Source organism: Calliopsis andreniformis, unplaced genomic scaffold (assembly GCF_051401765.1).
Source record: "Calliopsis andreniformis isolate RMS-2024a unplaced genomic scaffold, iyCalAndr_principal scaffold0022, whole genome shotgun sequence".
Classification (NCBI taxonomy): domain Eukaryota; kingdom Metazoa; phylum Arthropoda; class Insecta; order Hymenoptera; family Andrenidae; genus Calliopsis; species Calliopsis andreniformis.
Window position 1 is genome coordinate 7,276,092 of NW_027480432.1, and position 215,478 is coordinate 7,491,569.

Consider the following 215,478-nt stretch of genomic DNA (forward strand, 5'->3'; position numbering starts at 1 on the left):
AGGTCACTGCTTCATACACCATATTTTTGAATGATTTAAAGCAACAGAGTTTCGTGTTCCTCTACTTCCACTCATCTTTAATAAAACGAAAAATAAGCTACTAGGAACCACGAGCATATAACGAGCCCTCAAGAGCGCAAAAACCGAATGTTACAGACGGACCAATTCAATAATTCTCTACTTTGTGCTTCCTCCATGTTTTTACGTAACCATCCGCTCCTCCATTACGAAATTCGCTTTCATCGAAGAGCAACCTAGAGGAAATCAAACTGACTCCTGCCACGTGTTCTGGAAAAATTCGAAGTGTTTAACAATATTGACAATATAGGTTTCATCGGTACGTGACCATCGTGAAAATGTCTTCAAAGAACATGTACTCGTTTCGCTTCGGCGGAAATGGTTTTTTCTGAAAAACGTTCGAGCATTGCATTCAGTTTCAGAGCACTGATTCGAGGATTTTCTTGTACCTTTTTTTCCCCGCCAGAATGTTTCCCTGTTTCGGTAGTAATTTTTTTTTCCTCCACCAGTTTTCGGAGGATTTTTCTATGTTCTTTGCGCCATTTTCCTAATGTCTGTACACGATTTGCAACTTTCCACTGAGAAGTTGCGATATTTATTTCTGACTTTTATATTTGTTGTTTTTACTCTCGTAGGGGTGGTAATCCGTACCGCTGCTATCCATTTTTGCACAAATTTTTACGGTGGACATTTTTCTGCGTTATTCAGTAATGTACTGAGCTTACCGAGCCTTCAGAATAATACAAAATTTCGTTCCTCTGAAATTTAATATTACCTGAGTTAATTAGTTAAAATTAATATGCTTCACTTTACCGTATTTGTTATGTTTATTAATATCTACTGCGTTTTAGTACCGTTACCGCTACCGTTGCCCAAAATTTCTAGTAGAATATTAATATTTATGCTCTTTGATCAATTTAATCCGTAAATTACATATCCTACAAATTATATTAAATATATTAACCTGTCACCTTCAAATTGTTCATTACATATTTATCTTGGCCAATAATTTCGTGACTCATCGCATGCACGCGTGATGTCATACCATGGGATCATTCCTGGTGTATTAATAGCATCGTTATTGGAATGTAATCGTGACAGTGGAGCAAATTTCAATATCAATAGATCGTTAATTGTAGCATTATGTAAACAATTTATTTAATCCTTTTAATAACGTACGATCCATATTGAATTTTTCTCATGTTTGCAGTGTATTTATGAAACTGCTTTCAGATCGTTTTTGCAAATTGCAATACCCATAATGGAAGATACGACTGTTCACCCTTTGTTTTCACTGCGTTTGATAGCTGTTCTAAAACCGAGCTTTTACGTTTTCTTCATTATCTTCCTCGTAATTAACATTTTCAGCGAGGTACAGAATGATATACAAACTAGGTAAACTACTTTGGGAGCTACAAATGTTGATAATTTTCTGTTTTCCAAGGACCATAATTCTTCGCGTACGCGAATATGGGACACTTTATCGTCGCGCGTGATACATGAGACGATCCTTTATAATTTCAATGAAGTAGGTATATCTATACAAAAAATTTCTGTTTTGGTAAACAAAACCATAACGCTATTATTACCTCGACCACTATCTTCTGCATCAGATATTTCCACTTAAACAAATGAAGTCAGTGGTATATTTTATCTCACGATCAGGTACATTTTCTAAAATCTAGTGTTTGCTTATCAGGAATATTAAATCTGTCGTGTAAAGAGTGTCAGTTGTGACACTATATCATTGAATTTCAACAGACTCGCGATAAATTAACAAATAAGTGACACATACATACGAAGACCCCAGGAGGAGAACTTGATAAGTCCATTTTTGTCGATTTTCTTTTCTTTTTTTGGTTAAGGGTAGTGTTTTTGTATTTCAGGGTTGAAAAGATGAAAATCTTGACAAATTCTAAGATAAACCATTTTCATAATGAGTGTGCATAATACCTCCATATGAAACAGAATAAGAATTCGATAAGTTAACGAGAGACTCAAAGTTATTAAATAATTTCTAATAAATTTATTAAAAAACATTAGCTGCACTGATTGTATGTCTAGTTTTTGTTATTTTGCAGTCAATTGTTCAGTTCTTAAAATTGCTGTCCTGTAAAATTTAGAAAATGTGACTTAGGAGGTTCTTCCCCTGTGATCTTGACATGGAATTCTTTGTTAAACCTGAAGAGATCTCACTTTAAAGAAGGAATAGTTTAAATCGCTCCTTTTTCTGAAGGTTTGAAAGCAGATAAAAAATTGCTTTGGTGAAAATAAGTGATATAGAGCTCTAAGGTTAAATTGTGCGTGAAAATAATTTAAATTCTGCTTTTTTTTCTCTTTAAGATCAAAAGATTCGAGGCATCGATTAACTACGACGGCTGACGCGGCCAAAGTTTATCATCGATTGGCATTGGCCGAGGTTACCATGTGTAAAAACTGAACGAGGGAAGTCATTTTGATTGATTGTATTAAATGTGCTGAAGTACTTCAATAATTTCAGAAAAACTGTCTCATTTAAACATATTTAAAGAAATTCCTTGTAAAAGTTTTTTGTAAAAGTTCACTAATACTCTCAAATTTAGTTACATTATAAATAAAAATGTACCTACTTAGCTGGAAATTAAGTTAAAGAATAGAGCAATTATCTTTAGTATAATTATAGGACTTAAATAATTAGTACACTTGAATAAATGCTAAATTACTTTTTGAAACCCAAAATATTGTTAAGAGACTTATAATAAAATTTATGGTACGATATTCCATTATTTTTAAAGAATTTTTGAGTTTATTTAATTACTTGTCTTTTATTCAAAAACTGAATTCGTGTCGACTGAATTTAATTAAAGAATTTAACATATAATGAAATATTTTCGCATTTTATTAATCGCTTAGTTGCAGAAAAATAATAAAATTTTGTTTTGTGGACTATTCAAGCCAAGCTACGATCATTCAGTATTGCATATACTATTATACATACATATAGTGATACGATATTCTTGCACAACTTGAATCGCTAGTATCAAGTGTCATTACCTTAGGCACACAATAGTATTATGTGTATAGACTAGTTTGAATAGAGATAGAAACTATCTGATTGATAGGACAGTCCAATTTTAGTAATTCGTTTCATCTTGGGATCTAATTTCTAATCTTTTTAAATTTCCGAAAAAAGCAATTTATTAAGTATTCTTAATAAGCTACTAATTGTCTCCGCGAGGAATATTTTCATCTTCTATTCTGTACAGCATTTGAATTCATTTTATGGACATTTCAGACTCTGTCAGAGAATTACTATATTTTTGGAGCAATATTATTTTTCATCCCTGTTCTCTATATTCGTATTATGGAGAACGTTAATTATTTCGAACATTAATTTTACGTTACAAGAGATAGTTGTAAAGATAGCGTTTTGACTACATGAAGATCTGATAATTAAGAGTTCTTTATTAATAGCTAATATTGTATTTTTGAGTCTGTGCGTATGAGAGAATCTGAACTATTTAACAATGAATATCAGATATCACATTCGATTAGAATTTGGTATAATTATTCTGAATTGATATGGTCACTGAAATGACGATTGCATGGGATCAGTCAATTCCTGAATACTAAACGTGCTATTTTGTCGAATGTGGTATAACATGATGACTTCATTTTTGGACTTCATATCACTGAATTTTACTTGGATTAAAAAATGCACGAGGTTTAGTTACTTAGAAAATTATTTTTTATATTAATCAGTTACTTGAAATAAAATAATAGATACAATAAAATAATGAATATACATACAGAATAAACAGAAATATAATATGAACACAAAGATAGCGCTATTAAAATTGTCTAGGTAATAATATTATTTTTCGATATAATTGCATTCGCTATTATAAAGAAGAACACACATAGTAGAGTCCTGTATTTTCAGATGAATATTTCCCAGTTCTTTTTCATTATAAAATATACTGTCAGTTAATGTTCCAAAAACTATAAGCCAGAATTTACTGTTATTTTTTCGTGATAAAAACGCTAGCGCTTGACCCAGTTATTATTTTACTTATACAAAAGAATTTGTATGGTATATTAATTTCAAATTTTTGATATTTTATAAATTGATATTTCAGTCATTCTGCTATGGAACAAAAGAGTGGATAAATAAGGATCTCCATTAACAAGGTTGCCATACGAATTCCTTCTTTGAGTATAGTGGACGAAATTAGAAAGTGAGCAAAGAAAGTGCATAAGTATTTGAACAATTTTACATTATTGGAAATGCATGAAATAGCTACACTTTCTTATTTGTAGTAACTGTTATTAAATGTTATTAAATGTTATTAAATGTTCCATCGGTATTTTCAAACTTTATATAATCGTCTAAGATGGAATTTGTAGTTAAAAATATATTATAGAATTTTACTTGGTGTATTTTACATACTTCAATAACGTAAAAGTGTTCAAATACTTATGTACAATTGTGCATAGGTCTAGGCCCTAGACTCTAGATAGGGCAGCTGGTATTTCTTCCCCCACTTTCCAATTTCCCCCTCCATTTCCAAGGAGGGAATGCACATGGCAACTCTGTTTATTAGTATAGACATAGCCATGGTGCGAACCAGAATTTTCAAGAAAACCTTAATTAGTTATTTCTAATTTTGTTAACATACTAAAGGCGAAAAAGCGTTACAAAAAATATGAAATTCTACCTTTGAACCGTTAGGTTTTTAATTTTCAAGATTTTTACTTCATTTTGTTCCACACTGTAGTTATATTCATACTAATGGAGATGCTTGTTTACTTGTTTGTTTCAGTTTACGGTAGTAGAATGGCTGGCATTATATGAGCCAGTAGAATATAGGGACATTATACACAGACACACAGCTCGCATAATTTTGTTTATTTTCGCTCAAAAAACAGATAATTCGTATACATTAAATAGGGGTAAATATATACGCAAAAGCTCAGTACAAAATAGTCAACTGATTCTCTAAAAAAAATTCCCAAAGAAGCCTAAAAAAATGAGCATCTAGACCAGAATACTCCCTTAAAGATGGGTCTACACTACATGTTGTGTAACGAAGTTATATAACTTTTTGGAAAACAGAGAAGGAAGATGCTGTGGTGTAAGTTTACCTAAAGGTGGGTCTACACTACATATTATATAAGTTCGGAAAACAGAAAAGAGTCACATGAATAATATCTCGTTTTTCTGTTTTCTAAGATACTATATAACATGTAAAGTAAGTTTACCTAAAGGTGGGTCTACACTACATATTATATAACTTTCTAAAAAATTAAAAAAGGAGGTGCTGTACATGTGTCTCTTTCCTGTTTTCTGAAAAGTTATATAATATGTGGAGAAAGTTTACCTAAAGGTGGGTCTACACTACATATTATATAACTTTCTAAAAAATTAAAAAAGGAGGTGCTGTACATGTGTCTCTTTCCTGTTTTCTGAAAAGTTATATAATATGTGGAGAAAGTTTACCTAAAGGTGGGTCTACACTACATATTATATAACTGGAAAACAGAAAAGAGTCACATGAATAATATCTCGTTTTTCTGTTTTCTAAAATACTATATAACGCGTAGGGTAAGTTTACCTAAAGGTGGGTCTACACTACATATTATATAACTTTCTAAAAAATTAAAAAAGGAGGTGCTGTACATGTGTCTCTTTTCTGTTTTCTAAGATACTATATAACATGTAGAGTAAATTTACCTAAAGGTGGGTCTACACTACATGTTACACAACAAAATGATATAACTTTTTAGAAAAGAGAAAAGACAGATGTACATTTGTCTCTGTGTTGTTTTCTAAAACATAACTTTGTTTTCTAATATAACATTGTTATATAACATGTAGCGTAGACCCACCTTAACACAGAACAGCACCTAACACGGGACATTAGCTATATCTTCAAAAAATAAAACCCAACAAAGCGACCAAGCTGCAGAAGTAAATAGAGGATTCCTTGCTACCACTTTTGCAGTTTGGCCACTCTATAGCCCTTCATTATTTAAAGCCTACCCAGTATTAAGTGCTGCCCAACGCTATCTACGCTCACCCACCTTAAAACGACAGTCCCAACACCCAAATGGCGCCAAAGATCGCCCCCAAAACCCGAATGCTCTTAACACTGTCCAACAACAACTGCACATCGGCAGGCTGCAGCATTCAAACTCGCGATATTCCCGCCACATTATCGACTGACCATTGCGCGCATGTGAACGCACCCTCCGGCGCGGTCATCTAGTGACAGCGTTTCATTGGTCGGGGCCGTTTCAGCGGCACCGGCGCCGCGCTCACCTCCATCTTGATTTCTCGCGAAGCGACCCACCCAGCAGCAGTGTCACAGTAGTACGCTGCGCTCTCGTATACGCTGGGTGAGTGGTGTCTTGCGTACAGCGAACCGTATCACGGCAAACGTTTCCACCGCTGTTTTGTTGCTCAGTGCGTCGCGTCGGGACGTCATCGAGAAGTCACAGTAGAGGAGGAACGTCGCAGGACGAACCGAAGGGACCGTGGAGGAATTTAAACGGTTCAGGCGGAGAGGAAAGATGAAGGGGATGCTGGTGGCCGCACTGCTGGCCGTGCTGACGGTCTGCCGGGTCCAAGTGAGTAACCGAGGGTGTAGAACACGGGAGTTCACGATCGATCGTCTCGATTTTCAACCTCGCCGCGGCTATCCTCTTGCCAGCGAGGACACAGGCGGCAAATGTCACGCGCAACGCGGAACCACGATCGATGCCCATCGCCGTGCACCTGAAATTTCCCTTTAAACGGTCCGCTATTGCCGATTAAACCGCGGGCTACCTGTCAAAGTGTCTCAACGCTTTGGAGGCTCGATCGATGCCAGGGAGAGCCCCGTCTCAAAGTGCATTATACTGTGCGTCGGTAACGATCCGACAGCCACAGCACACCGCGGATGTTTGTGCTCCCGAGGACTACGATCGGCCGCCTACTCGACACTCCAACGCTCTTTCCATGCGACAGAGCGGCATTAATCGAATCTGACGTCGCACCGCGGACTTGTCCCGGCCCCGATGCCTCCGCGGCTATTTTTATCGTTAATGTCATGTATCGCGACGCGGCCGCGCTAATTTGTCGATTTTTTTGCGGAGGAGGCTCGAGGCTGGCCGAGAGATTTCGAGGTTAATCGACGGGTTCGATGGGAGTCGATGCTCGATCGTTGAGGATGATGGATCGGGTTTAGCTTGGCCTCGACGCCTGGAGGAGCGACGTAGACGGGGAGTGGAATTAGAGTGGCAGAAATTCTGGGGTTTCATGGGTTTAAGAGTGCAGTAGACTGGGCACGAATTTGAATTTAAAGCCACTTGGGCTTTTTGTTGAAGTTATACTGTATGATTGAGTACCTGCTCCGTTTGAGGACGATTCAGAATGCCTAGGTAATCGAAGTTGCTTCAGTATAAACGAATAAATCGATAGGTACGATTGTTTATTTTTATTTGAATAGTGCGTTCAATAAGGTGCCTGATTTTCTTTTATGTGGAAAATTATTCTACCTCTTGGGTCGATAGTGATGCAGGTTTTAATTACTGGCGCAGTTACTTTGAGATAATCTGGATAAATGGAAGCGTGATAGTAGAATGGTTAGTTTCTAATGTGCATTCTTTGCGTTTTATGAGCTCATTACTGATTAGATTATGGGTTGAGATTATAACGAGAGAAGTTTCTATATGCTTATGAGAGTGATGTGTGAAAGAGTTGCTGTCAGTATTACATTTGGAGAACGTCAGAAGGGGGCTAAAAGCTGGAATCTACTGATCAAAGTGTTATTCACTGTAAACTCGTCGCTGTGTTATTTAGAATTTCTCTTTTGTAATTTCTCTCATTCTTTTTAAGCATCATTTCTGCCAAAATGATTGCCAGTCGTTAACATATCTATGAGTTAACTTCAGGTGGTCATTTCTTACTCTGTATGAGCTCATTACTGAGTCGTAATATTCTCGATGATGTGTATAAAAAATGGGACTATGTACCTCATATATACCAATCTAATTGATTGGAGCATTAGACCGAAATTCACTGAGTAGGGTGGGTTCATTCGCTATTAGCTCGCCAGTGTCTCTACCATCTTTAATTTTTATTAATTACTCTCGTTTTCCCCTACTCTGACAAGACGAATGCTAATTACTCGCGTATGAATTAATCCCAGATATGTATCTTCCACGCGTTATAAGCTCATTTCCAATGCAGCATGAACCTCTAACGAGACAAGATTATTAACGTTGCATATTAACGATGACAAGAAAAAATGGAAGATTAGCTATTTATACGAGATGCAGAGAACGTCAATAAATAACTACAGTGTTTCTCGTTATAAACTCAGGGACCACTGACAACCTCAAACCGAGAATTCCATTCAATTTCATCAAAACTATAAGTGTCAGTGCATAACCAAACCTCGTCTTCTCTAATTAACTCCAAAATACATTCAACATAGCTTTAAACTTATAACGAAGTACTTCACAAATAATCTCCAATTACTCATTGCTCTCACGTTTTTCGTGTTTCCCCTTATTATGCTTCACATTGAATTCCAAAATACAGTGGTTATACACCGAGCTTATAACAAAATACAACCATATTCGATGACATAAATATAAATAATCTTCAATTACTCCTTGCTTCCTCGTTTCTCGTGTCCCCTCTTCACGTTACTCCACACAGAATACCAAAACCCAATGAATACACCCTCGAGCTTATATCGAAACAGTACCATATTCGATGACACAAATAGTCTCCAATCCCTCCTCGCTTCCCCTCCCTGCACTCGACGTTAACACGTTCCCAGCCCCGCTTCGAAAGTTATTCTTCTGCATTTTTTATTTATCATTTTTTCGGCTCGCTGGGAAAACAGCTCTCGCAGAGTGGTTGATTTTAAAGCGTTCCAAAGCGTGTCGGTCCTGGGGGAGTAACCTTGTGCGTTGTATGCGCGAATTATCACGCGCTAACGAACACAGGCGAAATGCCCCGCATAAGCGCGGATGAAAGCAGGTATCGCGAGCACTGTAAGTCGCGAGAAGCGGATTCGCTAGCAATTTTCTCGTTAGCATTAATTCCGCGCGACAGTTCAATTTGCGTGGCCCCGTTTGCCCTCCGCGGCGCAGGGGCCAGTGATAGATGGGAAAGTTCCTTCGGGAAGGCTGCGTCGACGTTTCGCGATGGAACAGAAAAATCGAACCGCCTTCGACCGCAGCCTGTCCACGTTGTCAATCGGGGTGAAAATATCCGCAATGGTTTCGATTAGCAATGAGATATTGATTGGGCCCTGGCGTTGGGTGTTCTCGCTGGCTTTGCAGACTTGCCGATGAATTATTGAGTGAAAGACGTGTAACTTGATAATGGGGGGAATTACGTGGCCTTTTGAGAACATTCAGGTTTAGGTTTGGCGCAGTCTGAGCTTCTCTGACGACGTTTTCGATGCACATCTGGCTTCACTTTTTAGGCAGGTGTTGTATTGATTTGGCGGTGCTTTGAAAGTACTTTGTGTTTGGTTTTCCTTTCTTTTTAGTAGTGAAAAGAAAAATAGTAGTACTATTTTTAAAATAGTGACCTCTGTTACTTGGACCTCAATTTAACGTTTAGGTTGTGCATTTATTGAAATATTTGACATCTTAAGTGTTCAGGTATTGGGACATTTATCTTATATGCAATGGCTTGCTACTAATAATAATAATTGTGATACTTAGATAAACTTTTGAAGAGGAATGTGTTACCATTGTTGTTATTTATATTTATAGGCTATGACTTTAATATAGTTCTCATTATTTATGTACCAAGTGTGAAACTGAAGGAATTTTATGGCTTGTTTCACATTTAAGCTTTAAATATTTATGTATTAATTAAAACGTATTCTTTTCCATATTTAGTACTGTTAATAATAACATGAGATTCTATTTTAGCATTATTGTTTGATGAAATACCTACATCGATTCTCTTGAAATTTTAATGAGTTCAGTCTTTGTTGTAAACTCGCCATTACTGCTTTTCGGAATTTCGATTCAAATCAATCCGCGAAATTACAATGAATAATTTGTATCTTTAATTGTACACAAATATTTACTGAATTCTCGGATAACAATAACCATTTCTGATTTTAATCTCTAATTGTTCACCTTTAAACAAAACGAGTGATATGTTATATTATTTTTCTCAGTAATAATATTAAATATTGCTGTCTTTTAATTGCAAATTATGATTCGAATTTTTCATGACACAGAATAAGAACTTATATCGAGGATGCTGTTATAGTTTTCTCTTCGATATATTTTCTCTAAATTTCAAGGTAGCCTCTATAAAAAATTTATTTTCCTTTTTTTAATTTAACCAGTATGTAATACAAAACGTTTCGAGAATAATTTATGTAATTATATCTGTGGCTGTAAGGCAAAACGACCTAAGACACATGTTTTTTTTTCGCGATATTGACGTTTAAAGTTTTCAGCTTCAGTACTGTCTTGTGGACTTGTCTTCTTGAACCCTTATTTCTAAGCCAAAAAACTCTTTAAATGCTCTTTTTCTCCCTGAAAATATAGATTCTATATTCTAGAAGTCAATTAAAAATTTAACTCGAATTTTCTGAAAATATAACATAGCTCCTTTTGCCTTACAAACCACAGATACGTCAGAAGGACCTAAGTCACACATTTGTTTTCAAAATATTGATATTTAAAGATTTCAACGTCAGTACTTATACGTTGTGTCTTTTAGAACCTTAATTTTTAAATGAACAAATTAAAAAAATTGTATTTGAACATAAATCCTCTATTCTAGATGTCAGTCAAGGCCTCAACTCGAATTTTTTGCAAAAGTGACATAGGTCATTTCGCCTTGCCATAGCATTAGCCTCCCCATTGAATCCATGGAATCGAAAGAACTAATTCATTTTACCCACCATTAACGAAACCTTAACATGAACTATATAAATGTCGAAACTCCCGAGTGAGAAAGTGTTACGTTCGATAACGTCTTTGAATCGTTCACCTAACATCATTACCTCCGTATTTTGCTTATGAATTACGGTCTTCACCTAGATTCCTTCAAAGCCACGCGGCGTCGCATGATCGAAACGCGCAGTCAAAGAGTTTCTCGCACTTTTCGTCGCCCCCTCATTTCCACGATCTCGTTTTCCACCGTAAAGCCTGGTTTCCACGGAATAAAAAAAAAAAAAAAAGGAAAAAAGATATTCCAGCGGTCGTTTAAATGCTGCTTTCTTGTCCCCCCATGCAGCAGCCAGAAAACTCTGGTAATGGAGCGTGCGCAAAATGAGGACGAAAGAGTTTCAATGCATTTTTCATTTTGGTACGCAGATTCTTTCGGGTCACGTTTCTTTCCCCAATTCTGCCTTTTTATTTATTAATCTCCTCTTTTTTTTGTTGAATCGAATTAGGGGTCGTTTCGTTAATAAAATTGACGCTCGTTCGGGCAGCCACCAATGGTCAGCATTCGCAAAAATTCGTCGTTGATTAATTGACCGTTGCCCCCGATGGAAAATTGGAAATTTGCAATGCGTCGATATTCATAAATATCGCTGTCAAAGGCGTATTAATTCTTTAGCAATTGCTCGTGCATTTATTTATTTATCTATCTACGCAGCTCGCTAATTTGTATGATTCATTGGTGTTTTACTTATTGGAGTCTGACTGGGACTGGGAATTAATTGGAATATGAAATTATGCATCTAGACTGTAAGTGTCAGTGCATGTAAAAATCTAGTCCTTTCTAAATAACTTCAAGATACAGTTAATATAGCCTTAAGCTTATAAGTACAATATTCGATGATGTAAATAATCTTCAATTACTGCTTGCTTCTTTAGCAGTTGCTCGTTGATTTATTTATTTATCTACGCAGTTTTCTAATTTATACAATTTATTGGCGTTTTACTTTTTGGGGTCTGACTGGGATTGTGAATTAATTGGAATATGAAATTGCGCGATGTGATTCTGGGTGATTGTTGTGTGGACTTTAGATTTTGGTTTCAGTTGGTAGTTTGATTAATAATTGAGTACTTGGCGATTCGTATGATACAGCTTTGGCACGAGCGGGGCTGAGTAAATTTTTATTTTTAGTCTTTTTTATACGTGATATGATTAATACTGTGTAATTGAATGAAACTGATTTGGTTGAACTGTTGAAGGCTTTAAGAGATAAAAATTATTATTCAGTGATATTGAGGAGAAAATGATGAATGGAACTTCATCTACTGAAAAACATTTGATTTTATTTAATGCGTTGGGAAATCAGATTCATATTTTAAATTTATCTCTGTTTAACGATTTTCTAAGCTTGGATGCTTTTCAATAAATTCCAGTTCAGTAAAAAGACAAAAATAAATAGAGGGAATAACGTAAATCATAAGTAATCATTAATTATCCTAAATTCGAGTGAGGATTTTTAAGAATTAGTTTGTTTTCGTTTAATTTTTTATAGTAATTAAACACGTCAATTTCAATTCTGAAGAAAATACAGAAATATTCTAGTAGTAAAAATATACCCTAAAAATAATAAGTACTAATGAATAATCGATATACTTGATTAAACTGTTGCCTAGTTACTTGATATCATCACCACTCTTTAAGCTATTTTTCAAAATAAAATAACAGTGTAATAAGAATGTTTTCTTTAATAATTATTTTGTTTTTCAAGTATAATAATTACTGATTACTTGGCAATATTTAATTCATTAACAAAATTACTCCAAAACAGAAGTTAATTAAGCTGTAGTATTGAACAAACCTACTTTGAGTAAAGTTCTGTAGCATCATTTGAAGTTAATTAATTTTCGAATGTTTGGACAGTCAATATTAGTCACTCGTAATTTCAAATAAAAGTTTGAAATCTGAAAATTGTTTGCACTTAATGAATACTGTAAACCAAGTTTCATTATTGAATTTTAGTAATATTACTATTCTGTAGTTAAAAAATACAAAATGCACAGCGTATCCTATTTTTAATTTTAATCCACTACAATTAAAGTTAAATATTATTTCGTTCATCTCAAACTTTTATGTAGTACTTTATTTGTGTTACAATAAAGTTGAAACACTATTTTGATATGTCTATAATAATATTTTATTTAGACTCTGCTAAATTGTGACTGCAAACGAAATAACTTTTCTCCTCAGAAAATATTTCAAATGTTTATTCCGTGCACATTTAAAGCGAGGCTGTTCAAAACTCAGATGCAGAAAATATTAAAAAATATTAACATACAACTTTTTATGTGTGATAAATTTATATAACATCTTAACCTACTTGTTCTGCGATGAAAAATCACAAATAGCTACAAAAACAGTCATTACGCGAATCCCTGGATTAGTGAAGCAGCTTAGTATCCCTAATCCGGGGAGAATAGTGCATTTTCTCACCCTCGATTCTCAGGCGAGCAGAGAATGCAATAGGATCAATACTATGCCATCAATCCGTAATTAAAATTTCTCCTTGATCTGAAAGCAGGCCACATTTCCTATTTCAACTTGTTTCTCCAATTTTCAGTAATTATTAATTACTTCTCCTTTTTGAAATTCTGTGATGTGCAATTCAGCAACCAACGTTATTCAACTGCCCATTCAGATATTTATCAAAATTCGTACAGACGTAAAACGTAAATAAATAAAAATAGCGCACTCGTATCGCTTCATAATAAATTTATATTTAAGAGAGATGTGCTCCAATATGTATTTCGGTGTAAATAAAATATTGAAACTTAAGAATTGAACTATTGAAGGCTATATTCAGCTATATGCGTAGTAAAAAAATGCAGTTTTTCTTCTATCCATGAAACGTTGTTATATGTTGGTTAGTTTCTCTTACAAAAATGTTAGTCTATTTTTGTGTACAGGGTATTTGATAACAGTTGACAGAAATTTTAAAGGGTGGTTCTACATCTCAAAATAGGAGAAAAATCAGGAATGAGAGTCTTTCAAAATTATTAATTGTTAAGAAAATGCATAAAATTTGCGCGAAATGTGTCTAATTTGCAACTTATTCTATTTATTTAACTGTGTCTGACTTGGAACTTATTCTACTGAATAAACTTCGCTTTGTCTGACTTAGCCACAGACAGAAATCAGTAAAATCAGTTCTAAGTCACAGACATAGTTCAGTAGAATCAGTTTCAAGCCAGACACAAACATAATTCAGTAGAATCAGTTCCATGTCAGACACAAACATAATTCAGTAGAATCAGTTCCATGTCAGACATAGACATAATTCAGTAGAACTAGTTCCAAGTCAGACACAGACATAAATAAGTAGAATAAGTCCTATGTCAGACAAAACACAAACATCAATAGAATAAATCCCAAATCAGCCACATTTCTCAAAAATCAATAACTCTAAAACTAATCCTTAAACATATTTTCATAATTCTTAATTTTTGTCTCATTTTAACTTACAGAATCACTCTTTAACACTTGTGCAATAATCCTCCTGTCCATTAATCACAGACTAATTTTCCATAACTCAGTAGAACAAGCCACATGCCAGACGAAAGTCGCTAGAAACTAGAAATTCAGTAGAAAAAGTCCCAAACCAGGTCTCTTATTTACCAATCACAGACCAGCTCTCCACAGAGTCTCCTGTTCTCGAAAACAGTTCAAACAGACCTTGATAAAAATCTGAGCTTGCAAGTTGAACGACTGGCAAGAAAGATTGCAGGCCAATGGGTCAGCAAATGAGATTAACACCCCTCCTCTCGCTCCTCCTATTAAAGAATGCAGTTCAGGTGGAACGGTAGCAAATTTTCGTTAAGTGTCGCGGGAGATTAATGACCGACGATAATTCACCGACGAGCAGTCGATTCGCGGCGGTTATTAGTTTCCTGCCGCTCTGGAGGAGCCGAGAACCTGGGCGTGCCTTTTCCCTCGAAATGAACCCTCGCTGCAATGTCGTTCGACGCTATTCGCGAACGTTTTAAGAGGTTTAACAATACGGTGTTAATAAATGGTCGAAGTGTTCGCGAGGGTCATTCGGATAACAAACGACCGACGCGAAGTGGCTGCACTGGGAGCTTGTAAATTAACAGGTGCTTCGACGTCCCAAATTTAGGTATTCGTATTAACACTGGCTAGTTCTGCTGAAGAGAAGCTTCGAGCCTTTCATTCTGGCTGTTGGTTCAAAAGAGCAGTCGCGGGGAAACTGGTCTGCGGGTACACCTAGCTCGAGGTTGGTCGCTGCAATGTGAATTCATGGTGGAGTACCTTTTTCAGGAGTTGTTTTGCGCAGAAGGAAATAATCGGTTTGTTGAAAAATTATTGAAATTGAGGTTATAAATATTGTTGAAAATTAATGAGCTGGACTTAGCTTCAGTATTTGTCTTTATCTGGAATAAAATTATGTTTTGCTTGAGATTTATGGTCCCTGAAGAATTTACGAAGAATAATACAAAATGAATATAGTTTACAATTTTTAATACATTAATTGTCACGCCTATAGATTTTTTAACTTCTTCACGATTTTTCATTAATGTATATACATATGTAAATAAAAAGCTCTAGTAGTGTCGATTGGAATTTGATAAATTTTCAATTTTGTCGACTAAGTACTTACATGATTAATTTTTCAAAAGCAGAGTAACTTTGCTGCATAATTACATTTATTGTCTTAAACTAATGTAAATGATTCAGGACTGTAAATTAAATTATCTACGACTTAACATATTTCCCAAGGCGATTCGACGAATTTTTGTTATTCGATATGAATTCAATATCTCAGTAATTAAAATCTCTCAAACAATTAACTAATCGTTATACCACTTTATTTCTTTCCATCAAGCTGAATTTTAAAACACTTACACCATTTACAGCATCGTTTCTCTACTTTCTGTTTTATAAAGTTAGACAGTTTGGCATGTGAGCGGTTTATATGTCGTTAACGATAACTCTAGAAAATTTTGTTGCTAGTAGTAAACTGCAAGTATTCGAGAAATGTAATTTAACTTTGGTCCATTTCACGCGGTAGGGGAATACAAGCGTCCTCCATTGTTCGTTGCGGTTATTATTACGAGCTGCACTTAACATTACATTTTATCTAATGCAACAGAGTATCTTAATGAGCTGCACTTCATTGAGTTATTCACAAATAGGAAGATAATTAACGATATTATTGCTAATATTTTTATACATGAATTTTCATTGTTAAATATTATGATTTGGGGAAACTTAAACTTGTCAGAGCTGATTACTTTCTTAACAATATTTTCAATCACAGTGCACGTTTCTCCCATTTTAATCGTAGAAGAGAGTTAAAAAAATCATGACAAAAATATGTTTCGTCAAATTTAATTAATTAAATTTAAATTTAATTAAATTAAAAGGATTTTAAATTTAATTAAACGAACCTATACCATAAAAGCGAAGTGTGTATAGGAATATCAAATACTTAATTAGAAAAAGAATTTTAATCTATTAAACAGGAATTAAAAATATTAGAATGATTTTTCGATACCCTGGAAAAAGCAAAAAATTGACTAAGTTCGTTTTTATTATGCGCCTTTTAGTTAGAAGTACCGAATTTCAAAAAATGTTTTCCTCTTATTCTAATCTTCTCTCCATAACGAATTTCATGTTTTAATATGTCACTGACGCTACTGTTAGTTCCAGTGCCTCCACCCAAAGGGCGAGTAGGATATTCTGCCAGCACTTGTGAAATATGATATGTATAAAAACTGGAAAATTTTCGGTTAAAAAAGCCATTGTTTTATGTGAATTATCATGGTTTTCGTTCAGTATTATCACTGAGCTTATCACATATTCGGTTAATGAGCAGGCACACTATGTACTCGTTATAAAATGGAAAGAAATTAAAAGACCAAGAGGAAGGGATAAAAATTTATCCAATAGTGATACTTTCCCTCTGTTATATTATAAAAATAGTGTATTAAAAATAAATATGAAATTATATACAGTCGAACCTCGATAACTCGAGTCTCAAAGGAAGAGCTAAAACATTCGAGTCATAGAAGTTTCGATTTATCGAAGTTTAATATATAAAAATTTCACTTTCCAAGTTGAAACTAATTTTTTCTTCATTCAAATTATTACAATCAGCAAATTATTAACTCCAATACAAACCCTCTGTGAGTCAAATTTTCGTATATTAAACCCCTCTTACTCGAAAACTTCGATAAATCGAAACCTCTATAACTCGAAGGTTTCAGCTCTTCCTTTGAGACTCGACTTATCGAGACTCAACTGTGTGTGAAAATAATTCGACTTAAATCAAGTTTTATTTCGATTTATAGAAGTTTCCACAGCGTAGCGAAAGGGAGCGAACAAAATTTTCGTTTCCTAGAGATTTTCGAGTTAAAGAGCTTCAACTATCCTACAAGGCAATATACGCGACTTCTGCCTTGAATATTTCTCGAATATTTATTTAAGCCTCGAATATTTCGTCTTAGTATCCGTGTATATCGCGAGAATTCCATCTAGGCTTGGCTTCATTCCTATCGACGTTGAACCGACGATGCACGGGACCCGTCGTAAAGCATCTTAAGAAAGGGAACGAGGGTCGCGGTTTCGGTACGTCAGCGTCTGAAAAATCGTGCTCTGTGCGCGCGCCAGCTTTGGTGTCGCGTGTGCCCGAAGCTCCTTAAGGCTCTGCGGTCAGATTCGCTTTAAGTGCATTAAGTAAATCCACTTAGATCGAATCTTATATAAAACATCGGGTAATCAGCTTTAAAGGGCTGCGTCCCGGACGCGTGTCAAAGGAAACTGCCTCGCTTCCGTTCTTGCTTCTCCATCGCCAGGCGTCTTTGATGTCGATCGTTGCACAGCAATCTGCTCGAGCCTCGACTCTGCTGGCTCGCTTATTCCACGCTGACTGGAGAGAATATATTTTTCTCTCGCTGGAAACTGGGCTGCTGGATGATTATCGAGAGGGTTTCTGGATGTTTGAATATTTAAGGGATTTCTTGTTTTTAAGATTCTCTTTATAATTGTATCTTCTGCTGGGGATATCCACTTAAGGGGACTCTGAATGAGCATTGTAAGGAGTCTTTAAAGATTCTTTTAAAGGTCATTATGAATTCTCTGTGTCTGCTGTCTATAGGGCCTTCATAGAGATCAATTAGAAGATACATTGTCGTCATTAGGTATTCTTAAGGACTCGCTGCCATACATATATAAATTTTGTATAAGTTCTTAGAGTCGTTTAGTGGGGTTTATGTATGGAACTAATGGGAGCTATTATTCGAGTGTCTGGTGTTGAGATTTTTTCTCAGTTTTGTCCTAGTTTCAGCTTTGAGGTAGGAATTGCTTGCTCCTAATTTCAGCTCTGAGATAGGAATTGATCTTCGAAAATTGAAATTGGTCCAGGAATCTCTATAGTCAGGAGCAATAAAGGAAAAATACGATATAATTGGAATAGTGAATATGCCAGAACCTATACTTTTTATTTAGTCTTCATGAATATACAACGTGTGTATTCATAGTGGTTTTAGATTTCTTGTAGAGAAAATATATTGATAGCTGTTAGGTATGATTTAACTTTTAACACAGATGGGAACAATTTGAGAAATGATTAAGAAATTCTTACATCACAATCCAATTTCATTAGTTGTAATTTTTGAAGTGATCTAAAATCACCTAGCCAACCTCTCATCGTGTGGATAATTCTCTCTTCATAAACTTGTTACTATATCCACCATAAATATTTTAAAACAAACATCATCCACTTATCTGCATTGCCTTTTACATCTTTCACACAACCAAAGCGATCTTTCCTAAATACACATTGACTTCAGGAACTTGTTCTTCGTTATAAGCTCGTTAGTAACATCAGCCTATGTCAAGGAAACATTCCACTGTCTCTTAAACAAATACTCACAATTCCATATGGATTTCGAATCACCAGTGCATAGATAACGCACACATGGAACCTTCTAGGTCCTAGATAGTTTCCTATCTAACAATAAGCATAATGGAGGGAAGAAATGTCGCGAGGCAGTAAAAGCAGCAGGGATCGAAGAAGGTAGCGCACTAGCGCGTCGAGAGTCGAGAGCCCAGGGACGCGTCCTGTATAGTTGGCGGAACAGATATAGCGATGTCGTAAAAGCAAAGAAGAGAGGCGATAGTGCACTTGAGTGTTGTAAGTCAACCGCCCAGGGAGGCATTTAACATAGTTTTTGGGCACTGCTACATGAGCCATTAATGATCAGAGATTTCGATTCTCTCATGGATTCAAGTTCGTGAAATATAAATTGGAGTAGAGACAGGATAAACAAAGCTCCTTTTTTAAAATAGTATTTACGTCGAATTTACTTCAAGTAGATTAGAGTTACGAATTATGGCTCAGTTTAATTTTTTATTCGTCACTAATAGGAATCAGAGGCAAAAAAAGTGAGAGATAAATGGCATACTGGACACTCTAGATATAGTAGATGTTCTACAATGTTTGTGAATACTCTGGGTCTACAAATTCCTAGTGACGAATTACTTCAAACATGAGAGGGACATATGGAACTAGTCATACTTCATTATATCACTAACAGTATATTTTTGGTAGAGTACTTTTCTATCTAATCTGTTATTAACATGTGCAAATCGTATGTAGAAAGTCGAGTGTGGAAGCCTAATTGATTCTATAAATGCAGCTGATAATGTATTACTCATCTGACCACTTACCTGTAATCAGAAATAACTAGGACTACGTATAAGAAGCAACTAGAACTAGAACTACGCTGGGAGATTAATGATGCATTCGTGGTAGTAGAACACGATGTGTGCTCAATAAGTGATTATACTTGAGGCCGCTTCAAGAAGTGTATAAAGAGGCGCTCTTGAGAGTGCAAGCCTGCAAATGTGTTTCTTGTCACTTCTTGCAAGGCTACACTTAGGTATTTGGTTACATTTATTTTATCTTTGGAACCTAAAAGTATACCACACTTCTCGACTCTCGACATCGCTTCCTTAAAAGGAATTTCTGTTGTAACCTTTTCTTGTATAATATATCTACCTTGACGCTTTGGACCCTTTATGTATAAATAAAAATAGCAGCTCTGTGTACAGTTCATAAAACTTCCTCTTTACATAGCTAAAAATGCTCTGAGAATGTCTCTGAGGATGAGTATTGGCATCAGCTTATGGTATCTCAGAGAATTATAAAGAACTAGGATTTATGAGCATCACTAGGATTCTTAAAATTTTGGTATGTAGGAATTTTGATGTAAATGGTACTTTATAGTATTTTAGAGTGTTTCAGCAGGATTTTTTTAGACTTTATTAAAAGTATTGATTAATGTGAAGTAATGTTTGCTTGTGTCACGAGTTGTTCTTTTTATTACTTCCATGTTCAGCTACTCACTTTTCTCCGGAAACATTCAACTTATTGCTCTAGTATTTTTATTTACTTTTTGCTGATTGCACTTTCTATTCTCTAAATATAAGTAAATGTCGAGCAATATTTTTTGAAGCAGTCTTATTAATAAGAGGACTTTTGTTATGGTTCTTTGGTTAGGTCCAACTACAAAACTTAAAACTCCAGAGTGTTCGTGGACCTAATAACGCAAATGTTGTCTGCGTCGATTAGCTCAACTCTATATCTTCTTCAGTAATTAGAATAGGACTCAGGAGATTAATAATCACTCTTCTTCCCCTGCTAATCGATGCAAGTCAAGCTTGTATTGAGACTGTTAACGAGGGATTTAGATGCTGTAGAGATGAGGTCCTTCACCTGTCTCCCTTCCTAACTACTCCTTTGATCCACTGCATCAACACATATATCATAGTATTCGAACTTTCTTGACAATAGAGTCGCTAATCAATCATGCTGACCTTTATTGCATCGCGTGGTTTCGCTGGACAAAGGAAACTAGAGCAGCAGAACTTCCAAAGGACTCTCGAGCTCTCGCTTAGACAGCGCTGCTCTAGGAACCAAAGCATTACCAACTGCCATTTCTTCCTAGCTAACTCTCTGATGAAAGAACCACCTGAACTCTTCCTGTCTTCACTAACACACGAGTTTCTATTGTAGTCTAGAAATTGCTATAGCACTGCCTTGGAAATTGACCGAGACTGGACCAAATCTGGTCAGTTGTGAAGGGTAGTAGATTTTCTAGAAAATTCCTAGTGTTTTTTCTCCATTCACTGCAAGTGAAATATAGATACCTTACACGAGATAGCAAGCTCCCATCTTTGGTTATGAGATAATGGACCTTAGACACCTTGTTGCACATCTTAGGTACTGGACACTCAACACTCCCAGAGATTCAATACTCAAATATAATAATCAGCGACCCAGAAAACGAAAGATTCCTCGTTCCACAAATCGTTGCTAATATCTTCCTGACAATTCCCACAACAGTGCCAATTAACTGGACGCCAAAGTCTCCAGTTGCGTGCTGACAAGCCCCAAAGACTCCCAAGTCCCATTAACTAGAACAAGCCTAAAACACTACTCTGATTGTCAAGCTCGCCTCGCGCGGCTCATTAATAGCGATGCCCTGCATTCAAACATGAGATCAGCAATTGTCCCCTGCCCAAGATCCACTCTCCTTAACAATCGCGCTGCTCGGAACAGTGTCCGTGGCTGGCTAGGTTTTACTTCCGCGATTGAACAAGTACCAGCAATGCTTTCTGCGCGGCACAGTGGTTGTCTCTGACGTCGTCGTTGTCACTCGAATCGAAAAGGTGTGCTGGCACACGAGCACAGAGACGCGGGAGGCGGAACAAGCGGAAACGAGAGCAGAGAGTCAGGAACCTGGCTCCACTTGGTCTGCTCGCGCGAAGAAAAGGCATTGGTAAAAGCGTCTCTTGTTGTGGCTCGTGCCTCGTACGTGAAATCGCTGTACGCGTTGCTGGCTGTGTTTCGAGTGAAATGTAGCGTGAACACCTGGACTGAGATAACTCCGACTAAGTAGATTGGCTTTTAGATATTTGTCTAGTATCAGGGATGCTGAGGGAGGACTGAGAGGATTGTGGGTGCTTTGGGTTCTTGGAAATGTTTGATGGTAGGATCGTGATGTGGCTGTTAATTGGAATGGTGATTTTGAGAGAGTATCTACTGCAGAGTATTTTCTCGTTGTTAACTCGGCGACATTCTCTTTGTTCTTATCGTTTTCCCTTTCTTGAGCTTCGTTTTTGAGAGAATAATTATCGAAAATGAGTAGATTAAAGAGTTACCGATTAATTAGTCTCAAGATGATGTTTTTTATTTTTTATAAAGTTGATAGCTGTTCTGAACTGTGAGTCTATAGGGAGTAAATACTGTATTCTCTTTTTACGACTTTGTTATTTTAATTGAAGACATTTGATGATAGTAACACACGAAGATTTTTTTCATTGTGTTTTAAGTTGCATTAATTTCTAGGTTTATTAGCAACTGAACTCATTTAGACTATTCTGAGCACTAATTTGACTTGTTTTAAAAATTTCATCAAATTAATACTAATTATAATAGCATTTCTTAAAAAGTAAAATTTCCTATGGTTAACAAATTTTTAGTAGGTACAGCAGCTACTATTTATATTTATGCAAACAGAAAATACAGAACGCTTGCAATAACTTTATTAAAAAATATAAAAAAGAAATTTCTTATTTCTCCACTATCATTCACATATTTAATAAAATAAAATAGCGCAACCAGCGCATCAGTCGACACTACAAACGAGCTTCTCGCTATAATCTCGCCGTCAGTAAGTCATGAATCCATAGCAAAGACACATTGTACTTCCTGTAACAAGTCTTTGAAGTGACGTTTGGAACAAATGAATACTTGTTGGTTGCTTTAACCTCTTGATTCTCATTGTCAAACTGGGACGTGCCCCCTTTTAAAAGAGGCTTTTAAAAGGTGCAAAGGTACAATGGTAGCAGGGAGAATAGTTTGGGGAGCAGTGTTCCAACCCTTTCATACCCCCTGCATCGTTTTTGGTAGATACCACTTTCAAACAATTTATATTGCTATTGTGCACAAAATCGAATACTTAGGTATTTGCTTACTTGCAATGGTACATACACTATCTGTGATCATTTGGGATTAATTAGGAATTAGAAAGATATGGCAATAATTTAATAATTTTTGCTTCTTCATTTTCTTATACAGCTTTATACATTACGCTTGAATAATAATAATAATAATAATAATAATAATAATAATAATAATAATTATAATTTTAAAATACTCAATAATTCAAGTCGAACATTCATTGAATATAATTTAAATATTCAAATACTCACTAGTTAATTAGTATCTAGTTAAATATTATTTAATAAGAGTTATGTAACTAGATACTAAATTATATTTAACTAGTTAAATATTATTATTTCTTATAAATATTACAAATATTGTTCGTATTCAACTAGTTACATATCATTTGACTCGATATTTGCCTCATTCGAATACAAACACCTACATCCTTATTTATTTATCGAAAATTTAAGTATACAACGAAGTACAGAATATACGAAACATAAAAATATCCAAAATATCAAATATATTTAGAGTTTAGAGATTAAAATGAATTCTTGCTTAGCTCTTTCAGTCTTCCAATACTGTTCACAAAAACCCGAATTTGTCTATGAACATCCACGCTTCACTTACAAAATATTCGACTAGGCTCAAAAGGAACTCGAATACTGTGCTACCTGGAACTGCTGCGCGCAGTCAGCGAAGGTGTGGCGAACGCGTTACGCCGCGTAAACGCTGTTGCGAATTACATCGAGGCATACGTCACGATCCCGTTTTGCATTCTCCTCGAAGGAGTAATAAGAGTAGATGGTCTCCGCGGGAGTCCTGCTCGACGATCCAGATCGCGTGCTGATACGGGATCGAGCCTCGATCACTAGTTATTAGCTCTTAAAGAGTCTATCCGTCAATGTCTCGAGTCGTTTTATAAGCCACTTCTTGGTTGAAAGTCGATTGCCTGGGATGGAGTTAAAAGATTATTTATTTGCCCTTAAAAGGTGTGCTATAATTATGTAATTAATTCCTCTTTTATGTATAATATAGCTTGCAGCTGTTTTATGTGATTATAGCTTCCTTTTTTTTTTTAAATTGTCGTGTTTTATTTATTGGAGGCCGATCAGCTAACTCGATACAATTGCTTTTTTACGTAGGGTTATTTTTTTTATTCTTTATAGAGCTGTATAGAGTGTGAAAGAAATCTTATTTAATTATTTTCGGTAGTTTAAGAGACTTGGTTTTTTTGAGGGCAAAGAATTTAAGTTTTTTATTTCTTAGAGGAAAAACGGAATTGAGTAACGCAAAGTGGTTGAAATAAATTCTAACAATGAGAGAATTGTTGTGTTAACATGACGTGAGTTTTCAGTCGATTAATTTGGAAAGTTAATTTTATTTTTGGGAATTGTTTTACACTTTATGATTGTACAATTTGGGCACAGAAATTTATATGAATACTACAGAATTAATTATTCTCTCTATTTCTCTTATAATTTTACTGTGTGGTTATATCTTCTTTTTTTTTTTAATTATTATATTTATGTAATTTAAGGATATGATATGCATAGTACATGGTACATATAATTGCTTTATGTGATCTTTTTTTACTGTTCATTATCAGCTGATCTAAACAGGTCATTGCGTGATGTATAGTAATCAAGAAACTAGGTATCATGTTACTCTCAAACGTTTTATCTTCTGTATTTATAAATATCCTTTAAAATATATCATTTATAATCTCATTTTTTTCTTCATAGAAACGATTAACTTTTATGATTAAAAAAATTATCATACGCGATGAATATTTGGGATAATTTAACATTTATTATCCAGTTAGCCCTATGGGTTTGCATTTTATGTAAATCTTGCTTTATCATCTTTAAAGAAGTTGAAGTTAAAATGTTAATAGAATGACAAGCAATTTTTATGAAATTGCCACATTTGCATGTAGATTAGAAGATGTTTAGGTACCTATATGTTCTCGTGGCATCGTGTAATACCTATTTACTAAATAATATTAAATTTCTTGTTATTTGTGATTTATTATTTATAATATTATATATATATATATGACAATTGAATTTTCAAAATTCTCGTATTTTTATTATATTATAAATTTTGGGGGGTTTATATACACTTTTGTAGCTGCCTTTATATTATATATATTAGATATCTGTGGACAAATTATTGCAGAAAATATGAAAAATATTCTACAATAATTATTATTGACAACATCATCCATTTAAAACCATTTCATGGTGTCTGTCTCATTTTCTGTCACATGTTAATTAACTCCAGAAATTTCTATCCAATTATACCGAATAAGCTCGATGTAATTAACGAGTCGTAATATTACATCAAATACGAACTATATTTCGCCCAAAACAATTAATTAGTGAAGGCTGTTAGGAACACAATTATTCACATCTTTATATAAAATATAGATCAAAACGATTTTGCTATATAAAAAAAACAAGGCAGAGTTGATCAATTTAACTTTGCAGAGGCTCAGCTGTTTTATCTTATCGTTAGAACTGCAAACATTGAATCCAACCGTCGCTCAAAAAATTTCTCTCAGTTAAATAAAACGAAGAGAGCTTTTCAATTTACAGTTCTCGTATCTTTCCTATAATCTTAAAACACTGGCATCGTCATTTTCCATTCAACAGTTTGCGCAAACTTTCAATTTTCTCTTCGCAGTGTTTACGTTATTCTTGGGTAATAACAGTTTTCAAATCTCCATTTTGAAAGCGCCTCCAGCTATCATATAACTTCTGAGAGTTCCCTCCAACAGTTCTCCAATATCGTCGACCATTTTAAAGCAGCTTTATTTTATTAGAAAAGCACTCTGTAACGCGCTTTGCAATATACGCGTTATTCCCATGGAATATGAATTTTTGCGTTGCAAATTGCCTAGAGTACCTTCATATTTGCTCGTTCCTTAATTCTACATTACCAACGAGATACAGTCGTTCCTTGATGAATATTAATCCACTTTCCCTCCTTTTCCCAAAAATTATAGCGATAATTCCTACGAATTGGACTGTTTCACTGGAATTTTTCTTCGCTTTTAGAAATAATATTTCTTTCTTCTCTTTCGTGGAACGTGGCGTACTTTTTATCGCGAATTTTAAACATATATTTTTCATTTTTAATAGAAATTAACTTCGATTCTTATTTTACGCGGCGATAATGAGATAAGATTGAAGAGATACAGAGAAATGTGAACTTTTGTTGCATCAAAAAATTGAAATACCATTTTCGATCTCTCTGACATTATGTTTCTTATTTCAATGGATTCAGGTTACGTGGTGCTAAGTTTCATAGAGTTTCCTCATTTATCTAGAGTTTCACTGTATGAAACTCATTTGCAAATATTTAACAGGCGACCACTACACGTTCTCTCACACTCTGAAATTTACTGTATTAATTTTGGCGAAAGAGAAAAGCACACATTAAATATTTATCGATCATACAAATCAGACTGAAATTAGTCTTTTTGATAATCAAGCAATCACTTGGCGTTACTCTTCACTTACTTTCTCTTTTAAACACACTTTTCTATCCCAAAAGCTTCTCAACTTAAAACCAGATAAAACGACGAAATTGAAAAAAAAGAAAATTGGAATTACACTTTTAAAAAGGAAAATTCATTTCACACGAACTCGTCGGTTTTTACAATCAATATATACAGAAATATTGAACAGACGAGGGGAACAATTACAAAGCTGTGTGAAAATTTTATTATCAGAATTGCGCATATGGGAAGCCTCCAGAATTTTATAGCTCGCGGTAGCGTATAAATTTGAATATAAAAAATCCTTTTTTATATTGCCACAGTCCCCAGCGAGCGTTTCGTCCAGGGGACAGTTTTTAACTTTTCATCGTAAAAGATTGACGTACCATGTTATATTACTCGCTAGTGTTACCGAATTACATCGTCGATGGAGAAAGTTTCCCTTATCAGGACTGGTCTCTGATAGCGCAGGTTGTCGAAGAGAGTGGAACTTTTTTAAATCTACATTTCTACTCAGTCGTATCGGAGAGAAAACACAGCTTCCCCTGGCAGAAACTTCTTTGGTCTCAGAACGTCCCAGACGTTCTTTTTATGGAGATTGTTAACTTTATTTACGAAACTGAATGTCAGCAGTAAAACGACTTCGTACGCGAAGTTCTGATGCCGCGATACTTAATTCCCTGCATCCTCCTCTTGGAGTCCACTTACGCTCCAGACATCTATTCCATTCGTTGGGGCGTTTTTAGGCAAAAGATAAGCTCTGAGATTGCGATCTCGAGGTCGTGCTTGAGTCTTTTCTTACGAGGGAACTTCGATAGTCTGAAAATCCCGATTTTGGTAAGAAGTTGCAAGTTTGTAGGGAAACTCGATTGGAATGTAAGAAGATTTCGGTTCTGGGATACTTTCTGTAGTAAATATCCTGATTTCTGAGTTACATCTATTGAAAAATTTTATACAGACTATGTCTCATAAACAGAAGAAGTTTCAGCTACTTCGAGTCATCTGAAAATTCTAATTTTATCTAAACTTTGCAGAGTTGACATTTAAAAAAAGTCAATAGAAATGTGAGATGGTGTTATTTTTCTATTATTTTAGGTGGAAAAGGTTTTTCTATTTAATTTACAAGCTTTGAACAAGTTTATAACGCTGCTTTATAGAGCGTGTACCCATTAATTTTTTATTATAAACATTTTAGTTATATCTACTATAATTTTCGAGATATACGGGAAAGTAGAGAAGTGTAGATTAATTTTTAAGGGATGTTTTCATTCTGACTCTGGAGTACCATAAAATAGTAAAAAAAGTTGATGAATACTTCCAGTGAGATTTGAACTCTGTAATGTTTCGAGTACCTAGTTACTTATTTCCTAGTTTCTTTTTTAAATAGAGTAGACTTGGACCTAGTTACTTCTTAAGATTGAGACTTTTATCAAATAATTGAATTCTTTGTTAATTGAACTCTTGATCAGCTCAATTAATTATTCTACAATCTTACTGGTGTACAATTTAAAAAACTCGCTATAAGTTCACTACAAGTGTCGAGACACCTTTTAGTTAGTGAAGAAATTCTATATTATTTATATTAGCTGTTTCAGCTCAAGAAATTGTCAGTTCACTGTGCCATCATTTATATTTTCCAATTCACACATTCAACTGCAGCATATATGGTGCACGATCAAGATAGTTCAGAGAGAAGTTCCAATAAACTTGGGTTATAAAAAATTTCTCGTGTAACACGGAAAAGTTACTCTTTAATTTTTAACCCATGCTTACCTGGAGTCACGATTTAATATTCAAGTAATCGTAGACTTGAATTTTTTAGAAATTGCCGCGTAACCAACGCTCAGTGTGTTGCAATGCTGTAATGGCAATATAACCGACAGTTTATGGAGTCGATCGTAAATTTTTCATAGCTTCTGTAGCTACTGACACACTATTTTTTACGAGCAATCGAGCGTTGTCCCTTTTCAGAATTTTCAGTATTGTTTCTCGAGTTATTTTAAATTCTGTTAGAAAAATCATTCTTTGGACAAGTAGATTCTTCATTTTGAAATTTAAAGAATTGTCATATTGTAAGTTTAATATTTTGTTCAAATTCTATAATAGTTTGATACAATCTTTTTAACATAGCTACTTTGACACTGTAAAATTCAAGGTTGCTCTTGTTTCTTTGCAAACTTATTAAACATTCAAAGAATACATATCCCTAAATACAGCTTATTTAGAATTGCATATGCAGTTGGTGAATCAATCTTTAACGTACCTTAGGATTAGCTTTACGTCAGTGTCAGAACTCTGTTTAATTAAATATTCAGTGGCAGTGAAGTTTCACTGGGAACCAAAACTAATCACACTTACGAGCTAAAACAGAATCCAATTTATTTCCTAAAATGTAATCGAAATTTAAAGATCCAGATCGAACTCTCCCAAACAAAAACGACATTTTTCCTTCTTTTGTTTATTTGATCAGATCGTTGTTTTTTGCTCGATTGAAATTCGAGGGATTTTTCCAGCGTAACTGCCAGCAATTCGAGCTCACTGATTGAAAGCGAAGCAAAGCCATCTTCAGCGATGGGACAGGGAAACCGAGCGTGATGGAACACTCGCGCAGAATAGGGCTTATCGTGACAATTAGCGATATCGTCTCTGACGAAGCGTAAGACGCTTCCCCTGAGGGAACAGGCTCGATCGACTGTGCTGCTTCGATGCTCTCATTCGCGATGCCGAGGAATGTTCCATAAACAGGCTATGTCGTTCTCTTCTAGACAGGATGACCTATTTCCATCGAGAAAAGCATGGCTACCCTCTTTCCACCTAAGCGATCAGTGATTCAGAAGAGGGTATAGAAATCCTTTGCGTTTCAGCTCTTTCAGAAGTCTCTTTCGATCCACTGTGACATTACGATTCTTAGTGGATGTTGAGATTCTGGATGCCTGGTGTGATTAAGAAATTAGAATATGGCAAATTGGAAAATAGCGTACAGGGTAGTCTACTTAACTGAAGCCACTTAAATATCTGTTTTCCCAATTATGATGACAGAAAAAGTATTTTAATTTAAAAATTAATATTTCAATTTTTATATTAATCTTTTTGAATTAATATTTTATTGAAGTATTTTAATTTAAAATTATTTTAATTAATATGAGAAAATAATTTGAATGGTATCGAGAGGCCAAGGAATGTTTCTTTTTAAAGTCTTAAATAAAATACTTTTGGAATAGATATGTAGCTGGTTTTATTTATTTCATTAATTCATGTAGAAAATGAATGATTTATTTTTTAAAAAAATAGAAATAGGTACCTTTCGTACGTTAGTTCCAAAATTTAAAATAATTCAATTTTAAAATTATTTTAATTAATATGAGAAAATAATTTGAATGGTATCGAGAGGCCAAGGAATGTTTCTTTTTAAAGTCTTAAATAAAATATTTTTGGAATAGATATGTAGCTGGTTTTATTTATTTAATTAATTCATTTAGAAACTGAATTATTTATTTTGTAAAAAAATATAGATAGGTACCTTTCATACGTTAGTTCCAAAATAAAAATAATAAATCTGCAATAGTTCACTATTTTGAAAAACTATTTTTCATTAGCTTTTTCAAATAAACTTTCTGCAATCAATTTGCATACAGTTGTATGCACTCACTGTTGCAGGTTTTCCTCAATACTGCAACTTTATAGGGCTTCGTCAAGCGACACAGTGATACGAGCGTGCATCCGATAGTTGTCAACTATGTCGACGCCAACCACAGCTTGTAATTGGTCAGCTGAACAATTAAAAGCAGTAGAATGAGTGTGTTCGAGATAGCTTGCAGTTGATAGCTGTCCCTATTCGCGCGGGCGTTCCATCAATCCCAATGCTTTTCTCTATTTTACAAAGGTATACGCTTCTATTTTGGTCAAGCCTTTGGTTTTGTCAGCGAGTGTCCCAGTAGTTTGCAGCCTTTTCGAGTTCTACTACAACAGTAACTGTGTGAACTCAGGTAGAGATTCTGCCACTTGGATCTTGATCGAAATTCTGAACTGCATTCATAACACTGACTTGAATGGCAACAGCGTTAAAATACCAACGTACGTATTCCTGTAAAGCAATTAGCTTCTGGATAATTACGGTGATAACAGGTTGAAAGGAAGTGTGAAAGGAATGGAATCTTGAGTCTGGTTATTGAATGATAGGAGAATTATAAATGGTGCTATCTGTGGGATACTCTGGAATCGATAGGAAGTAGTTAGAACTTACGTCCTCTTCAGTGGTACTTAAGTTATACATGGTGATTCAGAATTGCAGGTCCATTGAACAGAGTATGATAGAAAATTAAAGAAACATTTTCTTTTTATAAATTATTATCATTCATTATAGGTGGGAGAAAAATGAAGAGGTAATTCTGCTATTAAAATAAGACAGCGATAAAGAATCTTGAAATTTCATTCGTGATTTCATTTTGAAGTTATCAGTTTCTGAAAATAGCGACATAAAACTGGGACACAATAACAGGAAATGAAGGAATTATATTTATGACTTCGTTTCGAAGCTACTAGCTTCTGAAAATGCGCGTGATGTGCGTCTGACGCAGGGACATGTTCTACTACGTCTGACACAGGGACAGATTTTACTACGTCTGACTTGTCTGACACGGGGGTGTATTCTACTGTCTCCTTGGCTGACGTATGTCAGCAGTAGAATAAACCCCCGTCGTCAGACATGTTTACGCAACTTCAGGCGTACAATGGAACCCCTATTCTTTATTATCTACAGTTTCTGATATTATGATTTCCACTATGCTGCGCATGAGTAATAAGAATACAGTAAGGTGATCGTAGAACTCGAGCCACGACTTATTGACAGTGTAACAAAGCTGATCAAATTGGGCAACAAAAGCACATTTTCTTATCGAGTTTAGTCTTAAGTAGATTAATCAAAGACCCTTTCTATGTTCAATAATTAGTAACTCGAAAGCTAAGTCTGGGACCCAATTTCGTCATTTCTGATCTTCATCAACTTACTTTGATACATAGAATCAAGTTATCCTTTAAACTCAATTCAAGCTCTTAAACTTTCTGGCGCCTGTTGTTGAATAGGATAATGTAGTTACAGTATAAAGATGAAAAGTCCAGTGGGACAGTAGAGGAGCAAAATAGAGTATTATAAATATTTTCCTAACTCCACATGGTTCTATCTCTGTCATTTTGCGTATAAATTAAGTTCCTCATTTGCAAACTCGATTAACTTCACAAAAGGAAAACATTTAAAGGTATTTATTTTAAATATAAAACTTTAAGTATCAATCTAGTGCTTTGGTACTAAAATTTAAAAGAATTCAGAAAGTATATTTAACCACTTTGCCTCTGAACGCTTCGATTATTATTGACGAATTACTATTCTCTTAAGCATAGGCAATAAAAACAAAGAACTCATTGCCATATCCAGTTCAGGAAAAGGTGGACATTAATTGCAGTTATGGAGAATAATTAGAGATAGAGAAGAAATTAATTGAAACTAATTGAATCTGCATTCCTTTCACTGTATTTCTTTTTCTGGATAATATAACAGTCGCAATCTTTAGAGGATCAACATTTTTTACTGAAATTTTACTTCTTCTTAATGAAGAATTTATGCTCATATGTAACTTACATGTTTTACACATTTTTCAAGTTTGTTGCTGGTTCACCTATTATTAATTTTTTTAAAGTGTAAATAGGAGGAAAATCAAGAATGACAAAATTGTGTTTCAGTAAGGCTTCCTTTTAGAGATATTAATTTTTGTAAAAACGTCATAAATTCATAGGAAGTATGTTCGTCTGACTTGAAACTTATTCTACTGCAGGCGTGCACTAGCCAAGCTAGACACGTCAGTAGAATAAGTCTCAAATCAGACAAACTCACTTCACGCGAATTTTAGGCATTTTTGCAACAATTAATAACTTAAAACAAAGCCTTGATACTAAAACTACTAAGGCTAATGTACACCTATTTTTATCGAGGCACCAAATTTACAAGTCTTTGACAAAATACATAATCCATATAAAAGACGATTAATAATATATTCTTCTACTTTTGCTCAACATTAACAGATAAAAATTAGAATGAGTTTTCAAAATACAATCTCATTTCATATATTCTTCACAAAATATAATTTAAAATACTCCATAAGGAGTGTTTTACTCCTAATTGTACCAGCCATTTGTCTAGTTTGTTAGCTTCAGAATTAACCATATTTTTATCATGATGGCATCGATCACCTCTTAAAATCTCTAACACCTTACATTAAGCTACTCTGTCACAAAAGGTTAAGGCGCCCAACATAGTCCTCCGTTCTCCAAGGTGCGTCTCGACTCAGCTGAAAGAATGCCAACCAGTCGCGCTATAACGCCTTTCCATTTTCACGGTTGGAGTTGGCATAGCGTGTCGTAGACCGTTAAGCCCGCGACTCTTTTCACTGGTCACGCAGATCGTCCCGTTCCTGTCCCTCAATGGCCCATTAGCGCGCGATTACGCGAGCAGAGATGACTAAATCAGCGGCACAGCTACGAGCCCCGCTCGAGAGACCGATTAGGGCTGAGATCTAATTCCCCTGTTACTTGTCCCCAGGCACGAGCCCCTCGAGTTTAATACCCTGCATTATATCAGCGTTGGCATCCAAGGGATAGACGAATTGCCCGTAGATTTGTCAAAGCGGTTTAGGGATCACCGCGAGTCGCGAGCTGGCGATGACAGTCGCAGTCAGATGTTCGAGATGTCTTTAGTCTTCACCTTTAGGTGAGATCGTTTGGCGCCAGCTTGTCTTGCGTGAGTGTTGGGTGTCTTGTACAGGCAAAGTGTAAGCTGTAAATTATTACACCTAGGATGTTCGAATAATTGTTACATATTAGTGTAACAAATTCTGCTTCCAACAGAAGAGTATCTACTATTATAAGGAGTACAGTAGTGGTAGTCAATCTTTGGATTATTGTAACTTCGTGAAAAAAAATCATACAATAATCATCCTAAGCTCATTTTAAAGGTTGAACCCTTCACTTTCACATCTCTAAGTTGAATTTTTTTGAAGATCCTTTTAAACTAAGAAGCGAGTAAAAAAGTGAAGATGCTTTTACTTTGGAAAGTTATTCAAATTCAAACGGCTGTCAAAAATTTTTTAAATTTCTCACGCGACTAAAATCACCATCAGTTTGAAGACTAAAGCCTTCTCTTTCCAACTCTCTCCTGAAAATTGATGCACGATTTTTTCTCGCTATTTCATTCCTAATAAGAAAAGCGTGTCAACCTCAAATTAGAAGTTTTAGACTATTTTCAGCTATTTTAAGCTTTGTCACACCCACCTCAATTGGAATGACACAGCAAAAAAAGATATTATGTATAAACTTTTAGGAGAGCATCATAAAGAGGAGACTTTAGTCTTCAAATTGATGGTGATTTTAGTTACGTGAAAAATTGTTTCAACTTTTGGGAGCTGTTTGAATTTGAACAACTTTTTGAGGTAAAACTATCTTCACTTTTTTACTTGTTTCTTAGTGTAAAAGAATTTTCGAAAAAATTCAACTTAGGGATGTGAAAAGAGAGGGTTCAACCTTCAAAACGACTCTAGGATAATTATTATACGACTTCTTTTCACGAAGTTACCAGAGTCCAAAGATCGACAACGTTTTCACCAAGTGGTCGTAACCTTACGACCCCTACTGTTCGTATCCCACCATCCCTTAGAATATTGAAACGCCTACATATTACATATTACACCCCGTTTTGCGACCTAACCCTGCATTATAGGACATTCCGCGATCCAATTGAGGTATCCCACCATGAAACATTGAAACGTGCACATATTACACCAGGTATATACGTGAACCATGGCAGCGCCACTGCTAAACCGGATTTCCATAGAGCGTATGAATAGAACGGAACGAAAGTCCCGCGAGATTAGACGACACGGTGGAGAGGCGAGTCTTGGCGTGCAGTTTCACGCGAGCTGAATTTCTCCTTGCTTTCTGCATTGCAGGCGGTGTCGGAGAGGCTCGAGTTGGCACCCGCTGGAGGAAGATCAGAGCCGCAAGTGAGTACCACTCGAAAATGCACGCTTCCTTTTCCTTACGAATGCCATCGAGGCGGCGCGCGACGATTCTACGCCGCGGCGAACTTCCAGCTCGCTCAGAGATGCCTGGAAATCGCTTCCGTCCGAAATTTCACAGACCTTTCATCCATTCTGTCGCGAATATTCTCGCGTGATCTATCTCTACCTCTGGAGAGGCGAGATATACAGTATTTTACCCGTGAAATGTGGAACGAGCTCTAGGTATAAATTGTTTGAATTTCGCGCTTAGCTTCCATGTTAGCGCCTTTCATATTCGGTTTTCGGATTTTCTCGAGTTCATCTTCTCTTCTTTTTCAGTCGTTTTTTGCATCTGGTAGAATGTTGGAGTTTATTTCAATGATTTTATGAGACATAGATGAAATACAGGTGTTGTTAGTACCTGTTTGAAAGTGTTTTAGAAAATCGAAACTATTCTTCAAAAGAAGTATTTTAGTTTTGAAATTTTTATTTTAGGATACACAATTTCGAAATAGCATTATAATTTAGGATTATTTATAATTCAGAAGTATTTTATTTTTATTTTAGGATGTACCATTTGGAAATATATATTAAAAATACACAAGTATCTAAAATTAGAAAATGTTTTTAGAATTTTAAATTATTTAATACTGAAACTTTGAAATTATTTAAAACGAGATTGATTGAAATCCTGTTTTTTTACATTAGTTTTTTTCATTCTATTCTATCTTTTATTTATATTCAAAAAGTGCTGTTAATAGAACATTATGTCAAGCTAAAAAAAAGCACAAGAATTAAATATGTATAGTTATTATTTTTACCTATATTAAACAAATATTCTCCCGAGCACTTCTGTAAATTTTAAACTACCAATTTTAAACATTAAAGACACATACAAAATGGTTTCGCTGAAAAATTCATTTTGTATCGTTCATTCGGGAACCATGTTCAATTATTCATTTCAGATATCAAAAAAAGATTTCCATTTTTTGAAATTCAATTTACTTCATATTTTTCGCTCAAAATTTGTGGTCGATTGTTAATTTTGAATAGAAAAATAATCCATCGAGTATCATATTCTTTGTTCTGTGTCAGTGAAAATTTTTCAATATTTCCAACCTCAATTACAAAGAATATAAATTCAGTAACAGTACCAAATTCAAAATTCAAATTGCTAAAAGAACTTCATTGAATAACTCCAACCCTACCCACAATATCGTTTCAATCACTCCAATTCATTCGTAGGTAAAATCCAGAACAACAAGCTGCATACTGAAAGCTTTAATATTCCACAGTCACTGGACACCAGAATTACCAGCACGAAAATCCCAAAACAAAACCGTCACAAAAATAGCCACAAGTTTTTCCATCAAACTCGTCCAATTAGAAACTAGCACGTTAAAAAATTAAAAAAAACCTTTCGCAGGAAGTGTTGGAACCGAGAATACGACCGAATTCCCTACTTTAAAAATCGCATCTCGTTCGGGACAGCGAAAACTCCACCCCTTTCGTCCCCCCCTCCCCCTCACGCCCCTCAGTCTTGATCCTCTGAAAAAGCTTGCCCCGAAAAAAGAAAGACACCCATTTACATTCAGCCTGGAGAAATAATACCCGAAGATTTTGGCGACCAGCGAGACCGCTTTCCTCATTTCTCGGGGCGAAATTTTTCTACCTCCCCCTCCCTCTTGCTCTCTCCCCCTATCCTAGTTTTAGAAGTGTTTGCCTCGGGATTTGCATTCGGACAGGTTGAGCGAACTGTACGTATGATTTATGACGTTTAAGATGGTTGCTTCCCAGCTACGCTAGTCGACATTGAACCTTAATTTAGAAATTTTTGTTTTATAATAGTGTTAACTATATAATAGTTAAATTTTAAATTTTTGTTTAAATTTTTCTTTTATAATAGTGTTGACTATATAATAGTTGAATTTTAAATTTTTGTTTAAATTTTTGTTTTATAATAGTGTTAACTATATAACAGTTAACTATATAATAGTATTAGTGTTAACTAATACTAAATAAATAAATAATAAAACTAATAGTATTAGTGTTAACTAATACTAAATAGATAAATAAAAAAACTAATAGTATTAGTGTTAACTATTATATAGTTAATAGTTATATAGTTAATATTATATAGTTATATAGTTAACACTATTACTAGTATATAGTTAACTGTTATACAGTTGACACTATTATAAAACAAAAATTTAAACAAAAATTTAAAATTTAACTATTATATAGTTAATACTATATAGTTAATACTATATAATAGTTAACACTAATACTATTATATAGTTAACTATTTAATAATAGTTAAATTGGTTTTTAACGCTTGCTTCACTTGGAGTATGAAGAAAGTAAAATATAGTTAATGACAGAGAAAGAATTAGTGATGAATTTTGAGAATTGCAATTAGTATTTTCATTAATTTTAGAATCATAATACTTTGGTATCATATGGTCAGTTTTGTCGAATTTAAAAGGTCGTTTTTATAACCTTTTTTATGATTCTTTTTATAATGGTGGGTAGATCCTTTTGAGTCTGTTCTTTTATACTCCTTTCTCTACAATCCTAAAGTAAAGAGAGAAAACCAGATAATTTCGAGTAATGATATCCATCAAAGTAAACCCTGAATCGCGGTCAAATTGAACGTACTACAAAACTCTCTAGTTTCGTCACTTTCGATGCAACCATCTTAAGCGGACGTCAGCTGCGCGTATTTTCGTCCCTTTCGCCGCGAGACGACTTGTCACGGGTGCATAGGTAACAAAAGAGCGGCTCTTTATGCGAGACACTTTGCGAAAGGTCGCCACGCTGTGCGAGGCTGGGGAGGTGTATCTGGCGCAGCACATGGGCGAGCAAGGGCGCTGGGTCTCCTCCGCGGATAAGAAGAGCTGCATGACGGACAAGCTGGAGATCCTCGAATACTGTAAGAAGGTAAGAGACTGGATGATTCGAAATTCTACGTGGAAAAAAATAACGCCACAATTGCTGGAGACTGGAGATTTTGGCTTAAGTGATGGTATAGATGTACAGTATCGTTATGAGTATTCGAACGACTTCACAGATTTGGAAAATTACAGATTTATTGGTGGCAACCGATATTTGTTGCTTAGACTAACCATTAATTACTACTAAAAGTACAATTACTGTAATTATTGTACATTTAATTTTAAGATATGGTAAAACTACGAAAGAAATGTAAAGAATATACACTCCTCTTCAAAAGTATTAGAACACTTGCTTGGTCAGATCATATGTATTTGAAAAAAGTTCTAGAATCAGTAAGTAATCGCAACTTAAAATGCCTAAAACTTACGTGAAATGTGTCTGACTTATTTTACTATCTATGTGCACTAGCCTGGCGAAACAGTGAAATCAGTAGAATATGTCTCAAGTCAGACACAGAGAGATTAGTAGAATAAGTCGCTAGTCAGACACAGTAACCCCAGTAGAATAAGTTCCAAGTGAGGCACAGAGAGATAAGTAGAATGAGATTTTAGCCAGACACAGATGAATCACTAAAATAGGCCTCAACTTGAGTCCCAAAGCTTGAGACTCAGCTACAGAGAAAACAGTAGAATAAGTTTCAAGTCAGACATAACGAAATCTCGTCTTATTTTAGTATATAAAGCTATTAATTGACTATTTATGTTGCAAAATAAAAGTACATCGAAGACAGTAGGTGTTCCAATACTTTTGTACGAGGGTGCACATCAGTTACTACAAAGAAACCTATATTTTTCTCAACATGTGACTCCATTCGAATACTTACGAGCTGTACTGCAGTCAAGTCACAGCAGCCTAAACGCTCAAGCTGCTTTGGCTTCACAGTAGCAAGTGATATATACGACAATTCTGTTCACTAGTATATGAACTGTTGATAACACTTAAAGGTAATGTCAGCACAGCCAAAAAGTACGATCTTGCTGGCATACACGACCCAAGCTATTTTAGCTTGCCTGTGTAAAACAATATTGGCGTTATTTTTTTCTGTGTAGAACGACCTGATTAACCAGAGTTCTAAATAGAATCCTGAAAAAGCTTGAATTTTTTTTAAACAAGGCAGAAGAAAATTCAGAAAGAAAAATATTATCGGTACAATTTAATGAAATGGAGAACGACAATGATCACAGAGCAAAAATGTTTCATCAAATAGGAACATCGACATGCATTAATGCAACGCAAAGGGAACACACAATGCAGACTGCATAGAGCTACAATACTCGTTCACAAAAGGATGCATACGCTTATGCAGATGCGTTCTGAGTCGCGCGCTGAAAGCTTGTTATTAATTTACAGGAATAGACATGCGAGGTTTCAATATTCCTGAAGTAACTCGAGTGTCGTTACACAGTCGATGCTTACTCGCGTTATGCATTAAAAATGCATCGAAATAGAAGCTACGATCGTTTATGCATACTTCTCTGTCGAAATGGAAAAATCTAATTGGGAGAAGATTATTGAATAGAGAATTAGAATAGAACGATTGACTTTAGAATTATCAAATTTTTTATGCGTTTTTATTACTAAATAATTGTTATTATATGAGGATAATATGTGCAATGACTTTTAGATTTATTCACTAGTAGATGTTTAGAATATTACTTTATTATGAAAACTACTGTACTGTATTTTTCTTCTAATTGCCTAACTTCGAGTTTTTACGTTCCATTGTTAACCAACTTTTTCAATTTTAATATAAAAAGTTTAATACTTTTCTGATTTAAGCAAATAGTTAATATTATAGAGTATATTACTGTACTATAAATAGTAATAATATAGAGATTTGTTTACGAACAAATTCGTGACTCTATATTTCCATTGTATACTTAGAAAAAAGAGTCTCGCCAAAATGAAGATACTAAACTGAAAATAAGAAAAAGCAGCTGCAGAAAATATCAGAAAACGAGATATTAAAACGCTGAACTCGTTTAAGAAATCTTTTCGACTGCTATAGCACTTTTAATCTTCAATTTAATGAAACTAACAGTATCTTTAATTATAAATGAATAAGAGTTCTATGAATTCTTCTAACTTTAGTTCCTTTCCTCGTCTTTAATTCCAACTCGTAATTATAGCATGATTTCATTTCTGTAATTAAAGTTCTATTTACGATAAGTATCGTAGGTCGCAGAACAGTTAACGCGTTCAGTGGTACACTAGAATTTCTGGTTTCTCGAACTGTCGAAAAAGGTAAAATCGAAATATCCAGAGGTAAGAAAATCAAAGTTACGATAAGGTCCTCGCACTTTCAGCTGCGTTTTCGATATCCTTATCTCGATATCGAATCGAGGGTTATAATTGCAGACTTCGACAGGAAGTTCCACTTGGGATGGGTTTCATGAGCCGCTACTGACCACGTGCCACGAAACGTGTTAACGTGGATAATGGGCGATCGAAGCTTCTAGCGATTCTAATTTTATATAAAGCTATTACTAATCGATTCTGTCACTCAAATGAGAGAGGGAGAGAACTGCAGAACTGTAGTGCTTCCCGTATGCTACTGACATTAATTACTTGCTACTAAGTTTGTTAACAGCGTCGATAATTGAATAGATTAATAGTATTTAATTATTTGTAGGATTGGTGACGAAGAAAGTTAAAAAATTGAACACTAGAGAAGCTGGTGCAATGTTACAAAGGAAAATTAAATTTTTTATAGTCACTAGTGTTTAGTTAGTAATTAAAATTTCCTCAGAAAAAAGACAGTGAAAACATGGTGACAAATGAAGTCTAAAATTTGAGTAAATATGTGCAAGTTATTTTTGGTTGGAATTTATTATAAAATAGTATTGATGTTGAATTTTTTCTCAATCAACCTTAATTCTTAGTTCATAGTGTACGAAGTGTTACATTATAAGTGTCACTTGTTTCCAGGCTTACCCAAAAAGAGACATCACCAACATCGTAGAGTCGTCACACTACGTGAGGGTCAGTGGATGGTGCAAACCAGGAAGAACTAAATGCAAATTGTCACGTTGGGTCAAGCCATATAGGTGTCTTGGTATGTAGAATGATAAAAAAAATTTAGATAGAGATTCATTTAATTGCATTAACCTCTTGACACGTACATTTTTTTTCTCTTTATCGATGAATTAAATGAATTAACTTAAATGATAAGTTTAAAAGAGATACAAAATTTCAGATAAATATGTAGAGACAGTGAAAATATTTTAAATATACAAATTCCGTGTGAACTTGAAAGAAAATTTATAAATTTGTTTCCTATTAATTTCTGATATTTAGTTTTTTTATAATTATATTAAACACGTTTGTAGTATTTTTTATGTTTAGATTTTTTTTCTGATTAGATAAATTAGGAATAATAAACGTGCAGGATATTTACAATAGGTGTTAGAAATTTTGAGGAGTGATATCAAAGCAGGAGAAAAATCAAGAATGATAAAACTGCATTTGAGATTCTTTTTCAGAGTTATTAATTGTTGAGAAAGTGTTTTAAATGTGTCTGATTTGTGAGTTATTCTACTCATTTCTGTACGTCTCTAACTCTGGATTTATTCTACTGACTCTATCGTGTCTGACTTGAGACGTATTCTATTGATTCTACTGTGTCTGACTAGCGCCTTATTCTACTGATTTTACTATGCCTGACTTGGAACTTAATTTATAAACTTTGCTATGTCTGACTTAAGACTTATTCCACTGACTTTACTGTGTCTGATTTGGGACTTATTCTATTGACATTACTATGTCTGACCTAGACCTTATTCTACTGACTTTATTGTATCTGGCTTGAAACTTAATCTATTGACTATACTGTGCTTGACTTATCTTACTGACTTTACTGTGTCTGACTAGAGACTTATTCTACTGAATTCACAGTCTGACTTAGCTACTTCATGTTGCCAGTAGAATAAGTCACAAGTCAGACGAACTTCAGTTATTTCCTCTGCAATTAATAACTCTGAAATGAACCCTTAAACACATTTTTCTCATTCTTATTTTTATTTTTATTTTAGGCCATAAAATTGCCCTTTAAAATTTCCAACACTGCTCATCGAACACCTTACACACAGCGTAAACAAGTCATTATATTCTCGATAGTTTGTCGTCACATTTTCGCTTAATTATAGGTAATCACAGGAGACACAGTTCGTCCACTAAATAATATTCCTTCGTTACTCATATATAATCAACGTTGCCAGTTTCGCGTACATACATATTTGCGGTTTCGTATCCATAAAAGCAGAAATTAAAGTCCGTTATTGCATCGTATACACATTAACCGTACGAAACTTTTGATGTCTGCCGTTCCCTGTTCTAATTAAGAGAATATTCGAACCATTAGTGCGCAACACCGTGCCTTACATTACGACCGTCCACTTTAACGAGGGAAAAACATTCTACCCTTTCGTCGAATGACTCTAGCGGCGTCATCGACGCATTCAATAAACATTCATTATTGCATCGTAAACGAGATTTCTATTCCACGTTCGTTTCGCTTTGAGCTGCCTCAAGTATCGCACGCGTGCGGCGTGTTTTAATTCCATCCATTCGATCGTTAAATAATTTTCGTTACTATCATTACACACCGTGTCAATTTTGTTAACACTAGAATGATTGAGGGATTAAACGTCGATTTCGTGGCGTTCCATTTTCTTGAGATTTACTGCAGCACGCGAATAATTCATTTTATTTCGTATCAGGTTCTATTGCAAATAATGACGTATTTGAAATGAAACACACAAGCAAGGCTGCCATTGATCGTTAGTGAGGCATTGAATTTTTAGGCAAAATTGGAAACTGGTAGACAGTAATGACGATTATGTTATTAATTAAAAAATAAAACGTTTCTTGTGAACTTCTTTCCATATCTCATAATTGTCTAAGTTTATTCTTCAGTAAAAGGAAGTACACAAAATTTTTTAAAAATTTGTTTCTATACTTCTCTACCTATTTTCGTTTTTAAATAATAATTATAAAAAATGATATTTGATATAATCAATGCAAGCTCAGGCATACAAAATATTCTTTCAAATAATTATTTCTTTGAAAATTGTTTATCTAAGAGTCTTAATAATTTTATACTATATTATATAAAATTCAATAATATAATCTTAATAATTATTTCTTGTAGAAAATTATTATTTCAATTAATATGTAACACTATTATATTTCTCAGTTATAGCTATTTCTATCTTGTATAATGAATCTTCAAATATTATTTTCTTTAAGTAAAATTATTTCAGTAATTATTTCCAATATTTTCTGTTTCAAATATACCCAGTACTGATTGTTAGGAAAAGTAGGGAACGATTTTCGATGCAGATATTTGTATCCAACCGAGAAAGAGACAACAGAACGCGTCACATGGTGTGCTATAGATCTTCGTGACTACTCAACCCCTTAATACACTCCCGCTGCACGCAGCACTCGACAACCCCGAAGAATCAATACGGCAGAAACTGCAAATCAGAGTCACTCGCTAGGGTCGCGCATAAACGCGTAATGTTGCGGTCATAGACGATTTCGATTCAAGTGTAGACAGGATTACTCGTACTAATGTTAATCCATTAATTAACTCTGAGTCGATAACACCGTAATTATATAAATAACTATTTAGCATACACATGTTGTTGGTATATGAAATTTTCATTTAAAATTGTATCTATAACACGACATTTTTATATTTTCATTAAGATTGATTTTTATTGAAAACTTGAACTAACAAAAATTATTTTCGATTCATTAACATTTGTCTTCAAAGATCACATTCAATTGAAACCACTTTTTAGAAAGCTCTGTTTACTTTGGAATGAGGATTGAAAATAGTTGTCCCTTATAAAGTCCTCTCAAAAAGTGAGAAATATAGTCTCAATATTCTAGCATTAAATGTCCACTCATTCTTTGTTTTCGTGCCAAGAGTGCCATCAATCGTTGCCCAGTTCCAGGCCACAGAAAACTTCGACTAACTTCGACCCTGACCAGCATAAATAACAATTCAGTTAACAGTATCCACGATTCCTTCGTTGCGCAACGTTGCCTCCACGAGCGAGAGAGCAATCGTGTTACACAGGGTCAAGAATCCCCTCCGTCCCTGAAACGAAATTAAAGTGCCTCTATGTGCGGCAGGAACCTCCGCTCGGTTCCTTTCTTTTCACAGGCCATTTCTTTCCAGAGGGTCCGTTCCAAAGCGACGCGCTGCTGGTGCCTGAGGGCTGCCTGTTCGACCATCTCCACAATCAGACGAAATGCTGGGAATCGCACAGGTAAGGTGGTGAATTTCAAGGAAGACAAAGCAACGCGTATCGATTTACGGCGCAGCCTGGAACACCACGTAACCCTATCCTCGGCGCAACAACTCCCCGTTATTGGAGTTCACAGTTCGATAATTCCTAGGGGCCATCATCCCTGGTGAATTTCGAATCTGTTGGCTATAGCTTGTTTTCGAAGAGCCTCGAAGAAAGATAGTGGAGGCTAGTGACCTTCTTGAGGGATTTGTGATAGGGACTCCTGAGACCCTGGATGTGTGGCTAAGGAAGAGAGTGAGAGGATAAAAAGTCTACAAGACAGACTATGAGTGCTGACTACTTTAAGTCTTTCAGATACTGAATGTCATGGGTCATGGTATTGTTTAGAGCAGGATTTGTCAACCTTTTTTGGCTTATTTTCGAAGAATCTTGAAGGCAGATAGCCAAGGCTATTCCATTTTTTGAGAGATTTGTGGTGAGGACTCAGGGTACTTGGCCAAGAAAGAGAGTAAATGAGACTAGACAGCCCTCTGACGATGATTCCTCTCATCAGGCGATGCTTGGTGACTATATTGAGTCATTAAGCTATCGAATTTCATAGAATTGTTTGGAGCAGGGTTTCTCAACCCTCTTTGGCTTGTAGCTCTCTTCTGAACATAGGTCACTTTCACGAACTTCCCTTTCCCTTATCCTTACTTTTGATCTTATCCACAACTTTTCTTCACAGACTTCCAAAAACTTGGTATCTGGACCCCTCGACGACCAAATATCCCTGAGAAACCCTGATTCAGAGCAAGAAAATATCCAGGAATCCCATGCCCCTCTTGGCTCTTTAATATTGCTAAAGAATAAGAATATTGTCCCTAAAGAACCTAGCTAAGGAAGGCAATGCCAGTTGGTAAGAGGACTTTCGGTAACACGAACCCCACAGCACTGCCCCAGAACCGTCACCGAGCGACGTCCTCTCAAAGAACTTCTAACAAATGCATTTGAACTTTCAGACCCCCTGGGAACTGCCTCTTAATCGGTTTTTCTCTCCTCTCCCTCGATCGATCGTTTACTTCCCTCCCAGGTCACAGGGAAATTAATTTCGAGCTAAGAGGATTGAAGCGTCGCGCCAGTCGATCCCGCGTTTCGCTTTGACGCTGCAAAGGCTTGGACGTTGATAAAGAGCGACGTGGGTCTCTTTTCAGATGGAACGCGACCGCTGCAGACACCTGCCGCGAGAGGAACATGAATCTGAGGAGTTTCGCGATGCTGCTGCCTTGCGGGATATCCCTCTTCTCGGGCGTCGAGTTCGTGTGCTGCCCGAAACACCTCAAAGGTACGTAACGTACGTACATTCTCATATCATCATATCATTCATTCATCAGACAGTGTGTGTGTACTACGTTTGGGTAGATTTTTGGTTGTTTGTTGGTGAGTAGGGTAGACTGGGATCGAAAGTACCGCTACAAGCTTAATTTAATGGATAAGGAGCCTTGGACATCTAATGGATAATTATTGTGCCATGGTAATTAGCGACTGATATGCAGATTAATGTTTATGGGTCTGTCAGAGTGTTGCTTTTTTATATATAAATTGTATCTTTGCATATTATTCTTATTTTTTGTTGTATATTCAAAGAGACCTTAAATAGAATAAATAAATAAATTTAATGGATTGAAGAACAGGACAAGTTAAAAATTAGCCATTTTTATATACTCTCAAGAAACTGTATTCGAACAATTAGTGTTAATGGACAATTCTTCATTTATTTCACTATTTATTACTCATTTCATGACTAATGCTTAAGATCGAAAATTTTATATAAAAAAAATGGTCAATCAATTTGCCTTTCATGAAATTCACATAACACTTATTTCAACAATTATAATACTTATAGTTTAAAATATTTAACTTCTTACTTTCCTCCCTCATGTCTTTTGACCCCAGTTTGCCCTACACATGCATGAGAAGTAGGGTGGTACGAAAGATTACTTTAAAAGAATTTTCCAGAGATTTCTAGAAGGTCAGGCTTGTGAATGAGTTTACTTGTTGTCCATATGTTAGAAAATGTGTTTAAAAGAATCATGAAAGCGACTTTTTTGGTACAGTGTCTTGTTATGAGCTCGCTGCTACACTCTGCATATCTCGAAATTATTTTTAGGGCGGAAGAGTTTTGTTTTTCACGTACTCTTGCTTGCAGTTTTAGTGAGACATAAGTAGAGTGTGTGTGGGCCCATTATAAAGATGCGTTATTCGGTGTAAGCTTGAGGTTAATGAGCTGGTCTATGAACCCATAGAGAGCCAACAGTATATTATTATTTGCAAATTTTGAAAGCTTTAGCGCTTCATGGTTAATTACCATGAAAATTGTTAATACGGTCGGGGGTAGACGAGTTGACCTAATTATGTTAATTAAAACATAGAATATGAGAAATAATATCTTGCATTGACTAATGAGGTACGTGTTTAGTATTATATACCAGAATAAACAGTGGTGATATTTGGGGTAAGCCTTTCATGGCAAAATTGAAAAGCATTGTATTCGTATCATAATATCTACTGTTTAAATTGAAGCTTAATTATTCTTATTGTGCCTTTGTGCTTGATTACTTTTTAAGGTAGACTGAAATGATACAGTACAGGGCACGATAATGTAACAGCAACAGAAATACTGTGCTGTAATAAGCAGAGACCTCCCTTTTCCCTCTTCTTTTATTACATAAAGTCAAGAAATTTCCCAGAATACACAGTTTTATCTCAAAATATAAGCTTCCAACTTAAAAGCAGCTGGGAGCTTATGAAATGTAGGAAACTCGTTTCTGAGTCAGTTTACGTGCTACTTGCTTGCCTTTTCAAATACCAGGATCTACCATCGAGCTTTCGTTGGGGCAAGAGCAGGCAGTACCAACATGACAATATCTGGAATTAAAGTTATTTCTGTTTGTTTGAAGTAATATCTCAGCATTCCAAGTGCTCTATAACTATATATGTTGAATATATTCGTACAGATGAAAAGGAAAAATATTATGTTGCATAATATGTTAAAATGAATATTAACTTAAATTCCTTGTGGACCAATACAATATAAATTCATATACAGTAAATAATTGTTTTATATTCCTGGCGAATATTTATCAAGAAATATTTGAAAATTTGCATTGCATTATGCTTTTAAATCCTTTTTGAAATTTGAGAATTTATTACTACATGATCAGCTGATCTTTATTTACCACATAATCAGCTGATTTTTATTTACTACATAATTAGTTTTCCTCTGAAATACACGTCAAAGTTCGCATAAAATACAAATTTTCCCAGGCTACCAACGTCATGTACGTTCACCTCAAAGGTATCATTACTACCACCACAAATAAATCACCAATCTCAGGTTTTATCCAATTAATCCCACCAGTCACGCTAGTGATGCATGATCTCACTATATATCCAGCTTATTTGATTCTAGTCACGTACCTGCGAATACATCACCAATTTACCCAGTCTTATATTAAAAAAGCAATAAATGGGAAAAGCTTGCAAAACCAATTTTAGAGATTTTTATTATACAGTAACGCGTACTCTCAAAACCAGTGAAGTATTTATAAATAATTCCTTCTTTGCTGGATCGATTAACTCCACAAAACAGAAACATTTATATTTATTTCAAGTATAAAAAGCTGAGCATCGATCAAGAACTTTGAGATTAAATTTTAAACAAATCCAAAACGTGGAGCTATTTACTTTTGAAAAATACGAAAAGTAGAGTTAATTACGAATAATCACGTTCAAAATGTGGAGTTAATTACAAATAACCACTTTCAAAACGTGAAGTTAATCACTTTTATAGGTTCAAATGAAAAGCTCGAAAGGTGAAGTTAATCGGTTTTAAAAAATTCTAATGAAAAATTCAAAAGATAAAGTTAATCACTTTTAATAAATTCAGGAAGTGGAGTTAATTATAAATAACCACATTCAAAAAGTGGAATTAATCACAAATCATCGCATTGAAAAAGCGGAGTTAATCACTTTTAAAAAATTCAAATGGAAAATTCAGAAAGTAGAGTTAATCACAAATAACCATGTTCAAAAATTAGAGTTCAAACAATTTGACCAGTGAACAGCTCACATGCATTATCATACCTAATGCAGACAGTAATGCACAGTGTAACTGCACAAACTCCAAGTAAAATAAATTAAACGCTTCAGTATCAAATTTCTATTCGAACATTTATCCCAGTAAAAGGCAGGTGGCTGTTATTGTAACAAGATCAGCAAGAAAACATGGAAAACACACGTGTAGCTTGATATCTAGTAAACAGAATGCACACCTCAGCCCGATTCAAAGCGCTCTTTGTCACTTTCCGTTTGTGCTCATTTTAATCGAGCCTTTTCGTTTCAAGCGCACTTTTCTAGGGCCCATCGACACGTATAATAGCATTGAACCGTTTCAGCGGGTTCTCCTGATTGTTCCATTAATCACCGACGTGTGTGCGTTTAAACGAAGTCACAAAGGAAGCTCGCGTTTTCACTTGCCCTGCACTCGGGTTTTCGTTGGTTTTAGGGCCAGGGTGGCGATGGGAATTCGGCGGAAGAAGAGGGTGATGAAACTTATAAAGCGGTTATTTATTTCCTAGCAGCTGTCTGTGCAAACATTTCGGCACCTTTGTGCACTTCCTCGTTAAAAGCTCGAGGAGATTCGTTGACACTTTGAGAGCCCCCATTGACGACTCGTGATTTTAGGCTTTTGATCATGGTGCCATGATTGACTGGGTTGAACTGGTGATCTGGTTTATCAGGCTTCAGGTTGGCCTGAGTTTTTATTTATATTTTCTTTCATAATAGTATTGCTAATTATTATTATTCCTTTATTTATGAAGGAGCAGGGTTGAAGTGGTGATCTGGTTTATTGGCTTTTTCAGGTTGGGCTGTGGTTTATTTATATTTTTTTCGTAATAGTATTGCTAATTAATACTATTTACTTATTTATTTATGAAGGAGCAGATGGTTTTATAGCACTGTATTCATAGAGGAATTAAGATGACAAAGTGAACTAAATAATGCAGAAATAGAAAGCAAGTAAAAGTTTAGTAGGTATTATAGTTCAGATAAGATTCTTCTTAAAAGGTTCTTGAAAGCCCAATGATCCAGACTGACGTGTACTTTATTCTTAACTAGAGAAGTGAGTCAGCTTGGGTTCTAAGTTTGAGCTGTCAGAGTACTCAAAATATTCCAGTACTTTGAATTCAAACCAAGTGAAACTCATTTTAAGAAACCATGTCAAGTACTCGATTATATCCAAGTAATAATTCAAACTGGGTAAAGTATGGAATAATCAACACCTTGAGCAAAACCTAGCAAACTAAAGACTTGCTCGTCAAAAGTTCAGAACACAATTCTTCAACAATTTTAAAAGAAGACAGCAAATTTTCCATGGAAATTTCACACTTCAACCTCGCCCAGCCACCATTTTGAAACGAAATGCAAATAAAAATTTCATATTATAGATTTTATATCATAAATAGATTTCACGATATAAAATTTGAAATTTTATGTTATAAATAGATTTTATGATATAAAATTAGAGATTTTATACTATAATTAGATTTTATAATGTCATATGAAATACATTTTATAGTACAAGATTTTTTCCACTTTTAGTCAAGTTTGAGGTTTTATACTATAAACAGATTTTATAATCTAAAATGTACATTTTATAATACAAATTAGAAATAGATTTTATAATCTAAAATCTATATTTTATAATACAAATTATAAATAGATTTTATACTATAAAATATTATAATATAAAACCTCAAACTTCATCGAAAGTGGACTTAAATCAATTTTAGAATATAAAATATCAACCTTGACCAACAGTAAACAGGTAGATTTTATAATACAAAATCTCAAACTTGCCCAATAGTAGGCACAGAGAAATTCTATAAAACCTCAAACTCTACCAATACTGAACACACAACGTCCACGCACCAAGCCATCGATATCTGAAAACACTTCATCGAAGAGACCTACAAACCATCAAATAAAAAATCATTCGGCATCCCCCCTCTCCTTTTTCTATAAATCCTCAATCTTTCATCTCCCTTACGATTCCCTAAATGCGAGTAACCCTCGAACGAGGAGCATTGAAGCCAGCAAGGCGGTGGGACGTTTCAATGGCCACTAGCTCCCCTGGAATCGTGCCTCCTCGCTTCTGGCCGGCAAGAAAGCCAGCGTGTTCCGCTTCTCCTCGCCCGCTTCCGACTTCGGCTCACCCTCGCCGCTTCCGTCTCGCTCGCTCGTGCAATCAATAACGTGTCCGTCGTCGACAGTCCCGACGACTGCGCAACGTAACACTATGGCTCTCCTCGTTCCTGCGCGCATCTTTTCTTCCCCGATGTACAACGCGCGATGCCAATACCTTGCTACGTGCCAGCTAATAAACTCGACCCCAATACACTTGTCCACGAGGGGCGGCTCGAGGGGGCGTTGGGGGCGGCGCACGCCACGGCTGCCTCGGCAATACATTCGATGGCGTTTCCGCATAGTGTAGGGAATCAATAGGAATCGCCGATGAATCACTGGCAAAATTACGGGTAACCCTCGCTCCGAGAGGAAGCGTTACCCAGCCATTCCGCGTCGACGCAGTGACGCTCTTTTGAACGATTTGCCTCCTATGGATTTTGGATTATTATTATTATCGTTCATTCAGGGCTTCCTCCTTGGGAGGTCCGTTTCGGTGGAGATATAGGGGTATGATTGCTGGGGAATTTTTATGTGGCGAAGATGGGGATCGGTGGAGGAGGCTTTTGAGGACTTAGGACTTGTTCAGACTAGTCTGGTTACTTGGATTCAGGTGGCTTCAATGCGAGTGATTTGGGGGAATTTCAACAGGGTGAATATGGTATTTTAGGTGACTTGAAGTATCCTTTTCTGTTTCTGTTTTGTTTAGGCTGGTTTAGAGTTGTTATGATTGTTGGGGATTTTGGAGGAGTTAAGACTTAAGATTTAAGGGTTGTTTAGACTAGTCTAGTTACTTATATTCAAGCGACTCGAATGGAAGTGATTTAAAGTAACTTGACTAATCAGTATGTGTTATTTTACTTGACTTGAAACATCCTCTCAAGCTTTTATTTCGTATAGGCATGTTCATACTAGTCTAATTACTTGAATGTAAGTAATTTGGAACATCAAAATGAATTTGATAAAAATTTATTAATCATTGACATTCAGTTATCAGCTTCTTTTTATACTATTCAAAATATCTTATATTTTATAACAATTAAATGGGTCAGATTTCTTCGTCTCAAATTTTTATAAATATTATAACAAATAAAATCTCTTTTCGTTTTGATTAATTTAGAAAAATATTCCAAATCCTGAATACCATATTCCAAGTTAAAGCAAGCATTTCAAGTAACTTACAGAATTGCAATATTCTTGTGTTCCTATTGGTGAAGTTTAGGAATTCAAACGCTTCAGAAACTATGGGTTTAATATTCCCTTGGCAATATTGAAATTGAAAATTGACCACTTGAGAAATTTAATCATTAAATTCCTAGTCTTTTAAACATAGTACTGAATTATTTATAACTACTATTTAAAATCAAATCTCGATATCTGTTATTTCTTCCAATCATCTGAAAACTACTAAAACAATTATAATTCTTTTTTCATAAAAAATATCCTCTATTATATTCTACTATTTAAGTCCTTTTTCTCAGTTTTATATTATCTTCAATAATTAATTTCTTCAATAATGGTATCTCTCCTCCTACATCCAATATTAAGAAGTATAAAAAATATAAGAAATAAAATTATAATATCTGAAAAACGAATCCAATTTTAAAATAGTTCCCATTTCTTTTAACTGTGTTCACGAAAACATAAAATTGCATAAGAATTCTTTGTCAGGTTACATCTCAAACTATCAAGAAACTGTCTCTGTAATAAGTCTACAAACCAGTATTGCACATACACAACAATCGTTGGTAGTTCTACTGTTAACAATCAATACCGTCGCCATTTTGCTCGCTTCACAGTTCGCTCTAATTTTTACCAACAAGATTATTCGTTTCGGTAGTAGCTACACATTTTGTTTACCCCGTTATTTTAAACCAAGCCGAGCGATGAGCTGTGGAGTTTTTCAGCGCGGCGATTTGCACAGGTGACCGAGCAAAGCTTCCTCTCCCTCTGGTCGTGGCAAATACACGTGGAAGCCCCTCGTGACTAGAGATGGGATGAAGTATATCGCAAGTAGGCTCGAACCTGACTGGGTAGTTACGAACCCTTCCTGAGTACTTCCAGAAACGAAGGCAATACTTAAAAAGACAGCTTTTACTTGTTATAATTTCACGATTTGGCACCAGTGAGAAACTTGTAAAGCTTTGAGAGCCACTTTTGAGATCAGTTCATGCATTGATAATTTTTATTTTCTTGTCTCGTAGGAAGTGGAACTTAGGAAGACACGTGGAGGTGATTTTGAGAAATGAGACAAATAATAATGAGCCTATAGCGAGGGAGATTTACATCTAAAGAAGAGAGAATTTTTTGAGTTTAGAGTTTTTCATGAGTACTTCGTAAAAGGAAGGCAAGATTCTTAAATGTAGTCTTCATTCGATGCAATATCAGGACTCGTTGCCAATGGTGAGCTTATAGAACGTGAGAGTCATCTTTAAAGCTAATTCATTCATTGACAATTCTTATTTGTCTCATAAAAAACATTTACAGAAAACATGAGACAGGTTTCAAGTCTTAAGAAATGGGAAAAAATAATGACAAGCTTATAATGAAAATAAATTATTAATTCAAACCTTAACAGAATCAATTCGAACTCTTTTTGGCTTCTTAGACCCAAAAATGGTACTTCTAAGTAAAATCGAAATCTAACTAATAAAAATGTTCTATTTTCTCATTACAAGCTCCTGACCACCTTCATAATTTTTCAAAATTAGTGTCTCAGTATCTCTCAGTCTTTTCCATAAAACCTACTGAATTATCAATGCAAAACTGACTTAAAAAATAATCTACACTTCACAAGTTCGTCGTTAGTAATAAATAGCAAGCTTACATCAAGTAAAGACTGCGGGTTAAAGCCTTTTACGAGTACCTTAGCTCGACGTGTACTACAACCAATACTCGACTATTGACTAGATGGTCCGTAGTATTATGGAACTCGAGCGAAATCGTAACATATATTGCACATAGAATCGATAAATCAATAGTATGTAGTTTCCTGTTTTTCAGGGGTTCGAGTACTGCATACTTGTGCGAGATTCGATTCTTCCAAATGCCAAAGCGCTTTTAAGTACGTTTTCGAACCCTGTACGTGCTTATTCTGAGATCTGATGCCACTTTGTACGTACTAATGACACACGCGACGAGATTATAGAGAATAAGAGGGATCCATCTGATTGAAAGCGTTGATGACTCGGTTCTGTTTTGTTCGAAGGTGAAGATGAAAGGAAGTAGGAGAATGTTATGAAGGGTTCATGAAGAAAAATGTTTCTTTATGAGCAACGAGTTTATAACGTGTAGTATGGAAGTAAGTTTTCGAAGCACATTCAATCCATTGATTCAATCCATTGATTCAGTTTTATTAAACAGGTAAGTGGTAGAAAGTGAGAGAAAGAATAGAAGTGAGTTTACAACGAGAGAATAATACACATGTGCTGTATAAGAAGAGGAATAGGTCTTATGAATAGTATCGAAATCTCCTGAAATGGAACTTGTGTAAATACTGGAATTAACTCAAATCCTTGAATAGTATATGTATCTTTTTCAGACTCCAATTCCAATATCGATAGTTTATTATTGACTTGTCAAGCAGGAAGCTATAAAATATAGAAGAAAACTCCAAGAATTCTAAAAGTACATATGAGCTTATATCAAAAGAGTCGTTACTTCTTAATTAATCACACTAAATAAGAGCTTACTAACACTAAAATTAAGTAATCTTCTTGGATAATATATTCTCTCTCGATATAAGCTCAAGTTTCATAACCAGTAAAAAGTTTACCTAGCACAAATTCCAAATCTTCCTAAGATCGAACAGAAATAAAAAAAATAAAAAAAGAGAAACGACTATGAGCTCATATCGAGAGAACTCTGACCAGGGTTGAATTTCGTCCTATCTCCATCTAACAACATCTATAATACTACTGCACCCCTCTTTTTGTGTCGTCCTCTCGAATCATGATGCTGCTTCGAACTGGTATCGCGACAGAAAACGAGGGAACTTCCGATCTGAGCAATAGATGTACTAATATTCGCAGAGAGAAACTGCCAACACAACCGCGGCGTGACCCAGATAAAAGGATAGCCGCTGAGGATACGCTGGGCGAAGCTTTTGTCTGCCTTTGCAGAACTCGAGAAGTCAGCTCATCAGCGTGTCTATTCTCGGAGAATGGGACATCTCGAGAACCTAGTTAGTCAAGACGGCTGTCCTCTTCAACATAACAGAGACAAATTAGAGTTTTTCACCGCGGTAGAGGTACGAGCCGCGTAAAAGACGCGAGATCCGCGACTTCGTCTGAAGCCTGAATTTCGAAGTGTATCACTGCTTCTGGTGAACAGGCTTGAAAACTTCTTATCGTCAAGCGATTTTACTTTTGTAGGAGGTGTGAGCTGTTGAAAATCATGTGAGACGTTTTTGTGAGATACAGTTCTACATATTACGATATGGAACAAGATAGCTTCGTGTATAGGGTGGATTATTAGAATTCTAAATAATAATTCTAAATACAAAATCTATAGAAACAGGTACACAGGCTTTTGTAAAATGCATAGATACATATTTTACAGCTAAAAATCTAGAAATGGGTACTAGAAGTTTTTATTTTTGGTACTCTTGAAAATAGAAACGCAGTATATCTTAGTTTCCATCCTGTAGTATTTAAAAATTGTTTCCTGCTAAAAACTGAGGTCCTATTAGTCTTATGGGACACTTATGAATTTATTATTAATTTATTTCGTTGTTCTAGTATGTATCTAGAATTCATTGAATCATCTATAGAATAGAAAATGTAGTCAGTATATAAAGTAGTGCATGAAAAAAGTCTACTCTTTAATTAGAGTTTGAAAGCATGTATTTCACTTGAGATTTTATAGTTGTAGAGTAGGTGTGTTGCTAAATGGTTACACTAATCACATTTGTACAATTTAAGTTTCAGTCACGCTTCATAGCGCTCTGCGTAATTCATTGATTCATTTTTTTGGACCTTCTGTTACCAGCCAACTACATGTACTCACTTTCGTGATGAAGGATTCTGGAGCTTGAAAATTGTTTAAATATGACCCTCATAAACTAATCATTCTCAAATAATTTATATTGTGGAAAAATACAGAGACACACATTTCTATTACATAGAAAATTATTAAAAAATCTGAATGATAGAATTTCACCTTTCATAATTCATCTAATTTCAATCTTTAATCATATAAAACCCCTGCAGTTACTACTCGCTATAATCTCGTAACTCTGTACTAGAAACAAACTCCTAAAAAATACACGTATACATTTTTAAGATTAACTTAATAAATAATGTACAGAATACTCACCATTGTCTCGACGAAACCGACACTGAAGGAAATATAAGTTTATAGCGAGTAGCCCCTGTAGATATACTACTAAATTAAACAAAAAAATATTCTCTTATATTTTGCAGAAAATGTGAAACCCAAAAGACCCATCGACTTGCCAATTCCCAAAGGTGTAGACGAAGACCTCGACGAAGACGAGGATGATCTCGACGATGAGGACGACCTTTACGCGGACGCAGATGACGAAGATGATTCGGAGGCAGACCCTGAGGACGTGCTCAGCGATCAGCCTGACGATGACGAAAGCGACGAGGAATACCTCGACGATTACGACACCACGACAAGGTGAGTATGCATATTAGGTAAATTACTTCTACTTTCTGACCGACACTAACGTGAAACATTTACCACCCTTTTTGCAGTCGATTATCAACGACAGTTTCAACCACGGAGAAACCGAAACAGGACGTGACAGCGATGCCATTACCAGTTAGCACCAGCACACAACAGTCCCTCCAATCTCAGAGCACGCCTGATCCATATCTGACACACTTCGATCCACGATCAGAGCATCAGAGCTACAAACAAGCACAAATGAGGCTCGAGGAGGTGCACAAAGAGAAAGTGACAAAAGTAAGCGGGTATTATTGTTCAGGGTGCCCTTCACGTTCGTAGGAACTAGAAGCTAGTCTTTATTGCACAATCTCTTTTGGTTTGGGACACTTTTGATGATGTAGAAGAGGAAGAAGCATAATTAAAGCTTTATATTCAAGAAAAAGCATAGTAATGAAAAAGGAAGGCTTGTTGTGGAAGCTTGACAGGGTTTAAAATAGCTTTTTTGAATAGTACTTCTCGTGAAACACAAAACTGATTAAAATTCCTTTCTAAATCTACATCTTACTTTATCTAAGTCCACTGCATGGACTCAGTCACAAGTTTGCAGTGAATTCGTCTTTTCTATCTTGTCACAAGTGTCTGCAATATAGTTTTTACTCTACACGATATTATCAGCCTTTGTATATCAAAAAGACTTGGGTAGGTATTTAATTAAATAAAGAATAAAATTCACGGGAGACGGTTACCACCTCGCGGGACACTAGTGTCGAAATCTTTGTGCTACAACGTTTTCAGGTGATGAAGGATTGGAGTGATCTCGAGGAGAAATACCAGGATATCCGAGCTCACAACCCTGTCGCCGCCGATGCCTTCAAACGCTGGATGACTGCGCGATTCCAAGAGACAGTTGCTGCTCTAGAGGAAAGTGGTGCCGCTGAGAAACATCAATTAAGTGCTATGCACCAGCAGAGGGTGCAGGTACGTAGTTTAATAGAAAAAGAACATCAAAAAACATGAAACAAAGAATAAGGTTCATTGTTAATCATAGGAAGCTGTTAAACAGAGGAACGAGGAAGCAATGTCTTGCTACACTGCTGCTCTGAACGAAACACCACCAAATGTAAGCTAATGAAAAATTAGATACCAAGCTATTCGTATGCAAGTCTGTCGTCTGTAGCAACATTGTGTTTTATCTTCAGATGCATCGTATTCAGAAGTGTCTGCAGAAACTGCTCAGAGCCCTCCACAAAGACAGGCACCACACAATCGCTCATTACAAACACTTGCTGGACAGCAGCTTGGAACAGGCTCAGCGCGAGAAACCAGCAACGCTCGAGCACTTGGCGGAAATCGATAGAATCACCAATCAGAGTCTTTTGATGCTAGAACGGTACTGTGTCGATCAATAAAAGAGAACGTCAGTCGCAGAATACCAAGCTGTAGACTTTAATACCAGCAGGATACGTGTACACTTTGGTTCATGAAATACTATATAGAATGTTTCGTTCGTTATATTTAGGTACCCTGATTTAAGCGCAAAAATTGGACGGCTTATGGATGATTACGTTTTGGCCCTCAGGAGCAAAGATGAAACTCCTGGACTGCTGTTAGCGATGACGCGAGAAGCGGAGGCAGCGATTTTAGACAAATATCAGGCTGATGTCACCAGCAAGCAACAAGGTAATTCAGTGACTTTAGATCGTGAAACGTGGAAAATAGGTTAACCCTTGCGTACACTGAAGGCAATATTTCGTTTCCCAGAAAAAGAACATCAGAAGCAACTGGAGCGTGCACGCAAGGAGCAGCGCAAGGCGGAACGCGGCGAATTACGTACCGAGCAAGCGCAACAGGAAGAAACCGACTCGATAAATGACATCAAAGACACTCAACAGCAGCAGCAGCAGCAGCAGCAGCAACAGCAACAACAACAGCAGCAACAACAACAGCAACCAGAACAACCCTCAGCCGTAGCCGCTATGCACAGCGAGGGACTCGTCAGAGCAGCCCACAGCATGACCCATGACATTTCTCACTCTGAACCGGTAAGAGTAATCAACAAATGTTTCAACAAATGATTCGACAAAATACTCTATACTATCCATCCTACTATATAGGGTTACTCTGTGAGGAGGGAGGCCTACCACAGGGAGAGTCGATCTGTCTACTTCACGCTTGCATTCGCTGGAATTGCACTCATGGCTGCCGCGGTAGTAGGTGTAGCAGTCTTCAAAAGACGCAGTGCGAGAAGCCCTCACAGTCAGGTATGCTCAAAAGGAACAGAAACGTGAGAAAGTTAATAAGGTAAACGACCTCTGTCTTTAATCTGGAGAGCAGAAGCTCCCTTATCGTCAAATTAAATACATTCTTGTATAAAACAGCTAGGCTGTTTCAATGAGATAATTTCCTTCTATCTGCAGTATCAGTTCTGAATACAAGAATTAAGTCTGTGAACTCGAGATAAAAAGCTGGCTTTTTCCTACGCGTGAAAGCATTGATAGCTTAATTCCAATAGAAGTGGTTAGGGATAATGGTGTTTTGATTTCTGTACTGAATTTTATCTTGGCAAATATGGATATTTTATTTCTTGGATCCAGTTGTTAAGGGGCGTTTACCTTGTGCTATTTCTTTAAGCAACTGTTGGTAATTGTTCCTATTGTGGGGCAGGGTTTCATCGAAGTCGACCAAGCAGCCACACCAGAAGAGCGACACGTCGCAAACATGCAGATCAACGGATACGAAAATCCCACATACAAATACTTCGAGGTCAAAGAATAATTCAGTCACCTCGGTCTACAGAAGTTTAATTTGAAACTGGTCTTAATTGTCCGTTTTCAAGAATCTCATAGTATTTTGTTAGTGTAAGATATATCTTTCAGGTTCGAGGTTCTTCCGAAGATTCCGAGGCATACAAAGCCGCATAATAATCCATGGAACGAAGTCTGTCCATACGAAGATAGGTGTTGCAATACAATATCATCGTGCGACGTTCGTTTGCATAATAGCTTATGACGTAACACGACCATACTCTAAATGTTCTACGATATGTGTATAAAGCAATGTTTATACGACATCTGTTAGCTAGAAGCGATACGAGATTCGACTAAAATAATATTCGTAAGGTCGAGAGAGAGAACGCAAATGTGCCATATATGGGAAACGCGTGGATCGTCTTCGGAAGTACCTCACACACGTTGTTTTCGTTTCGTTGTCATACATGTTACTAAAAAAGTGAAGAAAAACGCAGGAAGGAGCGCTCACAATAAAAATAATCGGTATAAACGCTAAGACTAACGCGATACCCTTCGATCAGAGGGCTGTGGACTACGATGAGTTAGAAATTCATTATTTTCGGCGACAGAGAATGCGAACGCGACGAAAGGAGTTCGTCTTGTAAATGAAGCATTCGGCACGTCTGCGCTCTTTGCTGTATTTTTGCGTTCTGATATTTTTCGAGGTAGTCAATGGCAATAAAAGGTAAACGCAGCTTCAAACTAATACGTGAAAAGAAAAAAAAAGAATAGCAGCGGTAGCAGCTTGCACAGTGGCAGCATTATAATCCGATTAAGAATATTTAAAACGAAAACGCATATTATCGTGTACGCTACGGAAGAAGCTCTTAAAATATCAGAACTGTTAATCAATGCACGTTCACCTTCGTGATGCAGCTATTTTTTCATCTCCGTTCGATTCCCACTGCCTGATTTTTTCAGCGACCTTTTCAGTACTTAACGTCTACTTAGATTATACAACTTTATACTTAAGAGAAATTGAGATCACGAACGTATCGAGACTCTTTAACGTGAAGCAAGATATTTTATCATTCCATACGAGAAGTCCACTATCTTATCGAGGTGCTGTCCGAACGTATGCACGGAAAATATTCAGCAGACTTGTTCGACTCGGCCGAAGACCGATTCTCCTCAGCGGCGAACGGGTCGAAAGAGTCACGCCAAGGCTGCCGAATAAGAGGAACAGTTAACAGGGGGGAGGGGAGTTCTTTTGAGTGGCAATTAGTACCTCCGATTTAGGTCGAATAAGTGGCGACTGTTGAGGAAGAAAGAAAACAAAAATGCAAGCGTTTCTTGTCCTCTTTTTTTATTTCCCTCCTTCTTTTCGTTTTCCCTCTTTCGGAGAAAGATGGTTCATACAATAACTATCTTAGGATATTAATTATATATGATGACGATAATATATTACACGTTTAATGCTTATATATTTGTATATGGTCAGAAGGTAGCAGGCCGCACTTTAGCCAGGGTCGCGTGGGAAAGCACAGCTTTCACTTGTTTCTTTCTTTTCCCATTGAAATATTGCACGTTTTTATTAGCCTTTACATACATACTATAGCTTTATATCGATTAACATGTCGATTGAACGACGTTTCATTGTACAAGGAGGATATCTTTTAGTCGCGCAATTACTCGATTGAATAACGATATTAAGAAGCTTTTGATTCGTACGGTTAAGGATTTATGCTCATCGTTTGTGAAAGTTGTACTCTCTATACTATCTTAAGGTCCGTTTGTTTCGACGCTAATTTTGCTAAATAAATAATAAATTTAAGCGAATGCGCAAAAGCCGAGGAGGTTTGGTATCCTTGGATTTCCTAAGCGCACGTGGAACAGCTGCCTTCCTGTTTTTTAGCGAACAGCAGACTGTTTGTCTCACGCAACTCCGGTGGAAGGATGAGCCGACACGAGGTACACACAGGCACACACATTCGCGCATCGCTGAGTGTTAAAAATATTATTTTAGATATATTAAAAAGAAAAAAAAATATGATAGCAATTAACTATATGTCTATGGATACAACAAAAGCATAGCATCAATACGTTAATAATAATTATAATAATAATATAAATATCTATATATAAATATATATGTTCGTATGTGTGTGTGTGTGTGCGTGTGTAATATATGAACAATATACATAATACATATACATGTACACCTATCAAATTAACTATAACAATTATGTACCTATAGCATATATAGTCGTTAAAATGAGGAAGAAAAACCATTGACACGTCGCGTATAAATCTGACTTGACATGAATTCACAGATGTTGAGGGCCTTCGTCGTTTAGATAAAATGCTAACTTCTTTCGTTCGGTGACGTCGCGATTCTAATCCGATCTCTATATTTATTGGGAGAAAAAGTGGCAAAGATGGTACGCGACGCAAGCTAACGATTGGCCTACGTTGACGGATTTGCTGTTCATCATACGTTATATTTGTCCAAGTTGTGATGACACATTAGAATGCGTCCAGCGTCTCTCTCCATCGCTTGCCAAATTTACCTCGCGAACCATCTTTGGGAGTCTACACGCGGTTCGAACGGTGTCGGTATTATTTAATGAAAACTCGTGCGCGTGTGACGAGGAAAAGAAGGAAGAATAGAAAATATGTAAAACGTGAAACGCTATCTCATTGTCAGTATTAGCTTAAACGTCCCCCCACCCCTCGAAGCATATCAGTTTTAGCCCGTTCTTTTGACGATGATGTATAGTAGCGTTCCTCTTTCACTTCAGGATGCTGTGAATTTGCGTCGAGCCGCCCTGTATAAGTTTAAGAATTGATTTTTGTAAAGAGGTAATAAATACTTACCGAGGTAATTAATCTAGCTTAACGAACAAAAAAAAAATGTGAAGAAAAAAGACACGTGAGATGTGAGGAAACGGAAGTTAAAGGAACAAAAAATAAATACGTCCTTTGCGTAGCAAATCGGATTATAGATGTTGGCGAATGGGAATAATAACGGAACTAAACTTTATTTTTGCAGTTCTTTCGGTATAATTGCGATCTCGATTCGTACGATTCTAAGCCGTCGATCACGGTCACGAGACACACGAGGGTCGAATTACAGGCTACTCGATATAGGCTCGCGACTATAAACGACGAGTTTGTAAAGAATAACTTGTTACTATCACAGCAAAAACTAACACAAGGAAAAAGGGATATTTCACGACATAAACTCGACGTTGATGACCACTTATAAAATTGTACCGAGTGAGAATTCATCTGAGTCACTCGGGTGGCTACTCAATATAAGCTCGCGACTCCAGAAGCAACGAGTCTATACTGTATCGTGAAGTATTAAGTGTCGATAACTTGTTACTATCTCAGCAAAGACGAAAGCAAGGGGAAAATGAAACATCACGATATAAGCTTGTCGTGACCAGTCGTGAGACTATATCGAGTGAGTGCTGTACACGTGCAATAACGTCGATACGCACCCACACGACGCTCTGTGTTATAACATAGTTTTCGATCTTATACCGAATCAAATTTCTTTCCGATATCACTGCATTTCCTTCTAGTCATATGTTCGACGTCGATCGTTTTATCGGCGGTTGGGTCTCTGTTATGGGGATTTAAACTCTCAGGAAATGATCGATGAACACCTGCAGGGATTATAGAATATCTGAATTCGATAAACAATCGAGATTTTTATAATGCTTATTCGGCGTCGAAAAGTGGTATGTGGAAACAGAGAAACGTACGTCGGGTCGGATGAACATCACTGATTGAGTTCTCGTGTTGTTTTTCTAACTGTAGGATCGAAAACTACGCACGTTCGATGATAGAACGCTTCTGCGACCGTTCTTCGACGAGTAGAGAGGTCACTAACTGACGGATAAAAACTAATAATTCCCCGTCTCCCTCTTTCTCCATCACAAGGATTTCTCCTCGCCACTCACAAATTTTATCGCATTAATACACTCCGTGAAAGAACGTATTGTGTTTGTGGATATATGTAATTTTACTTATCAATAAATAAATTATAAAGATCCGACCACGTCTCAGTCCCAAGAAGCCAGTACTCATTCAGCAAATATCTACGATAAAAATTACTAAATATTACTTCTTAACGCCTCTGGCTGGTATCCTCTCTTAAGAAAAAGCAAGATATATTATAAAATATTATTAGAAAATATTTTTATAAAATAAATCAAATATAATAATAAATAATATATTATTATAATATTTCTAGAAAATATTTTGTAATAATATTTTTATTTTTAATCATAATTTTTATAATAATATAATATTACTTATAGTACTATATTATTATAAAATAATTAAATATTTGTGTACTACACCTTATCGTAAGGTTCTCGTCTTAAAGAAATACATAACAAAGAAATAATATTATACCTCCTCTCATAAAGGAAAATAAATCCTTTAAAGAAAACTTGAGACCTAAATGTGCAATTAGAAAGCTTTTATTTGATTTTAATAGAGCGTATTACACTGTTGCTGACGTTACTTTGCATTTTCATGAGTCACAAACATGTGCTGCTTACATATAGATACCTAAGAAACTTTGTCTAGGAAAAATAGAAGAAATGTTAGCAGATAAAAACATGTACACAAAAAAATGTGCCTCCGTATTAGATATCTTTGTTGTATCTTCGCGTAATTGATTCGCTGATGTGGTTGGTTGCGTATCACATAGTAATGACGAGCGCGAAATCGTAAGTTGTTATTTGTCACTCATTTCCATCAGTCTGACGAAATGCAGTCTGACTGACGCTCGTGTAACGCGTGTTTGTCTTGGTTTAACCATCGTTGGAACACGGAAGCATTAGAGCATGCACGCGTTCGGTAAGTACAAAGGAAACCAAGTCGTTCACCCACTAACATAGATACCATTCCTTATTCATATTATTGATTAATAATGAGGGTCTATAGATAGAGTTGAGGTCAAATGCATCATGGATCGATTAGAATTCTATTACAAAAGTTTTCATTTTTCATGAATACATCGAGAATAGGGAGAATGCATTATTCTCAGCATATGTTATATTTAAAAATTTTTTAAAATTAGATTTCTGACTTAATAGACTTAATTCTAGAAACATTATTCTACACAAAGCAACTTTGTTAAACCGACTTCCAACGAAAATGCAGCAAAGTTGTAACAAACGCGCTGGGAGCCAGCATTGCTGCAAAAATTGACATTATTGGTTTTTAATTTGGATTTTCTGCAGCACTGTTGCAAACACTTCATGCGAAATGGCGTTAGAGTTAGAAAGATTTTCTGTAATTCAACATTATTGCAAACAAAAGTGGTCATATATAGTTTCAAAATTCAAGTCGAAACTTTGTTGCGTTTAATTTTGGTTTATCTTTGGTGAATCGATCGCGACAAACTTGATTTTTAACACAGAACATTGTTGAATTTTCGCGATGATACATTTACGACAATGTTGATTCTTTTAAAGTAGTGTAGTGTGTAATGTATAATAATCTAAAATAGTGTAAAATAATGTTGCGTGTAATACAGAATCGATTTGAATTTTTAAGAATAATTGAACCCATCCAGATTTCACTCATAAACAGTGGAAAAATTCCTGTTCCTAAATATAGCAGATCTTTTTTGTAAAAGTGTATCCCATATATTTACATTTATTTAAATGTCATTAAAGCTGTTTTCCTTTTCACGCGTAATAATTCTTTAATTCGCCACGCAGACATCTAGTTCAGTGCTCGCAGATGTAATTAACGTGATTTGAATTCGTAAATAGCGCGTTATATTGTTACTAAGATAACGATATCGATTCAAAAAACAATATGGCGGCCACAATAGATTTCTAAGAAATGTCAAATCCAAAATAAAAAGTGACGTGCTTACGTAGGTTACTGTGTACACACTAATCTCGTTACGGATTGCAGACGAGCACGATGTAGTTTGAACTTGCAACGCGATTACTTTAGAAAGAATATATGCATCGGGAGTTTGTTAACCTTATTCTAAGTGGCATCATGTACTCTAAAGGTATTAACAGTAATTAGCACCAGTAAACGCTCTTTTTTACATATAATATTGTTTGAAATATTTTAATGTATTTGTATCAAGAAATAGTGAAATGTGTATGTCATAAATAAGCTGAAAATTTGTATGTAAAATCATATTTTCATGAACATAACTAGAGAAATGGAGTCTTCATATAACTATTGTTCACTCTTCAAATACAGTAATTTGTACTTCATTTTCTAAGAATATTTTTTATATTTTTGTATACAGTATGCATTTTATAACTTCTTACGCATTCAACATTTCCATAAATGCATAAAAAACTACCGTTCCAGTCATAGTTTATTAATATTACACTTTATTAAACAAGGAAAGTGTCTCACTTATACAAAATTGATTGTTACAGATTCTATAGTTATCTTTAATTGTGAAGCTATTAGTTAAAAATTTCTTGTTAAACGGGTAAACCAGAAACCGCTCAGATGTCTCTCAATGATGATTTTGATAGACCGTTCGAAGACATTGAACCCCTGCAATGGGGAGCTTTACGAGAACTATGTCAAGCAAATGCAGAGTTCTTCATGGCTCATCAAGATGAGAATGGTGTTAGAATCAGAGCTGCACTCTTGGCAATATTAGATCAGTTAGAGCAACTACAGCCTTTGTATAAAGAGATCAGTAGAATTGCGCCATTGTTTGATTTGGATGAGCAAACGCCTGGTAATGGCTTTAGAAGTTTCTTAGTTTTAATAGATAAATGTATTGTACATTCACGTTCGGTCTGCCATCAAATATATTGTCAAAAGGATTCTATATTTTTTCGGAAAAGTTATCATATGAGGTAATTATTATAATTTTGTTTAAGTTAAAAGTAAAATTATACCATGATACTGAGAGAAACAAATGTTTGCAGGGAAGTAGAAGCTTGTTCTCAAGTCTTAGCATCCTTGTCCACTTGTATGGAACACTTGAAAAATTTATACTCATGGACCGAACAGATGAATGATGGAAGACCGTCCCTTTTCATAGGGGATGATCATAGTCCTCGTGAGATCTTAAGTCAAGTAGATAGTATTAACCAATATTGCTTCTATGGCAGGTGTTTAGGATTCCAGGTATTAATGAACCTAATTATACAGGACGATAATTATTCTGATAACTGGGCTATAATTCTTCTTACGAAATAAAATGCATTGATTTCAGTTTCACGATTCCTTAAAACCTATTTTAAAAACCATAATGGTTGGTATGGCTACATTTAGCGAAGCATTCTATTCTAATGGAACACTGCTAGCACGATGTACTAATTCTGTTAAATATATGCTAGACCCTGAAATGAGGGCACGTCGTACTGTTGATGTGTTTCGACGTGCTGATGTATCGTTTTGCCAAGCATTTTGGTTTCTCAATGAGAATGGTAAGACTTCATTGATTAATTTTATTACTTGATCTATGATACTTTGTGATTAGTACATTGCATCATTTTAATCTCTCAGATATAACACGAAGATTACCAAGTATAACATTGTCATCTCTGGCGATAAATCAAGTAATTTCTATTCCACCTGAAGAATTGACGCTTCCTGCATTAGATGGGACGACAGTGTCAATTCCAATACCAAATAGCCACATTGGAAAGAAGCCAATACACGTCAGATTGCTAAGCTCCAAGCGCCGCGTGGGAATGGTAAAGAAATAAATCATTTATGGAATCTATTTACTTTGCATTATGTTTTCACTCATTCTCTCGTCTTTACGTTTCCTTTAATCGAATCAAGATGTTTGTGGAACATTGGTTTCACTCCTGTGCAGTACATGCTTCTCTCAGGTTGGTTCAGGTGGAGTAGGAGGAGATCTGCTTGGATTATCGGATGAACTAATAATCCATTGTCACGGTGGTGGTTTTGTATCGCAGACTTCGCTTTCTCATGAACCATACTTACGCTCCTGGGCCACAAATCTTGGCGTACCTATTCTCAGCGTAGATTACAGTTTAGCGCCGCAAGCTCCATTCCCTCGTGCGTTCGAAGAAGTACTGTACACGTACGCATGGGCTTTAAATCATGCGAGTACGTTACTTGGGAGCACAGGGAAGAAAGTACTCCTTGTTGGTAAGATTCACCGTGTTAGCCTTTTTTTACCAATTGTTATGTGAATTCTAATTTCTAAAATTTAATCTTGCTATAGGTGATTCTGCTGGGGCCAACTTGAATTTAGCAGTCACTTTAAAATGCATAGAACTGAACATCAGGAAGCCAAATGGACTGTTCATGGCGTACTCGCCAGTATTCGTCGATTTTATATTGTCTCCGTCGCGGTTACTTTGTGTTACAGACCCATTATTACCTATGGGATTTTTAATACGTTGCTTGAAAGCATACGCAGCTACGGATAATAAAAATTCTGTGAGGTATACTTGTGAAAGTATAACATTTAATTTTTATAAATCTGAGAACGTGCAATATTTTATATATTCTTGACAAATTTTCGAGTTAAAGGACAAAATAAAAGTAGCATGTAGAATTTAATTCAGTTTCATGAAAGCTTTCCAATGTAGGCTCTTTTAAAACATAAAACACATAAATGAAAGCATAATTTATTAATAGTGTTTATTGGATTTTTAGAGAAAAAGAGAATGATGTTGCTGAGTGTGCAAAATCGGATACAGAATCTTTTGCAGAAGTGAGCGAAAGTGATCTAATAGCATTGGCTCTCAGTCCTAACGAGGATGAAACGAATGATGCACATAAGTTGGCATCTTTGCCATCTGATTCGACACTGAACTCTGTTAGTTTAACAGAAGTTGACGGTAAAATATATTCTCAATGATTCATTTCATCAAATTTTAATATTTCGTTTAGCTCTCAATAATTTTCAGTAACATTTTTATTGTGACAGGAGCAGAACATTCAAGAGAGGAAACAAAGTCTCGAGAATACATTAAAAAATTTTTGGAGTTATACAAAAATACTGGTATAAGTGCTGCAACGTATGTTGCAAGTAATAGTATACAAACTAATATTTTAAAGCCTGAAAGATCGTGGTCGCTTTTTGGATGGTCTCTTAAGGGAAACCACAGAGAATCTAGAGAGCTAGATATAGAAAATACGAAAATCCCTTTGGAAGACTTTGTATTCACAGTACCCAGGGACCCATTTTTAAGTCCCTACCTTGCATCAGATAATCTTCTAGCACAATTACCGCCTATTGCATTGCTAGTAAGTTCCTGAGTTAAACATTATTTACAGAATGTGATACTTAACCTCTTCACCTACAACTTTCTTTGGTAATGTTTTCACCTATACTGCCGATCTGAAACGACAGACTACCTCGAACTGCCGTTCACAGAGTTCCCATTAACAGAATACAGATCCATCACGCGATGGTGCGTCAGTGGTTACTTGTGGAAAAGCCTCATCACGCGTTAGCGCGTGATCGGCAACGAAGAAGTAATAAAAAATGCAAGGGGTTAATATGTGATATCTGAATTTTGTTTCTAGACATTACAACTCGATCCATGCCTCGACGACTCTGTCATGTTCGCAAGGAAACTTCGATTGCTCGGTGTATTAGTCACACTTGACATATTGCCTGGTTTACCTCATGGATTTCTCAATATAACACTGGTAAAGGAAGTTTCTTTATTAAGTAAACATTATAACAATGTAGTGTGTTATATTCTACACTTTACATATTAATTTATAGGTCTCGAAAGAAGCAAGTGAAGGATCAGATTTGTGTGTCAAGAGAATACAAGAGCTACTTGCATTATAATTCTATGCGTGTAGCAGTTATTCATTCAAGCATAAATGTTGTTATGTGGGAACAAAGAAGCTTTTTCACTAATTTTTTTTTTAAATGTTATAGTTCAATTTTTTATGTATTTATGAAGACAAAGTGCAATCATTTGCAATATTTAGAGTTTTTATGCATCAGTATATGGATGTTATGGAAGTGTATCTATTTTTATCTGCAGCGAATCATAGAAATATTCGTACTTTCACGTTAATCGACTTTACATCGTTCGTGTCCGTCTAATAAACGTCCGACCGAATTTTTGGGGTTAGAAATGTGTAACGTGTAAGTGAAGCTTTCCACTGATAAAATCAATGGAAAATTTAATGTAAGTAGAAGTCTGCAAACAGAAATTCAGTACAGTGCACGTTTGCACACCTACAAATGATTATTAAACATAACTGTATTAATTACACCAGTTTTAACTCTGACAATACTTAGAAGTTTTAACGATACTTTATAAGCAATTGAATGTATCGTAAATTAATACATAGCGTCGTATTTTTTTAAAGCTTATTTTCGAATTAAATATACTAAAGGCCGAGTCATTGAGTACAAAATCTCATTTTTTCAGAGTTGTTCAAGTATTTTGTCTCATGTATATGTTTCCTTGTAGTAAATTACTATTTTGGAATAATTTTACATCATTGAAACAATATGTGCAATACATTGGAAGTAAGAGATTCCTTCTAACAATGTTCAATGTAAAATGAACAATGAAATTATTTTTATTTCGCTAAAACTCTATCAGTCATTTTTCAATGAATCTTTTGTTTATTTTTTTAGTACATGATATTATATAAAGAGTATTATTTATAAATTAATTATAAATTAATTTTTATATTCTTGTTAAGGTTATACTCAACTTTACTATTATAATATGTGGTGTGAATTGTACGAATATTTTTATGACACTGTTTTGTTATTAATTTATTATAAATCAATTATTCTTTTTCAATAAAGTCTCTATTACTTAAATGTTTAATGGACTTTTTATTTCTATTGTATTAATGTTAAGTGTATTCGAGATAATTACAATTTAAAACACAAGTATATTGTAATGATCTGCAATGCTTTATTAAATTAACAAACATTAAAAATGGGCTAGATGTAAATTGTTATTAACGTGGTGTCAATTTAATGAAATATGAAAAAGCAGATGATATGGACAACATTAACAATGAATTTGTTACACTTTCTTTCTCTTGGGTCAGCATTAACAATTTCAGAGAACTATTAAATTATATTTCTTTTTTACATGGAAGTACAGTGTACTTGTCAACTTTATTAAATTATTTATAAAATTCTAATTTCATAACTTATAACACATTGGGAAATTCAATAAAAATAATTTTATTACCAGATTGTGGAAACATGTGGTTTTTGAGAGGCGGTAAATAATTGATTAACGGTTTTTATTGATTAGCTTGTTGATTATTTGTTTGATTTGTTCTAGGTCGCAATGTTTTTTGTAACACATGAGCATCCGCTGGTTCTATTCTTTTGTAATAGTGTTTCTTTGTTTCTACTATTTCAAATCCAAACTTTTTATAAAAGTCAATGGCTCCTTCATTGCTTATTTGAACATGTCTGTAAGTAAAATATACAATACAGACATATTAACAATCTATAATATCCATATAAAGGGACTGAACATATTCAGTTCAAATACCTACAGGAAAATTGAGTCAAAGTTTCCATCTTTGTTAACATAGCTTAAAACATGTTCTACCATTACAGTACCAATTCCTAGCCTCCTATAAGGATAAAGGCAACCCAATGTCATAATATATAAACGCCTAGAATTTTCTGAAGTATCTACTCTACAACAAACTGCTCCAACCTAGAATGAATAATCAATTACTTAATTATTTAAAACAATTTTAAACAGGATGTTTTGCAATGAGTAATATAATCTACTTGCAAACAAATTTTATTCGTTTCTACATATAGAATTATCTTCTATCTTTATATTTGCAGTTTCAATTACTTTCAATTATATCATTCATTACAAAACACTGTTTGCAATTAAAATTCCTTTTATCAGATAATTCTTCAGAGTAAAGTAGGATTCTAGTAAAGTAGTAGTAAACATACCACAATATCATTATAATATGCAAGTTTTGCTAATTCACCAGCTTCTAATACATCTTTATAGAATTTTTCATTATAAGAGACAGGAAATACCACTTGGTTAAGGAGTTTGAGCTGTTTTATATTGTGTGGTGTTACATCTCCTAATTCTATCTTTGACCTGTAATTTGAAATCTTTTTATTTTTATCAGATGACAAATATACTTATCACATCTAATTATGTTCAAAACTGTAATATACAAATTTATTTACATAGTTTAAAAAACCAAAACTTCTTTTTACAAACGTGAGCGAACATTCGTATTTTCTAATTAATTTTCATGTATTAGAAATTTCAAATTTTTTACGATTATTTATCTTAAATATAATAACATATTAATTATGAATATTTGCCACCATCAAGCTACTATATTTCACACAAAAATGATGATAATATTTAAAATATTTTATTATTTCTGTTCCCCCATTTTTCACTTACAAGTACGTTTTTAAATAAACGTGTCCTTGAAAACAAAACATTTACAACGACAATTTGCTAATAATTATTGTCAACAATAAGTAGAATAATATTGTTGTAGAGTACGATCTATTACATTTCTAAATATGAAAAGGCAAAGGCAATAATTTTTTCGAATATTTTGACTTATAAAAATATAACCTCAAAATTGTTGCAACCTACCTAGTCATATTAGGAAATACCAATTTTTTAATGTTTCTAGTATAAACAATAACAACAAATATTTACACTAATAGTTTTACAGTTGAGAGTGTTAATAAATAAGTTTTGTGTACGATTCACTAATGATGTACAGCCTTATCCTCACACTGAAACCTTATGAATGGAATAGGTTTAATACGTATCCGTTTCTTCAAATTTTGATGGCTTTGAGAATACATAAATACCTGTTAGCTATAACTTGTAAAATTGATAATTATGACTGACACGTGAGTATAATTACATCTATACGAATATATCTACAGAAATCACGTAGTTTTTCATTCAAAATTTAGAGCTATGCTACTATGGAATTTTTAAATTCTAAGTATTTAATTTTCTGAAATTTTTTAAATATTCTTTGAATATTATCATGAAACTGAGTTACATTTATTTTTATTTAATTTGTGATTCAATTTCAACGTGTTCTTTTATCTACACGACTCGAGGCATCTGCAGGCATGAAATCAATCATCAGTTTTTCAAAAATTCAAATTTTCTGTATTTTTTATTGACAAAAGTAAAATATTAAATTCTTAGATTTAGATTTTAAGTTCAGTTGAAATCGTTATACAGATAATTTATTATATTCAGTAGATCTTTGAATCCAATACCGAAGAAGAAAAAGTAGAGGTGTTTCAATTTAGTTGATGAATTGACAAGATTTTTCAAATTTTTGTATGAGGATAAACAATTTCATCTGTTCTTAATATAGTTCCAATATTGATTATACAATTGCAATAATGATTATGTATGAATACACGAATAAAGAAGTTTGCATTCTTACCTAAATTAGTATTTTTTTAAGTATTAAATTGTCAAAATTTGGCGTAGCAGCATTTGGCCTGCCGGCTATCGATAGTATATTCTTGACCACTTCGATTTTCGACTAATCGACTTTATTAAATCGTTTTTGAAGCTGACGTTTTTGTCTGATTCTGTGTTTTAAATGAGTGTTTTGGTCCTTGGTCCTAAGATAATTTCTTTGTTTGTTTGTTTATAATTGTGTAATAATGTCCAGTAAGAAAAGAGAGCACAGTGAAAGTGATAATGAAGACGATTGGGTTGGACCATTGCCTTCGGAAGCTGCGACTCAAAAAAAACAGAAAGGTTAGTATTTATAACCTATACGTGTTAATTCAATTGTACTGTTTTGGATAATAAAATCGAAAAGAATACCTTTTTTAAAAGGATTTTGGTTTCCTGTATTTGCGATTGTTACTATGTCAAATGTATTTCATCACTGAAATCAGTGTACAAAGTTTATTTGATAAGATGAGATTTGAGGTTATCATTGTTTATGTTACTTATTGAAATATATTACGCAGTATAAATTTGATTTATTAATACCTAGTGTTTTATGTGGATGACACATTTATTTCATTTTTTTTGTGGTACTTGTAAATAAATTTATAAATATAGAGGTATGTATTTAAATATGTTTAGTATTTGTGTACAAGTGTAGTAATTTGGAGTAAGTAGATAATTGAAAAAGGATGTTCATTGTTAACGAATTATTAATTTCTATAAATTGCTTCTACTTTTACAAATTTTCCAGTTTTGGAGTATGAACAAGTGTATATAGAAAACTTACCATTTTGCGAGTGCTATGAAAAATCTTATATGCACAGGGATGTAATTACTCACATCTTGGTAACAAAGTTAGTATTCATTAATACATCTCTATAGTTTAAATTAATAATAATTGTAATATAATTTCTTTTCATGTGTTTAATACAGATCAAATTTCGTGATAACAGCCAGTTGTGATGGGCATGTTAAATTTTGGAAGAAACAAGAAGAGCTCATAGAATTTGTGAAACATTTTCGGGCACATTTAATGGCTATACAGTCTATGGCAGCTAGTTGTAATGGAGTCCATGCGTGTACAGTTAGTTTAGATAAAACAATTAAAATCTTTGATGTCATCAATTTTGGTAAGCATTCTCTATCGATTACATATTTTCCATAAACTGAAACTTTTGTCTTCATTTCAGATATGATTAATATGATAAAACTGGATTTCATACCACTTTGCTGTGAATGGATATACTCACCTGGTGATGCCATAGCTGCTTTAGCAGTTTCCGCTCAAGAATCAAATAAGATTTTTGTTTATGATGGACAAGGAACTGGAACACCCTTACATGTTTTCGAGAAATTGCATACTAAACCTGTTATTACAATGAAGGTAAGAGAAACTAACATAAGTATTGTGTTCCATGCATTTTGTGTAACAATTTGTGTACAAACTCTTTGTTTACAGTACAACCCTGTATATGAAACATGTATTTCTGTGGACAAAGCAGGTATTTTGGAATATTGGACTGGACCTAAAATGGAATACAGGTTTCCAAAGTGCGTCACGTTCGATTCAAAATTGGACACAGATTTGTTCGAATTTGCCAAGAATAAGACTTATCCATGCGGTTTAGCAGTGTCACCAGATGGCAAAAGGTTTGCTTCTCTCAGTGGTGACAGGAAAGTCAGGGTTTTTAATTTCCGTACTGGGAAACTGTATAGAATATTCGATGAAACTTTACAAAGATTTTCTGAATTACAACAAATGACGCAACAGCTGCCAAATATGGAATTTGGACGAAGGTATAATATAGAATTTTAAAAAATAGTTATGAAGACCGAAGATATCATTTCTTCACGAATTCATATGATTTTCAGAATGGCGGTTGAAAGAGAATTGGATAAGACGGAAACAAATTTGGGAAACATAGTTTTCGACGAATCTGGCTACATGATTTTATACAGCACAATGCTAGGCGTGAAGGTCGTAAATTTATACACAAATCGATGTATTAGAATTATGGGGAAACCCGAAAATATTCGTCCCATGCAGTTGGCTCTCTTCCAGGTACTTACATTGTCATATTTATTAATTTGTGAAAGAATGTACCTTGTATTCATTTTAATAATTTACTTAAACAAAACACAGGGAAAAGCAAGGAAAACAACTGCTGCTCTGACCGTAGAAATGGAAGCCTCAGAAAATCCAACTCTGGAAATGAATCGCCCTGATCCCACACTCTTCTGCACAGCGTACAAAAAGAACAGATTTTATATGTTCACAAGAAGGGAACCAGAAGACACTAAAAGTCAAGAATGCGACAGAGATGTCTTCAACGAAAGACCTTCTAAAGAGGATATTATTTCTTCGACAGAAGCAGCCAATGTACAAAAGATTTTCGATACTGCTATTATTCATACAACTCTTGGAGATATCCATTTGAATCTGTTCGGGAAAGATGTTCCAAGAACAGTGGAGAATTTCTGTGTCCATTCGAAGAATGGTTACTATAACGGACACATATTCCATAGAGTGATTAAAGGGTTTATGATTCAGACTGGTGATCCCACTGGAACTGGCACGGGGGGAGAAAGTATATGGGGAGGGGAGTTTGAAGATGAATTTAGGCCAAGTTTGAAGCACGACAGACCATACACTTTGAGTATGGCCAACGCAGGACCCAATACGAATGGGAGTCAGTTCTTTATTACCTTGACGCCAACTGTAAGCTTCTTCTATTTTGTATTTTATATTTTACCCTTTTTTTTTCCTCTGAAATATTATCAAACGTATCGCCTAGAATTTAAGAACTATTGTATTATAGGTTATTCCATAGAGGGAATCTAAAATTGTACGATTTTAATTTCTCGTTTCTATCTTTCAGCCTTGGTTGGACAACAAGCACACAGTATTTGGAAGAGTAGTAAAAGGAATGGAAGTAGTACAAAATATCAGTCAAGTAAAGACGAATCCAAAGACTGATAAACCTTACGACGATATTAGAATAGTTAGCGTTACCGTGAAATAATATTGTAAAATACATATACAGTACAATATTTTTAATAAGATAAATACAATATAACACTCTTAAATATTTCTTCTCATTTACCTACCTATATATATATTTCTCAAAATATCATTTGGGAATTTGCTGCATTTGATATAAAAGCCCTCTTGCAAAGTTATATGTGCCCATGAGACATGTGAATGCATTTACACTGAACAGGTTGTAATTTTTCGGAGTAATTACCAAGGAATACCTGACGAACAAATAGTAAATTATTATCTTGAAATTTAGTTAAAAATTGGCACTGTGAAAATTTATACCTAGACCATATAGCACCAGTGACCATAAGACTGCCAGTCTGACCAAGGGAGATCGTACTTGGGTGTCGATTAGCATCCCCCAAACCAGCTGCCACTAAACCCCATTTAAATGTTGGAGCCCAAAAAAATACAGTAGTTGGTCCTATATTATTGAAAACGTTACCAGAAATTAGATCAACTATTTAGTGAATGAATTTTCTTTATCGAACCATTTTTCCAACCTGCAGGATGCAGAAAAAAGGGACGAAATTTTGGTGGCAATAATAAAGCTATTCGTAACATTAATCTTTGATAATTGGATTCTCTTTTTACTTGAAGCATCGTATAATAAATGTGTCGATTAATTAATTAATTAATTATTTGAGTATATATCGAAGGTTAAAAAAGCATCCCCCCATAAAACTTGTCAAAAATGGTGTACATACAATCATCGCTGTTTTTAATCACTGAGCCAAAGTTTAGGCAAAAGTGTTTAATAATATTCTCTGATGTTAATGGAATATTGTTCATTCATATTTTCGATAAATTGAAATAAAAATGATTAATTGCATATATACATACGAGAAGAAATATTCAATAGTGTATTTTTATTAAAGAGTTTATTTTCTATTATGTATTGATATTATAAATTGATATAATATCAAAACTGTAATATAATATTTTACAATTATTAATTGTAAATAAATATAAAACATATTTCCTTAGTTGCAAGGTTGAACAGAAGAAATAGAATTATTTCAAATCGGTGGAGCTATTAATAGAGCTATTGTTTGAAATTTTATTAAACATGACATTTTTCATACTATTTATTCTCTAAATCTAGAAAAAAGGAACTATAAAATTTTCTAATCTAATTCGGCAATAATAGTTACATAATATAGAAACAAACGCTCGCAAATTTTAGAATATTTTTTTTCTCAATGCTCCCGATTCGACAATGTTTCACTCTTTTGTAAATATACAGAGACCATCATGTCTCCTCTGATTTAAATCAAAATTCAAAGTTCATTTCAGGCAATGACTTAACAGCAAATTGAATCAAAATTTAATGTCATCTTAAGTCAAATTAATTTTTTTTCGTATAACTGATACTTTTCATGTCGAATTCAAAATGAGTTGTAGTCGCCAAAGGAAGGAACCAGGATGTTGGAATGACATGGAAGAAATAAAATATTTGGTCTGCGCGATCGACTGTTGGTTCGTAATTATTATAAGCATCCTTGTCTTCTTATGCATTCTTAAAATTTTATCAGCGTAGAAAATCTGTATTTGCTTTTAATTTGAACTATACTCAATTTTATTTCGATTGTATCAATTATTTTAAAGGTACAAACGATAGGTACCTATATGTATTAGATTACAATTATAATTAGTGTTTATTTATTTTGGTTAATATATATTCAGGAATGTATAGTAATCTCTCGTTAAAAAATCATAAATGTTATAATTACTCATATTAATTATAAAATTGGCTCGAGTGCCCTCGGGATCGCCAGTTCCCGTGTTGGGGATGCACCTCAGGAAAATGCATCCTGGGGTGCATTCCCCAACCTCTGAGGGATGCACAATTATTTAGCTCATATTATTTTGGTCATTTATAGCACATGCAATAGAATTTAGTAAATACAGTAAAATATAGTGAATTTAATTCATAGTATTAATTTAGTCTCCAGTTTAATTAAGTAATTTTAATTAAGATCGCAATTAAAGCAGAAGTTAAAATTTACTGAAAACGTAAGTTATGCAGTCTTGTGTCATAGTTGTTAATCAACGTTGTCTAAAAGAAGATTAAACGTTTAAGAAAGACTCTAAAAAAGTTTAGAAGCGAAAGGCCACTAGACACTTCATGAAAGTTGTAAAAAGGAGCTATATCATCCATTTAATGTTAGATGAAACTGCAAATTCCTTGACACAGTAATTAAATCCTTAAATAAATTAGCAATCTAGTATGACTAGAAAAATTCAGAATAACAGACGTTTTACAGCTGTAAAACGATATCGATTCGAAAGCATTTTTGATATTCAGTGTATATTTGTAGTTGCGTGACCTGAATAAAATAAGCTAATTATACATTCAAAAATATTTACATATTATTAATCAAATTACTTGGTGATGTATTTATGGGAATAATTGACAATATTTTTTAGCTCATTTTATTTACTTTGAAATGTTAAATAAATTTCTCAGAGAAATCCCAAATATACAAGGTTGTGCATGATTTAAATAAAAATATCCAAATGTGTTGGTAACTATGAAAGTTGACCATGACTTAGTACCTGAACACAAACGCAAATTTTACTTCATTTTGAACTTGAACTTTAATGTACCCAATAAAAGAACGAGATAAATTTTTTTTTTATCCTAGGTTCCTTTATTAATATGTTTATAATTATTCTACTTCCAATTACTCACATTCACTTAACTGACATATTAAAATAACGCGTGGATTTCGATACATTTACCGACAACTACTAAAATAAACGAAGAATAAACAAAAAATAGTATATTCAGTCTCTGAGGTGCATTCCAAGTGTCTGGAACTGTACAAAAATGGCTAAAAAGGTTGTCCAATTATTGGGACATTAGATATCTTAAGTTCCAGGTACTGGGACATTTACCTCATAAGAGACATGTCAGCCAGTGTTTTAACATTTATGCCCCCATCCTCTGTTTCCATTCAGTCAGTGTCCAAAGGTGATACCGCAACCCACGTGTACCATTTTGCTACCACCGAGAATCGAAGAATTGCCTCCTCTAATACCTCCTCCTCCACCACCCTGTCCACCGCCACCCTGTTGTTTGGCCATATGTCCTGGCCCCTGTTGTCCTGGTCCATTACCTGCACCACCACCTCCAAGGTGTCCTCCGCCTCCGCCACCCCCAAAACCTTGTTGTCCACCTTGTTGCCCACTGCCTTGTTATCCAGGTACGCTCTAGAGAACATCCTACATGCTATACACAAAGGGTTCTGCAATTTTCCGTGTAGACTTTGCTGGTCTGTTCTATAGGCAAACATGAGACTGGAATATGAAGTAATAAAATGTTCGTGAAGAAATAACACAGAGTAAAAATAATAAAAAGATAAGATAAATAATACAAATATGAAATGCTGTATCTCTAGTATTTAAGTTTAAATTAATTAATTTTCTGTTTGAAGAATCGTCTGTTTTTATTGATTTAAAGTATCGAAGATTTAGTATCAGATTTATGGTATTAGTGACTTTATTGTAGATTAGATTTTCTCGTGATTTTGCCTGAATAATTTTTTCGTATAATTATGTAATTTATTTGGAGTAGACCTTTTTGTATCACAAATTTTTCTGTTTAGAGTGGCCCATAATTAAGAATCTAAAGGTGTAGGTGACAATGAAGGCCAAGGTCCCCTTCGATCATTTCATTGTTGAGAACAGTGTTCATTAAGTCAATTTTTTACATGACTTGCACAATGCTAGATAGCTATCTAATTATAGTCAACCAAATCAGCAGCACAGTATCAGCGAATTATACAAGCATTACATATCTCATGTTACCTCTCATCGAAATAGGAAATGTAGTATTATATTACTGTATTCGTCATGTTTTTTGTTTTTGTTATAATTTCTTTGTGAAGCATTTCTGGACTTTTTGTTGTTACTTACATGACAGTTTAGTTTTATTTTTATCTATAGAATATACTAGCAGTCTGTATGGAAAATTGCAGGTACCTTAGATGGGCTGTCTAAAACTTTTAGTATGAGATTGAATTTGTATTGGTATGCAAATGCAAATAAGAATTTTGCATTTACTTTAATTTCAAGAATTCTATGTTTTCAACTGGGAAAAGTTTTCTCGTTGGTATATGACGTGTTTTATATTACAAAAATCATGGTTAATAAAACAGAAATAGTGAATGTTAATAGAAATATTTAACATAAATTGTGTTTGTAGCTTCCTATTGTTAAAGTCTGTCAATGCTGATGGAGTACTACTACAAGAAACTGCAGAGGTAATATTAATTACTGTAATAATTTATAAATTTACTTGAGATGTTAGTCATATATTGTAGTGTCTCCATAATATAGTTACAGTATTTTCTCGTTATAAGCTCAGTGTTACGACACACATGTCATCAACGTAACATTTTGCACATAAAATTTCTGTAAGCTCCAAGCTCTTTAAATTCTGTGAACTTCAAGCTTTGTAAACTTATATCGACTCACAAGTTTATAATGAGTGAATACTGTATTATTTATAATAATAATAGTCTGCAGAAATGACTAAGAATACTCTATTGAAAAAATACGAAAAAAATAATGAAAGGGGAGACATAAAAGAGTCGACAAGTGGATGATTTAATTACAGAAATTAGAATGTGTCGAATAAACAAGGACCTTCTTTTACACAATAACTTTATTTAGGTTTGATACGGTCCCTCGAATCGAAGCTTAAAATAACGACATTTACGTATCGATAGAGAATCTAATCGCTTAAACTCGAGCCTAGCTTACAACGAAATCTGAAAATTTTATACAACAGTGACAGTCGAGTGTTTAATATCTTACAGCAACGTATGCACGCTTTTATAAATCCTTTGTCAACGAAAAGAACGGAATTTCCACTTCTGAGACACAGTGACGTCGATAAGGCCAATGGAAACGACGGTCATAGATGATTCACGATTAATCATCAATGAATTTATTGTTAAAATCGACTCTGTCCTACTTTCTATTCCTTTTTTAAATAGAGACATTCTTTCGTTCACGAAAATATTAAATCATTCTTTCATTGATCAATTTGTATAGTTCCATTGTGTAAATATCAGTGAATCCACTGGCTATATTTGACTGTTTCAAAAAATAGAAATTTTGTCTTCTTCTCTTTTCTGAAAATATCGAAATTCTTCTGCTATTATTATATTTACGTTATATAATTATCAATGCATTCATGATTACATCAATATTCTTTAAAAATAGAATTCTTATTTTCACACTATCTCACATTTTTTCGAAAAGCATTATGATTAAACTCGTGATAACACTCGATTAATTTTTCTCTTTATTATATAGGGTGTTTCTTTTATCTTGCACATCTTAATATCTTCTTTATTTTTGTTGATATGAAGAAATGTGTTAGGACAAATTTCTTTAGCTCAAAGCTAAGAATATTATTATCTGTCTTTTTTCTCTCAAGGTCAGTTTCTTCTAGTTTTAAAGGTCATCGCCATTTTTTTGTATCATATTCTTAGCTTTGAACTAAACAAATTTGTCTCGACACACTTTTTTGTATCAGCAAAAATAAAAAAGACAGTAAGGTGTGCAAATTAAAAGATACGTCCTGTATGTAGGCAAGAATTCTATTAAAATTTGTTTATTAGATTTCTTTTGTAGAAAATATTGGTATTTTCTCAGAGCACGCTAAGACAAAAATACAAATTCATTGTTAATTAATCGTTGCTCTGTTTTCACAAGTACTTACGTCTGACGTGGAACGAGCAGGTCCATGAAGCTCTGTATTTCACGATAAGAGTCACACAGAGAGATACGTTTACATCGACACATCGCACAAAATTACAAAGATTAAACTGTTGAGCTGTTTATTGCTCGCATATCGAATCCACATTTCGTACAAGTATTATTCGGACATTTAGGATCGGCTCTAGTTCACTGTGCAAAATTGTTAACTTGAGATTCGATATGCTTTGAACATCCCTCACTCGCGATATTTGCGTCTTTACATCTCGTTAATATAATTTAGCAACGAATGCAAGAACGAAATATCCTTTCCTTAACTATGTTAAAAACGTGGAGATCCACAAATACTTAGCTCTTTCTAGGACTACCATCTACTGACTAGTGTGATAACAAATGATACGTCTGTTTTCGATTTCGTTGGAAGTTTGTCTTCTTTCGAGATATTTCTTTCAAATCTGGAAAAACACGCAACAACGATAATCACAATCTCGTTCGTTAATTAACTATTGAAAGGACCATTGAAAGAGTCTGTGTACTGTCAGCTGGAGTTACTTTGTCTCTTGAGGCGTCACGAAGACAAGCCTTAGTCTGAATTTTGTCTTGAAGCTGAAGAATTTTTGACAATAGATGAAAGAAAAGTTGAAGATTGGTTTTAGAAAATAAGATAGTGATTAGGAAAATAATAATTTACTTGTATGTATGTAACGAAATGTTAAATTAAAAAAATTTGTGCGGAGAATATTTGAAGAATAAAACATTGTTGATAGTACTTTATTAATAATATTCTGTAGCTTTGTAGAGGGTAAGTTGTTAGCGAACCAATTTTTACATGTTATTAAATAATGCAATTTTCTTTAATTTGATTGAAAATTAATTCTGTATTTTTTTGTAGGAAATTGTTTTCAATGAAATGCTGAATGTAACTTGTGCTCCATTTCAAGAGGTTTTTGTTCGACGTGGAAATTTCAATTTTGTATAATTGAAAAAGGAACACATCGGGCCAGATTTCTCTTTCATCTAATTGAAAATTGCTCGTCATTATTACACATTTTGTTTATTGAGTTTCAGAAAACTGATTCAAAAATATATTCATTAAATTATGTGGAATATCACTTGCTTTGATAACAATTTGTGGTTAAAGTATGTTAAAGCAAAATTGTTCTAATAAAAATTTAGATTTTATATTGAATCTTAGCGACTTTAATTAAAATATATAAAACATTGCTTTTTTTAATGAATCAATATTTAAATAATATGGAAACATGACATATTGTTTATTATTTATTATTTAGGGAAATGCAAAGAAATGAATAATTTCTAAACTTCCAATTTTGAAATAAATACTGTGCATTAAATACTGTTAGCGTGCAGTAGTCAGGTCAAGCATAGCAAGACAAGTAGAATAAGTCCCAAGTCAGACATATTTCAAACGAAGCCTGAAACACAATTTTATCTATCTTCACTTTTATCTTACTTTGACATGTAGAATCACTCTTTAAAATTTTTGACACCTAACATGAAACACCCTGTATAACATTTCCTATACAAGTTCACAAATATTTCCCTCATTTTTCTTGAAAATACATTTTTTTGAATTGTGTCATTTTCAAGATACATGTCCCATATTTACTTCAAGCTTTCTTTAAAAATACAATCTTTCATATGCACCAACCTAATATACTCAAAGCTTCAAAATATTTTTAAAAGAAGAAATCTTATAAACCTTTAACTTAAAAAGAAACGATATTAAAAGACAAATTTTTCAATGACAAAGGTACTAACTTGCGTCAAGGACAAAGCAAACCCTCGACAGTACTCGAATAAATGTCACCCTTGTCGAAGTCACTTAAGACGAATGTAGACTTATCACTTTGGGTGACCATCGCGGACGATTCACTCGCAGCGAAAAGTGTAAAGGTTGTTTTGAGCATTGACAGTGAACAGTGAAGGAAGTACAGCCTAATGAAACAACTGGATGATTGTTTTATATTAAAGCTGCAGTTATAAACCTGTACCTCAAAGCCAGAGTACTTCAAGTCCATTTTTTTCAAAATTAAGTCTTTTACAGGATCTTATTGCTTTCTCTTCATTCGATTAGAATAATAGGAACTTAGTACAAGGGACGAAGTTATCAATTCAATTTTGGTTCTCAATGTTCCACTTGCTGACATATTGAAAACTAATGAACTGAATTCAATCACTGAAGAGGTGTGAATAAATATCCTAATACCTAGATGCTTAAGTTGTTAAATGTCTCAGTAAGTGGACAACCTAAACATGCATATCTCGACATTTATTTGTATCCCAGTAGCTGAATATTTTTTACTTGTTTTCTCATTAAGTACATATATTAAAATTCAAGTTTAAAATGAAATAAAACTAGTATTAATGCCCAGGTATGAGGACATAGTTGGCTACTGGGATATTTACCTTCCTCCAGCTTTTATCTTCCACTTTCAAGCGAATGAATCATCTACGATCACTCAAAATGAAAACTCTAAATTCGTCTTAACCCCAGTCCTCCTAAACTCTTCCTCAATAATCATTAAAACATTCACCGCAGTGTTACAATACTGTTTCACCCAAAGCCCCAACAGTATCACCTCGAAATCGAAATCCCCTTCGATCCCCAGTCACCTCTCCAACGCCACAGAAAATTTTCTCCAGAATCTTCCCACGATTCTCCCCAAATCTCGCCTTCCACATATCGATTGGTCTACTTATCAAAATCCTTATACAAATTCAATTGCATCATCCCCGCGGGAGCTCGTGGGCTCTTCCTCCCCGAGCGTTTCTCAGAGCTCGTTCGAGGTCGACTCGAGGAAAAATGTTCGCCACGTGGCGAGCAGGCACCCTTTCAGGAGCCTCCTTTTCCCAGCTTCTCGCCACCCCAGCTCCAGGTTAGAATCTGGTGCACGATGTTAGACAGCTGGCGGTCTCCTCGGCGAGGGAAACGTTAGAGAATGAACAGGTTCTCGCAGCTCTTGGTTTTCCTCTTGAAGCCCAGCAGGTGCTTCAGGATCCTCCTGCGGTGCTTGCTTCTCCTGCGCCTGGTCGCTTGGTCCCGATCGCGCTGCGGGTTCAGCTTGATCTGCGCCAGGATGCCTACCAGGAGCTCGTCCACGTGGTGGGCTAGTCCTGAGGACGTCTCGATGAACTTGCAGCCGCAGTTGTTCGCCAGACGTCGGCCAACTGTGGGAACAGAGGGGGATTCGTGAGATATTTGGCTGGTGGAGGTTTGGGGAGGTCGAATGGGGTAGATTTGAGATAGTGTGATTAGCGATGGACAAGAGTCGAAAAGCTGAAGTCTGAAATTCATAGTATATTATTTGGATCTTTTCTTTTATCTAAGTTTAATCTTTTTATCTAAGTTTTATCTAATTATATTTGAGTACTGAGAGGAGCCCACAGGCGTGGAAATCGCTTTTAGAATGAGACTGGGTTGTATCAAATTCAAGTGTTTAAAGTAATTTACAGTGATGTAAAACAATATTTAGTAATAGATGAATCAAGTATTGAATCATCAGATACAAATATCATCGATTAATAAACATCGATTCATGTTTAGATTTAAATATAACTAACTATCTAGTGTTTTAATGAGGGTGGTTTGTATTAAATCTACTTTTTTTGAGTCTACTAACTGCTAACTACTCAGAGTTTTATGTAAAATAATTTGTATTGAGTCTGCTTTCTTGAGTCTTTTAACTGCTAACTACTAAGTGTTTTATGTAAAATAATTTATATTGAGTCTGTTTTTTTGAGTCTTTTAACTGCTAACTACTAAGAGTTTTATGTAAAATAATTTGTATTAAGTCTGCCTTTTTGAGTCTTTTAATGCTAACTACTAAGAGTCTTATGTAAAATAATTTATATTGAGTCTGTTTTTTTTGAGTCTTTTAACTGCTAACTACTAAGAGTCTGAGGTGGTTAATCAATAGACACATAAATGTGGTTAACTAAAAACTGGTTTTATTAGCACGATGAAGTGTAACCTACAGCAGTTTGACTCCGACTGTTTTCGCGCCCTCACATCATCCCTTCTTATACCTTACAAACTAGAGAAAGTAACAGGAAGAAAGAAGGATGGAAAGAGGGCTGGAAAACGAAGAGGAAAGCGGACAGAACAGAGAGAAAAGTGGAGAAAGTAAAAAGGGGAAAATTGTCCTGAGCCTCGCGCGGATCTGGCCGCCAGATGTAACTGACGATGACCAGACCCGTGCCAATCCTTGGGATCGGATGTAGAAAGAATAGGCAGGAAATTGTAAAGCATTAGAAGAAAAGGTTAAGAACAGCGAAAGTTGAAGAGAAAGTCAGAACAGAAAACGGAAATGGAAATTGAGAAAAAATGACAAGGCCGTGGTGGCAGTGCCGAACTGCCACATCACCCCCTTGCCAGTGATTGACCTAATCACGAAAGTCCGGCTTGGAATCGCTCCGGAAAGTGTACTCGTCTGCCTGACCGAGTTATTCTTGGGCCCCGACCTGCTGTTGCCGTGGATTCAGGGACCGACTGTGCTTGAGGAAGCATCCGTGGTTCAGGTGTCGGCTGTGAAACAGGTAGCGACCCTGGATCCGATGGCCGTTGAGGTTCCTCAGCGGTCGATGTCCCTTGCGCCTCCTCATCGTCCGTCACGATGTAGGCCGGTTTAAGTCGGTCAATGGTTACCGTCACCTGTTTGCCCTTGATGTCCAAGGAGAAGGTTTTTGACCCTCGATTGAGGACCCTGAATGGTCCGTCGTACGGGTGCTGGAGGATTCCCTTGACGGTATCATTACGGACGAAAACATAGTTTGTATCGGCCAAGTCTTTAAAAATGAAAGTTCGTCGTGCACCATGCCGAATTCCTCCAACCGGACTGAGGGCGTGAAAATGCTGTCGCAACCCTTGTACATAGTCGCCTGCGTCGCTGGAACACTCGGCTGGTCGTGGCGCCAAGAACTCTCCAGGAAGACGAAGCGTCTCGCCATAGACCAACTCTGATGCCGTTGCCTTTAGGTCCTCCCGCCAAGCTGAGCGTATACCCAACAATATGGTGGGAAGAACCTCTGTCCACCGGGAATTCTGATGGCACCGAATAGCTGCCTTCAGCTGCCGGTGAAATCGCTCCACCATGCCATTTGCCGCTGGATGGTAGGCTGTCGTCTTCAGGTGTGACGTTCCTAGCAGTATATTCAAGTGCCTGAACAAATGGGACTCGAACTGCTTGCCCCTATCAGTGGTAACCCGTAATGGTGTGCCGAAACGCGAGATCCAACCCTCGTAAAATGTTCGGGCTACCGTGGCTGCTTCCTGGTCGCGCATCGGAAATGCCTCCGGCCACCGCGTAAAGCGGTCCACACATGTAAGACAGTATCGAAAGCCCTCGGAAACTGGCAAGACAACAATGTCAACATGCACATGTTCGAACCTTGCTGATGGTGACGTGAAAACTCCAACCGGTGCTGACACGTGACGCCCAATTTTCGACCGTTGACACTCTATACAGGCACGTGCCCACTTTCGGCAGTCTGTTTTCACCGACGGCCAAACATAACGTTGAGTTATGAGTTTGACCGTGGCGTTAATTCCAGGATGTGCAAGGCGATGCACCGTGTTGAACGCTGTTTGCCGAAAGGGTGGTGTTATGAATGGACGCACCGCCGATGTCGAAACGTCACAGTACACTTGCGCGCGTGCATCCGGGAGAGTCATCTTCTTGAGGCATAAACCCCTTCCTTCGCGCAGGTAGATTTGCAGCTCTTCGTCCTTTTCCTGGGATTTTGCTAGTTCCGCAAAGTCTAGCGTTTGCTCCACCTCTTCAATCCTCGATAATGCATCGGCAACAACGTTGTCTTCACCGGAAACGTGGCGGATGTCTGTGGTAAACTGGCTGATGAACTCCAAGTATCGAAATTGCCTTGGAGAACACTTCTCTAATTTCTGACGGAAAGCAAATATCAGTGGTTTGTGGTCTGTATAAATCCGAAAACTTCTTCCCTCAATCATATGCCGGAAATGCTTAATCGATAGGTAAATCGCTAAGAGTTCCCTATCGTAAGCTCCATATTTAGTTTCTGCGGCTGTTAGTTTTTTAGAAAAGAATGCCAATGGTTCCCAGTCATTGCCTATGCGCTGTTGAAGGACGGCTCCTACCGTAAAATCGGAAGCGTCGCAGGTAATCGCCAACGGTGCGTTGACCTCAGGATGGGCCAGCAGTGCAGCCTGTGCCAAGCTTTGTTTGCAGGTCATAAATGCTGATGAGGCCTCTGGTGTCCAATGCACCGGTGTGCTACCCTTTATGTTGCCGTGTAGCAGGTTGTTGAGGGGTGCTTGATCAAGTGCAGCCTTAGGCATAAAGCGTCTGTAAAAATTCACCATACCTAAGAACTGCCTCAACTGCTTAGCTGTGGTTGGTTGAGGATATTGCAGGATAACATCCACTTTGTCCGTTAATGGGCGAGTTCCCTCCTTGGACACCAAATAACCGAGAAACTTCACTTCAGCTTTACCAAAAATGCACTTCGCGGGGTTAACTACCACTCCATACTTCTGCAGTTTATCGAAAAGGATTTCCAGATGCTGAAAATGCTCTTGTTCGGTCGATGATGCTACCAAGATGTCGTCGATGTATGCATAGCAGAAATCCAGACCTCGTAACACCTCATCGATAAACCGCTGAAACGTTTGCGCTGCATTGCGTAGTCCGAATGACATGTACGGAAATTCAAAAAGTCCAAATGGGGTGGTGATAGCTGTTTTTGGTATGTCTTCGGCAGCAACAGGAATCTGGTTGTAAGCTCGAACTAGGTCTATTGTTGAAAAAATGGTTTTACCCCGTAAAGCCTGCGCGAAGTCCTCGATATGTCTAACTGGGTACCGATCAGGAAGTGTGCGCGCGTTAAGGGCACGGTAATCGCCGCATGGTCGCCATTCGTTCTGTCCTTTTTTCGGGACCATGTGCAAAGGTGACGACCAACTGCTCTCCGAAGGTCTAGTTGTTCCTAAACGCATCATGGTCTCGAATTCTCTTTTCGCCGCCTTGAGTCTGTCAGGTGCAAGTCTCCGCGGTTTGCAAGCCACCGGCGGTCCTGGGGTGGTGTGGATATGATGTACCGTAGAATGCTTCGGTTCCGTAGGCGTGCCTTCTGGTCTCGTAATGTTTGGGAACTTCCGTAAAAGTTTATGGTACGCAGAACAACCCATGATTGTCTTGATGCATGGAATTGCTTGCACCGTTCCGACAGCCGGACGTCCCCTTGCTGATAACGATGTGACCTGATCCAGCAGTTGCCTATTTCTCACATCTACAAGTAACCCAAAATGTGACAAAAAATCTGCACCGATGATGGGTTTTGCCACATCCGCAACGATGAATCGCCAGGTAAAAACCCGCCGTAGCCCGAAATTGAGCGTGAGTGTTCTCGCACCGTACGTCGCAATCGCGGTACCGTTTGCTGCAGCGAGTTCGTAGGTAGACTTCTCGCATGGCCCTCTAATCATCTTCCGAGGAAAAACACAAAGGTCGGCTCCTGTGTCGACCAAGTATTGTGTCTTCGTGTCGCGGTCGGTAACGAAAAGACGGCGTGACGTCGGGCTAGGGTCGCTGGCCGCCATTAGCGACTGCCCTGATCGTTTCCCGCATTGAAGGTACAGGGCGCAATGCATTTACGAGCATCCGTATCAAACATCCAATGATACCAGCAAACACCGCGTTTGCCATGTCTGCGGCTCCTTGAACCCGACCGAGCACTCGAACGTGCAGGCGATCGTGGGCGCGAATCCCTATCGCGGCGCGAAGGGCGAACGTCAGACGTCAATTCTTGCCGAATTGCCGAGATTTCTTGGCGTAAAGATATCGCTAATTGTGCCATCTTCATACTTAATAATGCCTCAAGATCATTGGCAGGAGCAGAATTTACCTCGGAGATTTGCACTCTGGGAGTTGACGATTCAGCAATCGCATCTGCAAGCTCGGCAACCTTGTCCAACTCCACGTCCCTCTGCGTCGCTAAGACTACCTGCATTCCTTGGGGAAGTCGTCCCATCCAGAGGGTCCGCAAGACAGAATCAGGCACCGCCGTCCCAGCTAATCCACGCAGGTGTCTCAGGAACTGCGAAGGCTTGCGGTCTCCGATCTCCTCATGTTCGAGCAGACGTCGTGTCTTCTGCTCCTGCGACGAACTCAAACGACGTATCAGCTCCGTTTTTAATTTTTGATATGGCTCCAACGGTGGTGGATTCATAATAATGTCTCGGACCTCCGCGGCGTACTGTGGAGGTAGAGCACCCAAGATATACCCGAACTTGGTATTTTCTAGGGTTACACCAGACGCTTCGAAGCTGCGTTCCGACATCCCGAACCACATCTCCGGATCGGAAGGGCAGAATTCGGGAATCCGAACCGCTACGCGATCCACCGAAGGTGCTCCAACGCCAAGAGAATCGTTAGTCACCTGACCTGTAGCCATCTTCACTCACAGTTCTTATATATACACTGAGTCACTAAAAATAAAAAATCTACGCGGATAACACTGTTCAGTTTCTACCGTTGTAATGTCCACCACAATCAACAGTCACCGATCACGTCGGGGTCACCAATAATTGAGGTGGTTAATCAATAGACACATAAATGTGGTTAACTAAAAACTGGTTTTATTAGCACGATGAAGTGTAACCTACAGCAGTTTGACTCCGACTGTTTTCGCGCCCTCACATCATCCCTTCTTATACCTTACAAACTAGAGAAAGTAACAGGAAGAAAGAAGGATGGAAAGAGGGCTGGAAAACGAAGAGGAAAGCGGACAGAACAGAGAGAAAAGTGGAGAAAGTAAAAAGGGGAAAATTGTCCTGAGCCTCGCGCGGATCTGGCCGCCAGATGTAACTGACGATGACCAGACCCGTGCCAATCCTTGGGATCGGATGTAGAAAGAATAGGCAGGAAATTGTAAAGCATTAGAAGAAAAGGTTAAGAACAGCGAAAGTTGAAGAGAAAGTCAGAACAGAAAACGGAAATGGAAATTGAGAAAAAATGACAAGGCCGTGGTGGCAGTGCCGAACTGCCACAAGTCTTATGTAAAATAATTTGTATTAAGTCTGCTTTTTTGAGTCTTTTAACTGCTAACTACTAAGTTATTTTTATAACTATTTAAAATGGTGTGTATTAAGTCTGCTTTTTCGAGACTGCTGACTGTTAACTATTAACTGTTTTATTTAAAATAATTTGCATTAATTCTGCTTTTTTGAGTCTGCTACAGCCTAATATTTTTGAAAGGGAGTACATATAAATCAGAACATTTGTCTACATTAAGTTTACTTAATCTTCTGGCACTTATTCGGGTTCAACTATGAGACATGTATAATAGGGGAATATTTCCATGTTATAGGCTAATCAAACTGATGTCGTACGACGCAGGAAAATTACTTGGAACCAAATGGCCCTTCTCGATTCTGATTTCAGTTATTGATTTAATCACGCATGCTATGTCTGAGCACGTGAGGGTAATCACGCCTCGATCAGTTATCATCACGCGAAGTGGCAACTGTCAGCCTTCGTTACAAGTGTTTGCGTAATTAAAAGGAAACTGATAAAACGCGTTTCTGGCGAAACGAATCATTTATCGCTTTATTTGCATATTGAACGTCAACAGTGTTGTTCGAAAATTCATAGAAACGTCGAGTTCCAGGAAAAATGTCTGTTCTACGAAAAAATGTAGACACGTGTCACTAAAATTACAGAAGTTACGAAACACACGAGTGAAAGACTAATATTAAAATTCTTTATTAATGAAGTTACACATAATGAAGTATGTATTAATGATCAATAATTGAATATGGGTGTAGTGAAGCATAAATTGAATACTGAGTTGCCTAAAAAATATGAAAAATATAAAGACAAATAGTATGTGTAACATGTAGTCAGCTGAAAAATAATAAATGTGTTACTAATTAATTTTTTCGTGACTCATGAAAATAAATATAACTGAGAAATTGTAATTCCTCGAATGTAAATTAATAATTATAATTATTATAACACTGGTTTGGTGCTTCGAAGTTATAATGTTTAATCATGCACAAGATTCATGTATAGAGTGATTCAAAAACAATCGAGGAAATTAAGTGTCTTCTATAAGAAAAAGTTTCTTTTCAATGAAACATTAAAATTTATTATTCCTATAGCTTCAGTTATTCAATTCTCCTAACGTTCTCATATACAATAATGCTTAACGAGCTGACAGATTTTCGCGTGCCTCAAATCAGCTTGCATTCATCTATGCACGTACATTCGCGAAGATCTTGGCAGAGGGAACAAGGTAGATTACGTTAATAGCACTTGCGATACATGCAACACGTGAGCTGCCTTTTGCTCAAGGAGATAATTAAGGTGTTAATCTTGCTCGAATTACCTCAACGTGGCCTCAATCGTTCTTTAATGTGTTGTTTTCTAACATAATAGAAGAAACAATTTCAAGGTAAGCTATGCTATTGAATACATTCTACTCTATGCTTCAAACATGATTTCAGAATAAGCTTTCTTGTCAGTAGTATAAGTCTCAGAATGATTCGTTTAAATATTAAATTAAGTCTCTTATAATATGTATATTAATTGGCTGAAAATATTTAAGTATGAAATAAGTAAGAAAATTTCTTTCGAAGGAAATTTCTAAATTTCTAAAATTTATTATTGAACCCACAGTTATTAAAATCAGAATGGCACACTGGGGTCTTTCAGAAAATACTGATTTCTGTTACTGTACTGTACTGTACTGTTAAAATAATTGAAAACAAAAATATCCTTTAATTTTTTCTTAACATTTGAATTTTATGGTTTTAGATTCTTCACTTGAAAGCATTTCAGCGAATTCTTATGGAACCTCTAGCACATTCAAAATGTGTAAGCTTGAAGGACCCACTGCTCTTCTGGCAGTCCGAAAAAACAGATTGCTATTTCAGGTTTGATTATTTTTCGTTCACTTCAGGTCCTCATTTAATCTAAATAATACTCGATCTTTTTTAGGTGCACTGGATCATCATCCAGCCATCACTGTCGTCAGCGAGGAAGAAATTTTGTCAAAGAGCCTTCGAGGTGGTCTTCGCCAAAGTTTGCTGCTCATTTCCTGGACTCACCGACTGACGGGACCTCGCGCTTCCGCTCGAGGTCCACTTTGTTTCCAACGAGGATCACTCCATGGCTGGCCATGTAATCGCTGTTCCACAGATACAAGAGGGTTTCTTCGGCCACTTTCAAGCTTCGTCTGTCCACCACGGAGTAGACCACTACGTACACATCGGGGTTGTAGGTTGCGCAGAACGACTCGACCTGGGAAAAATAACAAGGAAATTAGTGGTGTTATTTCGCAGGGGAACTTTGGAATAAGTAGGTACTTGTCATTGTAAAGCAAATTATGATGTGTTCAGTGTGAGTTCAAGTTAGTATAAAATACATATATTAAAATATATGTATTGTAAAATATATGTATTAAAATATATACATATAAATACATATATTTTAATTATTTTATTTTAATTATTTTAATTATTTTAATATATGTATTTATATGTATATATATGTTATAAAATATAGAAGTATGCATTAGTTATACAGACTGCACACGATGTCTTGAAGACGTCTATTTTATGGCCATTTTATATGTGAATGTTTTTCATAATTTGGAATAATTGGAATGCATTACATAATTTGGATAGTTTGGAAATATTCAGTAGCATATGTTTTAAAGATTTTCGAAATATACATACGTCTATCGAATATAAAATTATCAAAAGTAATGACAAAATTTATGAGTATTTGAATCGTAAATATTAAATCAATCTGAACATTGCACTTTGTAAATGTCAAAGAACGCAGTCAAAGCAGTTCAAACGCGAAAGAACATTCCACATCGCTAATAGAATTATCAATATTCGTAATAACACAGGAAGTTCTATTAAGTAAATATTTTGTTAATTAAAATATTGTACCCTCAAACATTTCAACTAACATTAAATGAACTTTCATATTATAGAATCGAATGAAGAGAACATTTCTAAAGGGAATACTTAAAAATTTCGAAATGTACTGAAGTGTTCTTAATTTTGAAAGATCAACATTTTTTAAAAATAATTATTCCTGTAACACTGTTAAATAAATTCTACTTCACGAAAATTACACGCTGGAACAGTAATCTATTAACCAAAATAAAAAGGAAAATATTGTTTAAATCAGTTAACTAGAAACATATGCTTACTATAACTTAAAAAAGAAAACTTTACTTAGATACTGATTTATTTCTGTACAACCTTCTGCCTGAATTTCTCTTTCATATAGAAAATAATATATCAAATAATATTTCAAGAACGAAATACTATTGAGGGTAACTATAACGCCAATGACCAAAGTAGTAGAAGTAATTTCAGTTTTCCCCAAAGACCTTCACCCTTCGATCAAGAAAACTCACGTTTCTGGACTAATTGAGCCCCCATGTCCAATCCTTTTCAAGACACGCACGATCTCGTGCAATACATACATTTTTCCACCAGCCTCTCTTCCCCCTTATTGAGAATCGTTTCATCGCGTGACCGATTTCTTAGGGTACAACATTGATGCTTTCCCCAGAAGTTTCTCGAAAATTTCGTGTAATTCTGTTTCTTAACTCGGCTGCTTCTTCTGACACACGAATGGAAGGTCGATAGAACGTGGAAAGAATGGCGATATAAATGAAACTAAATTTGTTAGCGAGAATACTTCATGTGTGTGTAGTGATAACTAAGATCTATAATTATTTTGAAGGTCCTTTTAATTATAGTAACAGTATCTATTTCTGAAAGAATTTAATTTGCATAGATATCCAGATTATGTCTACAAGACGTTCAGACAAGAAATAGACGTCCTAAAGACGTCCACACTACGTCTGTAAGACATTCAGACAAAAAATGACGTCTTAAAGACATCCAAGTTATGTTTATAAGACGTTCAGACAAGAAACAGACGTCTTTAAGATGTCCAAAAGCGTAAGTCTTTAAGACGTCCACATAGTGTGTCTTTAAGACGTCTTATGGATGTAATATGTTTATGTTCTTTAATTTAAAATGGACATAAAATTAATTTTAAATGGACATGTATAATAAAAATTAATTTTAAATGGACATAAAATAGGTGTCTTCAAGACGTCCTATTATATTTGAGATATTAAAAACGATTTCTATTCAATTTCACATAAACTGAATTCCTATTAAAAAATCACTAAACATAAAGATTAAGTTTCAACTCCAATTAATCCGATCAGTGCACAAAAATTAGACATAATAAATAAAAAACTTATAATACATTAAATACATAATATATTAACCTATTATAATATATAAAAAAAAAATAAGTAAAAATTCTTTCAACTATTTTCCTCTAAATACTCAAATAAAAATCCACATCCTTCATACTATCATAGTACAATAATCATAATAATGATTATTAACTAAAGAAAACTCTGCCTGAGCACTAAGGTTTCTCATTGTCAGAGAGAAGCTGCTAGCGCATGGTCGCGCAACAGTAGTCAATTGCATTTATGGTCTCGTGAACTCTCAGCGAGATAAAGGGATAGTAAGATGTGGAGCTCAGATACGTCTCAGGTTTTAATGCGTGCAGAAGCGATCCCTTTGTTGTGCAACAGCCAGCGTCAGGGCGTACACGTGACAGACGGCGAAATAAGAAGGAAAGGGACGAACTTAAAATGGAGTTTGCATAAATTGAATGGCTGCAGGAGCGCTCGTACACTCTCTGACCATTGTTAGGTACTCACTGACATCTCTGCAGCGGGATGGTCGATGATCTCCAGCTCTGTTTCCTGGCCATCGATCATCACGGAAACGCTTTTCTGCCCGTATTCTTCGTCTGGAAGTAGAATTTGATTTATGGCTGGTTATTTCGATATGCAGAAGTAATTTGTGGTAATTCGTTTGTTATGGAAATGTTGCAATGATATTTATGAAGTATTATAATCGAATATAATGTATTATAATGTAATTGTAATATAATACATTATAATGTAATGTATTTTGTTATAAGCTCCTAATGGTTGTGATCATTTTCGGGATTTTTCAGAGTCAAATTGACATGTATGATTTCTAGTTTGCGCTACTCAACTTTGAAATTTTGTATCCTACAAGCTCATTAAAATTTTATTTCTGAATTAGACAGAATTAATAAGTTTAGCTTCTGTGGTCTCTGATTTGCGCCTATAATCTGAGGAAGTAAGTTATTGAAAATTTTGTACTCTAGAAACGTACTTCTTACACGTTATAAGCTTACTGTTATTTTACTTCTAGAAATGATTCAGAATTAATGAGGATATTTTCCATAACTTCTTTGTATCTGGAGATCTGATTATTTTAAGTAGTATAAGTCACTGATATCTGCGTACTTTAGGAATAATACAAATTTTTGACTCTAGAAACGTACTTCTTACACGTTATAAGCTCACTGTTATTCTATTTTTAGCAATGATTCAGAATTAACGAGGATATTTTCCATAACTTCTTTGTATCTGGAGATCTGATTATTTTAAGTAGTATAAGTCACTGATATCTGCGTACTTTAGGAATAATACAAATTTTTGACTCTAGAAACGTACTTCTTACACGTTATAAGCTCACTGTTATTCTATCTTTAGCAATGATTCAGAATTAATGAGGATATTTTCCATAACTTCTTTGTATCTGGAGATCTGACTATTTTAAGTAGTATAAGTCACTGATATCTGCGTCCTCTAGGAATAATACAAATTTTTTACTCTAGAAACGTACTTCTTACACGTTATAAGCTCACTGTTATTCTACTTCTAGAAATGATTCAGAATTAATGAGGATATTTTCCATAACTTTTTTGTATCTGGAGATCTGACTATTTTAAGTAGTATAAGTCACTGATATCTACGTCCTCTAGAAATGTGTCTCTTATATGTTATAAGTTCAACATAAAAACACGGTTTTAATACTTTTTTATTCTTTACTATCAGCCCCTCGTTTACGACATATTTTCAAGCTAACGTATATTCTCGCTCACATCATTTAATTTTATCTCAAACTTCACGTATAGAAACTGTTATCGCGAGAAATTTTGTTCTTCGACAGGTTTAACACAGACTTCGTAAAGTGAATATCAATATTTCATTTCGAAGGGTTCGTCGCTGCTTGGAGGTCGAAGGTGTGCTCCAAAGAGATAACAACTGCGCTTTCTTCATTATTCTCTAGAGCTGTTTTCAGGACACTTGTGAAATATAACAGAAAAGAATAAGTAAAAAATGTTTCAGAACTTGTTATTGTTACTTTAGAATAATTTTTCTTGTTTTTCTTTTGCTCAAATAGTACACACTTTATGTCATGAGAATTTGATATTGAGTATTTTATTTAGAATTTTTAATATACAAAAGCAGCGATCGTTTCCTCGAAATACAATCCTTCTAGTTATAGATTCATGGCTCTGTGATGACGAACTTATGGAGAATAATTCTCATCTTAGTAACTGAGCTTTAATCTACGAAAATATGAATAGGAAGACATTAAAGTGAAGCTCATTATTTGGTTTAAATAATTTCTAGGTATGGTGGACACAGAAACGAGTCTATAACCAGATAGCTTTATAAATCGAAATAATAGAATAAATACTTGTTTCATAATGTAGTGAAATATCAATTAAAAACGACGAACACTTGAAACCCATTGAGAAGCACATTTTGCATACTACATACGATACAATTTTTGCAAAAACACGCGCGAGGCGTTAAATTTACATACAACATATTAGAGAAATTCGCAAAGTAAATATTCGGGGTCGATTTTAGCAAATATTGCATGCTTTTTATTGCTCTTTTGAAACAGCTCGTGCATTAAAATTTTTTTCATTGTTAAACAATTTTCTTACTTTAAATTTAATAATCTTCTCGAACCTTGGAAACATTATTCAAAATTTTCAATCATCGAAACATAAATATTTGGTTGAGTAATTTATAAATATTGATGTTCAGCTTTTCTAAAAATTTTACTTTTCTATTTTCAATTCCATATGTTATATTTTTATTTATTATTTTATTTCACAGTCGAGTTCACCGTACAACCATTATTGACGCGTAGAAGCGAAAGAAAGAGCAGTACAATACAGCGATGCTTGGAATTTTCATATTTTTGAAGCTCCATGTTTCTGTTCACAAGGAATAATTCAAAAGTTCTGACGCTGTCACGTGAAAATTCGTTATAAGTCTGACGTTGGTTTTAGCTATCCATCGAAACGTGAAATGTTGCATGTCCACAGGAATATCCCATATTTCTGCATCATACGTATAAATCTGATCTCTGGTAAAAATTTCCGCGTGTATTTATTTCTGCGCCTTATTTTTGTACCTTCTCCAATCTATTTTTATAATCTTCGTACTTGCTTCGACCTATTGTTTACATATTGAGCTTAATTAATTTAATATAACAGATATATTTATTAGTACAGTGTATTTTATACAGTGTATTTGGAGATACAATTATAACACCAGTGAAAATAAAAATTAAAGAGGAACTGCACATTGTGGTTAAAATATTTGATATCAGTAAAATAATTTTAATTTCAGATTTTACTAAAATTGAGTTCAATGAATTTAAAAATATTTCTTTGAAATTAACGAGTGGAAAATCTGCTATATTCTTTTGTTGGTTAAGGTTTTGGCTTTTAATATATCTACAGCATTTTAAAGTACTAATTCCAAAATGCAACGAGTTGCCTAATAAGTCTTTTAATAACGAGCTTACAGAGTGTAGTGGATATATTACCTCTGTGCAATTCATCTATATATTGTTAACAATTTAAAGAACAGAATACATATAGTTTTGCAGTTTGCTAAAGTTAATATAATAGTTTACACAATAATTAACTCACTGTTTCATTTGACTGCGTCAAATGTTATTAATAAATTGTCACATAAGAAAGTTAGAAGAGTACAATTCTAACTCATTATTTGAATAAAATAAAAATAAATATATCAAACATTTTTACAGATTCTTTTATATTATTTATATTATTTATAACACAAGATTCCCATTGGTCGAGTTGAATTATAAATCTCCTCGTAATTTACATCGACAAGGCAGCTAAAGGTTCAAAACTGGCTCAGACAATTCCATTTCAAAATCCAGAACTCAAAGCTACAGATAAACGAAAATGAGATAACAGTATCAAGAAACGAGTTTCATTACCAATGAGTTTATAACGAGGAGTACTAGGTACAGCATGAAATCTCTTTGAGCACTTGATCCTACATAAAATCCAGGCCCCATCCCAGGGAAATCTCTCAAACGACTCAATTTTCAGTATCAATTTTCATCGAAGCGCCTCGAAAACGTTTCATCGCAGACGAAATAGGAAGCAAACCCAATAATGGCGTTCCAGAGGGAACGTGACGGGACAGCCTCGTGAAACCAGCGACGAACGAGCGCGTGTCAGTTCCTTGCAGCGCGAAAGTTGCCCCGTAAAGGTAAATCCAGCCATTGGTTATTGCATACGCGACTGGGAAACGGACGTGGAGCGCGCGAGAGCTCGAGGCTGACCTGGGGAAATGGGATAACGAGGTCTGTGTCGCGTATCGACGCATGTGGACCCAGAAATGATCGTAAAAAAGAATGTTAAGACATGCTTGGAGGCATCCTGCAACCTGCAACGTCGTGAATCGAATCTTCTTGTGGAGTAGGCTCGAGAGTGTGGAACAGGTGTAAAAGATGTCCTTTGTAGAGAATTTATGTCAGAGAGTTTATGTTATAGAGTTTATGTTACAGAATTTATGCTTTAGAGAGTTTATGGCAAGAGTGCTGGAGAGCTGGTAAGCTTGCAACCCAGACACATTTTGGTATAGTAATTTTTCGTATATTGGGGATACGAATCAATTAGTAGTTATCAGTAGTTTGGCCAATAATATGCTACGTCTGAACTTGGCATACAACACTTGGCAAAATATTGGTGATCAAACCCAACAATATGAAGCCATTTAGAAATATTGTAATTTATAAAATGCAAATACTATCCTGTAGATATATTAGAAAAAATTAGAAGTTATTAAGTTTCGAAGTTATTAATTGTTGAGAAAACACCTAAAGTAGGCATGAAATGTGTCTGACTCGAGACTTATTCTACTTACTTCGTCTGTGTTTGACTTGGCTAGTGCTCCTGGGCAGTAGAATAAATTCTAAGTCAGACACATTTTATACGAATTTCTTGTGTCTTCTAATTTTGCAGCCTTCGCTCTACCAAATTCTGAATGCTTCAAGCTTTCATATTTTGAAGCCTTCAGAGTACGAAATCCTAAACTTTCAAACTTTGATGCAGTCAAAGTGTTAAACTTTAAAGTCTTCCAATTATCAAACTTTAAAGCCTTCCAATTATAGAATTCTAAGACTTTCAAACGTTCAAATATTCGAATCTTCAGATTTAGAATTTCTCAAATTTTCACGTCATCAGATTTAAAGCCTCGAAGTACGATATTTTATAGTTTTCAAATTTTTACACTCTGAAACTCTTTAATTCTAAAGTTTCCTTTTTATAAATTTTCAGAGGTAGCTATTTTCACATTTTCAAATGTACAAACTTTTAAAAGTTTAAAAGACTTTAAAAACTTTATTGACAGCTGTTGAATTTTCAAATTCCCATGTGTGAATATTGATATCAATAAATATTCTCCTCTAAAGCCCTTAATTGAAATGCCTGATCGAATCAGATCTATCTAAATTACCCATTTCGATCATATCAGTTGACCCAATTAATTCAAGCTTTCGAAATTATTTATCTAAAAACCAAGACATTCCACTACTACTATATTACAATATATAATTATTAATAACAGAAACTTATTCTTTTTTCTCCTCAAAATAGAACACAATTGTATCGTAAATTTTCACTTCCCGAATTTCAAACAAAATTTCCCAGCTCGTCATTCACAATTCCAACGCAGAAATGTAATTCCTACGTGGAATATTATTCATTGCACATTTTCAAGTATGGAATATTATTCGTTGAATATTTGCAGCTGTGCTGGTTGGTCGTTCTCAAAAATTAACATTCTCGGTTATCACTTTGGAATTCGGCACAATCACGCGAATTGGCAGGCTGTCAAAGCACACTGGCCAGTTGACGCGCGGGGTGAAAGTTCAAACGCAATTTCGAGGGGTCAGGAAAAAGGAAGATGTCGATTGTTATCGCGCTGAGGTGGCAACTCCATCTCACCGTTTTCCCATTGCTGTTATTCTTCTGTGAAAATATTTTCAGACTTTCGATGAAAGACCAGCAAATATGAAATTTTATTTGAATTTGCGCAGTTCTTTACTAAGAATTTATGTAAATAGTGTCCATTTCTAAAATAAACTCACTATTATTATACAATAGTAAAATAGAACTTCGAATTAACTCTCAGAAACTACTGTATTAATGTTTGCAAAAATTGATTGAATAATTTCATCAATTATTGTTATTCAAGCTGATGATATTTTTTATTTTTTGGAAGTGTTTTAGGGGTTCAATAAAAAATTGAATAATATCAGAAAAGAGATTCATCTCGAGAAATAAGAAGAATCTAAAGAAATTTCTAGCAGAAATATCGAAAAGTTTCTAAGACAAATGTAATTATTTAAAACCTTCAACCAAGCTCGATAGAACGATTGATTGATGATTAAACTTGCTCCCCCGAATCCTTCCTTCCACTTCAATCACAGCAAGGAAACGAGTTATTACGCTTTTCCTGAAGCAATATTCATCTTCCCGAATCTCATTAAGAATTTCAGCGGCGTAACGCTGATCGATGCTGTTTTTTCAGTTGAGAAATGCGCGGAACCTAATGAAAATGGTCTTTCCGACAGGAAATTAATGTCAATTCCGTCGCTGTCCCTATGTGGCGGCTAGCGCGAGGGAAAAAGTCTGTCTTTGTTAAAGGTGGTGGCACGGCGAGGAGAACTAACGAACCAAGTGGCTATATTTGCATTTAATCGAAAGGCTTTTGACCTCTTCCGATCTTCGAGCGTTGAATGGATGTATGTCGAGACTTTAGCTCTTTTCAGACGTCTTCGATGACACGGCCTTTGAACTTTCACCCCTTATTCCGATTTTAGGACGAGAAATTCTTGCTGCCTTCAACTCGTTCGGCTGACTGAACAAACTCTTGTCTTCTACTGGAGGTTCTTTCAGTTTTTACGATAATTGTGAAAGTAACCCCAAGATTGAATTTGATGAAAAAAAAGAAGGAAAAAGGCTTCTGAAATTGTAGAAAATTAAATTTGTCAGAAATTAAATTCTGTCGAGGAATAATTGCTTGAATGGAATTAATGCTTAAATAATTTGAAGGAAAATAAGATAACTATGGTCAGACGGACTTGAAAAGGAGAGTAGCGATAAATTTGATATTTTTTTCTTCAGTTAAAATATTTATTCGCCATACAATTGCTATTCGATACGTGAACGAGCTCATAGAATAAGATGCATATTTATGAGGTCAATTTGCCTTTGCAACACATTTTCTTGTCGGAGGCAAAACTGAATAACAACTTCACGAAAAAGTAGAGTTTCCATTTTATTTTGTATTCAAAATAAATCAAAATATTTCTCCTTTTCTTCTAGAAAAATTTTGTTATAAATATCTATTCAACCATGGTCATATATATCTTTCTCAATAATATTTAACAAAGAGTAAAAGGTAGCCTCAATAACATTTAAAAAACATCACTTTAAAAAAGAACTGTTTTTAATCATATGTATTTGATTTTAGATATAAATTATATTCTACAGATTCTCTTCATATTTTATTCTCATTAACATTCTAGGTATGCCAAAACTGATTTTAACGAAACCAGGAAGCATATTAACCTTCCTGTGAGGCAAACCCCTCACAGGTCAAACCTGATTTGCTTCCTTATTTCCACGCGACTGAAAAGCTTCTAATGCAGAGGGAAATGCCACTCGAGGGTAATTAGTATTATTGGACCATTCATTCTCTCTCATTTGTACAAATAAAATCAGCTTTTGTTGTCGTTCCTCGTTTAAGGCCGAGTCACAGCGTGCATCAACTTAATTTGCAGCAGCGGGTGCTTGTATGATATTTATTGGCCATAAACTCGAGTCACCTATTTGGCTTATAATGCACGAGTTCTCTGAGGGAAACATACCCCATTGCTGGGGAATGTCTAGACGTCGTAAAGGGGATCATTATTGAAACAGGAGACACTGAGTGGAAAAAATGTAGAAAGAAAACATTCAAACCAAGGCCACTATATTTCATTTGCTTTGTGAGAGGATGATAATAATACTGTAGTGGATGGTTATAGTTATGTGAGTTTCATAAAGAATGGTAACAAAATAGCTAATCTCAGAATTAGTATGTTCCAAAGACTTTAATGTATGGATATAGAAATAATAAATAAAAATAAACAAAAAATGGCTAATCTTAGAATTAGTAAGTTCCACAGACTTTAATGTATAGATGTAGAAATAATAAATAAAAATAAACAAAAAATAGGTAACCTTAAAATTAATAGGTTCCAAAGACTTTACTATATGGATGGAGAAATAATAAATAAAAATAAACAAAAAATGGCTAATCTTAGAATTAGTAAATTCCAAAAACTTTAATTTATGGATGAAGAAATAATAAATAAAAATAAACAAAAAATGGCTAATCTTAGAATTAGTATGTTCCAAAGACTTTAATGTATGGATGTAGAAATAATAAATAAAAATAACCAAAAAATGGTTAATCTTAGAATTAGTAAGATCCAAAGACTTTTCTACATAAATGGTAAAATAATAAACAAAAAAAAAATAACAAATCTTATCATTATTATTATTCTAACTCATATTAGCATTAGGCAATATTATTCCTGTTATTTTTTGTATTATTATTATCGTTGCTATTTTATCCTAGCACTAACCATTTTTACAAATTGATCTTAAAATTAATTCCCCTTTATGCAAGATAATTGAAGAAATTTCATAGCACGTGCTGCGGATTCACTCTCATTATCATTACACTCCAACATTAGTGAATGTTATCGCAAGAATTACTGATGACCATGTGTCGGAAAATATTATATAAACTCTTGAAACGTACTATGTAAGTGGGTGTCATGTTAGTGACATTTATGTTGCGCGCGAGGGCTTAATAACATTCATAATCTCCTAAATGAGACTGTCACTTGCATGAACGTTGCAGCGGCTAAAATGTTAACACCATGGCCTTAATGAAAAGTAAATATTGAAACTTTCAAGAAACTATACCGAAACAATCTAATTTATTCAACTATTCATCGGCTAATTTCTTAGGAATATTCAGACACCCTATTAAAGTGTTGCCTTCTTATAATCTTATCGCTATATTCAAAGTATCCCCAAATTATTTAGAGCAAACTGGTTTTACTGGTACGTACTGCCACTCACATATTTGACAGCATTAAAATAAACTATTTATACATAAGTTGAGTTGAAAGTATGTATGCGTTTGGACTGATGATGTGTTGGCATAGAGTTGTGTCGTATTTGAGGAAGCAAATTTTCTGGGACAGTTTTGTAAGCAGATAAGTCTGAACAACGATTGAGCAGGCATTGGACCAGAATGTGGATTTGGTACTGGACCTAGACCTAGATTTAGACTTGAGTTAGCGAACTGGGCTTGGACTTAGATCTGAGTTGGTGATCAAGACTTGGATGTAGACCTGAGATATTGATTAGGACCTGCACTGAGATCTGAGTTAGTGATCAAGACCTGGATTTAAACCTGAGATACTGATCAGGATCTGGACTTAGACCTGAGGTAGTGATCAGGACCTGGACTTAGGCCTTGAAGTGAACCGTGACTTGAGCCAGGTTCTGAACTTAGACGTGGACCTGGCTTTAGACCTAAATATGGATCTGGACCTGGACTGAGACCTGAACTGAACTAGGGTGTGAACCAGCTTCTGAATCTAGACTTGGACCTGTATCTGAACTTAAACCTGAATCTGGATCTGGATCTGGACTTAGATCTGTAATTGGACTAGGACGTGAACCAGTTTCTGAACTTAGACTTGGACCTGCATCTGGACCTGGACTTAGACCTGGAATTGGACTAGGGTGTGAACCAGTTTCTGAACTTAGACTTGGACCTGCATCTGGACCTGGAATTAGACTTGGACCTGCATCTGGACCTGGACTTAGACTTGGACCTGCATCTGGACCTGGACTTAGACCTGGAATTAGACTAGGACGTGGACCAGATCCTGGACCTGTATCTATGACCTGGACCTACATCTATGTTCTAGATTTGCATCTATATTCTGCACCTAGTCTTGGGTCCAGGCCTACACCCATGCCCTAGAACCAGACATGGAGAAAAGACTCCACAAACCTTAGTACCGAAATCTGAGACAAAATATAACAACATGAACTCTAAATTTCCTGATTTTTATTAATACAAACCTTGTTAAATCTATTCAAAGAATATACTACTTTTATATTTGCAAAATATTTTAATTCTTTAAATACCCAGCTCTACAAACTTTGTGGTAGCTACCAGAGCTTATAGCAAAGGAACACTGTACTGCTAACTCTTCTAATCATAACTAAAGTATCGAACAATAGATCCAAGTGGAATAAAACACACGATCAAGTATCTATTCCTTTCTTTAGAACTTACGTCTGACCTTAAATAATTTTGGAGGTTCGGTTTCTGCTGCGAGTTGCATATTTCAACATCTTGGAGAGTACTTAGCCCGTGTCCCCTAATTAGGCGACTAACACTCCGTGCCAAAGCGCGCTTCAAAACCTTAAAATATGCACACCTCGGTAATCATTGGTCCACGCTTCATTGAAGGACATTTATCCTCTACATGCTTTGTGCAGCTTCGAGTCTTTAATGCCAAGCATTTATCCAAAAAAAAAGAAAACAGAAAAGGGTAGCAATTTCCTGATTTAAGGACCTAGGTACAATTACACTTAGTGAATTAGTATATCTAACTTTCAATTATTGAAATATTAATAAAAATTAAGTAGATCCAAACGTGGCCCAAATTTGAGAAAAATTGTTTCCACTGGTCAAACTCTGTGAAGAGTAGAAATATAATATTCTTGCGTTATTCAAGCATCTTGTGAATTAACAAACTCAACAGAAAATCTATAAAAATATTCACAGTAATTATCTATTAGGTTTGAATGATTAGATTATAGAGAATATTGTGAGACAAATTACTGACGATGAGATGGAAGGCTTAATGAAGTTCCTCGTCCAACATTGTCACCAGCAAAATGACGCCAGCCTTTGAGATTTGAATTTCACAATTTCGAGAATTTACGTTTATTGTTCAAGTGATATTATCTATCGATGGCTGAATCTTTGTGAGTAATCTTCAAACACGACGAGCTTTCTGTATCGTTTATGACAGCTGATATCGAGGCTGGCTGGAAGGTCGAGTATCCCTGCTACGTAATTTGAGAAGCAGAGTAAACTTCGGGGGTTGGTATTAAACAGAGGCCTCGAAATACCTCGCGAAATCTCGAAACTTCTCGAGCAATTCCACTCGCAAGTCAGCTAGCGTAGAGGAAACTTTTTCGTGCTGAATCACGCTAATTTTAATAGCTGAGAATTTTCTGCGAAATTTATGATGAATAACTGAATTTTAAGTAATGAAATGTTAGAGTGCATATACTTAATTAATGGGGCTGGTGAAGGGCAACCAAGCTGCGGATAATGTTTCTAAAAGAAGCACTAAATATTCCTCTATCAAAAACACTATATCGATACCCAACAAAATTCGTTTCTTTTTTAATTAAAGTTTAATGTCACACCAACTGGCTACATTGCTTAGATTATTTATATTGATTACCAAAGAGGAAAAAGGGAAGAAGAAAGAAACAGATCTGTACATATTAGGCTTAGGACAATGAGTTAAATTATTTTGTTTCATGGAGAAAAGAAATTACCTTGCAGACCTTACTGACGATAAAATTGTCTTCGATATTTAACACTATTTGATTTTTCTAATGGCTAACTAAAAATTTAGTGCAATTTATGATTAGATGCTTGATACACTTTCATATTATAGGAAATGCATGAAGAACACTTCAACAAAAATTCCCTAGTACATACAATTTTGGCTACAGACCTTACATCCACAAATACTGAAGACACTAACCTTTGACACTAATTAATAAAAATAAAAAAATATACTACACATATTTCCAATAACGTGAAAGTGTCCAACTCACCCATGCACGTCAGTAAACTGTCAACGCGACTAATCCTCAATTCAACAAAAAACTCGGCAGTCCAGAAAAATCCCTGTTTAAAAATTCTAAAAAAGAGGCTCACAGAGTCTTCTGCTCTTTCATCGCCGAAAGTCCCTATACATCGAGAAGGGACAACAAAAGACCCTCAACGAAATCGCCCCGAAATCCTCGCCTCGGATCCATGCAACATTCATATCCCAGCGAGAGGCAGATTTCGTTGGTAATCTTCGCGGAATTTATTTCGCGATTTCGAAACAGCAGGAGGACGCGTTACTCACCGAGGGACGTGTCGTAGGCGCAAATATAATCGCTGGTGGTGAACTGGGCGGTGAGGGCGGTTTTCCCGACCCCTGACGCACCCAGCATGCCGACTTTGTAAGTGGCCACTCGTTCGTTGCTGGTGTCTTCCTCTGCCTCCATGCCAGAAAGCTGCGAGGCTGAGCTGAAACAAGGCAGAGACGAAGGTACAGTGGGAAAGCGCGGCTAGCTGGAAGACCATATCGACCGACATGGAGAAAAAAGGAAGAAGCTCATTGTGCTAGCCTCTTCCTTTGTGATTCTTTGCAGCCCCTCGCATCAGGGAAGAAACGACGCGCTAAATATGATCTGAGCTCTTTCTTGCCCTTCCATGGCTCGTGGTGATATCGCTATTTATTGGGGCTTTTAGACATTTTTGGGGAACCTTGAAAAGCTGAGTGTTTTGTGTATTTTCTTAGTTTGCTTTTTTCTTTTAATGTGTATGGAGTGGTTGAATGAAATAAGTGGAAATAGTTTTTGGTTTGAGAGCAAAACTGGTGATTGTGTAATGTATTAATAGTTTATTAATAGACTGTAGATTTTTATGCATTTACAGGAAACTCAAATGTTTTGAAAAGTACAAAATTTGTTGTATTCTTTTGTTATTTTTTTAATAACGTGTATGGGGTGTTAGAAATAAAATTAGTGGAAATAGTTTTCTTAAAACTAGTGACTGTATATTGTATTAATATGTCGTTAATAGACAATGGGGATTTGTATGCGTTTACAGAAAACTTAAATATTTAAAAAAGTACACAACTTTAGCTTTCTTTTAATGTCGTATATAGAGTGTTTCAAGTAATGGTGGTGGAAATGGTTGTTTTTCTTTGTGATTCTTCGCAACCCCTCGCATCGTGGAAGAAACAACGCGTTAAATATGATCTGAGCTCTTTCTTGGCTTTTCATGGCTTGTGGTAATATTGCTATTTATTGAGACTCTTAGAGCTTTTTGGAGAACCTTGAAAAGCTGAGTATTTTGTGTATTTTTTTAGTTTCTTTGTATGATATGTAAGGGGTGTTTTAAATAATATTGGTGGAAATGGTTTCTTTTCCTTAAGAAATAAAACTAGTGATTGCATACAAATTTAACAAGTTTTTAACTACTTTTGTTGGCAGATAGGTTTTTCTGAATAAAACCCTGAAATTCTTTGTATTTATAATATACTGTTCATATACTGTTGCAATATTCTGTTCAACTAATTAACTAATTATTTATTTAACAAATAAATTCAATTTAACTAATTTCTTAAGTAAATAATTAATTGTGTAAATCACAGTACCTGAAAACCACTACAAAACTAAATTTCTATTATAACTTTCTAAATAGAACGGGTTATTAATTCTCTACAAAATAATTTACATATTTCAATAATCTACTAAAGTATAAGTATACCTCAGTTTTATTTGCTTCGCTATTATTGTTATGAAAATCAGCATATTTAAAGCTTTCTTCGCTTTGAAAGAACTATTTTACATTTCCACATGACAGTGAAGCCCTTTATTGGGCTCCTTCAATACGAAGTTTTCCACTGGGAGCCAAGCTCAGCTTTGAAATGGCATACAAATTGACAACCAAACACGCACATTTCTTTTGCACTGGCATTCTATTCGCAAGATCCATTGTATCCCTCTAAAAAGCAGTACAAGGGACTTTGAAGTCTGCATCGTCCAAAAAAGTTTGCAGAACCATTTCTAATAACACGAAAATTGCAAAAATATAAACATTTGAGTTTTCACAGGAAACTGTCTCAGCAAACTCAGTATTCAAAATTTTCTGTCATAGTATTCACTGTTCTTACAAATTGCAATGAAATTTTAAAACCAGAAAAAATATAAAAAAGATCCTTTTGACATAAAATTTTGAAGAATAATTACACAAAAATAATGAATCAGAGAAATTAAAGTTAAAAAATATGTTTTCTGAGTAAACTTAAAAATCTAGAATTAGAAACAATTTTTATTTACTACTAAGCTGTTTCAAAGAAGATCGTGAAATATTTAGTCACTCAGTAGAGTAAAGCGTATGTTGTTAGACCGTCTGCTTTAAGCTTGTTTATTCCACTTGCTACGATGCTTCAGACGAAGGACTTCTCGATATTCTTTCGAGGCAGCTTTTTGCGACGATAAAAAAGGGGAGAATACCACATTTTTAGTGCGTCCATTATTCGCATAGCAAATGTATCAAAAAGGAAACGCACAACAGTTTATAAAAACGAACGAGCGTCGGCTGTCCCCTTTATCGCAGGCTGTTCCACTTTTGCAAGGTTTTATCTTCTTGCTGTTTGATCTTTCACTTTTATAAAACTCAAGTGACCTTCATGAATATAAAATGACGTCAGTCGAAGCCTCCGCGAGACATTGGTAAAATGCAATTCGGGATTTCTTCTTTATTTTTTCATTAAGGCTAACCACACAGGGCATTTGTGAAGCTGTGGGAACACACATCTGTTGGGACAATTTTTTAACTAGTGACTTATAATTGCTGCAGGGCTTTTTATATTTGCAAGAATAATTCGTTATTTTAGGGACGATAACGAAAAAGTGAAAATATTAAAACTAAGCAATCTTTTTTTTTGAGTTGGTTTGTTTGTAAGAGAATTTGAAATCTGAAAATTTGAAGGAAACCACACAGGGCATTTGTGAAACTGTGGGAACACACATCTGTTGGTATAACTTTTTAACTAGTGACTTATAATTGCTGCAGGGCATTTTAATATTGCAAGGATAATTAATTATTTTAGAGATAACGAAAAAGTGCAAATATAAAAATGAAGCAATCTTTTTTTCTCAATATAAAGAATTTGTTTGTAAAAGAATTTGATAACATAATTTTATTACAGTAGTTATGAATAATTCTACAATTAAATTTCACATATTTTTGAACAAGATTAAAATATTTATTTGAATTATGTTACTTTGCTTTTTTAATTCTTTTAAAATTGTTCTTTTTAATTCTCTCAATCTAAGGCTAAGGTATCTGTTCAAATTTTAGAATTAATATCAAAATGAAGTTTTAGAAATTTCGTAAAAAATTCCCAGGTTTAATTATTCTATAAATAAATACTTTACAAAATAGCATGGAAGAGAATGGGGATTACAGCAGCATGAATAGTACAGATTTAGCCACCAGGTGTAATTCCTTCATTTGTTAGAATTCCTGTAAAAGAGGAATCCTAAATTAATTAAAATCGTAAGCCAAGTATGCGCGTTTTAATTGTAGAAATGCACAGTAATTAGAGTTGTGCGCATAGTGCTGTTATTCGCTATAAAATTATCACTAATTTTCTCACGGAACACTGTACTATCTTGCCTCTTTGCAAAACTTTCCTTTCTCAAAAACTTTCACATGAGTGAGTGTTAAACAAAATTAAAATTGACTTTGAAACTGCCTCCAAAGTACCAAGAATATCATTTTTTACATAAACCTGGTTTCAGAAATAAGTTAGCAAAAGTTACTTTCAGAATGAGAATATTTTTTACTTTCCATCGTTAAAAGTCCTTCAAGGGCAACTTGACTCTGTTTCATCGAACATCACATAAAAGAGCTCTTCGGTTAACCAACATATTTTACCAGTCAATAAATATTTCAAATGACACTTATTCTGGTCAATAAATATTTCAAATGACACTTATTCTGGTCCCTCTTCCACATAAAAAAGGAACACAGTCGAACCTATAAAAAGCACCGCAGCTGTGTTACACGAGAGGAGGCGATATTCCATTGGTTCTAGCAAGCACGATATTTCAATTAACTTCATTTATCGAATGCCCACGTGTAAATTGGATCACCATATCGGTGTAAACAATCGCTGAAATTTAATTTACCTGGCATCGTTAACGATACTGTAACGCCTACTTTTACAGATATTTCACGAGGCTACACAATAAATATACTTTTTCCCCTCGCCTGACACTAACAGCCAGTAGTTATTTTATTAATTAAATTTGTATCTGCTGCTTCCATTTTTCTCGTCAGAAGTCATCGAAACACGCAAATGCAATGGGCGATATTCATTCTGCTCTCACGTCAGCAGATTCACTCATAATTTTCCGGTTTCGTGGAAACGCCTCGCGGATATTTGGACAGGAAGTTCGCTCCACGTGGGAGAAGGGACAGCTGAGCCCTGTTTTTCACAAATACGAGGTACTTTCAGTGGAGTCTGATATTTCCTGCGCTACTTTTCCTGATCCACTTTTTCCGTATTCTCTCACTTTCATTTCGAGAAAAATTTTTTTCTCTTTTTTATTTGCACAGAGCATGACATTTATTATGATTGAACTAGATATTTTCATAGGTACTAATATTTACGATTGAATATTTTAAACGTACCATTTTTTTATATTTAGATATTTTTCAGTTTTAGGAGAGAAAACAATTTTATTCTTGAATTTTTCGATAATAACTAGGTACGTATTTTTGGATTATCATATATTTTTATGTATGTAATGAGAAACTATGTTCACAATAAACTTGTCAAGAAAATAAATGAAGTGGTGTAAAAGAATTCCTCTCAAGATCATTTTTTTAAGAACATGGAAACTCTGAAATATTACCTCAAATGAAATATCATGTTTTTTTATATTTTTAGAAAAAATTAAATTGACAAAATTGAGATTATTTTAGTAGAAACTTCCTTAAAAAAGCACCTGCAGTTTGAAAATCTCTTTAGTAATGATTTTGAGAGGAATTACTTTCCTATCATTCACTCATTTAGACTAAGATTATCATTTGTCTGAAGTCGATAATTTTATGTTTAACTTCATTTAACGTTATGTAACACCGTAGTCAGTTATATTATTTTATCGTCCTTTCAACTTTTACTTTGACCACATAGTCAGCATGCCCCACCTCTTCTGATGCTATTTTTACTACTTTTGTATGACAGCTTGAATTTAAGTTACTTTTAAATTCAAACCACTTAAATTCAAGTTATTTTTGAATTCAAACTACTTGAATTCAAACCACTTGAATTCAAGTTACTTTTGAATTTAAGTTACTTTTGAATTCAAACCACTTGAATTCAAATTACTTTTGAATTCAAACCACTTGAATTCAAGTTACTTTTGAATTCAAGCCACTTGAATTTAAGTTACTTTTGAATTCAAACTACTTGAATTCAAGTTACTTTTGAATTCGAACTACTTGAATTCCAGTTACTTTTGAATTTAAATCACTTGAATTCAAGTTACCTTTGAATTCAAACCACTTGAATTCCAGTTACTTTTGAATTCAACCACTTGAATTCAAGTTACTTCTGAATTCAAGCCACTTGAATTCAAGTTACTTTTGAATTCAAACTACTTGAATTCAAACCACTTGAATTCAAGTTACTTTTAAATACAAACTACTTGAATTCAAGTTACTTCCGAATTCAAACACTCAAATTCAAGTACCTTGACTTATTTGCACGATCCCTTAGACCCACAAAACCAACAGTCTCCGATTCCCACCATCTGCTCCCTCATACTAACCCATACCACAGAAGCCAACCATTCTCCACCTGGATCCTCCCCATGAATCTCAATCCAGATCTCTCTAACCGCGCGTAGATCTCGATCCAGCCCCAATTTCGCCAATTCCCTTTCGCCTGCTTAGACCACCGAGCCATTCCCAAACATTCTTCATAATTCCCGCCGCTCCTCCTCGCCGGCGGGAGCACTTGTTAAGATTACATCTAGCTCCAGCGTGATCCGCCCACGTGCCCAGCTGACGAGCGGCACGGAATAACCTTTTGGGATTTGAGGAGGACGAAGAGCGCGGTGGAAAATTATCCGGGAGAAAAATGCACGAGAGGAAGCCAACCGAGGCTCTTTAATCTCTTTAAGTGGAGGCTACGAAAAGGGGGTGGCAGCAGGGGAGGACGAGGGTGGAATCTTCTGGCTTCCATCACTCGTCATGTTCGTCCGCCGCGAACATCGCCGACGGCTGTAATTACGCTGGTGTTAATTGCTCAGCGAGAGGGGGACAAGAGGATTTCGACACGGGGGTCAAAATATTCCTCGACTCCAGAGGCTGGGTCTTGGAATTTAATTTCCTCGTTGCTCGGGACTAAAGACACTCGAACTGAAGATGCTTCGATCTGTGTTGCTTTTGTGGTAACCTTCCAATGATGCAAGGATTAGGGCGAGACGCTGGGAGACATTTTTCTGGGAGGTTTAGCGCGGACTGGGGGTGCATATAACTGATGGAGGGGAAATTGGAAGGCTTTTTGGGGGTCATTAAGGTGGGTCTACACTGCATACTGTGGGACAGAGTATATAATTATTTAGAAAATATATAATATATAATTTTTTAGAAAATAGAAAATATATAATTTTTTAGAAAATAGAAAAGAGAAATGTTATACGTGTCGAAACTTAGCTTCAAAGGTGACACAGTAAAACTTCTGTAAAAGATCAGAATATTGCATCACAGAAAGCGGAATGCATATCAGAGACGTAATTAAATAAAGTGTATTTTTTCATGTTCTAGTTGTATATTTACATTCAGCAATCTTAGGTTAAATTTTTCACATTTCCACCACCATAGATCGAGTAATACGTCACTGAAAATATCATAGAATACATCTTTTGAATTTTTTCAATCGTCTTTTGAATCGTCTCGATGTCCTCCACGATATAATTAAAAAAATATGCCTTCCTATTTCCAGAACCCAAGATGACCTTAATATCGCCATGGAAACAAACTGTTTTCAACACTTTCTTACTGATACTTATTATACACCCCCTACCCTGCAATTTTTCTTCTAAACTACCTTTTATCAGGCATCTGCAAGTGAGTGAAAAATCACAATGCATCACGTTAGAGGTAACACCCTCCAAAATGACGAAATTCAGAGTTCACTCAGAGTAGCCTCCAAGTCCAAAGCCAGAGACCACGAATCAACGCTCACCTGAGTAACCTGGCCTCCCTGGTGCTGCTGCAACTGGTGCCCGAGGACGTGACGCTGTTGATGCTTCGACTGCGGCGGCTCTTCAAGGAGTCCCCGAGATTGTAGACCCCGTTCGCCGTTATGGAAAACGATCTCAGTCTGTAATATTCCACGCCATCCTCGGTTTCACCCTCCTCGCCACCCCCAGCCCCGCCACGTTTCGTCTCAGCGAGCATCGGCTGCAACAGGACAAATTCATTCTATCAGCTGATTGCAGACCTCGAAGGAAATTTCTGGCGTGAATTCCACTTGGTATAGGGATTCGACATTAATGTTGTGAGATCTGGTGGTGAGGAATATTATTAACACTGTATTGGGAACATGTTCTTCTTTAACCTTTGTACGACGAGTGCAGAGTCACTTCCCAGATAGCACACGACGTCTTAAAGACGTCTATTTTATGTTCATTTTATGTCTGAACGTCTTACGACATAATTTAGATGTTTTAAAAACATCCAAGAGCGTACATCTTAAAGACTTGCAAGGTTTATGTCTGTAAAACGTCTTAAAGACACACTACATGGACGTCCTAAAGACTTACGCTTTTGGACGTCTTAAAAACGTCTAATTTTTGTCTGAACGTCTTATATACGTAATTTGGACGTCCTTAAAACGTCTTATAAATGTTTCTTAAGACGTCCTAAAGACATACTGATTTGACGTCTCAGAGACATCTTTTGGACATTTTTAGGACTTTACTGGATGTTTTTAAGACGTTTTTAAGATGTCTCTGTGCTATTTGGGTTTGATTCTGAATATATTACAAGATGTCAAAGCTGTAATTTTATTTAGAAGCATCATAGGAAAAATATACTTTTTCCTGTATCAAGTGTAAAGAAAGCTAAAGGAAAATTAAGTATATGAAATTTAAGATACATTTTTATGTACATGATTCTTCAGCAAAAGTAATTTGCTATCATGGATCAAAATGATCTTGCATTCGTCTCCAGAGTTTGATAACGAGGGTTAATAATATTTTGATGTGAAGGATCAGCTTTGTCCAAGAGTCAATTTCTTCGATTTCAATTAACATTTTCATGTTACTTAATAGCTCTTGAGGTACTGAGTCATAATGAGGCTTGTCGAATCCTCATCTGAAACCATTTGTCAAGAAATGGGGAGGAAATTCTCTGTGTTGAGAACTTGAAACTGGAAATTGAATTAAATAAATGAAAAGCTCAAAAAATTTGAAGGTTTCAATGTTACAGAACTTGAATATTGAAATATTTGAATGCTTGAAAATTTTAATATTCAAATCGCATAATCCCAGAAAAACTTGAATATTTAGATATTTTATACCTGATTTTTTTGAAAATTTGAAGATTTAAATGCTACGGAACTTGAATATTAAAATATTTGAATGCTTGAAAATTTTAATATTTAAATTGCATAATCCTAGAAAAACTTGAATATTTAGATACTTTATACCTGAATTTTTTTGTTTTAAAATAGAGATTGCTTATTCAGAGAAAACGAATAAAGCAAGGAGGACGTTATTTGTAACAGTAACTCAAGGAGAAAATGATAACTATAATGAGGCGTCTCTGTAGTTTCGTAGTTTGTCCCATTTTATGTTAAACACTTAATTGGTATCACGGATGTTGAATATTTTGCAGTAATTCGCGACGTGATTAAAGTTAAGAACAACTAAGTAGTCGTAGCTCGAAACGTGAATACACCTACGTCATGGAGGGAAGTTGTGAAGCTGTATAAAGTGAGCATCAAAAGGAAAAGTTTGAGGACCAGTATTCTCGTACGTATGATTAAATTAGGAGAAAATTTCCATACAAGCACCATTTAAATTCGTTGCAGTCTATTATTCATCCAATATTTTTATAAATTTTTCATTTTTTATCCCTTCATAGTATTCTCCTTAAATTCCACAGATGAATAGAGTACACCAATGTATTATTTCTATTATCAAAGAAACAAGCACTTAAACCTCTAACAACGCGTAACACTGAAAATGAATAATTACAGTCTCATTGCTTCATGCATCTTGCAGTAAACCATCGTTCACAACATTCTCACGTAAACCAGCCAAGCTTTGTGACGCCTTTACGTTATTTCTAGGGATTAGCTGGCGAACTAAAACAGCCTGACTACCACTCAGCTGTGGGACAAAGAGGAACTGTTAAAGGGAATGGCTGAGGAAGTTGGACAATCATGGGTACACGGTATGCCTTTTGATGTCTTTCAATTTGATTTCTAATAAGCAAGGGACTACTCGGATGGTTGAAATGCAAACTGATCGAGGAACAGTGCGCCGCTTTGTACACAGCTCTTTGATGTAATTGAATGGTCTGAATTGTGCGAATAAACTAGTGTTTGATCTGTAAATAATAGGGTGTAAGCATCAAACACTACGATTTCAATTTCACGTCGAACAGTTTCACTATTTATTCAATTTATTAACGCTTTAATTTATCATCCAGAATTTTTCAAACATTCCACTCGAAATTTCTATTTGGTTCGTTAATGTTATTCATGATCATTCAAATTAATATTATTTGTAGTATAATGCAATTTGAGTGATAGTAAGTTTTAGAATCACAGTGCATTTTTGCAACTGCTGAATTCGATCACAAAGGCCTGGCTAAAACACTTAGAATACCAGAAACTGAAATTGTACTGTCGAGATAGAATATTAAATGAGATAAAATTGAGACAGAATAGGAAATTGATTAAGTAAAATTATTATTCAATTACAGCATAATGAAATCAGTACTTTTGGTATCTCAAGTCACTCAAGGATTTAAAAAACACATTTTCGTACAAATAATTCAAATTTTGCAATTTCAGAGAAGTTTTATACGAGAAGCCCTATATGTATCCCATAAAAAATTTTGTTCCATACTGGAAAAATATTTTTTAATACACCCAAACACAGACGTCAAGATCTCAATACAAAAAAAAGCTGAAAAATATATAACACACACCACTCTCATACCATGCCTATTTTTTGAAAATAGATCTGATCTTAAATCTTCAAAAAGCTTGAGCTTCTTGAACGTCCTTACGAGAGAGACATTTTAACAGGATCGATTCAACTCGAAACTCGAGGCCACAAATTATCCCCAAACAGAACTCGACCATCATCCAGAGTCGTACAAAGTGTTTCATCGAGAACGAGAAAACTAAGCGTGGCGAATCACAGTTATCAACTTATAGCCTCAGATTGGGATTCAGAATTACGAGAGCATGGAATCTCCGCTTTGCAATCATGAGTGAGTTACCATTAACTTCGTCCCGTCCGAATTGTTTCCACAAGCGCAGCAGAAGTTACTAAATCGAGTCGAAGAGGCTCGTGTGTCACGCTCGATCCTCTGCAATCGTTGCTGAAGATCGAATTCGATCGGAACACGGAGAGAACAAATTGTTTGCGATTCTTTCGTACCTGGGAAGAAAGCTCGCGGAGAAGAATGAGTCGTGAAATAATAGGGCTTCTAGAATAGAAATGAGCTTGCCACCCTCTGGGCGAAAGCTTTCAAACAGTCCTGGCTGGTTCGCGTTAAAAATATTGCCTCATTGACTCCTTTGTAGCGACGCTCGCGTTGCAGGCGAAGTATTGTAATAAATACGTCAATGGATAATAGGTATTATTTCTTCTTCGATTTGACCTTTGTGTTTATATATATTTCGTGGAGAGAAGGGTTATTCAAAGTTTAGCGAAGTTTTTTTGCAAGATTTCTTATTTAGTATTAATATTATTAATATATTAATACGTATAATAGGCATTGTAGTTTCGGTGGTTGTTATTGAGACGTTCGATAGTTAATAGAGACTTACATTTTTTTATTTTCAAATCTTCAAATTGTACCAATTTTTCAAATTCTCACGTTTTCCCAGTTTTCCAACATTTTCCGATTTTCCCAATATTCTAAAATTTTCCCATCTTCCCAGTTGATCACATTTTTCCCGCTTTCCCAGCTGTCCACATTTTCTCCATTTTCTAAGATTTCCAAATTTTTCCCATTTCCAAGTTTTCCCATTTTACAAATTTTCCAATATTTTCCCATCTTCACAGTTTTCCAAATATTTCCATTTTCTAATTCCCCCATTTTTCAGTTTCCCAAATCTTTTCCAATTCTCCAGTTTTCTTCATTTTACAATATTCCCTTTTTCTAATTTCCCAAATTTTTCCAATTCCCCAATTTCCCAACTTTCGATCTTTCCAGTATTTAAAATTTTTAAATTTTCAGTTTCACAAATTTACAATTAGTTATTCAAAATTCTCAAATTTCTAAATGCTTGAAGTATAAACCTTCTATTTTTTATAAGATTTAATGTTGAACTTCGAAGCTTTCAAATAGTCAAAGCTTATAGTCAATATTTTAGTGAATTATAATTTGAATTATATTCGCGTATTCAAAGTCAATATAAAAAATAAATCTTGCGATGTTAATAGTTAGAACAATATCAATGTAACAAGCTTTTAATTTAGTAATTACTCATTTCTGAAGAACCTTGTACAAAAAAACCTCTTTCTTTTTATTTATTCTAATATATCGGCTATAATTTCATCCAAAACTTCTGAGACACTACATGTATAAAAGTACCATTTATAGAAAAGATTAATTCTCTGAAACCATTATAATTTTTTCGCCCTCACGTTCAGGAGATACCTTAACTATCTTCATAAAATGACACTGTCCCGTCTGAGTTGATAAAGCAATCTCATTTCATCATAGAACCACCTCGAGCCTCCTTCTAAAAGAGAGGCTAAAGATTTTCATTATTTCATTCTTCCTGCCTCATTCTTCTAACTTTTCTGTGCCATGGAACCAATACTTATACTGTATCTCAAACAAACTTAATTTTATAAGATTCAATAACAAACTTGCTCTCTTATGGTACTTTGCTGCATTTATTAAGAAACTTCTTCGAGTAGGTCAGAGATGCTGTGTTGTGCCACGAATTATTAACTCTTGTTAGATGCTACGACTGTATAGAGCGTTTCATTTATTGTGGATCTGTTCGATATTTATTTTATCTTGAAAAGGGTACAAATTTTCTTATTATTATAAATTAACTTTTTCTTTGAAGACAGGTGAATGTAGATAATTTTTTTTTAAATTATAGTTTAGTGTTTTCTGGCATTATTAGAGAGGATTGTGTTTTGTACATCTCCCTATGGATTCAGTATTTTACATTATATTTTATTTAAGTTCATATTTATTTGAATAAGGATTTAACAAATATCTTCAGTTTCAGTTAGCAAATAAATCCTATCAGTATTCGAATTTCGACATTTTTCAAAGTATCAAACTGGAAAACTGTATGCAGATCTTTATTTCATAAACTATTAGAAGTTTTTCTATCAATTCTTCTAAAGATCAGGAATTTTTATCATCTGAAAATTTCATTTTCTTCCAAAGAGAAGAAACAGATATCTCTACTGCATTTAAATTCAATTTTATTTGAATAAGAGCTTGACAAATATCTCCAATTTTAGCTCAGAAATAATTCCTATCAGGATTCAAATTTCAACATTTTTCAAAGTATTTTACTTAACAACTACATACAGATTTGTATTTTCTAAATTATAAAAACCTTTCTGCTTAATTCTTCTGAAGACGAGGAATCTTCATCATCTGAAAATTCCATTTTCTTCCAACCACATCAAATAGATCTCTCTCTACTAATACCATACAAAGACTCTTCCACAGTACTCTGACATTTGCCAAAGTTCTCTCTGGCCTCTGTCCCCAAATCATTTTCCCACTTCTGCGACCAAACAGAATTGCCAAACGCAGAGCAGGCGCCATAATTTTATAAATACCCCGCATTTGCGACGTGAAACGGCCCATAAGTGTCGCTGAAAGCGCTCGAACGATGAGCATTAATCCCCTCCAGCGAAATCAAGGGATCAGTATCCAGCAGTCTCGCTCAGAACCGTGGATTCGAAAATATTTCGCGCCTTGGATCGTTCCCATAATTTCGGCTCGCGTCTACCAGCCGTGAAATTACTTTCCCATTCGTCGCCTGTTAATTTTCCAGCACGTGTGCTTTATATGCAGCGCGATGAAAGGGCCGCGCAGCGTTTCGAACAAAAGCCTCGAAAATAGCCGCGTATCGCGAAAATCCCCGATGAACTCGCGCGATGGTTTTCATCGAGGTATCAGTTGAAAATTGTCCCATCGCGAGGGGCGTTCATTTTCCATTTTTATTTTCCACCGAAAGCTTCGGTTTTAATCGCTCGTCGACCTTCACTTGGAGCTTTTTTAAGCGCCGTTATCTGCAGCAGGTGTTCCAGCGAGCTGAATTCTTTTATGATGGGATAAGGGTGGTGGAAAGGGGTCCATTATGTTACTTTTGTGCTCAAAATTTAATAATTGGTAGATGTAAAAATGGCGTTGGGAAACTGGTGAATCGGGGAGGAACATAATAGCAGGGGAAATTGCATATTAGAATGAGTTGTAAAGGAAGTTTAAGGAAAGTAAATATAGGTTTTGAATAATAAAAATAATGGTGGGAAATTTTATGTGTACAATGATAGAGGAGATTGCATATTAGAGTGAGTTGTAAAGGAAGTTTAAGGAAAGTAAATATAGGTTTTCAATAATAAAAATAATGGTGGGAAATTTTATGTGTACAATGATAGAGGAGATTGCATATTAGAGTGAGTTGTAAAGGAAGTTTAAGGAAAGTAAATATAGGTTTTCAATAATAAAAATAATGGTGGGAAATTTTATGTGTATAATGATAGAGGAAATTGTATATTAAAAGAAGTTATGAAGAGAGTTTAAGGAAAGTAGATATAGGTTTTTAATAATAAAAATAATGGAGGGAAATTTTATACGTATAATGGTAAAAATTCCAAATGACGAGGCTTCGTTTTTAAGTTACTAATTCTTGTTAAAAATACACTTGAAATGTGTCTGAAGCAAGTCTGACTTAGGGACTTATTCTACTGCAAGCTTAGCTGGAGCCACTTAGAGCAGAGTTAGTGTATTAACTGCACACAGCGACTTCAGTAGAATAAGACAGTAAAGAAAGTGAAGTCAGACACAGTTCACCTGCACATTAAGCATATTTTAATAATTATCTTGTTTAAAGAAGAGACAAAATTTTGTATAGATAAAATCCATGGAATGTATCTAATATCTAACAAGAACAATAATAATAATAATAAGATAAAAATTGTTCTGAAGCATGTCTTGAAAAGCACTATTTTCTATGTATCTTTGATTGATACAGTATTCTCAACGTTTCGTGACTCGATAAAGAACAAATAATCTGCGCGATAACCTTACGAACGAAGATTAGGGTCAAAGTGAATCCCGTTGCATCGAGGCGTCCATTATGAGAATTAAGGGGCATTATTGTAAATTCGCGTTTCGCGTTTTAGCCTAATTTTTTTTAACGCGTATCAGTTTGCTGCTGACAGCTGACACATGATTTGGTCAGCGTTTCTTTCTAAGGGTTCCCCTTGTTCCCTTCCCACGTCTCTGAAAACATGTTTATTATTACATTTAAATTTGCTTCGTAAAATGTCATAACATCTTCCACAGCTTTTTTAAGGACGAGTTTATTGAGGACTCCAGAATTTTGATATTCGATTACTAAAAATTTGTATGATAAGTGTAGAGATCTTTGCCCAACTGTTTAAAAAATTGTGTAAAATGATATATCTAAAAAGGGCTTTTAAAAATTGCTCCGAAAAATTGCTTCTAGAAATTCCTTTAAAAACTGCTCTTAAAAATGCCCTTAAAAATTACTTTAAAATATCTCCTTAAAAATCCCTTTATAAATATTGTTACAAATATCCTTAAAAATACCCTTACTAGTATTCTTACTAATACCCTTATTAATATCCTTACAAGCACCCTTAAGAATATCCTTACTAATATCCTTATTGATACTTTTAAGAATAATCTAAAAAATACTTTTAAATATATCCTTAAAAATACCCTTACTAATACCCTTACTAATACCCTAAAAAATATTTTTAAATATACCCTTACTAATACCCTTACTAATATCCCTAAAAACCCCTTTAAAAATACCCTTACTAATATCCTTACTGATACCCTCAAGAATACCCTAAAAAATACTTTTAAATACATCCTTAAAAATCCCCTTAAAAATTTCTTCAAGAACTGTTTCCAAAAACTTGTTCAGAAAATTTGATCCAAATATTCGCCAAAAAAATCTCCTTAAAAATCGTCTTAAAAATCCCTTTCAAACATCACCTTAAAAAATCTCCTTACAAAACCCCTCTAAAAATACCATACAAAACCCCTAAAAAATTGCTTCCAAATATTTGCTCGAAAAATCCCCTTAGAACCTCCCTTCCCTATCACCGCGCCCCCACATTACTCAAAGCGACACGAGGACCCTAAAACAACTGACGAAGCCCGAAAAAAGTGTCGTTCGCGAGAACTGTCAGCGACGAAGTTAGCTCAGCAATTTCCCCGTCACAGCTGGGCGAAATCACAGCCGAGGACACTTTCGATAACGTCACCCCTATCGATATAAGGGCCGTCGATGCTCAGCTGAGCCCCGAGTTTCGCGTTGCTTCGTGACAAATTTTCGTCTAGCCGATCGACCGCCTCCATCTTGTTAGGGCTCGTGCTCGAGACTTCCCCGCGACAAATGGCGCTGTCGAACCGAAACGATCGACGAGGGGGCGCGGGGTCGAAGGGGGCTCGGACATCGAGACAAGTATCGTAAACTCGGGATATCTCGAGTTTCGCCTCGGCTTCTCCAATGTCCCGCGCCTCTCCCTATCTCTCTTATCGAATTCACTGATTCGAGGACGACCTCGGCGAGAACGAGGAAGCTGCCCGTCGTCGACGTCGTTCCAGCAGGTCGATTCGATTCGCGGATAAACTCGCCTCCACTCGACGTACCGAGAGATCTGTTCTGACGGATCTCCTGTAATCTTTCCCTTCTCGATGAGGGAACGTCCCTTCTCGAGGAAAACAACGGATGCTCTGCGTTTTCCAGCGTTTCGAGGAGAGACCTTTTAACTTCCTCTGGGAACAAGGGTCTGTCGTGGGTAACTGCTTGGGAATTCTTTCGTTTCCTGGGATTCTGTTGTATACAGAATTACAAATATGGGAGGAGAATTATTTTCTGGAATAAAATGTTGGTTCTTGGAGAAGAATTGACATATTTGTTGGTGTTGGTTACTATTATCAGAGGATTTATTTTTTGAGGATTTATTCTTGTAATTAAACTGTGGATTTTTATGCATTTATAGAGAATTTAAATATGAAAAAGATGGGACCTCAGTAAATCTGGTTTGAGAATCAAATTTTGAAGTATTATTTAGCTTATACATCTAAGATATTATTTCCATACAATTAAAATTCCTCAATCATTTTTCTGCCCACTTACAAGTATTTAAACTAAATTAAATGAAATTTCCATTCACGAATATTCATACCTATTAATTAAACTATAAAATATAATTTCTGCGCAGATCAGTGAAATATTGTTATTCAATATGGTAAAATGCGATATTTCAATTTTCAGGAGCGAGCATTACGTAATATTATAAATTTTAATAAGACTCGCTGAATGCATTTGTTGAATTAATATTTCTATCTCACACAAAATTCTTATAAAGTATGATACTTCGTTGCAGTACTTTGTTGGTAATAAATTGAAATATGAGCTGAGATACGAATCGTGGTTTTATTACTTTCAATCACACAATTTTTGAATCGTGTGTATTTTACTGCAGTGAACACGCTACTTACTGCAGGTTTATAAAATTAAATCTATATCCACTGGAAAATAAGCTTCTATTTGAATGTTTCACCAAAAGCAGATGGAGTATTCAGTTACCAATAAATTGTGATCGTGGTTGTGATATATGTTAAAACGTGTATTTTAATTTTCCTGCATTCTTTTGTTCTAATTTCAACCATTCCTTAAAATAACTTGCTGAAACATGTTTCAATTCAAATTGCATAAAAGTATTTAAAAAATAATTTACAAGCATTTATCATAAATTAAATAGAGCTTAATTTTCCTAAAATTATTATATTATCATCGATTGTGCTGCACAAATGAAATATAGTGATCATTTTCGAGGAAACTAAACTTTCAGGGAGTACATTTGTATAATATTATTAGACATACAAATTATTTCAGTGATTTTTAATTAAATCAACTTTATTTCGATTTTAAATTTTAATTTTTCCCTGTCTGAAGTTTCAATTTTCAAATATCTACTTTGAAAGTGGCAAACGATGTAAAATCATTAAAGACATTAAAGATTTCGAATATGAAAGTGCTTCTTAATGTTTGGTAGGTAAATATGAAGTTCCCTGAAAAATGGCACCGAATTAATTTCTCCTCCCAGTGCCTTCAGTTATATTATTCTTATTTAATTAAAATTTATATTTGAGAATAAACTTCCAAGGAAAAGTTTGCCCCATGTCTTCTTCCTCGAAAGAAAAACATTCCATAAACTCTAATAATTACCTCATTCCGTCTAAAATAACATAAAACGCTACTAAATATTATTTCAATTTAAAGCGAAAAACTGGCCACAGAAACTTCTCGATTGAAAGTAAGACAATTACTCACAAATTGAATTTCACTGCGTTACAATTATCAAAAAAAAGAATATCAAAATTAAAAACTAAAAGAAAAGGCAAATAATTCAACAAATCAATCACTGAACTACACTCAAAACCTTCGAATTTCCAGGGCCTCTTTCATTTAGTCTCAGGGAAAAATATTTACCATAAAATCGACGATACAGAGCCCTGATTCTCTCTCGTGTGGACAGAATTTTCCCACGCTAGGCAAGATTAACAGGAAGAAGGAAAAACCGCGGATTTTATTTTTCGTTCGATGATTCAAGCCAGACGGAAATAAACATTGTTCGAACGAAAATACGTCTCTTCGCCTCGGCGAGATGCACTTCATTTATCGGGGAAATATTTTGCCCGTGTGCACGTGTCTTCACCCTCGGGCGAAAAAGAGCGATCGATGTCGTTGCGTTTTAAAGAACGTTCTCGACATTTATTTTCGTCGATTTTGTGCCGCGACGACTCATCACGAACGCCACGCAGTTGGTTGAATGTTTGAAACAGTTACCCGATCGCCAAACTTGGGCAAAATGTGATCTGGTCGATGATTCAGGATTCAACATTTTAGACTGATGTGAAATGAAGTTAGTGATCGGTAGACTGCAGATTTTTTATGGAATTTATAGAAATTTATAGAAATTTTTTATAGAAAATTTTTAGAAATTTTTATAGAAATTTTTTGGTGTAAACAACGCGATTAAATTCATATAACATGCAAAAAAAGTACAAAATATCGAAAGTTATGTACGATTTATAATATTTGGGTGGTGAAATTAATTTTTAATGAGTTTCATTTTTCTGACTGTGCTGCTACCCTTGGCAAAAAGTTTTCGATCAAAGGCAAAATTATGAAGTAAGTTGAAAATGTAGTTTTTGAAAATGTAAAATAGCAGGCTACCAAAATCATCTGATATTTTCATATATTTTATATTCATACAATAGCATTTTACATTTCAAGGATTACAATATTTTTAAGCAACTTCATATTTTTGGGTTTCGTCGAAAACTTTTTGCCAGAGGTACTAGTAATGAGTTTTATGTAACATAGTATCTATTCTTCATATCACAGGATAGTCAATAGTATTCTAAATGGCTTATGATATAATTCTCTTTGGCATAAGATACGACGAGCACAACCTTACAAGTTCAACTAAGTTTTAATATGTTTCATATTTCGAGTCCCAAATATTTCAAAAAAATTGACGAAAGCTTTTCTAAATCTTCTGTAAATACAGGAGTAGTAATGAAAATAGCAATTTGCATAAATATCTGCAGTCTAGACTAATCTGAAGAAATTACTAAACCCTACTGCACACATTTTTTTAGGAAAATAATGCATATAAAATGACTGGTTACATTCTGAAAAACGTAGACATTAAATCCTAAACTACATTTCTTTTACATAAAACAAATTTCATTTCATTTCTAAAGTATTTTTTGTGACATGGCTTGTCTGAGATTAATTCTTCTTTAATTCATAAAGTGTATTTGCGAATTTCTGGAGTTTTTGTAATCAAAATGATTTAAATAAAAATATATTACTTCCTCTATCGCGATATTTCTTATTCAAGTTATAACACTTTTGCTCTCTGAATAGCACACATCGTTTTGGTCACATTTCATAAACGGATGTAAACGTCAATAGCATTTTGTGACCTCATTGCGGCAATTTAGCGAAATCGGTTCCACGAATATGGTTAGAAAGCAACGTCGTTTTCAGAAAGCACGCTTGTCCCTTTCATGCATAGCAAAGCGCATATGCAATATTCACAGGAACAGTCGCACTCGTCCTGCATGTGTAATAACTCAAATGTGCATGATACAGTAGAAAATGATTTTTTCCTAATTTGAAAGCCTGTGAATATAATAATCAAAATAATTTCAACACTTGTGAAGCTATATGATTATCTATATACAAAATTATTTTTTAAAATAAAACAAATGAATTGCATTCTAAACATGAAATTACTGGAAAATCAAGTGCTGTGTTAATTGAAAAAATGATAACAGATGACAAAGTATAGGTAAGTCATTTATGAGAAAGTTAATAGCAAAAAGGGAGATATCCTAATGCTGTTAATAATTTTTGCAAAGTTGTTTTTATTCATTATCCACAGATGGCAAAGGTTGGCTAAATATGAAAGATGATTCCTATTAGTCGAAAAGAATAGTTCATTTCTTTAATGGAGTCGATTATTTATTACGAGTTAATTGTGTCATGCTAGTTCGTTTATTACAACGTGGACATTCTATTGGCAGTCCACTGAACAATTTGTCAGTCAGGAAATATATCGTCCAGGTAATTGGGAGCACAAGGAATGGACACTCGAGACGCAATTGGTCGACAACTGTGTAATCGATTTCAGAGCTGTAATTATTAGCGTGTGTGATTATTCGGTTAATGGGTTCCCCCTTTCTTCATCATTTAAATATAATCACGTATTTCACGTTTCCTTAAATATGTACATGTACAAGCTGCTTTCAAGTACTTAAAATACCTCAAATACTAAAATGTCCACAAATATTAAAATACCCCCAAATATTAAAATATTCTCCAACAATTTCAATGTGTCCCAAAAGCTTCAATGATTCCCAAAAACTTCAATGTCCCTCCCCAAAAGCTTCAATGATTCCCAAAAACTTCAATGTCCCTCCCCAAAAGCTTCAATGTCCCTCCCCAAAAGCTTCAATGTCCCTCCCCAAAAGCTTCAATGTGTCCCAAAAGCTTCAATGTATCCCAAAAGCTTCAATGTGTCCCAAAAGCTTCAATATCTTCCAAAAACTTCAATATGTCCCAAAAGCTTCAATGTCTTCCAGAAACTCTAATGTCCTCCAAAAGCTTCAATGTTCCCCAAACACTTCAATGTTCCCCAAAAGCTTCAATGTCCCCCAAAAGCTTCAATATCCCTAAATACATACTTCAATAATCCTAAATGTTCCAATACCCCTAAATACTCCAATACTCCTAAGTACTCCACCCCCAAATGCTGCAATACCCCAAATGCTCCAATACCCCAAATACTCAATCAAATAAATCAAAAACTGTCCCAGTCGCGAAGACAAAACAGCTGCTGAGGATATCATGTGCAACGATAACCCTCTACAAAAATCATAACCATAATCAGACCCTTCACCCTTTACATCACCCATATTTATCACTGTTATCTCTCACAAACAGCACCCAAACCTGCTCACGCATAAACCCTGATAGGCCCTCAAACGCTCCCTCCAAACACAAACTCTTATCACACTATATTACAATTCATAACACATCAAACGTACTATATTAAAAGAACGTAGCATTTGTCAACAAAGCAAGCCGAAACGTGAACATTAGCATCCCAAAATCACCGCCAACCACGCCAAAGCTCGCGACGCAGCTCGCGGCGCACCAATCGCGAGAAATGTCAGTGACAGTGTCACCGTATACATAATTCGTACCAAAACTAATAACAGTCATTAAGGAGCCAGGACGTTCCCTAGGATCTTCGCAAGTGATCATCCATCGCTTCAGCGAAGGTTAATGACGGCGATGTTGCACGTCATCGAAACGATCGTCGCGCTGACCATCGTCGAGTTTCATTACCTCGACTTCCCGATCTGGTAAACGTCCCTTAACCCTCTCACACTATCTCATCATCGCGAAATCCCGAAAATTTCGATCCAACAAGAACCGAATTACTCAATTCTTCACGATTTCCTGAATCAATCGTATCGTCTTAAGCTACTAACAGGTGCACGTTGCGCACTTTTCAATTGTCCAGAAGTTTTTCCTCACCTTGCAGATTATTATCAGTCTTACAAGGAAGGCCCTCGAGCATGGACATCTTAGCACAAAACTGGGTGTAATTTGTAGCATAGACAAAGTGTATCAAGAGTCTCACACTGTTCGTCAAAATGAGCTTTTGTTTTTGAGAAATTTCAGTTTAAAGTCTGATTGCAAATATGAGCAACGTTGTGCATGGACACTGTGGTTAATAATATTACATATAGATTTTTTGGAGAAGAGCTACTTGGAGAATTCCATGCAACTATTGAAAGCATGAAAAACATACATTCTTAAAACAAACGTAAAAAATGTTTAATTTTCGTCACATTCACAAATTTTACGTAGTTTTGGAAAACAAACTGGATTGATATTTTTGAAACCTATATGAAACTTTTTTCTGCGTGCCTCAAAATGTGAACCTGATCAGAAGTATACATACATACGATTAATAAAATGCTTACGTTGAATATTGCCTATATTTATGATAAAATTTTAAAGTGAAATTTCTCAAGAACAAAAACCCATTTTGAAGAACAGTATAAGAATTTTATTACACTATGTGTATACTACAAATTATACCCAGTCTTTTTCTAAAAGCAACTTCCACGCTTGAGGGTTGGTTCCCTTGTTAGGTCATAGAATAAAAATGTGTGCTTGTTTCAGTTAAAACGACTGTGCATTGAGGTGTTTTTCGTCGCAAGCCTTCGCTGAGCTACAAAATGTCCGTGCCAAGCTTTACGGACATTGGCAAGAGCGCGAGGGAGGTGTTCAAGATGGGATATCATTATGGGAAGAGTCTTATCAAGCTGAATGTCAAGTCACAGTCCAGTGACACTTTGAAGATGAATAGTGGCTTGTCACTGGACTGTGACGCATTGAAAGTAAGAATTGGTGGGAGGCAATGGGAAGTTTTCGTGGGTAGCTTTTTCGATATGAGATGTGCTTCTATTTTAACCCTTTGTCAAGGGTTGAAACTTGTCTTTTAACATGTATGTTAGGGTAGAGAGCCCTGATACTCTCTTGAAGTTCTGTTTGGAAAGGGAACAGAAACTGAAAGAAATTGTGTCAAATTTATGAACGAGAATTATTGGACGATATTTTAGAGATATTGAGAAGGAAGACAGAAATTTTGGGGATTAAAATTAAGGCCTCTGACATCTTTGATGATACAAAAAAATACACGCTTATACTAAGTTTCTCAAAAACTCTCTGCACTTTAGAAGCTCACTGTGTTGTGGAATTTCCAAGCATGCTACAAATAAATATCATACAAAATGCTTAATGCTTCAGTTTACAGTTTTCCTCTACGATGAAAAATCAAGGATAATTGAAACTCACCCCAGAAATCTTTTGCTGTCGATAATACTTAAATACTAGTAACCAAAAAACTTCTCGTTATCAATACTGACTAAGGGTGACAAAAAATAATTTTCGTTACCAATATTTATAAACCAGATCAATCGTAACCAGAACACTAAAAAATAGGGACCTCTTAACGATTTAATTTCTCGAAAAATTCAGGTTCACTATTTTTCATCAAAATAAAAATTAATTAGACCTCTCCATAATAGAATTTTTCCTAAAAATTCTTAAAATAACTATTCCTTTTATTTTCCCTACAAAGAAGTAGAACCTTCAGTATAAAAATCGAATTATTTGAAAACGACTCTCTTTTCTGCGTCTAAATAGTTAAATGGCGCCGCGGACGCGGAATACAAGACGGAGGGCTATGGAAGCTTCTTAGAAAAATGGACATCAGATGGCACAGTGATGGTGGGCTACCGTCTCGTAGGAACCCCGATACCAGATGTTGGCGTGCGCTGCGAGTTGAGTTACAACCCAGACACTGATATCAAAGGCGTCAAGATTGGAGCTACCTGCGCCAAAGAGAATATCAACGCGGACTGTTCCGTCTGTTAGTCACTCTCCATGTTTAAATAATTTGCGTTTTACCGCGAGCACTATATTCACAGCCACTTTCTTTCCTCTTGGAACTCGGGGTTCTTAAATTAAGAGCGTGGGAGATGGCTTTTGTACAGAGCGTTTCATAAGTGCTGAACAATATTTTCTAGGTTTTCTATGGTGAAATGATGGCCTAATGTTCAGTCTACCTTTGAAAGATATTTTGTTACTTTTAATTGTGAAGAATTAATATATTCAGATTGTATCATTCTGAGCAGAGTTCAGCGCTCCAGGGGTACCAACTATGCTTAAGAAAAGAGCAATATCTGCTCGAAGAAACGTGACAGACATTTTGTATGAGATTAAATAGGAGTGCCTTATAAAAATGTTTAACTGCAGAACACCAATATGGAGAACACAGTATCTCGTATAAATTCTTTATCTATATTTTTTTAAATTAAGAGCACGTCGGTGGAGATGGCTTTTATACAGAGAGTTTCATAAGTACTGAACAGTATTATCTATTTTTGTATAACTACACATATAGTGGTGCAACTCTGGCCTAATCTATAGTCATTTGTATGAGACTAAATAGGAGTGCCTCATGAAAAATATTTAACTTTGCAGACCTCTAATATGGAGAACACAGTATTTCATATAAATTCTTCGTCCACACTTTTTTCACATATTCTCATTGCAGAAATTTCATTCTATCGTGTATTGATTAATTTACATTGAACCAAAAATAACATTTTCTGCTGTTTTAATTTTAGTAATGTCAGTAAAAGGAACAGAAATATTATTATAGGTACTGTATTTTATGTTTAGGTCAATATAAAAAAATTAATATTTTTGTGTTGGTATTGTAGAGTTAAACATAAATTTGAGATTACCTAATGACGTTAAATCACTGTAACAATAACTCGACTGATCGCAAACATGTTAGCTATCTCGAGTACATCACTAATATTGGAACCATACAGTTTATGGTTTACTGTGAAAACAAAGTTGTACATACACAAGCAGTAAGTTGATAATGCTTATATTGGGCTGTTGAGATATCAGTTATTCGACGATGCGTGCAATCATTCGAGGAACTTGAAACTAGGAAGCTAGGTACCTTAACAATGATCGATTTATAAATAATTTGAACGTGTGTTTAGTAAGAGTTTTGGTAATGAAAAGTATTTCTGTGAATGATATATCTCTTCAGAACTTTTTAATTTTAGCACACCATTGATCTAGGTAGCTCTACTAATAACACTGTACTTCATTATTAAAAAAACGAACAAAATTCACTGTTTAAATTCAGACTAAAAAATTGTTGGAACGAAGAAATCAGCAGTTTCTTACGAGTTCTCCTTTTCTACACTTCACTGTGCTAACACAGTAATGTTTACTGTCGCGTTTAAGACGCTATCTATGTCACACGTGTAATTAGTTACTGTCAGATAGCGAGTTAAATATAATACCTCAGTTTCACAACCCCCATTTTTCTTCTCTTTACCCTTTAACATAAAATATGTATCGTGTAAACGCTTACCTCTGCACACGCCATTAATGCTATCCTTTAAACTATCAGAGACACTACTCCACTTACTAACACGATGTCCAAAAGGCTCAGTTAATTTTGACTTCTGACAGTATTTGACTGTTTCAACGCGCGATCTACACTGTACAAACACTGGCTTCAAATTGACATCGGTGACAAAGCATTTGTCCTTAGCAAAGGGTCGATGTTTATTGTGGGGCACTGGGAGGGGCATGTTTACGACTGTGTATGCTTCGAGTAACTACAAGAGGCACTGTACAATTGATAAGATCGCGCAGATGGTCTCGTGAACCGAAGGTTTACGTCAGAAAGGTCAAAATATAAATTAACCCTCTGCAATCTGAATTGTTTATGACCCAGGCCATTTTTGGTTCCCAATTTTCTCCTGTTTTTTTTTACGAAAAATTAAGGAAACATAAAGAGAGAAAAACTACTGTATGATGTTCTAGAAACTTGGAAGAGTATTTAAGAATTTTTGTTTGGTATTTTAAAATACTAAAATGTTCAAAGTGCAAGGACATAGAATTAATTTGCAAATGGTTTCAGTGAAGGTAAATGGGCTTCAAATAACGATGATATTTGTCAATAAATGCGATCAGCTCTTTATTTGTCGAACGTATGACAATGCACAGGTGGTCCTTGGGAAACAAACGAATCAGCTCTAGAATAGGAACAGGAAACGTAGAAAACGTCAGGAATAGAAATTCTGGAAATCGGCCAGAGACGCAACTGTTCTATGTTAATGGCTCCCTTTGTCGATCCTGCCAAGTACTATGGTGTTATTGTTAACCTGATCTTCAGTGAATTGGGAGTCGTTTGTAAGCAAAGTTACGCAGATTTCGCGGAGAGATAGAAGGCGAGTCATTAGAAATGGGAAACATCTAAAAATATTTCACTTGAATTCGTATCGATAAAATGGCTCTGAAGGACAAGTGCAGTGGACACTAGTTTCTTTCTGTCAATTCTATTCATATTATTTTTTATATGCACTTAGATCTGAAATTGAAACACGTGCTTCTAGATGACTAGATTTTTGTCTTTTCTATTTCCTCGGTTCAACTGAATCTAAATTTCTCCAACTCTCATTCTCTTAAATTCTCGAATTTTATAATTTTCAAAATTTAAAATGCTTCAATTACCAAATATTTCAATTTTAAATGTTTAAAATTTTTAAATGTTGTACTTTTTAATTTACGAATTTTCAAATTGCCTAATTTTCAATTTATTCGATTTCAATATTTCAAATTCTCAAATTAGTCTCAGAAGAGAAATCACACTTGGGTCATAAACATTTGAAATTAGTCTCAAAAGGGAAATTACAATTGCTCGTAAACTCTCAAAATTCTGTGCCATGTTTTGACTTCTATTTCTGTTCAATTCAGCAAAAAATACTTAAATTCTGTAGCCCTGACGATGCGCCAGGTGTAATAAATAACACGCAATTTGTTAGACCTTCGGGAACGTAACTCTTCCACGGTGATATATCGAAGTCGCGGAAATTAGAATGCATCGTACTTGCAAACTAAGATACAAAGCTGTGCTGAAAGGGCAATATTATATTATTGCTTTCGATGCTGCAGGGTGTCGTTGAAACTTGTCAAACTTCACCGATGCATCTTTAATTACATTCATTTATACGAAAGAGACAAAATTATAAAATATAACCTGTGTCTGTTCCATCCATTGAAAAATGTCAAGTTATTGCTACAAAAAATGATCAACTATCTTCTGTTAGAACTAAAATGAAAATGGAAGTCGATTCGTTAAGAATGACAAATGGACTTTCTGTGAAAAAATTTGAAAACATTTGATCAAACTAGCACGTGTCTGTGCAAAAATTAAATATTCCTCTGCTTCTAGTAGATATTTTTTAACATTTTTTCCTAAACCAGGAACTCGAATATTTTCCAAAAAATGTTCACTTTTGAGAAACGTACAATACGTTCCTAAAAAGTATTCTAAAAGTTCTCTCGCCAACGCAGTCCTCTCCTCAGGAAAGAATTTTCCATTGGACGTTTCATTTTATTATCAGGAGATACGAGAGTTTTTCATAGCCAGACGAAGTTCGAAAAGTCGACTTATTCTACTACGTTTTTCGTGTAAAAAGAAATCTCCTGTGCTACACCCTCAGCTCTCGATAACCTCAATTCGGGAAGCCTCTCATGCGATTACGGTACTTGTCTTTATTAGATCGCAGAGGCACCTGAAATTTCTGAGCTCCCCTCTTCCAGAGGCGAAAAGTTCGTTCTTGTACCTTCATCAGCCTCCATAAATGAATTTAATGTCGATGGAATCATTTGGTATAAATTCTCGTACAAACTTTTGATCTATGGGGCTACGGGAAAGGAATATATTTTTGAAGCTGTGTAAACCTCGATAAATCCTAGTTTCCACTTGAGTCCATTCAATTTAAATTTAGAATACTTTTACATAGTAAAATATTATTAAAATAGTATATGTAAGTTTATGATTTTTCGTTTTAGGAAATTATTATTGTAGAATATGACTTATTCTACTGATTTCGCTGTGTCTGACTTCCATAGGCTTATTTTACTAAATTTACTGTGTCTGACTTAGAACTTCTACTGACTTCGCTGTGTCTGACTTCCATAGGACTTATTTTACTGAGTTTTCTGTGTCTGGCTTATGACTTATTCTACTGCATTTGCTGTCTCATTTATGACTTATTCTACTGACTTCACTGTGTCTGACTTCGAACTTATTCTACTGGCTTTGTTGTGTCTGACTTGGGACTTATTCTACTTATTTTGTTGTGCATGATTTACATGACTTATTTTACTAAGTTTGCTGTGTCTGACTGATGACTCATTCTACTGCGTTTGCTGTATGATTTATGACTTATTCTACTGACTTCACTGTGTCTGACTTCGAACTTATTCTACTGGCTTTGTTGTGTCTGACTTGGGACTTATTCTACTTATTTTGTTGTGCCTGATTTACACGACTTATTTTATTGAGTTTGCTGTGTCTGACTTATGACTCATTCTACTGTGTTTGCGACCTGATTTGTGGCTTATTCTACTGACTTCGCTATGTCTGACTTCGAACTTATTCTACTGACTTCGCTGTGCCTGACTTACAACTTATTCTCCTGACTTTCCTGTGTCTAATTTTCTTCGTACGAGTCAGCAGTAGAATAAGTCCCAAGGCAGACATATTCTACACATATTGTAGGCGTTTCTGCAACAACTAATATCTCTGAAACTAGACCCTAAAAGCAATTTCAGTAAGTAAGTTTTATAAATATTCGCGTACCTAAGTCTACCTATTTTTTATGAATATTTGCCAGTACATTGTACTTTAATAAATATTTTTAACCTTATCCAGTAAACTTTTTTCACAAACCTTCATATTTTCCAAATTATTCCAGTTCGTAAAACATATATATGTAATTTTTTGCGATTCATTGCTGTCGTAAAAGTATTCTATAAAGTTCTTCAGTTCTAAAACGTGAAAATCCGTTTTATTTTCGCAGACACCAATTGCCATTCGCAAGTAAGTGTTTTGGGATCCCTAGTGACCGCGTTCAAGGGTCTTGTCATCGGTTACCAAGGTGGTTACAATTCTGAAACGAACAAAATTACGAAGAACGACCTCGGCCTGGCCTTCAGTTACAGAGACGTTGAATTCCACTTACGATGTAACCAGATACCGTACGAGTATGGACTCTCAGTTTTGTACAAAGGTTACAAATTACTATTACCCTTTATGCTGTCAATTGATAACTATATATTTCAGGAGAATTTAGGAGAATTGATGAGGGGGCGTTACAGCTATTTAATTGACAAGTGATGTAAGCCTCTTTGCTTAGATGAGAAATGAAGCCTCAAGTAATAAAAAGTTGATGAAAAAGTATTAAAAAGTTAATGAAGAATTAAGTAAGATTTATTTTTAATGCTCATGACGATAAAGTTAGCGTTGGAGTAAAATATTTTGAAAAAGGAAACTAATTTTATTGAGTAATTGGGATATTAATAATCATTATGTTGTTACTATATTTTGAAAATAGTATAAAAATATCTAATATTTTACACAACATTTTAATAAGAGAAGAGAAATAATAGTAAAAGAAATAAAAATTAATAAAATCAATAAGAGGAAAATAATGAAGAAAAATTTCTCCTAAAGTAATCAATTATTCTTAATATTTACTATTTTGATGATATATTTATTTTTCCAAGTGTTGGACTTACATCAGTTGTCAATTAAGTACTGCATTTAATATTTGCTTTAACAAAGTACTTTTAACTGCAGATAATTTACATAAAATAACTTTTACATAAAGCTAAGGTAACTCTTGTTTCTTAATTAATTCATGAAATGACATTGCACAACTAAAATTCATGAACTTCAATACAATTTTTCTTAAAGCTTGAAGTATTTAAGAGAGAAGTACAATAACGTTGATATTAAAAAAAGAACTGAGAAAAAACAAATTTTTAAAACAGAATTAATAAGTACAGGGTGATCTAAATAAAGTGTCCCCAACTGTTTTCTCATAAATGAATAAAGACATCGTTTTCATTTATATTTTTAATTAAATTTCAATTCTTGGCGACGACTCAAATAACGTCTATATTTTCATTAATTAAAAAAAAAAAAACAATATATATGTCCTCATTTAGGCCACCCTGTATATTTAATTCACAACTGACTATTTCAGTAACAGTCCAAAAAAAGTTTCACCTCCCTAAGAAATACCCAAAACACTTCAAACCTTCAACCAACAACCAAATATTCAATAGTAACTCAAATTTGCACACTCCAAAGCTCCACTGCATTCCAATCCGAACAAAATCTCCTTGCAAGTGCATGCAACGCACTTTCGCCATTTCCTCAAGTTCTAAAAGGGCCCCGAGTAGTTACGTCTAAATGGACCTAGAGTATTTAAAAGGAAAATAGCTCTTCGAATCTCTGAATTACACAGCTAAGCTCGATCGTTACATCCAAGGTGTAGGTTCCACGAAGACAGGCTCCCTTCATTTCGAAACTCGTCTCTTCAATAGAGTTCACGCGATTTCTCGAAAAGGAACAAGAATGACGGGGCTTGGGACAGCAAAAGCTTCCTTTGAGTTCGTCGCCTTCCGGCATGCGCGACGAAGGAACAGGTCTCTCTTTCGCGAGCTGTTCCAGAACTTCGGTTCATACGCGGCTTAAACGTTTGAGAATGTCGAACAGACAGAGGGCTGGAACTCTGACAAAGGAAACTGTCGTCAGAGGAGATTGGGAAGGAATTGAAGTCCCTTTCAGTTTGTTTTGAACGTAGATGTGTTATATGGTATGAGACAGAATGTAACTTTGAAGAAGCTTTTTAGGAATATTCTGATGCTTAATTGCGTGTTCTTTGTACTCAATATTTAATTTTGCCTTTTAATAAAAGCTGGTATTGTAAATTCGGTTGAGAAATGTGGTATTATGATGCACCCCGGTTAATTGATATGGCTCCCCGGATAACAGATAACAAGACGTTTATTAGAGGCTTTTTGTACAGTGTTTTTATAAATATTTAAGTTACAATATTTGTTTTACAGAAGTTTTATGTAATTTAATTTAGAGGAAAAAGCTGTCTTATTTTTTCGTGAACTAAAATCTATTTTTATAAATTTTATTGTGAATTCTTTTTCAATTTTATTCTGCGTTTCTTTCTTGCTTGAATATTTTTCATTATGGAATCATGTTAAATATTTCTCATTTTGTCTTTTTTTTAATTATTGCAGTTATTTATCATCTCTTTCTGCTTTCTAGCATTCATTATGGATATATTAAGAACTATATTGAATTATGTAATAAATGAATGGATATTATGAATGAATGTTACGAACGATGTCCCTTTACGATGAATTTGTATTCCTTTTAAAGTTAGCAGATGGTGTACTTTCAGAGAAATATGCTTCCAAGTTTGTCACAATTTCGTGAAACAGAAATTAAAGACTCGAGACTTCCATCGTATTTTAGTTATGAAATTTATATCGCGAAACAGAAATAGCGATGCAATTTATGAAGAAAAGTAAATAACTTCCTTTGATTCAAAAATTTTCAGATTAAAAATCTTTTCTCTCTTACTGACATGAATTCTTTTTAGCTTAAATAAAACAATGTTACAATATCAAAATCTTCAATTTATAATATTTCAAATATTCTATTTTCATTTTTTTCGTTCCTTACAGTAATTCTGAAAACAGACTGGTTCACGACTTGCTCATATTTTTTATTTAGTATTATGGTTGCATCATTAATTTTTCACAAATTACAGAATCCTAAATCTCATCTTCGATAATCCGTTTTTCTCGCTAATCTGTGAATTCTAAACCTGATTAAGCATAAATGAAAATCTGTAAACTTCTTTACATTATCGATTCAAGGGAGTTGAATTAATGAACGAGTTCTTGAAAGCTTTCGAGAGGATGGAAAACGAACGAAGCACAATATTAAAATTGATAAACCCACGCCAGGTCGATGATACGTTTATCAGACGGATTATAGGTTTTAGTAGATAAAATATTGAAACTAGCGCCGTGTTGTTTCGTGCTGAATTCTTTATTCATCGATATTTTATGGAAGCTGAAAAGTGAGAAGATTTCATTCCTCTCAATTATTTCATAACTAGCGCCCACGTAATACTAAAAAAAATTACTTGGAGTTAAAACTTCTACTTTATATTAGATTTAGGAATATACTAATTTTCTTTTAGGTACATCTTTTAAGACAAAATTCTTGTACATATTTTAAGGGGATTTTTTCACTAGGAGATGTGAATTTTAGATGATGTAGAAAATACAAAATTGTTTATATGTACTGGCCAAGAATTTTTCTTACACATTGTGTGAAATAATTTTGTATCATTTTTTATTATTTTCTGGCTCCTTAAAATCAAATACAATTTTTTTAGCATTTTTCTCACAATTTTAAATCCCTTCAAAATCAGCAAAGCTTTAAAGTTTGAAATATCATAGATATGCTGCCTGCAAACAGTATATTTAGTCTAAACACACTTATTTAAATTGATCAATTAATTTTTTAAATGTTTCTCCCACTAGTTCGAAAAATGGTCGCAGAAAATTGTGTTTAAGATTGAACTTCTGACATTAAATTCATGTGACAGCTGCTATTAACCCTCATCCATTCCTAGTGCTGATTCGGCAGTATTTTTAAGTTACAAAATATATTAATATCCTATTAATATGTACAGTAGAAAAATTGATCTAAAACCTTGTGGCTTTTAGATTTTTAACATAAAGTATATATACCTAGAATTTTGAATAAAAAAACATTCGACAAAAAAAAGATCTAATAATTGTGTGCCAATTTCACACTCGAGGAACACATTATGTTATGAAAATGAGGGTCAGATGAGGGTTAGAAAGCCTCTAGAAAGTAATTTTGTTAATTTCAGAATTTTAAAACCTCTTTTCAACTACTTATTCTTCAACCATCAAAGAAACAATAAATCCAAAAAGATCAAATTTTCAAAATCTCCTCTGGAGAAAAAACTCAACAAACTTTCTCCACGTTTCTCGTTTCAAATAATTCCCACTTAAATCAATTCCCAAACACATTCCACACGCTCATCCAGCATTCCCTATCTCTCGCTTGACTCAAACATTCCACCGACCATTTGCCAGCTCGTCTTCCTTTTGCAACTGCAAATCCATTACTCGCCCTAATGAACTGACATGACCGCGCACGTGGCTCCGTTTCGAGCACTCGGCGTCGGCGAATCTTGTCGATTCGATTCGAAAATAGCATACAGTTGCATACTGATCAAACAGCGGGTCGATTCGATCCGCGAACCAGGTCGACCGACGACTTTCCCCAGAGCTCAACAGCCGCGGAGGGCGCAATTTTCGAGTGACACGGCGCGTAGGCAGAATTGTCGCGTGCATAATTTACGCGACTTCCTTTCCCTGGATCGCGTTATACCTTTGGAATCGATAGTCGTAATCAGGGAGCGAAAGGCAGACGCGAAATTGCGAGGGCTGGCTGAGAACTAATGCACGTTTGCGTACAGGGAGGTTTGTTTAACTGGGAACCCTTTAATGAGTGCTGCCAGGACTTGCAATGCTGAGAGCGTTTAATTGATGAGGAACTTCGAATTTAAAATATAAATTAGTGAGGTGGAGGGTAGTCTAATGTAGCAAATATGGAGATAGAGTGAAGTGTCTTAAAATATCAGAAAGCAGAAATTTTGTTATTAAAAGAGAACACTAATCCTGTGAAAATTTAAGCTGAACTACAATTGCAACATAGTTAAGTAAATATATTTGTGTTAAAATTATTTTTTTAGCAGAATTCACTGTTCTTTTTTATATCTAAGTCACCACTTAGAATATACTATTAATTTCAGTGTAAAATATTCATATATTTAAAAAGCACAATTTTACAGAAGTTATTCATAAAATTTCACAACATCTGAGAAGTTTCACAGTAAAAGAGCGTGTATTTCGTGAAATATTTTTTCTTCATTATGAAAATAGAATTCTTACACTGCTGTAACATAGAAATTTAGATACCTTAAAAGGAGAAATTTATACCTTACCCTATACTTATAATCAACATCAGAGTTATGAATCTAGGCTTTGATTTAATGATTTTCGTTTGATCGATTCTCACTTCTAGCTTCCTTTGAAGCACGAAGAGGTGCTAGGTGGTAGAAAGTTTTAAGATATTTATGCAGAAGCTAGCAAGGGTTAAAACAGTTCTAGAAATAACTGTTTCAGCCTGCTATACAGGGTGCTTCATAAACATTTTTATATTTTCGTGTTTGATGTGAACGTAACAAGTTTTTCAATTAAAACCTTGGCTACCACACAGCTTTTTCGTTCCTTTTAGACCTTCTCATTTATAAGTATATTCATTAGAAGAATGCTACGTAATTCGAGGAACTACGTCACACTCATTATTTCGCGTGATTGCTAATGCTATTAATGCTGCAGAGACGTTGGAGACCTTGAGGTTTAATTGCCATAAATGCTATTAAGGAACAGAGTACATTAAAAGTGCTGGTCATTGGTGACCATTATGGTAGTCGATGTCTTAAGACAAAATTTGAATATTTACAGCTGGAGAACACGAAACAATGGCACTTCTGAATGTTTCTTTAAGAAAATACTTATAAACGTTATTGTATTTCTCTGGTTTAGTAGTTTAGTTGTATTTTTAAGTATGTAATAAATGTATCAGTATATAAGTTATAATTTTGTTATAAGAAATGTTTGTGATACACTTTAATTTTATTATTAGAAGCTGCTATTGTTCCAAAGGTGTTATTTTCTACACCATTTTGCAGTGTCTACTCCCATAATAATAGGTTTTACCTCAATACAAAAAACAAATTAATTTCTTGTAGTATACTAACTGGTGCTGTTTCTGACGTAGACTTTTCTTAAATTGTTAACGTCCATTTTTAAAAGTTAACGTCTTTTTTTAAAAATTAACGTATTTTTAAGAAATTAAAACAATCAAAAATTAAAAAGAGTTAACATTCTTCTTTAAAAATTAATGTCTCTTTAAAAAATTACGTCTTTCCCCAAAAATTAATATATTTGTAAGAAATGAATCTTATTTGATAAAAGTTAACATCTCTTTAAAAAATTATGTCTTTCCCAAAAAATTAATATATTGTTAAGGAATCAATTGTATTTTATAAAAGTTAACGTCTCTTTAAAAATTACGTCTTTCTAAAAGTTACCATTTAACATCGGTCCCCTGAAAATGTCTCACATTTTTTGTAACCCCGTGTACATGTTCATATTTATGCGTAATGAAAAGTTGCGATCACTTTCAACACAGCTCGAGGTTAAAGATTCTTGGGAGTCGCGAAAAGTTTGCAAGACTTAATACTCTTGATTAATGCTACAGTTTTAGAAGCCTTGGAAGTCTCGAAACATTGGAAATTATGCAAGACTCTGATGTCTTGAATGTTTAAACGTCCGATCATTATTCGTCGAATTTTTTATGCAATTCTCCCTTCACTTGATTGCTATTATTTTCGTAAATGTAGAAAGAAATTATAACTGAACTTTTCTTCGTTAAATAGTAATATTCTATATAATCGAATATCCAAGTAATTGATCACTCATTGGAGCAACTATGAAATGAATAATATTTTATGGAGTAAAATTATATTCGAAAGCACATTATGTCAAACATTCATTTTTTATAATTTCTTGAAAAAATTTCTGCAAAAGCATTCAGAATTTGTTTCAAATTTGTCTATTTTTTACGTCAATTCCTTTCACAAAAGTTTTCTTTTTTTTTGGTTTCTTCTCTTTCTCTATTTTTAACAGAACTTATGTACTGTTAAGTTTTTAATATTTTTTTAGTCTCATCCCAGACACCACACGACATGTAAAGACATCTATTGTTTGCCTGAACGATTTATAGATGTAATTTGAACGTCTATATGACGTCTTATGAATGTCTTTTAAGACGTCCTGAAGATATACCAATTTGTAACTTCTCAAAGAAGCTTCACAGACATCTTTTGGACATTTGGTCGTCTCAAAGACGTCCTTTGGACACTTTCAGGACTCTACTTGCTATCTTTAAGACTTTTTAACACTTTTCAGGACATTTTTAAAATGCTTTTAAGAGGCCTCTGTGCTATATGTAATCTATTATCTCCAAAATTTTCAGTATACATAAAAGACTCAGAAATCTGCTCAATGTCATTCTCTTTCACCAAAAGAGATTCAGTTTCCTTTGTCCAAGTTGCCCTTTAGAAAACTAATAAAAAACGTACTGCAAGCTAGCAACTGCTGGCACAATCGTTGCGCTATGCACAGTGTTCCAAGATTCTACGCTTGTGGTTATTAGTAGATTAAAATTGGGATGGATAATTGCGCGAGCCCTCCGCATTGTGAGGGCTCCAATTACTGTGAGAAACAGTAACGTTTGCTCCCGCGTAAGCTGTAAACGAACACCCAATTAAATTCGTACAAATGCGTGCGTTATGCAATTAAACAGGTTTCTAATTAGCAACGCGGTCAATAACTGGGTGCCTTTGTGATACCACCAATGGGAGACTCTGTCGTCATTTTAATTTAAAAGACGATTTGGAGAAATGGAAATTGGTCGAGTATCGAATCTGGGGCGTTCGTTATCGGATCTGATGGCAAAGGTGAGGCTGGGGTGGACCTAACATTCGAAAACAATTTTTGCAATGAGTCGGGGACTATTTTGCATTATTAAACTGTGGTATTTTCATGCATTTGTAGAAAATTTAAATATGTAACAAAGTGCAAGATACATACTATGCACAAAAATATATTAAATATCGAAAGCATTTAAAGAATAGATTGATGTAAATATCAAAAGCATTTAAAGAATAAAATAGATTTTTATTCACATTGTATTTTCTAAAATATACCTACAAAAATTTTGTTTTGCATAAAAATCCACTGTCTACACATTATACTGCCGAATTAAAATGAGATTACAAAAGTGGGAACTGAAATGGAAAGGGAAATCATAGTTAGCTTATTTCTACAGATTTAATTGGTTTCAAAAATTCTATCGTGTTTTTTGTACTAATTGGGCAGTTTCTTGTTGTAATATTTTTATTGGATTTATCTGAACCTTTTAGTGGACTCTGTCACTTTTTAATTCTCAAGTTATTTCTACTCCTTATTATTATTATTCTTTCTATGAGGCATGTAATTCCACATTACGAATAAAGTGTTTTAATTATTTTTGTGTCTTCTATAAATCACTGAAACGACTCCAAAATATTATAAACGCCCTATCTATTGCCTAAGGTTTTTTTTATCTCTACTAGATTTGACTTTTTTCTTACTTCAGTCATAAAAGAATATTAATAAGTTTCACAAAATAAGTTTGTAGGCTTTCTTCATTTTTTAGTTTTATATATTTCGAAAAATTTTAATCTTCATACATATGCTAATTTTTAATCAAATTATATACAAAGCAAAGTACGAATATTTAAAATGATGTTATTTAAAACGATTTAGGGATTGAGTATGTAGGTTTTTGTGTAACATCGAAAGAAATATAATGCAGTCACCTCTCTTTGCATTAACTTCTTTTGTTACAGCTTCCTGTTTTGTACTGACGCAAGTAAAGGTCTATCGACAGAACTCTCGTATTCAATTACATTTGCGACGTTGAGAACGTTTAAGCACCACTTCAGATTGAAGGAAAAGATTCCTCTAGTCGTCTTTCGTGAGAAATCTTACGGAAGCGTTGAATATTTATCGTTGTTGAGAATAGCATTAACTGAATTTACATTTGTTGTGTAATTTAATAATATTTAATCTCTTGATTTATTAATATATTAACATTAACATTAGAACCATCGAAGCTGTCAAAATGACTGATATGATTATTCCTAACACGTATTTTATCTTTTACAAGCTTTATTTTTTTCTCAATTAATGCTGAATAATATGCAAGAAATATATGAATAAATGTTATTTCTGTAAATTACATATCTTTTCAGATATTTATAATTGTGACACATTGTTAAAGATAGACACAGATTAATCACAGTAATTCTAGTGTTAATAGTAAATATCTAAGTTACTATATTTTAACCAGGAGTTTTAATTTCTTTATTTTGTTAAGGATGAAAATAATGTGTCAGAAGAATTTTTGTATTATTCTTTAATTTTATCCTACGATAATAATAGCAACATTATTTCCTGTTTATTACTTATTTTGAATTTTACACGAAGTGCCACTACTTGCGAGACACTAAAGACAAGGTTCAATATGGAAATTGAGGGGCAATGGGAACTTGCTTCGATGATGTTGCATTAAATACACGCGATATTAATCAGTATCCTAGAATATTGATTTTCATACGATCAGCTTTCTGATAATCAGTGCCTCATGGCTTTGTTTATTAAAACAAAAGAGCTACGACTTTGTTTAAGCAGAACAAAATTTCCTCTTTACAGGTAAATGATTTTTAAAACCCTTGTGGTATTTCTCTACCGCTTTTGTTCACTGAAATTCGCTGATTCGTATTTCTCTTCTCAACTGTTTCAGTGCTTTATATCGATACGATTACAAAACAGAATATGTTCCATTAAATTGCAAAATATATAAACATAAATTCATGGTAAACTTGCGAAATTGGTAAATGTTTCATGCTCTGTTATAGTTTATTATTATGCATTTTATGAAGTCTGCTTTAAAAAATGTAATTTGAATTTTGTTGGGAGGAGCACAGGAAATTATTGTAGCGAGTAACACATTTGGAACTAGCTTCTGTAACTATAGCCTATCATAAATACTTTTATAGATGAATGTAAAATAATTAATTATCATATCTAAAGATATAACAAACCTTCTAAAAAAAATACAATATTTATATATTCATAAAAAAAAAATGTTCAGAATCCTTATTGTCTCTGTCTGACCAGGTATACCTATTCTCCTTAAACGATTACAACTATCGAATTGTAATATTGCCCTTGAATTTAGTTTTATTGTGGTGTTTAAAATCACTCTTCAAATTTTGCCTGAACTGTGAATATTCTTGATCACAATACTTGATTAAGAATCTCACAAAATTCTAGCAAATATTCGTAGACAAAATTCTTTTGTTTACAAGATCAAAGCAAAATGACTTACCTAAGTCACACATATATTCTTATTTTCGAGTTATTAAGTTTTAATGTTTCTAACTTCGATATTCTTCAATACTCATGAATTTGTGGTCTTCCTAAACCCATATAATTAATTAAAAACGTTCCTTAAAAGCACTTTCTTCTTTCTAAAAACATGAATTCTGTATTCCAGATCTCAATCAAGGCCTCAATTCTAATTTTCTGTCAATTTAATATAGCTTATTTCCCTTCATAATCACAGCACATATTGTATACTGGCAGCTTATTTAAGGTTGGCCATAATGGCGATGTTCATTCGTTTTTGAATACGAATATTATTACATCAAAGTAACAAAATGTTCCTTTCCATTTTCAAGTAAACGCGGATTGGGACGCAGCTTTGAACTACCTAATGGCGAGAGGAGGTGGGAACCACGAATGGGCCCTTGGCGCAGGCGCGAGGTACAAGATCGACGACAACTCTTGCTTCCGTTTCAAATTCAACAGTGATCTGCAGCTCGGTCTGAGCATGCAACAGAAGCTGGACGATCACGTGACGCTGACATTGTCATTCAACTTCGACTGTGTGAACGTGACGAGAGGTGGTCACAAAGTTGGCCTGGCTGTGGATGTCGAAGCGTGAGCTGTCACCTGACGTCCCACATTCCACGTCCTTTTTGAGTGATGCATTTTAACGTCTCTACGATTTTAGAACGCATTTGTTTTGTCTATGTATTGTGGTTGCTGGCGCTAAATGTACGATGTTTATATTAAAACAGTATTTTTATTTAAAGACTTCTGCTTTTTATTCGTTCTTCCTTTTTTTCTGGTTTGAGTTATTTAAATTCTGTTAGTTCTTGAATTAACGATAATGAGGTATAATTATTGTACAGATTATGTTTTGAATATTTAGCACACTGAGGAATATTGTTTACTTAGCGAAGAAAGCAAAAATATGTAGTGGAATACTCTATAGTTAATGATATGTATAGTTAATGAACTTGTAAAATTTCAAGTCAGTTGAATAGTTAATAGACTCTTGAAATCAATATTTAACAATCTTACTAAATTTCAAATTCACTTTAAGCTTTAGAAGTATATTAGAAAATAAGTAGAATAAGTACGTATGTGGTCAGACATCCCCAAAACAATTTAAAATCGTTTTTTAAATTACCTAAACTGAAGAATACTATCTCAAGCCCACAATCTAAGTAAGAATAAACAATTATATGAGCTCTTTTCGTTGTAAATAAATAAAGAGTATTGTAAAATTGAAAATTCTAACTTCAAGTCAAAAATAGTTTACTATAAAGGTAAATTTGGATACATGTAATATATGAATAACATATGTAATATATATCTAATTATGTATGTGTAGAATAAGAGTAATTAATGAAAGTGATTTCAAACTTCCATGTACCCATGACCAGGTACTTTTCTATATGTTGCATATGTAATTTTTTCTCAAATTTTGTTAAGAATGGTACAACAATCCCAATGATGAAGAAACATGCATCTTGACACTCTTCACCAAGAAAACAAAGACTTCTATTACAGCGAATAAATGTCAGCGAAAAAAGAACTAAATTAATTTTCTCCAACTTCAATAAATTCATCCCTGAAGAGACGGAATCAATATGACTGGAGCTGTAACTTTCAATGGCTTTTCAGACGCCTATTACCGTAGAAAGTAGTTCAAGCGAGAGTCACACATTTCCACACACATATTAAATATGAACTGTAGTTATTTGCACGTAATTTGTAACAATTTTGTGGAATTCTCACGAGCCATGCCTCCATGAAAATTTTCCAACGAAATCTGGAAGGTTTTCCTCGCGTGCTCTTCGATAAAAATATGTTAATATTCTTAATATTGTATGCGTTACTTTACGTACTGCAAGAATCGGGAAAGTGAGCTTTAATATATAAAGAACCACGACGTGTTTTCTGCTGTAAGTTGCTCAGCCAGATTTAACTTTGAAACAGAATTTTTGAAAAGTTTCCTTCCCAACGTCAAGCACATTCTGAGTCGTTAAAAAGCTTGCCTTATGGGTGGTCTTTTTGCTGCTAGTCGTTTCTTCGATCATATCCTTTTCAGCTCTAAATATCTGACTGCAATATTCAATTGAGTTTTAAAGACTACCCATTTTTTGCACCCTTATGAATACTTCTATTGCTGCATTCAATTATTCATTGAAAGACGAAGTAAAATTAATTTAATGTTATAGTAAAGACGGAACCGAAGCAGATTATTAATATTATAATATTTTGTTAATAAATTATGTAGGTTATCTGCACTTTTCACTATTACTTTCAATTTTTTGAAATTCTTCAAATTTTTATTATCTAATATAAATTAAATTGAGCTTTCAAAAGCTTAATTATTATATTATTCCTGCATTATTTGGTTCTAAATTAATCAGTATTTGCAACATCCTACATAAATATATCTATATGTTGCCCCAGATTATTATTATTATTTAATCATGTTGTAATACGATTCAATTATTCCCTACTTCCTTGTCCATTAATCAGACAGGAAATAACGAGTGCCATTGTTTGTTTAAATAAAAATAAGCATACATCTGTGGTTACGAGGCAAAACGACCTGTGTTACATTTTCAATTTAAATTAAGGCCTCAAATGGGATGTGGAATTTAGAATTTATATTTGCACGAGAATGAAAGGGCAATTGTCACAGTGATGGAGAAATATATTTTAATATGATCATCTCGAAACGAGAAATACATGACTTAGGCTGCTTTCATAATAATCTACACATCTAGAAAACAGAAACATGTGACACAGCTCGTTTTGTCTTGCAACCACAGATACGTGCCCACATATTCCTAAAACGCATCCTGCATTTGGGATTCGCGAACGTAAACCTGAATGTAACCGGAAATTAACGAAACCGGAACGTTATCGATCTTGTTGCTAACGCGTAGCTCTATTGTAAACGAAGAAGTAGCTTTGCTCGAGCTTTTCAAGAGAACAGGTGAAAATTTGCGAGCTTAAAGGGGATGGTTCGCACACAGCCTGAACTTTCAGCGAAGAAACTGAGATCACTGAATGCTTCATTTAACATTTCATCGTGTTTCATTCGAAGCGAGTAGAATTGAATTAATTACTTGCAAAATATTCTGTCGGCGGAGTTTATCAGCAAAATTTATTTAATTATGAAAATGGCTTGCCTGGGATATTGATCGATTAAATTTATACAGGATTCTAAATGAATGATATATTTGAAAATATAAGAATATTAATTGAGCATTTTATATAGAACTAAGAATATTTTTCAGTATTATTTTTCGTATTGAAATAGTATTTAACGCGAGTCTTGTTCATCGAGAGTGATCAAAATTTTACACCTTTTCTCGCTGATCTTAAATGCTTTTAAATTCCATAAAAATTCATGATCTTCCAAATACGATGGCGCGAGAGACAAAGCAGTCAGTGAAACGGTTTAACCCTGTTCCAATTTTTATTGAGGGAATGCCAGATCGGTTAAACGATCGTTGGCCAATCTGGTTGCCAATATTCCGCTGGGAACAGCTTGTGTCCCGAAATGCGCGGTGAAACCTCGATTATTCGAGCAGCGTCGTCTAATAAAGGAGAAGAAATACCCAATTTCCGCGACGTTAAAGGATATACTGTATCGAAAGAATGATGTGGAGCATGGCGTGAAACACTAAACCAGACAGAATGAGAAACAGAGAAACAGAAATCGAAATTTTTCTACGAATTTTTAGACAAGTAATTGGAAAAGAATAAAGGTAACAGAAGGAGGAATATTGTGCTGAAAATAACATTTTATCTCATTCCAAATCCATCATGGGGTAGTAAGAAAGATAGAAAGAAAGTAATCTCTCTGAAATCAGTCTGCTGAAAGAAATATGCAAATGACGACTCGGTAGGATTGGGTAAATAGAACAGAAACTGAGGAAAATACAAATTTCTGCTGATTGTGTATGGAGTGTGTGATTTTAATTCAGAAATGTTGTGTGTCTGGAACGAACAGAAAGAGATCCTACATGTAAATAAAAATATGATAGATACTAAGGCCATTTCAGGGAAAAAGATTCAGAGAGAAATAGTTCTCTAATACTAATAAATAATAAGAAATAATAGATGCATTAATATTAATTCGATGAGTAGAAGAGGAATATGACCTAGATTTGTTGACAAATTTTACAGAAGTAACTTTATAACAGTTATTATAAATAACCATTAATTATCCACTAAATTATCTACTAAATATTCTTTTCTTAAATGCAGTTCTCTGTTCTCTAACACACATATCGCTAAATCAATATCTACCACAAATTATAACACTCTTTTATTGTTTCTATACTCTACTACAGACAGAATCAACTACAACGACAACCAACATTCGCAATCACCATACAAACAGAATGATCTAAAAGAAACACGACGTCAAAAATGAAGCAATGTGCACAAAGAAAAATAATCCCACATTATTAATTAATTACAAACAAAGAGTCCCTCCTATCTCGAATTAAAATCACCTCAACAATCTCTACAATATCCTTCTTCACTATATTGCAGCCCACTGTGTCCCTTTTTGCATTAAAACGTTCATCAATAAACAATAGCGAGCAGTTCCAATAACCGAGGCTCCACCTCATCGAGATATCATCGGCCACACGCTGAGAGATTAACAAGCACGCGACGCACGTGAATAATTACTCACCCTGTGCCGCGGAACTGCTGGCATGCTGCTGGTCCTCCCGCGATATTGCCTCGGTGCAGGGCCACGGGATCCAGAGGTCGAGCCAGCTGGACCAGCTGGGCTGGTTGGGCTAGGACCACCTGGGCTGGCACCTGGACTCAGGTGGGAGGAGGTCGACGCTGCCCCAGGGCTGATCGCTGGAGTCCTCGTGGGGCTCCTCAGGGAGGGCGACAGGTGACCCCATGGGCCTGCCTCTGCTTGCAGAAACCTGTCGTAGAGGAGATTCAGTGTGAGATGATTTTGAGTAGGTGTTCGAGATCTTTGGAGTTCAGTTTTTGTGGGGACTGAGTTAAGGGGGGATGGGATGGTGGAATGATAGAGATGGAGGTGATGGGGGATGTAGTTTCCTTGGTAGGGGATTGGAGTCTTTGGTGACGAGGTTATGGTGTGAATTATAATTTAATTAGGAAGCATATATGTATTCTATGTGCATTTGATGTTTGTCTGCTACTCATTCTACTGGATCAGACTCGATAATGCATGCCTTCTTGACACCTTTATTTATAGTATGTATATATATTAACACGTTCACTGTTACATTCTTTGTGCATTTTAGTATTCTTTTATATATTCAAATAAATAATCAGTAAATGAAGGAAATTTTAGATTAATTTAGTTAGTCATTTTTGGAAGACACTAATGACGATGCCTTCTGGAAATGTATCAATATTAAGGTTCGTTTATTTGAAATTTTGTTAACAAGTCATCATAGATATAACAATAAACGTATTAAAGGTAAGTGTTTCAGTTAACTATTTCTTTCATTAAGTATCACGTGAATATTCATAGATATTTACGAAAGTATCTAGATACATTGATCTGTACTACTGATAAAATACAAATAGTCGAATATTGATCTACTTTTACATATCTAAAGAAAAATATTTATACTTTTATTCTATATTACAAGATGTGAGTTTCAGTACCTACAATATAGAAAGTATTTAAAAAAAGCTGAAAGGATTGCGTCGTGCCTGAACTTTTTATAAGACAATAAGGAACTGTACTCCACGCCAGGAACTCGATAACATTTATTTATAGAAGTGATTTTAAATTGGGTCAAGCAATGACATTACGAAGGGAAGTACGAGTAAACAGAAAGTTTTTAATTAATGTTAACTTCTGTTTTCTTAACGTAGCGGTGATTCAAGGATATTCGCGTGAATGACCGTGTTAATATCGTATAAAAAGTTCAGTGTAGAAAAGAAGTAGTAATCGAAAGCAATAATTAGACGCACAAACTTAACTGTGTAATACTTTGACGTAAAAAAGGCCCCACTATTTTCCTTCAGAAAAGAAAAAAGTTATTTGAAACATTTCATAAGGCATGAACCTGAAAATGAGTTGAAACACATCTTAACACGTCAATGTTTTTTAATTATTCTAGTATACTCTTAACCAGAACTCAGATTTAATATTCACTATCTGGTGGTGTATTAGTATAACATTTAATCATGGAAAAATTTCTGTCGATTAATTTCGAAACGACAGTACAGAGATTATATTAGCACATGCAAGATTCACAAAGACTTTTGGGACAATCTAATGTTAATAAACGACAAGTCAAAACAGTTATCAAATGTTCACACAATTTCGAGGGGTATTCTATTTTAGAAGGTCACGTTTTAGTCAATTTTTGTGTTTTAGAAAATTTATTAGATGGACAAAGAATTCAGGTTTTAATAATTGTTAAATAATTTAAATAATTATTTTCAGACTCTTTAAAGCGAATTTCAGAATTTTTCGATGACATAAAATTCTCGATGACATTAAAAAACTTCATTAAAAAAAAATATTAGAAGAACACAATTTTGTTCGCTGCAAAATTTGTTCGAAAAATTCACTAGAATCCTCTTCGTTCTATAATTCATTAAAAATCTCCCCACTCTGCTTCAAAAGACTCCCCAAAAAACCTAATAAACTCGACAGTTCTTCCATCTCAAAGAATCTTCCTCATCAAGAATCAATTCCAATGTCCAATGGAACTCGAAAAGCTCAACAAGCTCAAAAATGTCTTCAGCAAGAATTTCTAAATCAGAATACTTCTTACAGTGAACGACCACAGTGCCACAGAGTGCGAGCAACCATCGAGAAGTAAATCTTCGAGCTCTCGTTCCTCTAACGCAGCTCAGCTGCAGAGATTCGTTAATTACCTGTGCAAGTCTGGTGTCGGTCTGGCCACCGCTATGCTCGAACTACGTCGCCTGGATGGGGTCGGTGATTTCGGGCCGTCGACGCTCGCGTGACCTTGGGCTCCCGTCAACGAGGCGCGATGCAGTCGAACTTCGACCTCGCTGCTTCGCCGCTGGAAGGTCCTCTTGCTCCATCGCCTGCTCTTCGAGTCAGCGTTCGAGGAATCCTGTTTTCTGCAAAGCAGACGATGACTTGGCACAAAAAGTAATTGCACCCTTATTTTCGCTAAGCGAATGGACAGTTTTAACAAGATGGGTCAAGTAGACGAGGGTCGTTTTCCTTTTTTTTTCTTGTCGTGGATCAGGAGAGAGCTTAGTTGCAAGAATTTATCTCGAGATAATGTTTTTTATTTTTATCGCGACCCTGGGACACAATAGATTGTGAGCTTGGTAGGAAGGGGTGGGTTTGAGGGATTTTTTGGTGGGTTTGAATGGGAGGATGAGTCGAACCTGATCCATTTGGGAATATTGTATGAGACTGATTTATTTGTATATTAACCCCTTGCCATGCTTTGACGAGTCTGATTTGTGCAGTTTTTAGAGTATCTTATGATATTTCTATTGATTTTTATAAATTGTTCGCATAGATGGACTCAATTCGTATTCATAGATGGATATGCATTCAATTTGTTTATACCTTTTTTCTGTAGGTAATGGTTTATAAGATATTAAAAGAAATTGATATTTTGAAATGATCATTTATGAATAGAATGTTCTATGTAAGAATTATTGAGTTATACAGTATTCACGATAGAACTTTTTCTGTGTCTGTGTTGTATTTTTAAGTGCTTATTCTGCTCCATTTTTAGTGAATTTTATTTAGTTGCTCACAATGTAGTGAATTTTGTTAAATAAAATTTAAAGGTTGATTCTACTTGTCGCAATAAAACGAAGCTTCAGGCTAATAAAATTGTGTTTATTATTTCTTTTCTAAACTAGAAATTAATTGTTAAAAATATGTGCAAGTGGTCTTGGAATAATGTCATGATATGTCATAAAATGTGTCTGACAAAGAGCTTATTCTACTGAAATCGTTACGTCTGACCTGGCTAATACATTTCATCAGTAGAATAAGTTACTAGTCAGACACACCATAAGTCTTCTTTAAGTATAGAATTTTCAACAATATCTTCGAATCTAGTCCTCAAACGCAATTTCATTCTCAATTTCTGTTTCATTTTACCTTCTGGAATCACTTAGAAATTTCTGACACCTGTCATCAAATACTCCATACATATACACCTATCTACAATAAATTAATTCTCTATCCCCAACCCAATCTACTTACATCTCCATTTTAAGTTTAAACTCTTTCCCAATTTGTCATGATTTTAAAATACCAATTTTTCTAAAAATACTAAATTCCAAAAATTTGTCTAAAAAAATTCATTTTCCATAAACGAGTGCTAAATTACACGAAAAAACAGCACGAAACGAATTCCTCCGCCATAATCAATTCAACACAGTCTGTCTCTATCCAGCGAAATTTCCCAAGTAACGACACACTCTCTTAACCCAAAGCCCAAGCCCCATTCGAAATTCTCCTTCAAATCGAGCGTAATTAAATGAAGCGCTCTCCCGAGCAGAGCCGCGTTCCCTTCCATTGTCAAGATTTATCTGTCGCGCGTCGAGCCAACACGAGAATCGCTTTACAGCGTAAACCTGAATCTGAGAGTCTTCCGCCCGAGAAGGCTTCGTTCCGCCTGAAAGGCCGTCTTGCCCGCGTTGCACGTGTGTCTCACACTTGTACGAATTCGGCCGCGAGCACGGGAAAATGCGATTCCCGCGATAAAATCCATTGTGTCCATTCGTGTTGCGAATTCGCCACAGTCGGGAGTCCATTTCTCAGACTGCCAGCGCTGTTCCATTCATCGCTACCAGTCCTCTCTGACCGTTCCACGAATGCAAAATGCTGGCACTAATGCGCGGGAATTGTGTCCAGAGGAGCACTGCTCGATGGCGCCATTAGCGAGTTTCCTTAATCTGATGCTGATTTAGTCGACAGCAATCTCTCGAGGGGTATTCGATTTAATATTTCTGTGCCAGTTTAACTATTCTGCACTAGAAATGTTAAATTTGTGTTGGTAGAATTGTTGCACGAAACATGATTCTCGCGTTTTGACTCGCAAGGAAAGGGCACAGTTTGGTAGAGACTAATTTTGGTGAATCTTTACTTGGTGAATATCTGTCGAAAAAAGATTGACACGTGTTTGAGCATTTATTTAAATGGTCTTTAATAATTCAGATATTTGCATGTGAAGTTTTAAACATTGAACTGTGTACGTAAAGTTTTTTTTTTTTCATTTTTATTTAATTACATTGTACTCATTTGTTCTATATAATATAATTAAAGAGGTGGTTTACAGCTCTTAACATAAATATCAGCAGCTAAAAAAATAGATATCTAATATTTCTCTATCAACTTTCAGCAAGATTCAAAGATGACACCAAAAGTGATGTTCCTTGTCAGTAGAATAAGTTCCAAGTCAGACACAGATACATAACATGCATTCTATAACTTCCTAAATTCTTCTGTAACACTTAATATCCTCACAAATGCTTAAAAATTCGCGGTTCATTAATAATTAATAAATAAAACCTTCTTTAAAAACTAACTAACACTCTGTATACTAATTTTCAGCAGTACTATCGTGCAAATAACTTCGCCCATCGACTTCCACTAATTCGTTACTTCGATTTCATTCTCCATTCATTTATTATTAGACTGTGGATTTTTATACAAAACAAAATTTTTGTAAATACACTTTAGAAAACACAATGTGAATAAAAATCTGCATTATTCTTTAAATACCTTGATGCTAACAATACTTTCAATATTTTATATATTTTTATACATACTATGTATTTTCCACTTTTTTGCCTATTTAAATCTTCTATAAATGCTTAAAAATTATTGTATTATATAGCACTATACATTGTACGACTGATGACAGTCTTTTTCCCAGATCTCTAAATTATTAGAATGCCTGTGTTCCACTTGTGTTGTTACTCGTTCGCATACTTTGACAAGGTGATTATCAAGAGCCAGGCGCGCGACAATTTACGAAAATCCTTGCTCCAATTAAGTCAGCTCTTCAATCAAGTGATTCGATGTAACGGCCGCGGCGGGGCGAGTAATCAGTCTGATTTGGGAGTTCATTGCGGGGCGAGACGAACTCGAACGAAACGGCGCGGATCCGCGGAGTTAGACCTCTGGCTTCCGTCGTGCGCGACAGAATGCTTCGAACGCGAAAGCGGCACGCGCTATTTACGTAACTGAATTAATTTCTTCTCTGTTACTGGGGAGGGATTAATTTTAGCCGTTGGCCAAAATTAAATCTCACCGCGATGAAATTTAATTTCGCTGGTGGTGTTCGATTTAAATTGCAGACCTTCGATCTCGTGAATTTGAAAATGCTTAATGGCGATACTTGCCTCGATGGAAAATCGATGCGTGTAGGAATATAGGTTAATGGAGCGTGGAGTTGGTGAACGAGAGTGTGTGATGAAATTTTTACCTGGGAACAGGTAAGCAACACTCTTCTGGGATAAGTTAGAGATTCAGAGTTTTGATTCGTAATGTCGATGATCAATCTTTTCTGGAGACTTTTGGCGAGAAAATTGTGAAATGTAAATACACTTGGTCACGAATAGAAATTTAACTGCATATTTTGAAATTTAGGGGATGCAGAAATATGGAGGGACATAAAAGCGAAATTCCAGTTCCAATTTGAAAGATAAAATTCAGTTAAAATTGCGTATAGGAAGACTGTTGAATGTTGAAAATGAATTTACATGTTCGGAAACGGTGTAAAAAATTTTTCCATGGAGAAGTTTTATTAGTGAAATATCGAAATATTGGAAACAGTTCGAAACGGGACCCTTCAACTGAATTCATCCATACGAAAGTATCCTATGGACGATTTGCACTAGCCAGGTCGAGCACATTGAACTCAGTAGAATAAGCCACAAGTCAGACACAAAGAAATCAGTAGAATAAACCCTCAATCAGACATGCAGCTATTGATAGAATCAGTTTTAAGATAAACACAGTAAAATGAGTAGAATAGTCTCCTAATTAGGTACAGTGAAGCAAGTAGCATAAGTCTCAGTCAGATATTGAGAATTCAGTAGAATAAGTCCTAAGTCAGGCATAACGAAATCAGTAGAATAAGTAAAAAATCAGATACAGTGAAATTAAAATGAAGCCCTAAGGCAGACACGAAGAAATCAGTAGAATAAGCCCCAGCCAGGCACTAAGAATTGAGTACAGCAAGTCCTATGTCAGACACAAGGAAATTAGAATAAACCACAAGCCAAACACAATGACATCAGTAACATATGTTCCAAGACAGACACAGGGAAATTAGAATAAACTCTCAAATCAGGCACGACGAAATCAGTAGAATAAGCTGTAAGTAAGACACAGAGAAATCAGTAGAATAAGTCACGAGTCAGACACCACGAAATCGGTAACATACGTTCCAACTCAGGCACAGTGAAATTAGAACAGAGCCTCAAATCAGACACGAAGAAATCAGTAGAATAAGCTGTAAGTAAGACACAGCGAAATCAGTAGAATCAGTCACGAGTCAGACACAACGAAATCAGTAGCATACGTTCCAAGACAGACACAGGGAAATTAGAATAAACTCTCAAGTCAGGCACGACGAAATCAGTAGATTAAGCTGTAAGTAAGACACAGCGAAATCAGTAGAGTAAGTCACTAGCCAGACACAATGAAATCAGTAACATATGTACCAAGACAGACACAGTGAAATTAGAATAAACTCTTGAAATTAGAATAAATTCTCAAGTCAAGCACGACAAAATCAGTAGAATTAATCTCTAAGTAAGACACAGTGAAATCAACGCAATACGCGAGAAGTCAGACACGTCGAAGTTCGTAGATTAAGTCTCAAGTCAGACAAGTTTGGCAAACATTTTACGAGTTTCTTCAATAAGTACTAACTCTGAAAAAAGGCTTTAAGCCAAGTAGAATAAGTAAATCTCAGCTCAAACACATGTCCCATGAATTTTAAGCGTTTCCTCAAGAATTATTAATAATTCTAAAATAAGCCCAAAATCCACTTTTATTATTCTTGATTTTTTTCTTATTTTAGTGTGTATAATCGTCCCTTAACATTTCAGGCACCTGTCGTCGAACACCCTGCACGTGAAATGAGGTGTAAAATCAAGACCCACCAACAGCTGCTTAAAAAACAATGTCCACATTAAATATGCAAATAACCGCACAGAAAAGGCAAAAAGAAAAGAGATTCTAAATACTAAAAATAACACAAAAGCTAGAGAAGTGAGTGGAAATGCTTGCTCCTTAAACCCCATAAGCTCGTTTATGTTAACGAGGCGTGGTATGATAACGAGCAAAGGGCCTGCGCCATGAAGGAACAATTTTTGAACTTTCAAAGTATACTTGCGCTTAATTATCCTGGCAAGTATGCCAGGACAATCGCTTCAGAAAGAGGATTAGAAGCCCGTCGAGACAATCGAGGCCCGATTAAAACGACTTTATTTCCCTCTGAAGACAGTATCGATTCCCCATTGGAATTTTAATCGACTTCCTCGTGGATCACAATTATATCTTTGAGGAACAATTTCAACGTAATTATTGTCAGAAATAAGAATTTCCTCTGGCCTATTCGTTCGAACGAGCTGCCTTAAAATCTGGTTAACGAGTCGCTGAATAATGGTAGCCCTTTTCGGAAATGAGGAAAGAAATAAGAGGATTCAAGACTGAAATGCTTACTATCAAAGACTTAGTTGCTGATCAACACCCAATACATGATTACTTTAGTATTTAAATACATAAATGAAATTTATTTTGATAAAAATCTGTTCCAAAGAAATTAGTAAATAATTGTTACCCATTTTGATACTTATATAAGAAATTTAATAGCTGATAGTGAGACATAGTCTAAGTGATCCTTCCTTCATATGTTTTACATTAAGAACTAAATTATGATTTAATTACCATTATTTTTGCACTTTCCTCAATAACAAATTAAAGATGACATATAGTATTATGTGAAGAATTAATTTTTTCGTGAATACATTAGAAAAACCATGCTTCTCAGTCTTAAGTAATCAGGAACTGGATCCTTCATGGTACACATTTCGAACTCGTTTGAAAAGCGGAAGAGGGATGCAAGTGGTGCGTGTAATTCTTGCGCGGAGGAAGATTAAACTTCCGGCGCTGTGCGTTCAATTCTACTTTTTGCAACGATTCTATCTCCTTCAACGAATCTTTAGATTCGTTGATAAGAAGGCTAATAACGCCAGTAATAAAATGCAAATTTATTTTAAGATAGTTATTAACGTTTGTCTTTGCTTCAGTCCCGTGGACACGAAATTTCGAAGACTCTCAGAGAAACTGAATTTTATCTACTGGAAAGTGTAGATTTAGTACCACTTAATTTTGTCAGACTTACCTACGTTTAATTACTATTCTTGCACTGAAATTATTTTCTAAATTTAATTTTTTATTTCAATTTAATTTAATTTTCTTAATATTTATGACTATGTTTCAGTCGTTATTAATAATAAAATTGCAACATGTGGTATTGAAAATTGGAAGTTCTGTTATTTAATAAATGTCCAAATTAATATTAACAATAAGACCCAGATTTTTTAATTTGCTTTATTCTTTTTCTTCTTCTGTTATATTTAAGAAAAATGGTTAACACTTTCAATGAATTATAAATAAACCTCAAAAGAATTGCAACACTGATGCAAAGTTCTAAAATATTTATATTATTAAAGCTACTTCAGTAACTTCTTTCAACTCTATAAAAGAGACTACGCTTTGCTCGATAAGCAGGAGAATGAAACGAAGTCTAGGTTAATGCGCGGTGTGGTATGTAACGAAATGAAACTGAACACAAAAGGTTGTAAAGCTTTTACTGCCTTGTTCAATTAAATTAAAAGAAATTCTTCATTTAAGAGTCACTTAAAAGAAAAATCTGTGCTGTGTTGAAATTAAAATATTTCTTTAAAACACATAGATTATTACTCTAGATATATAATTTCTTCTAGATTTAGAATATATAAAGATTCTTCTAGATTTAGAATATATAAAGATTCTTCTAGATTTAGAATCCAAGGAAAAAACGAAAAAGAATTTAAAAATCAAATATGATCTAATGCAAAAAATTGCAGAATATAGACGTAAGTACTAAATCAATATCAATAAAAAGTAGAATCTAACTTTACTCTAAGAAGCACGCAATCTGCAGTACGTCAACAAATAACGCAAATCCCAAAGTAATAAAAAAAGCTTCGACGGTAGAGAGTGGAGAAACAGAACGCCAATTTAACGAGGGAAAAAAGTGCAAAGCACTCCATAAACCAGAAAACCAGATAGAACCTAAACTAACTTCGTTCCTTTTTTTTTCCTCTTAGAGTCCTTAAGTCTTTCTTGTTAATCGAACTTTTTCATTTTCTTTCAAACACGTGCAAATCTCGAAATATTACACATAGTATTGACTCGATTTTACACGTGGCTTTGAGGTGCAAAAAAAGTAGAAATATGAGGTATGGCAGAATTCTGTAACCAAGATTTTGATAATAATTAAAAATTAGGTTCTCTCACAAGAGTCGTCACTGCTCATTATTGTTTCTTTTTTTGTGTAAAAGATGTTTTCTGTTCGAATTTCGAAGAAAAAATTAAAAAAAAAAACGAAAAATATAAAGTATTTTACTTTAATGTATTATTTTAAGTATTTTATTTTAATGTATTACAATAATAATAGTTCTGGAATATTAAAGAAGATTTGAAGTACAGTCTGTTTTTGAGTGTGATATAATGGTAAAAACGAAAATGCCAAGTGTGTGGTAATATGAGGCATTAATATTAACCACCATTTTATGACCACCATTTTACTATCACTGGTGGTGATTTGACGTGAAATTGACTCTGTATCGCTAGTAGTGACGTGACATCAATTTGACGTATCCTCAGATGAAGGTATATTCTACTTATGTGAAGACACTATTACAATAACGAATTTTATTTCGATGCACTTAACAATAATGTAACAATACATTTTAATACAAGATTAATAATTGGCAGAATAGAAACTAATTCGAAAGAAAACGTAAACATTAACAGTACTTATGAGGAATTGATTTGATGTCAAGTCACCATTAATTGATGCAGAATCAAATTGACGTTATGTCACTACTATTGTAGTGACACGAAGTCAATTTGAAGTACGTCACCACTAGTATTAGAAATCAATTTGATGTACGTCACTAAGATTAACACTAATGTTTCACCATGTCTGACTTAGTATTTATTCTACTGATTTCGCTGTGTCTGACTTAGTACTAATTCTACTGACTTCGCTGTGTCTGACTTGGTACTCATTCTACTGATTTCCTCGTTCACGAGATTACTGTAAAATTAAATAAACTGTGCCCTTATTATTGCATTTAATTTTAGAATGCCATTAACACTTTTTTATTAACTCATTAATCCAGTTTCATAACTTCACTCAAATCAATACTGTTTTATATAACTACCTCAACTTCTGCATGTTCGACTTTGCATTAGTCCATAAAAGAACTTTTCAAAATAGAAAATTCAGAAATTCCCAAGAATCTTTCCAATATTCTTTGGCTCTTCTTTTTTTATTTATGACTATTATGAGACACTCTAGGTCAAAAACTAAAATCGATATTTCATAATCCTACAATCTCCTGTATAATGTACAGAGTTCCATTTTCATCACGAAATTTCAAAGGGAAGACTATTTCTCCTCGAATAAGCCCCATCCTGAGCGCATACAGACTCGAGGGCGCGTAAATTCAATTTCAAAATTACTCGCGCGTGTGTGTTTGGCAAAGCCCGATACAGATATGTTGTTTATGTTTAGCAATTTTATTCACAACACACACCGTAAGCAGATTAATGTAATCGGATCGGTCCTCCTCCGTACTCGAACTTATCGTTTAACGATGCCGCGAGGCGTGTTCAGACAGGAAGTATCGGTTCTCTGCTTCCCTCGTCAATCATTATTCGCGTGATCTCAATGATATGATAGCTTTTGTCGCTCTACCTTGCGCTGCTTGTGAGGTATAAACGAGGCACAGATAGGATTTCTAAGCGGTTTTCAGGCGATAACGTTTATTACTAATATTGTCGATACTGTGAATATTAATGAACGTGTGAGGAAATCGATTCAAACATCGATATCTAGTATTATTAATCCAGTAAGGGTACTTAAATTCTGTTTATTCTTGTGTTTTCAGAATAATAGTATTTTTTTTGCGATTTTTTGCGAGCACTGTTCTTACTTTCTAGATGAACTGAGCTATTAAATTTGTATCGTAAATGAGGCTATGTTAAGCAAAATGTAGGAATAAATAGAAAAATAGAATATTGAGACTGAACAACCATGGATCACAAAATAATATTAGACATCTTATGATTTGAAACTGACTAACTTTTACTGGAAACATTTTCTTCTTAAATTATTGGAAGAGTCTATAGTGGCATCAATTACATGGGACACTCTGTATATAATTAATATATTATATTACAGAATAAATAGTAATTATTCAGAACTTTAATTCATTCGTGAAATTCAGTGGAATAAGCTAGTGACGTATGTGCAATACTCGAATGTTTTAAGGGTGCCACAAACGATCAATACATATTACCAGTACTACACAGAGTATTGTCACTGTTATTGAGTCAGTAGAGTTTACGATGTAAACTGATCGACAGACTGTCGATATATTATATATATAATACATTGTTGGAATGGTTTGGCGAAATCCAGAATGCTTTTAATAAATTTTTAAATCTTGTAATAATAGAAACTAATCACAGTTACTAATAATCAAAATTATTTCAATAATTGTTACCTCCTTTCCATGTCAATGCACATTTCAGTTTCTCTTTTGTGACAAATTCTGCATTTGCTCAAAATGCCATTGGTTTATTTTAGATCCCCTCTGTACCTTTATTACTCTTTATCGGAGGTGAGCACTCCAAACTTTTCAAATAACCCGACAAAAAAGAGTTTGGAGGGCTTAAAGTGGGAACAGTGAAGACCATGCAGCAGCTGGACCTTCTCCCTGTTTTTATTTTTCATTGTGAACTATGCTCGAATATTGAACAACTAGTATAATAATATTAATGTATCACTATTACTATATAGCGAATTTTCTTACAATAGACTCAATATTTTTTCCTGTGTCTGTTCAAGTATTTGTGTTTAGCTTCGAGTACACCCTCACGTGAACTCGATACATATTCTATTTCATTTGGTCTACTTCATTCTGTTCAATCTGAAAAGAGGTACTTTCAGTGTTTATATTCGATACTATAAACGTTTACATGTGAATGAAAGCTTTAGTGGTGAGATACCACAATGTAAAAATCAGTTTTTCCTCCACCATTTTTTAACTACAGCTACTGCAGGGTGTTTCTAAATTTCATCTTATTGCCATCAAAAAGTGTTGATGGTTTCAAAAAATAATTAATTTTGTGGGCAACAAAATTCCCAGAATTCTCAAATTTGGATTATTAAATATTAACAAGAAACAGAATAATTATTGTCGAAATTGGAAATGAATGCTTTTTAATTAATGTACAGGCTTTTGTTAGATGTAGTGTGTGAAAAGAAACACTGAACGATTTTTAATAATAGATTATAAATAAGGGTTGTTGAACAACCTCCATTTTCAATTTTTTATTTCCTTTTATTGAGGAAAAATACACGAAGTGTTGAATAAAGAAACTCTACTATTTTTAGTATCTATTCAAAAAGAATTAAGATTAAAATCCTAAAAGAAATACAATCAGTTTATGGTGATTCTTGAATTTGTTTACTAAAAATTGATTAATTCCCATGCTCAAGGTCTAAAAATTGTACTATTTTTATAAAAATTAAACAAAATTCGATGCAAATGAAACATAGAAGAGATGAGCTTAATAAAAGAAAAAAATATTATACAAAATTAGTGAAATAAGTAAGGTCAACATAAAGAACCTGACAGAATCTATAAAAAAATGTAATACAGCAATGAATATTAAATACTATAATTTGTGAAGCATGGGAATGTCAAGAAACTTCTTCAATTTCAGTTTTCATATCAACGACACTACCCCTGTCAAAAAGTTTTCGATCAAACGCAACAATATGAAGTAAAAACGATATTAAAAAATAAAATATTAAAATTTCAATATACAATATTAAAAAATAAAAAAAATGCAATATTAAAATTTTAATGTACAATACTAAAAAATAAAATACTAAAGCTTTAATGTACAATATTAAAAAAACCAAAAAATACAATATTAACAAGTATTGTACCTTTTGAAATAGAAAATGTTATTGTATGAATACTGTTGAATATAAAATACATGGTAACGTTTAATGGCTTTAATATAATAATATTTTACATTTTCAAAAGCTACAACATTTTAAATAACTTTAGATTCTCATATTTGATCAAAAACTTTTTATCAATACAACAGATATTCAAGAAGCCAAATAACCCTCAACATTAATTTCCCAATTAACAAATATTCCCTCCACCAAAAGAACCAGCCGTCTAATTTCCACCCAGACATCCCACAAAAACAAAATTCATCAATCTGTATCCATTTCAAGCCCCCCGAGCCCTTCATTTCCAATATCGAGCCAGCGTTATCAGCAACGCTACGCTATCATTTACCTCGGTATCAATTTATCTTCCAGCATGCTGGGCAGATCGTCGGAGTCCTCGTTAAGCGCGGCGAAGAAGTCCTGGAACTTGTCAGGGAAGCTGCTCGGCGGGCAACTGTTCATGGAGAGCCGATCGAGGAGCTCGCTGGAGTTTTTCTCGGCGTCATGGTGCCCCGTCACGGTTGACGTTGCCATACAGTCCAGCACTGGGTCGCGCAGAGAGTCTTCTAACCGCGCGAAAGCTTCCCTCGCGTCGCCTCAGTGCACGCGCTCAGCCCCATCCGAGCGTCACTCAGTTTCCTGGAACTCGTCGATCCCCTTCAGGGTCGAGAATCTCGAAGACAACGAGCTCTGAGCCTTCGAACTCCGAACGACGCAGGAAGGGAACCCAAGACGCGCCTGGGGTGCTCGTTAACTCATCACGCTGACACGATCTCTAATTAGCCTTTCAATCCTGAAAATTACAAGCCTCGAGTCCTGGGCATCGAGGACCGAGGGGGATCGATGGATCACGCGATCGACACTGTTGCACTTTCTTGGGGATCGACACCGCGAGGGATTGCTCGTGAGGTTTTGTATTGCTTGAGTGTCGAGGTCGAATAGGTTCTTCTGCGTGCTTGAGGGCAGACACGCGACTACGAAGAGGAACGATGTTCCCCAGGTGAGACCGCGGTTGCTGCGTCGCGCGAAGTGCTGGCGGAAACTGAGGCTCGCATGGCTGTTGCGCGTCGCGCTGAGCCCGCCGAGCGCGTGAGGTCTGCGCACGCGTGGTTCAACCCTAGAGCGCGTGCCCTGAGTCAGACACGCGAGAGCGCGGGGAAAGTGAGCCAGCTGCCCCTGGCCACTGGCGCCTCTTCCGGTTCTTCACGCGACCGTCACGTGGTGCTTGAGAGGCAACAGTGGGAGCAGAGGAATTCTTAACAGGGGACAGTGGTCCACTGATGCTAAAATTGAGATGACTTTTTTACGTGGAGCCAAAGAATGCGTCAATGGTTGGATTAGTCTGAATGAACCTTTAGATTAGTCGAGCTACGTACTTTGGATTCAAGTAGCTTGATATGAAGTTCGTGTTACATGAGGCAAAAGGAAGAAGCTTGCTTAAGAAGCTTGCTTAGTTGAATTTAAGTCATCTGTAGTCAAGTTGCCTGAAATCAAAGTTTGTGTTCGCATTGGTCAAGTTACTTGCAAGGCTCGTTTAAGGCTTCTTCAGATTGGAGAAGATTACTTGAATATAATTGCCTTGAATACATATAACTTGACTAGTCTCAGGGAACCTTTAGATTAGTCAAGCTAAATACTTGATCTTGAGTCATTTGGAGTCAACTTGCCTGAAATCAAAGTTTGTGTTCGCGTTGGTCAAGTTACTTGCAAGGCTCGTTTAAGGCTTCTTCAGATTAGAGAAGATTACTTGAATATAATTGCCTTGAGTACATGCAACTTGACTAGTCTCAAGGAACCTTTAGATTAGTCAAGCTAAATACTTGAATTTGAGTCATTTGGAGTCAAGTTGCCTGAAATCAAAGTTTGTGTTCGCATTGGTCAAGTTACTTGCAAGGCTCGTTTAAGGCTTCTTCAGATTGGAGAAGATTACTTGAATATAATTGCCTTGAGTACATGCAACTTGACTAGTCTCAAGGAATCTTTAGATTAGTCAAGCTAAATACTTGAATTTGAGTCATCTGGAGTCAAGTTACCTGAAATCAAAGTTTATGTTCGCGTTGGTCAAGTTACTTGCAAGGCTCGTTTAAGGCTTCTTCAGATTGGAGAAGATTACTTGAATATAATTGCCTTGAATACATGTACTTGACTAGTCTCAAAGAATCTTTAGATTAGTCAAGCTAAATACTTGAATTTGAGTCATCTGGAGTCAAGTTGCCTGAAATCAAAGTTTGTGTTCGCGTTGGTCAAGTTACTTGCAAGGCTCGTTTAAGGCTTCTTCAGATTGGAAAAGATTACTTGAATATAATTGCCTTGAATACATGTAACTTGACTAGTCTCAAGGAACCTTTAGATTAGTCAAGCTAAATACTTGAATTTGAGTCATCTGGAGTCAAGTAGCTTTATATTAAGATCGTGTTACATGAGGCAAGCTCTTTCAGAAGCTTGTCCAGATTAGTCAAGGTACTTAAACTTAAGTTACTTGGATTCAAGTAGTTTTAAAGAAAGATTCTGTTCACGTGAGTCAAGTTACTTGAATTCAAGTAATTCAAGTAAGTTGACTAATCTGACCGAGCCTGAAGACAAAAAAGAAATTTGCAAGGATAATTATGTAAATTAAGCGAATAACAAATTCACATTGGTTAAGTTGCATTGAAACGCTGCAATTCAAATTCAAATATCTAACTTGACCGCTCTGAATTAGCTTTAATAACTAAACTGAAAGTTTAGTTATTAAATATTTTAATAATAAATATTTTAAATATTTATTAAATATTTTAATATTTTAATAAATTCTATAGTAAAATCATCGAGATGAACCTCTAATAAAAGTCCAAGAATTTCAACCTAAATTATTATTAACACCAGAATAATTACACTATTTTGGACCTGTCAAAATGATTTTCAAATTAATAATCTGAGTCATTCACAAGAAAAGAATATACAAGAATCAAAGAAGCGCACAATATTTTCTTTGATTCCAAGAGACAGTTAATTAAGCTCGCTTTAAAAAAACATCATGAAACATCAAAAACATGTCCTGCTCGCAGCTGGTGACACGGAACTACGTAAGAAGGCAGCGATTGTGTCAGAGAAGGTGCCAGTGAAAATAAATCTTGAACCCATCAAAATCTCTGACTTCTTTTTCACATCTTCGTTTGTTTTCCGCCCAGCCCACCGAAGAAAAATACAAATTGGCGTCACTCACGACAGAGAGAAGTGGCTGAGAAATACGAATTTATTGTCAACATCGCGTGCGGTCGCGTTGTCAGTGACGAAGTTTTATAATCATCATGCTGTTATTATTGCGAGCTGCATCTGCTATTGAATATTTCTTCCGCTTTTGTGCGCCATAAAATTGCGAAAATGTTGCGCTACTGAAAATAACTTGAGGCTAAGACGCAGAATTGATGACCAAAGATGTTTCAATTATTAAAATTAAGTTAATTCCTGAACATGTATCCTTGAATATGTGCAATTATTTTTCTGAATTACGAAATTCCAATACTTGAAACATTTTTGTATAATTTAACATTTTTAAACAAAATTATTCGACACTATAGACATAGACTCTCGATGCGATATTAAGTTATAAAAAAGCATCTACTGAAGTTTTTAAAAAATATTTAGGAATATAATAATATTATTAAATTAAAAATTCATGTTCTTAATATATGAGTAATTATGCATTTTAATATCCATGTACACGTTTATTAGAGCTCTTTATTTCAACTCTGTCATTTCATATCATTTTATAGTTCATATATTTGAATACATGCGCTACGTGTACTAACATATTCATAAGTATCTTTAAACATAAATATTGTAACCTGTTTGTATCCATACAAAGCATTAATGAATTAACACTGGAATCTAGATCAATCAGAACATATTCATCATTTGATTCTTAAATTCATATTAAAACGATTTTTTAATTTTTCAGTCGTTTATTCGATTTTGTAAGTCATCAATCAACCAGTGTTAGTCACCATCCATGTAAATTTCATATTAATGAGTCATGCGAGATAAAAAGTACGTTATAAAAATTCATTCCCTGTCACGAAATCAGCTGGCATATGGCTGGCTAATACCTATGTTTGATGATGCAACGTCAAATAGTGATAAAGGGATAAAAACTGAACGGATACCTCGGCATTGCATTGACGATAAAATATTATCTTTTATCTTTTTCGTCCATTAATTTCAATAATTTCTGTTTGAAGGAAAAGTTCCTTCTTTTCCAATCACAAGAAGAAAGAGTTTTATATTAAAGGCAACAGTACAGAATTATTTAAAAATGCTATAGTTTCTGAAAATGTAAAATACTATAATACTATCACAACTGATTTAATATTCTCATATATTTTATATTGAATAATACTTATATGATAACATTTTGTATTTCAAAAACTACAATATTTTTTAAGCACTTCATATTGTGGCTTTTTAAGGAAAACTTTTTATTAGAGGTAATATTGTTTTATAAACGATACATAAATTTTTCTTTTTTAATGCATGTCTAAGAAAATTGTTACTCTTCAAGAACATAAACATTTTTTTAAATACTTTCATGATAACTATATTTTTTGTAGACTGTTATTGTATAATTTGTATATGGCTTATTAAAGTTAAATTTTTGAAAATTTCCCTCTATTCATTTACCTAATATAACAGCTTTTCAGTTTTCAAATCCTTATATCTTCCATTCATTTTATCAAAATTGCTCCATAGACGTGTTTTTATAGAAATTAAAAAGAAAGAATTTTAAAGAATTTCTAAAGTATTTCTAAAAAAATTCTAAAAAAATTCTAAAAAAATTCTATCTAAGTACTTTTGTATAATACAGACTTCTGTAACATATTACACCAGTACCTAACATCTTAATCATCCCCTCATCTCATTCCCATCTCAATCCCAAAACAGACTCTAACTCGTTAGGGAACGACGTTCCAGCATCGCGTGAAAGATAAATGGCGCCTTCCCTGGGCCATTCTGTCCTCATTTGGCGGTACACAAGAAGAATCGGTAACAATCAGTCACAAACTCGAAGAAGACAAAATCTCGACAAAGGAAATCCACGCGGCTGGATAGGAAGAAAAATAAACATCGTAAGCAGGACACGAGGGCGATCCAACGTCGAGATAGAGTTCGAGTATCCCTGAAGACAAGTGGAAGGACGATCGATGAGGGCACGTGCAAAGAGCCAGAGATTTGTTCGAAAGTTAAATAAAATCCTGCTCGACAAGAGCAATGGCCTCTGGCAGATATTGCTCGTCTCTGATTAGAATACAACGAGGGAGTCTCTTCTCATTATTGACTCGTCGCAGGAATTAATTTCTACATTTTCTACGGGTGAGATGAATTATTGAGAGGAGGCTGAAGGAATATGAGGAATATAGTAAATTACGTGGGCCACGAAGCGCAGCGTTCAGTGGAACGTTTCTTCGATCGAGTTCTCTGTAAGGGCTTAACAATCGGTTCTCGTGTCTTGGGTAGCAACTTTCCATGGAAATCAAGAAAAAGCTTCTTTGGTTGACTTCAGTCCTCGCGTTTTTATGAGGTACAGAGTTAGTTGGTTCTGGGTGTATTCGAGTCGATGGAGAGCTATGGAAGACTCGATTTCTTGGTATCGGTTATTTAAGACAGCAAGAGTTCTTGAAGAAACCCTTTGTGATTTGTTTCTGCATCGGTGGATTCGTTGACGACGTCAAATCAAATTCTAGGGACTCCTCTTTTCTGAAAATTCTATATTAAGGCATCCATTGAGATGAAATTTCATGTACAGGGTGCTCGATAATAGATGGTAGAAGTTTTAAGGGATGATTTTATATATTAAAATAAGAGAAACACGAAGACAGATGAAATAACGTTTGGGGTTTATTTTGGGGTTATTCATTGTTGAAATGATGTCTGAAATTGGTGTGAAATGTCTCTCACTTGGGATTTATTTTACTGCTGATGTGCACTAGTAGAGACTCAATGGAGTCAGTAGCATAAGCACCCTGTCAAACATAACGATATTAGTAGAATGAGTCCTAAGATAAACACAATTAAATCAGTAGAATAAGACCCCAGTCAGACACAGTGAAATCAGTTGAATAAGTCCCCAGTCAGACACAATGAAACTAGTAGAATAAACCCCAAGTGAAACACAATGAAATAAGTAGAATATGCCCACAGTCAGACACATTCAAGTTAGTAGAGCAAACCTTCAATCAGACACAATGAAATCAGTAGAATAAGTCCCTTAGTCAGACACAATGAAGCCAGTAGAATAAGCTCCAAGTGAAACACAACGAAATAAGTAGAATATGCCCACAGTCAGACACAGTCAAGTTAGTAGAACAAACCTTCAGTCAGGCACAGTGAAATCAGTAGAATGAGTCCCAAGTCAGACACAATGAAGCCAGTAGAATAAGCCCCAAGTGCAACACAACGAAATCAGTAGAATAAGCATCCAGTCAGACACAGCGATATTAAAAGAATGAGTCTTAAGATACACACAATGGAATCAGTAGAATAAGCCCCTAGTCAGACACACATAACCCACTACAGTAAATCTCAAATTGCTCAAAATTTCTGGCCTCTGTTATCGACCACCCTCTATGTCCAATATCTTTTTCTTTAGATAACTAATCTAACACTTAATGTAATACCAAAGTAAACTGTAATACCAGAGTAAAATACAACTATTCTATTCAACCTATAAAAAATCCCTCCCCTAAGAGGCTAAACACTTCCTTCCAGCAACCACCAGGAACACATTACGTTAACCAAAGCACGTATCTCTCCTTCCACTCGGATGAACCCTTCCAGTCGCCTCAGCTTGTCTATTTAGTGGACACCGTCTGATCTCTAACGCAAGTGGTTAAATGTTATCTCCCGCCTTCTCGTGCATAAATCGAGCTCACCAGCGGCTAACACCAGGCTGGTGTAAGCAGCGTCGAGTGAAACCGGATAAAAAGCGTCGACAACAACGCGCAGAACGAGGAGGATTACGAGAGGTGCACGAAGGAAGGGGCAAAGACCTATTTATGGATCAGTGGCCCTTTCGAGGGCAAGACGTGAGAAGAAGGCACGCTTCCAAGACAATGCTCCTATCTTTAGACGTTACTTAAGGTGTCGAAAGAGAAACGCATGTCAGCGACACCTTCCTTGATGGAGATAGCGAGAGGATTCCACCAGGATCAATTCTTTTCCCTAATTGGGAGTGATACTCTGTCGCCTTGGCTTCGGTGTTAAAATAACTCGTAATTAATTGGAGGAACACACGGTTCTTATTATTACGCTGGGAATTTTGTGTGCTCCTAAAAAATTGAATTTAATTTACGGTACGAGATTGCTCATTGAATAAAAATAGACTGTCTAGTAATTAGTAATTATACGTTTATAGGACTCATAATATTCTACAGGGTGAGTCACGTAACTGTATCACCTGAATTTTCTTGTAAACTGTTTACTGTAATAACAAATGCTTGAAATGAAAGCTGAAACATTTTATTATGCAATAAATAATTTACAAGAAGATTTAGGTGATACAGTTACATAACTCACTCTGTACAGTCATATCAAAAAAATATTTCAAGGAGAGGAAAAAAAAATAACCTCCTTTAAAAAGCACAACTGAGAAAAGGAAGCAAGACTGAACTATACAGAGTGTTTGCCTAATGATTGTATGCCTAATTGTATGCCTGACTGTATGCCTAAAAATAATCAAACAAATTCATACAAACCCTGCATATAACAATAAATAGAAATATAAAGTGAAGACCCAAAGAAAAGTATTTTAACACCTTCACATTTTCATCGATTAAAATAGATGCAATAGATAATCCTCAATTTCAGCGTTAACCACTTCCTCCCATTTTAGCATCTAACAAGAGAAAGAATAAAAAAAGTATGCTGTCCCTTTCAAAGCAGCAGACGCTATCGTAAAGAAATAATTTCTCCCAAGGTCACTCTGGTCGAGGTCTCAAGGTCTTCATCCCTCGCAGCAACGCCAAGGGATCAGGGGGGCGCAATGACGCAAGTGTCACAGAGAAATTGGCAGCTCCTAGGCCGCGGGAAATTTTCGAAAACAATGTTATTCCGCTCCAATTGGCTGCCAGTCTGATTGCACGGCGACACGTTTACCGAAATTTTCCTGCCATTAATTTATCGTCCCGCGCGCGGCGGAAGGTAGGCCAAACGGAGAGATCGATACGTGTTATCGTGGTTGTTACCATGGATACATCAAAAGCTCGTTCGTTAACGCTTGAAAATGATTAAGACGTGCCCACGGTTGTTAAGTGGTTCTTAATAAAATTCGGTGGCCGATTGGGCGAAGGTGTTGACGTTGGGGGATGATCATCTGCTGCTGTCGAAGGTCCTCCCTCCCCCTGAGACAATTTGGCAATTTGTGTCGATTGTTCGAAGGAGCAGCAATTAATGACAGTAATTGCTCCTGTTATTGGGTTTAGTCTTATGCATTATTTTAACGACTGTCGATTACTTTTTTCATTAGGGAGCAGTCATGCTCAATCATCACCATTGATTGACAGCCACAGAGTGAGCTTCGAATGTAGAAACGACACTTTTAATGTAGTCATTGTATTTGAGAAATAATCATGTTACTTGTAAGTTATTTCTTATGAATTGTTTCTTAGATATAAGTACTGTATTGGACCTGTAATTTCTGTGTTAAAAAGAGTGCAAATGATAGTATTTGAAAGAAAAAGTAAATTTCGATTTAGAATATTGTGTAAAACTTCGCAGTCTATAAGTTACTATTTTTGTGTTATTTATATTTACATATTGCTTTGCTTGGTGCCACGTAGGGTGAAACAGGGAAAATGTGTACGAAATGAAAATCCGTAGAATGGAGATAACCACGAGGGAGGAAACACGTGAGCGTGATTTAATTTAACCCTGTCGTCTGTAAGTAAACGTTACCCTGCAAACAACTGTAAAATTGGCGGTTATTGCAATATGAATGTTATTTCAGGAATGTATTATACAGTATTTTTTTAAAATGATGTGTGGAGATTTTCCTCTTTATTGGAATTTGAAAACAATGGCGCACCTTGAAAATCTTTAGCGCTATTATTAATGTATTTGTAGATTTGCATATTTTTTTTTGTTTTTTACTTTTTCATGTATTTTTGCAGGTGACACGAATGGTGATTGGTGCCTTGGGACAAAGCTGCGTCAGAAAAAAAACCAAAAATCTTGATCACAGTTTCATTCCAGAAAAAAGAATAAAAATTCTTTTCCAAAATTAATTGTTTTTGCGTTCTTCTGTGCAATCTGCTTCTTAATTCACCCTTTCTCCCACATTTTAATCATTCTTGTTATACAATCAGTGTGTATTATGTGTTTCATCTCTGCCTATAAGTGTTCAGGAACAATAACTAAGATTTAAGCCTATGCGTATTGGAGATAATTAAATTTTACTAATTTTTTCAAACTAGTTGTTATTTAAAATCCTGAAAAATTTGCAATAGTGCAATAGTACAGATATTAAGTAGATATTTCTCTAACACACAGGGATATAGAAAGTTATTAGTCAGAGAAGAAGTATTTAGAGAGTAAGTAGAAATGGATAGTCCCTAGCCAGACATATGCATCGACATCACTAGACTTCTTAATCAGACAGATTAATCATCACTCTGTTAACCAGTAATTAAGAATATCATCTTGGACCTGTAATTAGAAAGCAATGACTGATAATTTGTAATAATTTAATGAAAGACTACTTTAGCTTTTACTATGACCATTAATATTTAACGAAATGGATGGTCAAAATAAAAGCTGTATTAAAAGTAAAATCGTAGTTCCGTCTTCGTAACGTACGTCATTGCTTACTAAATTGATTAAATAATTCATTCAATTATTCCAAAATGTTTAGCTGTTGAGTATATATTATTATGAATTTACTGATTTAATCATAATGAAACAAGTAATTATTTTATAATTAATGCTATGATGACTCAGTTATGTTTGTTGACCAGGTTTTTCGTTAATGGTAACTATAATTGATAACAATCGAATTATTAATTATTAATTGTCTTTGATTTTAGCCAACCGTGTTAATGATTAAAAATTCTGTATTACCAAAAATTGCTTTAGTAAAATCAAAATGTTCAGAAAACTATAAAAGCGTGCGTGAATTTAATAATAAATCCATTTGGCAAAGTGTGCCTTAATTCAAATTCTGTGTAATTCCATAGTTGCACTCTGCTTTTATTTGCGTATCTCATAAATCATGCTGTCGAAATATCGACAATCGATCCGATGACGCATCACGATTCAACTAGCATTAATACCATGGTTCGTTCCAGTTATTTGCGTATCTATTATCAGAAATTTATCTGACTCCCAGAAACATTAAAACCTTCGTTCCTGTCGAGTTTTGACAGTACTTCGTGATCAACGTTATCAGCGCGAACAGTTCATCCAGACGTCAATCAGAGTGAAATAATCGACTATACTGCTTCACTATTAAGACTAATTTCTTAGTCAAATCAGTTAAATTTCTCGCAAAATTGCTGAGAAAAGTGAATTAAGAAAATGTACCTTGTCATTGTGATGAAGTGTCAGTAAAACGAGTGAAACAAAAACAAAATTTGGTTTACATCATGTAGTGGTCTATTAATTTTAATTAAGAATATTTGGAAAGTATTGTAATTTGCAATCATTTAATTAGAATCCATATATATTTAGGATTTCTGTAATTTTCTGATTCCCATTTTACAACAAAGTGTCACAGGAAAGTATTTTTAAAATATGACAGGGAACTGAATGCAGAATAATTTTGGTACTGTTCTTTTTTAGATTATAACTTTAGCCTTGATTACTTTTTATTGAAAACTAAAACTTCTCTGACGAAATCCTTTTTATTATATTTCTCTAAACTTCGACATCCTCATTTGCTAATTTCCCTCTAAACTAGTTAAAATGAAAATTACTGAAGCTCACATAACGCCCACGTAAAAATATAAGCAATTTTCCATTAAGTTTTCCTTTCTTGGAAGCCTTCAATAAGACAAGCAAAATCTATCATTCATTAACTCGCAATTTTTTAAATGTACAGCTTATAGCGAAAGCTCCAGAAGATGAAGGTGTCACGTTATGAATACAAAGTTTCTAGTAAAGTAAAAGAAGATAGACAGAAGCACTATAGTGAAAGAAGAACTATGACACCTTGATGCGATAAGAAATCTTGATTTCCAGAAAAAAGGTTACATAAAGCCTTCATCCCTTGAATCTGAATCGTTCAATCTATTTGCAATTCGGATAAATCTGGCTCTTTGTGAAGACAAATCGGGTTTGGTATCGTCTTTCATTCCTCAGAGACATTTTCAAATATTTCAGTACCCTTACACCTTGCTCTATACTTTAAATCTACACAATGATTTTTCATAGAACTCTTTTAGTCCTCTTCAACAGCCATCTTCATATTTTATTCATCATAAAACGAGTTTTCAACCTATACCCTGATCTCAAGAAATGTTTTCTGCTCTCTGTCTTCTTTTATGAGATTAATGAATTTTCTGTTTTAATTACTTTTACAGAAGATGCTCAAAATGGCCACCTTGCATTTGAAGACAAGCCTGCACTTGTCTTCTTATCGATCTGGTTACTTTATCATTTCTGGTGTTTCTCGAATTTGTTGGAAGTCTTGCTCTATTCTATTTCATAGTACTTTAGTATTTTCAATCGATGTTGTATATACAATAGATTTTAAATGTCCTCACAAATGAAAATCTAATGGATTCAAATCAGAAGAACGAGCAGGCCATGCAATAGAACTTCCACGACCAATCCATTTATTTACAAAATGTAGATTTAAAAATTGCCTAGCTACTCGCCTAAAATGCTTAGAGCTCATCAAGCAAGAAACTTCCTCTAATATTTCGAATAAACGCGTGCTCAGAAAATCAAAGTACATTGTACCTGTTACTTTCTCATCAAGAAAGAAAGTTCCAATTAAAAATCTTGCTCACGAACTATTGCAATCTATGAAAACAGAGCGAACAGAGAGTTCGTTCTGCTCATAAAATTCATACATATATCTCATAAACTCAGACAGATAGAACATGTCTTCATATAACCTTTTTCATTGTTTTTAAGCATCTCTCAAAGTGATTCCCACATATTATGAAACGCCCTGTACAATTCTAAAATTACATAAAACTACATTTGTATATTTTAACACAAAGTTACACAACTTTCCCACACAACACGTAGTAAAGACACATTCCATCGTACCGAATATTCACGCTTATTCTCCACGTCACAAACGACTTAAGCGAGCATTAAAATTCAAAATTTCCATCCCAGCGTTCCTCCATTCATCAAGATTCTTCACGAGCCAGAGGCGGGGCAAAGACCAGGGCGAATGCAAATCGTTTGATCGCGTTTAAAGGGGTTTCGAGTTGACATCGACTTCATCAGCGCCCAATTCAGGGCCAGATCCCCAAGTCGGATGCGATCCCGATCCAGCGCACTTCCCACACCCCCGTCGCTCTCGTAATTCCGAACAGCCTTTTATCAAACCACGGTTTTCTCCTCGCTGCTGGAAATGCCTCGGGATGCCTGGTAACACCTGCCTCCTCGAGGACCATCGACAATGGCGGCTCCAGGTCGGCTGAATTTCTCGGGACAAGTGGCAGTGATTTGCAAAAGGCGAGCATATTAGGTTCACCTGCACACGCGTATTAATTACACGACTGTGGGACCTTGGGCGAGGGTGACACTGTTCTGATCATTTTCTGTGATGGTGTAATGGGAAATTATACTTATTTTGTGTTGGGTAATGGAACTTTTTGGAACAATGGTGGCTCTGGTTGGAAGCACAGTGAAGCTGTATGAAATTCTAGTGATTTTGTAGTACTGATTGAATTTTTATGAAACTCTGTATTTTTTCTGTTTGGGAATAGTATTTGTATAGAATTGTATGAAGCTGAGCGTCATTCGATCCTATAATGTTGTCCTGATGGAAGTGTGATGATACACAGTGAAAATTTTCGCTTTTTGTTAACAGTATTTGTATAGGATTGTATAAATCTGACACTCATTCGAACCTAGAATGTTGCCTCGATTGTAGCTCAAGGTTACACAGAGATGAAATGTTAAATTGGATTAAATTTTAAAATAGTGAAAATCATTAAAGCATTTGTAAGTACATAATATTGATAGTAGTCGAGTAGATTACAATTTTATTGTAAAATAATGTCACTGTAACTGTGAGTTTCCTATGGAAAAATCCTTTAAAAAGTGTCTAACACGATACGTCTTAATCTACTTATTTTAGAAATATTGAGAACGATGGTGGTTTTGGTTGGAAGTACAGTGAAGCTTTACTAAATTTTAATGATTTTGTATTTTGATGAAATTCGGTATTTTTTTCTTCAGGTTAAAGTGGATTAAATTTTGATACACTAAATATAATTAAAGCACACATAGCTACAGAATATTGACAGTACTAAAATATATTGATCTGTCCTCATGAAATATTGTGACTGCAACTGTCAGTTTCTTGTGAAAAAATCTTTTTAGAAGTGTCTGACATGGTACACCTTAATCTACTTATTTTAGAAATGTATTCTACTTTCAAGAACACATAAATTATTTTCTGTTATAGCCAGTTTTTAATTGCTAAAGGTGCATCAAGAACGTGTCCTACTTGTCTTAGTCTACTGACTTATTCTACTGAAAATGCTGTGGCTAACATGGATACTAAATACCTGCAGTAGAATGAGTTTCAAGTCAGACACATTTCATGGAATTTTGCACAATTAAAACTTGTGTAATGATATCTTGAACAAAATTTTGGCAACTTTGATTTATATTTTATAATTAGTTTGACATGTAGACTCATCTTCTATTTGAAACACTTTTTGTCGAACACCCTGTACATAGAGGTTCCAAAGCAATTAAATTACATTAATATGGAAACTTTTCTTTTAATTTAGTTGAACGTCAGAGGGTTAAAAATGGTTTAAAATAATAAAAGGGTAGGTTTTGAAAGAGGAAAATGTTTCAAATTGAAACTTCACCCTTCATACTCTGTCATTTATTCTCTTGTTAACATATTTTTTTCATCTCGACAATTTCCATTTTGCTTCTGTACTTTACTCATTGTTAGTCGAATAAATTCACATTTTTAACATACTAAAAATTCATAAAGACTTACTGCTATGTCAAAACAATTTTACGTGTTTTCAAAGGAAACCAAACGTTCAAAAACTGAAGCTACTTTTTAGGATAATTAATTAGAGACATTTCTGGTACAAATTAACAGACACTTAATTCATTCTAGTAATGTTTCTTAAAGTAATTTTTGTTTCAACGAAATATTTAAGTAAACTTGATTAAAATAATTTTTGCTTAGACGAAATACTTAACTAAACCTAATTCCTCCCTGTAATTGTTTTTTACCAATATTTATCCAACACAATTTTATAAAAACACCTACTCAATCCTGCTTAACAAAAGCTAAAAATGAATAATACTGAATACTTATCTCAAGCTTCTCCACAAATAATAATAGTTAGAATGACACAAATTATCGAATTTTCCTCATAAATCACAGCACAGATCGTAATTAATTTACAAATTAATGAATCCAAGGTAATGGCCTGTTACAGATCCTCGAGCGAGAACGAGGAGATAATTTTCAACGACGTCAGTCTTTGGGTAGCTGAGCCAACTTTTCAAAGCATAGTCGTGTACAGTGTCGCGATTCCTATTGTCTCCCTTCTCGGGATAGTTGGGAACGCTTTAATTCTTCGTGTCCTCTGCGATGGAAATTTTAAGGCATCCGTGTTCACATACTTGACGGGTAAGATTAGATTTCGAGCAGCTTAATCTCTTGTGGAACTTCCGCTCTGTTTCCACTGAGAAAGAGTTTCTTCGTTTTCGCTTAACAATAACAAGAAACATATATGAAAAACTTCGTTTCTCTGCAGCTTCGCTCTTCACAGTGTTTAAAAACAAGTTGACTTTCTTTTCTCGGTGGTACTGTGCATTTTTGTCTTTCCTGAATATTTTACATTTTACGTAAGCAAGTAGGTATATGAGAATCTGAATTTCAAATTTATTTAGGAAGAAATAGAAGGGAGATAGAAAGATAAAATTGTTCTTTGAAAGAAACAGAATTTTCTTTGTGCCACGTTCGTATTTTTTAGAAGAAATAAGGAAAGAAGAATTCTAGGAATTCTAGGAATTCTAAAAATTCTAAGAATACTAAGAATCCTAAGAATCCTAAGAATTCTAAGAATTCTAAGAATCCTATGAATTCTAAAAATTCTAAAAATTCTAAGAATTCTAAGAATCCTAAGAATTCTAAGAATCCTAAGAATTCTAAGAATTCTAAGAATACTAAGAATTCTAAGAATCCTATGAATTCTAAAAATTCTAAGAATCCTAAGAATTCTAATTCTAAAAATTCTAAGAAATCTAAGACTTCTGAGAATTCTATGAATTCTAAAAATTCTAAGAATTCTAAAAATCATAAGAATCCTAAGAATCCTAAGAATCCTAAGAATCCTAAGAATTCTAAGAACCCTAAGAATTCTAAGAATCCTATGAATTCTAAAAATTCTAAGAATACTAAGAATCCTAAGAATGTTAAGAATTCTAAGAATTCAAGTTTTTTCTAAAGTTCCTCTAATTGAAATTTGATCCATTCTGATCCACTTAGGACTTAGTTCCAAAGTCGATAATTGAATTCCATCCTTCTATAGCATTCTAAGAAGTCTATTATACAACATACAGTATCAAATAATTCTGTGATCGTACGTCAAAACGACCTACGTCACATTTTCCAGAAATCCAAGTGAAGATCTCAATTGACATCTAGACTACAGGATCTACATTTTCAGAAAGAAAAAGAGCATTAAAAGAATTTCACCTTAAAATAAGGGTTGAAGAGGACACAATTCCACAAAACAGTTCGTTTTCAGTTCGTTTTGCCTTACAACCACAGAAGTATGCAATGCAAAATAAACCAGCAATCAGAATAATCGTGGAAAGGAGTATATTCAGAATGATTCTCTGAAGTCGATGGAGCCATCAGCGAAACGACTCCACGGTTTAAGAACAAAGAGGATCGTTTGCCTAGTGATGACAGAGACGATGGAAATTGACTCTGATCGATTCTTTCGTAGTTCTCGCTGCCGCTGATCTCGTCACCTGCTTCATGCTACTGTTTTCTGGACTGGCGAGGGGTGTCTTCTGGTGCAAAAAGGGGTGGCTCGAGTTTGACGTCTTCGTTTACATTCCTGTCGTCTCTGTCTCGTCAAATGTCACAGTTTGGGCTGCCGTCTGCGTGACCATTGACAGATTGGCAATCATCTGCAGGTAACGATGACATTAAAACTCTACAAAGTGTTTCAAACCAGTTCTCTGATCGCCAACAATTGCATTTCGTTTTACAAGTGTTAAAAAAGAATAAGTTCGTTCGTTAGTAAAAATTAAAGTTTATTCTCCTTTTTTATGATTAAAATTTATTCTCCTCCTTTGCAATTAATATTTATTCTTCTTTTTTATTAATTAAAATTTAATACCCTTTTTAATGAATTTACTGTTACTTTAAAAATTATTCTGATTCTATTCTATAGTAAAAACATTAGCAATAATACAAATATAAAATGCAAGAAAAATTAAAATTGTGTGTACATAATCCACATACAGTTTACAATAATAAAATATAATCACCATTTGACCACTTATAATCTTTTTTTTAACCATCACAGCTGAGTAGAGGAAAAAAAATCATTGCAAGCTCCACTAATAATAGTGCAAGATAGGTGCACAGAACTATCAAATTACAGTAACACATTTTCACTAACAATCACTAAAACAGTCTCACATAATCGATAAATCTTCCATCGACGAAAGACTGTTTCTTCAATATACATCTTCCAAGAACAGAAAAAGGATCACCAGGATGCTTTCTTCCCTAGAACAGCGAGCGCAACTTCTGCAGCAGCTAATTATTATCGACGTTAATATACTTCGTCATTATCGACATCGTAACGACTTGCAATCACTTTTTTCCTCAACTTTTTTCGAACTCATAATTGCCTGGGAACTTTGTCCTAAGCGTTCGCCCACCTTGTCTTCCTTTCGCCCACTTGCCCTTGGCGTTTGCCCATGCGCGAGGAATAAAGTTTAAGTAGATGCTCCGCTTTGATTAACAGCCTGCCAAGATGGAAACCGCCGAAGTTCTGCGATCATCATTTAGCGAGGAAGCTGATGACTTCCTTTGGATGCTTCGCTGTTCTGTTCAACCTGTCTTACTGCTTTATTTATACGTACGACGAGCACGGGGATCTGATAACTACGAAATTCTTTCATTCGTGGTGAGTAGAGGTACAAATGGCGTAAGGTTGTGTGGTCTTGGAAGTAGAGCGTCAGTGAAAAGAGGGTTTAAAGGGTTACGTCTTTCTAGGTAAATTGAAAAATTGATTTTTGCTTCTTATATGTTTGGAAAATTACAGGTTTCAAGAATGTATCCTGAAAATCTCATATGGATGTTTCAAAAATTGATAAAGTTATACAGCTTTAAACGACACAGAAGGAATTACATATCTAAAACTTTAAAAGTGTTTTTCTTGAAATATGATTTTTAAATTCGGTGGACATCAGATCTCGAAAACCATTCGATCGATTCACTTAAGAAAATCGAGAGTTTGGAAGATAATTATTTGGATACCTACTGCTTAGAGACAGTATTAGATGATATTGATCAATGTTGACCTTCGTATGACCTACACGTGTCCACCTACAGAAGAAATAATTACACCATCTTTTGTCTCCCTGGAAATCATTATTTTCTTATTTGAATCATTTTTCCATTCCTCTAACAGTTTACAAGTAGTTCACATTTATCGATTAAAGTTGGACACTCTGCTAGTAAAATAAGACAGTGGAAGTCAGACACGTGTCACATATACTTTAAAGGTTATTTCAGCATTAGTATCTTGATAATAGAATTCTGAATTAAATTTCACGTCTTAGTTTGATATTTAGAATTACCTTTACAAATGGTTAAACGATTAAATTAAAAATTTGTAGAAACATTTAAAGGAATTGTAGCTATAAATAATAGGTAAGCCTGCAATGAAGAAGAAAGTAAAATCACAACACAGTTATTACTTTCCTCTATAATTAGTTCTTGCAATTTAAAATCCTAAATTACTTTCTAGAATCTCATAGCATACAATTTCATGTGGTACAGAATTTCATTCATGTGAATGCATACTTTTTTCAACCACTTATTAAACTATTCAGTTAGAACCTCAATTGCCCTTTACCTTGCTATTTAACATCGCCCTTCAACCTTTCCCCAGAAGTAATATCATTCTCACGGGAAATCAAAAAAATTACACCCACTGAAGCTCGCTAATTCCAGAATAATTTCATCCTTGTAATTCAATGTAATCAAATAAACCGTATTCGATACCCGATCTTCGCTTTTCATAAAACCGTGGACCATTTAATCCCAGCAAGTGTGCTGCAAATTCTGCAAAAGTTTCAAATTCTCTCCCACCTGTTGTCCAGGAGTCTTTGTAACAGTCAATCCCCATCCTGACATCGGATCATTTCAACCATCCACGTCTCTGGCTCGTGCCCCACATTTCCTCCTGGCGTGTATTCATCCCACCAGCGTATTTTTATTTCGAGGAATTCCTGCAGGATCGGGGAGCTCTTTTTTTTTGATCTCCCTTGCAAGCCTCAGGCAACGTTTCCGTGCTCTCGGTATTCCTGCCATGAATCCAATTTCAAGCGAGCGCACGATAGAATGGAAACCTGGCTTTGCAGGGTGTACGATCTTCAGAATTGGCTGCAGTTCGTGATGTTCGGCATGGTACCGGCTGTACTTTTGCTGGTGGCGAACGTGATCATGTGCCAGTCCGTCAAGAAGACGCTGAAGCGAAGACAGCTGGTGCTGCGGCACAGAAACGTGAGGGAGGGGAACCGCTTGAGGGTAGGTCTGCCAAGGATCTCGTTACGCGAGTTAACGATTCGAGGGAACGACGCGATGTCACGCGAAAATGGCAGCGCTTCTCAAACTTTTTTTGGGGATTCTTTATTGTACTGACTTATTACTGTGTGCTTTACTTGGGAGTTGTTTTGCTGATTTTTTTGTGTCTGACGTGAAACTTATTGTACTGATTTCTCTGTGTCTGACATAAAACCTATTCTACTGATTTCACTGTATCTGGCTGAAACCTGCTTGTACTGATTCCTCTGTGCTTTACTTGGGACTTATTCTATTGATTTCTCTGTGTCTGACATGAAACCTATTCTACTGATTTCACTGTGTCTCGATATAAAATCTATTCTATTGATTTTTCTATGTCTGACATGAAACATATTCTACTGATTTCTCTATGTCTGACATAAAATCTATTCTACTGATTTCACTGTATCTGGCTGAGACTTGCTTGTACTGATTCCTCTGTGCTTTACTTGGGACTTATTCTATTGATTTCTCTGTGTCTGACATGAAACCTATTCTACTGATTTCACTGTGTCTCGATATAAAATCTATTTTATTGGTTTTTCTATGTCTGGCATGAAACATATTCTACTGATTTCTCTGTGTGTCGATATAAAATCTATTCTATTGATTTCCCTATGTCTGACATAAAATCTATTCTACTGATTCCACTGTATCTGGCTGAGACCTGCTTGTACTGATTCCTCTATGCTTTACATGGGACTTATTCTACTGATTTCTCTATGTCTGACATGAAACCTATTCTACTGATTTCTCTGTCTCTCGATATAAAATCTATTCTATTGATTTCTCTATGTCTGACATGAAATCTGTTCCACTTATTTCTCTATGTCTGACATAAAATCTATTCTACTGATTTCACTGTGTCTGGCTGAGACCTGCCTGTACCGATTCCTCTGTGCTTTACTTGGGACTTATTCTACTGATTTCTCTGTGTCTGACATGAAACCTATTTTACTGATTTCATTGTGTCTCGATATAAAATCTATTTTATTGGTTTTTCTATGTCTGGCATGAAATCTGTTCCACTTATTTCTCTATGTCTGACATAAAATCTATTCTACTGATTCCACTGTATCTGGCTGAAACCTGCTTCTGCTGATTCCTCTGTGCCTTATTTGGGACCTATTCTACTGATTTCTCTGTGTCTAACCAGGCTACTTCCCATCGACAGTAGAATAAGCTCTAAGTCAGACACATTTCCTGCAAATTTTATGTATTTTAGTGCAATTCTCTACTAAGTTCAAAACTTTCCAAATACATATGATGTGACAGAGCAAGTTTCCTAATACTTTTAGTCAGTGGTACAGTTACAATCACGTAAAATTCTCACCTACATAAAAGTAACACAAGTTACTCAATATCAATATCTTAATATTCCTAACCTGCATCCTAAAATTTAACCTACACATGAGTAACATAACACCTAATATGTTAATATTTTTAACACTTGCCTTCAAACACTCACTATATCTACTACACTATTATGAACAAACACCAGTCCTAATCTGTGTATCCTCTTATCTAACTCAGCTGCCTCTCCCAGGATCCCTTAACCACACAGAATGGAATAAGAAGAAACTTCATAGGAAGCCAACGTTGGCACAGTCTCCCTCTCTATTTCATACCGCGTATAAATCACCCTTATCATCGAAACATTCTGTTTTACCGCTTAACCTGTCGTCGTTCTTCAGGATCAAGCGCGGATGACCATCATGTTGGTTGGCGTCGTGCTCGTGTTCCTCGTGGGCGAGGTGCCAACTCATTTGGCATCGCGGCGCAGCGCCTTGTCCCTCCTCTATGGGGGAGACCCAACCAAGGTTTCGGAACAGTATATGGAAGGGTGAGCGCATCGCTTTTTGCATTAATAAACAGGACACGCGGAGCAGCTTCGAGTAATGGGAATTCCTTGTGTGAAGAAAGTTGTCAGAAAAGTTCTTTCACGTTTCAGAGCTTTTAAACGCTTTTCAGTTGGGTTACTGATAGAGTTCAGCGAAACGTGGTTTGATTTAATGAGGATTATTGAAGATTAGAACTAGATTGGAGATTTATGGAAATCTTACGTTGTTATTTCCATTTCAAATCTTATGGAAATTTATTCATGGATATTAATATCAAAATTTATGGAAATTTGAAATGTATGAACACTTACAGAATAGTTATAAAATTTAAAAATGTAAATATATTGGTGTGCATAAGTATTTAAGCACTGTCACGTTATTGCAATGTGTAAAATGTACCAAGTCAAATTCTGTAATACAATTTTGGCTACAAATCTCATATCAGATGATTCTATCTGTACCTCAGAGCCAGAGTAGCCTAAGTCCTTTTCTGTTATCTTTCAGGAGAAAGATGAAAGAAAACACGAAATTGCATGAAAATCTGCATTCTAATTATAATTAAAATAAAATCAGTAATCATTGATTACTGATCACTCATCAGTAATCACGATTAATGAACACAGGAAGTAATCGAAGCTGTTGTAATCAAAGGACATTATTAATCCTCTCATGAATAATAAATAATCACGACATGATTGTACTTTTGATTCTGATTGAATCAGTAATTTAATAGTAGCAATGGGATTATGAATATTTGTCGAATCTCGTATTTTAGCTCAATATTAACAGTTATGGTTACACGTTTGCATAGGTTTCGAATGTACGCGACTCTCCTCAGCGCGATAGCCAGTTCAGCGAATTTCGTCCTGTACTGTTTGCTGAACCGACATTTTCTGTCACACTTGAAACGTACCTTGACGAGCAAACCTGTTCGAAGGAAGGGTGTCATCGGGAAGGGCCCATACACAGTGCAACAAGTTGATCGTAGCAGTGACGTCGCGTCACCAAGTGAATCGAATATATAATCATGTATCTTCATGTTATAAAATGAATCTGAATAATCAAGTAAGTGGCTTGGACAACTTGACAATGAAATTTTCAAATTACAATTCATTCTGTCAAATTCTGACGATGTTTTAATTTTTGTATTAAATTCAAGGAAATTAGAAGCTCATTTTTATGTACCTACTGTTTAAATAATTATAATAGCTAGTATATAAGTGTAATTAAGTTAACCTTTATTGTACAGTGTAGATTGTGTTTCCTTATAGGAATGTGTATTTTGAATACTATTATTGAGGGCTCATAATTTTGCGCTCTCATTAGTCTAGTATAATTTATATACTAAATATATTATGTAGTTTAATTTAAAAAAATTATTAGTTATTTTTTGTAGTAATACTTTGTACGTAAATTTGTCTCTATAAAACCTGAAGTCTAATAACAAATAAAAATCTGATCATCTGCTGCTCAAAAAAATAAACATATACTCTCTTTTAAAGTTTTCAACTTCAGTACTGTCTTATGGTTTTGTGACTTCTTGAACTCTTATTTTTAAGTAAAAATAGTCCTTTAATACCCTCCCTTCTTTCTGAAGATATAAATTCTTAATTCTAGATCTCAATTATGGCCTCAACTCGAAGTCCTTTTGCCTCACAGCCACAGAAATAGTATTCCAAACTTGGAGGAGAAAAAGAAATAGACGGAATATTTCCCTGTTTCGACCTAACTTTTTCTTGAAGGATAATTTATGCAAAGTCACTTCCACCAACTTATTAAAATTCAATTTATACACTACTGGTATATATATATGATACATACTGATTTCATCAGTACTGTCAGTTTCTCAAAACAAGGTTGCAACTGTGAATATACCACCCCACTAATCTTGCACAAACTATCTTCAGGTAAAAATACAAATCCCTCTATATCTTCCTCTCATAAGGTTCCTAAATCAGTCTTTTAAATCAGACACTGTTTTATAATAGAAGGAGTAAAACAGCCCACGAGCCTCAAGCAATCGATTTTACTCCAGAATTCCAATTCCAATCCCCGCTCGTTCCCTCGCAAACTTTTCTATCGCCCTCGCCTCTTCCAGCTGAACTTCCTGCACATGTTCCTACTTTCGAACTCTGCCGCGATTTCACTTTATTTTTCCAGCCACCTCCTATTAGCCACTTACAGCGCGGCAGGGAAATAGCTCGAACGCGAAGACATCTTTTGAGAAACTTTTCCTTACCGAGGAGACTGTCCCAGGCCAGGATGGTTTCCTTGAGGTACGTGCCATCGCGGAACTGCACGCGGAGAAACGAGATGTTCTTCGTGTCTAAGCAGCGCCTGCAAAGAGAAACGCGTGAAACTTTTTATCTGACAGTTTCGAGGGTAAAGAAACGGGAAGTTGGTGGAATTGATCCTCAGTGGGCTGGAAAATTGATGGAGTCGTTGGTTCTTGTATTAAACGTTATGCTGCTGGTTATTTTTGTACCATGGCATCTGGGATATTAACTGCTACTGTTCGCGAAGAGATACGCTTTGCTTGTTGTGGATTTTAATTGAACTGGGCTGAGATAATATTTTTTGTTTGTTTGGTTTGAGAGAGGTGATGGCTGTGAGAATATTCTTTTTTTAAGAGATGTTAATGCTTTCAGTTATTGGAGATAGGTAATAGTAGACACTTGGATCAGGAATTTTAAAAACAGATGCAAGGATATTGGAAAGTTATGTACCATCCATCACGAGAAATTTCAGAAATTATAGAGTTGTTATGAAACAGGTGGAAGTCCATTCTTTCTGAACTTAAAATAAAATTTCTTTTTATTGCATTGCATGTAAATTATTCTTTCTCTTGATTCTTTCCAGAAATATACTCACACTATTTTTGTAATCAGTGGTCCAATTGTTACATAAACACGTGTATTATTCCTTAGTTAATATTACCAATACATAAGGCTAAATTATAAAAGAACGATTAAAAATTGAGGGCTCTTAAAAATAAATTGATATTCGCTAATAAAATTTAATAAGCTTATATCTCAAGAGGAGCAATCTTATTAACAAGAAATAGATATAATAAAGAAACTAGATTTTAAATTATTACGAAAATATTTTCCAGCTAAGATTTCAATTTTAATTAAAAATGTTGTGTAAGTTTTTAAAAGAGAAACTGTTAAGAAGAAGCAAACAACGATCTAATTAAGATCCTACAAGAATACCAACAACGAGATTACGTAATTACGGGAGGTAATTATAAGATATCATTATGAGAAAATCAGGTACCACTTACATTATTTCGAAGTCGTATTCGTATCATCTATTTGTATCGATTCAGCGACCACCTCGTACGATTTATCGTTGCATTGAGGAAAGCAATTGCAGTCGTCAATATGAGACAACTGCATTAGAAACAGGTTCCCACTTCCATAGTGGAAGATGGTAAAAAATATTTAGTATTATTTTAAAATACATACAATATAATATCCCACAAAAAATAATTTTCAACAGAAATAATGTTACAAAAATCTTGAAATCTAGCAAGTATCTTGTCTCTACCATAAATTTATGCCAGCAACGAAGCTAAAGATGAGTCTAAATCTTATATGTCTCTACAACATGTCATATAACAGAGTTACATAACTTTTTGGAAAACAGAAAAGAGATATATGTATACTTTTCATCATCTCTCTTTTTTGTTCTCTAAAATATTATATAACTTTGTTACATAGCATGTAGTGTAGACCCACCTTAATAAGTGCATAGGCGTAGAATTAGAGCAAGACGATTTGTGAATTATTCATTTCTTCATTAGACTAATGGAGACTAAGCTACTTATTTCTGCGAGCTAGAATGCAGTCTATGTCTGTCAAATAGCAAGTACGTACGTCTGGATCTGCTAACAGACTGGACAAATGTTTGTAATAAGATACAAATAATGTTTCTATATTCAGACAATTTTTTAAAGAGACAAGACTAAAGTATAGAACAGTACTCCATTAAAATTAATATTGGAGCTAGTAATCTATTATTTAAAATAATTTATAATAGTCATAATTTCAGATATACTATACATTTTTCTTTTTATTCCATTCAGAGTCCACTTCAAATAAATGTAAAAGAATGTACCTCTAAAGGACAAATAATATTCCTAAGAAATAATTATACTTAACTATTTTTGATAACTTTGGTTTTACGATTTGTATTATGTACATATTTTAGTCTTACTATTTTTAATGATATCGTTAATTGGAAAAATTTCTTACGCTCGTCGGGGTAAAAGAATGGTAAACATCCAGTTTGTAAGTTTTTTACTGTTTGCACTCCGAGATGCACGTCTGGTAGCTATATCTTCGTTCCCTGGGTACCTAAAAGTTTTTCGATAACTTCAGTTTTAAATATCGAGTAGTTGGAGAGTCCCCTGAAGAATTACTTCAAAAGTATTGGAAATTTAAGAAAAATTAAATAGAAAGTTATATAATTCTTTATTTCATTCTTATGAAGAGTCTGACAAATACTTCACTTTTGAAATTCTTATAATGGAATACACTTAATAATATAAGCTTCGTTCCAAAGAGAAATTAATTAGGTTTCATATTTCTCAAAGTTTTAATTTTTAACAACAAGCAAGTTACTTTGTTTCGTAATTACTAGAAGAAAAATGAAGAGTTAAATATAGTAAAATATTTGTAAATTAAAGGAATGCCTGAGTATATAGAAATAATGTATATAAATTTTATCGATGTTCGTCAAAGAATATATCACTTTTGTCAAGAAAAAATTCATCGAAGAAGTCTGTTCTAGTTCCTATTAAAGTTAGAACAGCAGTTCTGAATATTGTGTTAAGCTTACACGAATATCCATTGGAATAGTACCAAGAACAGTTACGCCCACAAACTGCACTTGCAAACTTTCATTCAGAGCACCGTATGCAAAGTAATGGCTCTTAGAAAGTTCTATCACGTAACTTCGTGCAGTTCTTTTTTGCATCCTTATTAGACAGAAATTTTCCCGAAGTTAATAAGCTTTTTGCACGATCTTTATGTGGATAACGTTTATCGAACTTACTGGCAGAACAGCTTTTAGAAAAGTTATTATAAATTATTATGAGAAGCAATTGAAGAAATTTTAAAAACTTAAGGATAATGAAGAATGTTATAGATAATTTTTGGGTAATTTATATTTTTGACGAAAGTAGAGTAAAAGTTAGAGGCACTTCGTTCTATATTAGAATATAATGGAACATAAGTTTAAAACATAGAATATTATTTTCGAACATTAAAAAACGTGATATCAGTAAGTGAATGTTCTCTAATCATTAATATAATGTATCCTACGATATATTAAGGTGGGTCTACACTACGTGTTATAGAACAAAGTTGTATACCTTTTCAGGAAACAGAAAAAAGAGAGGAGATATATGTCTCTTTTTTATTTTCTGGAAAATCATATAATTTTGTTATATGTACAACATGTAGTGTAGACCCACCTTTACTAGCAACAGTAACAATGCATCTGTGCTGGAGAGTAAGATATTTTATGAACAATTGTACTCATGAATAATAAAGCACTAAAATATTGAAACACAAAATCAAAGCTAAATTTTTTAATTGTACTCATAATTCTTGAAAAGATCGAAGTGATAACTGAATCCACAGCAGAAGCCTCAGTTCGACTTTATAGTCTTGAAAATTTTATTATAATCGTAGATTTGCAATGTTCGAGTGGCTCACGATTATTTAGGGGATACAGAAGATTTAAAAAAATTAACTATTTTATTTTAAAGTTACTAGAAATAGCGAAGGAATTTCAAAGTTCGAATTTTCCAAACTGAGCTCTGATTTCTTATCGCAATGTTAATCACTCACCCCCTTTCATCTTCTTCTTCCTTCTTTCTTCTCTACAGCCACTTCGAGGCACACTTTTCACTTCACTTTTTCTGCTTTCAATTTGACACTGCCATTCATGGCTCCAGTAAAGGAATGAAAATGGCAGCCAAAGATGTCCAAAACCTTTACACATCTCATCGACTTTACTATTATCTTTCAATTTCATTTTCCACGAATCTTCTTCACTTGCTTCTGGGAAACATCGCTCGATGCATTATAAGCCTCAATTCAGAAGCACTCACTTAAATCATTCTCAAGTGAGAATCAGTGAAAATGATAGATCACAGGCGATCGATCGATGCACGTGAGCTGTGTCTGACTTGACTCGTTCCAGTCTTATTCTACTTCCATTGTTTCACTGACCTCGCCAGTGCACGCCAGCAGTAGAATAAGTCTCCGAGTCAGACACACTCCAGACACGTCTTAGGTGTGAATTGTGGAGTGCGTTAGAAAAATATTATGTCCATTACATGCAGCAAACAAGCAAACTGGATTGCAAATGTTTGTGTGCTTTCATGATCTACGTCTTCTACCTGACCTGTCTCGAGTAATACGTACTGAGACTATATTACATGTTATGTTCACGTGCTCCTGGCATTTTCTTATGTTAGAAGCACGTGCAAATACCCGAGCTTGCTGGCTTATCCCCTCCTGTTACCTAGCAACCACTTCGCTTACTTCCTGAATTGAGACTGCATGTCGTCATTCGAGCAATAGAACTGGGAGAGATGAGACGATTTAGGAATTTATTGTTAGTGGAACATTGAAGTACTTCAATGTCAGAAGTTCTGGTTCTCAGTGATTGTTAGATTGAGTGAAAAATTTGGTTAATCTTCTGGTTAATTATTAACCCTTTGCTTGCTATCTTATTTTTACTGGTGCTGTCTGTAAACTAGACTCATGTAGATTTGTTTTATATTTTTGTATTTTAAAAGATTCCAAATAATTCTTAAACATTATTTCAAGTTTCTGGAATGATAGCCAATGGCTTTAATTGCTGAATGGTAGCTTATTGTTTTTAAATAAGGTAGAAGCAGGTAGGGGTCGTAAACGACCCAAGTTGCAGATGGGGTTCATGATTTTCAGTGGTATCTCAGAAAGTAATTATTCAATTTATTTGTGACGTAGTTAGCATTCCTAGTAAACGATATTTACTCGTTTAAATTAGGATTAAGTTGATATTTACAAAATTCGACTTTGGTAACACAGAAAAGAAATCATTTCTGAGTACTTTTTTAACTAATTGGTTCCTTAGAACGTGTAATATCAATTATACTAAAATAATAATTAAACTATGAATATCAATGTACTTATTTTAGAAATTTTAAAATATAAAAAGGTAGAGAATCCATATACCATGGAAAAATGTACAAAATAATACAAGTTAAATACATTTTGTACTATTTGGAAAGGTGAAACAAATTTTCAATTAAATGCTACTTCTCTAAATGCGATTATATAAACAGAAATTTCCATAAAAATTTGCAGTATGTATATCTTGTCTGTCGTCACACTAGCCATTTCTACTTGCAGAAAGCTTATGAGGTGGCTCTATCTAGCGAACAATACAGGAAGAATTCTTCCCAGTACCGCTGATAACACGCTGCAAGCATCGATCAAGTAAGGTAAATGCCTCAGTAGTCGACCATGTCCTGGTACCTGAGCACTAATGCTAATTTTATATAATTTTAAGCTTAGATTTCAATAAAACCCAGTACTGCTAATAGAAAACAAGAAACACTATCATAAAATAGTATATTTAATATCTGAAATGCAATTCAAGTCTCAAGATAAACATTCTTCGGTTATCCACTTACTGGGACAGTTACCTTATAGGATAGACCTATCGACCAATGTATTTTTGTGTCACACATTCAGGTGGTTCTCGAGCCACCATTACCATTTTCCTATCACGCCAATGTTATCGATGCAGTTTGAAGTAAGATTGCAATGCTACGAGTGGCAGGAATTAGAGTCAAATGCTACCAGAAATATGAAAAATCACGAATAGGAACTAGGAACTTAAAGGAAATGTGTAAATATGAAGAGTATAAAGAGTATATGCATTAAATACTATAAGAATGATATGTAAAAATAATAGGACAGAATAGTATACAGAGTGTACCGAATACAGCCTGCGATATTTTAAGGGATGGTAGGAGATCCAAATTGGAGCACAAAATGTCCTATAACGTACTGTTCGATCTGTCTTTATTTTGAAATAATAAGGCCTCAAATTCAACATGCTTATATTCTAAACAAGCAATTATAACGTCGTAATTTTGCAAATATATTGAGATCTGGGTCTGACCATCTGATGGCAAGCCGCTTGGTGGAATTAGAAACCCACAGGGAGATAGATAGGAACAAAGTTCCATCGATCTTCCTTTTCATAAATCTTAAAGTCTAAACTTAAACCTTGTAAGCCAAAGACACGAATGAGAGGCAAGTATAAGGAATAAAAATAAATTCTAAAAAATCTAGAAAAATTGAATAAATATAAATTCTATTGAATCCAGACGTCAACGATAGTAGAGAGGGAAAGGGTAACATTAGGCGTCTGGATGAGAGGGGGTACAAATAAAATAAGGAAAATAGCAGAGAGGGACAGGGAACATACAAAGCAGGTGCAACAGAAAAAACAAATTTAAAATTTGAGCAAAAACTTACAAATAGTCCAGGTTGACCAGTGTCCAAGATTGGTCAATATGACCAGTGGTTAAGATGACCAGTGGTCAAGATGACCAGTGGTCAAGATGACCAGTGGTCAAGATGACCAATGGCCAGTAGAGTCAAAACAAACAGTTAAAACAAATTTAAAATTTGAGCAAAAACTTACAAATAGTCCAGGTTGACCAGTGTCCAAGATTGGTCAAGATAACCAGTGGTCAAGATGACCAGTGGTCAAGATGACCATTGGTCAAGATGACCAGTGGCCAGTAGAGTCCAGACATCCAAGGGTCCCAAATGGTCCAAGGTCCAGAGTGGTCCAGGGCCCAGGAGTCCCTCCAGTGGACCCTGAGTAGGTCCCGCGGCGACTGAGAGACTCAGTGCTCCTGCAGAGGTATTTATACTTTGTCGGGGAAGATGGGGAGCCAATCACAGAAGTCCTTCGGGTGGTAAGAATTTCTAGATTGATCTAACGAACAATATTTTTGGAAAAATTGATATTTTCCGTAAAATAATCATCTCAGCAACGATTTTTGTTACACATATTGTTAACAACAATCACATACAGTGTGTACTTGTACAAATTATTGACATTTATAATTATTAACTAACGATTGTGGAATTTATTAAATTTTCGTATGTTATTCTTCGTTCGATTAGTCTCGCAATTCTTGAAAATTTCTTAATATTTCTTTAACTAAGAATTATAAATGTTAATAAATTGCATCAGACACTGCCAGTGATTGTTATTAACAATCAATTGTTAATGTAACTGTAATCAATTACAGTGATTATTTAATGGAAAGTATCAATTTTTCACGAAATATTGTTTATTATATTACTCTTGGAATTCTCACCACTCGAAGAACTTCTCTGAGTGGTTCCCCATTTTCCTCAAGAGAGTATAAATACCCCTGGAGAAGACATGAGTGTCTCACTCGTCGTGGGTCCTCCTCGAAATCCACTGGTGGGACTCTTGGATCATCTTGGATCATTTTGGATCATCTTGGATCATCTTGGATCATCTTGGATCATCTTGGATCATCTTGGATCATCTTGGATCATCTTGGATCATCTTGGATCATCTTGGATCATCTTGGATCATCTTGGATCATCTTGGATCATCTTGGACCGAGGTAATTTGTTTCATATTATAAAAAAATAGGTCTAAAACAAAGGAAAATTTTTGACCTAATATAAATTTACTATACCATATAAAGTGATTACCTTAATCTGAGAACAAATTGTTTTCACATCACGTGAAACCATGTTACATACTATAATAACACTATAGTGTGAGCCAATGTTTTTCCTTTGTTTTACACTTGTTTTTCTACACTATAAAACAATTTTGCTGTAATATATAATTTTGCTAATTTCACATGTCGTGACAGTAACGTGTTCGCACCCTCAATATCTAATCTATCCTGTGTACCTGTCTATGGTACATATGTGGTCGCTAGTAAAATAAGTTGTGACTTACCAGCATCCAAAATTCGCGAGTGCAGTTTAAGTGGCTGTAAGTAATACGATGAAATCGATGATTTTTAAAAGAAGTTGTGACAGTTAATTCGTCATTAAAAATAAAATGTTCTGCCATAAGTATGTAACTCGTAAAAGATTACCAGACGAAACTTTATTTGTTAAATTTGTGAAACCTCTACATTCGTTTCTGTATTTTACAATTGAAGAGAAAAAAGGGGAGAAAATTGTTTAAGTACAAATATCTGGTAGATCCTTTTTTTTAAAAGCTACATTAATAATTAACTTCAGCAATATTACAGAATTACTTAACTCTTGTTGCAAGAAGAACACATTTGTCAGACATCCCAAAGGTGTCACTAGTGTTACTGTTAGACAAAACAGCTTTCTCAATACTTCGTTTATAAATGAAGCATGCATTTAAAAAAACTACAATTTTTCAGAAATTTATACCTATAACACTTGTCAAGTACTTCTATTATTAATTAATTTCGAGTACATAGATTTCAATAATTTTCCTTTTAGAAATTTCAAAGACTTTCAAGCGAAGACATAAAGCGTTTCTCATAAATTTCAGGTTTTGTAAATAACATTACACAACAACCCTTCTAAAAATATTAAACCACTAAAAGAAGAACAAATTTTGATCTAATTTATTTAACTTAATCAATTGGAAAAGGTAATCATAAAAATATACGATTTAATAGTGGTCTGAAGGGAAATAATATTTAGCAATATTCATAACGTTGTATAATGTCAACTAAATTTAAATGGTGCTCGAATGCATCTGTATAAACAAATTAAATCTTCCATTCGAGTCGTCGTATTCATGGAAAAGTGGAACTTGAAACACACTCAGTGGTTTGTAAATGGATGCCAAATTTCTACTCGTAAATTTTGTCAAATTATCGTAATATTGGTGAATTACTCGGTTCGCTAACTTCCATGAACTCCCGCGACGGAATATTAATATGGACTTAGTTTCCTATTACTGGCACACCAGTGCCTTCACGGTATAAATATTGCTTAATATTTTAATTGACGCACGAATGACATACTGGTCAACTCGTTTGCAGAGTTTCCTGTAATATTTTCGACAAGCTACCTGCACAAGGCAGAGAAAAATTTGAACATTAGAAAGGACGCCATTAACGTAGAACAATTTTTGCAACAAAATTTAGCAACCCTGTAAATTCACCCTTAAAATCAGTGACAATTATTTTTTATTCATTTTATACAGAAAATAATTTAAAACCTAAATCTCTTAATCTTACGTGGTAAATCAAAAATCTGTAAATAATTTGTTTATATTAAAGTAGTATAGTCCCACTCTTTATTTTTGTAGATTAAAAGCTGACAAAACTTACAAATGGTTCTCCACTGAATTGTCATGAAATATTTGTAAAGGAATCAAAACATTTATTTATTAATGAATATGTATCAGAATCGCCTCTCGACGTTCTAATTGGTAAATATTCATTTGCATCGGTTAACTGGCGTTTGTATCCGCGCAGCTCGCACATGAAATGAATAATTGCGGTTTCGATCAAATACCAACAGAGTTTCCTCGCTCTCCAGGCAAATCACTTTGAAATATTTATCTTTAGGCCTGTGATACGAACACAATTCATAGTTCCTATCCTATAGCTCTGGAATAGGATCGGATATTGCACGGCAAATAATTCCTCGCTTGAATAAACTATCATCAGTTTGCAGTGAGGTTTCTCGTGCAGCTATTGAAACAAGATGCTTTAATCCCTGTCTATTTAAATTTTAAGTGCGCTCATTTTCGAGATTTTGTATTCCTATTTTGAGTAATGAGAAGATGAAATTGTATGAAATTTTTAATATGGAACATACTTTTTTTCTTTGTGGTTGAAATATTATCACAGAAAGAATTATTGTTAATAGAACAAAAAGTAAAAATATTAATCTTTTCGAAATATTGAGATTTCTTAAAAAGAAGAAGAGATGGAGATCATGCTATAATTAAATTTATATATTTTGTATTGTAACGTGTGTTCAATTTTTCCATTACGATCTTCCATTACAAATTTTTCAGATTAGATAATATTCTTTGATTTTTTTCGATACTGAAAATTTTCAATTTGTAAATTAACTGAGATTGTAGAGTCTGTTATATCTTTTCTCATTTTAGAATATTTTTTATCTGCAACAAAGAAAAATTGAAAAAATTGAAATTTTTGAATTGAACACTTATCGGAGTAGTGATGCAAATTTCGAATGCGTTCACTCGTGTATCGCCAGGGACGAGTCAGGCTTCAATCGATTATTAGAGTCGAGATTTCGCGAAACAGTGACGCAAACATAAGTAGGTTAATATTGACAGCAATCAGAACAGCAAACGTTACAGGTCTACTGGGAATCGAAGTTAATTACAATTGAAAAAAGAATTGAAAAGGTAACTTCTTCACCAACATTAATATAAAATTGAAACAAAACTCTGTTAAAAATTTGTAGCATTTTTCATATACAACTATTTTCTTCGTTTCAAATTATTATAGAAAAAATTTCTTACACATAGTTCATAAAAGATGACACACAGATTTAACATATAAGTTTGTGTAATCGACATTGACATTGCATCTGAATTGTGTAATATTTTACACAATATAATAATACAAAATAAAATATTATGAAATATAATAAGTAAGCTTCTGAGTATTACTACATATTTCTGAAATTAAAAATTCAATATTAATAGGAATTAATTATTATTCTATATTTATCTCAAGTTTAAGTAACTTTATTTTCTTGTATGTTATTTATTATTTGCTATTCTAATGAAGAGAATCCAACTCTCCCATTGATATTCAAATTCATGCTCATTTGAATACTTCTGGGCTTACTATGATAGCTCACAGTTCGATAATTTAAGCGAAGATAGATTCTCCCCAATCACGGTGGTATGCCACTGAGAATTCGTCCAATTATAGCAACCTCTGTGCCTCATTATTCCACCGTGTAATCGAGTTGCAAACAATTTTCATTTGCACAGTTTCGATACCTTTCCTTTCTTTGACGAACTTCATCGTAAACACTGTTTTGGTTAAACAGTTTTTGCATCGTTTCATTTGCGAGCTGTAGTTCAAGCAGTTTTGCAATCAAAACCAAAGGTATCAGATGAACGAAACTTTTTTATTTGTTAGTAAGACATAAGTGATGAAATATAGGTCGTTGCAAAAGGGGAAAAAATTGAGAATAATAAAGTTAAAATGAAAAACTAAATTTTCAGGATTTTGCACATATTTTTCATATTTAAAGAGATATTTTTTCCAATGAAAATTGTTTCTTGAATTTATTTCTCTGTGTAGATCGAAGAGAGTAAATGATTAGAAAGATTTTTAAGATTTAAGCAAAATGCTTCTTGCATTGTAATTATCACATATTTTTGACGCCAACATTTTTCTAAAATAAAAAATAGTTGTAGAACACTTTTATCAGATGTCTTTGCTCTGAAAATACAACACAATTGCAAATTAGCAATTTGGAGCTTATCGTTTATAAGTCGTCTGTTTGAAGAGCAATGTCCGACTTATAACGACGTGTTCTACTTGCACAGTAGAATAAGGTAAATACAATGAACGAATGCCAACGCTGGCGCTGGTTCAGTAATTTACGTTCCTTTTCCATTAAATTTATCGCCAATACAATCTTAATAGTCATTTGAATCCTTCAACATTTTTCTTTTTTAATTCTACCATTCGTGATAATCCATCAGTGGACTTAAGTTAATTAGTTTTCTAAAAGTAGCGTTAAAGTTTCAGCGTTTAAAATATATTCGAAATGAATAATACTTAAAGGTGCATGGAAATTTAATATTCTAGCATATTCTATAAAAGTTATTATTCTATTATTATAGAATAATAAATTCTAGAAAATTAACGAATATTGAACCTTCTGCAAAGTGTGGAAGAAATTGACATGAATTGATGGGGGTATTTAAAATAAAAATAGACATTCAAGTATGAAGTAGATACTTATTTTACAAATACTATTGTTTAGTATAATTTAAAAAACTAATAAATAAATAAAAATACCTTGGCAGAAAGTTTTCAATCAAATGCAAGAATAGGAAGTTAGTTAAAAACATTGTAGTTTTTGAAAATGTAAAATAGTACAATATTAAAGTAATTTAATATTCTCATATGTTTTATACTCATACGATAGCATTTCACAGTTAAAAAATTACAATAACTTCATCTCGATGGGTTTGTTCAAAAACCTTTTGCCAGGGGTAGTAATTTTTTTTAAGTAGAAGTCCTTTTCAGTACAATTATAGATTTATTTGCTAAATCAAAGGATACCTCCAAATCCCTTGACCACCAAATCAAAATGAATTATACAGGTAATTAGATCGAAAATTTTTATCTATTTATGAGGAATTTCAATATGCAAAAAGCTACAGAAGTGTACAAAATATTTAAATTTAGCCACACATTTTTCTAATCCTGTCCATACAAAGAGAAACTTGCATAATCATCCACAGTTCACAGACAACGTATTCAAAAACCATACCGTACTCTCGCGCTTCTCCCCAAAGCATAAAATTCTACGTCGGATTGGAAAAAGCAGGGAAAGGAAAAAAGCGTTCCAGTGCAAAAAGGGAAGATCCCGAAGCTTTCAAATCGATGGAACTTCGAATTGACGAAGAATCATCAGTTCCATCGGAAACTGTCAAGCAAATGGTGTCGTGATTCGTCTTTCCATCCATTCTACGCTCTCTCGAGCAGCATAACGCGTAGCGACGCAGGCTTTTCATCGATCGAACTCCGTATGCAAACGCGAATCGCGACGATCCGTTTCCCATCCTTCGGAACGTTCGACTCTGCGCAGCTGATAACGAAAGGAAAATCATAAAAGCCTGCAGCGTTACAGTTCTTCAGATAAGGAAGCTCGTGCTCGATGTAATGCATTCTTGCGGTTCCAATGGAAATTGGAAGGAGAGTAACCTATAGGACGACTTGCAAATTGATCGATTGCGCTCATTGGTAGACCAGGACAAACGTGATTCTCTGGTTTCTCTTGGTTCCATGAACACAGCTGGAGCTACTTAGTAATTGTTACAGGTAGTTGATGGGACATTAAATGTGAATTTATAAAAGTATGAGAATGTTTAAATATAAGTGCAGATAAAAGTGTGGATAAGTGAGTAAATGGAGTTGAATTTTATTTGAGTGAATTTCATTGATTGTTTAAAAATGCTACAATGAATAATAGTTAAGAGAAAAGGTGAATAAAGAACAAATTTATGAAGTGATGTAGTTGAATAACAGTAGCATAAAGTAATAACGTTGTAGATTTGCATCTAACTGTTAATTAATGAAATAGAATTTGTAGTAGTTATTATTATTATTCTTCTAATCGATATTTAATGTCGCTTCAACTGTCTATAATGGATATTGCAGATGAGAAAAATTAGGAGAGAAGAATAATAGGAAAAATAGTGGAAAATAAAGGAAATTAGAGAAAAATAGAAAAAATAGAGAACAGTAGAGAAAAATAGGAGGAAATTGAATCATTAACATATCAAAATATAGCCTTATTATTCCATCCTCGAAGAACAACAGGTGACCAGGCATTTCACAGTCATTAAAATCCTAATGTCGCTTAAAAAATAAAATAGCTACCTAATATTTTCATCTAATTAAAATAATTTGATCTGCGTGTATTTGATAAATTATCGACTACTTTGGTATACCCTTTTACTTCAAAGCAGTCGTGCTCCAACCATGAGGCGGAGGCAGCGTTCTGAAATAATAGAGAATGTAAGGGAACTTATTACAGCAAAACTTGGTCGAAGCCTCAGCATTATACAACACACCAGCTGCCTGGAAAGCAAAGGCTTCCTTTGAGGAAGCGGATATTATGAAATTAAGGAACAATGGATAATTGAATCGCCTAGCTGCGATTACGCAGGGATAAAGTGTTGAGTAAAATTAGCCGCAACATATTACGATAATGATAGTTAGTTTAGCGATATTCGCGTACATTAACAAGTAGTAATAATAATTTTGCTGCACTTACAATATTTGGGAAAGAATATTTATGTATGAACAAAAGTGTTTAATTTCATTTGAGTGAAGTTACATTTAAATCTTTTAATATGTACTTGGTGAAAATTGTTAATTCCATTATTTAGATGATACAATTACATTATAGTATAAAATTCAATTTTTATAATATAGTAGTACACTGACTCACGTTCTTTTCACTTATATTAATTCGTACTTACACCTAATTTCACCACCTTATGAATATCAATGCTTTTAGTTTAGTTGATACATGAGAAGTAATTGGTTGTGTGTATTGTATGCAGTAGTTTGTATAAATCTCGAATTCTTTTCAATCAGCACTATAAATTTATCACCTCTCTCTTAAACAAATTTTTTAAAAATTCTCTACTCTATAAGTAACATAAAATTTTTATATACTACACCTCGAATTTTTTTCAATCACACTTATCTACGTGGTATTCCCAACGATTTTCACCAGATTTTTCCACTCTAAATGCATCACCTCTCTCTTAAACCAATTTTGTAAAAAATAAGCAGTACAGAATTTTTATATACTACACCTTAAATTTCTTTTCAATCACACTTATCTACGTGGTATTCCCAACGATTTTCACCAGATTTCTCCTCTCTAAATATATCACTTCTCTCTTAAACCAATTTTCTAAAAATTGTCTACTCTATAAGCAGTACAGAATTTTAAATATACTACACCTCGAATTTTTTTCAATCACACTTATCCACGTGGTATTTCCAACGATTTCCAACAGATTTCTCCTCTCTAAATATATCACTTCTCTCTTAAACAAATTTTCTAAAAATTGTCTGCTCTATAAGCAGTACAGAATTTTTATATACTACACCTCGAATTTCTTTTCAATCACACTTATCCACGTGGTATTCCCAACGATTTCCAACAGATTTCTCCTCTCTAAATATATCACTTCTCTCTTAAACCAATTTTCTAAAAATTGTCTACTCTATAAGCAGTACAGAATTTTAAATATACTACACCTCGAATTTTTTTCAATCACACTTATCCACGTGGTATTTCCAACGATTTCCAACAAATTTTTCACACTCAAAATACATCACTTCTCTCTTAAACCAATTTTCTAAAAATTATCTACTCTATAAGCAGTACAGAATTTTTATACATATTATTTTATACACCTTAAATTTTGTTTCAGTCACACTTATCCACGTTTTATTCCCAACGATTTCCAACAAATTTTTCACACTCGAAATACATCACCTTTCTCTCGAATCAGTTTTGTCAGAACTGTCAACTGTATAAACCACAAATTTTGTTCAACCACGCTTATCTATATGGTATTCCCAACGATTTCCACCAGATTCCTTAGATTCAAAATGCATCATCGATCTCGAAAACAGAAGTTGGTGAGTTTCTTACACGGACTTCGTCGATCGTCAATGAACATCCCCGTCGGGAAATCTGCGGAATGAAGCCAGGCGGATGAGATGCACACCGAAAAATGTTCCCCGCATACGTGATCGTGTATCTCGATCAAAATTTTATTTCGCTGCCTGTTCTCCATGTTCCCTATAAAACTGCTGGAATTCTGTCAGTTATCCCGAGAAATGGAAAAGATTTCGCGAAGCGCGGAGCAGAGTGTTTCCCTTCTTTCTACTTCGGTTACAGTGGCACGTATTGCACTTCTCTTATGTTTTGAGTAAATGGGTGACGATTTTTTTTCCCTTTATTTAACCACTGCTGGCAGAATGGTTTCGTGCACTTTTCTTTATTGTTTTAAAGTATACCTGGGGAACTAGTCTCGCGATGTCTGGAGAAGATAAGCAGAAGTTTCTTCTAGTTTTGCCAGGGCAGGTGCAAGCAACTTTGCTATGCTAATTTTTAGAGGGTTGCAGATTTTCTTGATATTTGTTTGGTGAATTTTTTACAGTTTTTGTGTAGCTGGAATTTTTGGAAAAGCTTATTTCTAATAAAAGTGAATTTTAATTGTGAATGTCTGATTAATTTATACTCTGCGTTTTGCAATCTGAATTGTGGATTCTGAAGACCGAAGAGAGTTGCAAAGAATTTTTTTGGGGAGAATTGTAGAAGTCATTTTTAGTAACAATTATTTTTATAGGAAATTTCGTTATGATGATTTTTAACTCTTATTTATTTCAATATGGTTACACCGTAATGTAACCACAGTGTATTCTATTAACAGTTGCAGTTATGATTGTTTGACGAAAGTGAATACAGTTTGATAAAAGTTGAAAATGAATTTTTGCGTTAATAGTGTGTGAAAAATGGACAATAAAGAATACTAGTACAAAGCAAGTACTATTACCTCAATAATTATTTAAAATAAATAACAAACGAGTATCAACGTTCACAAATTGTAAATCACATAATTCCTCAAGTAGATTTCGTACCAAAACACCTCAAACTTACTCAAACCATTCACAGTAAGTTCCTACTTCCACGCACAGTGTATAATTCATTGTAAATTGCGCTCGTAGACCATAAAAAATCCAGGAGACAGAAATCCAGTGAAACTCCAGAAACTTTATTATTTTCAGACGAACGTCGCCTCACATCTTGCATGCACAGAGTCTCATTACCTTCTCTGCTGGGCACACGTCACATCCTTCCTCTCTGTTTCCCTGCTTGTTAATCCACAGCGCCCTATTTCGTTGTGCCATTGTTTGTTCATCCTGCGTGCAGTCTAATTTTAATTAAGTGTTGAAAGCTACTTGTTTACTGTGTACTTATTACGTCACATGAGAAACAGAGACGGGAGTTCCTCTCCTTCGTCGTATTCTAAACACTGGTTGATATTTTGAACATGAATATGCATGATGCCAGGTTTCTTTGGAAGTTAATTCAGAAAATAGTAATATTATTAATATATATTAATGGTATTATGAGAATATTGCGATTTATAGTTGTTTATTATTATTAGGAATTTATTGATAGCTGAAATGTGGGATTCTATTCCAAGACTATGGTACCACATCAAATATAAACTCATTTTAGTAGTCTTTACTGAGGAATGTATTTCATAACCAGCGATTAATTTTTAATAGTTTGAAGATACTTGTTAGAACTAATTGCACAAAATAATATCAATAAAAAATATGAATTTCACGATTCCATTTAAGAATTTAAATGTAACCTTCACAGGGTAATCTCCAAGATCATCACAGAGTCAAATTCTTATCATCCCAGTATGTCTCCTTTGAAACCATATAACTTTCATCTGAAACAATATTTTCATTTTTAATATATACGAGATGTCTGTATACATTTAAATCAGACATTTTGTACGTTACAAATTGTACCCAGATTTATTCTAAAAGCTCCTCTCCTCCCCAGTGTGCTCTCCAGCGAGATAACGCGTCCCAACGAGACCTCGTCGCGATCCAGGAGGCCAGTCGTCGCGCTGATGGATCATTTCGCTGCTCCTCTCGACACCCAGACCTCGACGCCGCGGGACCAGGAATTGGAGGCCACGCTGGATTGGTAATGGAGGTACCATGTTCCACGTTATTCCGCGTCCGCGACAGGAAACGTTAAACTTACTTACGGACATTAGCTCAGCCGTCGTCGAAGCTCGATGGATCTTGGGTGAGGCCATTGGGTCGAGGTCGTCCCTGCTCTGTCGCGATCTATGGACCCGCATCGATAAATCTTTCCCACGAGACGAGATAACGAGGGTCGATCCTAAGTCGACTGATTTGTCGGTGTCTCGAAGGGCTTGATTTCTGGGGGGAGTTTTATGTGCCAGGGGGGAGGGGCTTGGGGTCTGCGCGAATTGGGGAGAGATACGATAATGGTTTGAGAGTAGAAACAGAAGAGTCGAAATGAGTGGTACGATTAGGGCGTGGATCATGCGTGGACTTTCTGTTTTGGAAGTGTTCTCTGTTACAGTTGAATGAAGCTGAAAATGTGTAGAAAGTATAGAATTAGTAAGAAAGGGGTAGTTCTACATGGAAGAGTAAGTTGAAAATGAAGAATAAAATTTTTTTAAATAATTCTTTGTTTGCAAGAAAATCGATTTTGAAGAAGAGCCATGTACGTTTGCATTTAACTCTTACGTAATGATTTGGTGAGCTTTGGTGTGCTATAAGGAATCATAATAAAATTGTAATAAGAAATCATAATAGAAGGCAGTAGAATAAGACCCAAGAATATTTAGTAGAATAACTAAAATCCATGTCAGACACAGAGAACTTGGTAGAATAAGTTAGTCTCAAGGTGTCTGTAGAATAAATAAGTTCTAAGTCCAATATAAAGAAGCTAGTAGACCAAGTATATCTGGAAGCAGACGCAACAAAGTCAGTAGAATATGTAAGTTGCGAGCCAGACACAGGGACTTCCGTAGAAGAAGCAAATCGCAAGTTAGATATGAGACATTCAGTAGAAGAAGTAAGCCATAAGTCAGACATGGGACACTCAGTAGAAGAAGTAAGCCGCAAGTCAAACATGAAGCGCTCAGTAGAAAAAGTAAGCCGCAAGTCAGACATGGGACACTCAGTAGAGTAAGTAAATCCCAAATCAGACATAACAAAGCTAGTAGAATAAGTAAGTTCCAAGACTGGAATATCAAAGCTAGTAGAGTAAGGAGGTCCCAAAGTAAACATAACGAAGCCAGTAGAATATGTAAGTTGCGAGCCAGATACATGGACTTCTGTAGAAGAAGCAAATCACAAGTTAGACATGAGAAATTCAGTAGAAGAAGTAAGCCATAAGTCGGAAATGGGACACTCAGTAGAAGAAGTAAGCCATAAGTCAGAAATAGGTCACTCAGTAGAAGAAGTAAGTCTCAAGTCAGACATGGGACACTTAGTAGAAAAACTAAACCGCAAGTCAGACATGGGACACTCAGTAGAAGAAGTGAGCCGTTAGTCAGACATGGGACACTCAGTAGAGTAACTAAGTCCCAAATCAGGCATAACAAAGCTAGTAGAATGAGTAAGTTCCAAGACTGGAATATGGAAGCTATTAGAGTAAGGAGGTCCCAAAATAAACATAACGAAGCTAGTAGTATAAGTAAGTCTCAAACCAAACATAACGAAATCAATAAAATTAGTACGTTTCAAGACAAACATAGCGAAACTAGTAGAATAAGTAAATCCCAAATGATGCATAACAACGTCAGTAGAATAATTACATCCCAAACCAGACATAACAAAGTCAGTAGAGCAAGTTCTAAATCAGACAATCTTCCCACAAATTTTAAGCATTTTCTCAACAATTATTAATAACCCTGAAACGAGACCTCAAACTGAGTTTCATCATTCATGAATGATTCATTCATTTTGTCTCATTTTAGCGAGTAGAGTTTCCCTTTAAAATTTCTGACACCTCTTATGGAACCACCTGTGCATTATTCACACTGTAGATAATTCTTTTTTAAGCTACTTCGACCCTAAATGAATGATTAACGACACAACCGACAAATCTCACTACGACATTTCAACGCGTGACACCAGGCCAACGTCTTCGAGTTTCCCTGTTCTCGTAGCGACTTTATTTCTTCGTTAAGCCGATCTAATTAGAATGAAAGCGCTCGCCTTGCTCGACGGAACAAACAAGCCCGCGTAAAAGCAGGAACGAGCCGAGCGTATCCGAGAATATAATCACGCTAATGCGGATCTCGATGGAGATAAAATCGCACGAGTTAAATGACAATTGGCCCGATCGAGAGCTGCTTGAACTTGAAATTGCATTCGTACTTCTTGGCTGGATAATCGAACCTTCCAGATACTGCTACTTCCTTCGAATTAACGTCTGGAAGGGTGGAACGATTCCTGATGCTGATTAAATGACATGAAAAATGCCTTCTGATTGAAGAGGATGGAAGCTAGATATCCATTTGAGTGAATTTTATGGAACTGGTTCTGTATGTATTTCTATGAAATTACTGAAAGAGATATATTAATAAGAAAAGGTTACTGTGATCTTTGAGGACATAAAAATATAAAATCTGTACCTCAGAGCCAGATTAAAACAGGTCCATTTTGTTCAAAATTAAGGTTTTTACAGGATTTTATTACTTTCCCTTCATTTTATTAGAATATTAGGAATTTAGTTCAATTACGTTGTAAGTGAAGGAAATTGAATAGTATAAATTTAAACTACTTCAAATACTGCATTAAGAAATGGGGAATAAGAAAAATGAGAAAAAAGGACTAGGGTCAAGAAAAATCTGTTGAAAAGAAATACAGTTTGGAGAAAAGAATATTTTTAAGCTATCATATTTTGTTTAAAAGAAACCATTACTTTTATGCAACTTCAAAGTGTGCAATTTTTTATTATAGCTACTATGGTCGTAGAATGTGGTTTTTGGTTCCTCATGTCGCGTTCAGCTTAATATCACACGACTAGTTGCGGTGAATAGCAACAAGTTCGTCCCACAATTATGTATTCAGAAGAGCAACCGCGACCAACCAAACTGGGTTTAAGTTACCTGAGGAATTGCTCTAACTTCTGTAGCATTGCTCGATTATGCGTTCAGAATGTACAATAAATAGAATTTATCGAAGTCTAAAAATACGATGAATGAGTTCGATTATTCTAATGCAATGATTGGCTTCTTCAGAATTTAAATTCTAGATAATATTACAGATAATCGCATTTGTTCTTCCACTGTCTAAAAGAATACCAAAAAAGGACTTAGGCTAGTCTGGAATTCAGGTACATACATTATAGAGATAATATATTATATATAGAGATATATATTATAATATATTATATATTATATATAGAGATAATATATTATATACTATACAGCCAGATCACCACAGCCAGCTTACATAGCAGTGATTGATTCCTCACTTTTCTAACAGACTTTTATAATTTCTTTCCATTATTTCGTCATGTATTTTTCCATAATTAATCTCCCAGGCTTTCTCTACAAACCTTCTAAAAATACAAAAAAGAAAGAAATACAAAACTAAATTATTAAATACTCAAACCCCATCGAGACTCTTGGGACACCCTGTAGTTACCAAAAACATAGATCCAGGGAATCAAAATCGTAGAACCAGTGTCCGAAAATGAATGGAATTCAGTCCAGCTAAATCGTAATAGCTTCTAACGAGGCATTCAAATCTCCCCGAGCAGTTCTACGAAATGGAATTAAATTCTCGTACAGAGTGGATTCTGGTTCCGCGATAAGAAAAAATGTAAATACTGTTACTCGCGCTGGGCGAGCCCCTGTTTGCCCAGCGCGGGATAAAACGTGATATACTGGGCGAAGAGTCCGGACATTTCGTTAATGCAGCGCCAACCGCGGAAAGCGAAGAAGGTAGGAAATGAAACGCGCGACGCAGGAAGTTGCGCAGGGTCGACGTGGAGGTCGGACAGAGACGTTGTCGGACAGAGCCTCGAATCACAGGGGTTTTATATTCTGTGAAACTCTTCATATCCGCTATATTCGCCCGCTGTTCCCGACCATAATGATTCTCCGCCTTTTAAAACTTCGAACGCGCGGACGTGAATCGAATGGGGAGAGAGACAATCCCGTGGGTTCGTTTCGACACCTCTTCTGTGTCTAACGAACGATGCTTTCGTTCCTTCGTTTCGGGAACACGTAGCGTCTGGGCCAATTTCGGAATTTCTGATCACTTGTCAGCTTCTTCCTTTTTGGATATGGTTCTCTGAGGATTTCGTGTAAGAGGCGATCAATTGAAATGGTTTTTGGGTATTGGTAGCATTGTTTTATCAGGGTGAGTTTTTGTGTACAAGGTGTTCGACGATAGTTGGTCGAAACTTTGATAAGCGATTCTACTGAAAAAGATAGGATAAAAATTAAGGATGAAGGAATTGTGTTGCTTTAGTTGTTAATTCTTTGTTGCAAATATATTTGAAATTCGTGTGAAATCTGTCTTATATGTATTGACTTATTCTACTGGCGAGGCACACCAGCGACGGTAGTAGAATAAGTCATAAGTCAGAAGTAACGAAATCAGTAGAATAGGTAGTCCTGAATCAGACAATGTAGTCACTAGAGTAAGTAGTTTCAAATTGGACATAGAGAAGTCAGTAGAATAAGTAAGCTGCAGGTCAGACATATCATCGTTAGTAGAAAAATAAGGTTCAAGTCAGACATATCGAAGTCAGTAAGCCCCTGGTCAGATATATATCGTTGTTAGTAGAAACAATAATGTCTAGGTCAGCAATACCAAATCCAGTAGAATAAGTAAGGTCTAGGTCAGACATATCGAAGTCAGTAGAATAAGTAAGCCTCGGGTCAAACATATTGAAGTCAGTGGAATAAGCAAGCCCCTGGTCAGATATATATCGATATTAGTAGAAACAATAATGTCTAGGTCAGCAATACCAAATCCAGTAGAATAAGTAACGTCTAGGTCAGACATGTCGAAGTCAGTAGAATAAGTAAGCCTCAGGTCAAACATATTGAAGTCAGTGGAATAAGTAAGCCCCTGGTCAGATATATATCGATGTTAGTAGAAATAATAATGTCAAGGTCAGCAATACCAAATCCAGTAGAATAAGTAAGGCTTAGGTCAGACATATCGAAGTCAGTAGAATAAGTAAGCCTCAGGTCAAACATATTAGAGTCAGTAGTATAAGTAAGATCCAGGTCAGAAATAGCGAATTCAGTAGTATAAGTAACTCCCAAGTCAGATATAATAAAATCAGTAGAACAAGTAAATCTCAAGTCAAACACAATTCTCGTGAATTTTCTTAAAAATTATGAATAATTTTGAAACGAACTTTAAATTCTTGTTCATCATTCTTGATTTTTACCTTATTTTAACCTGTAGAATCTCCCTTTAAAATTTCTGACACCTGTTAATGAACACGCTGCACGTATCATACCCGTGCTTTAAGGGTGTAAAATATTTCCTAAATTCTTTTCGAAGATAATTTTGCAGTACTTATTACAGCATTAAGTATTCACAAATACACACAAAACTCGCTTATTCACTTCAATATGCTTCAACATTAAATACCATATCATACCTACCACTTAATCAAACTTATAATCCATTCACAAACAAAACGAGAATTTCCCTTCAAGCTACACCCAAACAATTCCATTTAAACCCCACTAAAACACTCCATACAAACGTAGCCCACAGAGTCACATTAGAAATAACTGCACCTTACTTAGAACCCCATGGCTACGAAAAGTAGGCGAAACCCTGATCCACATGAACTCAGCTCCTTTAAAGTCGCCACCCTCCCAAGGGTCCTCCATTACCGAATTAACCTCAAAATTTTCAAAGCCATTCCAACTCCCATAAAGCCCCTCTTCGCTCGTTTGCTCCCACGCCGCTGGACCCACGCTATTCGTTCCAGAGAACTGCCCCCAAACAGCAGGCCAGGTCGTCGAAGGTCCACCCTCGAACAGCGGCGAGTGTTCATTCGCAGGCCCTGGTCCCGCTCGAATTTAATCAAACGCCATTAATAAAGGACGGTCGATCCACTTGGCGCGTACCCAATTTAATCTTATCGCTCGTAGATCGGACGCCGTGACACGCGACTCGAAGAGGGTGCTATTCACACGTTCGAACGCCGATGAGAGCCGAGGCGGCTGTTCCACACTTTCGAGGGTGGAATTTGCATAATGCGACTGGATCGGCGCGGTTAAGGCGCCTCTTAAACGCCGCTAAAGCGTCGCTCGCTTCTCGCTTCGTTGTGTCATCCACCGTCGAGAGCTTTCGAATGGATGCTTGCATCCCCCACCGTCAGGCGACACGATGAATTTTTTAGCGATTTTCTGGCCAACCTTTTGTGCACAGGGATAGACCATTTGAGGGGTCGAGGGATCCTGATCGTCGCTGGGATCTGTAATTCAGGAGGGTAGGTGCTGAGGGGTGGATTGATTGAAAGATTTTGGGACATTTTTGTAGGAATATGGGTAATGAAAATAATACCTTTACTTATATTTCTTTTAGTATATTCAACATGTTTTAACTTATACTAGGATATTACGAGAATAATGGAACCAAAGTTGTGTACACGTTGTCGCAGGAATGGTTTGAAGGAGAGGGCACCTCTCCTATTTCGTAACATAAGTTTACGATCTACGACTATTTGACTATTGATATATATAGAGGGTGTCCCAAAAATGTTGGAGTTCCTTAAAAGGGGTGATTCGGGGGTTGATTTGAAACAACTTTTTTCTTAGCGAAAATGTTCTTCGAGGCTTCGTTAACGAGATATTAATGTATATACATATGGGACACTCAGATATACATATATATAATTGTCGGTTACAAAGAAAATTTAAATTGATAATTTTGCATAAGAAAATGTCTGATATAATAAACAAAAACCAACAATTCTTATGTAGCTTTCGAAGTTGAAGGGTTGTGGAGAATTTAGACTGACTAGAGGAATTTAAATTGTAGAGGACGAGGAACAGCACTTTAGTATGAGTCTGTAGTTAGACAGGGGATAATCAGTGTAATAAGTGGAACAAGTCAAAGGCAGGAAGGATCAGTAGAATAAGTCTCGAGTCAGACACACTCTAAGCGAGTTTTAGCCACTTTCTCAACAATTAATATCTCTGTATCAGAACATCAATCGCATTTTCATCATCCCTGACTTTCGTCATACTCTTAAAGTGTACAATCCCCCTTAAACTTTCTTACTCAACATAACAATTTCACCAATTCTAGCATTCATCGTTCCTTCTCCCAGTCAAATTAAAACTCACTTTTAAATGAAACCTCAGAAAATAACTATAATATATATAAATAAAATAGAAAATAACTTAATCCAACGACGTGTGCTAATTGGAATAGATAAAATTCACTGCATAAATACCAACTTGAAAAAATTACGAAGATTTGCAAATATCAAACATTCGAATTTCTCAATACCATCCACATCCATCAATATCTATTACCTATATGTATATTTCTTCCAACGAATGGCACATCGTTTGTGACCACCCCTTTGCGCGAAGGTCGATATTAATAGCCATGGCGATTGCCAGCGAAGGTAGCCACAGCTCAATTAAGGCAGAAGCTACACGCCCGTGGAAATTAAAAAAGAATTGCATATCCAATATATCGCACAATAGAGTCCCGATCGTTGTGTGCGCCTCATTGTTGCAACGTTTTTAATATAACTTCGTCTTATGGCTGAAAGCCTGCCGCGCGTACGACGAGGCACGCGTCAATGTTGTCGTGAGTACTTTGGGGATTCAGGGAAGCGTTTCCACACACCCTGTACACCTTATACGAGTTTTTCATATTATGTACGCCCCTCGGGACGCGTATTACGCTCCGCTGCGCGAGCTCGAGATAAATTAATAATGTTCACCGTGATCTCCACGCGAGAAAATATTTCTCATGTAACTGGATCACGTTTTTCTGAGCTCCTGAAAAGTGGGATGACTTTGGCTCGAAGGAAAAATAATGGGCTGGGATCGGGACCTTGTTCTGTGTAGTAATTGCATTCATTCGAAATAATGTTTTGTTGCTCTGTATGTAAATGAGAAAGCTGTTTTCACTTGCTTGTTAATTGCACTGATTTTATATCTGAAAAATGTTACTTGAGGATCTATTTAATTCTGATGAATACTTGGATCATTTCTCAGTTTATTTTTCTTTCGTTGAAATGTGGTTTAGCATTGCGTGGAATTATGGAATTTATAAGGTGTTTCAGAAGAGGTGATATGAGCGATAAGGTGGTGGTTCTACATGAAAAAATGAGTGAAGAATATAGAGTGGAATTGTTTGATATCCAACTTCATTTTCGAGAAAGTTGACTTTGAATTTTGTGTCGAGTACTTGTTGGGAATGAAGGACGCCCTGCAAATTTGCAGTAGATAGGGTCTGTAGTCAGACATGGGTATTCTACTTCCAGTTTGTAGTAGATGGAATCAGTGACCAGAGTGTAAGTGTTTCCTTTATTCCACGTACCCTTTGAGCTCCAAATTGCACTTCGGTGCATGCGTATTCGGGCAAAGCGCAAAGTCAATTTCCTCGAAAACGAAACGTTATATCAAACAATTCTATTCTATTTTTTTTGACGCATTTTTTCGGACAGAATCGCTATTTTTCAGCTTGCACCATCGCTTCTGGAATATCTCGTTCAATGGAGGGAATTCGTGAACTGCAGTATTAAAGTAGATAGACTTCCATTTATCCATAAAATTCTGACATCGTATTTTCGATTATTCTTTTTTTTTTTAAATGATTTGTATTAAAGGTGCAATATTATTAATATTACATCTGAGTTTTCGAGTTTTCTAACACTGAAATTGCATTAACTACTATTGATAAAACGAAACAATTTAAGAGATTAATATGTAAGCAATTTTAGTTGCAAAATAAGTTATTGAATTAATCATTGAATTCACTTTGTTATTATTAAATTGAGAAATCTTGCAGCAATTACTTCACTGATTGTAATTTGTAATAGATTCATCTATAATAAAATCTTTTTTAATTCTATCTCATAAATTGAGAATGTTAATGGAGCTCCCATATCAAAGTTTAACTATATTCAAATGATCACGAATAACATTTCTGGGTAACAATAGCAACCATAAATATAACATCGAATTCCATTTACTGGTGAGTGAATTGAAGGATTATTTAGTCTCTTATTTTTAATCGCGATAGGTGGTGACGTCGAATTCAGGTCTCCAAATTATCAGGACGATTTGATGATAACCGTAATGGATGGCATGATTTCCGTGTGCCTATGATGGAGACGGATGCGTTGTCAATTTCCAATTTCGGTGGTTTTACGTGAATTAGTATTAGAACAGCCACGTAGGAATTTAATGTGGTGTGTCTATCAGGGGTAGAGGGATTCGTTAATAAAACTGAAATGTATTTTATAAAATCGTTTACAAAATACAGTTATTTACAAAATTTAGAGTATCTTAGAAAACAGATTACACTTGACTTATTTTTAAACATAAATTAAACATAAAATTCAGAGAAAATGACAGAATAATCTTTAAGAAAAAAAATAGAAGAATAGCAACAACTATATAGCAAAAGACTAATATCTAAACAATTACATTTCAAAACAGATAGTATCCAAGAATATTTTAATTTCAATATTCTGATCAATAACTATGATCAAAGATTTGATAATATAATCTATAATTTTTGTAATAATAATTCTTTTTATAAGAAATCCATATCTATGTTTCCCGAAATATGGCACTTAAACAATAATTGATAAGAACAGACAGTAATAGAACAGTTATTAAAATGTATACCATTTCGTTCATAATTAATCGAAGGATATGAAAGCTTTTATCTAGCGACGACCATTTCGGAATCACATCAAAAATTAAATCTGAGGTCTCTGAATCATCTTTGCGTTCCAAAAACGTAACTCAAAGTGACGTTAAAATACCTACTAAATTCACACTTCGTCAGGTGACGTCAGGCGGCTGATCGATCAATTTGCGTGCTAAAAATTAGCGAAACAGACTTATCCCTACATTTTTAATGATAATTACTCTGCAACCCCTTCGCGTGCTAACGCTGTGCTTCTCGGAAATGTGACAAGCGTTTTACACGAGAAACATGAAGTTTTCCTGAGTAGAGTGTTTCGTGGTCAGCTGATGGCTCGTGAAAATGAAGCCATAATCTTAGCAGAATTTTTAAGGGACATAGAATCGTGGAAAAATTGTTAAAGAAATGCTGCTTGACTTTGAGATGGCAGATGACGAAACAAAATTATTTTCAGTTTCTCAGATTCACTAGAAAATTTCGTGTGATCTAAAAGTATATTCCATTCGTTTCCCTTGGATTCCTATTCATAGTCGAGGTTCTAGACAACCTTCTTATCACTTACAAAAACAAAAAGTATACCCACAATTTTCTGTACCCTCAAAATGTACACAAGAAAAACACCGAAAATCGCAGATTCCAGTATTGCTTACTTTGCTATAGAAAAAATTCAAAATACCAAGCCCACTAATACATACAATGGAAATAGGAGTGATGAGAAGAACACAAAAAGTCATACACCAGATTCTGACTGACATCTGGAGCCCTCCTTATTATCAGTTCAAGAAAAGGGTAACGTTAATGAAGCAGTTGGCTTTAATGCAGAAACATCAAAAAATACTGTCAAAGGTAAAAATTCTTTTCGTACTCATTTCACCCATTTCTACCCTTTAATATTACGTCCACACATTTCCCACCCCCTCTACGCCAAACTCGCCCCATATACGTGTAGGGGTGTCAGGATGGCGAATAAGAAATACCTCGCTCAACAGAAGAACAAAGAAAGAATATGATTTAATAAACACGACACCTACAATACGTCGCCTTTTGAGGAACTGTCGCTTTGCCTCACGTCGCCACGCGTCCGATTCTCATTTGTTTCCAACACAAAAGGACTGTAGGCACCAATAACACTAGTTTACAAAATGAAATTGATTTTGTACATTTGATGGGATGTAACTTTTCTTATGGATTTTCTCCCGCTGAATTCGAAAATCAAGGTTAAAATTTTTTTCAAGGAACAGTTTTCAAGATATTTTGATCCCATTAAACGTATCTGTTCACCATTTCAATGTCTTGCATTCTGTACAAAGAACAACCAAATCGAACAAATCTAGCTCCAGATATGGTTTTTAACCCTGTCACGACGAACAGCGCCTTTTGGCGCTCAGCTATAGATACTCTCTCCGATCGAACAGCGCCTTTTGGCGCCGTTCACTTGTTATCAGTAGCTGCTCAATAATGTCCATTAAGTCGTTTGTTTTCGATACGCTAACAGCACACGCTTCTTGTGCAAAGATTCTTTTACATAATCAAATACAATTATCCATAAATTCTGCCCCGATCATGGATACATGGACGACGAATATGAGCTGCGATAGTGTCGATCCAGCTGCTTGGAGCGCAATACATTTCTGAGTGCTCCGCCGCGAAAGGGTTAAAGTGAAAAGAGGTTAAAAAATTGAAGAAATCAAAATATCTTAAAAAATGTTAACCCTGATTTTCGAATTCAACTGTACATGAAATCAATTTCATTTCGTAAACCAGGCTTCGGAATTAACTGCTCTTTTCGGCCGATTTTCGAAGGCGACGCTTCCTTTCTTCCTCGCACGTCACTTCTCTCCGCGGCGGCCGTGCTCTGGAGGTCTCAAGCGCGTGCCACAAAAATCACGCGTAGCGCATTTGAGCGACGACACTTATATCAATAGATTTCCACATCGCCCATGAGGTACTATCGTTGATGCGTATTTGTTTTGTCAGTGATATCCCCTGACGCGCGATTCTTGTGGCACGCGCCTGAGACCTCCAGAGCACTAGGGCCGTCGCGGAGAGAAGTGACGTGCGAGGGAGAAAGGAGGCGTCGCCTTCGAAAATCGGCCGAAAAGAGCAGTTAATTCCGAAGCCTGTCGTAAACTATTGTAATTATTGTAGGCACTGCCCCATGTCGCCTACGTTACAAACGAAAACGAAAATATTCTGAATATTAAAATACCTGAAAAAAATGGATCGTTCACCACCAGAAAACATCCCCCTCGATGATCCCCCATCCAAAGGCCTCCAGCATACCGCGAGTGGATCGAGCGCCGCGAACGAGCCCCAGCAGCGTCTGCACGAACAGGTGTCCGTGGTCTGCCGCGGGTCGCCTCGGTGGGCCGTCCAGCGTCGCGGCGCGCCTGCGCCCCTCGGTGCATCGCGCAACGGGGCAAGGGGGTCACGGTTGGGGTTGGCCGTGGGCACGAGGGCGATCCACGCCGCGGAGAGGAGGGGCGCTGCGAGGAATGGGGGCCATTGGGCTAGTGGTCCGCGATAACGTCGCCTCAGTAGATCGTCGGCCGCCGCGCGGCTCCTCTCGCCTCCTCGCGTGCACGCTCGCCCCGAATCCACGCCGACGTCACCCTCGGGCCAGATGTGGCCGCCGACGAGGAGCTGTCGCGCGACACGTGCTTCGCGCTCGGAACGCGAGCGGG

The 215,478-nt window shown here is 35.0% G+C and overlaps 7 protein-coding genes and 1 long non-coding RNA gene across 13 annotated transcripts; 4 read left to right on the forward strand and 4 right to left on the reverse strand.

Annotated features, from left to right (window-relative positions):
• Nucleotides 1-6,336: 6,336 nt before the first annotated feature.
• Nucleotides 6,337-62,365, forward strand: Appl (amyloid-beta-like protein). 3 transcript variants are annotated; one of them, XM_076390343.1, is made up of 16 exons: nt 6,337-6,396; nt 6,465-6,627; nt 34,443-34,496; nt 37,302-37,433; nt 40,377-40,503; nt 43,639-43,729; nt 44,905-45,035; nt 55,360-55,579; nt 55,657-55,867; nt 56,366-56,548; nt 56,619-56,690; nt 56,770-56,960; nt 57,090-57,250; nt 57,332-57,612; nt 57,685-57,831; nt 58,235-62,365. In XM_076390343.1, the coding sequence occupies exons 2-16, from the start codon at nt 6,571-6,573 to the stop codon at nt 58,343-58,345; spliced, it is 2,169 nt and encodes a 722-aa protein (XP_076246458.1). In that variant the 5' UTR covers nt 6,337-6,396; nt 6,465-6,570; the 3' UTR covers nt 58,346-62,365. The 3 variants fall into 3 exon arrangements, with proteins under 3 accessions (XP_076246458.1, XP_076246460.1, XP_076246459.1); XM_076390345.1 differs by having other exon boundaries at nt 6,349-6,627; nt 57,150-57,250; XM_076390344.1 differs by having other exon boundaries at nt 6,349-6,627; nt 56,375-56,548.
• A 1,816-nt stretch (nt 62,366-64,181) lies between these two features.
• On the forward strand, nt 64,182-68,880 carry Hsl (hormone-sensitive lipase). Its single transcript, XM_076390556.1, has 11 exons — nt 64,182-64,351; nt 64,737-65,171; nt 65,244-65,445; nt 65,534-65,747; nt 65,827-66,017; nt 66,159-66,441; nt 66,518-66,740; nt 66,955-67,139; nt 67,229-67,548; nt 67,831-67,956; nt 68,036-68,880. Exons 2-11 carry the CDS (start codon nt 64,813-64,815, stop codon nt 68,102-68,104), a joined length of 2,172 nt encoding a protein of 723 aa, XP_076246671.1. The 5' UTR covers nt 64,182-64,351; nt 64,737-64,812; the 3' UTR covers nt 68,105-68,880.
• A 306-nt stretch (nt 68,881-69,186) lies between these two features.
• Nucleotides 69,187-71,051, reverse strand: San (Probable N-acetyltransferase san). The gene is made up of 4 exons (XM_076390853.1): nt 70,899-71,051; nt 70,223-70,379; nt 69,802-69,968; nt 69,187-69,715 (listed from the first exon to the last, which is right to left on the reverse strand). Exons 1-4 carry the CDS (start codon nt 70,904-70,906, stop codon nt 69,541-69,543), a joined length of 507 nt encoding a protein of 168 aa, XP_076246968.1. The 5' UTR covers nt 70,907-71,051; the 3' UTR covers nt 69,187-69,540.
• Nucleotides 71,052-71,843: 792 nt separating this feature from the next.
• Nucleotides 71,844-74,828, forward strand: LOC143186961 (peptidylprolyl isomerase domain and WD repeat-containing protein 1). Its single transcript, XM_076390852.1, has 8 exons — nt 71,844-72,044; nt 72,493-72,595; nt 72,675-72,871; nt 72,932-73,125; nt 73,201-73,538; nt 73,614-73,803; nt 73,885-74,460; nt 74,621-74,828. The coding sequence occupies exons 1-8, from the start codon at nt 71,948-71,950 to the stop codon at nt 74,762-74,764; spliced, it is 1,839 nt and encodes a 612-aa protein (XP_076246967.1). The 5' UTR covers nt 71,844-71,947; the 3' UTR covers nt 74,765-74,828.
• A 44-nt stretch (nt 74,829-74,872) lies between these two features.
• Nucleotides 74,873-75,384, reverse strand: LOC143186674 (mitochondrial pyruvate carrier 2). Its single transcript, XM_076390381.1, has 3 exons — nt 75,285-75,384; nt 75,064-75,205; nt 74,873-74,996 (listed from the first exon to the last, which is right to left on the reverse strand). The coding sequence occupies exons 1-3, from the start codon at nt 75,382-75,384 to the stop codon at nt 74,873-74,875; spliced, it is 366 nt and encodes a 121-aa protein (XP_076246496.1).
• A 4,051-nt stretch (nt 75,385-79,435) lies between these two features.
• Nucleotides 79,436-163,674, reverse strand: LOC143187018 (uncharacterized). Of its 2 annotated transcripts, XM_076390940.1 has the most exons (9): nt 163,007-163,674; nt 151,262-151,474; nt 150,356-150,394; nt 149,070-149,316; nt 112,949-113,166; nt 106,037-106,200; nt 94,288-94,379; nt 91,622-91,814; nt 79,436-83,706 (listed from the first exon to the last, which is right to left on the reverse strand). In XM_076390940.1, exons 1-9 carry the CDS (start codon nt 163,189-163,191, stop codon nt 83,471-83,473), a joined length of 1,587 nt encoding a protein of 528 aa, XP_076247055.1. In that variant the 5' UTR covers nt 163,192-163,674; the 3' UTR covers nt 79,436-83,470. The 2 variants fall into 2 exon arrangements, with proteins under 2 accessions (XP_076247055.1, XP_076247057.1); XM_076390942.1 differs by lacking the exon at nt 150,356-150,394.
• A 13,596-nt stretch (nt 163,675-177,270) lies between these two features.
• Nucleotides 177,271-184,532, forward strand: LOC143186675 (uncharacterized). Its single transcript, XM_076390382.1, has 5 exons — nt 177,271-177,478; nt 178,806-178,998; nt 181,465-181,630; nt 183,361-183,509; nt 184,319-184,532. The coding sequence occupies exons 1-5, from the start codon at nt 177,271-177,273 to the stop codon at nt 184,530-184,532; spliced, it is 930 nt and encodes a 309-aa protein (XP_076246497.1).
• Nucleotides 184,533-202,548: 18,016 nt separating this feature from the next.
• Nucleotides 202,549-215,132, reverse strand: LOC143187073 (uncharacterized). Of its 3 annotated transcripts, none has more exons than XR_013003141.1 (4): nt 215,004-215,132; nt 203,134-203,215; nt 202,889-203,061; nt 202,549-202,806 (listed from the first exon to the last, which is right to left on the reverse strand). It is a non-coding gene; the product is annotated as an uncharacterized LOC143187073 (long non-coding RNA). The 3 variants fall into 3 exon arrangements; XR_013003140.1 differs by having other exon boundaries at nt 203,134-203,487; nt 215,004-215,124; XR_013003139.1 differs by lacking the exon at nt 215,004-215,132 and having other exon boundaries at nt 203,134-203,549.
• Nucleotides 215,133-215,478: the final 346 nt, after the last annotated feature.

Coding starts and splice junctions, on each gene's coding strand:
- LOC143186675 (XM_076390382.1), top strand. CDS start 177,271: ATGGCCTGTTACAGATCCTCGAGCGAGAACGAGGAGATAATTTTCAAC. Junction 177,479..178,805: donor CGTGTTCACATACTTGACGG/GTAAGATTAGAT, acceptor ATTCTTTCGTAG/TTCTCGCTGCCGCTGATCTC. Junction 181,631..183,360: donor GGGAGGGGAACCGCTTGAGG/GTAGGTCTGCCA, acceptor GTCGTTCTTCAG/GATCAAGCGCGGATGACCAT.
- San (XM_076390853.1), bottom strand. Junction 69,969..70,222: donor CATATTATAATGATATTGTG/GTATGTTTACTA, acceptor TATTCATTCTAG/GTTGGAGCAGTTTGTTGTAG. Junction 69,716..69,801: donor AACTTTGACTCAATTTTCCT/GTAGGTATTTGA, acceptor TTTTACTTACAG/ACATGTTCAAATAAGCAATG.
- Appl (XM_076390343.1), top strand. CDS start 6,571: ATGAAGGGGATGCTGGTGGCCGCACTGCTGGCCGTGCTGACGGTCTGC. Junction 6,628..34,442: donor TGACGGTCTGCCGGGTCCAA/GTGAGTAACCGA, acceptor TCTGCATTGCAG/GCGGTGTCGGAGAGGCTCGA. Junction 56,961..57,089: donor AGTCTTTTGATGCTAGAACG/GTACTGTGTCGA, acceptor CGTTATATTTAG/GTACCCTGATTTAAGCGCAA.
- LOC143187018 (XM_076390940.1), bottom strand. CDS start 163,191: ATGGCAACGTCAACCGTGACGGGGCACCATGACGCCGAGAAAAACTCC. Junction 91,815..94,287: donor ATCCCGCTGCAGAGATGTCA/GTGAGTACCTAA, acceptor TATTTTTCCCAG/GTCGAGTCGTTCTGCGCAAC. Junction 83,707..91,621: donor GCGCGAGGTCCCGTCAGTCG/GTGAGTCCAGGA, acceptor CTGTTCCCACAG/TTGGCCGACGTCTGGCGAAC.
- LOC143186961 (XM_076390852.1), top strand. CDS start 71,948: ATGTCCAGTAAGAAAAGAGAGCACAGTGAAAGTGATAATGAAGACGAT. Junction 72,045..72,492: donor GACTCAAAAAAAACAGAAAG/GTTAGTATTTAT, acceptor CAAATTTTCCAG/TTTTGGAGTATGAACAAGTG. Junction 74,461..74,620: donor TTATTACCTTGACGCCAACT/GTAAGCTTCTTC, acceptor TCTATCTTTCAG/CCTTGGTTGGACAACAAGCA.
- Hsl (XM_076390556.1), top strand. CDS start 64,813: ATGTCTCTCAATGATGATTTTGATAGACCGTTCGAAGACATTGAACCC. Junction 65,748..65,826: donor TTGGTTTCTCAATGAGAATG/GTAAGACTTCAT, acceptor TTAATCTCTCAG/ATATAACACGAAGATTACCA. Junction 67,957..68,035: donor GATTTCTCAATATAACACTG/GTAAAGGAAGTT, acceptor ATTAATTTATAG/GTCTCGAAAGAAGCAAGTGA.
- LOC143186674 (XM_076390381.1), bottom strand. CDS start 75,384: ATGCTTCAAGTAAAAAGAGAATCCAATTATCAAAGATTAATGTTACGA. Junction 75,206..75,284: donor CTTTTTTCTGCATCCTGCAG/GTTGGAAAAATG, acceptor TCAATAATATAG/GACCAACTACTGTATTTTTT. Junction 74,997..75,063: donor ACTGGTGCTATATGGTCTAG/GTATAAATTTTC, acceptor TTTGTTCGTCAG/GTATTCCTTGGTAATTACTC.